Source organism: Diadema antillarum, unplaced genomic scaffold, assembly GCF_040938485.1.
Source record: "Diadema antillarum isolate AM-2024a unplaced genomic scaffold, OU_Dant_1.0 seq00000962_RagTag, whole genome shotgun sequence".
NCBI lineage: Eukaryota > Metazoa > Echinodermata > Echinoidea > Diadematoida > Diadematidae > Diadema > Diadema antillarum.
The window spans coordinates 1,053,587-1,322,795 of NW_027271809.1; the positions used below are offsets into that span (position 1 = coordinate 1,053,587).

The following is a 269,209-nucleotide window of genomic DNA, read 5'->3' on the forward strand; positions in this document are numbered from 1 at the left end:
TAACATTTCAAGTTTTTTTTCCTCATTTTCAGAAATTGCTCTAGATATCTTCATAAACTTCATACATATACATGAGCTGCCTGACAATGATTCTCATGGGAGGTATTGGGTCAAAAGGTCAATTAAGCTCAATGGTCAAAGGTTAGGTTAAAATGCGAAAATGATACCTCTTAAGTTGAAGTAACACTATTTTCTCCGTACAGAGATGTACCTTAGAAATGATTTAATGTGTACACTTTATTAAACCCTACATATTCTGGATAACGATTATGTAAGGAAAGATTTGGGCCATGCAATCAAACGTTGAGATAAAAAATGCTGCTAGTTCACTGCCGTTGGCTGTATTTTGAAAACGGTACAAAATATTCCTATGAAAATTGGCGTATTCAAATAGTTATCATTTGCTAATCCTGAAACCATTGTCTCACATTGCCAAGATATTCTGAAGACCTCTTGTGAGAAAAGTGCGAAAGAGTGGAGGCATAACAATCGCCTTAACTTATTTCAAGTTGGCAAATAGATTAGTTGCAATAGACGCTGAACATGCTGTTTCACCTTACCATGTGGTGGGAACATTCAATTATGTCCACATCGCAAGAAGGGCACTGCGCACAAGACTTGTAATTGACTATCATACATAACAAGTGAGAGATTGCCTTTTTTCAAATCATTCCGTAGTTTTTTAACATTTATTGTCTCGCGCACATACTCCGCAAGACACACGAGTATGTTTTACTTTCCGTTCATATTATTTCTCTTGTAATTAATCTACATAATCTACCCATGTACCTATGTAGGCATACCTATCCTCATATTACAAATGATATCCCTTTTAGAAAAAAAAAAGAAAACGCTTTTCGGGCCTATTTTAATTTCTTTTGTATATAAACGATTTACCAAATGTTTCTAATATTTAACAATGCATTAGATTTGATTTGATTTGATTTGCCCATGACATAAGCATATTTTTGTCTCATGATGATATTGATTCTTTACGAGAGGCTTGTAATAAGGAATTGCAATATGTCACAAGTTGGCTATGAATGAATGAATTATTGATTAATATATCAAAAACTAATTTTATGATATCTACAAAGAAAAAATGTAGCATTGACACTGTGTCTATTAACGTGTGTGGTTCTCAAATCACGCAGGATATTTTACTGAAATTTCTGGGAGTTTTTTTGCAGACAATAAATTGAATTGGTCAAATCATATTATTTTTTTTAATGAATTATCAAAAAATGTTGGTGTAATTGTAAAGACTTAGTTTTCTCCCGAAGTCTGTTTTGAAATTAATTCATAATGCTATAATTTTACCTTACTTGTATTATGGAATAACTGTTTGGGGTAATGCTCATGAATGTCATATTTAGACATTAAGTATACTTCAAAAACGTGCCTTTTATCTTGCCCGTACCCCACCACATTTTTTCATCCCTGAAAATATTGTGATTGAATGATATGTATAAATATCAAGTGGGAATGTTTATGTTTTTATGTAAGAATCTTTTATTACCAAATAGTCTCTTAGATTTCCTCACATACAATAATCAAATTCATAATGCGCGATCCGCGAGTGATTTTCACCTACCTTTATCTCGTACTTTTTCTTATCAACGATCTATCATTTTACAGTGGTCCTACTCTGTAGAATTCTCTCCCCTGTGCAATATGTTCAAATATTCGAATATATTCAAATCTGGTTATATAAAACATTCAATAATTACACCCAAACTCATTGAAGTCAAGAGTTTCATTTCTTATCCCTTATGTTATGAGACATCATGTATTCTGTTATTTGCCATTGTATGTTTTGATTGTTTTGTCTTTGTCTTGTCCTGTTCTTATGTTTTACTTGCTTCGAACACATTCGTAACAGAAATTTAATGAATATTTTTAGGTCAGCCGAATATAAGGGACATTCTCTTTCTGGCTGCTGCCCACCGTATCATTCCTTTTTACACTGCTTAACTGATATGTTTGTAATTGTATTCTAATGTTGATGTATGTATTTGTTTTTCATATCGTCTTTCCTTTTGTGAAATAAAGAAACTTGAAGTGCTATATGTCAAGTGTTGTTGCTGCTGTTGCTTGTTTGTTTGTTTGTTTGTTTGTTTGTTTTTGGGGAGCTTCCAATTCTTTACATGTAACAATAACTAGAAAGAAAGAAAAGGGAAAGAAAGCGTTTTTGTTCCGCAACACACAGACACACATACATACACACACACACTCGCACTCACTCTCAGATCTTCAGCTTAAAGTAACTATATGCAATGCAAATGCTTGTGGACTTGTGTTGATTCATGGTACCCTGATCATCACTTATGTGGCCAAATGAACACCTAAATGCATGCCATGTATTTCATTATACATAAATCTTTAATGTATTTATTTTTTTTTCCGATTACTTGGATAATCCCACAAAAATAAACCATGTAGTCCAAGATCCTGTACATGACATCATCTGTCAATCATTGCCTAAGTACTAATATGATTAACGAAAGACATATGGATGTCCCTTTCCAAAGACTACGTTGCTAATAATATGATTATAACCAACAAAAGACATTGCAGTAAAACATGCAAGTTAGTAATGATCAGTCTAGGGGAAAACATACTTTTTTTAATCATATTGGTATAATTTAGCATTGATTGACCAATGATAACGTGACAAAATCTTGTCTTGGAAGTTTTTTGTAGGCATATCGAAGAATATTTGAAAAATTGTTATAAATACCTGGCACGTACTTAGATATTTATTTGGCCACATTATAAGTGATGATCAAGTTATCATGAATCAATAAAAGGCAACATCCATTTACATCACATAGACCCTTTAACGCACATAGACGCTTTTAGTATTTTTATTCATTTTCTTCAGCTGTAATCGCTTTCTTCCATAGGCGCTAAGTATGCATCGATCTCACATGTGAGAGACTCAGCGTTTCTTAAAAGAGGAATTGTTCTCTGAAATGTAGAAAGAAGCTAAGGAACTTATTCACAGATGCTTAATTCACGGGTGGCTGATGGGCGTCCCCCGTCAGATCTCGCGGGATCTTTTGTTGCGCGCGCTTTCCATACAATACCCTCTTTTTACATCACTGAGTTGTTCTCGGTTGGTGTGCTGTCCAACTCCTCCAGCTATCATTCTGGTACTGACTGGTGGCACGTTCGGTCGCATTTCCGCCAACACAAAGCTACACGAGAGCAAGCAGCGAGCAATTAGTGCCATTAGGGACGGCGGAATGGATTCCTGGGAATGAATCAGTTTAACTGATTTTCCTCATCTCCTCTGTGATTTTTCGTCGTGGTCCTCGGATATTTTCCTGTCTAGACTATACTACGTGACCTCATATCCTTATACATCTTGCTGCGGTCAAACACCTTTCGCAGGCAGACACGACGTGGGCAGGTGTTAGAATTGGTTCATTAAAAGTATCCTTCGGACTTCAGCACGCAGTGGTGAGTACCTTTTGGTTCGCTAGGTAGCTAGATCGTTAATGTTACTATCATGACCCAACAGTGTCTTAATTTTGGCCAAATTCGATCTTTTCAACGTGTTTATGTGTGTGTGTGGGGGGGGGGGATGAATTGAACAAGATCACCATCATTGGCGTAGTTGCCATCTATTGAAAATGGGTGCTCTATTAAAGAAAGGTACATCTATTACAGGTTTAACACAAACACATGCACGCATACACACACGAACACACACACACACACACACCAACGACAACGAACCCTTGTTACTCCTTAACTGTATCGTCATCGTCCGAACATTACTACCTATCTCCACACGTTTCTTCCTTTATCACTCCTGATAAAGTCCCATGGGTAGGCCTACACGATCTGGTGAATAGTCAGTAAATATTGCCTATGGCTGGAAATATAATTTCCAGCCACGTATCATATTTCAGTTAATATTGTGAGGGTAGAATAAAAGCTCTTACCTAGAGTTACAATATAGAATTCTAAAGTAATTGTGTTCCTATATTTTTAGGATCATAATCTGGCTGTTTCACTCACTCTGTTTGTGGTAGTAAGTATAGCTTCTCATTAGAATCCCTTGTTTTACCAAATTCAAAGTAAAATATCAATTTATATAAAATTTACTTACAAGAGAACATGAACTAATTTATCCGTTTTTTCCCTACACACTTCACTGGTATTGCCGGCAGGTTCTTTTAATCCAGTTCTTCCTTTGTCAATAAAACGTCAATTTTCCCGATGCGATTTCTCACTTACATATATCAGTATAATTATCTTGGATCATAATCTTTTCCATGTTATACGAATCCCGCACGGAGAACATCCCTAGAGATAACCACAGTTTGTTAAAAAGTGTTGGGAAATTTTTCCTGGCATTTGTCATTTCCTTCATTGAACTACTGCCTGTAGGGCCTACATGGTCATGAACCAATCCGGCTTGCTGCCGTGGAGGATGCTATTATAATATAAGAGCAGAGGGACAGCTACGTTCCCCTTCTATTTGCCATTCTAGAGAAGATCTTTTGTTCCGCTCTGGTGTCCTGCCTCCTTTAACAATGACTAATAGTACTCGAGTCTCTCACTGCCAAGTGTGTGGGTGGCCGGGCGTTGGGAGGCGACGAATTTCTTTATCGATTCACGAGAGATAATGGACATTTTATACAATACCTCTCCAACAGTCTTGATGTAAGATGGACTATATATTTTCGTAAAAGGTATAAGCCATCCTAAAAGCCCGATATGCGCAGACATGATGATGCTGTTTTCTTTCGGAATGCCCATTTATCACCTGCTTGTTGGATCAGCAACACCATGACGTGTGCAGTTGAATTATTTCGTGTTTTGAATGGATCTAGCAAATCTAATGAGGAAACGATTAGTCATAGGAGGGTATAATCGTTGTCTAACGAGTCACTGATGCAGGTTAGAATTCTATACATTTGTGTGATTTCGGAGGCGGAGGAAGTAATGGCACTCGCTTAACGTTAATTCTACTTAATATGCGTATTGTTTGCTGGAAATAAAGGTCATTGAAGTCAGTTTAATTGAACTTAATAAATCGGATTGTGCGTTTTACGGTTATATTTACAGGCTGTGGGTGACTTATTTCTAGTCCGCATTCTGTGGGTGACTTATTTCTAGTCCGCGTTGGCATGTGTATAGGCCTATATGGTCTTCCTCCTCGCCCCTGAAAGTCTGTCCTCAGCTATGCACAAATCCAAAGATATCCGATGCAAACCCCAAAGAACACACGCACACACACACACACACACACACAAACACAAACAAAACACAAGCAAAACACACACATAAAAGAAAAACAAAAACACAGAGAAAAACCAGAAACAGGAAGTTTTTTTACCAGTGTCTATGACGATGGCATCCCACTGTGGCCTATATACCGTATTCAGCAATCTGAAGTAAGTCCGGATCATTCCTTTGTACGTATATGAATCATGATGTTTCCACCAGGCCCAGCTGGATGCCTTCGAATTGTATTCTTTGGAGAGATCGAGGGCCGTTTGATTAACACTTAACAAACCATGTTCCATATCTTCGTTCTTTATAATGGTTTAAAGTGGATGTTGCAGCGCAAGTCTAATTTCCAAAAAATCGCAACTTAAGTACTCAAATCTTGTGTCAGGCACATATTCCACAGTTTTGGAGCAATTGATTGGCAAAGCATATTATCGCGTGATGCCCCCCCCCCCCTCTCATTACAATAAATCCGAATAAACACGAGTCCGCAGCATGGAAATTGTATACACCAAAAGAATCGAATATTGCAACATAGGTGAAACATTTCAATTTTCAGACATAGTGTGCCTTTAGATCTGGACCAGTATATAGGGTTCCATCCGAGAAATTTTCAAAACGTGCGTCTGCTCATAGAGTATACCAGGCAACCCATCCAACCAGCAAGGACGTATTCGTGTTTGCATCCTTACGAAGACGAGGAAACGACCTCAATTTAAATGTACCGAGCAGAACAACACCACACCGCAACCTTGCCTCGACGTGCTAATGAAAAGACGAAAGTCGGCATACAGTATATAGGGCTTACATTAGAACGCGCACGTCTCGATGGATTTTATGCTTGTTATACCTACACTCGCCGATTTCTCTTAATACGAAACATTTTTGATGATCCTTGCTATAGTCAGGCGGTCAACCATACACAGCAATGTACTTGTTCCAGATTCTCAGTGATGTCCCCTTGAAGGATGGGAAGTGGTTATGGTTTTGACCTCCTATCACGGATTTGCGGAAGGGAAGCCAACAAAATGAACCTCTATTGAGTTTTTTGGAAGGGAAGCTAGCAAAGAAGCATATTTAACGTACGTGTAGTGCGTTTGGCGAAATGTCTTGGGAAGAGTAAGCCGGCATGGCATGCTCTGCAGCAAGACATGTACATCAGTATAAGCATTATAGAGATCCGGCAAACACCAGGAAGCCCCACTACCCCTATTTCGGATTCTTTTCCTGGGGTTTGAAACTTATCCTATTTTGAACCCAATTTCAGTCTGAACTAGGAAAAAAATTGAAAATCATCCCTAGTCCCAAATGATTTCGGGAAAAATTCTAAAATACCCCCAATTTCAACGATTTCCCCCCTGACTTGAGCCCCTGAAATATGCCCCTTTCTCCGAAAGTTTGGGAACACGCCTGTGGTACAGAGACCTGAGTGGGGGGGGGGGGGGGGGGGAGGGGGCTTAGATTACAAATTGCATGTTGAGGTGTAATTAAAGCTAATGAAAATGCAACTAGAAAATATGCCGCATTGTAAGTAGCACAGCAGTTTTTCATTCGTAATTAGTATGGCGTATTTTCTTTTCAAATCATTTTAACTGAAGAATTTAGGAAAATGAAAATGCGATAGCCAAGAATCTGGAAGAATAAGCGTGATGTAATAGAGATTGAAAACAAATAACCCTCTTTTTTAACTGTCATAAGAAAAGCAAAGGAAATTAAAGAAAGAAAAAAAAAACAAAAGCAAAGCTTACGGCTCATATGGTATTTGAAACCTTTTCGTAAGACGAAGTACCTGTCCAAATGAAGATGATATTGTATTAACTAATAAGAACTCGTCAGAATTGGTGCAAGCTATCAATATGATGTCGAAAAATAAGGCATGGAAAGATAAGATATAACAGAGAAGGCATTAACTTTAGCAGAAGTTAGTTGCGAAACGAAATTCATTTTCTCATTGTCGTACTTTGCCACTTTTACGTTATCATTTCAGGACCACTGTTTAAGTTTCTTCTATCACCCTGTAAAATAACATGCTTCCGTGCATGATACATCAGAACAGGATTTTTTTTTTAAAGTTACATTTTATTTGACGATTTCCAAAGCAGGGACAAGTAGACAGGTATCGCTCATAATAGAAGATTTAGCTTACATGATGGAATGAAACTTATACATTAGCAATGGCATGGCGTTATGAATAGATAATAAGCGACGTTAAAATCAGTTTGTACATGTCTCCTATTTGTTCAAATACGCCTATACTATAGTTTTATCTTGTCGAGATGAAATTAGGTATATGCGTCAAACTAATAATGGTATTGTAACCACCTTTGAAGGAATGTCAGTGTCTATGTTCCGTGAATTTTACCTCAGGCCTATACTTCCACATAAAAACAACAAAACAAATAATCTGTATACATGCAAGCACTAATCGAGTGTTTTGAATAAACTTGATAGCACATGCCTTTCATTGTGCCCGCAGAAATACGCAAAATACAGATTTTCGCGATAACGGCTACCGCCCATTGCGATATCACATGTATTTCATTCTAAATCTGAAGTAGGATTTTATATCAGATATAACAAGCACAATAACATGGCGTTTGTTATCATTATTATCATACTCTTTATTCGCTACATAAAAAGCACGTAATTATCATAATTATACAATAAGATATTTCGCAAAAACATGCAGATATACCAGTGTAAACATAATGTATTTATGAAATTATATAATTAAAAAGGTGCGGTAAGTGATATTTGCAATCTATTCGATTCCATTCGGGTGAAAAGCAATGGAACACCGTAAACTAAGACTGTAAAAGAAGATATAGAGGTCTATCAAGTGAAGACGGAGTCGAGTCGTTTGTGGATGACTATAGAATGATTTTCTATGCAAGTGATTTTCAGTGTGGACGCTTTAGTGTTGCCGGTCTCTTTCTATAATGATTCTGAGGCCTTATAATAAATAGCATCTATTAAGGGCGTACTTATCCCGACGTTTGCACTTTGCTGATCATGGTTCTGTTATTCTTATCTCCTCAGCATCCTCTTCTTATCCGCTACGATGAGAGACCACAAATTGTGAGGCGGCGAAAACAGATGAGTGGATGAAGCCACACACGTCATCTCGTGGACATCAATGTCGTTCGGCCAGTGGTCACTCCAGAAGGTGAACCAATCCACGCAGATAAGAAAATGGTGTCACGGTTCGTCTACAATAGATTGTATAGCGCACACTACCATGTGAAAACAGGTTTTGTGTAAACCATATAGAGTTGTAAGATTGACTACAATCTGAAAAAAAAGTAACAGATATCACACAGTCGTGGGAAGTCGTTTGATGAATGCCCAGCTTGCATTGCAGCAGTGTTTTGTACGAGACTTTATATACAGGAGCTTCTTATTGTCATTTTTGCCCCCCCCCCCCCCCCCCCCGCGCGCGGGAAACAAAAAATTGGAGTGGTGGTAGAAATCGCGAAGTTTCCCCCTCTTGACTGGACTGAGATACACATTGCAAAGGTTGTTGTGCAGTCATGCCGCGCATCAGTTTAATTCGCATCATTTTACCATTTGCTATGGGAGCAATCTGCACCTATGCCTTGTTGATAATGAGCAGCGTGCCCGCACTCTCCGAAGCCAGTCCGGTTTCATCCGGGGCCTTCCGGATATGCCCGACGACGAGCGGATCGACAGGGGCTTCGAGAGGATTCAACGACGCAACAGACGCGCGGGTCGCGTGCGCCAATCCAAGATGGATATCTTCGACAAAGTGCGGCTGATGCACAAACGGGCCTCGCTGCACGACATAGATTTCGACGTTACCAAACTCGAGAAGTACGAGAAAATTATATTAGATAACGAGAACCGCGCTTTTGTTCGAAGAGAATCAGATCGTGCGACAGAAGGCACAGATTCGTCGAAGGAAAGCAAGGATTACCTTAAAACGGACATCAAAGGTAATGATGGATTTGATTCACAAGATGATATGAAAGGGAAGATAGCTGAATTAATGTTGACATATAACAAGGAAATAACTATACCAAAGAGTGAGCATTATGTTGACGAGCCAATAGACCCTCACAATTATAAATACATCCACAATCCAGACGTTTGTTCAAAAGGGGACGGAAGGCGACTCAAAGTTCTCGTCATCTTCATGGTCACAACGGCTCCTACAAATATCGAACGTCGGAACCTAATACGCCAGACTTACGGCAACAGACGGAACTGGCCAATTCTGAGCCGGGGTACCTTCCGGGTGGTGTTCTTGCTGGGTACTGTCAGCCAACCGTCACTGCAAGCTCAGCTGGACCAGGAAGCAGCAACGCACGGCGACATCGTGCAGGAGGACTTCGTAGACAGCTACGCCAACCTGACGCTGAAGACGGTGATGGGACTGAAGTGGGTGGCTTCCCGATGCCGACAGGCCACGTTCACGATGAAGATCGACGACGACTCGATGATCCACCAGAATCGGTTTCTGAGGCTCCTGAAGAATGCGACCACGAGAAACTTCACCGCGGCAGAAGCCCTGATCGCCGCCCCGGTACTTCGCAACACCAGCAGCAAATACTACATCTCTGAGGAGTACTTCCCAGCTCCAACATACCCGCCTTACCTCAACGGCCCCGGCTACATCCTCTCCACGGACCTAGTGGAGGGCCTGCTCCGAGAGGCAACGACCACGCCCCTATTTCCCTGGGAGGACGTGTTCTTGGCCTTTGTCTCCAAAAACTCGGCGTCGTGCCGAAAGAATATCATGATTTCATTCTCATCATCGCAGAGCATTCGCAGATAAGGGACAAAACGGAGGCGGCGAAACTTTTCCGGTATTACACAGTCGTTTCTAACCTCGATATCGAGTACATGACGCTCATGTTTGACACATGTCGGTTCAAAATCAAAAATAAGTCGTCATGACCCGAATATTTTGTTCATGTCATATTGTGTTCTTGTCCAGCCGAGTCAAATTTTGGTTCGCCATATGATTTTTTGTCTTAGAATAAGCACTGTTTAAATCTACTTATTGTCTTCAAACAAGAAAAATGTATAACTTCTATTGTATTCATTATTGACGTTTTCAACGTTAAGAGAAATTTGTTTTATTTTGGTCACAGAGTGTATTATATCAAGTATTTCGTTACATCAGTTCTGTTTATACGTATTTCCAAAATACATTTGTATCCTTATGACAAGATTTGATTTCAGCTTTATCCTTCCGGCAATAGGAGGATTTCATTTTAAGCCACTGCAGTCATTACCAAACATGTTCGTTGTTATGTAAGTCTGTGATTCAATCTACAGTATTTTGTCTGAATTGGGTTTCAGGAGGTGAGGCTATTTTCGTGACTTGTTTTTATTCATTTATTTGAGATATTTTTCACCGAGATCAGAAGTTACACACGACAAGTTGGGTTAATGCTAATCGCAGCTAACGTATCAGATGGCCATAAACATGCGTTACTTTGATTGGTCCTATATACAGTACGAGTGACAATCAACCAATTTATCGAGCCATATGCGATTAACTCTCGACGCTTGATTCATGATCGTAGTCTATTCTAGCAACTCGTATTAATTCGGTCTGGTACAAATGGCGAGAGCTTACGTAGGGTCAATATACGGCGTTCGTGCACGGTTTTCATTCACCGACGTCTTTACGCAGTCATATCGTGACCTAACTGAAATCAGTTTGTTTTAACGATTCACCTTTCTTGTGATCATCTACCATTCATCAAGCAAATGTAATCCGAAACAAACGTTTACTTCTCGATAATTTCTTTAGTGATAGTTTGTATCATTGTTGTACCGTGTCTTTGGACTCGACGAAATGAAATCTCATGGGCTGCTCAAATACCGACTATTTTAATAATAAGGGTTATATTACTAAAAGAAAATAACCTCCTCAGGTATGTTCTGTCACTGCAGCCATTCAAACCCTCAAATACACGGGAAATAAACACACAAAGACACCATAAACACAGCTCATACACACATACACACCCCGTACCGAGGAGTGTGTGTGTGTGTGTGGGGGGGGGGGGGGGGGATGATCGGCAATAGTCATCACATAATAGCACGAGCACAAGCCATTAATACGTTATTATACACGCACACAATTTGTGCGTACAAAACTGAAATCAAATGAAATATATCAAATGACAATCTGGATATTTATATCTGTATAATGTAGTAGATCCTTATTTCTATCGAATTTATAAATTCAGTCCATTACAACACTCATCCCCAGGAGCGTCGAACCGTTTTCATGATGGAAGGTGTGTGTGTGTGTGGGGGGGGGGGGGGGGTCCCGATCGAGGGTGTGGGAGAGGGTACCCCTTGCACACGAGGGAGATTTTTTTTTTTCATTTTCGGACCTGTATCAAATTCAGAGATCCAGTGAACATTTGTGGTGAAATATTGGATTTTTGTTTTCGTTTTTTTTTTTTTTTTTTTTTTTTTATAAGTAAGAGACCTTCATATTCAGAGAAATTTGCGGGGAGAGTGTGTAGGAGGGGAGATAGGCCCCCTCTTGTACACGAGGGCGATTTTTGCATTTTTAGACTAGAAATAAGAAATTTCATGGGGGGGGGGGGGGAATGTTTGTACAGTCCACCCCCTTCTCCAAAAGCGAGGGTAGGGGTGGGGGCTTTTATCCCCCGGGATTTACGCCCATGATACACACAATTATTATAGACATCACATTTGTATACATCCTTTACACATCATGTTAGGTTACAAGATCGTCGCCGACTGATCTCTGCCAAAGGGTTCCATGATATTTGCTCCTGCGACAGTTACTTCTATTATAATGAAATATCTGCAGGCTAAGCCAAATATAAATTCTACCTACAAACATGTAACCGCAATTCTAATCCTCACAACGAACTAAACCTTTAAAACCTATCACAACCTTAACTCTAACCTTAAGTCCTTGGAGAAAATAAGACCGGAGCAACTCTCTGGTATTAGCAAATGTCGGCCACTCTGCCAAAGTGAAATCACATTTTCTGTTCTAAAAAGGTGCAATTACAGCCTTGGCAACTGATTGTTTGAATTCATATTTTTGCAATGTGAGATTGTATGCAGGGGCGGATCCAGGAATTCCGTAAAGAGGGGGCGCCTTTACAAAATTAAAGGGGGGGGGGGAGGGGGGCGGCACACGCACCCAACCCCATTTTTTTTTAAATTTCTTTTGTTTAAAAAAAAGAGGGGGGGGGGGGCGTGCGCCCGGTGCACCCCGCCTGGATCCGCCACTGGTATGTATGTATGGCAGCTAACAAAGTTGGTTTAGAAATGTATAAATGCGTAACTATTCTGTCTCGGCTCTTCCTCATGTCAACCTAAAAACTTACGATTTACTCAGTATCCTAACTTGCTGCAACAGTAACTCTACTCTATACGACACTGATACCATCTCTATTTGAATTGTTCAGGGACTTTTATATGAAGATTTAGATGCATGCAGTAGCACTCACAAAACTGGGCATCTTAATGTGTGTCTGGAATGTGTATGAGTGTATGTGTGAATGGGTGTGTGTAAGTGTGTATACATTTTTGTGTATTTCTCCGGAAAGTCGGGAATATAATAGATTGAAAAATGTAAATGCAAACTGTCATTGTTACCAGTATTTTTTTTGAGCAACAAACTGTTGCCGGTCTAGTATTGAACTTGTTACATTTGCCAAGATATTTATTTTGAAGTCGTGAATGAATGAAATGGTTATAAGACGGCAGACATACAATTCTGCCACCATGCTGTGAATCATAAAATTAATTTCATGATAGCTATAGTGACTCAATTATATCATTGGTGCTACTTGTCCGAGCGAAATGACCTTAAAATATGTCTTATTTTGCCAGAGTGAGCGTATTCCCTATTTTCATGTTCTTCACCTTATTTATCATCTGAGCCCTGGACGGGGGGGGGGGGGGGGGGGGGATATCAATGAAGTGGATATCATTTTACATCAGATGCAACGAAAACAAAAATTTATTAAAGTAATGCAGTTCTTCGACGTTAATCTTTTTAGTTGAAAGAGTTCACGTGACGAAGAACTTTGAGTATGCGAACTCTGTTTACTATAGAGAACATACCAATAACAACGTGTAACAATGAAATGTATTTTTTTCCCATATTGTGTGACGTACGACTTTTGGAAAATTAGTGAAGGGTACGAAAGTGACGTCACTGTCATGTAACTAGAATGCTATCTTGCTGCATTCGAGGCCACCATGTCAACTGATTTTCTGACATCTGTGTATTAGTCATAATTTGATATCTAAAGCTTCTCTCAAACTCAGTTTATGTCTTTCATTTCGCTACTGTGACGAAGAATAACTTTACTTAGGACAAAGTCTCTGTTGCTATTCGGAAAAAGAAACAGGCATATGCATGATTGCAATAACGAAAAGTGAATTAATCTATCCCAAAAAAAAAAAAAAATAAAGTATGCATTTTGAAAGAGTAACACGTTATCACTGGTATGGCATGTATGGGGGCGCACGTAAATTCACGTTTGCATATAGATATCAAAGTAATCAAGGTATTAATACGTGACCAAAACACATTTTTGTGATGTGGAGTTCGTTGTAAAGTATAAGTAATAACTGATACTATCCACGTCGGATGTTTAAATCGTAACGTGATGGCGTCATTTTGAACATCGGTTATAATGCGCAATGCATGCAATATACGTTGTTTTATTTCATTTAATTTCTTCAAAAGCAACGATTAAATGAGTCAAAGATACATCAGTGATCCAGATCTTATTTTGTTGCGTATCATGTTCGCATTTGTTAACATTGGAAATTTAACAGTCTCAAGATAAAGCCCTATACTCGTTTGTTTATGTGTGTATGTGTGTGTTGCATGGGGTGTTTGTGGGTGCTTTTAACAATATTCGGGCAGTCGGTTTTCGAAGAATAAAGAAAGTTGATATTTCATTTACGTTTATTTTTAAACAAAATTTGCTTTCAAACAAAGGTCTATTCTCCCATTTCACACTGCAGTTACTATAAGACAGCAAATCTTGCTGTAATGGTAAGTGTCATGGTAAGGAAAAGAATCTTGCTTCTAGATTGGCATTGATTGGCTGTTTCTACGAGGGAAGTTGCCCTTCCAGCAAGAGTTGCTATCCTAACATATAATAATCATGAAACGAGACCCTAGTGACAACAGATTCAAGTAATCAAACACTCTGCCTTTATGTGCTCCTAAAGCTTTGCTGTCCAACTCGATATATAATACATACACTCTAAAAAATGAAATGATAAATCAACATTTTGAGTGTTATATTGAACATTTACGAAAAGGTTGGAGGACAGACATTTAAGATGTTGAATTACCATTTCATTCGCAAGGTATACCTTACATATATATATATATATATATATATATATATATATATACACTTGGTGATTCTATCCTTCTATGAAAAGTGCTCGATATCCTCAAAGGAAGAGTTTTAGACAGAAGTATTGGAACAAGTTCACTCGGTTGACAGCAGGTTCATCTGTATTTATTGCTACTCGGAGTTTCATGTCACCTCCATGAGGCGCAATCATCAGGCAATCTGATTCCTATGCCTGATGATTGCGCCTCATGGAGGTGACATGAAACTCCGAGTAGCAATAAATACAGATGAACCTGCTGTCAACCGAGTGAACTTGTTCCAATACTTGTATTATATATATTATATGTATACCTTATTACAGATGAAATGGTATATGATATTTACATGTGTGTGTGTGTGTGTGTGTGTCTAGATAATTAAGTCATTTGAATGCAGGGTATGATATATCTTTGCCATCAATAACCAATTAGTTTCTTCGATTATTGTGGACCAGCATGACTCCCCTTTGCTCCGATTCCCTTTACAGTTGTTACATGTACATATTTTACGCGGCTCAAACTAGTACATGTACATTGTAGTACCAAGGAGGTGTTACTGGTAATACAGAACAAATCCTTTCAATTTTTCTTCAAATCTTCTTGTTATTAATACCCAAGGACTGAAAGAAAGGGAAATATTAGTACCTCATAAAAAGTTTACATCAAAGCATTTTCCGCATATTTGTTCATAATTTTCTTCGCCAGGTTAAGCACTCAAATATTAAATCTTTCGGATAGAGTAATTGGCTCATGCGTATTTTTTCATGTTTAGTAGCATTTTACAGACAAATACGCCCAATCTTTTACTGATTTCTCTTCGCGTGTCCTGTTCTCTGCACATAAAATAGTTGCTGCCGAAGATAGAGAAAGGGGCAGCGAACTGCTGTGATGGAGGAATGACTAATACAAATATGTACTTAAGCAGAAGCGCTGTCTTTTTTCGTCAAAGCAATTTATTAACACTTGCAACAGAGCGCATAACATCTCAGCGGCACGGAGCATGGGTTCAAAGGAGAGCTTCTAGGTGGTTTTCTCCTTCTCTAACACCTCCCTGGTAGTACCTACCTATTCTTTCTACTGCTTCAAAATATGCACTATAGATATCTTCCACTGATGGAAATGACGCAATGGAAGAAAAAATACCGTCAGTCTCAAATATTTGTTACCAGACAAATCCACGTGGTGAAAACGATGGGAATTACAGCATGAGAGCTATGTACATTGTATAATGTACAATTAAGGGCATGATGCGCTCTCTTTGGTATTGGATACCTTGCATTTTTGTATCAGGTATATAAGATTTAACACGATTTTTTTTTGGGGGGGGGAGGGAGGGGGTTGAGACAGAGGGTATCAGTATAGGGACCTGAAAAGGTAGCTGGTGAAGAGGATCTACTTATTACGTCATTTCAGCCTCAGTACGCGTTGGTGGCCGGCAAACAGTACACTGTTGGTCTTGTTGTTCTTAGCTCCATCACAAACGCAAACATACTTATTTTTCTCTCTCTCTCGATACATCTCTTCTTCTCCCCTCCCTTCTGCTGTCTATTTGCTGTCTCTCCATTTCCCTGTCTTCGTTTTCTCGCTCTTTCGCTCTCTCTCTCTCTCTCTCCTCCGCATACAAATAAAGGTTTCAGGGCCAAGAAGACTCTCTACTCCATGTGTGCGCGCGTCCTCAGTTGCATTTCAGTCACGCTCCAACAGAGCAAGATCGAGACACTTAAAACAGAGCCCCCCCCCCTTAAAAAAGGGGGGGAAACGTCGACCTGTGAGACGCACACACCGTGCTCTGAATGTGAAAGTGGCGACTCATCTTAGTAAATAACTGAAAATATTTGTGCCAGTCACTGTATCAATAATACCTCTCAACAGATTAAATCTGACTAAACGCTTGGTGCACCCAAAGAAAATTAGGAAACTACACGTGTATGAACATTATCCTGCCTTTCTCCCATTGCGACTGCATGGACGTAATGTAAGGTTTACAATTTGTAATTTGACGCGCATAACAGTCACTCCAACCACGAATAAATATTGTGACCCAAGTAATGGCGATTCCGATTTCTATCTCGACCGTAAGTAGTTACCATTTCTGTGATTTTGCAAAAGATTAGTTCATCGCACATCAGAGGACTTGCACAGACTGTATGTTCGCAGCTCGTCCAGAGTGAAAATACACGTGTACTTGCAACCGAAATGAAATGTCTCGCGTGCATGCTACACTCACGAACTTTGCAATTTAATTTTAGTTTTGAAGAAATTGCGAAATTGTCATTTTAGTGCATTCGACACATTGTCTATGTTGGGTTGATAAACAGGATTAGCGAACAGACTAGTGGAAGGTTCATTAAGATTGGACCCAAAACTAACAAAAGTTAAAGGTATTCCAACACTTCGTTTTTTTGGGTCAAATAATAGCAGTGACATTAGTATGCACATGAAAATTGCAAGCAGTGACGTCATCATCTCAAATGTCTGTCACTGACCTGTTCTTCAATAACTCTTTGCTTTCTTTTTTTATGATATCAAAAGAATTAGTGTTAGACTTCACATCACATTATTGTGAGCGGTTGTACCGTCGCAAACTCATTGACAAAAAACTAGAGTCTAAGGGGGCGTTGCAAGAAAGTTGCAATTGATTGCAAATCCCCAAAATCTATTGCAAATCCTGAAATCCATTGCAAATTTGCAATCAATTGCAAGTTGCAATCAATTCTGTTGCAAGAAAGATGCAATTGATTGCAAATCAATTGCATCCCTGCAATCAATTGCTAATCAATTGCAACTTTGCAATATATTCAGGGGTAGTTGCAAATTTTGCAATCGATTGCAAATGTCATAATTGCGGCTGCTTATATAGATGCTGGGGGACAAATCTCCAAATTTGTTCATTTCTTGTAAGAAAAAAGAAGAAAATATTCCATATAAATGACATTTTTATGTAATGTATGATTGTGTAAGATACTTTTTTTTTTACATACACAAAATGTATAAGGGGTTACTCAGTATAACTAGTATGATGAATCAGCACGTGGTCGGTCGGGCAGTCCGTTTCAAATCTTGCGTCGCGAACTCCATCTACAGTTTTGAAGCAATTTTGATGAAACTTGGGTTACATAATGACATTGAAGTGAAGATATGCAAGACGTTTTTTTTTTGTCTTTATCGGACAAAGCGTTGCCATGGTAACCACAATTTTCCAAAAACCTTGTGGAGTAGACTACTGCCACAGTATTTGAGTAATCAATTTCAAATTTCATGTGTACAATGACCTTTAGGTGTAGTTATGTAAGACACACTTTGTGTTTGTACCCGACAAGGCGTTGCCATGGTAACAGCATATTTTCTTGAAAATCGTGTGGAGTGAACTTCTTCCACAATTTTGAGGCAATTGAACTCAAATTTGATGTACATAATGACATTGAGGTGTAGATGTGCAAGACATGTTTTTTTTTGTGCTTGTCGCGGAAAGCGTTGCCATGGTAACCACAAATTTCCAAAAACTGTGTGGAGTGAACTACTTTCACAGTACTTAAGCGATTTGTTTCAAATTTGGTATGTAAATAATAATCTATAAGTGTAGTTATGCAGGACACACTTTGTGTTTGTACCCGACAGGGCGTTGCCATGGTAACGGCAATTTTTTCTTTGTAAATCATGTGGGGTGAAACTATTTCGAGTTTTAAGGCAGTGGAACTAAAATTGGGTGTACATGATGACATTGAGGTGTAGACGTGCAAGACATTTTTTTGTGTGTGTGTTTGTCAGAGAAAGCGTTGCCATGGTAACCACAATTTTCCAAAAACCTTGTGGAGTGAACTACTTTCATGGTATTTAAGCAATTCGTTTCAAATTTGGCATGTACAATGATCTATAGGTGCAATTATGCAAGACACACTTGATTGTGTTTGTACCCGACAAGGCGTTGCCATGGTAACAACATATTTTCTTTAAAATCTTAAGATTTGAACTTCTTGCACTATTTTGAAGCAAATGAACTCAAATTTGGTGTACATAATGACATTGAGGTATAGAAATGCAAGACATGTTTTTGTGTCTGTTGGGGAAAGCGTTACCATGGTAACTACCCAAAACATTGTGGAACGAACTTTTACTTTATTCATTTCAAATTCAGTATGTAGGGCCTGTAATGATCCAAAGGTGTAGTTATGCAAGACACTCTTTGTGTTTGTACACGACGTGTTGCCATGGTTACTGCATATTTTCTTCAAATCTTGTGGAGTAAACTACTTCCACAATTGTGAAGCAGTCAAATTCACCAGGTACTCACGAGGTACTACACATATGTATACACACAGACAGACACACACACAAACACACATAGCAAGGTCAGTGCAAATTTGTGATAGACTCGAGTACAGTTGAAATTCTGTTGTCATGGAAACAGTGCATTTTGACCCTAAAATCAAGTTTTAAAATGCAGATTTAAATTCACCTGCAGTTTTCAGGAAATTCAGAAGAAATTGTGGCGCATGTCGGGATGGTACTTCAAAGGTGCACTTCAAGTATTTATTTCGGCAGCTGTAAGCACTAGAATGACATTTTCTAATGATGTAAAATATGAATTCAATTCAATTCAAACTTTATTTCATTTTTCGAAAAGAACATAAACATTTCATTTTCTTTGGTAACAAAGAATAAGGTTACATTTAATCAAAACAAAGTAAATTGAGAAAACATAATTGTGGAACCTTGGGGTAACAAATGCGTTACAAAGAAAATTGACTGAAGTGATATAGACAATATAACATTACACAAAATATCGAAAAATGGAGGGACCCATAAAAGGCAATGCTTGTAGAATGTGGGCCCCTCAGGTACAGAATGTCAATAGAAAATGAACTGATGCAAAAAGGGAAAAAAAGATTGGGAATAAAGTCATATAAAAAAAGTCTGGAAGTCCAATAGGAAGACAGAACAGGTACGACACACATGCACAGGCGAATGAACATTAAACGAGACATGGACGACAAAGCTTATAAAGGGGGACTAAAATACAAGACAGAACGAGACAAGACTGACATAATAGGAAGACAATACAACGGACAGAAAGGCAAAACAGATCCAGCGATCCTGGACAGAGCTATATCGAAAGAATAATGGGATGCATGGAAAGGATACAGAAATATGGAAAAATAGAGAGAAATAGATGCGGAAGTGATACAAGTAGAATGGAATCTACTCAGTAAGTGTCTCAGGACAACAGGGACGAGAAAATATGTGACAGTATATCATTGGTAATCAAAATTCTTCGAAAAGAAATTAAAATGAGCGAACAGGCTGATCAAATCTGTAGGAACATAAAATTGCAATAAAAGACTTTAATCTCCTTTTAAATGAAAATATAGAGGTTGAATTTTTTATGTCATTATTCAGAAAATTCCAATGAGTTGGGCCAATATAAATAATTGTGATCTTAGCAAGAATTGTTCGTAAAAGAGGTACAATTGTAAATGAAATTCATTGGAACGTCGAGTGGGATAGTCATGGAATGATTGATTTCTTTGAAACATAGAATCGAAAATGGAGGGGAGTGAGTTGTTGCTGTACGTATACATAAATTGTCCCAAATTAAATAAATACAAATCTTCATTTTTTAGCAGCTTATTAGCGGCAAATAACATATTTGAGTGGGAGGGTATGAAAGGATAACTGATGACACGGAGAGCTTTCTTTTGTAGAAGGAACACTCTATCCAGCAGGTTCTGGTGAGTGTTGCCCCAAACTAAAACACCATAATTAAGATATGGCAATATTAATGACGAATATAACATAAGTAATGACTTTTGTGGGATAAACAATTTCATTCTATTCATAACACCTATATTACGTGAGATTGTGTTGGATATATAATCAATATGTAACTTCCAGGAAAGTTTGTCGTCAACAATAATTCCGAGGAATTTAAAATGTGAAACTCGTTCTAAATGAAAATCATTCACAACTATAGCTGTACTCAAAGTGTCAACAGTATTACTAAAATCATATATTTTGTTTGAATATGATGAATTACATCTTTTCTTGTTGCTCTCATATTGAAAGAAATATTCATAGAATGAATGATGGTACAGACAAATGTGCAAAATAAAAGCATACTACAGCTGTATACAGCTGTACAAGCATGAAAAGGCAGTTAATGAGAATGCACACCTTGCTGAGTACAGAAGAGCCAGTTACATGTGTACTTTAATAGTATACACTCCTCATAATATGAAACACTATAGTTACACCTACAAAATGAGAAGGGGTGAGTAAATCAAAGTGTTACATATTATTATGATATATGTAACATTGAACTACTGGAATAATTACTAGGTTCAATAATTCATTACTGCTTGTGATTTTTCTATATGTTTTTATGGGTTTTTTTAAAATCAATAATCAGATTCATTCATACTTAAAAATGATAAATTAAATGAACATTCTCTGTAACATGCTTAATTGCAAACTGGTTGACAGTCTGCTGGAAACCCTTCAGTCGACTACCTCTAGCCATCCTCATAAATAGGATTTCTTCACATGCTCTCTTCCAAGGACATGTAGGCCTATCGCTAAATGTGTCAAAGCCTCTACATTGAAATCTGTATTCTATACCTTATGTCTTTTCTGCAGTTCAGCACGACTGAACACATACATATGTAGTGTATGACATGAACATCTTCATGATAACATCATGCACTCACATCTGAAATACACCAAGTTTCTCTTCCCATTCCATAAGCCCTATCTATCCCAGATCATACCATCAACTGAGCTCAAAATTAACCCACATCTATGGCTGAATACTCATGTGTGTGTTCCCCACTGTCATGCACTCATGCATATCTTTTAAGCATGCATGGTCATAGAGGTACTAATACAGTACATTTGTACTGAATATCAAGACAACCATGCATAAAGTTAGCTTATGTACATGTAACTTATCTGCATTTGTATACTTGTGCTGTGATCTACTCATACAAACATGTCTTTATCAAGTTTATGGTAACCAAATGTTACAGCGAAAAATAGTTCCGACATGCAGAACTGTTAACTTTTCGCCCAAAAATGTATGCAAATGCCCTAGAAATGTGTTCAATTATGCTACAATATCAATTGGGAAGCAACATATTAACCAAAAAAGATTCACCATTGTGTTCATTGTATACATGTAACTTTGTACAACTTATTAGTTATGTAATCTGCAAATTGGCCCACAGCAGTATCTACTGATCTTTTGTGCTAGTGTGAAACAAATGCAATTTGTTGGAAAATATGGTTTACTACATACAGTATCTTGTAACTACCTTCTCAAACCTTCTAGTGGGAACCATCCCAAGACCCATGAATGCAATACAAGTAAGTGGTTCAATTGTTGAGAAATCAAATTCAGTGCCATCTTGCCACAGCACAGGTTCATCTGCCCCCAGGTGGTGCTACGCAACTGTAAACAAGATCAAGATCATCATAATTTTAACCAGTAATTATTAAAGAACTTTTTTACCACCAAGAAACATGAAATGTCTCACAATATACTTTGGCAGTTTTGAGTACGATGATGTCCTTCATTACAACTGTTTGTTATTTTAAATGTTCCTTATTCTATAGGTTTGATAGCCTGAAATGGAATATGGCTGAGACTTACAAGCCTTCAGAGTAACAAACCATATTTTGTGGTTTGAATAACAAAACAAGGACAGGTGAACTGTTACCTTGGGGATTATGAATACAGTAGCAGCTGTATTTACAGTGTATAATGGACCAGGGTAAGGAAAAAAAATATAGTAAAACATGTCCATAGACATGATGTTCATGGCCAGATTACTCGTGTATATTTAAGTTATAATTGTCCTCCAGCTCTCTAGAAACTCAAACTGTGGTGCTTTACAGTGTACATACATATACCAGGGAGGTGAGTCACCTCCCTGCATAACACATACTCACATCATGGACTGAACATTTCTTCCCATGAAAAAGAACAAAACAGGGCTCTGCAATATGTTTTCTGCCAAGAGGGTTTTGGATGTTACACATAACTTCTTGAACACTGGTTCAGTAAAAGGATGATTACCCCATTATTAGTGCTAATACACGTACTGCAGAATAAATGACTCACATAGAATAAGTGACAGGGGCGAAATATCCAGAGGACTCTTCAATATCTTTGAAAAGCACAACGTGCTATTATTGTAGCTAGCGCACTTGGATACATGTGATGCAGCCGAGATTATTACTGCCCATGCACTTGTTGCAGCTCTGAAACACTGCTTGCTTCGTGTGTCCCTTGTTTTCTAAGAGTGATGACCTCAGCCTGATGAAATGTGTTTAAAAAATCACTGCCTTGTTTTGTTTTTCCTCATTGTTGACAGCGAGCTGCTCATCCTTTGAAGTGTATACCGTCTCCTGATATCAAGTTTGGTCTGTCTGCCCTCAGCTGCCATTCCCCTTGATTCACAGAAGTTATACCTATACATGATACAAGAAATATTGAAGAAATAAGAAATGGGAAATAAAAATGGAAACATTGCACTCACAAAGTCATTTTTGTGCACATCCAAAAGGCGTTTTGTGTAAAGGTATGATGGTGCCAACATTTTAATTTGAAAATGAGGGAAATTTCAAACAATCAGTATTATACTGAAAAATGCGTATTACATGCAACTTCATGTGCCGAAATAATACAATGTACCTGAATCATGAAGGCCTGAATGCTACTGTCAGGATATGCAGAGCATTTTCAGTTTTCATGGGGCTTGATGAAGAGATTTGAATGTCTAAACTCTTTATTAAACATAATACATGTATAAGCCATTGCTGTACATAACATTCCTTTCATTATGGGTTAATGTGTGTTATGTAAATTTCAAGGCATCATTTTTGCTTATTGGTAATCTTTTATGAACTGCCGCGAAGTCTTCTTTACTCATTACTATGCCATGCTTTACATTTTCTTGTTCGGTAGGATGAAGTCATTGTACAAGTATCCTCAAATGAGACATCACATCAGAACTTATCCTAAAACAATAATGACAGATTCCAACAAATCAATATATTAACATTTCAAGCTGAGAGGTTCTACACATTTCATTCTCTCTCTTAACTAGAAATTATCGTACAATGTACAATGTTCACTTACTGTCTGTGTGCACTGGCTGGAATTCTCATGCTGGAATGAGTCTCGGTCTTGAAGAAACATGGTTTTTCTCCTCTTTTTCTTCCTTTCCCTGTTGATAGAACAGATAAAATTGTCTCATCGTGCAGAAGTACAAAAGAGCAATGAGAATTTGCAAAATTACAGCCAAACAGTGTCGGAACAAAATAGACATTGATGTTTAGAAGCAGGCACTTTTTTCTTGATATTACAATAATGTTGGAACACTCTTTGAACTACTTTCATATCCTCCCCTCTGTAACAAATTAACCCTCTATACAGTCATTCACCTTGCATATTAAAGTCAAATAATCACCAAAGTCTACGGTCTTTTCACATCCTCTTCTCTTTATATTCTACTAATTTTAATCTTCATCAGCCAAATTTCTTGAAGCAGAATCTACATGTATTTCTTTAGTCCAAATCAAATCGACATAGGCTACCAACTCAGTCACGCTAACGTGGAACACCTTTCACAACCATATGGTGGCACTGGTATAGTTGATGGCACGGGGTAAAGTGCTGTATCGCACCGTTACCAACTTCCTCAGGCGACGACTGGATCTTGGATTGGGCACGGACTATGCGACAAGTCACATTACCATTATACCCGAAATCCAATGACGACGACTGGAACTTGGATTGGGCACGGACTATGCGACAAGTCACATTACCAATATACCCGAAATCCAACGGCTTGCTAGATGGTCTTCTCAGGAACGGTGCTCCAGCTCAAGAACATGTACCACCACTCTCCAAGCTGTTGTATTGTGGTAGAACTTTCAAGAAGACACAGTGCAGACAGCAATTCGGGAACACATGTACAGTTTGTTACATGTATAAATGAACATTACAAACACATTGGCAATGTCTTTACACGGGCTACTTGTTGCGGACTATGTCACACAACGGCCACTTTATGTGCCTCTCCTCCTCGCGGAATGAGGAGGCAATTCCGCACGGCCGTGAGCAACGCGGAAAATATCCGCAGTAGTCGTTCAAATTATTTACAATGTTGGCGTGGTTGCAAAAAATTCGTACAATGATTATACGTTTTAACAGTATCTCTTGTACGTGGTTACTATAATTCGGCATGTATCATCGGTCTAAACCGGAGTTGGTATTAAAATAATCCAAACTTGCCCATGACAAACAAGTAACCACATATTTAATAATAAATGTTAAAACTCATAATAATGCACTACCACATTACAGCATTTGCCTAACGTTCCAATAGTGCCCCCCCCCCCCTTTCTATGCTATCAGGCACAATCGATTATGACAAATTATAATCGAAACGGCTAAATCGAATCGGTTCCACCGAATTTCGTTACAATACAGTGTATATATATATATATATATATATATATATATATATACATGTATTGTATATTACAGGCTACTCCCTTATAACAATGTCCTCAGGACCCGCAGTTTTCTTTTGTTATACATGTATCAAAATTTTGAAATCTTGTTACACATATCCAAATAAATAGAGTGTATAAAGATATGCAAAGATAATTTTGAGTCATTCATTTTACTTAATTGTAGCTGAAATTTCAGTATAGCCTTGTTCGTTATAATGGGAGTACACTGTATATGTATGTATGTATCTGTGTGTGTGTATATATACATATCTATATATATTTATATATATATATATATATGAATTTTCCACGTGTTGGACTTCAAATTTTATAATCATAAGAAGAATGAGTCTCAAATACTGTACGCCATCTGTAGATCCAACAAGAAAGTTATGTTATGATGTTATGTTGTTATGATTCATGTTTGCAAAAAGGTATCATTGTACTATATAGTATACACTACACTGACGAAGGCCCGAGGTGGGTTGAAAAATTTTGTGAATAAAAACCTTCTTGTTGGATCTGCAGATGGCATATTTGAGGAGACTCATTCTTCTTATGATTATATATATGTATATACATTATGTATGTATATATATATATATATATATATATATATAAAATAATAATAATAATAACTTGTAGGAGTGGCTGCACAACAACAAAACAAATCTGCTCATGTCTACAGAATGTCTGTGAATACAAGTATACTTCAAAATATTCATTCAAAAGTACAGTATTTAAACACATGAAATTCTATATACAGTTGTTTATCATACTGCAGTTGTGAGGTACGGTTCAACAATTAACAACATGTCAGTATATGAATAAAAGCATGATGTGATTGTTATAAATACATGACAGTACGTTCCATAATTTAACTCTACTTTTGATGATACTGCTGGGTTTTGAAATACTGTACATAATAACACTGGAAGAACATCCTCAAATCAAAATTATTACAGCAATCACAGTATTTTTCCATTCTTAGGACATATGACTGAAAAAAAAAGCATGTAAGAATGCACAGTTGTAGTAATGTTCTCATACTCCTGTCGACAAAAAGAGATGACAACTATTTTGGTTTCTTCTTACCTTTTAAATTTGTTTGTTTGTAACAATACATGTATGTAGAAATATAGACAAAGATACACTGGATTTTGTTATGCAGTGGATGGCTTCTTGACGTCATCCATTATAAACACTGATCTACCTCCTACTGAGATCATGAGAGGTTTCTTTTTATTAAAAAAAAAAAGAACTTCAAAAACAAACCAGACAAAGCACATCTTTGGTGATAGAGACATGAAAAGTAACACTTGAACAAGAATCACACTTGACCCATAAATTCTTGGAGACCACATTAATTTTCTAGAATGTTAACATTTTGTTGTTCATTTATCACTTTTTGTCTTACCTGCATTGTGAAAGCAAGACAAAGGCGTCACTATTCCATCGTCGGTGTTGTCGTCAATAATTTGGTGTACTCTAACTTTCCACAGCTTTGAGCTATGACCATCAAACCCACACTGCAAGTACATAACCAAAAACTGTCAGCCAAATCAAAAAATGGGTGCAGTCTGACAAGGTCAAAGGTCAGTGAACTTGCCCTGATAAGCACTGTACTCATAGTATCGCGGTATACTCTCAGTAACTTTCCACAGACTCGAGCTATGACCACCAAATAACATCACATGTACATAATCTAAAGATGCCATGAAGTTTGAATATGGGTGAAGTCCTACAAGTTCAAAGGTCAAATGGTCAAGTAACTGCACCTGATAAGCACTGTACACATGGTATTGTGGTGTACTCTCAATAACTTTCCACAGCTTTGAGCTATGACCACCAAATTCATACTTCATATATGGGTGCATTACCTAAAGATGCTGGTCAAGTTTGAATATTGGTGAATTCTGACAAGGTCAAAGGTCAAATTTCCACTGAAATTTACCTGATGAGTACTGTACATACAGTTTTGGGTGTACTCTCAATAACTTTTCACAGCTTTGAGGTATGACCACTGAATTCATACCACAAGTAAAGTACATCACCTAAAGATGCCAGTCAAGTGTGAATAAGGATGAAGTCCAACAAGTTCAAAGGTAAAAAGGTCAATGAACTTATACTGAAAAACATTATTATCGCAAATACCACAGGTGCATCACCCAAAGATGCTAGCAAAGATTGAATATGGATGAAGTTCAACAAGGTCAAAGGTCAAGAGGTCAATGAACTTACAGTGGAAAATACTATTGTTACAAAGTATGATATGCGGGGGAGACAACACTTGTTTACATGTTTACTATTTATAATTATTATTTCATAAGGCAGAGTAAAAATGTACTCTTGCATTAAACAGTTGTTGTTCTTCTAAAATTGTGTATTTCAATAGCAGAATTTGTAAGCGGTTCATAGTTCCCACAATTATGAGTGATTCTTTAACTGACAACTCATTTCAGAATAGTTGAAGTTCCTGTGTCTCTCTCATGGGTAATTTTAGTAATTTTGTTTGTTTCTGAGTTTGTGGTGATGTTATGAATTCAGAGAGTGAGTGCCATCAAAAATTTCTCACATACAAGAACTGCAATGAAATTAGGGGTGCCAAATTAGTGATGAAAGTTATTTCAGCAAAATTCCTCAGGACTCCATGGATAAATGCCTAATTCAATGCCAGACTCCTTCTAAGAAAGGTACTTGAAAAAAGGGTTACATCACCAAAAATGTATTCCAGCCAAATTAAAATAAGCTGGAAATAGTCTGAGGGATTGCTTTGCTCTGAGAGATTATTATCTTGTTTATGTGGTTACCATGGCAATGTAAGATCCAACAGACATCATCGCACATGATTCCTTAAGGCATGCAAAATGTGTGCCTTGTACACACAATAGTGTTCAGCAACCTGAGTGACCATATACATGTTAATTATTATACAGCGTTGTACACTTGTGTGGTGCTGATAAGATATAATGAAGGGGTTTGTCACAGAATATACTTCTAAGCCTGCGCTCATCACAGCAGGTTTTCACAAAAATATATCAGTCCAGCAAACAACTTGGGGATACTTTCTCAAGCTGTCCATGTTCTGAGCCTGATGATACAAGCAATATCCAACAATCATAGACCTGCTCACTGGAGTGCCGACAACCAACATCATCGCTCCCTAATTTTTTAATTATGGCCTCAAAGTGAGGACAGATCAAGAGTTCCTTATCAGCACGCGGACAATCCTGGTTAACTGATTTACTGTCGGAAAGATGATGCCGTCTCCAATTAATGTATGCCGATTTCACAGGATCCAGCACAAATCATAGTACAGCCCATGGGCACCCAATTTTGCCTCATTTCTCTGCGCGAACCATAGCATCAATGCACCGCTGTCAGTCCTCAGTGCATGGATGAGATGGTTGACTTTCACAGGGGGATCACCGCGTAGCGAGTCAGGCCGCCCCCACGAATCTCCCGCATCCTACCACAGTGTCGGAGCATCGTCAGCGCCGCCCTCGCCGATGAGTCTACCTTCAGCTTACCCAGACGCTTAAGGTCGTCTTCTGTGACGAAGTATGCACCTGCATGGTGTGAGCAAAACACAGCTTCTCTTTTTGTTGTGTAACTATTACTGATCATGAATCTGTGCTACCCATTAAATTCAGCTCTGCAATTCTCGGTGTCAATCAATAGGGGGAAAAGACCTCATATTCAATTTAGATATCTTTTACTCGCCTGAAAATGATAAATGTACAAGAAAAATTTAGACTGCAAGTACTTCCTTATTAGAATATGGACATGCATCAAAATATACAGTCAATGAAATGATTTTTAATTGCCCTAAATATGTTTTAAACAGCATCTTCACATGAGGACTTCAACTTGTTTCAATCACCCTGTCTCAGAGCCACATCTACGTTAAAAAATCTGTCCGTACCAAAGAAATTACTATAATGAGTCAAATGCGCAGAGGTATGATGGTCTTAAACTGCATGATAAGCATATCAAAGTTTCTGTTTGATGTGTGCTATGTTGACTTCATAGTGTCCTGCACACATAGAAAAAAAAAAGAATTTTCAGAGTATCCGGCAATGGTGGAATGGCTGTTTGCCATCTGCATCCAGTATGATCACATTTAGCAGACTTTGAAGTCACACAAGCTAGTAAGAGCATTATGTCATTTGACAGAGAGAGAGAGAGAGAGAGAGAAAAGAGCTTTCATGCAGCGGTATTGGAAAACAGTTCTCAAAGTATATTCTTGATTTACATTTCTTAAAGTTGCAGAGATTGTGCACTGATATAAAAGGTAAAACAGCCAATCAATCAACCTAAGAAGTGTCTAAAGCTGATCCATCTCCATCTCTCCATTTCCACCCAGAAACACCCTTACTAAGTGGTTGCCATACTACTCTCATACCTGCAGTGTGCTTGTTTTGCTGCTCTTTGTACTTGTAGTACTGTTTGCGGTCACGGTCGTTTAAACCAGAGCGAGGGCGCTTCATGAGGTGGTATTTACTTTCCAGGGCTCTGTTGAAGCCATCTACAATTTCGTTGATACTGTTGTACGTCATACGGCCCTTCATGTATCTAGAAACAAAATGGCCAAGCGAAGACAAAAATAACTAGGAAAGCACTCGGAGAGTCGGAGAATGCTGACCTCCACCATGCCAGCAACTCATTACATGCATGCATGCATGCCACCCATACATGCATGCAATTCCCCAATATAGAAGGCTTTTGTTTACATCATCAGCTTCCAGCTGCACCATGCCTTGCCCAAGCAGAGCATGCACTTTAGCGCACATATGTAAATCTCCAGTACATCCAGCTCGAACTCCAAAGTTCATTGACCTTATATCCCAGAAGATAAAAGATCCTTCAAAAATCCATAAAAATTCCCAGTGTAATTCCTCGTGTCATTATTGACTTTTCCTGTAAGTTTTATTCAAATCCATCCACAACTATTTTAGTTATTTTTCAAACAGACAAACCAACGCCAATGATTGCTTAACCTCCTTCCTTGGCGGAGGTAATAAATATTCTGTGACAAAAATAAACAAACAAAAATACATATAGAGTATATGTACCCTCAACTATTCTCAGAATCTGACAATTTCATGCTTGCTTCATTGCCCAACAAATTTTTTTCACACGAGTTTACAAGCCTGAAATAACAGAAAAGCAATATTCTTTCAGGAGATTAACAGCAATGCATCAACTAGTTGTCAAGTTTCTCCAGAATAAAAAGAAAGCACAGAAATGATGGTAAAATCAATTTTCATATCTCTTCTTAATGCATTATTCTGCTCTCATAGAAGATCCACATTTCTTTTTAAAGCAACATGTTCATGAATAAATGAAGGAAGTTATATCCTGTTACCAAGCCACATGAACCTTCAAAAATAAGAGTGCTTCTGCTCTGAACATTCATGCTGTGCCAAAGAATGCTGGCCTTTGACAACTCTATGATAATCTCTTTCCCAGCCCTTTGCATCTGAAAGGGTGCTGATGAGTGAGACTTACTTCGGCACAGCCTCAAACTCCGGTACGGTGACATAGTCCATGAGAGGGGACGGGGATGGCTTGCTGGGCTTGTTGGATTTGGGTCCCTCTCTTGTGCTCTCCTCAGCGTTCCTGGTGACTGGCTTCGACTGCAGCGGGGGACTGTCCTCCACACTGAAATGGCAACAAGAATGGCATCACAACATCATTAAAGCGCTACAGTAACCCTTCAGCCCCAACACTCTCAGACATGTTTAAATTGGATTAATTTCACTTTACTTCCACAGGGAAAACAAAAATGCTGAATAGTTGCAGAAATATGTACGTATACAATCATGGTTCAACAATAATATCTATTCATTTTTGGTTTACTGAGAAAATGAATATACTTCTCCTAGTGACTACATATTATATATATATATATATATATATATATATATATATATATATATATATATATATATATATAAACATTTTTTTTTATGTGAAATGAATACAACAGACATCGAAAGATGCCATCTGTTTACACCTTCAAAAAATCACATGGTTCATAGTGAATATTTGTAGATTTTGTGACACTGCCACAATAATGGACACAAAAGTCTGAAAAACTCTTCTCCTCTACTCTGCACTGGACAATTTACCAGTAGTCTGGACACCTGTTTTGGGCTCAGCTTAGAGACAGTATCTATAAGCATACAAATGACTTATTGTCATATCCCAGGAATACTGAGGCATGCTGTGCATAATCATCATAACAAAATCAAACAATGTATGTATAAGCAGTAAATTCACTTGTTTGTATCTCACCTCTTCTTTCCATGGATGCTCATCAATATGCTCAACATTATTGTATATTGCTAGTAGTGAAAATGGATAGAACCATTATAATGTTAAAATATAACCACGTTGAAAAGTACATGACTATCTTATTTATAGCATCATAATGAAATCCTCTGCAAATGTTTCATTGGTATGGCACTTGCCTCATTTTACACTGGTCAGCAATGCAGCAAATACTAATTGTGCTCCACATTAATTACATATATTTTTCTTCTTTTTCAGCGAAAGCTTACATTGGCTGAGTTTGGTGGTGAGATTGTTGAACTGGTAGTCTTTCAGGTAGATTGCCTTCGACGTAGTGCAGTCGGCTGTTCAAGCTCTTGAGATTTTCATGGAGGACCTGTAGGGAGAATAGCAAAAGTAATTTTTCAAGTGCAAACCATTCTTTTGAATGTCATTAAAACACAAAACGCAATGCCACAAGGAAAACCCTGAAACCTCATAGGTTAGAAGCCAATGTCTGAGGACCAAGAGATAACAAGTAAACAAAAAAGAAAAAGAAAAACTAGAATACAGGAACGAAGAGATCATTTAAATAAGGGAAATTACAGAAGGCTTTCATGATTAAGTGACTCACTAAGGTAACTTTACATAGTCTCCAAAAAATGTCACAAACACATTGCTGTGTATTTATGATGTTAATGTTTGACAGTGACATTCCAAAGGAAAGTTTTTTTCATGTATTCTACATTAGAATTTAGTTAAATCATACATCTGACATCAGAAGCTATCCAGGCATCTCTCATGATCCCCTTCTCCAGCAGATGTCAGTGATAACCCTGCATGACTTTGATTGAGCAGAAAAACAAGTTTTGTAACCCTACCTGAGCAGCAGCCAGCTGTTCCCGCTTCATCTTTACCCATTCTTTCAGCTGGGCCACCGCAGACTCCGCCTCACATAGATCCTGCTCCATACGGAGGAGTTGTTCACGACATTCCGACTGCACCCCGTATGGCTCTGATGCTGAGTTACACAGGGAGATGGAAGAGAGAAGGGCTTTCTTTTGAACTTCCAAAAAGTGAAACAAGAGTCTGTTCAGGCAGGCATAGGTACCACCCATGGGTACACACATGCACACACACACACATACATACACACACACACATAGGCACAAACATTATCATCCATCCATCTACCCTACCAGTTCCAAACAGTCTGTACCTTTATGCTTCTTCGAGAATAACCTCCAGATGAACCAACATGTACAATGTAGTATCACATGACCTGTTACTGTATAAAATCTGTGTTATTTTCCTTTCACTGGTATGTGATACATTGGATATTGACAAGACTCATTAAAGGTTACAAAAAGTCTATATGCCACATACACCACATATCCGGTTACCACTTCCTTGTAATGTTCAATGTATCAGACTGCATTGTCAAAGTGATTAGCCACTTGAATATTCATTTCCTATCATATTGAATTAACTTTGACATTTCAGTGAAATTCAAAGTGACCATTAAAACTGGACAAAAGTACCGAGTTAGTACTTTATCAAAGCAACAAGTGTACCACACTGTCTCTGTACCAGATTATGTCAGATATTTATTCTGACAGAGACCACGCTCTACTCATACTCAATCACAGATCTACAAGGTCTCACATCTTTGAATTTGAACTCTCACCCCAATTGAAGAAGACTCTTATGCGCAAACAGCTAAAATTTACCACTAGTAACAAACTGTGAATGGTGTGATTATGCCATGGTTGAATCAAGCATCAGTCCAACAATTAGAAACACACGATGGGCTATCTAATGGAGCTCCTAAGTTTAAGTATGGATTTGAATTCTAGTTTATACTAGCAAAAGAAAACCCTGAGAACTGCAACATTGTTATGAACTCTTGCTCTGGGGATGCAACTGCTTACATGTAGTTAGGTAAGAGCTCCTTGGAGGCACCACCAGTCTACATAAGGTACGGTACAAGAAGTTTTTGAAGTTTTATAAAAATAGCTGCTGGGCTGTGGCTGGTTGTTTGTGGTTTGCGTCAAAAAGTGGTCTCTATTTTCACATGAAAATTTACTAGCTCAGCACATGACCTGTTTGCTTATCAGTAACAGTATTGCAGTACTTATCTGTCATATTGAACGGAGAGTCCATAGTAAATTACAAAATCACGGTACATGTATATAAACTGTAGACTCACCAATGGATACTAAATCCATGCATGTTGTCAAGCTCGTAAGCTTTACTTCGAAGTAAGCTTGCAGATCTTCTAAAGAGGTGGAATCCATCATCAAATGTGCTTCCTAAATCTGTGAGGAGGGGGGAAAAGTCTAACGTTAGACCCTAGTTTCAGCTTACTGTAAAAGTGGAAATTTTCGCGCATTTCGCGGATAATTCGCGCAACCTGAGGCTGAAACTAACGCAAAAATAAAAGCATGCGAATATTTTTGCTTGCCATAATTATGTTCCAGTAGTTGATGTCTTGATTCCATGGAATTAAAAACACACGAAACTCTTCTTACCCCGTCGAGCACGAAAAATTAGTCGCGCGAAAATATCCACTTTTACAGTAAGTTTAATTAATTTATATATTTTATACTACTTTACTAGAGCAGTACTAGAGAGGCAGCCCAGCCTAGCCCAACCAGACACCGTGCGAAGCACGACACTCGTGTACAGCGACAGTGCTGTGTATAGTTATAGAGGCAGCCTAACTGCGACCAGCCCCAGGCCCCAACGCTTCGCGTTGCAGTCACTGTGTACAAGGAGCGCCCCGGGGTTAAGAGGCACCTTTGTGAAGTCTATGACTAGACATCTAGTAATGATCTAGACCTAAAAAGTCTATATAATGTTACACGACGGTCGTGATACAGACACCAGCTAGTAAACAAAAGGACATTTACACACTATATTATTATCATTATAATCACATTCATTTATGTACCGAGACCATTTCACTTATTTCATTGAATAAAGGGCTAAGGTTTCAGATACGAATGTCTTGCGCTTGCAATCGCGATCACGATCACGCCTTTCAACTTGCACACTCGCGAACCAACATATTAGTCAATACTTGGGACCAGCGGCAGTTAAATATTTCATTTCAGCACTTGTCATTTCTGTAAAAGAATATCATAGTCCTGTGAAAATGGAAATCAGGTAATATATGCACGATTCATACATATGTACAAGTGTCCATGTAAAATTTACCTCGTATTATTGTTGTGTTAGCCCTTCCAGGAGGTTTCGCATCGACAAAACTTCAACGGTTTTCAAATGTTCCCGCAGCTCACAATTAGCTAAAAATAAATTACGCCATCTTGTGATCGCTGGTAGAAAGGATGATCATTGGGGGAATCGATGTTTACAAGATATTCTTTGGTTTCATCCACAGGATTTCTGTGGTTACAATCTACAACCAGTTACTGTTACCACGGCAAGCAAAAGCTGGTAAAATTATGTATACTATAGTTGGTCATCTTAAAATCACACCAGAAACACATTTTTCTTATTTATTTACTCTTTTTTTTGGGGGGGGGGGCACCAATACAGACAATACTAGTAACAATCGAATACTAGTAACAATTTGAGCATAATGTACAAACATATTTAATATACAAACAACATTCTTGGACTCTATATAGGCAGTGGCTCGCGTTGTCCAATATTTGGTCTGCTTCTGACATATACATGTTAAGACTATTGCGTTTGTGACTTTTTTTGATAGTTTGTAACTATGCGTATATTCGGCAATCAATGTTGTATCAAATCAAAGACATAAATAGCCTACCAATCCATTAGAAAACTGGTTGTCTTTCGATTTGTTTTCATAATACATAATAGGGCCTACATATTTTATTTCATTTTTTCCCCCGAAAGTGGCACCAGGAAATATTGCGCCGAAGGCCTTATTTGTTTTGTTGTTGTTGTTTTGTTTTCTGTTTTTGTTTTTGCTTGTCAGCTGATCAAAACCCGAGGTGACCCTCAGAACTGCCCCACCCCCACTTTTAAAAACGCAGCGCCGACCCTAACATATAGAAAAGACAAGGATAGGAACCAGAAAATAGCATTTATGGTAATCAAGTCTGACCCCGCATTTTAAGAAGTTTCAAAATATGATTTGATGATGATGATAAGTACGAGTACTTCAGGTCCAAAGGAAAATATGAAATATTAGACTAAAGTTATACACATGTAGTTTTACATTTCAGACTGAGTACTGGCTATTCCACCAGACCGTTTATCGTGCGGCATCGCCGTAAACAGTCAAACCCTGCTGTAATTATGGTGCAGACCTATACCACTCAAATTGAGAGGTTTCCTTCTGGGACAAAAACATGGCTTATGATTAGAGTTGATTCCATCAAGAACCCACTGGACACGTCCATAACGAGTCAAGAAAACATGTCGAAAACACTGTCTGTTTTCACGCTCGGTTTGATGTCAGGCAGGATTATCTAAAGACTCATTTGAAGCAATACAAACTATGATCAAGAAGAAGAAAGACACCCATACCGAAACAAATTGCAGAATTCGTGAGAACTGACGGACTTGAAGACGACAAAACGGTAGCGGAGACTGGCGGGGCGGAGACAGTCTTTCAAAGGGAGGGGCGATTCAACTCAAGAGGATTACACAGTCCAACCGGCTTAAAAAAGACCAAGAGACTCTTTAGCTTTATGTCACTGAATTGCCAGTTTATAGAAAGAGAGTGATTAACAAAAAGAAGAAAAGGGTTCTCTTTGTGACTGACAAGTGTTTCTTTGGCCCAAAGCACGACGGTCTCCTCCAATGTACTGTACCGCCGAGGGGTTTCGAAGTCGTAGCATGAATACTAGCTGATGAAGCAAAGAATCATCTTTCAGTGTGCAGTCAGGTCAGGTCGGATAAACTTTACAGTGCTTGAAAATCTGACATCTGCGAAAAAAAAGAAACAAACAAAAAGAACAAAGAAACGAATCGATAACAAGCAGGGGCGGATCAAGGAATTCTGTACAAAAAAAGGAGGGGGGGGGGACGTGACTAATGTTTCTGGTGCCACTTCCGGGTTTCATTTCATTTTTTTCTTTTTAGTCCTTTTGTTTATTTTTAAGGAAAAATAAAGGGGGGCGTGCGCCGGTTGCGCCCCCCTCTGGATCCGCCACTGACAAGTGGGTATTAACGCAAACGCAAACAGGACAATAGTCTTACAAAGCGTGAGGGGAGTGCCATTGAATAAGATATCCATTTGGTTTGCTATTATAATATAATAGCCAACCAAATGGATATCTGACTGTAGAAATTCATTCATACATGGTAGGCCTCATAGGCGCCGGAAGTGGGGGGGCAGGGGGGGGGGGGGGGGGGGGCGGCCGCCCCCCCAATCCAAAAAGTGGGGGGGCAAAACGCATTTTTGCCCCCCCCAAAAAGCCCCCCCCCCAAAAAAAAAAAAATAATAATAATCAAAATAATAAAACAAAGAAAATAAAATGAATATGTATATATATGAATAAAAGGGAAAAATATGGCTACAAACGGCAGCTTTTGGACTGTAAACATGTCAAAATGTTCAAGCTCGCTCGCTTCGCTCGCTCGCAGCAGTTGAGCCCGGTGCGCCTCCCCCTTAATTTCTAAAGCGAAAAACATAGCTACGACGGCAGTTGTTGGACTCTAGAATGTCAAAATTTTCAAGCTCGCTCGCTTCGCTCGCTCGCATTGAATCTTTATGCCATTCTCCTAATGTTGCTGACAGTAATTGCCAGTAGTTGCGCCCGATGCCCCCATCCCTTAATTTCCAAAGCGAAAGATAAATATTAGCTATAAATAAACGGGAGTTTGGGGACTGTAAAATGTCAAAATTTTCAAGCTCGCTCGCTTCGCTCGCTCGCATTGAATCGTTATGCCACTCTCCTAATGTTGCTGCCAGTAATTGCCAGCAGTTGCGCCCGATGCCCCCCCCCCCCTTAATTTCCAAAGCGAAAGGTATAGTTACAAACGGGAGTTTTGGGACTGTAACATGTCAAAATTTTTCAAGCTCGCTCGCTTCGCTCGCTCGCATTGAATCGTTATGCCACTCTCCTAACGTTGCTGCCAGTAATTGCCAGCAGTTGCGCCCGATGCCTCCCCTTAATTTCCAAAGCGAAAGATATAGCTACAAGCGGGAGTTTTTTAACTGTAACATGTCAAAATTTTCAAGCTCGCTCACTTTGCTCGCTCGCATTGAATCGTTATGCCATTCTCCTAATGTTGCTGCCAGTAATTGCCAGCAGTTGCGCCCGATGCGTTGCCCCATTAATTTCCAAAGTGAAAGATATAGCTGCAAACCCCAGTTTTGGGACTGTAGAATGTCAAAATTTTCAAGCTTGCTCGCTTCGCTCGCTCGCATTCAATCGTTATGCCGTTCTCCTTATGTTGCTGCCAATAATTGCCAGCTGTTGCGCCCGATGCGCCCCCATTTATTTCCAAAGCGAAATATATAGCTATACAATTAAAACTCCAGTTTTGGAACTGTAGAATATCAAAATTTTCAAGCTCGCTCGCTTCGCTCGCTCGCATTTTTATTGTTATGCCATTCACCTTATGTTGCTGACAGTATATAATTTGTCGATCGTTTCACACCGTCATTTCATAATCCATGTAAGGAAAACTTACAATGTTCCTCAATGACTGCGTTGTTGAATGTATATCACATTCCGTAATGTATTGTAGTCCAATTATTGCTCACGCACACACGCACAAGCATACAGACCGTCAAAATTACTTTGTGGTTCCCCCCATGTTTCGACCCACCGTACGCCACTTTCTATATATATATATATATATATATATATATATATATATATATATATATATATATATATATATATATATATAATAGATGTGTGTGCGTGTGTGTGTGTGTGTGTGTGTATGTGTATATTGTGTAACATATGTATGGTCTAATCTTGAGCCCCCTCCAATGTTTGCCCCCCCAATCCAAAACTGCTTCCGGCGCGCCTACCCCAAGACAAGTTATATCCCGATCGACTGAGATCGCAAATTGTTTCACAGGTCGCCATGGTATCCGGCAATTCGGAGAGATTTCGTAATCACGATTTCTTAGCGAGAAGACGAGAAGATTGAAGAGACCATAAGAGCTTGTCATCTCATAAGGAGAGAAATCGATACCTGTAAGATCTTGTCTTCTCTCCAGATTCGCGATGACGTTACCACCTCATATAATTTGGTTAGGCCTATTTGGTCGGAGTGATTCCATGCACCGTGTCATAACAAACACAACATGTGCATGATATTATGGTTTCAGATTCGAAGTCCGAATTATAGATAACTTGTAGAACATTCTGCTGATCCGATGATATTTTACTCCGTTAAGAAGACCTCAACATGACGTCACACTCAGAATTCTATTGTATTTTCTGTGATGCTGCTGTGTGGTAGTGAATGTTGTGTGTAATCAAACCGTCCCCTCTAGTAGGGCAAAACACTTCTGTCCGTCGGATAGGACATAAAATGGAGGTCCCGTGTGTAGAGTCACAACTCATGCACGTAAATTCAAGACGATCTCGCTTCATTTATTCATCGCAAAGAGCAGGATGTTCGCCTTATAACATGCAACTGGACCCCATGGAAGACCAGCTATTGCAGCTGATGGGCTATCCAGCCATCTTCTCAGATGGAAAATGAAAAAACAACAAACAAACAAACAAACAAACAAACATACAAACAAACAAACAAACAGGAGTACCACAGAACATTTTGTAATGGTAGTCCTGTCGTTCATCGATATCGATCCTTGTATTCTTTTTTAAATGAAATCTTGTACCACAGAATAACATTACTACTTCAGGGATACCACGGCTGGCTGTAGTACATTACACATCGAATCATGTGGTATTGAATATTCGCAAAGTATTTTTTCCCTCACTGGGATATTTATTATTCTCTTTCATCTGTACACGTAATACATCATATTTCAAAAAACATCATACTTTTTTCAAATACAATACAATATAATATACATCAAGAGAAAAGGTGTCTAAAGAGACACCATTTTTTTCTGAAACACTTGCAACTTATGATTATTTCTTGCAATGAATTTCTCTTTATCATAATATTCCCTTATACTATATCTACATAAATCAAAACGAGGTGTTATTTTTCTTATTTTACAAACGTAAATTTCATATCTCACAAGCATGGTAATACAATTCAATGCCGAATTGTTAATACCCCCAAAACCAAATAATTTATTTTCCGTCGTATTTTTTTTTTGTGTGTGTGTGACATAATAGGCCTAGTACCACAGGATATATTGCATTACCACATAGATACCACAGCCAGTTCAAATATTATTCAAGCGATTTTGGTCACTGATCTGATACCACGGTTCATTTTCATTTTGTGAGCATTCAAATTCGTTTCATGTCATTCCCTTTAGACTCTATCTATTCATTCAATTTATAGGGAAATTCATTCAATTTAACGACTCAATGTTGCTATTCAATTTCACGGCAGCTGGATAGACGTTCAAATTCGTGCCAAATACCAGTTTCAATTCCATTTATAGGAACACAACAGTACTTCGCACTTTGAACGTTCGAATTCAATCAACATCATAACATGAAACACAACTTCTATGGGACTTTTTTCACTGTCATACGATTGGATCATGCAATTTCATTTTCATTTCAACGTCTTATTCAATTATCTTAATTTAGGTTTTCCCGCCTAATTCCATCAGATTTGCATTCGATCTAACGATGCGGTCATTCAAATTCGAGTGAATTTGAGTGTTCTTTACTAGACTACCACCTCCCTTTTTACTTCTCTTGCAACCACCGACCACTAGCACTGGCATGGATGATCACGAAGACGGAAAAAAAAAAATGATCTGCTGCCCTCATGTGGTCAAATAATTGTTACATGATCTTGAGTTGCGTCACGATACGACACTTGCCGCGAACGTGCTGTACACATAGTGATTTCGTAACAACACCAAGTGTCGTAACATCAAGTGCTATAACAAGCTGCTGTGTTTTATCATATTTCTCCGTTTATTTAGAATTCATAGCTAAAAGAATGGCATCTTCACTATTGAGGGCTAGATTGGGTCTTCACTGCTGTGGTAAGTCATTTACAATAGACTTCTCGTTGTAGGTAGCCTAGCTTCTTTCTCGCAGAATTGTCCTGGCGAAGCGCCCCGCTACCTCCCCCAGAGTTTCGGCGGGTTGCCTTACGAATTTCCGTTGAAATCTGGATCTGGATTAACTGCGACAGCCGCCACACGCAGTGTGGCGGCGCGGTCTCCGGGGCTAGATCTGGATCTGAATGAGTTAACGGCTTAGGTTGAACAACTCTGAGCTGAACCTTTAACACTTGTGTACCCAGAGTGTCATTCAGCCTTGTGATGTAGTGTGCAGATAATTGAAACGTAGTTGACGCTGGAGCGCTTTTTAAAATGTGTCAGAATTTTGGATCTTAACAGTTAAACTGTACAGTTACACTGTAGTCTGTACACATCTATTTTTGTTAGTTGGCAGTAAAGTTTTATAGTAATACCAGGGTAAACTTTACTACTTTATTTCTAATCTTTGACTAGAGTCTTGAGTATAAAAACAATTAACCCTGCTTGTGGCAGCCTTTGTACAGGGTGCCTATTTGTGACCGGCGCCATTTCATTCATTAATGAAAAGGCCCAATCAGGTGTCACTTCCCATAACACTTGTGAGTAACTCCTGCTTGTGTTCTATGTGGGACTAGTATAAAGCACACATGATATTCATTGGCTGTTTTATGGATGAATGAAAGTGTCCCTGCCAGAAATATATGTAGGCACCCTGCCGCAATTGCAAACTGACTTGTTTACTCTTGTGTAGTCTGCCACTGTGTATTCTTGTAAAAGTGTTTCAAGAGCACTAGGCAAAAGTATGGGACTAGGGCCTAGGGGTGGTATGCTGAAAATCTTTTCAAGTTTCTTCATAAGTTTCTTCCTAAGTCAGAAACTTAGGAAGTGCATAGGAAAGACAGAATTGGTATTCTGACATTTCTTTCTAGGCACTTCTTAATGCAAATTAGGCCATCCTTATCCCCGCCCACGTCCTTTCTTAAGCCAATACAAAATGCCGTATCATAAGGAACCAACCAATGACAATCGCATATTACGATGACTTAGGGTCAAATACACGTGTGCGCGGCATGTCCCCTTTGTCACGCCCATTCCGCGCATCAAAGTACATGTTGCGCGCATGAATGACAAGCGCGCATATCACGGTGTTGTGTAGCTTGCTATTCTTAACGTATGGGTACTTAGGACAGGGGTGGGGCTTTCCTAAATATTTTCCTAAGATTCTTTCCTAAGTGCATTCTAGAATACCGGTACCAACTTCTTCCTTAGTTAGAAATTTGCATATTTCCGCCCCCTTCCTAAGTTTCTTTCTAAGTATACTTAGGAAGAAACTTAGGACAATTTTCAGAATACCACTTAGGAAAAAATCCTGACTTAGGAAGAAATTTCTTCCTAGGAAGGATTTCAGAATACCACCCTAGGACCCTATATTCAGTTAGCTCAAAACTTTGCAGGGTTACCACAACCAATCAAATTGAGGTAGAAACTAGCCAGTTTTTCTTGAAATCTTAGATTGATTACAAGGAAAATGTGTTATAAGTACAAGTATCATTGTACGTGAGAGTCGATTATCACCCAAGTTGAAGCACTTCCTTCAGTCACTCTAATGTGGAAGTTTATTGTACTTACTGATATTCCAACAATGTTTGAAGACTTGCTTTGTTCATCAATCAGTTCATATTATATTTAAATCCGTTGAAGACGAGCCCCAAGAATATTCGGGCAGGTGTCTATGGGAAATGCGTGTTACAGGAAAATCAGTCCGTCCTCAACGGGTTAAAGCAATTTTGATGTCTGTTTTTAATTATGCTTATGAAATGCTTATGTACGCTTTACCTCCTGTTTCTTTATATTCCATTGCTCTGAAATTTCGTCATATTGCCAATTGATCAGCATCACATTTTGAAATGTATGGGACTATCATGATGTATTCTTTAACTTTAAAAGCACTTTTCTGAAATATTGCATGAATCAGTGACAATCTGCAATCATCTTCTGAATCTGTTTTATGTGGCCAAAAATGGTGTGCAGAATCAAAGACAATCTAGACATTTATTTCATCCCATGATCATGATACTCTCCCCATATATGAAAATTGGGTCGAGTTAATTATGCTAATTGTATTAATGTATTGACCAAAGGCAGAGTTAGATTACTGATTAATGGGCAATGAGTTTAAGTGAAGTAATGACTGAAAAATTTAACTAGAAATGAGAGGTAATTCTCTAATTTCCTACAGTATTGTATGTACCATATTTTGATTTTAACTTCTCTTTTTGTTTCAGCATCTGTAGCAAGAAGAGCCTTATTCACTACTCCAGCAAGGTGTGCCTCCACGTCTGGTAACCAGGGCAACGGTGATCAGCAGCCTCCGGGCAAGGCCCCTCTGAAGAAAGCCTTCACCCCTACCGGCAAGCATGACACCCAGATGCCAGAGAGGCACCGCGATGCGGAGAAGGAGCCACTGCAGCCGTTTCCGGACGATGTGAACCCCGTGACGGGCGAGAAAGGGGGACCACGAGGACCGGAGCCCACGCGTTACGGGGACTGGGAGAGGAAAGGAAGATGCATTGACTTCTAGCGGAGGATTGAGGGACCTTCCAAGACTTCCTTCCAATATTGAGTGGACAGTGAGTGGCGGTTACTTGCTGATTTGAGTGATGATGTTATTCAAGAGGAATGCACTATTCAAGTGCGATGCCCATTCATCCATCTGGGCCCCTGAGAGACACTTTTGAATGTGTGTGAGGTATCATCTATGAATAGTGTGGCCTTTACGGAAACCATTTACCATGTCTTACAGTATCACTGTTTGTGACACAAGTGAAGGATTTGCTCGTCAGTATTGATATATCAATCAATGTGTTCTATCTACAGTGCACTCCTGTTATAACAAACATGGTTATAATGAAATTTGGTTGCAATGAAGTAAAGATTCAGGCCATAACATTACCCGCTCTGTGTTTTTTATTGTCTGTTTTTTCGGTTGTAATGGAATTTTGATGTAACAAGTGAAAAGTGTCTCCCAAAAACTTCATGGTAATGAGAGTTCCATGTTTATTTAGAGGAATGTTTGGCTTGTTTGAATAGAACCATGCGTAACATACCCAATACTCTTGTGAATCTAAGCACACTTCCCCATATGGTTCAAGGGGGAAAAAATGCAGATCATTGTGCATCTTTACAAATGATTTTTGAGAGCCTGCATGAATCTGTAACATCACACCTGCAGTTTTATGTAATTCTTAAGCAAGTGTAATATGCACCTTGTGACTCAGTTATGCTGTACTAAATTATAGTAATTATGTCATGTGACAATTACAATTGAAAATTAATGTGAAAGAATGTGCGATAAAATTGATGACCTAGTTTCTTTCATAAATGAGTTTGATTCTAATGGTCAAGGGCACATTGCTCCTTAAAGCAGCTGGGTAAAATAAACCAAAGTCACAAACAAGTCCAAATTGTATGTCACATCAAGATCACACAACCCACTCACTATTGCAGGATGTGATGATTCAGATTAGATGTGGTCATCTTGGAGCAGCACCACCAGCTTTGCCCAAACAAATCCAGGCACCTAATGCCCCCCTTACATCAATGTTTGTTACCAGGCTACCTATGGTGGACAACAACACAATGTTTGTTATCAGGCTACCAATTGTAAATGACAAGACAAGTTTGTTGCTAGGCTGCCTATGGTAGATGGCAACATCATAAAATAATCAAAGCATATGAAAGCATATCACTGTCAGCAAGAGTTAGAACACACAAGATTTGTCTGGCTTGTTTATGCATGTAAAAGCTGAGTATTGTGCAGGAATTCTGACTTCAAATACATTTTATCCTACATATATCAATTGGTAATTTGGTGGCACTGCAGCCTCGACCAGTGTGCCAGTGTGTCAGAAAACAGTGTAATGATATTGTAGCATAAATGAACGTCGGCACACCTTTGCAGTGATAAACTTGCCATTCTCTGGACAGGTGTTTGATGTTTTCTTGGTAGCCATAGTTCTGTGACGATCAATGATAATTGAAGAATAGAATGACATTGAATGATTGTTTATGCATGTAAAGGCTCAGTATTGTGCAGGAATTCTGACATTTACATTTTGTCCTACGTGTACATGTTTATGGGTAATTTGGTGGCACTGTGCAAACTGAGCCAGTGTATCAGAAAATAGTACATGAGTACAATGTACATGTAAAGGATGTTGTAGCGTAAAGTGTGAAGAGACGTCTTGTGTGTGTCATGAATCCCATTTCTGGGGGCGTTGCGGAGACTAGTGTCTGCTTCTGCTGTCTTTAACTCTTTATGTGCCACGTTCGCATGTCCGACTCGGTCGACGGCATGCCAACTTCGCATATTCTGCTCAACAAACAAAGCCACCAAAACCGATTGATAAATCGCTAATCCCGTGGTACAATGAAAGCGTTTCTCGCGCTTTTGTTCCTCTCACATACGGCGTGCATTCCATGTGGTGATCGACTATCAAGCGGTGTTCCCAACTAGATTTGCGTGTACATTCTAAGTTTCTGTCACGATTTTATGTGCAAAAGTCATGCCTTTACAGTAACGTAGCAACTGGTAATTCAAAAGAAAAATTGAAAATAGAATTGTTATACATTGTATATGGAAGCAAAGTTTGGCATTCTTCTGTAACTTTGCTCGCTATTATGTCCAGCTTAACAGAAATTTAAGTTATACAAATTGGTAAAACAGAATTCTGTCTCAAAGCATGACTACCTTCGTGTCTCAGAATAACGTGGCACACAGGGGGTTTCCACCATGGCACATAAAGAGTTAATTGGTGTCATGAGGTGCATCTGTACCAGAGCCATTCAGAGGCATGTGTCCCATAATGTCGTTCCAGCTCTTGTATGTGCAGGGTCTGGAATGATCACCAATCACGTCTGTATACACCGTATTTCGGTGTATGGGGGTCGTACTCATGCCTTTTTATCAAGGCCCTACTACAAAATGAACGTCAGTACACTTGCTGTGATAAACTTGCCCATTCTCTGGACAGGTCCATGATTTGTCCTTGGTAACCGTTGTTCTGCACAAACAACAAACATTAATGACCTTAATCAAATGATAGTTATTGCTATTACAAAATTACAGGATGGTATACATCTCAACGACCAGTATGTGTGAAACTGGTATTTGTCACAGTTCACATTCTCAACGACTTCTCCCTCTTCCTCCCAGTGTCAGCTGCCGAGCTCTGGTGACGCTGTTGTCAGTGTCATAGCAAATTAGTGATACTCCAGCCTGAAGACCTCTTCCGTTGACCAGTATAAGTTTGTGGAGTCCTATACTGTAACCCAGCCAGGGTGACACTACTGATGGCTCCAGGCCCTGTTGGTGAATATCCAGGCAGCTGCTCCTTTGACAAGAGGCAGTACTTAATGGTGTGGACATTATCTCCGTTTGCGCCACATATTGGGCATCTGTAGGCCTGAAGTAAGGGGCAGGTTGTTCGACCATCCCCCGACTTGACCTGGTGTCTGGCGTACAGCAGCTTTTCCCGTTAATTTTGCAGAACACACACCAGGAGATTACACCAAGAGGTCTACCACTATCCATGGTCCCAACTTGTCCTTGACTCTTTCATGAGATGTCCTTGACTCTTACGAGATGATAAACTTTACCACCTATGCCTTTGACAAAGAACTTTATACGCTTGGATTTTGTGGATTTGAAGACTCTGACACATTCTTGATGAACCATTTCCTTTGTCTGGAATGAGGCAAAACGGATCGCGGATCATCCTTGGTCCAGATGTCTTTCAACTCCTGTTGACTAGATGAAATGTTGGTGGGGTTACTAAATTGTTCCTACAACTCCTATTTTCCAAGTCATCCATTTTCTGGTCCAAGTCCTACAATTAGCGACTTCCGGCCTTTGCACTTTTTCCCCCTCGATCTGAAATTTGTATGGTGCACGCAGCTAACTTCTCCTCCTGCTCGCTTACTTTGGTGGTGAGATCAGCCAACTGGCTGGAGATGACGGTGTGCATATGCTTTTTGAAACAGGACTAATGTATTCAATAAACTATGGTGGAGCAGAAACTACAGTGGGCATGCCCTTGGAGGCAGTGGAGAGCAGGACTGGGGTGTTTCCCATGTCCATGCTTGAAGTGGAATTATTACATGTGCTAACTAAAGGCTCACCTGGGTTGCTGATCTTGGTTATCTTTGGAAGGTTTAGTCCTTGCTGGGAGATAACAGGTTCTTTTTTTGTGTGTCCGTAGCTGCTTTATGCAATAACACATTAAATCAAAAGAAAATAAGTCAAGTCCAAAAGAAAATAGAACTAAGTCAAATGAACAACACAAATTTAAAACAGTTTTGCTGGGTTTTGGCAAGAGCGAGAAATATTCCTACATTCTGCAGTCGTGGGTCATCTTGTCCATGGCAAAGCATTCAATATCATTACTCTTGGATATGTTATAAGGTGATGTAATGCACTGGGATATGTTTCATAGATACAGTGATATTGTGTAAATATCAAGAAGAAAATGAGTAATGTAGATGTATGAATTGAAAGTTGTAAATATCAAGAATAAAATGTGGAATGTTAATACATGTATTGAAAGTCATTTGATGCCCTCAACTTTGTTTCATTTCATATTTCTCTCTATCAAGGGATTTCCGCCGCTGGGGTCGACTGTATTATGCTTTTCTTCTTCAGTTACTGAAATGAATATCAGTGAAGAATTCTGTTCAAATCCAGAGAGAGAGTTGTGAGCCGATGACATCATAACTTCATCTGATTTGCATGTTGTATCGTAACCATTATCATAATCTCACGAGAGCATGCAAAACTAAAAAAAAAATATTTAGTGACTAGTGACTATCTTAGTCCACATTGTGTGAGACTTGTATGCATGTACCTGCCAGTTTATTTATATTCGATTTTGCTCTTACATGAAACTGATTTGGCAATTCACTTTCACCTCAGGTATTCAGTTTTCAAGCATATTTTAATGTAAGTTGCATCATATTTGTCCTCCTGTGTGGTTTCAGGGAGGTTTTAGCAACAAAAAAAAAGAAAAAAAAGAAGAAGAAGAAGAAAAAAAAAAGGAAAGCTGTGTGAGTGAGTTGTATCAGTACAGCAAAGTTACTTCTGAGTAGTGTAACTATGTTTTGAAGATGCTCAAAATGGCCTCCTAGTCGCAGGACTGTGATGCTAATTCAAATGTACTGTAGGCACAAACGAAATATGTCACTGATTTCTCATTGCTGGCCAAGAGTCATCCATGGATCAGTGCTCATTAGATTCAACCATGATATATGTCCATACATCCACCACAGATAGCATGCTTCTTTTTATTGTTCTACTTGAGGTATAAAGAGTATAGATATTGTTTTGTGTGTATACACATACATGTGTGTGTGTGGGGTGTGTATTCTTTTTTGAATGTACAAAGTACTTGTGGCTTTCAACAGTTCAGGCTCAAAAGGCTACAACTAACAAATTAATATATACATATATATTCACTTTTGAATGTACAAAGTACTTGTAGCTTACAACACTTCAGGCCCCAAAAGGCTGCCATCATTAAACAAATGAATATATATATATCTATATATATATCCATTGGGTATATATCCGTTGGGAATATATGGTTTGTTGAGGGTCGAAAAGTGCTCAATGCTGTAAAGCAGAGCATATTAGGCGTACTTGTATTTTGGTGCCTTGTCTGCTACCGGCGGTTTCACGCTGTCGCGATCTTCAGGCAGACTGACAAAGTGGTGTGTTTCTGTGCTCATGTGGCGCGGTGGATCAGTTTGACGCATGGATGGTTTTTCTTTTCCGGTGTCTGCATTTGGATATAAGTTCGGACCTTTTGTTGAGTGTTTTTTTGTTTCTGATGATGATGGCCTTCTCATCGAGGCAGAGGTTGCACATGCCACTCATTCTTGGAGTTAAGTTTGACTTTTTTTGGATATCCCATGTCAGTGTGAAGTTTGCGCGTTTGTCTTTCAGGCTCCAGATGTATTTTGAGAGTTGGGTTTCGTTTTTGTATTTCTCGTTCTTGATGGATTTCACATGGTTCCTATATCTGTCCTTGAAGGTACCCCCCGCCAGTCCGTAGTAGCACTTTTCCTCATTGTCATGCTTGACGGTTGCTTTATACACAAGAGCCGTTTCCATGCATCTTCCTCTCAACGGGCATTGATCTTTTTGGCGGCAGTTGCATTTGGGTTTGGGATCGGTGTCATGTGACTTGGATTTTCCGATAACTCTTTGGTTGTGGGATTTTATGACTGCATCCATGTTTTTCATACAGCTGTAGCTCACTTTTTACTGTGTTCTTATTGAATATTGGGTTCAGCTTGTGCCCTTTGGGAAAGTGCTTGTTGTTGAGCTTTAGAAATCTACCCCCCACATTTGTCTTAGTCGCTGCATTGTAAGGCGGGTTGAACCACGTGATATTCCTGCTCCTGTTTTTCCTTTTTCTTCAAGAACGAGAAATACAAAAACGAAACCCAACTCTCAAAATACATCTGGAGCCTCAACAAAAGGTCCGAACTTATATCCAAATGCAGACACCGGAAAAGAAAAACCATCCATGCCTCGAACCTATCCACCGTGCCACATGAGCACAGAAACACACCACTTTGTCAGTCTACCTGAAGATCGCGACAGCGTGAAACCGCCGGTAGCAGACAAGGCACCAAAATACAGGTACGCCTATATATATATATATATATATATATATATATATATATATATATATATATATATATATATATATATATATATATATATATATATATATATATATATATATATATATATGTATACAACTTGTATATACACGTTATTATACGGCTGTATATCTTGTGTTTCATTACACATGCTAATCTGCATTGCAAACATTGATGCATATTTTTGTTATTAATGCTTTTTATGCCTCTGCCATGAAGTTTCGCTGGAGGCAATATGTTTTCGGGTTGTCCGTCCGTCCGTCCGTCTGTCCTTCCGTCCGTAATCAATTTTGTGGACAGCGTAACTAAAAAACCATTTGAGGTATCCTAATGAAACTTGGCATGTATATGTATGAGTGGGCGAAGTTGTGCCTGTCAATTTTTTGGGCACACATACTCAAGGTCAAAGGTCAAAAGGTCAAGGGTCAAATGCTCAAAATTTCACTATTTCCCCCATATCTATGCAATGCCAGAAGGTATTTTCTTGAAACTTAGTGTATACATGAACTACCAAATAAAAACTCTCCAGTAAGAGTTTGGGGTCGTGAGGTCAAAGGTCAAAGGTCAGAGGTTAAGTAAAAATGTTAAAATTTTACTTTTTTCTCCATATCTCACAAATGGTTCAAGGTATCTTCATGGAACTTAGTACATATATGCATGCACTGACTGGCAGTGATTATTTAGGGAATGTAGGAGTTGTGGGTCAAAGGTCAAGGTCAACTCCTCAAAATTTCACTACTTCCCTCTTATCTATGCAATACATGCAGGATTTTTCTTTAACCTTAGTGTATGCATGTATTACCCAATAGAGACTCTCTTGGAAGTTTCTTGCCAAAAGGTCAAAGGTCAAGTGAAAGTGCTAAGTTTCTCCTCTTCCTTAAACTTATGAAAGGGTCAAAAGTCAAGTAAAAAACCTCAAATCACCAAATACCTGCTCTCTTAGACAATATAGCCATTCATCCAATTAAATCTAGTGTAAGGAAAGTGAACATTCAACACCTTTGTGACAAACCTGTCATTTTGATATTTTGCCAATTATGTGAAACTGTCATCACACATTGTCAAGACATTGTACTATAGACCTATTAGGAGAATCATGCATTATAGCGGAGGCATACCAGTCGCCATAGCGACATTTCTAGTCATGTTTATTTTCATTTTCAAAAATCCAACAAATGTTCATCTACGTGAAATCAGATGCTCAAAGGAAAAGACACACACTCGTTAGATCCAATCAAAAGGAGTTGTTTTTTAATAATTTTTTTTTTTGAATTGATAATGATCGATATATTTATATATATATTTATGTAGTATCAATGGATCTGTACAATGACAAAACATCTGGGATACATGTTACAACAATGAACCACTTTTTGACACCTGGTTGTACATATTAGTCAGATAAAGTCTTTTTTTTCTCCCTTTTTTTCTGTCAAATAAATTCCCTCTCTGACAGTTGACACGTATCACCGACAAATAGTAGAATATTGCTTTGAAGGAAAATGTGTGATGCTCAATTATGATCTGTACATTATGTAAATGTCGACCAAATATCAAAGTTGAGATTAAACATGGTGAAAAGTATAACTTCTTGTGACAAGCTTCAGTACATATATATCGATGAACACAGATGTAACAAAAACATACTTTAGATTTTAACAAATTCTCCATTTACAACGATTGATGGATATCTCAATGACAAAAATTTCGAATAGATTGTAACATGGATGACAGAATGACAATCCAAAATAGTTGAACCGACAAAGTTGTGGATTGTTCTTCAACTGCTCTGTAGTACAAAAAGATTACGAAAGTGACAAAATTATTGACAACACTATAATGACAGACCGACCGTTTCTGGCCCATATCATGCTTCATGCGTGTCACAGATACTGATATAATACACTGTAAAAATGACTGAATTACACTTTTACAAAAAGACTGAAGGCAAAGAAGATCTGATCAGAACGATTAATTGTAATGAGTATTGCAACAACATTTGTCATATTACTTTAATCTCAATAACGTTGTAACACGGACATTCAGTATTTGCGATAGTGAGTTGTTTCGTTACAGGTCACTGGAGCTGCAATGGGTGTATGTGCACTTCAGATAGTTGAGGCCTACAGTGTGTCGATGGAGACGCCTTTTGTGGGAAAGGAGAAGGAACTAGTTCCACTGACAAAGTGCACATCATATATATTGCTAGGAAATGAAAACAAAAGAGAGACCGGCATTGTACGGAGGAAATATCACAACTCATCATGACGCGGGAAGTTGCTACACTCTTGTTAGAGCAAAGTTAACTCTTTGTGTAAACCCCCTTTAATATGTGTGCCACATTATTCTGGGTCTGCAAAGCACGAGCACTTTTGGAGCACATTCTGTTTTTTGAAAGCCATGTAACTTTTTGTGGAAGTGTCTATGCTAGGAACGCAGTACAGCAAAAGTGTAGAGAAAATTTTAAGTTTTGCTGTGGAATGTTAATTTCAGGAGAGCTATGGGAGAATGAGAGTGACACTTTAAATTTACCGTAGTATATTGCGATTGATTTCAGCCAAATATGCAAAGTTGGCACACCTTCAATCAAGAGGGGCATGCTAATAAACGTGGCACACAATGGGTTAAACAATGTGGAGCTACAATCCAAAGCAAGACAACTATTAAAGTGTTCTTACCAAATTTTCAAAAATTTCCATGCAAAAGGGATGATCCATCTTTAAAGTGCAGCTGTATCTCACTATTGTTGCCTATCTCTAGAGCCCCATCTATTACATCAAAGGAGAGAAACAGTACATTCATTTCCTCACCAAAAAGACATAAACTTTGAATACTGTATACACCATATGTTTTGTGAATAGGGACGTGCTCGACAAAATATAGCGATTCATTCGAAGAGAGACTACATGAAGAACTTTGCATCCATAAGGAAGATATTGCTAGAAAGATTTAGAAATTAGTAAAATGGGTAAATCTCTACTTCTCCCTCCAATGATGACTATTTAAACTAAAGGAGAAAAAATGAAAATAAGCAAGTTTCGTGGAGTTCGAGTATTGATGAATGACGAAATCCTTTTTCTTCCCCTGTCTGTGAGGATGTCCATAAGACACTTGTATAACACTGGTATACAAGTGACTCATGTGTTGAGTGGTTGGTAGGAATTGTGTACACAAAGTACTACTGAATTATTTGAACCAACGAGCTCCCAGCGTAGCTGAGAGAGTGCAGATCTAATTCAGAGGTACTGGGTGTAATGTACACAATCCCTACTGACCCCACGAAAAGCAAATTGTGAGTCGTCTGTTTTTTTTATGGAATATATTGATTGAAAATTCCTACAACTATGTCTCAACATGCGTGCTCACTGTAGTTTACAGGATGCGTGGAAAAACTATGTGTTCGGTATTAAATTACCGGATGTATGGTTATGGAAAATAGCATGACTTCAGTTGGTGAGAAATGATAACATGGCAATTGACCAATCAGATAGCGAAAATTCCTAACCCATGTTATAATACAATTTGTTGCAAATGTTAAGACTTTGATCCTCATCAATGTGGATTTGCAACCAAAATGGATAAACCAAACCAACATGTCATGGCTTCAGCGTAATCCTTATGATTGAATTTCATAAAAGAGGTATGTTTTCATTTAACCCATTCCATACTGAATTCTGAAATGCCCATAGACTTAATTCACAGGCCACAAAGTTCCCGTATGGAACGTGTTAAGAAACAGACTACACAGACTTCGGAGTAACGAAGCCATTAGTTATCTGAGAGAAAGCCTAAACAAAACTTAATGACTAGTTGTCAGTATACGCTAGCTAACCATTCTAACAGTGTCCTTGGCTTAGAGCTCAGCAATCCTTACTCTTTCACTCCTACAAATGCCATTACACAGAGAATTATGTCCACATGGATGCATAGATCTTGCTAATATTATTACACCCAATAATTCTGAAGGTTTGGTACAGAACATAGTACATTTGTCGCAAGTCTTGTTTAACAGAAACTATCTGTGCCTTGGAAGGATCACTCCACAACATGACTACGGACAGGATGAAAACATCGGGCTGTCTGATCCATACAAAAGTTGCAATCCTTATATTCCCCACCTGTGGTAAGAACCGGCCAGCTTTCTTGCTGTTTGGAAACTATTATAGAAATATATCCCTTTCCCATATGTGATATAAAAACATGAATATGCAAAAACTCCCTCTGAAACTTCCGACAAGTGACAGAACTTGTTGCGTAAATAAAGTGCCAAAAGCCACAGGTGACTGAGATGGAATGAGCAAGCGTTTGCATGGGTGCTTTAATCTGGAAGTGTTTGTGTCTGTGAAGGGACAGTACAGAAAGGGGTTCATCTTGAAACACTGCACACTGTGGTACAGAAGTATAAGAAGCCTACTTTTTTAAATTTCTTTCTGTGGAAACACGAATGCCATACTGGCTGCAAACACTGAAAAAAAAAAAAATTAAAACATGCTTTGATTTCTCATTGGCAAATCAAAAATCACCTAAATACCTTTATGATGCCCAAAATATTATCTATAGATCAAAGTTTTGAGGCTGGAGCGAAGAAGAAAGATTTCTCCAGTACATGAACGTACTGTGGAATGCAGAAATTCAACAAGAGTGTGAAATATGTTTTGGGATATTGTAGATGTGACCAATCACTTGGCTGTGTAGCACTTGTGCTGCTCAAACTGAATGAAATTTCAGTCAAAGACCAAGTAACAAAATCAACAACAGAAAATATTTCAAGAGAAGATATCTGAATGTGATATATTAATTGCACTGTGATGCTGTTGCAATGTGTGGGATCGCAAAATCATGGATCTGTAATCTGCAGACTGGATGGACATACACTGTATCTACTCCACATAGCTGTGTTAGCTGGAAGTACACCAAAAGCTACACTTTCATGCAAGGAACTCGCTTGGAAGTACATCAAAGGCTAAACTTTCATGCAAGGAACTCGCTTCACTCCCTTCTTTCTCACCCCACCCCCTTCTCACTTTCTTTTTACCAAGATATATATGGGTCTTGTACAAGTTAATACATGCGATGCGGATCGGAAGGAATTGTATGGAACACTGCAGATAAAAACCATGTGTTGGGCTAGAATTGTTTAAACATTCCTCCGTGCTCTGTCAGGAAAGCAAAAACATATAGATTATCTTTATTTTTAATATCTTCCCGTGTTTCCCGCTCACCCTGTCTTGTGTTTTATCTACCAACAAATGTTGGAGTGCCTAGTTTGAATATTCCCGTGAAGTTGTTGATTTTGCCTTTGAGCATGGAATGTGTAATATCCATCTGGTGAAAAAAAAAGAAAAAATAACGGACTCACCCACTGATAATGTGAACAGTGAAAAGTGTGGTCTTCATACAATAGCACCTAGATGTTCCAAATAAGCGGATAAATATTGCAACAGTACATATATATAGATAGATTCATTTATATAAATTTACAAATAGATTGATATATGTATCATTTTCTCTATTCCAAGTAATACAGCAACAGAGCACTAAAGGCAAGTCAATCGATACATCTCTTTTTCAACGGACAATACACAAAAACGATTTTTTTTTTTCAAATACATTGAGAAAAAGGTCTACAAATCTGTACATTGAATGCAACGATGATCACCACATTTCAAAAAAAGTCTGAATGTTCACATTCTCGCTACAACACTGCTTCTTCATTACACCAAAACTTGATGACTGCAGAATGTCACTACCTTAATAGCTTACTAGCAATTTCACGAGCAAAGAAAACTGGTTTGACTCGACTTTTTTTCTTCTCTGTTTACAAATCTCTCTGTGATTTACCAATGAAAACAGGAAAAAAGAACCAAGGTACGACAAACCGAATGGTCTAAAAGTATCAACTTTGTTACAACGTATCAATAGCTATGCATAAGGATCCAAGGATACATGTAGCTTTCATTCTATGTACACAAAAATGTTATAAATGATCAGAAGGGAAGCAACATAGCACACACTTTTTTTCCCCACCTGTGCTGAAATAAAAATAACGGTGAAGAGAGAGAGAGAGAGAGAGAGAGACATCAAACACCAAGTAAAATGACACATTCACATTGGTGCACACTGTTAAATCATAACGCAACAGATTTATGCAATCAGCAGAGGTGTTAAATCCTGGGTATTTAAAAATGACTTCATTTGGTGTCTTATCATAAAGAAATTTCCCCCACCTCTCATCAAGCAAAGGCTAAGTAACACTTTAACATCTCCTTGTGTCTCCTCACATGCGATGATTATTTACCGACTTCATTTGTGGGTCTACAAGACTATAGACCAAAATTATGCAAACTTGGGAGTTGCTAGAAACTTTGAGACAGTCTAGAGCGCTTTCCGCCAGGCTTCCTACAATGTACAAGCCAGGTAAGGGATGGAACAAAAACTGGGAGACAATTTTGTTCCATTTTGTTCCGCTCATCCTGTTGGGTTTTTGAAAGCACAAAGAATTCAAATGCTGCGCGCGACAACCACCGGCTTCTCATCAAAACACACCCACAGCGGTGTGTGTGCCCTAAATCACTTAACAATTGGAGTATTCGCAGCTCCTCGTGCAGAAGTGTCTCCTGCGTATGAAAGATAACAAAATAGGAATGAGTCAAGAGGTTGTGCACATGAAGTTAAAGAGTTCAAACACTTAGGCACTTAGATTTAAAGGGGGACATCCACCCCTCATAGAAAAAAAAGGAAATGAGGTACGTTTATGTCAGTTTGGAAAAAATTTCATCGATCAACAAAGCCCCCTCCCCATCCCGCGAATTTCGAGCCTCAGCTCCGCCCCTGGTCTCCGCCCTCAGACCGCCGCTCCGACTTGAGCCGCACAAACTCGCGGGCGACCTCGTCATTGGTGCGCTGCGACAGGATGCGTAGGATAGTCCCACCCGTGTCGTTGACGTGCAGCTTGCGGCCCAGCGTGCTGACGCAGGCGCAGCTGCCGCATTCCACGATGGTGTGGAGCTGAAGTACGCCGATCCCGATGAGGTGGTCCTCGCGGGCAAAGCAGTAGTCTTTGACGCAGAAGTGGAGCTCGTATGAACTTGGCTCATCCTCGTTGCCAAGAATACTGTGAGGGGAATTCACAAACAAACATATTAGTATTTTGCAAAAGAAAAACACAAGTCAATTTCAAGTATTTTCCTTTTGTGTCATCTGATATTTTTTTTATATTTTTCAATCAATTTGTTGTCAATAAGATGTTTGTGATGTCTTAACATTAAAGTTATATTTTCTTTTTTCATTTTTCAATCAATATGTTGTCAATAAGATGTTTGTGATGTCTTAACATTAAAGTTATATTTTCTTTTTCTATAAAAGAAACCGAACATGTAGAAAAAATAGTTTCGGCTCTCTTCTGGAAGGCACTTTGAATGATGGGTCAGCATTCTTCTATTTGAGGACACTGTCAAATAGAAAACATATCTCTACTCTTTTTGTTGATTACAATTCTTTCCCCTCAAAACTGAACTCATCAACATTCATATCTACTGTGGATAACCACTGCTTCATCCAAAGCAAAGAATCCTAAAACGTAATCCTAGTAATCAAATTCTAATAGAGTATGTTGATATTCCCTCCATATTTTGAGTACAACAATTACAACTGACTGTACCAACAATGTTACTTACTACTGGGTTTGCAAGAGCCAAAAGTGGCAAGAAATAAATCCAAATGGCAGCTTCAGAATTTAGAATAAACGGTACATTTTGCCATTTGTAACAAGTTTGGATTTTTACCCATAATGCATTGAACTAGGTGAGCTGAATTTAAAACAGTCACTCCCCCCCCCCCCCCCCCCCCCCCCCCACCAATGATGTGAAAACACCACAAACTCACAACTGGAAGGTCTCGTTGTACTTGGGCGCCCAGTTGTTGGCCTTGGATTTGGTGGAGTGCTTGCGCCGCTTGTCGCTCAGGTGTGGACCGATCATGTAGGCCTCCACAAACGGCCGGAACATGCTGGTCGTCTGCCACCTGAGGCCATTGGCAGCCACCACTGTAGGAAAGGGGAGAGGAAAAAAGAAATGAAACGAAACCGAGGTGACGCCATGTTGCACGTGAAAGAGATAGTGCATGATATAACTTTGATTCTTGTCTTGATGAGAGAAACATCTGGAGAGCATTTGTTTGTTTTTTGTTTGATTTAAATTGTCCTTTGCTGTTAGAAAGCAAAGAGAATTTCTGCACTGTGAATTACAGCTCATCATGTAATGAGTACGATAGATGATTCTCTCTCAGAAGGGTCCAGCCAAAAATATATAGATAGATATGATGATATTAGTAGTAGCACTTCATTAGGCTCTCAACTTTTTAATCATATAGAATACTTCCACTGTATTTTAAAGAGTCTTATGTACCAACTGTAAGAAAGCTGGCAAGCTTACATACACAGTATAAAAAAATAGCCATGGTGTTACAATTCAGAAGAGCATGCAGGTGATTAAGCACATAACCACAGTAGACTAATTGGCAACAGCACAGTGACATGCTTTAAGGAACCTAGAAAGTTTTGAATTTCAGAATATCCTTAATCTTTTTGATCATCTTTTTTTTTTATTTGGTCAGACAGGAGAGTCACACTATCAAAATGTCTATTTGTGACAAATTGTCATATTTCACACATTTCATTTGAGTCATCATAATTTGCAATTTTCTTGGCTCTATGATGGCCACAGTTTTATCAGGGTTTGTTTGTGGTGGTCGCTCAGGCCATCAAAACCAAATGGCTGCAGAAAGTCAATCAGGTAAAGGAAAAAAAAAAAACTTACAGAGAAATAACCATCCGAGTCACAATGTCGCAATGTATGTTACCACGTAGATATGAATAACTTCAGATATGACTATACATTTTGCTTGAAACCACTAAACCTGATATTTACCTTTAACATTGACCTTGTGCTCCCCAGTTCCTGGGTGTGTGAACAGGTCTACCTGGATGGAAAGCTCACCATAGGACTGACTTCCACTGGGTTGATCTGTTCCACGGCAAAAAGAACATATACCGTGTAAGAGAGAAATTGTACATCGCCCTAAACTGATTAGATTCACAGCACATCCTGATGTTACAATAATATCACATGATCTATGAGCCCACTCAGATTCAAGTTCTCACAGATAGGTTTGCCAAAAACCTGAACATCTATTGGCCAACTTCAAAGCCTGACTAATTGAGAAGGTCCACTCTTAGTTTGTTATGAATACTGAGTTTAATACTCTAGTCAAATATTATTCACGCCAGAAATTCACACACGGGCATGTCTTAATTGAAACAGTTGCACATCAATGGCAGGACTGGAATACTGTGTCTAAAACATGGCGATATGGATTCAATGAATTTCTATCCACATCTAAATTGTATTCCAAACCAATGGAATGAGAACAATAACAATAAGAATTATAAGAAGATGAAAGAGAAGAAAGAGTTGCAGATGTGCTCAACTGATGTGCTTCTAAAAAAATTGTGTTTGAATCTTATGTTAAGGAAAATAATCTAGCAGCTCAAATCTTCCATCAACGTCCATCGGCCGGCGTACCTTGCTGATTCTGCGTCTGCACAAAAGTCTTGATCAGCATGTCCGTGGTCTGGGTGTAGAGGGAGAGGGCGTAGCGCAGCGACTGCAGCTCGGGGCTCTTCTCCAGAAAGTTGCGCTTGAGGCCGTTCCCGGAGCCATGGAAGTATTGCTGTGGGTGGGCAAAACAACCCTGTTGCAGGCGGTGGGAAGCAACGTTAGTTGGCTCGCCGTTATCTTGGATTTTATGTATTTTTTTCTCTCGAAAACCTACGCTCCGGGCAGAAGTTTGAGAGTTCATGACATATTTCTGCAGCCTTAGAAGGTGGCTAGATAATTCCTCGCTTTTGTGGTAAAGTTTGTTTCCAGAACGCTACCAAAAGATGAACTCAAGTAGAAGGAAAAAGACTGCCCCAGTATCTGCTGAAAAGTCAGAATTGTGATTTCTGTATCTTTGAATGCACACAGCTTTTACTAAGGCTCACCTAGCATCCAGTCAACTCAGTCTCCTTTTGAGTAGGGAGACTCATACCTGTGTGACATTTGTCATTGAAATCTATTAGCATATTGATAAAACATTTCCATACATTCTCCCTTTTATAAGATTCATGTAATTACTCTTTTACCTTTCAGATAGACATAATGAATGAAATAATGACTTTGGGGTTTGGGGTCGGTCAGCATCTGTTCTTGCATACATAATTAGAATGTTTTGTTATGTGCATGTTTCAAAGAATGCATGTACACAAACGTCTATGGGTATTTCTATGCTAAAAGTTACATAAATATAAAGTGGACTGCTAACTGAGCATATGATATTAAGAGAAAAACAGAGGATGACTGGTTTTATTATCTCAAATGAAATATAGACTCTAATCTATTTGCCCAAGGACAGGATGATTTATCCAAAAAATTCCCCTACAGGTTATGATTTAAAATAATTTCATTTCAAAGAAACTGTCACATATTGCCATAGCACGATATTATCCATCAATGCATGATAAATTGTTAAAGAAAACAAAGCCTGAAGCTTTTAGTTGTTTAGTATAATAAACAAAATGACATTTAAAGGGAATCTATTTTCAATGATGTCACTTGGAAAAAAGAAAAAAATTTAAATAATTTTTAATTTTTTTTTTCCTGAATAGATTATACACTGTGTGTATGGTAATTTCATAACTACGGTTTAAAATATCTTAATATCACAATGCATGTCTGAGGAAAATCTTTAGAAGCAGTTACTGTAAGGCAGACAAGCTATGTCTGTTTTGTTTTTTAATCTTGGAAAGGAATCTAACACTCTGAGAGAACCACCCTAAAAAAGAAAGAGAAAAAAAAACCCCAACAACAACAGAGTAATGCAATCAAAAGTACAAATTGTATGTGTACAATCTATCTCATGAACTATCTAGAAAGGTGAAGTGTTAAAATGGTGTGTTATTTTGTTATCATTTTCCACTTATATACACACACAGAGTTAGTATTGCCTGGTACCGGCCATGATGTACAGAAACATCCACAAAATCAACTTTGGATTATTATGGAAAGCTATTCTCTCCTACTTTGTTAAACGCTACCACTCACAAAATGTTACAAAAGCGCAGACAAGACGACACGTTTCACAACTGTTACCATTTCAATGCACATTGACAGGAGCAGTAGAAGCTGTGTGCAGACAAATATAAAATCACAATTACTGCATAAGCTAAGAGCCAACTAAAGTTTCCACCGTGAGATTGAGCACAAATCTTTGAACAACATAAACAAAGCAAAAAAAAAAAAAAAATGATGGGAGAAGAAGCAGCTGCTATAAAAGGGAAAATAAAACAAACATTGATGTAAAGCAAAGGGTTAAATGAAAAATAATACACTCTACACATCATGGTAAAAACATCAAACTACACAATATGATTACATGGCCACACTACATAAACAGCACTTTGATGATGACAAAGCTATTCTCGGAAATTATATGTATTTTGAATTCCTTTATAATATATCTACATCATTACTGATTTATTATATATCTAAATCTCCTAGCTGGTCCTAATATTTAGTAGGTATTGATGTGACATATGGCGTAAGTTCTCACATGGGTTAAGATTTACCAATACAGTATGTGCACATTTGCTTTTCTGTCAAGTTACTTATGGGACACATATACTGCAGTTAAATCAAAATCACATGACGACAAGCAAATACCAATGAAACAGACAAAAGCAAATTAAATCTTCAGAACTATCAACAGCACACAAATCAACTCATGAACAGTAGATAAAAAAATAAAAATTCAAGTAAAACAAAAACATCTACAATTACATTATAACAACATGACACAGAACAAATTACACATCAATTACAATGTACAAGCAAGGGTTAGTGATGTCAGGACTAGTCGTCATGGTGACACATTTGTTTTTTCCTGGCCCAAGAAACATATGACAGTGACATGGTACCTTGATGTGGTCCAGGGCTACCTCGAGGACAGCGCACTGCTTGGGGGACAAGTTCTTGTTCTCCTCTTTGTTCACATCCTAAAAGTACAGGCCAGAGAGAATTAATAGATACTTTAGTTCATGTCTGAGACCTGGCATGCACACATGCACACTGTGCATGGAGGTTCCATTGCAGATGTCATATGCAGATGGCATGCAAATATGAATATGGATATTTCTGGTTTTCTATTCAAGTTTTTTTTTCTTCTCATTACTCTGCTCAAGAGATATCAACGATATAAAATATTTAATACATATGAAGAGAAGGTGATTCGCAATAAGGAAATATAAGGAAAAAGGAGGAAAGGAAAATAAAATGTCTTTAATTTTTGCTTTGGTCTGTTTGTGAAAGATATCTGCAAAATTCATAACAGCACTGTTACATGACAGGCTGATAAAAATGACTAAGTTGTAAGTCAATAAGGGCGCTGTAATGAATGAATTTTTAAAAACCATTCATACAAGTCACAATACTGCTAACTTAACAAAGAAGAGTCAAATTTGCTGATGGTGCAATATACTGCTCAAGCTACAAATGATTTTTGTCAAAAAGAATGCAGTCTTCACTTTCAAAAGCAATTTTTCCTTCACGGAGGTATTGTATCTTAATTTAAAAATACATCGCACATAAAATACTGATACAAACAGCTGAAACATACCTTTGTCTCTCCGTGCCCCTGCAATTTGGCTAAGGCTGGGTTGAGAGTGGCTAAAATCGAGCTCATCTGGACAAAAGGGAACAGCGGATTTGCCAAGTGACAATGCATTCAGATTCTCATCAGATAGAGTCACTAAGACACAAGCACACAATGATCCAAATCAACATTTTCCCTCACAACAAGAACTAGAAATGTCGCTACAGCGACTGGTTATACCCCCGCCAAACAACATTTCATAAGCTTTGGTCAAAACAACATTTCATAAGCTTTGGTCAAAAAACTGAGGAAGTAGTTAAATCCGCAAGATCTTTCCTTGATCTTCTGCCATTAATATGCTGTTACCATGGCAATGTACTTTCGGGTACTGTCGAAAAATGCGTCTTGCACATCTACAACCAAAGGCACACATCTGTACCAAGTTTCATGGAAATTGGGCACAAACTGAGGAAGTAGTTTGCAACACAAAATTTTCCATCATTTTGGCTCATAATATGTGAGCTGTTACCATGGCAACATACTTTTTGTCACTGTCAAGAAATGTGTCATGCTAACCTATATCAATATGAATTCCATGAGAATTGGAAGAACACTGATGAAGCAGTTTTGCCATGAAGCATTTTGCCCTATATTTTACCAATAACATGCCGTTACCATGGCAACGCACTTTTTGCCACTGCGGAAATATGTGTCTTGCACATTAACATATTCAGATGAACATCTGTACCTAATTTCATAAAAATTGATCGAAAACTGTGGGAGGAGTTCGCGACGCAAGATTTGTACCCATTTTTGCCCATAATATGCCGTTACCATGGCAACGTACTTTTGGGTACTGTCAAAAAATACGTCTTGCACATCTACAACCCAAGGCACACATCTGTGCCAAGTTTTATGGGAATCGGTTGAAAACTGAGGAAGTAGTTCGCGACGCAAGATTTGCAACGGACCGACCGCCCGACCGACCGCCCGACCGACCGCCCGACTGACCGCCCGCTGATTCCTATATACCCCCTTCAAACTTCGTTTGGCGGGGGTATAAAGATAGAGAAACAAATGAATAAGACATGACACCTGACTATTCCCTGACTCTCCAGTTATTCCATTGCCAGTTATGAACTGCACTTGGACAAGTTGTGTAAAAAATTTCAGTGCAAAAAGGTACATATAGTCAGACAGTGTACTCAAAACTCCTATTCACAGTTTCATTCAAAAATAATCTCTGCTACGTGCCATGATGAACTAGAAATGTCGCTACAGCGACTGGTTATACCCCCGCCAAACAACATTTCATAAGCTTTGGTCAAAACAACATTTCATAAGCTTTGGTCAAAAAACTGAGGAAGTAGTTAAATCCGCAAGATCTTTCCTTGATCTTCTGCCATTAATATGCCGTTACCATGGCAACGTACTTTCGGGTACTGTCAAAAAATACGTCTTGCACATCTACAACCCAAGGCACACATCTGTGCCAAGTTTTATGGGAATCGGTTGAAAACTGAGGAAGTAGTTCGCGACGCAAGATTTGCAACGGACCGACCGCCCGACCGACCGCCCGACCGACCGCCCGACCGACCGCCCGACCGCCCGACCGTCCGCTGATTCCTATATACCCCCTTCAAACTTCGTTTGGCGGGGGTATAATAATAATTATAATCATCTTACGGTATATTACCATACTCCAGTTGCTCTCAGATATGTTACTATCATCATGTGTCATGAAAACAACGAGAGTATTGTGAGTTGTGAGCACTGGTACATCTTCACTGTTTGTTTAACTCTTGGTAAATTATTCTCGCAATTGGTTTACAAAACTCGGTGCCAGTAAATGAAATCACAAACATACTGTCATGCTATCAAGAAAGTCAAGCTGACTTGGCTGCTGTAATGTAGAGACATGTGCAACTACATGCATGGTTTGTGTCGAAGTAATTTGCCAATTGTGTTTTATGATGGAGATGGGGTGTACAGATCACTGGTGTACCCAGGTGTTGATGATTTGTCAATGTGTGTCACTGCGTGTCATTTTTGGTGTAAAGGTGTTAATGATTTGCCAGTTGTAATTACTGGTAGGTGTTTTTTCTTACAAGTGTTGGTGAATTTGTCACTGCCTGTGTGTCATTGCATGTCATTTTGGGTGTAAAGGTGTTAACGATCTTCCAGTTGTAACAGGTGTTTTTGTTGTTGTTGTTGCTAGACCAGTGCAGATGTGAGTGGTGTACAAGCCAGTGTCAACGTTTCATTCCCACAGCTTAGGGTCGATCCTTACCGAGACATCACTCATTGGAGGCAGGACGACGACCTTCTCCACGGTGCTGATGACAATCTTCCACATCTCTTTGAGTAGTCTCTTCCACACAGTCTTCTCACAGTTCTGGGCCAGCACCGATAGGCTGTATCATAAGGCAAGATATATGGTATACTAGCTTGAAGGTCTGATTTAGAGACTACAACTATACATGACTGTATAAGGAGGTCGCAAACCTATATAAACCATACAACGTAAATAGTGCACATTTTCTCATATATACAATGTATGTATATACTTTGTATATAATTATATACACATACATTAAGTGTTTTTTTTTTGTGTGTGTGTGTGTCCTCAACGAAGATGCCTTAAACATATATCTAGAAAGTTTACTTGTCTGCAAAATTTAATGCATGCATCCATCCACACAGTACGCACGCCAAGACTTCGGCCTATTAAGACTGTATTATCACACACCTTGTTCATGTACAGTTGAACCTCTCTTATCCGGCCTCCCTTTATCCGGATCTCTCTATTATACGGACGCAATCTCACCGTGATTTTTTTTCTTAATGATTACGGGAGGAAAGGGGGATTCCCAACTCCTTGAGAACTCCTACACAAACACACATGAATTACATATACTTGATACATTTCTTAATAGTTATTTAGGTAAATAATCCCAAGAATTTATTCAAGAAAATGATTTCATTCTTGCAAACACGAACCTCTATTTTGGGGTCTGTTACTGAGTGTAACAATGAAAAGGTTGCAGTATACACATTACTACATGTGGTACTACAATGGGCTACTGTACATGTGTATGTATATTATGTACATCTATAGAGCATTGAGTCTCCCGTATCCGGCCAAATCCCTTATCCGGATGAGCCCCGGTCCCGACTTGTCCGGATACGAGAGGTTCAACTGTACTGTGTTCTGTGGCTGCATACCAGTATGTGTACATTTGAATGGGATCAGAGGGTCAATATTTTCAAATGTCGTTGTATTTGCAAATAGTACCCAACTTACAAAATTCGTAAACTTAAAAACTATATAGATATATGATGTAATTCTCATTATTGTGTATTATCATTTATTTTTTATTACCTAGAAAAACAGTGCTCTATATTTAAGTCAATCACTTACCTGTTTCCGTGTATTTCCCCGGTTCAATTATTACCCAATAACGTTGTTCAGTTGACTTTGTGTTGTAGATTTGTATGATACAGGAAGGCAGAAATCAAATCTTATCAAATCAAATCAAATCAAATCAATTATCTTGGAGGAACTCACTTCCCGTCCAGGATCTCCATGAGTGGGCGGAGCACGGTGACGGCGTCGGACTCGTTGTTACTCCTCTGGTTGGGCTGGCCCTGACCTCTGACCTCACCAAGGTGGCCACTCAGCTGCTCAATAGACTCGTGGAGGCGTGGTACAAAGCTGTGTCACATGACACCAGTCATAAAGGGAACATATAGCATTCCAATATATTATATCAACTTTATCAACATTTCATGCATATTTTCACAGAAGTAAATTAGACATTCAGGTATCATAAAGAAGGAATATACATTGTAAGATCACATATACAGTTACCAATCAAATAGAATAACTGTTCCCTTTCATGAAAGACTTTTTGGTTAAAATCTAATTGTTTGTTCATGATGAAATATATCGAAAGAGAGCATTAAATATATGACATCTGTCCAGTGTAGAACATATACCTGAATTGCTTGAAAGAATACATGTAATCTGCACTTCAATGGTGTGATAAGTGGCTGTGTTTGTACAGAACAATAGTTGCATGTTGTGAAAGAAGTGTTGCTGTTTGCATCGCTTCCATTGACTGCATTAAAAAAAGCATTGTAATGCATTCTTTCTTCGATGCATGCAGCGACAGAACTGTGCTGTTAGAGATATTAGAAACCATCATTCCTCTCCTGATGCTGACACTCAATGAATACATGCAAGTCTGTAAAAAACTATCTTATCTTTCTTCTTTCTTTTGTTCCTGGATTCATCTAATCTTGTTTCCTTTGAGAGTTTTTGTCAGAGGCAACAAGATTAAAAGATTGGGATGTACACTTACAGTCAGTCCGCAGCGCGAGCGAAAACGCACGTATTTATTCAAGTCGTATGCACGGCTGAGCGGTGCTTGCATACGTAATGAGCAGATACATGGTCATGAATAAATCCGTGTAGAACGAGTATTTCTCGTCAGTTTTCGACACTTTTAGTATCGACTGAAAGAGAAAACATAAGCAAATATGCTCATGATCAAAATAAACAGAAAAGAAGAATATAGAATATCAAAATCTCTCTCGAAGTTCGGTATTGTATTCAAAAAAATTCCTTCACGTTTGACGCCAAAAAACTAACCTGAAATCTTTCATGCCCCTCTAAAATATGGTGAAGACTATGTCCGCTAAAGTATATAGTATCACAATAAGGGCACGTTTTCCCATCTTCATTTCAATACGGGTCAGGAACTAGCAAAATTCAGAGACATGTCTAGCGTCGAGTTTAAAAAGATTATCCTCGCATTCGCACCGGAATTCCGGGTCTGTGATTGGTCGAAATCTGTTGCAAGACGCGGCGTGTCGCATTGCGTAGTATCCACTGGCTGCTGACTCAGTGCTGTGAGTTTTAAATGTTAGGTTCCAGATTGTGATCGAATTTTCACTCTCTATACAAAACTTGAACTTTACACAGGAACCAATGATGTGTATGTGAGTGTGCACTTACAATGACCCTTAACAATGGACCTGGCTGCCACCTTTCCCGAGCTCTGCTGCAAGGCACATGAATGCTTAATCAATTATTCATGTAAATTGCCCCGAGCACTGCTAGTCTGAATTCTTGACACAGGGTGAAATGTATGCACATGAAAGAAGTAAGCACATGTTTCCATGTGCTTGCACACACCACATTTCAGAATGAACAAAGACTAGCTGCGATAGTGGAATTCCTCATGAAACATTCCAATCCTGGCCATTGTCCACGACCATTGTCTGGGTATCAACAACACATTCCACGCGTGTTCATTCACTACCCCACTTCCAGTAAGAAAACATAATTTGCCTTGTTTTCAACAGGAAAATTCACAACCTTAAAAATGGTGCCCCTCTTCGTTTTTTAATTGATCATACTCGCTCAAGTTTCACGATTGTGAAATCGAAGAAATTACGGAGATCTATTTTCAATACCAGTCAGGAACTAGCAAAACATCAAACTATGATCTAAAAGCTTCTTGAACATTGGCAAAATAATCGTTTACTTTGATGCTAAAATGGACTACTATATTGACATCAAAAATAGGGAAATTAGGTATCAAATTAATGAGCATAATCAGCTCTATAACTTAACTAACCATCCTGGGTCAAACAATGCACTGCGAAAGCTATGAAAGCTGTTGTTGCGACCTCTGCAAAAACTCTCGCAAAGTATCGCGAAATCTCGTTAGTCTCAAGGGCACAAACTGCGTAAACGTGATTCTGAATAAAATTGTCGTTCATGCCTCATTATCGCACACGCTGCGGACTGACTGCTTAACAAGCTTTCTTTTAAGTAGGTTCAACTGTATTTCTCTGGCATTCTGCTTAGATTTGAATTTTCATAGATTGACCACAATATTCCAGATGTTAGGAATATGTATTGTGCAGACAAGCTAGATATCATGTACCATTCTAGCTTGTTATATCTGATGTATCATCTTATAGAGAAACATAAAAATAAATTGAAATTACATTAAATGAAAGCTCATGCTGCTCTTGTCTCCATTTTATCTCACTGGCTCACTATCATTAGAAAGGCAGTTTTGATCAGCAAGCTTTGTTTTCTACACCTTGAACCTTCATGAGATGTGAGTGATCGAGAGACAGCTAGAGTACCAGCCTGTGGAATAATATAGCTGCTGTCCGCTATAAGCCTACCTCTTTGCAAAGACCTTGCTGAGCTGGTCCAAGACCTCGTTCAGGCTTCCCTGCAGCTTCTTCAAGGTGTCGGCAGCCTCTGAGTCCAGCTTCTCCCCTCCCATGGACTCAAAGACCTTCTCCAGGTACACCCTCAGCTGCTGGATGTTGTTCATCAGGATGCAAGCCTGGAGGGACTGTAGGGGGGCGTGGCAAGATGCAATAATTATATTATATTGAGTGGCAATGAACGGAATACCGGAGAATATTGCACGAGTTAAGACCAATATGGCACATGGCAAGATGTAATAATTATGTTATATTGGCTGGCAATGAATGGAATACTGGGGAATATTGCATGAGTTAAGACCAATATTGCACATGGCAAGATGCAATATTTATAGTACATTGCATGGCAATGAATGGGATACCAGACAGTATTGTATGAGTTAGGCCCAATATTGCACGCGCAGAAGATGAGTGCAATATTGGCCCAAACGAGAGTGCAATGTTCCCTGTTATTCCATGAAATACAGCCATCCTAATACGATTATTATCATCTCTATGAAAATATTATATAGAGAAGGCATAAACAGCTGTTATGCAGCAGTTACGAGAATTTGAGTTATGCTCTACACTAAATAGTGACTTGCATTTGTGGCAAGAGTTTGCGCGTGTAGGAAGCATACATTCGCATGACACAGGAGACAAAATACAGTGTATCTTTCACAGACCATTTACTATAGTTGTAGCTTATGAGAATTAATGCACTAGCCTAAGTGTTTCATTGAATATGCTCTGATATTGCACATCAAAGTCGGAAAGTATGGATGCATATCAGTAAGTGCCTATCAAAAACTTTCTATCCACAGGTACATTTGTGTGTGTGCTTGAGTGTGTGTGCGTGTGTTTGCGCATGATATTACATTCATATGCTGAATGTGTTATGAAAATGATATTGAATCAAGTAAATGTGTAACTAGCAAATCTAGCAATTTCTTTCTGCAGTTTTCTTTTCCCTGTAAATAAATCTCCATGAATTGGGGTGAGGGCAGAATTGAATTGCAACTCACAATCTCATCCTTGTTGCAGTAGCGAGCAAACTTCTCCGTGACAATGTCGGCATAGGCCAGAAGGACTCTGTTGACAGTCTGTGGAAGACAAGGCAATGGTGAAAAAAATTATTGACAGAGGAATCTCTGCTACAGGCAGCATCTTGCCATAAATTCAGATGTGCAAACAGCAGAAACACTTAATGGTAACACGAATGTTAATTTTTTCTTTTTCTTTTTTTTTTTTTTGGGGGGGGGGGACAATGGGTGTGGGAACTATCAATAGATTAGAGAAATATCCAACATCAAATCTATTTTAAAGTTTGAGTGTAATTTTGATTTTGAGTCTGCAAAGTGGGTTAATCTGTGACAGGAAGAACATTTCTCCCACAGGACAAAGCTTCCAATGTCCGGTAAACACTAAATTTTCTCTGACATAACGGAACTAGACAGCTTGAATTTTTCCAGAGGAGGTTATTTTCTAATGTGAACTAAAAAGTAGCTAAAATCACGGAGCATGTATTCTTGCACTGTACCACAATCACATTACACTTCCATGTGTCTCTTCCTTTTGATATGATTCATAACAAACATTTACCAACTTTGGCAAATAAACAGACACAAAATACACATTGATCGTGTGATGTTGGCACTGCAGATTGAAAATTTGTGTCAAACCTAATCCTTATTATTTTGTCAGTGGTGCAATATAATCTTAAGAGTGTTTCTCAAGAATGATAAGTTGCTATATATGTCAGACATCAAAAAAAATAAGTCCCCAGACGTAAGAATTTGGTGGTTTTTGTTTTTTGTTCAGTCTAGTCTGATAGAATGCAAGAGTGGTAGAAAAAGAATTCATACGTTGGCGAACTTCCTCATGTATCTGTTGACGATCTCGGGGTCGGGACACTCCAGTCTTCGGATGATGTCGAAGCTCTGGTTGATCTGGGTGAAGACGTCCACCACGGAGCACGAGAAGCGGGCATGCTCCGAGCTCTTCTGGAAGTTCTCCTTGGCGTCCCTCTCGAGGGCGCCGTGCAGGAAGTCCATTGAGAGCTCCTCGTTCTCACGTAGCCACTGCATCACGAAGGGCTCGAACCAGCTGGAGATTTCAAGACCAGGGAAGATAACATTCCTTGAGTCTCCCCATCATTTAATGTTGACATGTACTTTCTTACACTAATGTACAACATGCTGCAAAAACTTTGATATGATTAACTGAACAAATGAAGCAGACAGTGCACAGTACTGTTATAAGATATGAGATTGATAGTGTAATTGATAGTGTAATTAGGGCTTCTTGAATTTTACCTACTTCACACAGCCCATGAGCATAGTTTTGATAATAAGAAACTGGTTTAATTTTGTTCAAATTTTTGATCAGGCAAATTTTGCCATTCTAATAAGTTTACAAATCTAGAGCTATCATTTGATATATACCGCCTTTCAGATTCCAGAATACAATATTTTGCATTTTTGCTAAAAAACGAAACTCAAACTTTTTCATGGACAGGAAAAAGAAAATTATTGGCAGGATCTGCTGCAGGTGCAGACTATTTTTAGGAGCTCAGATTTTTGCTGTTGCAATATATATATTATTAAACCACAACCCACTGTTTGAAGGTACACGTTCCTGGAAGCAAAAAAGGTGATGTGCAGTTTAACAAAAAGTTAAGTATGGTTCGACACTTCAGCTTTGGTAGAAAAGTCTCACCTGGCATACTCTGGAGTCTTGTCCGTGTACTCATTCACTCCTTCCACGTACTTGTTATACATCCACTTGACCTTAAAGTGGAGGTTCATGTACTCGGCACTAGTACACCTCCTCTGCTGGTCATGCTCTATGGTGGAGTGAAAACGTTATGGGAGATTAAAGATGCACTCTTGGTTAAGATGCAAAATGGTGCTTAGTGCACAAGATTTGCGCAGTGATTAACGCCCTTCTAGGTACTTGGGTAGTGGACGATGTTTGCTACATATACCTGGATTAGGCAGATATGAAGACACTTTCATAATGCAATCAATTAATCTGAAGAAAAAGGGAATCTAAGCAGCATAGATAGTAGGTAATGCCTCTGACAGTGTATAGAAATTTATTAGAAACATCATGAACTTTTCTGAGTACTCTTGCTTAGCATAAAACTAAACAGAAGATAGAGCAAGTAAACATGTTATACCCACCAGATGAATAAATATCAAAGCAGCACCTCGTAATAGGCTATTATTTGCATTAAAAAAATCCATGTGATGTACACTGTAGTACCCATCATATCTTATGGGACTCTGAATGTCTGAAGAGATACACTTGTATTACACTGTTCAAAATGTCCATCCATACACAAACACACTATACACAAAAAAAAAAACCACTTCAAATTCATACATTCTCCAACATATTCCAGTCATTACCCACACAACTGTCACTAAACAGTGATAATTATCCATGAACTTCAGGAAATATCAACTGTACCACACAACTATGAATTGGTTAGGATGATCTGCTGATATAAACCCATTGAGAGCAAAATAAAAAGCCAAACAAACAAGGATATAGACCTTTGGATCATTCTAATACTTACCCCCGAGAGCAGATTTCATATCTTTGGCAAATTCACTCCACATCATGGTGGACGACAACTGGCCAACGTTCAGTTCGTTGGGGAATCTGTCGCAAATTGAAAGTGTGTTGGGAGATGCCAGTTTGAACAATCAAAACATTATACTGTAGCTTCCCCTTGCCACTATTGTCTGACATGCTGCAATTATATGTTGACTCGCTGCCTAAAAAAAAAATCTCATACACATGCTGTGTGAGCTATATATTTAGTAAGCATAATATTTCGTGAACTGGGACTTGCAAATTGATTTTTGCAAGAACGGTGTAATGTGCTGTAGTGGCCCTCTTTCTATAGAACATACATGGCACATACAGTAATATGACAGTCACATATGACATGGTAATTATGGTATTTTCTTTTGTTTGTACTCTGCATAAAAGGTAAAAACCAGAAATGAACATATGAAATGCATATACTCGCTCCTACATTAATTAAGTGTAACACCCAGTTTTAGTATAGTAATTATGTTTATGCACTTTTGCTCATCTACTTCCTATTTTTTGTTGTTGTAAGTAAATTGAATTACACAATTCTCTTAAAGCATGGTAAGGGTTAAAGACAAGATGAAAGTGACTCCAAACTCACTGGTTGAGCACCGACGTGTACGTGGTCTTGTCTTCCTCGATGACGGACACGATGAGGGAGATCATCTTGGTCCAGAACTCCAGGCTGCGGGGCCCGTTGGGGTCGTCGGCCGGGTCTGGCTGCTTGATGGGCTGGTCCGGCTGGAACTCGCGCTGGAACAGCTCAAAGCAGTTGTCGCGGATGTAGTCGTAGGTCGACTGGAGGCACGCTTTGACGCAACCCAGCACCACCGAGGCAGCTCTAGGGGGACTAGCTTGCTCTTGCACCTGTCGTTGGTTGGGAGTGTGAAGTGGTCAAAGAGAAACCTTGATGCATATTGATCTGTATTGCAGCATCACAAGTCATTCCACACGTTTCCACACTTTAACCCTTTCTGTGCCAGGGAATTTGGACAGTGTACCGTATGTCAAAAAAAAAAAATTACAACGGGACACTCCGCAATGATAACTTTAAAAATAGTGAATCAATCCAAATACAATTTTAGGGTATGAAACTATAACTCATTGCCCACATCTGACAGAAAACCTCATTCGATTTGCTTCAGTGGTCAAAGAGAAATGAGGAATTTTGTAGAGCATGTCAGGAATCTCTTCCCTCCAAGTTCTGTCTATATTGTGTTCACACACAAGAGCATCCAAGTGCTAAACTTGGAAGAATCAGACTCATGACATGCTTTACAACAATCCACATTTCTCTGTGATCTCTCAACCAAATTGAATGGGGTTTTCTGCCAAATAGTGCTAAGATGTTATATTTTAGGACCCTGAAGTAGCATTTAGACAGTTTAATCATATTGGGTGTTATCAATGCGAAAATCTGATTGTAATTTTTTTTTTGGATATACTGTATACAGTGCTATGTTTTTTTCTTCTTCTGTGTCAATAAGCACTCAAAGCACAAAAAAGGGTTAATCAATAGATTAAAACAAAATAAAGAGACTGGTAGAAGTTCTATTAAACTTGGACTTGAAGTAAGAGAGCTATTGAACTTTCAAAATTTCCCATTTTCACCTCAGAATGATACTTGTCATAACCTTGTGTGCAAAATATATATGGGGTTTACCGCAGGTAATCATCAACTCACAACTCTACCAACTGTTTGGTGCATTAAGATACAATAAAAATCAAGTAAGGGCTGATAACTAAGCAACTGTATTCATTACAACCCTATCATTTACTTATGATACATGAAAGTGGGAGAATTATGGAACTTTAAAAATTTCACATTGTCACCTCAGAATGATACTTGTCATGACCATGTGTGCAAAATATCTATGGGGATTACCACTGGTACATATGTACATCACCAACTAGGTCACAACTCTACCAACTGGTTTGGTGCATTAGAATATCATAAAAATTAAGTCTTGGCTGATAACTAAGCAACTGTATTCCTTACTACCATTAAGATCTACTCATTATTCCCAAGTACAATTATTTGTGGTCATATGGTCATACGACAAAAAAAGAAAGAAATAAAAAATCCATCTCTGGTCGAACTGCTGTAAGACGAGGAATGTTCGCGTGCAGTTTAATTTCATGAATATTGCAAAAGCCAAAATTCACGAAATTAAGATGCACACGAATGTTCTTGTCTACACTATATGCATTGAATGCCAGTGGCAATTCACACAAATTTCATGCCGTGAAAAAGGCCATCGGCTCTAATTCATGAAAATTTCATGCCGCTAATATATAATGTTTTACAGCAACTGGTTGACACTAATAAAGTGATATAAGGAGAGTTGATTTTCTTACCTTCATTCTGAAGAAAGTAATACTTGTTAAGAGGTCTACCATAGACTTGAGGTCAGCCAGTCTGTCTGGGGTGTCTGCTGGGAAGTTGTTCTGTAGGCCAAGAGGGGGAAAAGTTTTCAATCAACACATTACCGTATACGCCATATATTTAGCAAGTCTAAATTTTCGTGAATCAGGACTTCCCAACGATTTCGCGAGTGGTTCAATTGGTGATCGTGGAATACTGTACTGAACGGAGAAATGTATACATGTGCATCACATTCATATCGAGATCAGAGTCATTATTTCCGCGAATAGCTCCTGACTCGAGAAATTCGCGAAAATAAAAACCTCACGAAATATTCGGTGTATACAGTATATACTCATCCTAAGCAAGCCCATTTTCTAATTTGAACTGATGCATTTGGTAACCACCTCATTATGTGTGGGTTTACATTAGCTACAGTTGTGCTTCAGAACAGCCTAAACTGAAATACTGATACATGAGCTTGGAACTCCTACAAGAATTTCATATTTTCACAACAGACAGATATTGATGACACTTTCGTAAATACATGAAAGATTAGTCACTACAATCAAATACAAGTCTTACATCTACATGAATATCAATACATCTGTAACATACTATAACTCACCCTGTAGGAGTTGAGATCTATCCGGACCGAGTTGTGGAGTTGATCTAGAAGACGAACAAATTTTTCTTTCTGCAATGCACAAGAGAGGAAATAGTGAAATGAATTGTCAATTCATATCAGAAATGTGAAGGAGTGGGGCGGCTAAAATTATACACATAGACACACGTGTCTTTCTGAATACATTGAACACATTGTATCTATTGATCATTATAGAAAAAAGAAATAAACCCAAACAAAGACATAAATGGTATGGATTAAAGCTATACTCTTAATTGGAGGTACATAACACTTCAGTCAAATTCCCACCTCTGCCATATATACTGTGCATGAATATTTTTCACAGAAAGTTACAAGTCGTCATGTTGAGATGAGTGACCTTTGCGTGACCTATTCTCTGATTGCAGCACAAGTTCTACTCATTCAATATCTTCCTAAGAAAGCAATTCTGCAGCTTCTTGCTTAAAATTTCTTAAAACTGTATCAAGAGTAGCCACAAAAGATTTACAACACCAACAACAAATCTTTGCTCAAGTGAATATTTTTTACAAAGTTGATGAAATTCACCCAATGTCTTGCGGGATAAGTGGTACTAATCTAGCCATATTTTGAGATATTACATAGTTCTGATTCAGCAATGAAAATACAAATTATTTGGTCTTATTTCACCTGAGAGCATAAGATGTCTGTCTGTCACCTGAAGATGCACAGTGTTTCTACTATCAGGTTAATTAAATAGTACCTACATGGCAATTTCTACCAAATTAGGTTTCATTTGTGGCTATAATAGCTGACTTCTGTTTATGTTGTGCAGATCTATCCTGCTTAATCACTACGAGAAGACCTGAGAATATATCTTCAAATATTCTTTTATTTTGTGTGTGTTCAAATTCAGCTCTATTGCAGGGTGCTACACAGAAAAGATTATATTGTCATCACTGAATTGCATGATTAGTTTGTTTCAGCGACATCTTTGTGAAAATCAAAATACCATGACTTAGGAAACTTTGTCAAAGTTGTCAGCTGCCACACATCAGACATGATGAGAGAGTCAACTGGACGGCATGGCGCCGCACACTTGCAGTGATAGGCCGTACTTACGCCGAAATTTGATGCAGCGAATCTATCACTTGCGGAGACAGCGGAGGATGCCGTGGTGTGTGCGTAGAAGGCGTTGATGTTGGCTAGTAATGTGCTCATGACGGCCGGTACGCCAGAGCACATGTACTTTGATGAAAGACAGGAAAAATGTCTGTGGGGTGCATGACAAAAGACATCAAAGAAGAGACCTCGTCAGTCACATGGATATGTCATCAGCAAAAGTATCACACACATCCACTCCTGTTTTTTCAGTCTCTTATATTCATCTACTCACATTTTATTGATATATATTTCTATTTCAATCGTACTCTGCCACTATCATTTGCATGTAGCTTTCATAAAAAGTTTAACTCTCCTCATCTGTTCAACTAACATTCTCCATCTTCTATCTTCAGGAGAAATTGGAGATACTTTTTTCCTCCTAATCCTCCTCTTTTTCCTCTTTTTTTTGGGGGGTGGGGGGGGGGGGGTGGGGAGGGGGGTCAGTCGCATCCCAGTCTCCTTCTCTTCTTCATGCCATGCCCATCTAAATCTTGTCTAACTGATCCTCTGCCAACCCAGAATAAGCCTCCCGTCAGCATCAGCTCTCCTCACAGTTTCTTCATCAATCTCTGTTTCGGTCCATTACACTTATATCACTTTTTTTTCAAAAAATAAAGAAATAAACAAACATACCTAATAAAACATACATAATTTACTTCCTATAACATCCATGCATACAGAGGGGAAAATAGAATGCTATGGTATGTGTTTCGTGGCGTACATATAAGAGTAAATTTATACAAGATAGACACCATGATTTGAAACAGGTAAATGAACCTCAAGAAATGCGTGATTAGCATTGAATGTCTACTGCTCTCTTTTCCATCATGACTGCCCCAAGGCTTTGTAAAAGAGAACCTCTGTAATCTACCATGTACTACTTCAAGAGGATTGCGAATACAAGCGATGGTAATCATCGGCAACTGGTTTATAAAGTTTTGCAAGTTTCACTCATTGTGCAGCCTTTTTCCTCGTTTGTTCTTGTTCTTTTGTTTTGTTTTGGCTGGTACTCACGTCATTGCTTGGTAGATGGACTCGATGCCGTATCTCATGGCAAACTCATCCACCACCTCTTGGGCGGTCTCGTCGAAGTAGATCTTCCACGCGTCGTCCCCCTTCGCCGACGGCAGCTTAACGTTGCCGCCCTCCTTCATGCTGAGAAAATGGAAGAGATTCTGTGGGGTGGGGGAGAAATAAGAGTTAGGACAGAATGAATGAGACACTCACATTCTTTTACAAAAGTTTAAGAACAGAGGCAAGGATATTATTGTTAGTTCAGACTAGATTACAAAGATTACACCAGGTAAAAGTTATTCCTCTTTTGCAGCAGAAAAAAAAGAAGAAAAACAGTCGATGCGTGTGTGCCTTTTGTTTACAGAACTCTTTATAATACTATTAAAGTGTGAGTGTTGAATGTGGAGTTCTCACAAATATCCCACTTTTCTTCACTGGGGCAATAGTATGCTGCAAATCAAGAATCTGCTACAAAAGTGATCAAAACGTAACAACTTTGGCAAAAATTACAGGATCGTTGGCCTGTTAGGTACAGAAGTTGCATTAAAGGGAAGAAAAGAGACAACAGAAGAGCGCCCTCCCATCTAAAAGAATGCAAAGTAATGATTTATGTGACAGCTTGTGGAGTGGCTACCACCCCCTCACCTCATGCAGGCAGGTATACTGTACGTGGTAGGGGGCCACCGCTTTCTCCTCCCCTTTGATCTCCACCGAGATGTGCAGACGTATAGCTCCCGATACGGCCGACTTGTCTGTCCGCTTCTCTGAAAGATTGCCATGGCAACGGGGAGCAATTAATACATAACAGCTTCCGAGCTCACTGGCAATCAAGCCAATAATATACAAAAGACAAGACCGAGGGGATGGGAAAGTTGCCGCACGATCCCCTCTTTACCATTTATCCTTCAATGTTGAGATTGCGTGATTAACTACACGAAGGGCAGAGAAGCCAACAAATGTACGACAACTGATTACAGGGGATGCTGTTTCATATAACAAGATTCAACTCTCCTTTTGAAGTCATGCCAAGTATATTGTCCTTGCAGATACATATATGTACCTATCTTACCATGACTCACATTTTCTCAGTAGTACTTGAATGATAATCTAATACTCATTTATGTTATTTCTCCCACAGGAGGTCTGCATCAGAGAAATAGACTGCACTGACAATAAACAGAAGAAATATAAATATAGATATTAGTACTGCCAATGTAAGCAACTTTTATGTAATGTCAAGAGATCATAATTAAGATCTTCAGTTTATTAGATGTATGGACGCATAATTTGCATGCAGTGGAATCTAATCTGCTGCTGAAAAATACTCTGACCAGCACAGTCCAGCACCAGAGGTACAGAATTCTGTTCCCAACTTACCGAGATTGTACCAGACGTCCATCTCACCGCTGAGCGTCCGGACCTCGATAATGGTCTGACCCAAGAAGTCGTCCGACTCTCTCGTCAATTTCTGCATCAGCTTGGACTTCAAGTCATCGTCTTCATCCCTGCAGGAGGAAGAGAAGGACATTTGAAGAGGAGGACATTTCCAACTACCAAAACCAAACTGTCAGTGTCACTTAACCAAACCATCCAGACCACAATATCCTAACTTCACTTTAATCATGAAGATGAAATTCCAACAACCAACATCATTATTATCCCTTTCATCATCAAATTTATCAATAAACAGCACCACTATATTATCCTTTAATTCCTGTACCACTGCCATCAAATATGGTACATGTCACTGGAAACTAATGATAACTCAAGCACTACCTGGGTACAACTGTAATTACTGTCATAGTTAATTGTTACTACTTCAGCCATGAAACCAACAAAATATAATCACTACCTTGACAACCACCATCAATACAATCATGATCAACTTCACCTGAAGCATGTATCACTGGAAGCAAATCAAAAACTCAAATCATAATATTACCCCATCATAGCACATGTTATCACCAAACCACAGTCACCTTCACCATCATCACTGTAGCCATCACAACTACCAGCAATTCCATCCCCATGGCGACTGCCATTAATCATTGACATCATCACCACATTGGAGAGGCTCTCGCTGGCACCACTACCCCAATCACCATGACAACCAGCATCAATCACAGACATCATCACAACATCTGAAGACCCTTGCTTGAATTTATCATCGACATCAATCACCACATCAGAGGATTCTGCCTTCCTCTGCACGTACGTGACCGCCACTCACCAGACTCTGACTTTGATGCGGTCCGACGAGTTGTGGCACTCGAAGAAGAACTTCTCGTTCCACTCGGGGTTGAGGTTGCGCTGCACGGTGCGCGTCCGCTTTTTGACCTTGCCCACCTGGACAGTGACGTAGGGGTCGCTCGTCCCAGTCTTGTCCTTGGCGATGAGACCCTGAGCGCTGACCACGGTGATGGCGAGCTTGGCTGACCACTTGGACGTGCCGTCCAGCACCGACTGCTTGACCGCCTTCATGTGGCCCGAGTGGGCCTGTGGCGGGACGTTGAATACCTCCCTGTGGGGATGAAAGCAATAAGGGATTTCACGGAATGAGTTCGTACCCGAGTTGGAGAGAAACCTGTTGCATGGAACATAATTCTGGAACAACATCTCATCTTATGCCTCCATAATTGACATTCCAGGTGATTTGTATGCTTATGAAACATTTCTCCAGGTGAATATTATCAAACATCACTTGATTGATCCTAGTTCATACAACTTGCATATTTTTCAAGATACTTTGGGAACAAGCCAACATACTGCAGTGAGACAGAGTCAATCAGTAGTGAACATACGAGAATGTCAAAATATCACAGTGAAATATTGATATTGACAGTGGTGCTGTCATATTGTTATCATGTTGACTCTGGCATTGATAACTCTACTGATATCAATGACATTGATACTGGACATTAAAGGACAAGTTCACCTTCATAAACATAAGGATTGAGAAAATGCAACAATATTAGTAGAACACATCAGTGAAAGTTTGAGGAAAATTGGACAATCGATGCAAAAGTTATGAATTTTTTTAATTTTTGTGTTGGAACGGCTGGATGAGGAGACTACTACGGCTTGTGAGTCATATGCGTACAACAGTATAAAGAAAATATAAAAGAAAATTCAACATATTTTCACTTTTTTCGCATAATAAAAGAGCAATTGACTTGCCTCTTTCTAAAGGCAGGGGGAATAATATTACCCATAACATTTATCGGTAACGAGTCAGGGGAATGTGTACTTTTTTCAAAAGATGGAATTTTGTGAAATTCTCTTTATATTTTCCTTATATTGTTGTACGCATGTGACATCTAAGTTATTCATACACTGCAGTAGTCTTCTCATCCAGCGGGTACTGCACAAAAACTTCAAAAATTCATAACTTTTGAACGGATTGTCTGATTTTCCTCAAACTTTCAATGATGTGTTCTACTAATATTGCTACATTCTCTCAATCCTTATGTTTATGAAGGTGAACTTGTCCTTTAAGTTCCAACCACATGATATGCTATGTTTTCTGCCACCATTACAGAATTATCACAAGCAACAAACATAATGCATTCAACTGATGGATTCATAAGTTCCACATACTGTAAAACAAGGAATGTTCACATTCATTTTAATTTTTGTGAATTTTGCGAGTGCCAAGATGCGCGAAATTAAAATGCACGCCAAAGTTCTTGTCTACACTATATGCATTGAACGCCAGTGGCAATTCGCAAAAATTTCATGCCATGAAAAAAGCCGTCAGCTCCAATTCGCGAAAATTTCATGCCGCCAATATATCATGTTTTACAGTAGATATTAAAGTGTCATGGAATTCATGTCTCACCGTATCATTTCAAATATTTCGGGCTTGTTCCTCTCCCTAATCTTCATCCGGTCCTTCATGGCCATGATGATGTTTTGCGTCTTGTCTTCCGCCCCATGCTTGGAACTCTTCTCCGCCGCTCCTACAATCACACGAGCAAGAAACCCACATTTTTCAGTCATTCCACCGTCTTTCCGACAGCTCTTGTCGGTTTCGCGAACTTGGGTACAACAATATTGTTCAGTAACACAGACAGTGGTACACAACTTACCCTGGATATGATGGTTGTGATGGCACAATTCTACCATCCTATATCTTATATCTGCAGAAGACTGTGTGGGTGTTTTTTTTTAAATTTCCTAGAGTTTAGTTAACTCTTTTCCCACAAGATTCTGATATCCCCATGCATCTTGTACAGGAGCCACTACATATCCAGAAGTATTGGGTTACACTCTTCAACAACACTTCGATGTGTTCTGTTCAAGTGCTTTGATTGGCCGACTCATAAGGGGCGAGTGTGGATCCCTCAAGTATCTTTAAGCTGCCCCTGGCGAGACTCCATGTCAAATTGCTACTTTAAAAGATGCACTGTAAGTGACTGCAGAACACAAACAGTGCTCTCACTATTAAAATACAACATTTTTGGTTGACAACATCCATGGCTGTCTGATTAATAGTCTTTCTAGAAAAAAAAAACTTGTTGAGAAGTCATGACATAATACCACTCGTGACCTAATAATCACATGAACTGCCTTCTACAATTCTGATTCATTATCCTACATTTTTCATTGTGATAATCTGTGCGTGACAGATCAAGCGTGCATATCACGAACATGTCTTTGTATCTCACATTTGTGTGCGTATCACAACACAATTCGAGGCTGGATGTACACTAATCAAATAAGCTCTTCTGATTTCCTTTATGGAAGAAAGTGACTCCAAAATATGCAATACAATTCTTAAAATGGCAAACAAAAACACAGCATGTATGACTTACACCAGATGGTATCAATGACAAATGAATAAAAACATTATACACTCAAAATTAAAAAGAAATAAAAAAACAAAAAAATCAAGACAACATGAGCTCCACATGCATAAAAGAAGCAACAAAATAGTTATCTGCAATGGAATATGAAAAAGCAGTCACTCTAATATGGTTTATGAAGAAAAATATGCACATTTTCTTGTGCAACTATAAATTGACATTCTCTGGAGAGCAGCTCATGCAATGAAAGGCATACCCAATATTAGAACTGATTGAACTATTGCAGTAGATGGCCACAGGAAAAATAAAGAAAAAAGGTAACAACAACAGCGACACCCACAAATGTGAAATCCTTCTCTAAAGAGGCCCATTCAGATGTGACACCATGAAGCATATTCTTGAAGACAGCGCTACATTATTTCCGAAAAATGTGACTGACTTTCCATTTCTGAATCTTACTACATGTATATCAGAGCAGCAATTTTTGTGTGCTTCTGTGGCAGCATTAACTGCCCTCTAGCTAAGATGAGCCATACACAGAATTAATCATGATTACTGGCTTATAGAATACCTTTTTTACTTAAAAATTTAGATATGTAAAGAAACCAAGCTCCAATTATCGTTCAATGCATCCCTGTATATTTGAAATCTCAATTGCAAGTTGTAAAAGTGCCATCTTCTTTTTCTTTTGATATACAAGTATTTTTTTTTTTTTAGAATAAAAAGGTTTGCAATATCAGTAAGAGAAACATGCATAGCAAATACAATATCCCTTTTAACAACAACAACAACAAAAAATAACCGGTAAAAGTAATCAATAGCATGACATGCTAAGCATCATGTTTATTTGATTATTCTCAAACTTTAGACAGAAAGAAATTCACAAAACAGCAACACACAGAAACAAGAAATGAGTAGCATAGTGGAGCACAAGCTGAACATTGCAACATTTGCACAACTTCTGGGATATATTTGGATGGTCCCTTTTCCTATAAAAACAAGATAATAAACTTCATGTTGCAAGTTTGCCTCTACCTGCTTGCTTTATTTGTAGACTTGGGATGAAACACAATAAGCAGATGCCTGGGAAAAAGTGGCAATATGAAATAACCACACTACAGAAGAGCATAATATGAGTCAAGCAGCAGTACACTATTTCTAATGTATTTGTTTGGTTCATCATCATTATCATCACCATTTAGTGCAACACAATGTATGTAAACCAGTTGTACATCTGTAGCAAGGTGGCCCTTGACCAAACTTGCTTCTTTCCAGACCAGAAATGCAGCAAGCTGATCACAGAATCAGAAGGCATACAAACATGATAGGACAGAGACAGAAACATATGGTCTTGTTGCACTATATCTATCAGTTATTTGAATCATCTTTCATTTCAATTTTCTAGCCACTTGTGCATGATGCTAAACTAGATGATGAATTTACAGTTGGCCTCAGTCAACCAGGGAGGCATTTCATGAAGTATTTTGTCCGACAACTTTGTCGGACAAACTTGCTCTCAGCCAATCAGATGCAAGGATTTCAGTAGCTTGTAACAGTTTTTCAGAAAAATATCCGACCAAAACGCTTCATGAAATGCCCCCCTGTTTATATGCAGACCTGAAAATGCAGTTAACCGACCAAAGAACCACAGGGCACAAAACCGACAGAGAAGAAAAAGGAACACACTAGATATAGGCTATATCTGCACTTGTATGAGAATTGATATGATTAAAAAAGAAAACAGCAACAGAGAAAACTGTATGGTATGAGACATATCTTTTGTTTGGACTTCATCTAGAAATCTCTTGATTTGGTGCATCTTTCAATAGCAGCATGCACTTTTCTCAGCACTCGAACACACCACACAGGGATACATTGGCAGTACAATCCAGCATCGCGCCCAGCTCCCATCAGCTCTGCTGTTAAGCATCTGCAAAGCAGCCAATCCAAAGGAAATCTCCTCCCCATCCAAACGTTGAAACCAACACCCATCAAAACGACAAGACTGGAACTCCAAATCCAGCAAACCACAGGCCTGAATGCACCTTACCACAGGACTCTGAGCACTCCAAAGTCTCCTCTGGCTGTTGGCTGACGAACATCCACTGACATCAAGAATGAAGTGCACCGCAAGGCATCAAGCCATTTTGGGTTAACAGGAAACTTGTGTGAATTTGAAGTGTGGAAAGATAGTAGACTTAAGATCTTTGCATGACATGCCAGTCAAGTGTAAGGGTATTTCAAGGTATTTCTCATCGATATCTCTAATTCATCATGAATCATTTGTGAAGCGTTCTTGTGAATTCTGGGATAAAGGAACATGGACGGATGTTAAAAAGTTTGTTTTTCTTCTGGTGTACAAACTCAATATCATGTAAAGGCATTGATCTACACTTTAATAGTCCTCTTCATGTTGTACATACACACAGACATATGCACAAAAATTAGGTAAAGCTACTGGAGTTACTGCTCCTTGAATGCTTACAAATTTGCTCTGATAGGAAAGTATGTTTGATTGATTGATTGATTGATTGATTGATTGATTGATTGATTGATTCATTCATTCATTCATTTTTTCCCCATTTTTTGGGGGGTAATATAAAGCTGGGCAAAGATGTTTTTGCTTTTTTCCCCTGATCAATGGACTCCAAATCTAAAGCATGACATGCAGTAGCAATGGCAGCAAATTTTAGTCTTCACTGCGCAACAAAGTGATTTATTTCCGGAAACATCCATTATATATATTCTCAAGGAAAATGAGGTGGTCCCTAACAAGAAGGTAAGATTACTCAAAGGAAATATGAAGTAGACCAAGATGCTCAGCCCAAAATATAAGTAAGAAATAACAGATTCTCATACAAACCGTAAAGTTCAAATTGGGTTTAATCCAAACTGCTCAAAACATGATCATGATCACCTATTGATCATGGGTTTAAATGGAAAGACCTCATTAGCATTCTTGCTCTGAAAAAAAAAAATGAATTTGGACATTAACCTCCTACATGCCTTCTAATCAATTTCTTTGTAGTATTACAGCAGTAAAGATTTAGAAGATTTTGTTATGTAATTTATGTTGCACAATTTCTACTAGTTCAAAACTTTTTTGGGGGCAATATAATTCAGTGGTTACCTTTTTGCACCACAATGATTACCTATAACGTATTTCCATCACAAATATACTAGTCATTTTCCTCTGCCAATAAATTGATTTTTCTATTTAGTTTTTATAGACAGCGAATGATATCAAACTTTCAGCTTTAAAGGCTACTAAAGCTAGTGCAAATTTCACCATTCTTCGACATCAGCTCCAAGTCTTTATGATATATCGAGTGATGAAAACAAATGAAACTTATCAGCATTGCATGCTGAAATGTCGGTTCTAGTATTTAAAGATGCAAAGAATCAGCAGATGAAATGAGAGTAGCAGTTTTATTTAAAAAAGAAAAAGAACCACCTACTGCTTGGTGGTACGTGATGTGAAAGTGAAAATGACTATGAATTAATTTCATAGATTGATTTCCCCTTTTTTTCCATCCCATCTACCTATTTGCACTTTGACATGCAAATCTTTGAGAGTGCTAATGAACAGTGTGATGAAAATCTGATGTGGATGAAATAAAAGAAGAAAACATACTCGACTACTAGTTTGCAAAGAGCAGGCCCTCAACACCCCTTGAAAGAACCAATGAGCGATATGACAAATGAAGAAATGACGCAGGACAGGGGAATAATGGGAAAGTGAGAAAGTCTGTCATCCCTTGGAAAACCAATCAAAAATGATTTATAGTGGAATGCAAGTCTGAGAGTCTAGACTGAGCTGGCAACTACTGCAAAGAGAAGTACTGTAGAACCTTCGATTTCAGGCTGCAAGGCAAGCGGATCCCACCACCGACAGAAGTTACCATCCTCCGGCTCCTCATCCACTACCGCCCATTCCGCATCAATATCTCCTATCTCCTCCTCCTCCGTCATGATTCCATCTTCATCAACCTCCTCCTCCTCCTTTCTCTTTTCCTTCTTCTTCTTCTTCTTTCTCTGCTTCTCCTCCCCTTCCTCCTCCTCCTCTTCCTCTTCCTCCACCACCGCACTGAAATCATCAGTGTCCTCCGTGACCATCATCACGGCGAAACGGTCTGCCTCCTCTTCCAGACTACGGTCCGCATCGGGCGACCTGTGACCCCAGAGGATGGCGGGGATCATGACCATGTGGTGGACGGCCCGCACCAGCCAACACGGCCGCCACTCATCGCAATCACATGCACGTTGGGGAAGCGGAGAATTAGGAGAACGTACCAAACAAACAAAGAACACAATGATTTTTAAAGGTAATAAAGCAAATTTTCTTGGCATCCGGTAATTGCAAAATGTTTAGTAGGGACAACTATGCCCTCCCGTGGACAGTTTTACTATGCAGCTTTGGACCTTGTTGAAACCAGGGTGGCATTCAATGTAATGGTGCGCCAATAGTACTAGCCACAACCACATTAAGATGAAATCTTGTCACAAAAGAAAAAAAAAATACAACAAGATGCTGTTGCTGAGAATTGCTTTACATATATCACTGTGATAAATCTTTTATTGGAAGGGCAGGGAAGGGGGAGATTCTCAAAAAGACTGAGGTAGAAGGGAACTAACCTACTAACCATGAAGCCTTTTGAAATCGAAAATTTTCACAGCTTTCTGTTTTTGTTGTTTTTATTATCAAACAATTTTGTCCAAATGTGGGGTGGAAAATAATCAACCTGATCGTTATGAGATCCTTAACATCTTGTGAGGAGGCCGCTTGATACCGTAAAGAGGGTCAGAATTTCATATCTTGCCTAGATGTCCTTGTAAACACCTAACAGCATTATCATTCCAGGTCATATTCAACTTTGCAACTTTGACCCACCAAATATCATCAGGCAAATGCAGGTCAAATTCGCTAATATTTCTCTCAAGTATCTAATCCTTTTTATGTCTAAATAAATACATATCTATTTAACAAGTGATGATTATATTGAAATTTTGAAAAACAATATTCCATGCACATTATACAAAATAAAAAGTATATACTTCTCAAAATTATATAAGCAACATATGTGCAAATAAATCCTGATATGTGTGGCATACTATCAATCTAATATTGACATCAATTCCATGAATGCAACATCTAGACATACATATAACATCAACAACAAGAGAATTGACAAAATTGGACACAATATATCTTGACACAATTCAAAGTTATATCAAAGCAATGAAAAATTAATGCATCTTTCAACATAAAACCAGGCATGGATGTCATTAAACTTAACACAGTTGTCAGAAATGAGAGAAAAGTTGAAACATATACACAATTTAAAAGATGTTTGAACAAAAAAAAAAAGAACAAAATAGCATCTGGTGGAAAACAGCGTGCATCATTTGCTGATACAAATTTGAAATGAAGAGAGAGTAGCGCATGGAATAAGCAAGGCCAACAGCAAAACAATCAACACTACACTGTATTAATTTGTTGTCAACTAGAAAATTTGCACACTATAAAAAAAAAAGAAGAAAGTCTTAAACATCACAATTTTTCCACTTTTGGTACAAGAAATGACTACTGCACACAAAGTTGGGACTGACCACTATTTCATATTCACACATCAAATTTAATATTTTGTTCAAACTACATTTTGTCATGTTTGTCTTCTTGTTATTGTTGTCTATTCAAAAGTGAAAATGCTAAAAACAAATCAATTTAGACTGAATCACCTCCCAAAAACTTTCAACATCATTTATTGCTCAATTGATTATGATTTGGGATTTGGGGACATTATGGTGCAAGTTCCTATGAAACAAGATGGTCTCCCACATTTTTTCTTTTCTCTTGTCAAACTGTTTTTCCCAAGACTATGAAATAATGTGTTTCATAAAGTAAATCGCTCTGAACTGTAGGATCATACTCTGTACCATTCCTTTGCTATGTATTAAGGAAATTTATGTTTAATGAATGTTTGATAAACCAAAAGGAAATCAAATCAATTGGAATTCTGCAGCTACAATTTGAATGTCTGGATTTACTTTCAGGATGGATAATACTTGTAAGCATTCTGAAGACTGCCACTCTTTGGAATTCCAATGTCAATGTTATTTAGCAGAGAGTCTATCCCCCCCCCCCCCCAAAAAAAAAAAAAGAACAAAAAAAGAAGAGATGAATAAATCTCTGAACTTTATGATAGGACCAAGATCCCTAGTACATGTATGTATATGTGTGCAACAAACTCACAGTAGGACACACAGCAACAGAAAGAATAGACATTCTGTGTGTGTGCGTATATGTGTGTGGTGTGTGTGTTTGCTAGTGTAAGTGGTATGTGTTTTCTGAGTTAAATTCATACCCTTGGAAGAGCTACAAAGAAAAGATTATAAAATGCAGACTTTCTAGTAGCAAGTGCTACAGCCATACACGCATGAAGAAAATATGCACTAAGATTTAAAAGACGCATGCTGAATAAAAAACTTGTCAGTCAAACAGCATGGCAGAGAAATTGTCTAGTTAAAGAGGAGCTATGCAAGCCTAGAACTTAACCTTTCAGGTGAAAATGAAGAAACACAAGTCATCTTAGTGGGTTTGGGAGGGGGTATCTAGGGTGTATCTTAAAGGGAAACAAGCAGCAAACTTGATGTGGCACATCGATCGTGGTACTTAGTAATAATTAACTTCTTTGCCCCCGCTACATGAATGCCTGTGTGCAACGGAATGTTGCACTGTAAAGTTACACAACATTTGCAGTTACCGGGGCAACAGACCGGAAGCTCAGGGCTGTCTGGCTTGTAGCCTGGCTGTTGCCATAGAAACTGCATCTATTGTAAAACTGTAACTGCCATGGAGCACTTCATGGAGCAGGGACCGAGTGAAAGGCTGCCGCTGCATTCTAGAGCTTTAAGGAGCCACATGGCAAAAAAAAAAATGATGGGGAGTAATCAGCGAAAGATGAAGCCAAGATTTGGGTTGGAGCATAAGGGGTAAAAGAAAGTGTATGACGATCTATCGGGGGTAGTGATAGATAGGTGTGGTGTTGGTGGGGGGCGGGGGAGGAGAGAGAGAGAGAGAGAGAGTGTGAGTATAAAGGGGGAGAGTTGAAGGAGAATGAGATGGGAGGGGCTGGGGGCGTGGGATGCCAATGAACCAATCACATCGTTTGTGGTCTACCTTCTGCCATCATTGAGGATGCCCACCTAGCCCGGTCTGTATAATCAATGCACACACACACGACACATCAAAGTGAGTCAGTTTTCATTTGGGTAGGGGGAGGGGAGGAAATACATTGCATTTAATCTCATGAAGCAGAATCGCTCAGACTGATATTTTTCATAACTTTGTCCTGGACCTCAAAATGAGGCCATGAAAAGAAAAAAACCCACCAAATGAGTGTGGGGGCAACACGGATTTGAATCTTAACCCTTTAATTTCCAATCTCTGTGAACTTTGAGTAGAAGGTCAATATCCTTAACTGATTTTACTCTACAGCAGACTTCTAGACACTACTTGTTCCCTTTTTTATACTAGTTTTAAGAGCATCTAATGAGGTGTCAACAAATCTCATCCACAGTTACGAAAAAAAGAATTAGAGAGATATGCGTTGCAAATCATTGAATGAAAATTTAGCAAAATATAGATAGATGAAAGCGCAGGTGACAACTAAAATGTGATTGGTTTATTATGGAATGGGCACATGGAATAGTCAGCATTGGGGAAAATAACGAGGGGGAAGGGATGGGTAAGGGTGGAATTCAAAAATTGCAGAAAACGGTGAGGTAAGAGATAGTGAGGAAGTTTGTTTCAATGCTCGTTATACCTTTTGTTTTTTGAATAAAAAATTAAAAAGGACTTACTGTTCTTCTTAGTCATGAAAACTGCAAACAACAAACACAGAACAAAGATAGGGGTTTGGGATGTGACATTACGACGGGATATTTCCCCCCTCGTTCGCATGCTCCGGTGTCTACCGTTAGTCCCACGCTGTCGTAGAAGGAACGCATGCTTGTGCAATCTCCACATCAAGACAATATTGGGATGGGTGAAATGTTACAAATCAAGACCACAGATGTTTTTTTTTTTTTTTTTTTTTTTTTTTTTTTTTAACACAGACATTCCTCCGACTTATGGTCAAACTTCTTAGCATCCTAAAATGTATGTTGCGGTCAAGCTGCTTGACCATTAAACTCATTCCCTACAAGATTCTGGAATCCCGACAGATATTGTACAGGGCTTACCACTTTCCCTGTATGCAACGGGGCAGTTCCTAAAATGTTAGTGTCTAAGATGTATTATGTCACATATCCTACTAACACACAAAACACCAACAGACATGAAAAAGCGGTTATCATAATTAATGATGATGAATTACATGATGCTTTTTTGTTTGTTTCTTTTTCATCCACAGCAATTTCCCCACCCTGGAATCATTTGGCTTAATGTTCATTATTTACACCCAATATCTTGTAGGTCAATGAATAATCATCCTGAACAAGAAATAAGGTACATGTACCTGTCAAAGATCAAAGATCAAAGATCAAAGATCAAAGATCAAAGATCAAAGATCAAAGATCATTTGCAAACATTAACTACTGTGCTGACAGAGAAACTTGAATATTGTGAATCAACAATAAATCTGAGGTGGTGTAGCCCATGAGAACTGAACCCCCCCCCCCCCAGAAGTATGGAGAATTGATGTTGACAGAAATGTCTTTGAAAATAGTTAAATTCAGTGCCCTCATTCTAATGTGGAATTCAGTTGCAGCAGATTTCTGGGTGGCCTCATCACAGGCTCTACAAAGACTCCTTCCGCAAATGTGAAAGTTATGAAAAAAAAAAATGTCAGCACAATGTTGAGACATGGACTCATGGATGTTTAACGAGATGGAGACAATACAAGGAAGCAGTAGCGATGACTTCTCTTTCATGCCATTATGGGAACTTAAATCCTCAGCTACAATTAATGTACGTATGTGTGTCAATTACTGGTACAAATCAAATTTACAGAGACTAAATGAGATAACTAGAGATACGGGGCAAACTCCTTTCCTGAGACAGACATTAATACACTACACACTCTATCTGGATTCCGTTTTGTATCATTTAACAGTAGGATTATCAAGAAGCTCACAATTGTATTTCATCAGTATCAATACCACGATAAATATTCAACTTCAGCAGAACATGATTGATAATACAAAAAAAAAGATGAGGAAACAACTTCAAGAGAGATTAATGCTCACCACTAGAAGAGATTAAAACTTTGGTCAATTTCCATGCTTTCTTTTTACTGATCAAGAAGTAATGATAAAAAGGGGGAAAATAAATAACGAACAAAGACAACATACGAATGCTAAGAAATAAATGGGTAAGCTCGGTGCTAGCATTCAGGAAGTTGGATAAGTGTCAAAAAGTTTGGGGCCGGAAGAGGGCAGTTAGTCGATCAGTTTAAAAAAAAATATATAAAAACATATCCAAAGGAAGGGGGAGACTGATTTTAGGAGGGGGTCTGTTGTTCTCACATTCTTTGATAGAAAACACTGGGTTGGACTGGAGAAAGAGCAGGGAGGACAAGGGGAAGTTTTCACTCTGATGAGAGAAGAGAGACTGGTCATGGCTTTAATCGTCTTTTGTGTTTTCTTTTTGTCAAACTGAGAGGAAAAGAAGGCAGCCTTGGAAGTTTGGGGCCAAATCATAGATGAGGGCACAATCCACTGAGAATCACACTGAATATCAGCCCAAATCAAGAGTGTGTTTAAAACCAAACAGGAGGGGGGGGGGGAAGGAGGAATAAAACATGGCTTACAGTTATTTGATTTGTCAAACAAAAATGTATTTTGTCTAACCGGTATAAAATATACGTCTTTTGCATTGTACCACCATTTCACTGCATCATTTCGTGGAGGCTAGATTTTTGGGGGGGTCCCTATTTCAATATAAGAATTTTGCAGCGCGTAACTTGTTTCAAAGTAAAGTTTGCCAGATGAGCGGAAATAAGGGGGGTACAGTTTAAGGTGCGGCCAGTGTCTTGTGGTAGCCACGACTGTTTGAAACTTACGCTGGAGGCAGTCGGCATTCAGCAGATCCTTGCACTTCTCGTGACACTTGACCCCGCACTCGGTGCAGCGTACGCCCTGGCGGGCGATACCCCAGAGCAGCCCCTCGCACTCGTAGCAGTAGGTCGGGGCCGTGGCCGTCCAGATCTCAAAGTTGTGGGGCGTGGTGCTGGAGATTGGATAGATCAGGGCCTGTAGGGTTTTCTTGTACACATGGCTCTTCTGATGATTGCATGATAGAAAAAAATGAAGGGAAACAAGAGAGAAAATAGATTCAACAAGTTGTGATATCCCCCAATCATTTGTCTTCTTTGGGACAAAAAAAAGAAGAATAGCCCACGAGATAATCAGTCACCTGAAAGACCTTTGTGTCATTGACAAACGATATTCAATTTTTTTCTGGTGTCTGCAGTGAGTAAAACAACAGCTTAACTTAATGACAGCAAGTTGTCTGAAATTAATGTATAACTACATACGCATTAGTTCATCAGACTCAGAATAATATGTTGCAATTTAGCATTCTACGGTATTGATATTTACAATGTACGTGACCTAATACTTATGGCCTGTTTATCTGTATACTCAAATAGCGAACTCATAATACCTGTTATAGAAAACAAAGAATGTTATTTATAGGGCAAATTTTGCCATGGGCTGCATTTTGCATCAAATCTGGTTGCTTTATTCATCCTTTTCTTGAAAAACTACAATGTACAACTACAAAAAAGTCAAGTCAACAGGGCACATCCTTTTTGTGTTGTGATCACAATTTCTTTTGTTGTCGCACACATGTACACAAACAAATGCAATTCATGAAAAATGTCATCATCTATTATGCAAAGTAAATCTTAATCATGCATGCTTCCCTTTTCTCTTCTTTGAAATGAAGCCTTGTCAAAATCATGGCAAATTGCGTCAAGTGAAAATCTCAAATGCAAATTTCTTTGTGGCAGGTGTCATGTTGCCCTGAGCAAGTTTGCCATAGAGATCAGAGAGCCGCATTCATTTCTACGAGGATTCTGTTTTGTTCATGAAATCTCCACTGCAAATCTGTCTAAATCCATAGAACTTATTTTTTGGTTAAAAACAACAATATATTGATGACATAAATGCAGGGCTGTCAACCTCTGCAGACAAAAGAATACATACAGATGTAAAAACAAACAGATGAAATATTCATACAGCAAAAAAAATATATTTGGGCTAAAAATGGGTATATAGTTCACATAAAGCATGATAAATGATATGTTAGAGGTGTCATTATTTGATTTCATAAGGACATTATTATTTCCAAAGTACACTTAAATGTTGGCAGCTTTGCAAACATTAACTAATCAAAACGAAAAAAATTACCTTTTTGATACTTTTTCACCTTTTGGGGGAAAAATCATCAAAACAAAAAAAAATTGGGGGGTACTTTTATACCTTTTGGGGAAAAAAACATCAAAATGAAAAATTTGTCTTTTTTAAAATTTTAAACCTCTGGGGAAAATATTCAGTTATCATTGGACAGAGGGACAACAGAATATACAGTGTATGTGTAGTAATAGACATAGCAATAAAAAAAAAACGAGTAACTCAAGCACTCCTTATGAATGGGCACAAACAGAAGAATACACACTCACCAATTCTTCATCATTCAGTGACTGCCTGTTAACCATGGTTGAAGGCATCGTCTGCCGTTTCATGGCAGCCAATGACTGTGGTTTCAAGGAGCAAAATAATGTAGGCGACATATAGTGAGTCTCTGGACAAAATCATCAGTCTCTATGAAACACTTCATTAGACTTGTAGTAATAATCACAACTAACAGTATTTGTAAAGTGCTGTTTTCATCTTAACTGGGTCCTGAAAGTGCATCGAGAGCCTGACTGAATTTGAATGATATACCAGCACCTTTTTGTCTTTATTGTAATCCTCCAAGACTACTGTCCATATTAGATAAATCATCAGTTATTACAGTATTTCTGTGTACTTTTGAAATCTCTGATTGGATTCTTTTTCTGCTCGAGGTAATCAGAAAAAAAAATGACTGGAAAAAGTAAACAAAGCAAACAAACAAACAGGCTATGCGTAGAAGAGACCATTTTGTGCAACAAGTCATCAAAGTTTCTCTGAAATCTGGAGCATTCACTTAAATATTTACTGCAATTACTTCATATCTTACCCAGATGTGATAGACATATTGTTAAAGATCACATTAAACCTCTTTCCTTCAGCTTCTATACATCATACATTTAATTTCTATTAACTAAGAATACCCAGGGATGTATATTGATATATCACAACAAACACGGCCCATGTATCTCTGTTGCCTGGCTGCAAATGAGAGAACCATTTTGGCAAACATTGCCCCAAATCTTAACCCTCTCACAATATTCTTTCTTTTTTTCAGCGAATCAATGTTTTCCTGTCCATAATTCCACCAGAAATGGATATCATATAAACAGAAATGCAATGATATAATCAAAAAAGAAAATGCACTGTAAACAGTTTTTTTTTTAAATTGAGACATACACTCAAAGTCTTGGCATTGCAACACAGCTTATAAGTGTGGAACGTCATATGTTCACCACCATATTTCTAAGAATTCCTTTTCTTTCAATAGAATATCAACACATCAAATCGGTTTCACAAGCATTGCATGTGTCTTTCTCTTGGTTACAAAATTTCCCCTCAACACAGTTAGCGAAGTAAAACTTAATTGACATATTCCCCTAAAAAAAAAAAATGCATTGACACCTGGCATTAATTCTTTGTTTGAATAGCCTAACTTATCATCTTATTTCTAGTTTCAACTAGTCATATAGCTTTCTCCTTCTGAGAAAACGAACATCCAAGTCAATCCTTTGTGACAATAAAAAAAAAAAATTCTTACCCAACACAGACTCTTGACCCCAATTTCCTATGGTTGCATGAAAGAGAAGATTACATGTGGCAGGATGAATGGATGAACGTACATGTATATCAAAAGCAGGACAAGGGGTCAGTAGTGCACAGATGATTACTGTATAAGCTGTTATTTTTGCATACAGATATTTTTGCAAATAAGGAGGTCACAGACATTTTCACAGGATGTTGTTTTAGCAAATTTGACAAGGAGGCCTTCATAAGTGCATGCCTTTCAGTCTGAGATATTTTCCTGTGTTGCTGAATTTGCGGTCCAACAGTGATGCACGGAATTCATGAAAATTAAACCCTCGCACAAATAACAGCTTATACGATAATAACGATGTCATTTGGTAATACCTTGTCGCCTATAGTATGAGATATGTTTGGTTTGGGTTTGGTAAGGTTGGAGTGGTGGGGTGAATGACCTTTGATAGGGAATGATTTAATGTGGGTAACATAAAGTCCCATCTCTCTTCCTTTTATTAAATATTGAACTGATGGTATTATTCGTAAAAATATCACACAAGTCCCCAGATATCTGAAAGGATATTTTGGACACTAACATGGTATTTCTCTTAGGCAGACAACTTTGAAATATCAACAGACTTTTCTTTTTTTTAAATCAATAGTAGATGGGGTACATGCATACAGTGTCCAGACAATTTTGTTTTGTGTATTGAATCAAGATGAACTTAAATCCATCGTATTCAAAATTCTTGGCACATTAAAATGTACTTCTCGGAATCAAATTAATCACAGAAAATATCAGAACACAAAAGTGTGTGAGAATGATTCCATGTAACAATCAATATGTTCTCTGCTCTCTCCAAGTTTAAGCTTTCAAGAACAAGTACAATGTGTTCATTTAAGTGGCACAAGGTATGTGTAGCAATGAGCAAAAATGTAATGAAACATACCGTGTTACTCAGACACTGAAAAAAAAATACCAGGAATATGCCAAAAGACAATTAAATGCATGTGTACAAATATGGGTATACAGCTTCATTACACAGGTATCATAAAATGTGCTTATACAGGTGGTATGGAAAATATATTGTAATATTCTCACATGAATAACAAGTGGCACAGAGTGCAAAACGTGCACAGATAACACATGCTTGGTGACTGTGAAAAAAAAAATTCCAGAAATATCACACACAAAAGCAGTGAGAAGTATGTCAATTGAAAAGGAAAATACTATTGATAGGATTGACCAAGACAAGCATTTCAAATCACAAAGCGGATATCAATTTCAGATGCACAAGATTCTTAACATCTTCACAGAGACTGAAAAGAAAAAAACCTGCTACAAAACAACAATGACAAAAAGATCCAGTTAGCAGTGCTCACACTCACACATCCACACATAAACACACATATACATACCAATATAATGAATATGCATACACACACACACACTCACACACAAGCACACAAAACAATGAACTGAATGCCCAAAGGGTAAAAGTTACAAAGATTTTTAGCAACTCTTTTTTTCATTTGTTTGGGATGGCAAAAGAAAAAAAAGAAAGAAAAGAAGAAGCTATTATGGATGAGAAGGATGAGAAGATAGAATGAAAGTGGGTCAGTAAGAAAACAAGAACCCGAGGCATTTTGGTTCGATGGACATGTGACGGTGAAGTCAGGCGTTTCTTCTCCTAGCTATCTCTCTCCCTCGCCTTCTCTCATTTGATGTGTTCACACTTCTCTCTGAGTCTCGGTACAATCTCCTGTGAGGAATTTTGAATAAGTGGACATGTGACGGTGAAGTCAGGCGTTCCTTCTCCGAGCTATCTATCTCCATCGCCTTCTCTCATTTGATGTGTTCACACTTCTCTCTGAGTCTCGGTACAAATCTCCTGTGAGGAATTTTCATTCAGTGGACATGTGATGGTGAAGTCAGGCGTTTCTTCTCCTACAAGTTTGTAGCTATCTCTCTTCTCGCTTTCTGTCATTTGATGTGTTCACACTTCTCTCTGAGTCTCGGGTACAAATCTCCTGTGAGGAATTTTCATTCAGTGGACATGTGATGGTGAGGTCAGCCGTTTCTTCTCCGAGCTATCTCTCTCCCTCTCTTTCTCTCTTCTGATGTGTTCACACTTCCCTCTGAGTCTCATTACAAATCTCCTGTGAGGAATTTTGAATAAGTGGACATGTGACGGTGAAGTCAGGCATTTCTTCTCTGAGCTATCTCGATCCCTCTCTTTCTGTCGTTTGATGTGTTCACACTTCTGAGTCTCAGTACAAAACTCCTGTGAGGAATTTTGAATAAGTGGACATGTGACGGTGAAGTCAGGTGTTTCTTCTCCGAGCTATCTCTCTCCCTCACCTTCTCTCATTTGATGTGTTCACACTTCTCTCTGAGTCTCGCTACAAATCTCCTGTGAGGAATTTTCATTCAGTGGACATGTGACGGTGAAGTCAGGCGTTTCTTCTCCTAGCTATCTCTCTCCCTCGCTTTCTTTCATTTGATGTGTTCACACTTCTCTCTGAGTCTCGGTACAAATCTCCTGTGAGGAATTTTCATTCAGTGGACATGTAACGTTGAAGTCAGGTGTTTCTTTCCCTTGCTCTTTCTTTCTCTCTCTCTCTCACCCACTTTCTAGTACTACATTCATAATTCCGAGTCTAGCAACAACACAAAAAAAAGAAAGAAAAAAAAAACCCTCCTGTGAGGACTGCAGAATTATCTTTCAATATCTGTGTGGGAATTTTTGAGGTAGGAACTATATGAGATGAAGAACAGTAAATGGGTCTTTTATAGATTCTTTACACTTTACACAAATGTATTCAACATGTGTTAACTGGTGTAGTCATGCCAAACCATCCACACATTCAAATACAATTGACACTCGATTATTCATCGCAGACATACACTGTCGCTTGACAGGGGGATCTTGAGACGGTGAGATGACACACATGAGAATTATACAGCCACTTGAGAGACAGACAGACAGAGAGAAAGAAGGAGAGAGAGGGAACATGAATGTACATGTGTAATTGCACAAGTCCAGTGAAACATTACATATTTTGCTCCCAACATTAAGTGTCTTACTGGCTTTCACACTCGCCATGAACAGCCAGCAGTAAATTGTAGCACAAATACACACACACTATAGTGACCCACTTACGCACGCCAGGTCAACACTATTGTTTCCTTCTTCGATCGCCTCAAGTGTGCGTGCATCACTTTCTTGCCCTTCCCAGACATTGATAGGTCCTTTTGCGGCCGAGAAGCAAACATCTGGGCTATACTCTGACCTTTCTCTTGACTGCCTAGCCCTTGAAACCATCTACTTAATGCTCAGTCTGATTTAGAGACATGCTATAAGCACAGAATGACAGTCCCTGGCTTACATTGATCTGGATCTTGACCAGTCATTCACTGGCCTGTAGTGTCATCTTTCTAGATCTTCTTGCTATACCCTGGATGTCTCCACTGATACCCTCTGCCCCTTGGAATCTAATCGAAGTCGGAGAGGAAATCGGGGTCTCAATTCCACAGACTGCAAAACTTTAGCTGTCAGAATCCTATCAGCACGGACACAATACTTGACCAGGAAAAAAGGGAGTTCAGGGAAACTGTACTGGCCTCAAAGAGATTACAGCCCTTTTGTTTCAAAGGTGACAAAATGTACCCGTATAACTGTGTAACTTTGAAGTGGCTTATGGGAATTGTCAGTGTCTTTCACCTGTCATTGAATTTTTGCCGAAATTTAGGGAAACCCACCACCAATGTTGCAAGGACCTTGTTTATTTTTTCTTTCTACCTCATGAAAAAAACTACAATCAATTGTGTGCATGTCCATACTAATTTACAAATACCTGGTGCAATGAACATGTATGTACATACAGTGAATATGCACACACATAAATACATAAAGACATATATTGTACATAAACACAGGCACATAAAGTACACACATACATTCATACAAACAATATGCATACCTACACACATTGCTCAAGAGAGAAAGAGGGTTGACAATTAAATGATGGTGACATTTTCCTTGGGAAGTCGCCAATCAACATCATCAGTTTCACGATCAAATGATTTTTGTCTAGATTTTCATTATCAAACACACTCTCCTCATGTTATAGAAGGGAGGGCAAAACTGGATATAGCTACATCTCCACTGGATACACAGATTCACCGCAGCAAGAATCTCTAAAAAACATAGTGACAACACACAAAACATCACAATGAAATACAAGATAAGATGTACATTCAATGAGCTTACTGCATCAAAACTATGTACCATTTCTACAATGATGAATCTCATAATGTAAGTGAATGGAGGGTGTGTAAGATGCATGCTACATAATATGAAAAAGGGGAAACTTTATGAGACATGGTTTGGAGAATTGATGGCCTTAGACCATTACAGAAGCATTATTATCCTGAAATCCATGATCAGAGACTAGAGTAAAAATGACATACTTTGGACATACAGGGAGAAACGGGGAAAACTCCTGCTGGGTTGAACATGAACCGATGCTATGAAATTTGCACACAAAAAACCCCCCAAAACAAACAAACAAACAAACAAACAAACAAACAAACAGACATAGAAATGAATGAACTGAAACCAGTGACATTACTACACTGAAATGAAAAGATTCTCGATAATGATTCTAGCAAATCATGAGTCTTAACCTAAATAATGCAACAGCAAAAGATGTGATATACATGTATGTATGGACACCTACAGCTAGAGTGATACATCTAGATTTATACATCACATACAAATGTATCTGACACAAGTGAATGCTGGATGGAATGCCATGTACATTGTAGATTACATGAGAAATTTACAGGATAGCAGAGGAACATAAACATGACTGTGGATGACAATCCATGTAACAATCTATCACATGAATTTGATAATTTTGATCAATCTTCACAACTATCATGCAAGGACTAGCTGACTGTCAAAAAAAAAATTACAAAACATTCAACATTTAGCACAAATAGGGATGTGATACAGTCCACGTTCACGAATCGGACTTAGAAAAAAAAAAAAGATTGTGCCGCCGTTCTCACCAGCGGTATAGATTTTCTCCGCGGCAACATTTCCGGTAAGAGGTCTAGACCATGAGGACTATTTGCAATGGATGAAGTGGGGGAGGAAACAGTGGGAGAATGACATAGGAACTGTGTGAAATGATGGGCTACAAAATGCATTGTGTTATGGATTACATACTGGACCAGTATCATCGTTGGAACGTATTGAAGAGAATATTTCAAGATTCATAACCATTTGGACAGAGAAAGAAAAAATGTAGACATCTGTCTACCTCTATGATGATGCCCCTTCTTCCTCCCTCCCAAAAAATACAAAAAAAAAGAAGAAAAAATAGAAGAAAAGCCACTCACAGGAAAATTTTCATGATTTTTCATTCTATATTTACTGGAGTCCCATCCTCCATCATACAAAGTTGTATGGTCCTAAATTTGTAAACTATCCCACTGGATGAAGGTACTTTGCAATGTTATTTCAGCAATTTGCTTTCACCATAGATATCTCAGTGATGGCATTAATATTTAATGCATTCTAAACACTGACTAATTCTCCTACTAACAGGCAGATGTTGAAGATTTATATTTACTCTCTCTTTCATCTCCAATCATGAAACAGAGTTTGAATGAAATACATGTACATAGATACACTACTGCAGTGTCTTGTTTGAATCATATTGATTCATATTGTGAATCATATTGAATCATATTGTGATGTGCTCTCCAAGAATTGTTGTTGTCACGGTCATCATTGTGACTTCATACAGTGTGAGCTGTTTAACCCATTCCATCCTGAATTCTGAAATCCCTATAGACTTTATGCAGAGGCCATCAGATTCCTGTAGGAAATGGGTTAAGTGGAATGAGGGAACACACTATTGGGTAACTTCCTTTTAAGAAAAAACTTTTGAACCTATGTGGAGGAAAGTCTTCACACTGGATCTGCTGATGAAGTGTTGTCACCTCCCAAATACCTTTGGGATCACAGACTTCAGTTTAATTGATGGACGTTACATGGTTTACCATTTGTAAAATTCATATGAATATTTGACACTAAAGATTTGCCAACATTCCCCCTCACTCATCTCCCCCCCCCCAAAAAAAAAAGAAAAATATTTTTGAATCATGGCTCATATCATTGCTAAATCACTTCAAAAGAAAAAAAAAGAAGTGACTTTCTGCTAAGAAGAGCTGCCTAAAAACAGATTTACCAACTTAGAGGCACTTATTCACTGGAATTCTGCAAATATGAACTTTGATCGCTGTAAGTTTGCAAGGGAGTGTCAGTGCAGCTGCATCTTACATACTGAGGGTCTAGACACTTGAAAGTTTGGATATGAAATGCATGGCGTGAACTACACAGTCTACTCTGCTGAGTGAACTTCTTTCTATGAGGTATGTATACATGTATGTCAAAACATTACATTCTGAGCTGAATATGAGAATTGAAAATCTTTGGTAAATGGCTGAAAACTGTGAATGGATGATGATTAAAAGAATGTGTGACTGCCTGATGTGGATAACTGGATAGCTATAAATAAAAGATGTGTGAAGTTGCTTCTAATGTCTCTCTTTTTTTTTGTGTGTAACATTACTGTACCGCTGAGATCATCCGAGATGGGGGAACCTCGGGTGGAAGCATGTCAATATCTAGGAGCTTATTGGCTGGGATGCGGAAGTTTTTGCGGCGTTTCAGGGGGCTCGTTTTGCTACTATTGGCGTTAATTTGCTCCAGTAGTTTGCTGTGATGGGGTGTCAAGAATATTAGAAAAAAAAAAATAACGGCACACAGGGAGTTATGTATGCACGGCAAATCTTCACTTCAGTCCAGTGACATGTAATTTTTGTTGTTAGAGAGAGACATATATTTCATACATTTTATGATTAAAAATGGTTATATATGGGTAACAAACTCACACTGAATTGAATTGGTTAGCAAATGATCTCCAAAAAACACCTTGCCTTTTTACACTTGCAAAACACAAAGGCATACAGATGGCATGTACCATTTAAAAATATACAAATTCATCATACAATTAAGATAAAATAGCAAAACAATATCTCCTCTCTCTCTCTCTCTCTCATGTGCACATATATGACTATTCATATATACCCACCCACACATACACATGTGTGTACACACTTGCAGATTAAACTTCACTTGTGCAAGATTTCCCCTTAAAATCATAGTATATATTCTTATTAATTATTTTTAAAACAAAATCTTCCTCCCTTTTAATTCTCTTTTCTGTGTAGTAAACCTTCACACATTTTCCCTCTTCACATCTACTCTAATAACCCTTCCATTCATTGGAGGAATTACGCCAGAGAGAATTGGAAAGATTGAAGGATGACTTACCCTCCATTGGCGAGGTTGGCCCAGAGACCACCAGGTTTTCCTAGCTTCATGCTACTGTCACCATCGTAGTAACCCTGGGAAGGAGGTGGAGGGGGGGGGGGGGGGGGGGTAGCGATAGAGATACAGATGTCAGATTGAAACAAAAAATTGATGAATAGGGATAAAAGTTACTCCACTCGTGGAAAAAATAATAGTAGCATTGTTTGGGCCAGTACAGCCTTGATAAACTTCTTCAGGAACAATCTACTGGAGTTGCATGACATATACACACACACACACACATACATACATACCAAAAAAGACCCCTAAAACTGGAGTAATATTTGTGGAGGCAGTGACTGCTGAGCAAATGTCGCACACATTTTATTGCCTCATATTCTACACATCTCAATCATGACTTTCCCAATATTCACAGAACAATAATGACAAAAACAGATTCATGGAACTGACAATAACTCTACTTGTGTATACAATTTCCTTTCAAAAATAGGTAAGTCACTTTTTACACACACACACACACAAAAAAAAACAAACAAAAAACACCATCATACAGAGAGAACATGTGAAAGAAAAAAAACATTTATAACCCTCTACAAGTTCTTGAACTTTATGAGATGCACAAAATAAGAACCATCTCACGTTCTCAGACAAGTTGATTTACAGTAGCTGGCTCTCTGCCAGGCATTCGTGTATTTTGTCGTCATGGCAACATCCCATACCTCTTTGATCTGCTCCCGCACTCTGTGGAATGCGTTGAGCCATCTCATGCGAGCGATGGTCATAGCAGGCACTAGGTCCCGCACCTCGTCATCTATCTCTCCCTCCTCCAGCTCCTCCTCCTCCTCCCGATTCTCGGGCTGCGACAGGATCTCGTCGGACCGCTGGAGGCTCTCCGAGTACCGATCCAAGTCGAAGTTGCTCCTACTGATCTGTGGCGATGAGTACCGGCTACTTCCCGGACTTTTGATTAAAAAAAAAAAAAAGAGAGAGAGAAAAGAACAATCAATGTCACATAAATCCCTTAGAAAAGCTATCGATGCAAAATAAAGATAAGAAATACAAAGTGGTGATGAAATATATTTGCTCACTTATCTTCTAATACGTCTCCTGCAGAAAATGGAAATAAATATGTTATATGTGACCGTGCACCTCAAAACGAACATAAATTCGCACACACTGATTTTGCGTAATGACTGAAAATAAGTGAAATGGGTCAACCTAGCCGAACTTGACTTTTTCATATTTTCTGAAAGAGCGGGTCTTCTTTTACATTATGCTAAAATTTGGTATCATAAAACGGGCAGGAAAGTGTGTTTTTTAGCAGTTTATCTCGAACATTTTTGGTGGAATAGTGTGATTAGGTGTGTCTTTAGAATCCCTTTTTCATTTCTGAAAAACCTTGTCCACACTCTTCGCTTTCAACTCTAATACCTTTTGAAAGGATAGTGCTACTGGTTTGAAAGTTGGCATTAATTATGGACAGAATGTGTTAATGAGGCATGTCTAATTTCAGTTTAATTTGATAATCCCTTCATTGTTGTTACTCTGGTGGTTTACTTCCTGTTTTTTTTTTTGTCCCATTCATCGCACAGCCAGCATGGTTTGGTAAAGATTAAGCGCTTGAATAGACACTGTACTTCAGAGCCTCTTTTCTCAGTTCACACTTTTCCTGAGTTTGTGCTTTCTTTCCAACATTTAGATAGGTTAGGAGAGTCCATTTGATTTGAGTTATACATCATTTTAAAGCTTAAAGTCTGCTCTTTCAGAATATGGTCTTAACTAAAAATTCATATCTGGCGACTTTTTGTTTGTTTTGAGGTGCAGGGTCACATATGGTCTCCACAGAAACCACAGCTAAACATACACAGCTACATGCAAAGACCTACGGTAAAGATAAGTTTACTGATTAGCATTGAGCGGTGTAATTGAAGAACAATTACGGACACATTTCTACGGAAGATATAAGAATAAGGCCCGAATTGCATATTGGAGAGTTTGATGCCGTCACACAGTCACCATTTTATAAGAGAGTTGAGTCAAAATGTTTTTCCTCCTGCCTGATTTCATCAGAGTACCTTGCAGACCCTGGTGAGTACAGTTAAACCATTGCTTCCCATGATAGGAGGTACAATGTACAACAGCTATGGGGAAATAACGACATGTCAGAGGCAAAAGGGAGCTTTAGATTTTTGCGACACAGACGTTCAGAGGAATAAAACCTGTTCAGCACATGCTCAAAATTGCTTATCAAAATTGATTTCGCCTCATCAAGAGTTTTAACTAAGCCTTCCAGGCCACTTTTGCATCTGCCCAATTCACAACACAGAGAGGTACTTGAAGTACTGATCATATGGGGGCGCCATTTTACTTTTCACAGGTTGCGTCTTCACATAAACTTAAACTACTTTGCAATACGACGCAGGGAGAGAGAATGGCCAACGCAATCATTGTCTTAATGTCCGTGCTGCAAATCTAAAGCTCCATAAACATGCAAAGTACTGGAACACTAAAGAGAAGGACTCTGTCTGCACGAGAATCTTGACTTACCTTCCAGTCTCCAATGAGGGCCTGCTATCCCTCTCCAAGCTGTCGATGTCTCTCTCATCGCGATCGAGATATCTGTCACTTTCGTGAGGGCTGTAAGGGTATGCGCCCCTCTGCCTCCGCCGACGAGCACTGCTACTCGTCTCCGATTCTCCCTCGCTTTGTTCAGTCCTGCTGGTTTCAAAGCTCTCGCCGCGGTCCACGTACCTGCGGCCATCGTCGAAGTCGTAGCGCGGAAAGTCCTCCATCGAGTGGCCGTAGTCCGACCGCCTGCGATCGTAATCGCTGTCGCGCACCTCGTCGTACGGGTCCTTGCGCAGGTCAAACCCACTCCCTCTCTGATCCAAGTCGCTGTCTCGTGGCTCGAAGTCACTCTCCGGAGGACAGTACATGTTTTCGTGCAAGTCAAACTCTCCATCGTTTGGAGGATCATACTCAGGCTCCTGCCGTAAGTCCTGTCTCGAGTCGTACTCACTGTCCCTCCCAGCGTCAAACTCGCCCTCCGGATGGGAGTCAAACTCACCCTCTGGTCTCATGTCAAACTCTTTATCTCTCTGTGAATTGAACTTCCCATTGTTTCTCATCAGCTCAAAATCGCTCCCCCTCCGAGCATCAAAGTCACCGTTCCTTCGCAAGTCGTAGTTGCTGCCCCTTCTGGGGTCAAAGCCGTCATCTGGGCGTACGTCGTCGAACTCACTGTCTCTCCCATCAGCGTCAAACTCCCTGTCGCGATGCACGTCGTCAAAGTCACTATCCTGCCCCAGGTCCTCCCCCTCGCGAATTCCGTTACCCGACTTGGGCCTGTTATATTCCTCTATTTTCCTCTCCATGCGCTCTTCCACCTCACTGTCCTCAGAGGGGTACTCCTCGTCGTAGTGTCTTGCGAATTCCTCCCGCTCGTAGGAATCCACACGCCGGTACGGCTTGTCGGTGTGCTCGTCGGAGCTGCGCTCTTCGCGGTACTCCCGGTAGTGTTCGTAGTCGTCCACGTAGCCGCGCTGGTTTGGGCCGTACTCGGAGTCGTACTCGCCGTTGGCACTGTAGCTGTCCTCGGGGTTAGTGAATTCGCCAGTGGATCCGTACCTGTATTCCATGTCACTGCCCGGGTGATAATCATCGTAGTATTCCCGCCTATGGTAGGGATCCTGGTCTAGGCGGTCGTTGCTTCCGTCGGTGAAATGGTCGCGGTCGTTAGGATAGAGTCTCCTCCTGCCGCCCCCCTCAATGTAGCGTCCTATAACCTCGTTCTCCTCATCTGGATAGTCGTCATGGTAGTAAGGCTGTATGAAAGACCCAGAAAGAACAGCATTTCGTATAAATAGGTTGAAAGTTTTACTGTTTCTAACATTACATGTATATCAACCAGGGAAAGTATCATAACAGTGTACTTTCAGTATGAATAAATTATCATTGAAAAAAAAACCCAAACAACTATTCTTACCCCAAAATTGGAAATTTCTTTACACAATACAGTGTATATATTTCATTTTTCAAACCATGGTAAATCCTGACATAACAAAATGATTTCACTAGTCCCAATCATTTGTAAAATTGAGAGCCCACTGAACTATCACTTGCATTTGACATGATATCTCTAACAAAGTGCCAAATTTAGTCTCTGGCAATCCTATGAATTATCAATTTCTCAGAAAAACTTTCTAGCTGGGCTGCCTTTTTCAAAGCACTACGCTAAATCAAGCCACATCAACATCCAGCTGCTTCCCACATATTGAGTTATATACCATACATCAGAGAAGAGAAACGTGCAGTGGATGAGGTGTCTTACTAGAGGACATAAGTGTCCAGGTGGGAATTGAACCCTGGATCTTCTCATTGAAGGTACATTACACTGTCCACCTGACCTCTAAACATTCACCCTTGCAAGAATTTGTAATAAAAGTAATGCTAACGCTGATGATCATCAATGGATTGGCAAAGGTCTGTTATATCAATCACATATTCTTGCAAGTTCTGGAATTTTGGACTGCCAATACATTCAATGTATATCACTTTAAAGGGATGGTACAGTTTCGGTTGAGATGGGCATGAGGTTTCCAACGTATTTTGATAATGATCTTTTGAAATAATAAGAAACCTCTTTTGAAATATAATAGAGCTTATCTAAGAGGAACTCAGAGTTAATTTGATAAAAGTTGGTTTTGAAATGGCCAAAATATCCAAAACAAAGTAATCCTAATAAAAGTTGGGACCAGCACCTTTTATTAGAGTCACTTCGTCTTATTTTGTTTTTGGATATCTTGATAATTTCACAACTGGTTATCATCAAATAAACATTGAATTTCCTCTGAGAATTGTATGCTTTTTAACATTTCATAAAGTGGTTTCTAAGTATCTTGCAAAAGTTGAACCCTGAATTCTCCCCTCATTCAATACTATACCATTCCTTTAATAGAGTGTGCAAGACTTGTGTGATTATTTAAACTGTAATGTCCCACAACTGAGCTGAAAAAAAAAAAAAAAAACGGTGCTCAGATTTGAAAATGATAAAAGTCATTACGGGAAGCATACAGTCATCAGTCACTGTCTATATTTATTCTGATTTATCTGCTATTATCAGAACAGTATGCTTGAAATCACTTTCATCCTGAGCATGACCATTTATTTCTCCTCACATAATCTACTGTATGTTGATGATAAGTAAATGTAATTAACAATGACCACTGTGGCATTACTGATAAAATTTTTCAAAAGTCGAATCATTAAAAGTTCACAGACAACTTTCATGTTGGCCTCTACTCCAGGGTCTCATTGGAAAAAAAAAATGTTATGATAGCAATTCTTGCCAGAATGGCAATTTCTTGTAGCAAAAGTCAAGCAGAAAGCAGGGTTCTTGTCATTACCACACATGACATTGCAGCAAGAGTTGCTATCATTCCAAGTTTTTATGACGTGGAGCTAAAGCCCAATTTGAATATAATGCAGAGAAAATAAATTAAATGAACAAGAACACAGAGAGTTTCTTGACATCTGACCAAGAATAAGTACTACAGCCTTCCTTCATTGTTTTTTTCTTTTTCATTGACATGACACCAATTACAAACACCAGTGTTTGTACACAAAATGAGGTAAATAATGTCATTGCCTCATGGGTCTCTCACTTGCAGAGAAACTGTTACCAAATTTCACATTTTGGAAAACAAATTTAGAGAAGAAGATATATCATTCTAGAATAGAAATAATTCAGCAGTAAATCACTGACAACCCAATGGGAGGGTTGCAGGCCTTAGAATGACACTAGCTGGTGACGCTCGCGGTTTTGCAGAATCTTCAAATCATTTATATAGCATGCGATATAACAAATGCCACACGGGAAAAAAATTATGAACAGGTGCGGGATCTTTGGAAACAGGGATGTTATTTCCTCAGAGGGCAACAAACTTTAGGGATAGCCAATGAGATGGTGACCTAGTTTAGCTCCACCTCTTCTTCCCTCTATTCTCCATTGATATTTGTAAACTGAGCCTCTTCACTAACACTTAGCACCTGGTTTATCATTAATTCGATTGTCTCCTCCTCAGGAGATAAAGCGAGTATTCTGCTAGTGAAATTCCCTTTGATGAATGGAGTAAGAGGGGTGAGTGTATTTTTGAGGAATGATTTAAAAGCTGTAAAACACAAAAAGGGGACCAAATTCGTATCTGGCCCTGAGGGGAGAGGAAAAATAGTGTCACTTTTTGTTGATATCTTTTTCTGTGTTATCTATTCTGAATGATAGAATTGGAATATAGTCATGGCTGCGCACTTCACCTGTAACTTCTCGCAAGAGAAATCGTTTTACAGATGCACTTTTTGTGCTCCATTGAAAGGTATATGCTGGTCTTGCATGAAACAATGACAATCTGCACTCCAAATGTGTGATTACAGGTAGTCATTTGCCCTCATTTTTTTTTTTTTGGGGGGGGGGGGGGCCAGTGTGAAACAAAACTTTGCTTGGGTATACACAAGTACGCATGTATACCTTAGTAGTGTCGATGGCCTAGTAGAAAGCATTTACAATCATGCACTTCTTATATAAAAGTAAGTGGGTGAACATGACAAGGAATTAAAAAAAGCAAGAAGGAAAACTGTGGTTCTTTCCTGTCAGATATTCTCTGGTTCTTATTAACCTACATGTTAATCTGCTGATCTATTGTGTAGGATATCCCATAGTTGTTCATTTATAGAACTTATTATAGCCTGTGAACTCTGACCTGACATCCCACAGTCCTTTGCCTCACTTCCTGTCACTATTATTTGGATTGGTATTCACTTTTGAGGTATACACCAAACAGAATACGTCTACATCTATGTGAGATAAAACATGACCATATGCGTACATACTTTCCTGTACACCATCCTTACGGCTTATGAGTGAGACCACACTAGTCCACAGCTATTATCAGTTTTCATTCAACATTCTTTTTTTTTAAATATTTGTAAGCATTAAACCCTATGAGTTATATTCCACTAGAAAGCTTACATTATGAAAATTTCAAAATTTATAATTGTTTTTCTGTATAAAGACTATGAATATATTTCATTGGTGTTTTTTAAAATAATTACGCAATGTTATTCATAAATGAGTAATTCATACAGTTTACGTAAACATTTATATCATGATGTCACATGATTCATCACATGATGCACATTTACATCTCATATTTAAGACCAGTACTTTCTCTTTCAATGGATATGTAGTTTTCCATAGTTTTCTTCTGATAAGTGTCAAAGACATTCATTACCTTGAATTTGAGACGGCACAGTTAGTGAGTATGTGTAAAATAGCCTCCAGCACCAACAGCTTATAAACTGCTTTTCGCAACTGGTGGATATGGGCTAAAACCTGTTTGCTGAATTATTCCACAGAATAAATATCCAACAAAATACTGAACCATGTCACAAAGACTCATTTTCGTCTGTCCACAGCAGACAGTATTGTAAAACTCAAGTATACGGCGTCGCAGAGATTTATCTTAACTGTACGTATACGAAGATCCTTTACAAGTTTTAGAGGAAGAGTGATGCATCTCACCTCTTCTGTACCGGAGAAGTTGTCGTCGTAGTCATGGAAACGATGCGGAGGGGATTCGTGCGAGGGCGAGTCAAGCCGGTCGGACGAGTGGTGAGTGGTGCCCCCGCTGTGGCGTGGACTGCTGTTGCTTACCGTAGGTGCATTCACATCGCTGGTGTAGTCACTATCTTCTGACATCATACCCGCTGTGAAACAATCACAAAATACACATATTTTCATATGATATACTAGTATGTGCATCACATATAAAAAGACATGAACAGAACGAAATCATATTATATGTGGGTGTATAGACATATGTATGTCTACACACAACCTTCAAAACAGAAGTGTCAATAACGAAAAGTGCGGGATACTGTAATTGCTATTATATCATGAACGTGACTTATATTATCTCTCCTTCTCTCTTCCATCCACTCGTTCAAATACACACACAAACATGCACACATAAACAAACACCCCACAACAACAGATTTTTAAACATTGCAAAATATTGATGGGCATTGATACATCAAAATGCCACATATATGACCATCATTAATTGACAAAGATCACAGAGTGGTTGATATCGCCAGGTTTATAGGCTTCAAAGTCACTCTGACCTGCTCCAAGTCTGTTCCATGTTGCAGTTTACAACATGTGTAGATTACTGAAATTGGGGTTACTTTGGGAAAAGCTCCTCCACATCCAATCAAGCGAGCACTCAGTTACTGTCAAGGTAACTAAAAAATCATCATGAAATTACAATCATATATCCACATAATCATGGAACAAGTTTCAGGAACACAGTAAAAGTCGTTAAGCCACAAGTTGACATACATCCTACATTTTGTCTGCTGTCTTCATCCGCTTGCAAAGAAAATATATCATCAACTGACGACCAGAAGAGCGTGATGCTGTCCTGTTTGCGCACTGAAAATATTGTAGAGCAGTTGTAATCAAAGGCAACTGTGTCCCTTCCAAGTTCTGCAGCTCTATGAGTGAACCGCTAATTCACTCCAAGAAAAGCAAGTTTTGATTAATGAACTGAAGTACCTCAGAGTCGCGGGTCATGATATCTTTTTCAACAAGATCAGGGTGTACCAGTATGTTATACAGCAGGGCACGCCTTCAGTCCCTATACAATTCAGTGATTTAATCCTCTGTATACTGGTAGTCAAATAGAAAAATCCAGACAGTTCATAGCATGAAGGCACAGGGATATCTATGGTTTGCCTACACTTTGTGACAAAGAACAAAAGTGCTGTTTGAGAAAGATGCAGAACTTTTGTGTTGTGTATACCAGTAAAATACACTAACTCTCTGCAAATGAAAATGCAAACCAATAACATCCTCTGCAAAATCTATGACACTCAGGAGAGATGACCACCTTCATGTATTGATGAATCCAAACTATTAAAAAAGAAAAAGAAAAAGAAAGAGCAGTGTTACCTTGCAACAGCTTGAGAAGTCAAGTGCTGATGGATACCACCCGACTTCTCCTCCAAGTCGCCTTGACAACACGCATATTCGTGTTTGAGACTTTTATAGTCGCTCCGTAAACATAGGTCTTGTAGCAACGGAAGAATTCAGAGATGTAGGCTTAGAGAACAGAATGATTTAATCCATACCTGACAGATGTATGGCTTATATCTGTCAGGCTGATATCAATCTCCATCGCACTTGGACTGAAATGTCATCTATGCAAATTAGCACCACAGAGATGCATCCGGATGATATACCTCTGACTCTGTATATATGCACAGGTGGATTTCTGTGCAACAGATGTTAAAGGATTCCCAATGAGCTATAAATCTGCTCGGATCATGGGTTCAGCAAATCACTCTACACATGCTGGAGTACTAGACCCGGTGTTATTACCAGGCTGGAAAGTCTCACTCTAGCATCCTTTCCACTGCTGTTGTGTCCCGCTTGATTTGATGAGCTCATCTTTTTAACTCCTGGTGGAATGATCAATTTATTCCGAAGCATGTCAATGATACATCATGGCTCCAATCTACCATTCCCATTTTATACAGTTGTTTAGATTAGTGAGGCACACATCATATATTTGTTTCTTGTTTTTTCCTCTTATTGGCATTCAGATATTCACAATTGGGTCAATTCAAACAATAGATGGGTTCTCCTTCTCCAAAGGCAGAATTGGGAGAAAGCAACAACAGCTGCCAATCAGCAAAACTGCTTGGGATATTTATCACCATCCAGGCACAGAGGCGCCAGGCTGATGGTATACAGACACACCTGCGGGAGCATTCAAACGTGTACGTGATCCACGCTTACGGCACCGACTAACAAGTGTGCGTTGGAATCCCTCAACTGGCACGAAATCAATATTACACCTCCGAGGGATGGTGTGCGTATGGCTTCCCATGTTGCTCCAAAATGGTGTATCCTGAATATCCATTCCTCACAGACTTTTGTCTTGAAGAGAAACAAACGAGAACAATATGCCGACGTATCCCGTCCTGTGCTTCAGAACTTGCCAAAAAAAAAAAGGACTCATAATGTCACGAGGCTGAATGCTCTGCTACTGGAAGCTGCATCACCGGCGCACCATTCTTGTGCTCTGTTATTCCCGTTAAAAACATCCATGATCCACTGGTCCACATCTCATTAATGTCATGCCTGAGGTGCACCCAAATTATGCACTTTGTGCGGCGAAGCAAGGTAATCTGTCACCAAGCCCGCCGACAACGAAACAATGAGTGTTGACCCGTAATATCCCCAGACTGGTTCCACTTTGTGCCTGGTCCTTTGACCGGAGAAAGTTCCAAACAGGTGATGAGAGTATATCAAACTTGAGCGAACTAAGATCGCCAGCTAGTGTTAATGAATACATGCATGCACGCATGGACCTGTTCGGCTTCAACCCGTCTTTTGCAAGGGTCGGCGCACACCGTTCCCATTCACCCAAAGTGCATGTTGCAGTACAGTGCTCTACGCAAGCTAATTAATCTTGAGCCCTAACCCTCTACGTAATATAAGATCAATAATCTCCCCTCCTCCAATTCACTGACGTATCACGAGGGCAACAAATGTATTACCGATGTGGCCTGTTTCACTTCTGGAGAGGAAAAAAAAAATGAATCCCTATTGATCCTAAAGAAAATTGAAAACATATTCTATAATTAGATGGCATATCATGTTAATTCACTAGACGAGGGTTTTTGTCCCTGCATTCATCTCCATGATTAATGATCTACAAAGGTTTGCTGTGCTGACCTAACCTGCCTGTCAGAGATGAGCTGGTTGGTACCTCATTTGACGAGTCCTAGCGTGACACAATTTAAGCTTGCATGGATTCCTACATACACACATGAGGCCCCTCCTCTTCCTACAGAGCAGCTAGCCTTGTTGACAAGAATATTCAATAAAAGTACAAGCATCTTTGCATTCCCACTCACTTGCATGCAATAAAAAACAACAACTGATTATTCTAAATACGGAACTTCCTTGAATGTCACAAGAAACATTACACATTCTGCATAAGAAATAGAAAAATGTAAAAAACATGGAACGTTAAAGGTCAAATTTTATGGTCAGACTTTAATCCATATACAGTATAGAAATAGACGCACATAACAAACATTAGTCAAGAGACCTATTTGCTTCATAAGGTAAAAAAATAGAGTTTAGTTTCAAGGAAGTGTTCCTGGCAGAATGTTTTTAAATAAATGACAATGTCTGCATCAGATGATAAGTTATCTAAAGCTTCCTCCTGTCATACTTTTCATAGAAATCATTTTGTTGTTGTTTTTTTTTTCTGGTGGTTTCAACAACTTCTCTGGAGCTGTAGATTGATGAGGTATTTTGAAGAGAGTACATCATAAGCCGAGAACCAGAAAGGTGCTATCGCATTATACGATTTGAGCGTTAATAAAACTGAAACAATCAATATATTCATGACATAAAATGTTTATTTTATCAAAAGTGGGTAGATTTATAAGCATTGTCCGAAATATCGGGTAAAATATGGTCCTTGTGGTTTTGATTTTTAACATTCCACTGAAAATGAAAATAATTCAAAATTTGACAACATAATGTTGAGTAGATGGGTCTCTACGAGGTGATAAGTCAATACGCCCCAAAATTGTGATAACGCCCTTTTGGATCTCAGCCAACATTATTTCCCCGAGTGTTGTTCTTACTAGACTGACAATGGAAACCATGCATTGATAAATCATATGATGATGATGCTGGTGCAGGTGACAAAATCGTTTAAAAAAACCTCTCCAGTCTCTCGGGATGTGAGAACTGAGTGCTTCGCGCTCAGCCGATACCGTCAAATTGCATTTGAACTGTCCAATCCAACCTTGCTGTAGTTTTCGTCCATTACCTCCAGCGTCATCACATTAAAGCTCTTTCCACGAATCGAATCAATGAGCAAACAAACCAACAAAATAAACAAATGACCTCAAATGTTTCCATTGCAAAAGGCTACAAGTGGATTTCTTCTGCACGACCAGCGGGACATTCAACGCATGCACTTGCATCCAGCGCGCTCTGGGTCTGAGATACTTGTCACCAGGAGAACGCGCCTCCCTGCAATGACATGCAACCTGACCTTGACTCCCAAGACCGACATATAGACGGCAAGAGATGCTACTTGGTGGTAGGTACTTGTACTTCCACCGAAACCTCCACCTGCTCTACCACAAGATCACCTGCATGTTCATCAAGTTACCATGAAAATCCATGTCAGTATCAATCTCGTCACGGAAACACAAACCCCCAAACAAGCATCATACGGGAAAGGAAAAAGAAAATCAATAGCACAGAGTCTAGCCAGGCAAGTCAATATCCGTTCGCTCATACTGATTGCATGGAATGATTCCTGAAAACCCTGTCATATTGCATCATAAATAATGAGGACAAATGGAAATTGCCACAAAGTTTGAGCTAAATATGCACCACAGGAGAAACTTCTGTCCCGCGGTAAGATTCTTTCTGTCGCTAGCTGCTACTGTTTAGGATCTGTTTTCCTCCCTCCCTCCATTTCTCCTTCTACCTCCCTTTTCCTTCCTTTGTTCCTCAACTGTTTTTGTTTCTTTTCTCCTTGTCCTTCCTGTTTTCCTCTTCTTTCTTCCCTTCTCTGCTTCTTTTCCCTCTCATCTTGTACTTTCTATCTCCTTTCTCTGTCTCACTCTCTTTTTTGATCTCTCCTCTTTATCTTCTTTATATCTTCTTTTCTTCAATCTTCTTCGTCTCTTCTTTCCTTCACACTTTCCTCTTTGCCTCTCTCCTTTTTTGCTCTCTTCTTGCCTCGTTCTATTCATCTTTTCACCCTCTGCTTTTTTTTTGCATTCTCCCTCCCTCTCGCATCTCACATCTCTCCTCTCCCCCACTACCATCTCCTTCTCTCTCTCTCATTAACTACCACATGTTGTTACACTCTTGATCTCCCCCCCCCCCCCCCCCCATTTGAATGTTTGACATCTGGTTAATCATGGACACACATCTAATGGCATTGTTTGACATTTCCTGGTGAAGTCAGGTGTAACACCGTGAAGAGCTCCATGGATATGACCTCTCTGATCCCAACTGTGTCGGGGCAGGAATCCTTCGTTGAGTACGGTCTACACTCTAGGCTCTTTGTCATTCCGATGCTTTTAATTGATCCTGTATACCCCCTTCATTTTGCAATATATAAGGAAGGTCTAGATACATCAGATCATCCTCAATAATACCAGCACATTTACAAAAATAGAATGAAATCTTTGTAGCGAGTTATTACTATTCGTAATATATTTGAATTTACTGTACACAAATGGCATGCACCTACAAATTCCAGTTAGCCAATGCAATCTACAAGATTAGCTGGAGCTCTGAGATTCATTATGTGTTATTACTTGATATGCTTAGGTCTATTCCAAAGTATATTTTGGGTAGGGTTTGTGTGGGTGGCATTCAAAATCAACCACGTCGTTTACCATATGTGAAGGTGAAAATTTACCATCATTCTGCTATGAAATTTAGAGAGCTATACATAAAGACTGTCCAATTATTCAAAGCTAGGTAACATATTGGATCTTGAATAGGTATCTAAACATGTTGGCCAATGGTTCATTATAAATGGAATTCCAGATCAAGGAACATAACTCACTTTCAAGAAATGTTAAATGAGGAACATGCATGAGATATTACTACTTCCCAGAAATTTACTCAATGAACCCCTATATTATTCACTTTCTTAACTTTAATTTTCTACACAGGACTAGATTATATCAAACATCAGGTGTAGTAGTATTACCTGCACTGAATGGACACAGATTCTAAATTGACATCAAATGTGTACAATTTTGGAAACAATACAAAGAGCGGGGTTGTTCCGTATTAGATGACAGAATGAATCGGAAAGACAATTATATTGACTCCAACCTGGGAACAGATGCTATCTGAATCACTTGAATGACAAATTAGCCTGAGATATATTTCTACTCATTGCTTATTTCATGTTCACTCAATACCAATCATCTCATACAACACCTTATTCAATGAGGCACTTAATATCATGCCCATCTTGCCAGACACAAATGATGAAGTCAATCCAAGGGTAAAAAAAGAACTAGGCCACAAAATATGAAATATTTGTTCAAATTTTACATCAGTAATTACCCTGCCTGTCATACTGTTTCAATCCCTTCTTTGTCAACGTACACAGAGAACTCCCAAGAGCCCCCAAGCACAGTTTTTGATGATGATTATGATGACAAAACAACACACTTCCGATCTATCTTACCTGGCTTAAGTGGATTTTTAAAGGCACGCATGGCAAAGAATAGTAGTTTGTTTTTTTGTCACCACACTCACTAAAATTTCAAAACATGTTTCCATGTTGAGGTAACCATGATGTCATCCTGGTTGTTTTTCTCTTTTTCTTTTCACAGAAGCAAATAAAGGGAATATTGTCTTGAAGATATCACTGTGGCAATCGATCAGGGGGGCATTTCATGAAGGAAATTGTCGGATAAAATGTCCGACAAGTCAATTATATCCGACAAGTTCAGAGAAATCAGCCAATCAGACTAAAGAATTTCTCAAAACTTGTTGGATATAATTGACTTGTCAGATATTTTATCCGACAAGTTCCTTCACGAAACACCCCCCAGGACAACCAAACCCATATCCAAGGTCATTAAAGGGTTGATATCACTTGTCATTCGGGGAAAATGAGCAAATTATAGCAGACAGATGCTGAGGTCTCTGTCTCCTCGTCTTGGATGTGATGCCATCTAACCAGGCTACCTAGGCACCAGAGAAGACCTCTACAGAGATGGACCTCAAATAAATTAGACACAGAGGCCTTCTGTTCCATTAGTCTTTTTCCCATTAGCCAACAGACCTTGAGAGGTGGGGGGGGGGGGGATGGGGCTGGCCAAAGGCAGACACGGTGGCTATTAAACACACACAAGGCTCACAATCATTGACTGTATTGTCTATACCACGTAGCTGCGCCATTGAGTACAATTGAGTCTTCCATGGCAAGCAACTAATCCTATAATTTGAGCAGAGCATAACGGCCGAGGCACGGACGAAATACTTCTGATGACAATGAGGTTCTGTCGGTACAGTGGTGTGCCACGCAATCCACAGCAAGAGGTCGTTGACCTGCCCATCCCACATTATACCACCATTGCCATGGCTGTGGTGTATATTAAAAGTGGACTAGACCAATCCTGTCTTGCTCAAGCTATGGCAAAAATAATGTTTAATCTATCTATCTTTTGACAAGCAAAAACAAATGCACATACATAAAGAATGCAAGATACAGTATATTCCATTATCTCTGAGAACCTTTTCCTTCACCGAAAAAATTGTACTTGTGTTCTGTAAGGGATGTGCTGCCTCAGCTAATTAGAATACAAAGGTGAGAAAGTGTATACAGCTACACCACTCATGAGCTTTACTGCATCTTAGCATGTGACTCTGCTTTAGTCCCCCCCCCCCCCCCCCCCGAATATAGTAATGCCCTAGAATGGTAATTATGATAAGGTATGATTGCTAGTCTTCCTGTAGAAATTTTGAAGTTAAAGTTTTGAAGTTTTGAAGTACAATACTGCTACAGCTAGTGTTGTGGGTAAAAGATATACGCTTCCCCTTTGGCCTAAATACTACAGAAAAGGGTAGTGCCAGTACTACCCATATTTTCTTCCATAATTCTTTAGTTTTGCAAGTAAATGGCGATATAAACCATAATTTGACTATCTCACATACTGGAGAGCCGTACTGAAGTGAACGCCAAAGAGCACAATGTAATGCTCGGAAAGAATATGAAGGAAACCTGATGTAAGTGTTGTTGGCATTTTCTGCTATGGCAATTTTCTCTCAATTTTATGTACTTATTCTTCTTCAATTTTCTGAAAACAAGCTATACTGATTGGCCCAATTTGGGTCCTTACATATAGAGATTGCCAATATGAACAGCAATCAATTATATTGATCTTCTTGTTGAAATGTACACTTTTTTGGCCCCCACTTTAACTGGGTATCTCTCCCCTCTTGGAAAAAAAAAATAATAAAAGAAAGACAAAAATAGTGACATCTTTCCAGAGCAGGATACGATGCTTCAGAGGATGAGCATGGGAAGAAGGTTTGTTATTTGCAGAGATAGCTATGAAATTTCCATGCAACACATTGTATACAAATGTTTGAAGGCAGAAATATCACCTCTGACACTATGTCTACAACATGCATGTATAGAGCTCAGCTAAATTTCACACTTTTAACCCGTTGAGGACAAGTCCCGAGTATACTCCGGCAAGTATCTATGGGAAATGCATGTTATAGTAAAATTAACCGGGTCCTCAACGGGTTAAAAAAAAAAGAAACTTCCCCACCAGGAAAGTAATAACATGCCTCTCCATGTGAACATAATTTGTGATCTAAGAGGGACATGAACATGACCCTCTAGCATAATGCATAACTCCAAAGTAAGATGGAGGTATGAAACCATATTGGAGTTCTACAAGAACTCTTGAAAATTGAGGGGAAAAATCAAGAGCACCCTTAAATGGTGATTCTAATAATAAAAGGTAATTGTACTTACAACAGAAATCTGATGACAGCCAAAATTTTGAGACACGAAAATAAGAGGCATTGCTCGGTTAATAATGTGATCACTATCCTCACCATATCTTCAATGGAAATGCTCTCATGATTGGCCGGACAAAATGGTGCATCGTTTGTCTTCATTCTGCCGGAAGGGGGTGAGAATTGTTACAAGAGCAGACATGGGTCCCAGAACGGGTCCAAAACTATGAACTTCCTTGACCGTCCAGCAGTGTCCTGTGTTCCAAAAGATGCAACTTTGATCGCTACCTATGTAAACTGATAATCCATGCTCAACATCCTCTCGCAGGCATTCTCTAGCACACTTTTAAATATGGCAGCTTGTATGCACACACCTCTCGAAAACTGAGGTTGCTGCTGATCAAAATGCCACCATTCTCTGTACACCACGAATGGATGGGACCGCTTGTCTGTAATTACAATCATTCCTGGGACAGTCCAGACCTGTGCTAACTGCAAGCTGCTCGCTTGGTTTTTTAAAAATTTGTTTGTTTGTTTTTTTAACCAAAGGCTGCACTAGGAACAAAATAATTCTGGTGCTTTTTTTCTACTGTTTTGTATTTTTAGAGGCAGTTGAACAGCATTACCATGCTGGAGATTAGATGCAATTATATCACACTCACAAACAGGGGCCAAAAAGCCCACAGATTCTGAAACAAGTGCATCCAGTGGTCCTCATCTGTTTCAAATAACACATGTACGCATGGGTAGGTTCCAAGGAGGATACAGATTCGCCGCTGTCTTCACAAAAAAAACATCCACGGATGAGCGGCAGCTCTTTGCTGCATTAGAACGGAAGAGGAGAGGGAGACTTTGCAAACTTTGGACCGACACACACTAAGGGCGGCCCGCACAGGTGGCTTTTCTCCGTGGTGCACCCAGAATTAATCAAGAGGTAAGGATGCCATGTATCAAGTTAAGTGGATTCGCAAGCAAGCATGGGTTGTGTGCCTGGCTGCTATGACAACATAAATGTGACCATCTCTTCTGTTTCCATGCAACAAATGCCACATGTTCACCCTTTAACTCTTGCTATATGCTCCAATATATGAAAGCCGTCTCATGTGCCGCCTTACTGATATGGCTGAAAATGATTTTTCTTTTCGTTCCATCGACTGAAATTTGAACCCCAAAACTCATGTTTCTTATATTTACTAGCCAGCTTGTATAATCACATTTGAATCTAACTATACTGCATTAAATATGCCTGTTGTTGCAAACTGCATTGGAGATTTTGCTGCAATCTTAAATGATAGCTGGTGCAGAAACCGTCATACTGTATAATTCATTTGTTCCCATCTTACAACTATGAATGCAACAGATTGTATGATGCTCCCAGTTGTTGTTGTTGATTTAAAGAAAGAAAGAAGAGAGAGAGAAAATGGGGCCCTATACAAATAATTTGCCCCAGACAGCACTTAACATAAAACAAACATTATAAATTTTATAGAGATATAAACAAGAATATTAAATATACCAAGTCTCCACGAGGGAGCTCATATTGTCTCTACAATGGAGCTCATTAAGTCTCCACGAGGGAGCTCATAATGATATTGATGAAAAACTCATGCTCCCAGTGACTTGGTCTCTCTTCAAAATTCTACATAAACATGACTGTTTTTGTAAGAAACAACTGGTGATTCGTGATCAAGAAGAAAGAAATATGAAAACCTACAAAAGAAATCTTTACTACAGACTTTGCTCATCTACTGGTGATTTTGTTTGGGTTGTTTTCTTTCTGTCTCTGGTTGAACTCTACCAATAGAATTGTGGTGTGTGCTCAATGGAGTCCTTTCACAGAAATCATTGAACTGAACCACAAACTGCCAATCAGTAATGCAAATCATCTGGTATGAATACCTTCAAGCAGGCTCAAGATGCCATGATGGACATTGCCTACGCAACTGGCATGAAACTAGGTCAAAGTCGGGCAGAACTCGGCCTCAATTATAAGAATCTGATACTTGATGCAAACAGGAAAAACGGAGTTGCCCTTTTTTTTTGGGGGGGGGGGGGTTGACAACTCTGAGATATCTCATGAGAAAGGCAATTATTTCTCACAGTCTTCAATTTTTTCTGACTCCCCTCACGTCTATCACTCAATCGGAATAAACGTGAGAGCACAGTAGCCTTATGAATGGCACAGTAACAGGTTCAAACCACAGACTAACAGTCCAATACGAGCTCCGTAAATGCTTCGAAAGAGAGAAATAATCCTTCCATATCATCGCACGAGTACTGCCCAGTAATTGTGCCGACAGCAGATTAATGATTTTTTACACCTCTGAGACTCCCGTTTGCTCGCTCTGCTCCTAATTATATTGTGTGCCCTCACTTCTCATGCAAAATCTATACATTTCGACATTTCCCAACCCCCCCTCCTGGCGTCTGGATATTTCAAAGGCTCCATCTCTCTATGAGCATACACATACACCAGGTGGTGAAATCCTGTGATTTTTTTTCTCTCCCCCTTTTTGTCAAGCTGTAGGTACTGTCTGGGCATCATCAATTCTAAACATTCTTTCTACAGAGAGTGATGATTCTTGATTTCTGGTTTATTTCCAATTTACAAAATGTACTTTCAAGTCAGACAATGCAGCATATTACAATGAATTGTGGGAATAACACTCAAAATACCAAACAACACTATGGGCATGGAGGAAGTACCATTACAATATACTTGCTTTCACATTCTTTTTCAATTTTACAATTTCTTGCACTTGCTTAGTAGCACAAGTACACAATTTGTACTCCAGGCCACAAACTAAAATCTATGTATTATAGTTTTCAAATGAAGCTACTGTCATGCTTTTGCCTTCTTAGATCTCAAATGTCTCATAAAAAGCAATAGTATTCAGCATCGCTTAAAAAAAAGAAACATTTATTGCCTCCAATATCCTTGATGTCTAGGCTCAAATACTGGGTAAAAGTCACTTTAAACTGCATTCACGACAGAATTCAAAGTAAGATATGATAATAACATCTGCATTCTATCCAAAACACTTCTGCATTGTGGCGGGCAAATGATCTCAAATACCACAATCGAAACCTGAAAGGCACCAGAAATATAAAGTTGCAGACAAGAACACTATATCTGCGTTAGGACATGAAAATGCACGAATGCACCAGAGGAGATTAGATACAGACAATAAAGAAATATCTCCTTGTGTTAATCTAATTGGTGAATTTGCCACACCATTCATCCATGACACAGTCTTTCACAGGTCTCCCCTCCCCCTCCCCCCCCCAAAAAAAAAATACCTAAAATGAGGAAGTATGGATTTGCCATTAGTACTTGATTGACCATGTCAGTCTCACACAAACATACATACATGTACACATACACGCACACACACACGCGCACACACACACACAGAGATACACCTTCTTGCTTTATCCTCTCTTACATAAAATTTTATGTACACAAACACACACGCCCAAACACACACACACACACACACACACACACACACACACACACAGGCAATGTGTGAGATAATGTGATGACTCAATTCCAGCAAAACACTTTCTTCTTTGAAAAACACTCATACAAACAATTTACGGGTTGTAACAATGATCTACAATTATATATAATCCACATTGACGAATATTGTAAATGCATGCATGTACGGATGGATGGAGCATACTAATGGCCTCTTTGAAGCTACTACAGTTAGGTATGACTGTCCATACTATAAGGATCTATGGAAATCTCACAGATGGATGAATGTTTGGAGGGATAAGAAACACACATTAAAGGTACAGGAGATGGGTGGGTGATCTCATCAATGCCTATTATGATGTCACATGGTTTTGGAAGTCGAGATCGCTTTAACATTCTCTCGCCCAGACGGAACATACATGTACACCATAGAGTTCTTCTAGACCTTCTAGGCACAGACAGAGTGTCAGTTGTTGATGTATTTCCCTGGTATATGACCTGCCTGCCACCACAAGGCCAGATTTATAAGTCTCTATTTATTAAGGGGGTATCTCAGTGAGTGGCAAATTTTGCGAATGTAGGGAATTTTAGGTTCCATCAGGGTTGGTTAATGGTTGCGATGAAGTTCGTAAACAGTTATGATCAAATTTACAAGAAAGTTTTCATAGTACCAAACAGTCTTTCTTGTTGCAAAGAAAATTTTGAATGTGTTCAGAATTTCTTTGTGACGATACAAACTTTGCGACAATGAAAACTGGTTACGAATTTGATTGTAACTGTTTACAAACCCTGACAAAACCTACAATTTGCCATGTTTGCAAACATTTGCCGCTCAGTGTGATCAGAACAACCTAGTATGAAAATGGCAAAAAGCTGTTCACCAGTTCAATACAATATTATGGTAGTCAATTTCAAAATTCAGCTGTGCTCAAGTATAGAGGATTGCAAGCATTCAAACATACTGCGGTTCGTTAAGCTTTCAAATTTTGGCAAATGGTTGTTAGGTCATCAAACTTTCATTTCAAAATAAATACAAAACTTATCTTGTTTTCAGAAGAATTGTTTTCGTTTGTACGATTTGCGATTTTAATGGTTCTTATCACTTCATCTCAGTAACGTGTTGACTAGTCACAAGTAAATAGAATAGAAAAATAATTCATGCTACGTCCTGCACTAAGCTTTCCCATGCCAAGAGCACGTTGCTGATTGTGTGCCTTCTTTGACATGGATAGTTGCCGTATTCTTGATTCAAATACCAATAACAACATTACCATAATGCTACTCCAAAATGTGTGGAGCAGATGCGGGCAACTGACCCAAGTTCTGAAGACCATCACTGGATCTGAGGGAAATTCTGGTAACTGACCCGTTGATAAACAGTGTTCACCGGCCAGTCCCTTTTCATTTGATGAAACTGTATGTATCTTGCTGGTCATCATGCGGTGTGGCACTTGGAGTGGGGGGGGGGGGGTTTCAAACAAGAAGCAACATGGAAGGAAAGGAGTAGGACCATTCAGAAAAACTTACACTGTGCGGGAATGAGTTGAGCTGGAGGCGGCTGCCCAGACGCTCCGGAATCATGGTGAATGAAGTCCTGAATCATGCGCAGCTTGCGCTCATATGCCACCGACTCTTCTTGTTCTGTCAATGAACACAAACAAGGTGTGTTTTGTATGTTGCTTTTCTTGGTCTTTAGATTGGTAACTGTTTCCGACCCTTTGAGAGGCCTGATATGACAGACACCAACAGTGTCCAATGATTTGTATGTGAATACCACAATCAACATCATCACGCAACATCATGCTTATACCTTGTCGTCTCCATCACCACCAACGTCACTTACTACCACCCCCACACTATCATTATCATCATCATCATCATCACCATCATCACGACCACTACCATCACCATCCACCTCCACTGCTGTCATCATCATCATCATCATCATCATCATCATCATCATCATCATCATCATCAGCATCAGCATCATCATTGTCACTACAGCAACAACCACTACCAACATTGCCTTCATCGCAATCATCACCACCAGCACCACTATTACCATGACAACCATTGCCTTAATCATCATCATCACCATCATTATCTACATCATCATCATCATCATCAGATATGTTATCACCATAATCACTCTTAACAATCAACATCATCAACATCTTTGTTCATAATTGGTACTGACAGCACAACTAAGGAATATCATATTGACTCAACGGAACCTACACCAGAGTGAACAGGCTTGAGAAGATATAACATATATCTAGATCATGAAAAGTGCATGACACACTTTGACAGAAACAAGATTACTTTGGTGTCCAAACATTTAATACATCATCACCCTCGGAATGAGCTCCCATTACATATCTCATAACTCCTTTTCACATATCTAATGTATCATGGGAAAGGTCGGAGAGATGTGACCTCCCCTCTGATCAGTGATCACCATTTCAAGTGTGTTGATCACTGATACAAAAATAATCAACATTTCAAGTGTGTGAGATGGAATGTACACCACACATTCCCTTTTATACCCCACACATTCCCTTTTATACCAAGCATAGAAAATGTGATTATAGTTCTGAGGAACATGTATGGAAGGTGAATACATCTGGTGACAAACTAACAGCATGCAGATCAACACCAGTGGGGAAAATCAACCAGGCACCACTCGTGAGGAGGAAACGATTCCAGCACATCTTCACGCTGCTAATAAAGTTTTCACTGCCCATGCATAATGAAGGTGGCAAAATTTCAAACGTGTGTCTTCAAACGGGACGTAATCTATGCATGCAGGGTCCACAGGAATAAGTGACTACGGTGATAAAACTACATGCCAAAAGCAGTCCATGCCACTCAAAGATAAGGTTGTGACAAAAACACACGGCAAGCACGGTGAATTGTTTGAATGAAATGTGCTACATACACATAGTAATGGCCTGTACAGAAAGTACATATTCTAATGAATACTGTAAGAGGAGTAACCCATCACAAATACTAATCCTCCATATGGTTGTATCTAACATATATATGGGCATGCATGTAATATCCAAGATGTATCCTTGTATCTTTTCATTGATGATCCTTTCTGGTACACCGGTATCCAACAAGCAACCAAAGAAACCAGCGACCTGGTCACTGGAGCTAGCTCTTGTAACTCCCAACACTCATTTGTCTATCCCAGGTGAAATACATTCAATTGATAGGTCAGGCAACCTTAGACAAGTCTATTGGTCACAGTGAGAAAATACTTTGATAGAATTGATAGATATAACATGATACTGTAGATCATTAGATGCCATAAAAAGATCGACAGCTAGATGGGACAAGAGATATACAGGTAGATAGATGAATAGATAGACAGACATTCAGATGGGGAGATAGGTAAAGACAGATATGCATGATAAAAAATTCCACTGAAGTCATTTATGGGTTGTAGGTTGACTGTTTGAGACTATAGAACAAAAGTCTTACACAGAAATACACTGCTTGCAGCCTCAAAATAGAGGTTCATTATACCAGCAGTATAAAGAGAGTAACCTTTATGTCTAAGTACTTGCAGACATCAAACCCGTTCCATCGTCACAGGTGAATGGAACAAAGATATTTGCACAAAATATTAATATACTCATGTTTCTCATGGTCAAGCATTCTGACTCTAAGCTTAACTCAACAGTCCTGTGCCTTTCAAATACCATTTCCCATTGTAGCTGATCCTTTGTTTTTGTTTTAAATAGTAGACTTTTTAAGGACTTGCTGAGTAAGAGACATGCACACTCTATACCTTTAAAACTCTCGCTCCCCCCGGTACAAAGGGTCGCCATGTCACGGTGCTGCGGCCAGCAAATGGGGTCTAGCGACGTCACAAAGCCAGCAGAGTGCGAAAGGAGAGGAAAGGGTGGTGAAATGGGACCCCATCTGGGCGGCTTGACCAGGGACAAACCCATGCTTCCGCTCCACTTAACGTACCATTGTCTTCAACAGACCGGAAGCTACGCCCACCCCTCTACATTGGCCTTCCTTTTTCTTTTCTTTTCCTGCAGTGACCTAGATGCCATGTGGTTATTCATCTTCAACATGTGATTTGCCCACCAGACAGACAGACAGACAGACACACACACACACAAGTGTAAGAAGAAATACCTACAGAGCAAAAAAAAAAACCACCTGTACAACTAAGTCTTGCTACTGTTGCATACTGTCAGCGAAGCACTGTAGTAATTGGAATATTTGAACTAAACAATCTAGTTTAGAGTTTTCTTTTCAGATACACACACACACACACACACACACACACATTCAAACATATGAATGAACACATGAAAAAAATGCAATTTAACTAGCTCTCCATTCAAAACAAAACAATTTTTTTTTTTTAGAACCAATCCAGTTTCTGTAAACCATATGACTGCTGGATTGCAGGTTATCTAAGGTAGATGGTAAACTATTATATTGGTAAAACAATCCCCAATGGACATGATTTCTTCACTCGCTCACTAGTTTTCTTGTATCAATGAATGATCTCCTATAATTATCTTCATTATGATTATAATTATTCATTATAATTGTTACAATGACTTTGTCATATACAGAACAAAACAAAGATTCACTGCCCATAGTAATGGCCATTTTGATTTTCTAACCGTCAATCAAATTTGATTGCTGTGATCCTGTTCTTTATAAGGGAAATCTGTACTTAATTTTGCATGACTGCTCCCTGCACTAACTCCTTTGTGGTCCCATCTGTGCTTTTAGGCAACTTGATTTCTTTTATAAACTCAAAGAAATAGAGGAAATATGACAATGAAGGATATTACAGCAAATCCTACTTTATGGTGATGATGAATAGAGAGCAGAGAAATACATGTATGTTTAAAACATGTTGCAAAGGGTAACAAAGTATCTATTTTGTTGTTGCAGAAATATGTCAGATGCACAAAGAACCAGTACTGCTCCTATTACCAGGTTTTTGTGATTTGGTAATCTTTACCAACAATGCACTGCATGACAAACTTCCTGCTGCAGTGTGCTGCTGCCATCGTGGTTAATTCTTAATCCACCATACCTGATGAATGCTGAGATCGACTTTGTATAGTTTGATTCATACTGATGGCTATGACATCCACGCGAATAAATAAATAAATAAATATGTGCAAGCAGGGATACATACCTCAACCAAATTTATCCGTCAAGTGTTTACCGAGCGACATGAGGGGAAAATAAGATATACTTCAAGAGGGGTATGCGAAAGCTCCAAAAACAGGCATGTAGGTATCCTTGAAACAAATGAGAGCAGGTGTATTCCATTGTCAACACACAATGGACAAAAATCCATGTAGTAAACCGTTAGTGTATGTTGGGGACAAACCAACGACGCGAATGATGATAACGGTACTCCACCAGGCCAATGACTTACAGCGTGTGCCGAAATGACATTTGAAACAAACAAGTGTTTAAAAAAAAAATCGGGACACCCAAAAACCTGGATACCTCGTTAACTCATGTTGCATACGTCTCTGCCATTTCACACACAACACTTAGCTAATTTGCTCTGACTGACGAAAAAGCTAAAAACTTATCTTTGATCAGCATAGCCTTTAATTCATCAACTAATACTGCCAGATTTAAAAAGCATACATGCATACATCAGCATGCCAGAACTCGGCTTGTTCAAACAGCATTTTGAGAATGAGATGGGGGGTGGGGTATGTAATGATAGGCCACTTCTACCCTTTTGTCGTAATTCCCCGAGTCAACACATCATGTCGGCAGTCCCCGAAATCTGCATTCATGGTCGCTCCAACATCAGCTCCTACAGTGATAATTGATGCTAATGCATTGCCTGTGTTACATTTTCTCTCCCTTATCTCTTCTTCAGACGTGTTTTTCATTTTCATTTTTTTTTCATCTTACAGCTTTCTACAGAATGGGCAGCATAAAGTCATGATGCCAGGGAGTCAGAGAGCGAAGTGGTTGCTTCAAGGGTACTTATACTTTTATTATGATTTTTATCATTTTTTTATCAACACAAATGATCAAGAAAAATAATCTGTCAATGGAGTCTGTTCTGCTTACCCGCTTTAACACAAATATTGAAGTTTTGTTGTTGTTGTTTCTTTTTTTCTTTTCAGCAATACCACCATTTTCCAACTTTAAAATATAAATTTCTGTAAGGCAAGCAATATGCGAGACATAGATTAAGGAGATTATCAACAGATGTTTGCCAACAGCCAAATCAATGAAAACTTCTGTCATGATATGTTAAATTGACATATAAATTTCAAATTTCATTCTTTTAAAAGAACATTGTTTTTCCTTAAACAAGTAACCATCAAATAATAATGCCTCCTGTTCTACTACATTGTAGAGGCACAGGCCAAAACCTTTGATGATGAAAGTGAATATTTATAGTTCATCCCTTTGTGAGTAAAAGAGTAAACTCAATAATCCAAATGGTAGCTGTGTCAACACAGACAGTTGTAATAAAGTCTGTCAAACATGTCTGACAAGAGTCACGATCAACATACAATAGCATTTCTTTCTGTTTGCGAGATACAACAAGCTACTTTTCCCTTTGCTCTCTCACCATCACACTCTATACAATCTAATTCTTTCCATGATCAAAATGCACCATCCAGAATCACACGCATCACGAGCGAAGAAAATCGCTCAATGTACACAGGACAGTGTTTTAAAAAATGGTCACACACAATGAGACCGACACGTCACATACCATAATATGCAAGTATAAAGATGAGGATATCTTCCTTATGCTTGGAGATCTCTCACTCCGCAGTGGAAACATCCGACTGGCACCGTGCTCACTACTCTCTCCCTGTTAAGCCGAACAAATGAACTTCACCCAATGTGTACGTTTGAGGTTAATGAGAATGTGTCGGCAAGTTCATACCTTGAAACAGGGTTTTATTCTCTCTCTTCCCACTTTTTTTTTCCTCTATCCCATCACAATCTAAACCTTTTTTGTTTCATCATCTGCCATGACTCTCCTGGCCGCCAACAGAGTTGGTAATTAAGGGCACCCAACCGGTGGCTGGGGTGGGATTAAGATGCTTGGTTGGGTTTGGAGGCTTATGAGTAGGGGTGCAGTGAGCTGTGATACCAAGCTTTGGACGCATTGTTGCATGCGACGATGGCGGGGTGTTGCATGGTGTGGGTGACGAGTCGTTTGGCATGGGGGGATGGTGGGGGGGGGGATGCAGGTCTCCATGTACCACAGTTTGTAAGAGATATATAGATATTATGAAAATTTGGCTAAAATGATACACTGACTTAACATCAGAATTACAAGGCATTAAAGAAAGAGAGAGCCATTGTATCCTTTGTTGACTTTTCAATGGGTGGGCGGGGGGTGGGGTGGTGGGGGGGGGGGGGGGGGGTGGGTAGATCAATCTTCCTACCGGAGCATGGGCACACGTATGCTCACTGATGAGTGTAACAGATGATAGGTTGAGGTTAAAGGATTAACTGCAGAGCTGACTCACACACTAACATTGGAGTAACATGACAGATGATGTCTGTAAAACTATTACATCATCTCTGGCACAGTCAAGTTTATAAACATTGTTGCCATGGCAACATACTAAATGATTTCATAATTACCAGCACCATATCAGAAGAATTCTACCGTATATCATCCCTCAGAACTAACAAGCAATTCTTAGAGGTTGACTAGATTCCCCAAACCCAATGGTGCTGACTCTCAAATTCAATGAAATTTCATTTATCAATTTTCATACACAAATTTGTTCAAAAATTGAAATAAAAGTTTTGAAATGGCAACCTCTCTTCCCCACCCCCCCCCCTCTTTGGAGATGCCTTATTGCATCATCAATTTTGAAGTTCATGTATCATATATCCGTCCACTCTTCTCTTGCAGTATTACCTTTCTAATCATATTAAATGCACATATTCAGAGAAAAACTGAACACAATCTTCTGCAATTATTGACAGATAGGACATCAAATATCATGTGCAATAAATCATACCTCACGCCATCTGTTATCATAGGTAGAACTGCTATGCCTTAAATTAAAAAACACAAATCTTCTTTAGATGTTGTAATAAAGATTACGAGGATGACTGTAAGGATAATAAAAAATGATCATTGTAGTTTTATTCTGACATTATTGTTTGCATCATTATCAATACAATTATTGTCATTATCAGTACTTTTATAATATTAGTTACTATTATCATTATCATTACTAATATTATTATTCTCATCAACAACATCATCATGTTGGGAATAATAAGAATATTAACAAATAATCGTAGCGTGCATTTCATTACCAAGGGGAATATGAATGTGCTTTACGTACAAAATGAAACAACAACGTAATGATCTATCTACAAAAATTATACCTCAATAGGAAGTAAGGAAGACAGAGATCTGTAATTAAGAAGAAGAAGACTCAGTAAAAGCGTAGAGTTGTGTCATCATCATCAACTGCTGCAGTGAGGATTGGTTTTTATAGACGTGATAAACCCTGACAAAATCATCTAGCATCTGGAGGGGACGTGTGTGAAGCACAGTGGAAAGACGCTGATTTCGTTACCCCAATCTTAATAACATGGGTTAAACAAACAGGTTGTGCGGTTCCCTTGGCCTTGACCGCCCCCGTTTACCCCCCGCACTTGACTCCTCCCGTGGCAGGCAGGCAGGCAGGCAGGCAGGCAGACAGGGAGTCACCACTTAATCGCATCTTGAGTACCTAGGGTCTTTCAGGAGTATGTTTCACCCGGACGCTCATTAGTGGGAGATTCCCCTCACGCATCACATACTGAAACCTCCCACACATCCCGACGATTAAGCCTTTCCTTGCCGTGATTTTTTTTTCTCTCTCGCAATTTTTGGTTAGGCCTAGTCCCCTTTTCTCACTCTCTCTCCCCATTGCCGCCTCTCTCCGCGGAATCACAACAGAATACAGGGCTCACTGGCGTATGAAACAGATTTGCTGCCGCATCCCTGACGGAAATTAATCCGCCTTACCTGCCAATTTCCTAAACCAGTTCTCGCTCTGTCTGAAAAAAGCCTCTTTGAGTGAAAAAAGAAAAAAATCTCTGCCCCCTGGAGACTGTGTCAAATGCAATTCCTTTTGTTTCATGGTGAATGATTTATCAGCCCCGGTCTGGAATCTTTGCAGCATATCCACTGGTTCTGTTTTAGAACAACATTCATTTTTTGTTCACGTCTGCATGCTCCAGTCAGTACATCAGAAATTTTAAAAGTCATAGGCTTCATCCACGATATTTTTTTTTTTAAAACTTTGGCTTTTCCCTACCATTCCCTAGAACAACCAAAACTTAGCTTAAGCTCATATAAATATGAATGTTTTTCTCTCTTCCTTCCACATATGCACAGCAGTCACTTCTCTAAATGCATGCAGGAATGAACAACACTTGCAAATACAGAAATCATTTAGAACTTGTAAAAATTAAAATTATGAATTAAAGTGTGGATGCCTACATGTATAATTCCAACTGTGCCAATATCCCACCAGGTCCACTATCCACTAAGTAGATGGCACACAATGTCTGGATGACATTTCACTTTAGGATTCTCTTCCATGGTCTCCTACCCTCTTCTTTGTTAAATGTATCTTAATTCTCTTATTTTCTCTTTTGGTAGCATTTTTAATATGATTCTGATCTGCAAATTTAAAACCAGTGCTTCTTATGCTCATGTATAACCCCCCAAAGACATGCAAAACAACATTTCTGATGAAAGGCTTGCCGAAACTGAAATGTGGCTTTCTATCTTTATATAAAGGCAAAAAGAGAGGCATTTGCAGTAAATATTGAATACGTTAGAAGGAATACTGACAATAAATTGGAAACCACTATCTCATCACCTCACACTCACTAGAATGATATTCACCAGAATATGGTTTTGATGTTCCTAAAAAAAAATTAATGTAAAGACAGAAAATCCATTTTTTTTGTGTGCTATGGCATTATTTCTTTTAACCCCTTGTGTGCCGTACAAAAGTAATACTCTAAGGATATCATAAAGTGATGAAGATTCATTGAATTAGGTGTACACAGACATATTTAACAACAAAAACACTACTCTAGGAATAAGCTTGGTAGCGCAGGAATTAACTTTCCTGGAGTATTTCATTCTCCATATCATATGCTCTATTAAGTCTGAAAAAATTCCAACTTTCTTAGTCAAATTTTGTGTGTGTGAGAACGATTTTTTTTGAAAGTTTGTAGTTTCTTAGCTTTACATCAATCCATTGAGGACGAGTCCCGAGTATACTCAGGCAGGTGTCTATGGGAAATGCGTGTTGTAGCAAAATCAGTCTGTCTCAATAGGTTAATATGTGATTTGTTCCACTTTAAAGTAATGTGATGATAAGTCAAACTCCTGAAGCAAAGTCGAGCATCATTTAAAAAAGGTGAAATGTACATCAGGCATCCCAATAAAATTTGCATAATGATGGATAATAAAACAAAGAATCTCATTAGCTGCAAACAGTACTGTAAAGCAAATCTTTTTATCATACTCTTTTTATGTTTCTAGAGATCATCTCCTACACTCTTTCTATGCCACAGAGAAATCTATTTCTGACAGCGATATGTACTTAAATGAAGAAAATCAATGTGGAGTGTGTGAGCATTAAATGAACACAGCTTGTTTGCAATAACATTAGTTACATGTACATACATTGTGTAGTCTCTGATTCAGACTTTGCCTTGCCTATCATGCTAGTAAGAGAGCATGAAATGAACACAGCTTGTTTGCAATAACACTGGTTACATACATTGGGTAGTCTCTGATTCAGACATTGGATAGTCTGTGATTCAGACTTTGCCTTGCCTATCATGCTAGCAAGAGAGCACGAAATGAACACAGCTCATTTGCAAAAAACATTTTAGTTACATACATTGGATAGTCTCTGATTCAGACTTTGCCTTGCCTATCATGCTAGTAAGAGAGCATGAAATGAACACAGCTTGATTGCAATAGCATTAGTAAAATACACTGGATAGTCTCTGATTCAGACTTTGCCCTGTCTATCATGCTGATAACTCCTTGATCTCTATAGTTTGATGTATAGTGTATATTTCACATTATTGGGTGTCAGAATAAAGGATGCAACTTTGCTACATGTCCAATAAGTCAGCTAGCATGGACGTGTGCCATACCAAAGACCTTAATGACAGAAATAATCATACTCAATGATACAAAATGATTGAGCATAAATACACACAACACAAACATACACATGCACGTACCAAAATACTTGTATACTTAGACATACAAAAATTCCCTCTTGAGCAGCGAGTGCGTGATTTTTCCCTTGAAGCACGTATAATCCGTCCTTCCGCATGCGCGAGATGCCCCCCCGCGAGAGGAAGTCGGAATGCAAATAAACCAGGACGGAATTACTTCTCAATTATCGGGCGAGCATCATCGCCATCATCATCATCATCATCAACTCTTGTCTCCGTTCGAACACAAACTGGTGCAATTAGGGCACATGCATGCCAGGTAGAGGTGACATTTGTGCAGCTATTAGCACTTAATAGGTATCTGGGTGGACTGCCTTCAGAGTACGATAGAGAGAGAGAGAGAGAGACTAAATATGTATACATGCAAAGATGTATATGAGCACGCATGTATATGCCTGATGCACAGCGAGCAACAGAGAGAGGGTGAGAGATAGGGATATCATAGGTATATACACAAAAAGGTAGACAAACAGAGAGAGAAAGGGTATATATATTACATTATGTGTTTTGTATCGCAAGAGAGAGAATGTGAACTATATGAATATACATACATATATGTATATGTATATTTATATATGTATATATGTATTTATAATATATGTATATGTATATTTATATATGTATATATGTATTTATAATATATGTATATATATATATATATATATATATGTATACATACACAGCTGTATATGTATATGTATATATATATGTGTGTGTGTGTGTGTGTGTGAAAAGACAATGTTGGAAAGAGAGAGAGACAGACAAAGAGAGCTAGAACACAGAGAGGGTGGACTTTGGATTGGAAAGGTTAAATATCGCCCTCCCCATAATAAAGCTTTAAGGTATTAGGTGCCTTGCTCAAGCCATATTTTATATTTGACTGCATCTCTCTGACCATCAAGTCACTTGGCCACATTCTCAAGTATCCCATCTGCATGTGAAAATGCTGTTGTGACAGTAGTCCTAATTACTGTAAAATTTTGCCGTGTTGAAATGTTTGCATAACATTTTGTGCAACCAAAACCTAGTGCAAAAATAAAAGTACGCAAATATTTTTGCTTGCTATATGTTCCAGTAGTTGATGTCTTCATGCCGTGGAATTGAAAACATGCAAAACCTATCTTACTTAGCCGAGCGTGAAAAGTCGGTCGCGCAAAAATATCCACTTTTTACAGTATCAGAAAGTCCATACAAAAATGGAGATTGATTGCTGATCCGAGAAGTAGCACTTTATGGTAATTTTGTACATACCTCCAACTCAAACCATGCTCCTGACATGCAGTGTGCATACATTATGGCAATATTTCCCCTGATGTACAAACTCTTCCCAAGACGAGTTTGATGCTTACTTGTTAAAATCTGTGGCTATTCCCTTTGCCGGCGATATCTGTACATGCTGTATTGAGAAAGCTGACCACTAAGCTTGTCTACGGCTTTCCTGACCTAGCAACAAACAGGGGCAGCAGAATGTTTTCTTTAGTTCGACAGGAAGAATCTTGGGGCAGAAATGTCATAAGAAATGGGCTTCTCTTGTTTTATTATAAAGAGCCAAAAGTGTGTGCATTCGTGAGTGTGTGTGGGGGGGGGGGGGTGGGGGGAGTGGGCTCAGATACAGGATTAGAAGAAACCCATTATAGAAGTGCTCTCAACACTGCTGGTTATCTGGACCAGAATTATAGATGGTCATGAATTTGAATACACAAAGACCCTGATGACATTGTAATGCAAAGTATAAGTGAAAGAATCATCTAAGCTGTGACTAAAGCCGACTTCATTTATATTCACGATAGATAATGAAAAAGTTCTCCAAGCTTATTGAATTACAAAAATGAGATTACATCCCCCGCCCATCAGGAAGAAATCCAAACAAGAAAGAAATGGCAGTCTCCTATGTGACTTGCCATGGACCGACTAAGAGGGCAGCATTCATAAATACTGGTAGTTTGAGAGTGGAGCTACGAACGGATATGTGAGACATACACGTATGATGCAGTGTCCTCACCAACATTCTCACTGCAATACAATTTGATTTGCCAAACAATCTACACGATCATTTTTCTTGCAGTTTTCTGGTGTCATCTCATTTATTATATAACTTGCAGTTTTCTATACATACTTTACCATTTTCTTGTGACAATAGTTATCAATATACATTTGCTTATTTATTTTTTGAGGGATGAATTTGTCATACTTTTTATATTTGCCTTTATAAATTTGCATTTTTTTCATCTCATGTTTAAAAGTTTCTCTACCTCCTTTGCATAAAAATGTAAGATATTTACCCTCATTCTCACACTGATAAAACTCCACAGATGCTTTCCCCCATGTGACGTAGAAACAAAAGTATGCTTGTTACTTGGACTGTCAAATAAAGACTTTCTAGAGCAATCACAGTGTTCGCAGAATGATTAACGGAACATCTTTGCTATTTCCCCCAAATGAATGAACAGACTCAGTATCCCGAGAGTCCACGGACATTCTGTAGTCATGCTCCAGAGACATAAAGCCACTAATGATGTTGTTTTTATCTGCGTGGGATGCTGTTAGTGTGGATGACCTACAACTCAGTCACCTGAGTCCCGTCCTTGATCACACACAAGGTTAACGTACCCTATATAACTGTCTCCACACACACACACACACACAGACATAGACACAGACACAGACACACACACACACACACACACATATGAAAACACACAGACACACAGCTACAGACAAACCCACAACACACAAACAAAAATATACAAAAAATATATAGAAAAAGAGAAAAAAATCTACCCACACCCACACTACACCCACACACACGTACACAAGCCAATCTCACAAGAATACTAAAAAATCCATTGGAATCATCTCAAAATCATCCCTTAGAACTGAGCCACCGATGTAAACTGCTTTAAAAAATCAAACCAGTGCAACCGTAGCGATTATATTGCTGATATATTCAGCAAGCTTGGCCAAATCACTAGAAAAATACAAAACTAAATTCATCTACTGATCTGCGCAATCATGTGGTAATTTCGCACTGAGGGATATCAACTCCATGTTATGCCCTGAGGAGCTTTATCTGTAGGTCATAGCATATACTCATTTCAGTACAAATTAGTTTCTTGATCTCAATCTGAAGGGCAAGTGCCATGGGCATCATTCAAAAAGTAAGTGTTAATGATGTGAATGAACCCTTTCACCTATAACAAGCCACACTCCAAACTATATAAGGCCCACTTAGATTAGCAGGATGCATTTTGACAAAAACAGACCTCCCAACCTTTCTAACTGAATAACAGGGATGATCTACCTCAAAAGTAGGGCAGAAAGAGCAGTTCCCATAGAAGTGTGTAGTAAAATTATCAAGAAAAATAGGAAAACTCCTATCAAAACAAGAGCTGGGAATGGTCAAAATTCAGATTCTTTCCTCCAAATTTAGAATGGCTGGGAAGTCTGCATAAAATTCACAAATTTGCAGATGGAATTTTGTGAAAATGGTTAGAGATTTGTTTTGTACATGTCGTCTCTTTACTCTTTAAGCATCCCTTTTCTTTTCACAGAGAGTCTAAAACTTGTTTCTATTTTCTATAAGACAGCTTAGACAGGCATGCTTCAATCAAGTAATAGAAAAAAAAACATGAATAGCTTCAAAAATATATTTCATTCCATGATTCTGAGAAGGAAATTATTTCTGTAAAGGACATCCCATCTTTCTGTTTGGTGGACGCACACTGTCATTCAGTAAATCAATATTATAAGGTTTGATCATTAATGAGAGAGAACTTATCACACTAACATGTATCTTGTCTTATTCCTCTGCATATCTCACTCATGGCAATATCAGACTTTGAAGAAATGCCAACTCACACAGGCTCACAAAAATGGACTAATAAACACTTGAATAACGCATGAAATAAAGTTCATGTCTTACCAAACACAGGCTCACAAAATGGACTAATAAACACTTGAACAACGCATGAAATAAAGTTCATGTCTTACCGAACAAATGCTTACTGCTGATTGTCATGCAAGGCATCCACTAATGAGATATGAGGCTTCAATCCCGTTTCCATGACGATGCGTCATCCTCTCCTAGAGTCCTCCAACTCACAGATGTGAAAGACACTGTCTAACCATAGCAAATCTGAACACTGAAGCATAATCCCTCCTTCACTCCTAGCTCCTCCTGCTTAAATGCTCAGATTTTGCAACACCCACAGAGTTTTTATCCAATGATTAGCATAGATGGTTATTACGCTTACGACTTGTAAAAGGTCAATTCTGCAGCACAACTGTGAAAACTGGAACAACTTTTGAGAAATGAAACAGTTTGGAAATCTTCCTCAATGGCTAGTTTCTGCTCTTGTGTATCAAATTCTAATTTGCTGTTGATAAAAAAAGGAAAAAAAGTAAATCATAAATACATTTTTTTTTTCCTCATAGCTCAAGCACGCTTCAACCATGCCTAAATCCAATACATGAAATGAAATTCAAACAATCACAGACACATTCCACTAAACATCTTTGCACATCTGGGCAAATTTGGGAATGGGCTTTACTCAATCTCTGGTGTCATACAGCTCCTAAATACTAATTCTGTCAAGTCCTAAATCTTTTTCCATGGCAGTTATGTTCTACACTAGTGAAATAAAACTCTGATTTGCTGTTAATGAAAAAGGCAATAACAAGACACATTTTTTTTTCTCACACCTAAAGTTTGAAGTAACTATTCCTCAATCCAATATCAAACAATCACAAATTTGGGCAGACACATTGCACTAGACATCTTTGCACATCTGGGTAAATTTGGGCATGAGTTTTGGTCTACCTAGTATCAAATAGCTCTCAAATACTCATTCTGCCACTCAAACATAATACACACACACACACACACACACACACACACACACACACACACACATTTCAAACAATTTAAAATAGAAAAAAAAATCCTATTTCATTTCTGTCAACATTCAGAAGACAAACCCCAGTGGTTGACACAGCTTTACTTATATTTCTTTAATGCTGCCCTCTATTGGCAGCTGTCTAATCAGTATCATAAATGTCCATACTACAAGCACCATCCACTACATCTAGTTCAATGCACAGAGCAAATGATGAAGGTCAACATAGAGTGGTACACAGCTGTAAGTCGCAATGCAGAAACTAGTTCACGTGAGCTTGTCAAAGTGTTCAAAAATAATCCATGTGGTCAGTGCTACCTTGAAATTTCTTCACAAATCAGGCCAAGTGAAATGTGAACTAAAGAGACCACATTATGAATTGTCAAGTTGGAAATTGTTTTAACAGCTGCCAACATGCTTAGCATATTGAAGTAGACTAAATTGATGTGTCTAAAGTATTCACTCGACAGACAATGTGAACAAGTGTATGACTTTACTTTCCTGAACATGTGAACATGATGGGATGACAAGATCTAGGTCAGAAAGACTAAGTCAGTCAGTCTTTTTTTTTTCCTGCACATAAAAGTGTAACTGTACTCTAGCTGGTACATCACACCACGCACACTACGACCATCTCGCCCTATCAGTGGCATCTCTAATGATTGTTTGATCCCAAATCTATTTGCCCTCCACCCCCCCCCCCCCCATCCCCCCCCCCCCCCCCCCACACCAATGTTCCGGTAATAGCAAGAGAAGTTAAAAAAGCAGTAGCAATTTGGCAAATCAAACATTCGGACGCTGCTCCCGACATACAGGCTGATTGGAGCGCTGCCGAGAGACATGATTGGAAGGTGACTCCATTTATCTCGGCGGCCTTGAGCGAAGGCTAACTGCCGCCGGTGGTCTCTATGTAGCGAATGCACTTAACTCTACTACGCCTTCAGCTGAAGAGCTCTCATTCATGGAGTAATCTCCTTTCCTAAACGAGCCATCATCGATGGGATGGCAATAACACCATTTTATCATTTCCACCCCCCCCCCCCATCCATCCCTGCACATTATGACCTACAAAATCATCATCATAATGATCCAAACAGCTATTAATGCTCTGTCTTTACTCTTTTTCTTTGCTTCTTTTTCACACGATAGAATGAACAAAATTTGCACATATGCCGATATATACGTTCCAAGTGATGTCTCTAGGACTTACTAGATTACGTCGGACTATTTGAATAATCCATGATTCCGCTACAGTGTGGGCTGCTTTTTCAAGCAATGGCCAAAAAAAAAAATCTTTGCGTAACACTAGATTTGAGACAAGTTGTCTGACCTCAGTAACAAGCTAATCTGTACTGACTATAAAATATACCAATTCATATTGCAACGGAATAGAAATATCAATAGAGCAGATGATGGAATTATTAGTAATACAGTAGAAAAGTATTATACCCTCTTCCATCTAACTGCACTGTACCAAATTGTGAACTAAATCATTGGTAACTCAGCTCAGACTTGTTATTGTCACTTTTTAATCGAAGAGAAAAAAAATACAAAATTGACAAGATATCTGATATATCTTCAATTGTCTTGTAACACATACATCTCACTTGAAATTCTGTTTCTCACTATAGGACACTGTCAAAAGATGTGAGTTGAACTAAAAATAGGGCCAAGTAAGCATAATCTATCGGAACAACCTACTAGAAAGAGTCATTTGGTACACAGTTTAGAACATCATGGATTACTATGGATTCCTTACTGACTGACCTATACTGCAACCCTATAAACCTCACAAAGCTAGTCATTTTGTGTCAATCTATGTCCATATCTTTCCCACTGAGGAACAAGTGAGCTGGGTTGGGACTACAATTCACCGCTTATAACTTATTCAACATGATCGACACTGCCCTCGTAATACTATTTATCGCCCGATGCCATGGTGACTGCTTCATCAGCAGATACTGTGGATATCCCTAAAGAGAAATTATCCGCGGCAACGGCACTGCGTTTCTACCACTATGTTGGACACTTTATAAAAGGCACTTCTATAAAAGTGTCCCCTTCTACTGATCAATGACTATATATTCTACAGGATGAATGCACCAGCTCAAAAAAGTGGTACATGGAAGTTTGTTAGATTTGCTTATCGTTCAATGCCTTGAACAGGAAAAGACAACTGCAGCACACAACATTGTGGTTAATCTTGACCTATAATTTTTCAAAATTAAGAAAACTGGGGTTTCTGGTGGGTATATTTATGGAAATAAGGGTTCAAAAGTTGAAATTCAACTAGATCTAGCAATGACTGTTCTAATTTTTTCCTTGGAACATGTCATTCAAACTACTCCACACCAATTGCATCAAAGCCAATATCATTTACCATCAACAAAACATATGCTGATATATAATTTTTTGGCTTGCTTTGTAGTGTCTAACAATATCATCTATTTGTTTCTTTTGAATGAAGTATTACCCTGAAATCAAACTCTACATGAACTTCAGCCGATGTGAATATTTCTGTACATTGTATGTCTAGGAATTGTTTGATCACTTTTGCATTAAAAAATTTATAATAATTTTATGATTTCAACTTTTTCCATAACCACTACGCACTGTCCCTTAGGAGGGGGAAAAATATATTTGCCTTCCGTGACGTCATTCACAGCAGTACAGGCTACAACAAGAATTTCAATGCCTAATATTATGCACCGTAACCTTGGCTAGTGCCCACCCCACAACGGCAAGAGGAGTCTTCTAGACTCACACACCAGAACCATTCAATTAATCACTGTCAGAAATATTCCAGGACTGTCTTCTTGGCAAGTAAAGGTGTGGGGTGATATTGTCTTGCTATGGCAAACTGATGTACACGACTGTTATATCCTATAAAATGAACACCCCAAAATGAAAGAGGCATGCATTTATGAACCTTTTTCTTTAAACTCCATTATCTAAAAACTATCAGTCCATCTGCTCTCTCTAAAAGTGATTTCATAGTTCTACACAACATCTATCACTATTTGGGCTCTGCACACAAGCAATCTCTGTCAATACCAAATGTAATCTATCTACATTGTACCCAAAAATCCCTCTCACACTTTGGTGATAATTCTCACAATCTCCATAACATTATGAAACATCTCAGTGGTATAGTTTTTCTAATCTTCTACAGTCTGTACGAAGAAACTAACAGCATTGCCTAGATACGTAGATCAGAAGCAATTTTTTTTTTTCTTTTTGACAAGAAATGATGTAGAAATAGGATATTTCCTCCTATGATGTGACAAACTGAAGAAGAATTCATCCACGGGCAATTTATGTAATTGTCCACATTAATCAGATTATCATTTCCCGAATGCAGTGGTTTGAAAGCTTTTCATTTCAACTAAGAATGTACCACTCTTGCACAAAGCAAGCTCTATCATATTACTGAGAGAAAGATACAAATGTAACACCTTGATGTTCCCCCTCAGTCTGTGCATTGGGCCTTGCAACATTTCCATAACATTAACTCCATAACTCTTGAGGAGGCGATCAAATCAGGCAGGTATGATACATTTTAGGAGGAAATTGCCTCAAAAGGGAGTCATAAGAAAGTGAAAGGTGCCGCGTGGAAATTTGATTTCTGTTTTCAATCTCTTTCTCTTTTTTTTTTTTGCCTTCAGTGCTTAATTTAAGGGTATGCAACTTGGCTCATTTGTCTCATGTTGTGAAAAAAAAAAATCTAGAACATGCTAGACACCAAAATTACACCCACACACCAAAGTTAATTTTGCTCTTAACCAATTTGATATCAACAATATTTTTACACTTAATAACCAATGTTGTTATGTCGTCTCAGAGGCGGAAATTAAAGAGTTTGAGCTTTGGCAGCAGTGATATTGGTTGCAATCACACATGAAATTACTTGATGTGATACCATCATGGTGTAACAAGACTTCAAAGGGCCTTCATTATTTGCACATAAATGTTTGTGATTTTCTGACTTGGAAATGAGAGGGGAAAAAATCCTGAAGTGGTATCTTTTGCTTCGGATCACTGAAGAGTCATTGTAACTTAGCAAAACTAGAATTGAGGGGGTTGTTGTTGCTAAAAAAACAAATAAAACTGATTTATACTATGTGGTACAAACCATCATGAGACTTGGGAGGTGTTGTCATCATTTGCATATGTGGTGATGAATATGAAACGTTCATAATTTCAGAACTTTCATGCTCTTCTCTGTCCTATGTCCAATTCTAACAAGGAAAAGTAGAAATTACGCGGTGCGTAATATATGTCCCCGCCGGAAGTAGCATTTAGTAGCAAAATGTACAATATAGGTAAAAAATCAAGGTCAAAGGTCAAAGAAGTCAAAGGTCAAAATTCTGTGTAGAAGTTTTGAAGCCCTCACCTAGTGCCATCACATAAAGGAAACAGAATCGAAATCGGGTTAGAAATGGCGAAGGAGTAGCATTTTGTAACCAATGTACAATATAGGTCAAAAATCAAGGTCAGAGGTCAAAGAAGTCAAAGGTCAAAATTCTGTGTAGAAGTTTTGAAGCCCTCACCTAGTGCCATCACATAAAGCAAACGGAAGTGAAATCGGGTTAGAAATGGCGAAGGAGTAGCATTTTGGAGCAAAATGAACAATACAGGTCAAAAATCAAGGTCAAAGGTCAAAGAAGTCAAAGGTCAAAATTCTGTGTAGAAGTTTGGAAGCCCTCACCTAGTGCCATCACATAAAGCAAACGGAATCGAAATCAGGTTAGAAATGGCGGAGTAGCATTTTGTAGCAAAATGTACAATATAGGTCAAAAAATCAAGGTCAAAGATCAAAGAAGTCAAAGGTCAAAATTCTGTGTAGAAATTTTGAAGCCCTCACCTAGTGCCATCACATAAAGCAAACGGAATCGAAATTGGGTTAGAAATGGCGAAGGAGTAGCATTTTGTAGCAAAATGTACAATACAGGTCAAAAATCAAGGTCAAAGGTCAAAGAAGTCAAAGGTCAAAATTCTGTGTAGAAGTTTTGAAGCCCTCACCTAGTGCCATCACATAAAGCAAACGGAATCGAAATCGGGTTAGAAATGGCGAAGGAGTAGCATTTTGTAGCAAAATGTACAATACAGGTCAAAAATCAAGGTCAAAGGTCAAAGAAGTCAAAGGTCAAAATTCTGTGTAGAAGTTTTGAAGCCCTCACCTAGTGCCATCACATAAAGCAAACGGAATCGAAATCGGGTTAGAAATGGCGAAGGAGTAGCATTTTGTAGCAAAATGTACAATATAGGTCAAAGGTCAAGGTCTAAGGTCACGACTGAAATTCTGTGTAGAAGTTTCAAAGCTCCCATGTAGTGCTATCATATAAAGCAAACAATCAAAATTGGCTCATAAATGACAGAGAAGTAGCAAATTGAAGATTTTGATCACACACGGACGCACACACGGACGCACACACGGACACACGGACGCTACGACGGACGGACGGACGGACGGACGGACGACCTTACGGTGATATACTTGTGTGTCTACCCCTTTGTTCTCCCTTTTGTTAAAATAGACACACAAGCAAAAATTTTAGCCACACAAGCCTGACGGAATAAAGGCCATCTATTGTGCACTATTGTTCTCCTAGCCACACAAGCATACTCTCGTTAGCACACACGGACACACACACGTACGGAGCCCGTTTCATAGTCCCCTGCTCGAACTCGTTCGGCGGGGACAATAAAACTTCTTCCATTCTAGTTCACTTTTAACGTCTCAATATCCAGACATCATCTTGGAAAATCGACCAGATTCTCTCTTTAAGATGTCACTCTATTTCCATTTGCTGCGACTAAAGTCGCTTTATCAGACACACACGCTTGGGCACACACATTCGTTGTCAGTTCGTGGAAAAGAGATGGTTGGGGAGGGGGAGGGGGAGGAGGACAATAGGTGTAGAATATAAGTGGCTATGTTTCGCTTCACGCTCTTTTCTATGGGATGTAATTTCCTGTCTAGGAGGTGATCATGAAAGGGAATGGGGAAATGAATGGGGTGGGGGGAGGGGGGGGGGAGGGAAAACCTAGACATCCAGGCATGTATGGGGACTGTTTATTTATTCATGTTTTATTCTGATTTGTTTTCATTTCTGTCATCTTTTGTGTGTGTGTTTGTTTTTTTTTTGAGAGGGAAGGGGTTCATTTTGCTCTTACAATCTCGACTGTCACATGGTGAACAACCCCCTGCGACATATTTATACCAATGAGTGCGCCGCAAAAGTCCATCTGCCAATTGGAATGTATCCACTGGGGTTTGACAGAAAGGACAAACCAGATCCCTTAATTAAGTGTCACGCTGGAAATAGGCATGAGGGAAGAAGGATGAAGGCTATAAATCATACCAGACACTCACTTTTACACATCCAATCACTCTCAATACTCTTGTCTCTTTCCACAGCTTTCTATCTATATCTTTGTCTCTTGGCTTTTTCTCTCTCATCTTTTTATCTCTTCTTCTATGATACTCACTCTCTCTCTCTCCCTCTCTATCTCTCTCTCTTCTCTTTCTATACCTGAATTTTTTATCAGACAGCAAAAGGGCAGCCTCATCAACAGGATGCCACAGAAACTATGGAAGGAAACGGGAAGTTATGGTCTGCAAGAGGCAAAATTGTTTCACCAAAAAGATTGCAATATTCTGTCAAAAAGTACTGCATACTTTACATTGTTTATATATATATATATATATATATATATATATATGGTAAGAGACAATCTTAACACACATACACACACACTCACATATAAATGTAGATATATGTATATATATATATATATATATATATGATGTATATATTCATTTATACATGCATATATTCACACCTTATACACACAGTTTTTCAATCTTATGCCTATTCCACATTACGATATCAAAATCACAATTACTAGAAACATAAAACATCCTTCATGAGCATGATGGAAGCATATTCTATGCATAGCATTTTGATCGAGTTGATATTTCAAAGGCGAATAGAATCATATCCATCAATTTTTGAGCAAACCCACTTGCATATAAAGAACTACCAGTGTAGATACAGACTTGATTAAATGTGCATTACAGAAATCCACATGATACAGGTGAAAGTGGCCAATAACAATGAAAGGGGAAGTCCCTGAGATAATTAAGACCAGAAAACACAAGTTTACTGGGAAAATATGAAAATATACACACCAACATTATACAGGCACTCAATGTGAGTTTTCCTCCAATGAGGTGCGTGACATTTCACTGCTTGACATTCTTTTATATCTGCTGCCCTCATTGGCTGAGTATGTTTATGCTGGGCTGTATAATAGCGGTGACATGTTTATGACAAATTGCAACATATCCACTAACAAGCTGTCAGTATTCTCCTGCCGCAAATTCACGGGGACGGCGCTCTCATCTCTTCCCGTCTGCTTTTACGCTGTGCGTTGTTTGATCTCCAAAACAAAAATAAACCCTAAAACTTGACCTTTTGAAAAAATGAGACATCCAATCACGCTAAGATTCAACAAGAGCATGTACAAGACTAGACATGGTAAGAGACACATCACTGATGAGCAATACCACTTCTTGTACAACTTGACTTTGGTAGACAGAGGCAAAATAGAATAGAATAGGTAGTTTTGATGGGAAAAAAAATTGCAGAATTTAAAAGTTTCACATAAGTGCAAAGAAGAGCTACATATATTTCTTATAACTGTAAATACAAATAGATATCGCAATGTCACAATTCTTTCATTGCTCAGCTGCATGACAAAAATTACAGAAAATGATTTTAAAAAAAATGAAAATACACATCCCCCACAAAAAATATACTCTCTAAAAAAAATCTAGTGAAACTAGAAATGTCGCTACAGGAACTGGTTATACCCCCGCCAAACAACATTTCATAAGCTTTGGTCAAAAAACTGAGGAAGTAGTTAAATCCGCAAGATCTTTCCTTGATCTTCTGCCATTAATATGCCGTTACCATGGCAACGTACTTTTGGGTACTGTCGAAAAATGCGTCTTGCACATCTATAACCAAAGGCACACATCTGTACCAAATTTCATGGAAATTGGGCAAAAACTGAGGAAGTAGTTTGCAACACAAAATTTTCCATCATTTTGGCTCATAATATGTGAGCTGTTACCATGGCAACATACTTTTTGTCACTGTCAAGAAATGTGTCATGCTGACCTATATCCTAAGACAAACATTCAATATGAATTCCATGAGAATTGGAAGAACACTGATGAAGCAGTTTTGCCATGAAGCATTTTGCCCTATATTTTACCAATAACATGCCGTTACCATGGCAATGCACTTTTTGCCACTGCGGAAATATGTGTCTTGCACATTAACATATTCAGATGAACATCTGTACCTAATTTCATAAAAATTGATCAAAAACTGTGGGAGGAGTTCGCGACGCAAGATTTGTACCCATTTTTGCCCATAATATGCCGTTACCATGGCAACGTACTTTTGGGTACTGTCAAAAAATACGTCTTGCACATCTACAACCCAAGGCACACATCTGTGCCAAGTTTTATGGGAATCGGTTGAAAACTGAGGAAGTAGTTCGCGACGCAAGATTTGCAACGGACCGACCGCCCGACCGCCCGACCGCCCGACCGCCCGACCGACCGTCCGCTGATTCCTATATACCCCCTTCAAACTTCGTTTGGCGGGGTATAAATATTCACTCTTGAAGGAGTGCATACAAAAAAGAGTGACTTTAGAGTGAAATTGGAGTGAATTTTGAATGAAAATGGTCATATTCACGTGTTTTAGAGTGACCTCAGGGATCACTCCAAAATCTTTGAGTGATCCCTGAGGTCACTCCAAAATGAGTGAAAATTAGCATTTTCACTCAAAATTCACTCCAATTTCACTCCAAAATCACTCTTTTTTGTATTTGCTGCTTCAAGAGTGAAAATTTTCACTCAATTTTTTTTTTTAGAGAGTAATCGGTATTAGTTTAATGCAAAAATAAACTGATTAAAAAACGCATCAAAAGATAAAATTGATTTGAAAAAGTGAAAAATGAGATTACCATGTGTTGTGAGGATAAGTTAGAATTATGAATACATAATACGTCCACTCTTTCGACACAGAAGAGAATGATTTACTTCCTTTTTTTTTCAGTACAGTGAATCACTCACTTTGCTGCTCAAGAGACGCACAAATTTTTGTACTCTGATCTGCAGTCAAAAATTCTTCTGAACAAATTTTACTTTTCATCGGGGATCTCATCACTGGCTAGAATTTTCGGCCATGTCGAACCAGGCAAGAACTCATTAGAACATCCAACTGGTTCCTAAAAGAAGCTGTAGGCCGTATATTTTGTCATGCTGGTCTCGATAAGAAACACATACAAGCACTTTTGATACACATGATCCAATACACAGGGGCCGCCTGATGTTTAGGCAGTTAGGAAGACTCTATGTTGAGCATGCATTCACCTTTTAGGTGGGTGGTTTGGCTATAGACATAAGACCTTAAAGTCATTGCATTCATGCAAATTAAGGGACATGAAAGAACACACACAAAAATGCAAACAAGCTATCATAGTAATGTTACTTATAAACATAAACACAGTTCTGACCACATAACACAGACTGTTAATATGATCAATTCTGCAAACACAGAGAATGACAGCATTCTTACATATGGAGAAAAAAAAATAACAAAACTTAATTGTGAATATGCTATACTCAATCAGAGGCAATACACACATTCTATACTTAAGGTAAGGAGTCCTAACTAAAGGGTATTTGCTACTGACTCTGACAGGTGTGGACGTACTGAAAGCTAGCCCAGGCAAAATTTGGGGCCTATCCACACGGGATGCATTCTTGTTACAAATGCATTGTGACAGAATTCTATCGTCATCTCAGTAGTAATGGAAATCAATTGTAAGACTGCATTCACACTGGTCCCATTATGAATCCTGAGTGGTTTGTGTGTTTGTGTGTGTGTGTGTGAACGAACCCATTTACTTAAAGTGTTGTCAGGTATAATGTCAAAATGGTGAGATCAATTCTCGCTATCGCCAATGACGTAAAAAGTACCCGGATGTTGATTTAAGCGTCATTTACGGTGCATTATGGGATAGTCTGGTAGCAAAGTCACTTCCGTTCGTACACGCGTGATACGTGAATAATGCTATTTACACACACAACCGACTGTATTCTACGTGTACTTCCGGTTTTCTCGACTTGCATTACAGCTTTAATATGATTTGGAATTTCTCCATTCTTAAGAAATTGCTGTTAATACGACTATTGGTTGTTGCTGCGAAGCTGCCATGTGTTGTTCGCACGACAATAAATGAAAAAAATCTGCAGAAATAGGACCCTTACCTGCATGCGAGACGTGACGTGGCCGCGTGGGTGAAGTTTGCGGGTGACTCCACAGCGCAGTACGTGCACGCGCGACTTACTAGTAGTGGTAGTAGCACTAGGTAGTAGGCCTAGTGCCTACATACGTACATTGTACGTACTTACTTGGAAGAAGTTGCTTCGGAGACAGGATAAATTCGAGATCACTGTTCGTTCTCGATTGTGTTCGCGACATTTTGACAGAGAACAAATTTTAAAAAGATGGGCATTCTATGACGATATACTGTATATCCAGGTGGGTGAATATTTTTCAGCATATTTTCAGCGTATGCAGAGATGACTGATCTGTGATGTGCACATCGATCGCATGATCAAGCAATACGCTGTACCGGTATGTGTTAGCTTATGCGCTGCGTGCAGTAGTGGTGGTGCATGCTATAATGCAAGGCCGCCCGGCCACCGGCGGGGACTACAGTGTACGAGTATGACAGGCCTGACCACTCGCTGGCTCGGGCGGTACAGCGGCCTACTGTACTAGTACCCGTGGTTGGCGCGGCGCTATAGGTAAGGTACACGTACGCGCACGCTAGCGTTGTGAAAATTATGCCCCGTGCCGGAAGTGCCCTTGCTACCAAGTGCACTAAATCTTGACAAAAAAGCCACATCCGGGTACTTTTTACGTCATTGGCGATAGCGAGAATTTACCTGACTATATAAATAAGGCTACCATGTGTGAGTACATTCTAGATACTAGTAGATAAAGGGTGATGTTCTGCATTCTACGATGCTAGATAACATGTTCTAGGAAATGAATGGCATGGTTACAGATATCCACATTAGTCTTAACTGTTAATATATAATCCACACACACACGAGTATGAGTGACACATCACAATACACTGTCAGGTGGCATCGGTGTTAGTTACGTAATTGTATCACAAAACAAAAGAGATATTGATAAACATAGTGTCTTCAAGAAATGATAAATGCAACATGATTATGTAGACAAACTAGACCCAACAATGTCTCACATTATTGTAGCATGCACTAACACAGCTCATTATCACCTCAACAGTACCCACTCCAAGTGTTTATCTAACACTTAGAATGCTCAAGTTAGTTTTCAGCACGTGAAGTTATACTTGAAGGCATTCAGTACAAGGCCTGAAGCAATCAACAGTAAATATCTAGTTACCGAGAGGATCCATTACATACAACACTAAATAAGCAAAAGGACTGAAGAGTTTAGATACAAAAACTGATGTATGATTTTTTTTTTTAACTTGAGAAATTTGAGATTGAAGATGCTAAAAAACAAAGAAAATAATTTAAAATATATCAGATAATTTTGATATCTTTAGAAATATTTCTTGTTATGTAATGAGTGCAGTATCATTACAAAGATTTAATTTCTCTCTATTTGATTATGACCTTATCTTAAAATAAAAAATTGAAAATGGCATTTATCTGTTTTGCATCGAAACTCTTCAATTAATGTTTTATGGACTGAACTATAGATTGATGAAATCTATGGGAAAGGAAAACTACGAGAGAGAGAGAGTGACAGAGAGAGAGGGAGAGAGAGTCAATGAATAAGGAAAACATATTAATACACTTGTACTGGACTATTTCACTATAGTGATCTGTAATTCACAAAGCTTTGATGATTGTAAACGCTCTATCTAATTCCAAACTCTCAGGGTTTTTGACATGCATTAGGCCTACAAGTTACCTATAGGCAGAAAATGATATGCGGATAAACAATTTTGTTCTCATTCAAATGACACAGGTTAAATGATAATGATAAAAATGGGGGAAAACACTTTGATATAAGATTGGACTCAAAATAAGACAGCATGACAGGCATTTTGTTAGACAAACTAGAATTATTTGACACACATAATGAAAGTGTTAGTAAGTGGTACATTCAGATATATGTCTTTGAAACAGAAAAAAAAAATGAATAGATACGACTTCGCGCAGACAAGAGTGACTACAAGGCTGAGTGGAGAAAATGAAAGTTCTAAAAGCTGCTATCATGATCTACATTTTCAGATTTTGTGCCAAATCAAGACATTTGCTAAGATTAGTTAATTGTACTTCTGTCCAATGGAAGCATCAAAGGTATGCCGTGTCTCCCAAAGCAACCAAAGCATAACAGTTTCTCTATTAATTTTTGTTTCTTCATTTATTTATTTATTTATTTTTTTTGTGGTGACACCTCACGGTGTGTACTCGATGAATCTAGAATGTTTTCTGTGATTTTATGTCGGTGAAAGTTATCTAAGCAAGTTATGGAACGTGGGAGGAAACTACAGTTTCATGACAACAGCATTAAAAGTTTGGGCAAATTTGAACCGGGTTATCTATCAGCAGCAAACAAATCTGTCATGGGAAATGCAATTTGTGACTGCATTTTTCACGTCGAGAGAACCTCGTCCTCCCAATTCTCTATCAAATCCTTATTAAATATCTATGCATGCCAATTCAACAATTCACAGATCTTCGAGTGGTTAGGGTTTATTCAGTTTATTCTTCTCAACTATTGATGCAACTGTTGTAAACTGTGCGAGCATTCACTGCAAAACAAACTACACAGTTTCTCAGAATATAAATCCCAGATATTGTAAGCAGAGCTGTTTGGTTAGTTGAAGTTGAGAAGTATCAAAAACTACTTCACACAAGACACATTATCAGAGAGGAAGGGGTATACTATGTGATTAATACATGGTGGTTAAATATTGAGTTTTCATGGTGGAAGACAAAGAGTAAAATGAGAAGAAAAGAGCTCATGGTGACATGGATTCTACCTTGCAACGGTGCTCTAGATTTGGAAGCTGATGCTGTTTCGGTTTTGGTAGTTTTTTTTTTTTTTGGCGGTTGTGGTGGCACGGGAGATAAAAACGAAAACAAAACGAAATTACAAACAAAATGGGGAAGAGAGAGAGAAATAAATGAAGGACGGCAACTTGGATTGATTTCCTCTCGTTTGGTAATAGTAATTGTAGTGGGAATGCGTTGCAAATGATAACATCAGTAAGAAAAGTTGCAACATAACTGCTGTAGATACTGTCACACTCATAATCATAGATGGAATTTGCAGTAGTGACTCAAGAATACTCATATCACATCAAATGCCAGAATAATGCAAATCAAATTTCTTTTTTTTCCCCTCATACGGCACACTCATTTCTGAATCACTGCAAACTAGATTTTCACATACACGCATAAGAACATAGAAAAGACATCCGCAACAATGTTATACTGCGCAAACACAACAGAAATTGAGATGCCAATGATGGCTTTTAATGCCATTATAACATCAAAAATCAGAATAAAAATCAGTTCATTGAGTGTAGTTCTGTGAATGTAATGCAGATATAGTTGTTAATACCTTGTCCACATGCTCCTATGTTTAACCAATATATATCAACATAAACTTAAATCATTATGTTTGTACTATGTGACTGACCTATAAAAAATGGTTGAAATTGGAATGTTGTGAGTGCAATGCAATGTCTCTTAGTAAAAATGAGGGAATCTTGAGAAAAGTATCTCAAGATATTGCAAATGCAGCAGTTTTATTTCAGTAAAGGTTCGCAAACAAATGTGATCCAACTTTGAATTTGAAAAAAGAGAGTGGAAAGAATTAGCTCTGAAACATCACCGTAAAGATACCATTCAAGTGAGCACAAGGGTACTATATGGTTCTTGTTAACATTGGACCAATTGTTCTCACTGTCTAAAGCTTTTTTTTTTGGACACATATTATTGAGGCAGCATCCCATTGCATCCATGATGTGGATAATTTGGAGGAGTGTATCTGACTGTACTTAATCAGCCACTAGAGGGTTATCACAAAATCCATTTTTGTGATTGGCTCACATGCTAAAGGTCAAACAAGGTCACAGATTCCGCTGGTATATGTCCTTCAACACCCAGAAATCCTAAACTATAAACCGTGTTGCAGTTAACTTATACCCCATTAATACACACAGGTGGGCCCAGGAGCATTCCTGACTTATGCAATGTCTCTTAGTAAAAATGAGGGAATCTTGAGAAAAGTATCTCAAGATATTGCAAATGCAGCAGTTTTATTTCAGTAAAGGTTCGCAAACAAATGTGATCCAACTTTGAATTTGAAAAAAGAGAGTGGAAAGAATTAGCTCTGAAACATCACCGTAAAGATACCATTCAAGTGAGCACAAGGGTACTATATGGTTCTTGTTAACATTGGACCAATTGTTCTCACTGTCTAAAGCTTTTTTTTGGACACATATTATTGAGGCAGCATCCTATTGCATCCATGATGTGGATAATTGGCATGAGTGTATCGGACTGTACTTAATCAGCCACTAGAGGGTTATCACAAAATACATTTTTGTGATTGGCTCACATGCTAAAGGTCAAACAAGGTCACAGATTCTGCTGGTATACATCCTTCAACACCCAGAAATCCTAAACTATAAACCGTGTTGCAGCTAACTTATACCCCATTAATACACACAGGTGGGCCCAGGAGCACTCCTGAAGTGCTGTGACTTTATGCCCCTCCATGTTTGTTCATACAGAGAGTCACTGCTCGCCAAGCCCACATGCAAAGTGGCTGAGAGGGGCATAACTGTCATAGTGACCTCCGGGTGTGCGGGAACTTGTAACACGTAAACTGTATGCACACCCTATGATGAATACCTCTTCCAGAGCGTCCTACATGTAAATGCTGGTGACCATTTATACAGAGTTTAGGGTGCTTCTGGAGCACTCCTGAGCCTAGCCTCGCGAGGGGTATAACTTTAGAGCGCTCCAGGTCCAGATTGTCTGTTCATACAGAGCTGAGAGGGGTTTAGGAGCCTTCCTGGAGTGCTCTATATGCCCTGTAAAAATGGGGTGTTAAACAATAAAATGCCTTTATGGTTTAATCTCTAAGTATAGCACATCTGCCAGTATAGTGAATGCTGATGGCCTGGAAAGAAGAACATTTTCCTACTGTTCTTGCAAGAATATTGCCTGCTCTCCTGTGAAATCAACTTGTCTTGTCTATTTCATTGGTCATGTGACTGGTTCTAGCATTTCAAATTCATGAACATTGATGTAGGGCAATTTGTCAATCAGTTGCATGGTTCTAGCATTGTTCTTCACAGGACACAGTAATTTACCATTTCTTTCTTTTTTTTTGGGGGGGGGGGGCGTAGAAGGGGAGAGGGGTCAGAGATGGCAAACCCTGTAATAGATTCCTACGAGACCAAAAGTTGCTATCACAAAAAATTCATATACACTGTACTGCCCACAGCAGTAATAGCCATATCTGCAAGTGCAATCACTGGTAATCATTACACATTGGTAGACACTATCAGAGACATTCCTGACGAATCGAGCAAATAGATATATCAAGAATCTGGCAAAATGTTTTCAGTACTGATCACGACCCTTCAAACAGTATACTTTATGGCTGTGTCTTTTATCTCAGATATGTCATAGAGCGTCTCAGAGCATCACAAAATACCACAGCAATCAAATGCATCAAATTTGCAGAAACATTTACCAGTGAATTAAGAAAAGATAGCGATAAAGTGAAAATGTGTTTTTCGGGGTGGATAGAAGAAAAAAAAAGGAGAAAATCATTGCCATGTTCACATCTAATTGCGACATTCCTCCGACAAGCCCTACGAGGAGAATTTTCTTCCGTTGGAGCCGCACCTTAAGGAGCAAGATAGTTAGCTGTCTCCAAATTGCAATCATGGGGAAATATCCCGCATTCCGTCTCGCTGTCAAGCATAATCAGTCAGCACACGGCTCTTTATATCTCCGTCCTTGACTTGCGCCAAGAGGAGAGCAGGCACTCTGCATATGTGAACCAACATGGATTAGGATTCAATTGGAAGGCAGAGGAGCAAGAAGGGGATGGAGTAGCCATTTTTCCCCCCCGAAGGAATAATCTTCGGCCGGTGGAGGAATTAAAGGAAGGGCGCCGATACTTTGGAAAATGGGGAGTTCTACTGCCATACGGTCAACACATCCACAAAGGGCGCAATGACTTAATGATGAGCCGGATTGATTCATTGATGAATATTCATCTCGTGGAGATTGGGGATGAGTCTACCGATGGATGCTGTTGCCACGGAGGAAAAAAAAAAGAAGAGAAGATGATGTATACTCTCAGTGAGCAGAAGAGCAATCAGCAACAACAAAGTAGAAACGGATTACAAAGGGGAGAGTGCAAGCTGAACTAATTAATGGACTAATGGGCACTAATGCAGGGTCAATTCAGGGGGTGGGGTCAAGGTAGTTGCCGTGGCAATGGGAGAGTGGGGATCTAGAACTGTTAACACCAGATTCTGTCGAGATGAGATCAGACAGGGGGGGGGGGGAATAGGGAAGGGGAGAGGAAGAGCATGCAGCATTGCAATTTCAGGAAATCAAGGAAGGAGACGATGCTCACTTTGCATAAATCCACACCGTAGGGGGCAAGCGGGGGCGGCACTAAACGGACCATCCTGGAGGATGCCCACAGTTTATTCTACTCAGGTGTTGTTTTTTTTTCTTCCCTTTTTTTTTGGGGGGGGGGGAGGGTGTGCAACAATAGCTCCAAGTGAGGGAGCTGATTGACACCAAATGAGGTTAATTCCTCCTAGACTGGACAGCTTTGCAGATCAAGAAACAATGAATGAGAAGGATAGAAGAGGGTAAAGATACGATATCCCTCCTTCCCCAATCACTCTCATCCATTTAGAACTACACAGTTAACCCATTGAAGACTCGTGCAGAGTACACATGTACTAGGGCATGTGTCTATGGCGTCTATGCGGGCTATATCAAGATCAGCTGGTCCTGAATGGGTTAAGATGAGTGCATTTGGGATAGAGTATATAAGGAGGGTGCAAAAATGAGAAAATTAGATCATATCATTTCTGGCTTGTTAAGACTTTGAACACTAATACTAAGAATGGGAGAAGGGGCAGGGCAAGGATTTATGCTTATACAGAGCATTCCTCTGGAATGAATCTTGATAGTATCTCCCTCCCACATTTTTTCATCTCTCTTCATCCATCACTGGACAGGATTGATGAAAATATATTAATTGAAAAGCACCAATCTTCCTGACCAAGGTTCAATGACCACGGGTAGACCACTCTTAAAAGTGACCTTAAGCTGTTCAGTAGGTCGTCATAAATATTGAGGCAAAGTCTACTGTCATTACATTGTTTATCAGATAATCATACAGTATATTCTATTCCATATATGGCAAAAATAATGGCAAGCCATTCAGCATAATTTGTGCATAAGGTGTTAGGGCTGTCAATTTCTGCAGATCATCAGGAGTGGGAAATATGATAATATCTTTATGGATGGTCCCCCCCCCCCCAAAAAAAAAAAATAAATGTTTTGTACATGTAATTTACCCCAAAACTAGGAATGTCCTTCAAACTAAGCATGCAAAATCAAATTTTTGACAAAAACATATTTTCAGCTTTAAAAATTTATATTCTTATCTCTGAAAGAAAAAAAATTAAGCCAAATCCAATTTTCTTTATAGACATTAAGTCAATTGTAGTACATATTAATCTTAAATGCTTCAATTGTATTCTCTTTCATTTTCTCGAATTGGAATCTTAGTTTGTGTACTATGTTGCTCAGAAGATATCCCTTTGTTCTCTTTTGAAAATCAACCACGAAGTTTTTCTGATTTTACTGAATATGTCCTTCTTAGGAAAAAAGAGCAATGTTCTTGGTTTTGTGATATATATGCTTCAGTTTAAACATCAAAGCAAAATTTCTTCAACAACAATGGTATGCTAATACTCAGTTATTGGATTATGTAGAGATCAATCGACAGACACAAAAACAAAAAACACAAAAAGCCAAATGAATATCATTGCTGTCAAGGAGGAAGCACATATTTGTGGAGACATATGTAACCCCTCCCCCCCCCCCCCCCCAAAAAAAAAGAAAAAAAAGAAAAAGAAGAAGCTTCGTTTCTGGTGACATACTTTACAGACACCTCTGTCCACGAATTTGTTGTTCACTAGTCTTAATGATTGTGAAAGCGAAAATAAGGCTTTCCTACTTTACATGCTGAGACACTTCTATTCCTCTGGAAGCATTCCAAAATATTTATTCACTTTACTTTAAACTGAATTAAGAAGTTAAAATACAACAGCTTGAAAGTTCTGATCATGACATGTACAAGTACAAACTGTGTATATCTTTCATTCCTCTGTATATTAATCTCCTGAAAAGTAATAAAAATGTGTTCTCTGTGCAATTTACCACATACATCATGTATCAATTGTAAGGGGAATTTCAACATCTGGAAGGCAATGAGGCAACAAGAAAAGATTTTAGAATCACTCATCTTTGCAGAATTAAAGAGTTACTGATTTGACATTTCTCAGACTCTGCAGTGATTCTTTTTGCTTGTTTGCTTGAAGTAGTGAATTTCAATTAGACTAATGCAACTTTGAGCCTTTCTCTGAGTACCTGTTGCAGCAAGGAATGCTCATAGAAGGCTACAGGAGCTAAGAGCAAGTACTACCAAAGGTCTGCATGAAACATAAAGGGGGTATCTCTCTGAGCGGTGAATGTCTGCAAACGTAGCAAATTCCTAGAATTCACTACACTCGCAAACAATTGCAGCTCAGATATCCCTTTAACGAGATTAGCCCAACATTACAAAAAAAAAGAAGCAAACCCAAAATCTGCATTCCCCTTTAAACTTATATGGACTGAACAGACACATGAATAGCATCAATGCCAAATTGAAATATGACTTGGGATGTGGAACATTGTCCTCTTCTATGCTGTATCCATCACTAACACAAAGGCTTTGACCAAATAGCTGTGGCTTGATTCAAACAAAACAACAAGTACAAAGATTTCTTTGACATCTTCTGTTGATATGAATTGCCCCCCCCCCCCCCCCTCCCTTAAACCCCATCAACTATAGGGGAAAAATATCTCATTCAATGGTGGATAAAATAATACCACATGTCTGTGGCTGGATTCAAACAAACCAACCAACCAACAATGGAAAGATTTCTTATTATCTTCTGTAGATATGAAAGGCCCCCCCCACTAGTCTTTGAACCCCATCAAATATAGAGGGGAAAAATATTTGATTCAATGGAGGATACAAGAACATGTCTGTGGCTAGATTCAAACAAAACAACAATGGAAAGATTTCTTTGTTATCTTGTGTAGATATGAAAGCCCCCACCCATCGCCCCCCCCCCCCCCACCAGTCTTTGAACCCCATCAAATATGGAGGGGAAAAATATCAAATTCAAAGGAAGATAAAAGAAAACAAAATGATAATTGTGAAAGCCAGCTCTTAGTTTTGCCCTGGAATAGGGTATTCAAGAAATAGCTATCCTAGCCAGGGGCATGTGAGCTGGTCATTCTAAGGTTTCCAAATGATTAAAGAAATGCCACTCCTGCATATGATTTTGATATTCTGCCGGCCTCATACCTCGACTGACCAGAATGAATCCTGCCCTCTGACAAATGATAATAGGGAGCAGAGTATCAAAATACATCAGTTTTTCCCCGAAATTCTAGTAAAAAGGAGTACACATAAAAAACTTATTGCAGGAAATACATAGCAACAACAACAAAAACCTTTTGCCATATTGACTGAGGAAAAAAATATATTCTCTGAAATACTATTGGTATCTAATGTTTATGCATAAACACAATCCAACAGAACTTTTTTTCTTTTTGTTTTTTGCTTTCGATTTGTGTTTGTCTGGTAAGATGAAAGAATTTCACTGAGAATAAGCAGGTGTTTCTTGGTGAGGAGTGAGTCTGGAATAAAGCATTGCCCAGCTATTTTTGTCACAGTCAATAGATAAAACCTTGATGAGTGCACTTTTTTTTTCCTATTCTGATGCATTATTTGCCATTAAAGAAATCATTAAGAAACGGCATGCCCATTCATATCTTACAGACAATGAATCCAATCTGAAAGAAGAAGATTATCAAATGCAGAAGACATTTCAGCTCGTTTGTGCCATCAGCAACAATCGGTGCCGGGAAACAATAGCCATTAGGTGAAGACATAAATGCTCCTTTTATTTGGTAGCACATACTCAGTACTGGCAATGACAAAAACTAGCAAGTTGCCAGTACTATGGAGTCTTCTACACTGTTTAACCTCTATTTCATGGAAGATGGCATAGGAAAATGGGGGGGGGGGGGGGGGATGCTGGAAATACGGTGTATGTGGAACATGCTGGTAATTGAAAACCAGGCATGCTCTTAGGTGGTACAAAATCCTTGGGGTCGATAATTCTGTCCCCTCTCAATTCTCAATTCTAAAACATTGGGGGGGGGGGGGGGGGGGGGGGAGGAGGTTGACTCAACCTGCATGCACATTCATTGCATCATCCTATATCATGATCGTTTTAGTCTTAAAGGGCTACCCGTAACTGCTCAGGCAGGCTGTTTACATGACAGAGTAAATCTCAAGGGAAATAGTAAATAAGGTCAGGTTGTTCTTTAGCCACAATCCCTATATCACGTCATTAGTGTTGACTCTATCTTTATTGTGTGAAGTGGGCCATGGGAAGTTTGATGGGGTCACAAGACCAATGACCTAGCTGCCCTGGTGGTGAGTGAATTTGTTAGCCCCAATCCCTATTTCGCATCATCAGTGCTGACTATATCTTTACTGTGTGAAGTGGGCCATGGGAAGTTTGATGGGGGTATAAACCAATGGCATAGCTGCCCTGGTGGTGGGTGAATTTTATAGCTTCAATCCCTATTTTGCACCATAAGTGCTCACAGTATCTTTACTATGTGAAGTGGGTCATGGGAAGTTTGATGGGGGTAAAGACCAATGACCGAGCTGCCCCGGTTGTGGGTGAATCGACAGCCACGTCATAGGAGAGACCTCTCCACTCATCTCAGAAGTCAGTTGAAGGGAAATGGGTGCACATAACAGTTACCTTGCCTGGAGGGATAGGGTATCTGTCATTGATGATGAGTAAGGCCAAATGGATAGTCAGTGGCACCAATCCCCCCCCCCCCCCCCATCCCATCCACCCCTCTCCCCCCCCCCCCCCTCCCGTTCAGAACAGGGTGGGAAAGAACAGTAAGGCAAGTACCTTTAAAGATACCTTTTTTACAGGAGTAGAATAAGAGACTCTCAATTCCGCCAGAGGTTTCCATTAACGCATCTCAGAGAACATTCTTTTTGTGTGTGATTAATAGTTTTGAGGAGGCTGTAGCCAAAAAAAGAAATCAATGGCCCCTTTCTTCTGTCTGTACTCTGAAAGTCAGCAACTGCAAAGTCATCTTCTTCTTTTTTTCTGCCCCCACCACTGACGAGGAAAAGGTGGCCGATTTCTGTGAAGGTTTGTGAGGCAGGTGCAAATGGATTCGGTTAATGGTATGAGAGGACATGGCATTTCCATGGATGAATGCGGATCCTTCACTCTAGGCCCCTCAAAAACATCCATCTTTTTTTTCAATGGATGCAAATACCATGCCTCCTTCCGTCAAACTACAAAGCTTGTTGGCTGTTTTCTCTGCATGTACATTTGACATGGCAACAATGTCGTTGCAATGGCATTTTTTTTTTTTTATAGCATTTTCACTTTTTCGTTTGTTACCATGTGGGTTAGAAAGTGATGTGAAGATATGAAGGAGAGAAGGCTGACTTAATTGGGAGAGTCTGTGAAGAACTTTGGTAGATTCATGAAAACATTCTTTTTTTATTGATTTTGCTCTGAAATTTGATTTCTATTCCAAGCTGTGTTTAAAAGCAGGGATTTATCTACAACACTGTTTTCCCAGTGATAACCATTTGTATCAGGAAGACATAACTGGTAGGTAGCTCTTTTATCTTTTTCAAAACCAGAATATCAAAATCGTAACTGAGACTTACTGGGTTGTTGTTTTTTTTTATAGGAACATCCTATTACTTTCACACTGAGCAAGTAAAAAAAAAAAGCTTGAATTTCAAATGCTGTACAATGGCACAGTTTGGTGTCTGGATATGAAATAGTTCCAATTTCTTACTTTTGAGTTTGAAATAAATCTCAGTGTTCAGGAAAATGACTTATGTGGTAGAGAATAAAAGTCCCGTGCCTTTTATCACGCTTTAACTGCAGAAGGTCATTTGTTCCACACTCACTTATCTGGTGTAGAGATAAAAATGATGGCACATTATGAATCATTTTCCTTATTATTATTATATTGATGAGAAATGTGCACTCAAGCTAGATTGGAGGTAAATATTTGCCTACATCTCCCCCCCCCCCCAATATCCGGCTAAACATGGATGATTAATGTGTTTAATTCGTGACTAAAAGGCATTAGCGGCAGAGTCTCAATAGGGATGAGGAGATATTTCTGGATCCCAAGAGACTCAATAAAAGCTCCTAGAGTGCGCTTCCCTCGAGTGTTTGTCTTGATACATTTAATCAATGTACAAAGTTGTGTGCTCTGTATGTGGGGGTATGTGTTTCTATGTTTTTTTTTAACGCTTCATATACATGAAGTTTGATCATAAAATGAGTTAACTCCACTCTTGTTAATTTGAGATAGATGCGATTAAAGCTGCTGACAGACAAAAAAAAAAACTAGGAAGAAAATATGGGATTTTTTTTCATCATAAATTCAAAAATATTCCTTCTTATGCAACAAGCAAGGTATAATTGGAAAGGTTTAATATAATTCTACATTTATCTGATGATGGACTTACTATAAAATGTTTTAATGTATACATATATATATATAAACATACAGATGTAAATAAAATTTACAAGTATAAATCTGTATGTACGTATATACTTCATATGGTTCTGTGACACCTTTTTAATTACTTTCTATTCAGTGAATGACAATTTCACAATCAAATCTCTGCTAATATTGCACCTAAGAAACATTTTCTATGCCACTTGAAATTTGAAATCGAACCATCATCAGAATAAAGATCACATCTTGGTTTCTTTTTTTCCCCTCTTCTTTTCATCAGTTCGATTCAAAAGCATCTACCTTTACCTTGCAGTTTCCGTTGCCTTGTAACAAGACCGCCAAAGCCAGAATCGGATTTGTATGTAATAATGTGTCACTGCAATGACAGACCTGAAAGTTTGCAGTGTAAATTTTATATGATTGCCGAGGCCCTACAGCGGCCGAGCACCCAGAAGCACCGAGATCTTTTACGGCGGCACCTCGCCGTACATCAAAGGGCTCACTTAAGTAGCCTGCCTCCCTGCTTGCACCTCCCTCATGGCCTAACTGTACAAACATTGAGGACATCAGTTTTAACGTCTGCATATATATCTTTCTACACACATACATTGTATATGTGTGTGTGTATGTGTGTGTGTGTATATATATATATATATATATATATATATATATACCTATAATGTTGATATAATGGACAATATTTGCTGATATAATAACCATGCTTTCTTGCAGATCGAAGACCACTGAAACTAGGACTGCGGTTTATGCAGGATGATAAAAGCAAAATTTGTATCCACTAAAATAAGTCTACTTCTTACGGGAGAACATGCTGGTATATGCTTTGGTAGTAGAGGTGCAAAATGAAGTAATCTGTTAGTAAGCATGTCAGGTGGTTTATCAAATAATGTCTGCAGACTTTACAGGCCATAAATGGAAAGTCACCATTCCTGATGCGATTCTGGGGCCACCTCAACTAACACTGAATAAATTGTAAGTCAAATGACGAATCCTAGAGCTGTAATTGTTGGTGTCAAGAGTACCAACAGATTTTTCTACTTGTTTGCTCTTTAAACTGGCTAGAATTTGGGTATGTATTTGTGCATATGTAAAAACACATAAATACACACACACATGTTAGGCTGTATGCATGCATATGGGTATTTATAGATTTGAAAATATCACAACCTCCAATATTAAAGAGAATGTAAATAAGAACAAGTTCCTGGAATCAGTTGTAGTAAATAGTTCTTGGGTTTTCGCACATCAAAAAGTTGCAGTTGAAAAGTATTCATTCTTCTTCGGTAGATTTTTTTTTTTTCTTTTAGTGTCAGCAGACAAATTGGGGATGAATTTGATGCAGAGTCAGACCCAAGTTTACCCATTAGTGGGTAGAAATGTATTATTTAAGAAGATCACAAGGACAAAGGAAGAATTTCATAACACTGCTTGTTTGAAGGCATATGGATAAACGTACAATTGTATTCCATCACTGTTTGGGGATCGCGATTGATATGAATTATTGACTGCACTACACAACAGCCATAACCACATGACCCTTCAGATGTTGCCCAGCCTACTAATATTTCCTGTGTACAGCTTCTCCATTTTTTTTTTTTTTTTGGCCAACAAACAAACTGGCTGTCTGGTAGAGAAAGATAACTTAATTGTTTTGTATCAATGAATTTATCCACAAAATTTTGCAAATGAAATTTTTCAGAATTAAAAACAAAAACAAAACAAACACCTTCAAAAGTCTTTATCTGAAATTTGTTACCGAATGCCAAAGTTCTTGTGTCATGCATGAGGGCCTGTGTCCCACAAAAGTTTGGAACTTGGCTTGTTTTGCAAATCATGTACAATATTTTCATTTAACTGTCTACTATCATCAAGTACATCAGCAGCACAGAAGAATATATGTCGATAGGTTTTGCGCTTTATAAATTGATTTATTATCATTATAATTATTATTAATGTATTCTGCACTAAAGATGAACTCTGAGAGTAATCCCACTAGTCAGATCTGGAATGCATAAAACATCCCCCCTCCCCATATCAACAGGTAGGTACATGTACATGTACCTTTTAACACTCAAGAGAATTGCAAAGCATACCTTCTAAATGTTGCAACAAAAAAGTGCTGGTCATAGCGGCCTATCTGTATTCTGGCTCCATAATTTGGTGGTATTAGATTAACCTTAGTTGAGTTGAAATTATCATTATTATCTTTTTAAAGAAAATAGAGTTTGTGTGATATTCTATTATTACAAAAGACTTAATTTCCTGGTATTTTATCAAAGCAAACATTCAGACAAATTTGCAAGTAATCTTTTTTTTTTCCTACAGAATTTCCATGACAAGTGACAACATTATGAGAAAATGTTTGAAATGCACAACCTTCTGATTAATATTTTTTAAGTGCCTCTAGAGGCGCTGTATCTGAACAATTATCGAGACAACCTGTTTTGAAACTTCACATTTTCTTAGTGGGTTTTGAAGCGAGTTTCACAGGAAATCAAAGAGGGCAAAACTTGGTACAAAATGCTATTCATTGAATTTTTCCACCTAGTAGAGGCGCTACACCAAATTGAAGAAAAACAACAGCAAAAACTCAGCATCCTTGTTTGTTTAGAGAAAATGACTCCTCACAAAAATGTCAACCATGACAAAGTGTCGCCGGTTCCTCCCACTTTCAAAGCTGAAATTTTGGAGCGTCCATTTGATGAATAAGCATCAACCGCACATTGGCGCCCTCAAAATACAATCGCTGGTTTTTTCAATTTGCATCTGATTAGAGTTTCACAGCTGCCCGCACCCCTTTCCGCTCCTAGGAAGTGTATTGGCGACATCGATCCAGCAGTGACTGAAGGGTGGTTTGTTTGAGAGGACAGTGCTAGGAGGTACACTCAACGTTACTGAGACAGATTTTTTTTTAATTTTTCATTACTTTTTTTTTTTAGAAGACTTGCTTCCTGTTTTGTTTTTGACTTGTGTAGCAAAAGACAGAAACACGTGAGCTTTAGACAGAAAGCATGACCGGTAGATAGTGTCATTGCACCATATCCAACTAAATTAAATTTTACAATCCCACACATGGCATCGACAGTTATCCTTACACTTCGGTTTTCTTTAATGTTGTTGTTTTAAATGAAAGCCTATGGCTTCTTCGGCATGATGTATATATAAAGACAATTTTTAGACAATTCTGCAAAGTATTGTACAGTACTCTCCGCATAATCGGGTAGGCTCGAGCAGAGCGTTTCTTACCCGATTAAGCGGAGTACCCGATTAACAGAAGAACACGTCTCGTTCACAATTGACACACACAATGTGTATGTACATGCATTGTACAGTGCACCAAACATCTACACTGTATGCTTAACACGCGTGCTTGCACGGCACATGAATCATACCTTACACTTGCTCAGTTACGAGCAATAATTTACACTCTTTTTATGGACAATGTGTCTTCAGAAAACTTTGTCGTTTGACTATGGACTCCTCGCTAACACGCAGGCGTTTTCCGAAATGAACACGTCTCTTTGCGTGCATTAGTCCCGTAGAACGTCGGGTTACTAGTACTTTTCGAGAAGTGACTGGGGAAATTAAAGCAAAATTTTGGAGCTGGTGCATGGCCTGATTTTCGTTGCAAACATCTCGTATTATGAATTTTGTTGCGGAGCAAGGGAGGAGCGCAAGTTTGTTCAACTCATGTCTGTCTAAGCAATTGTGAGTGCCACCTACATGTGTAATGTTCGTTTACGTGTGGCAAGTCGGTACTGGCACATGTGTTTTCATGTTTAATCACTCCCCAAATGATAGGTCTTCTTTGCAAATTAAACAGAGAATGCGATTAGCCGTGGAAATTTTGACATTCATGATTTCTTGAAGTGTTATATCTGCGATAATATGTGGGTAGAAATTAGATTAGAAGAAAATTTTTTACCCATTTATGCGGAGAGGCAACCCGATTATCAGGTAATTTTTATGTGCATTGGAACTGATTTTGAAATTACTACCCAATTAAACAGAGTACCCGTTTAAGCGATACCCGATTACGCGGAGAGTACTGTATTTATCTTTGCACATCACAAGAGGTTTCCATATGAAAAGCAAGTGTTAAGACAGAATCCCCGCTGACGGAAGACTTCCGGGCTCTGTTGCAGAAGGCATCGCCATTGGAAGGCAACAGGCCAACAGGGGCAAGCTGGAGCTCAAAATGTAAGCGATTTCTGCTCAGATATTAAAAGAATGCTTAATAGGATCAGAAAACTTTCGATCATTATGAATGGCCATCATCACTGAAGGTGTGAGATATAGAAAAATGTTTTACAACCATGTAAATTTGTCTTGCTGGTGGGGATGCAATGCAAATGCTGTGCAATGCCTGCCTTCACTTTTGCATGCAATGCACTGTGATTGGGATGATCTATCATGCCAGATGTGTGTTCCGTTATATGTATCAGCCTCAGTTTCGCAGAAACATTACTCTGATCTGCGAATGATGTTGCATGGTAGACTTTAAAAATGGCCATCTTTAATTTTGCATACATAAGCATTATCTGAATCTCCTTGGGTTTATCAAATGGCGAGTGCAACCTACAGTTTAATCTGCAATCTCTTCGGTCTACCCATCCTGTTTACTATTTGTAGTTACAACAACAACAACAACAACAACAATAAAGAATAAACTGGAATGCAGCAATAAAGTTCAATCTTTCAGAACACTTGAAAGATTGCACTAGTGCCTCAAGGTATAAGTGCATTCACAGGAGAGTGTGGTATGACAAAATCTACTAGCTTCTAGCATCATATTTTTCATATATATATTTTTTCTTGTGGGTTCAACTTAATATGCTAGGATGCCTGAAATAGTCCTATGTATAAAACATAACTTGTGTCTGGTTTCGTGTTCTTCTAAAAAGATCAAAACTGTTATGAGAGCACAGCTTTCTTGCCTTCATCAAATATATTCTTTACTTGCCAAGAGAGGGGAAAGAAAAGAACAACTTCTTCTTTTGAGAGACGTCTCATTCTTCCAAAAATAACTATCTCCCATCAAAGTTTACTGCAGCTGCTAGACAAAAGAATAAACAACAAGCCATATTAATAGCAATTAATTAATCTTGCAGTGCAAAATGGATGACACAGATTTCACTGGGTATTGAAAGTGTGCATGTGATTGTAGTGAACTGGGACACAAAGGCACAGACCTGCCCTCAAAGAACACACCTACACATAATGATACAGAAGCATACAGTGTACATACATGTATATACACACACACACACACACCGACATACATGTGTAAATCATAAATGTGCGCTTTAATCATAGATCGCAAATGTGTTCTACCACTAGGTTATATCACAGTAACTCTGCCAAAACACACACACACACACACACACACACACACACACACACACACACACACACACACACACACACACACACACACACACACACACACACACACACACACACACACACACGAATTAGATAACACCACACAGATCCATCAATGGCACTCTGTTATTAAGTAGAGGGATGGACGTAGAGAGCCTGGTCTTACCGAAAGGGACTTCGTAGCGGGCGTCGATGAGGACGCGGTGACCCGTCGGCATCCTTGTCCCGTTGACCTGTCGGTTCTTCACCTCGACTTCACGATCCAGCGAGAACCACTCTCCGCTGCCCTCCTGCACGAAATAAATGACAAACATACATGCAAAAATAATATTAATGATAACAAGATAAGTCACGTGGTATCATCATCGTAAAAAAAAAAGTACTAAAATCTGCAATTGTTGCAAAGTGCATTGTGCTCTTAATTGGGACATCATGAAGTGTCAAAGCCAAAACATCATTCTCAGAGGAGCTCAAAATCCATCTTCGACCAGTTGGAATTTGCTTACAATACATCAAACCATCCTCTACCAAGAAATTTGCCTGGCTGACATGATTTGTGCGGATGATGAGTTGTTTTGGAGTATTTTGATTTCAAAAGTGAAAAATGATTCGGTTCGTATGCATACAAATTGTATTCCTGATCTGAAGCGCCCTCCGCATTCAGAAGTGGGTAGGTAGAATACATGGATTACGTGATGATTAATTGTGCCCCAGCGATTGTATTTTCCAACAAGAGCTGCATGTGATTCACTCTTGAGCAGAAGACTGATGGTTACAGCAGTGGCCTGATCCTTGCTGGTTATTGATTGTGTCGATAAGTGATAAATCAATTATAAAGAAAAAAAATACCACGTACGTAGCAACAACAATCGGGTTTGCTCTGACATTGTAGCACTTCCAGCACACCTTTTTGGTTAATATTTCGCATTTTCTTTGTTACCCAACTGAATTGTGTTGTAAATTATTGTGATCTTTCGCACACTTCTTATGCACAAGTGTACAACTGACAGTTCTCCAGGCATATGAAAACTACATTGTATGTTTTTCCTTTAAGAACTATTTAGATAATGCTTTGACCAACATGTAAGACTTGCTTTTATCTTAATGATTCCTTCCACACAACAAAAAGTAAACCATACTCAAACAAGTATGTTCATCAATGTCAAACTGTAATGTGTACATATATATTAAACATATTGTACATCATAACAATTACTGAGCATTATGATACCATTCAAGATTATCAAAGGCGTCCACAAAGCTTGCAATGAAATGGTATGCAGCAAACCATTTCTTCTTTCTATTTATTGTCAATGCACCATGTAAGTAATGCACTGGAGTACAACTGAGGCCCTTGATCTGTAAAACACTTTATGTAAGATCATGACAATCTTTATCACTTGCAGCAATAACAGGTACACTTTTTTTTTTTTTTGCTATCGATATCAAGTATCTTGTTGATTGTGATCGCGATCATGATCGCAAAAACCCGGAAGTGTTTTGGACAGAACCCGCTGCATGCTGCGCTATGTCGTACGTACATGTAGCTAGCTCGCTGCGTGTGTGTATGAAACGGTTCTGTACGAGGGAGAGATCTAGCGCCTCGCTCGATCAGTATGTCATTTGTTTCCAACATGGACGCGTACTCTATCAAGATTATTGGCATGCTTGGGCCTAAAAAACTGTTCCGCGTCTTACGAAAATGCAACAGAGATGCCAGGCTCGGAGATGTCATTCAGGGAATAGCTGACAATGGAGTGCAGTGATGGAGGGTCCTTTTTGGGACATTTTGGCGGCGGAAAAGGCGTCTATCTTGGACGACTTCGGTTATCTATTCGTCGTGCGTTTAATGCAAGTTTGACTTAGGCAAGGTTCACTGTATTAGTTTTTTTTTTTTGGGGGGGGGGCGGTTGCCGACAAAAAGGGGGGTACTCGAGCCGGTGGAGATTTTGGGAGGGATTTATTTAAAAAAAAAAAAAAATCCCTACCTACCTACCCTATTTTTCAGTGACCCGTTACTCCAATGCAACATTTTTTTTTGGCCTAGGCTTGAGTCATAATATTACATCAGGGGCTGAACATCCATAATGAATGAACAAAATTGCACAAGCTACGGTAGCATTAGGAAATAGACTAAGGATGGCTGGAAGGTTTTTTGTTTTTCCTTTTTTTTTCAGCTCGTGATAAATTGCGACCATCAATATTTCAAGATGCTCCAAACTCCTCTGGACGGTCATCCATACTGACCATGAAATGCCAGCCAGACTCGTGAACCTCGGGCATCTCCCGCTTGACCGCGGCCTCAAATGCGAGGAAACACGTCCACATAAATATCGCCAGTAAACCAGGACAACAGGTATAACACAGGCATGTCAATGCATTATGACTGCTCAAAAAAAAAAAAAAAAACACCAGGAGTTGCAGAGATCGGGTAAAAATCTTCTTTTTCTTTCATCGTGTTTGTCTCATCACAATTTTTTATAGAATTTCTTGTTGAGCTGCAAATATAATGCAAAATAATGGAAGGGTATTTCCATATCTCAGCTAGAAGCATGAGCCCCCCCCCCCCCCTCTTTGCAATAAAAAAAAAGAGACACATTGCCTTTCACTTGGTTTGCATTAGCAATGGTATAATTGCCAGGTATGTACAGATATACATCTTGGAAGACACTACCTAATTCAAATCTAGCTACTGACAATAACAACACACACACGGAGTTATGGATATAAAAAAAAGTGACATACAACCACTCCCACAAACCACAACCCTGGATAAGGCAATTGCTAACCCGTACTTCCCCCACTTTTGATTGACATTTGGGGGATATATTTTCGAAAGCATTTCAGCAGTTTCCTTACAATCTCGAACAGTAAATGTATGTGGGCGTTTTGATGTGATTCTGCTGGTTCTGAATTTGAAAAAAAAAATTAGAAAGCTAACAAGACTCAACTTTGTCTGAGCAAAATCATAGGTTAGTCCATTCTAACTACACTCTTTCTTGTTACACTTATCTTGACTTTGTCTGGATGAGACAGACTAGGTATGAATAAACTCTTTGAAAAAAGAAAGAATCAATGTGATATAGATTTCTATGATATACTATCAACTCAGTCTAGTTTACCACAAAAAAAATCTAGAAATTATAGCATGAACACTTCCCCCCCCCCCTGCACACTCTAAATGTAAAACCAAATTAGCTTACATATATATATTTGGTATCATATGCACTTCAAACTTTATCAAGTTGGGTTACTGTGCTGAAAATTGGTCCCTGCTAAATGTGCCTTTACTTTCATGTAACAACTGCTATAAGGATCATATAGATATATATATATATATATATATTTTTTTTTTTTTTTTTTGGGGGGGGGGGGACAGAGACAAGAAGTGGTGAGGTACATGTGACCTTTTTGCAGTACAGCTCACATCCTTTGGCCTAATAGACACATAGCTCAAATCCCTATGCTCAAACTGCCAACCAAGAGGCAAACACACTACCCAGTTTGCCAGAAAACACACGCCAACATCCATTATTAATGTCAACGCTGGGAGACGGGGAAAACATAATTTCTCCTCATCTCTCGAGCATTCTAGACAGAAGTACTTCTATTTTGAATTCCCCCTCCCCCTTTACTGTCCTTCTTTTGGGCTTTCGTTCTCATAACGCTGTTTAGCCCACGTGTAATCCATATACTTGAAATCCTAAGCACCACTGTTGATATGCCATGTCCGGCACTCTACACGGCAGGGAGTGCCCCCTCGAATTGCGTTAGTAGTCTCTGAGGAAATCATCTTGATGCCTGTTTGTTTGAGGGAAGGCCGAGGCGAGGCATGCGTGTTATCAATAAAAACCTGTCGCGAGAAGATATGTTTGGCCACTTATCAGGCACCCGACTTAGCCGCGAGATCCGCAGCCAAAATACATAATGTGCATTATTCCTCCTCCCGACAATGTGTGTTGGTGTGAGTGTGTGTATGCGTGATTTTGTGTGTGTATGTGTGTGTGTGTGTGTGTGTGTGTATGCATGTGTGTGCATTCCTACAAGCAATACAAATATAATTTCCAAAAGTATACATGTTCCGTGCCAGTATTAAGCCAGGATTGTTTGTTGGTGGGCCAACAGCAGAATCTTGATCTGTTGAAAGCCCCAATTATGTCAGTTTTTCCTAAACTCGTCGTAAACTTATTTGCTTGGAATCATGCCTGCAGCACAAAACATGAAAAAAAAAAGCAAGTGCAATGTGACATGCCCTGAAAACAGAAGGCCCTCTGCTAACTCTGGTCCAGTTTTAATGTTAAAGACATCAGAAGCAGCATCCATCAGTTTGGCAAGTTTTGCTGCAATGGCTTTAGAGTTCACAGCAAAAGGATCATAAAATTGACACACTTCAAACTTTCCACTTCTGCAAAGAGTAAAATTTAACAAGAAGAGGGATGGGTTGATATCGAATAATTCATTTATACCATCCGACTTCTCAAGAGACTTGATACGAAAGATAACTATGGATTTGATAGCTGTTTTCATTGTTTATATGTTGGTCTAATAGGAGAGGGACGAATACATTTTTGCTGCGAGATTATAAGAAGTTAAAAGTCCACGCAGCTTCATGTTTATATGTTTGTCTAATAGGAGAGGGAGGAATACATTTTTGCTGCGAGATTATAAGAAGTTAAAAGTCCACGCAGCTTCATGAGATAATTCAGACTCAATTTATTTTTTGTACCAACACTGTCCTGATATCAATACAGTGTTGAGCTGAGGCAGTACATCTTAAAGGAAACAGAAGCCCAAATATTATTGTGGATTGAGTGAAAGCAGCAGTATCAGTAGAACATATCAATGACAGTTTGAGGAAAATCAAACAAATGATTCAAAAGTTATGAATTTTCTTATGAAATTCTATGGTGCAGTCATTATTGGATAAGGAGAGTCATACACTTCATGATATCATTCATATGGACAACAATATATAAAGGAAATGTAAGGAGAATTAACATAATTTCATTTTTCATGAAAAGTACACATTACATCAACTTGTTACTAACATATGTTACAGGTAATACTATTCCCCCTGCTTTCTGAAAGAGGCATTGTATACGCCATATATTTAGCGAGTCTAAATTTTCGCGAAATGGGACTTCCTGACGATTTTGCGAGTGGTTAAATTCGTGATTGTGGAGTCGCTGTACTGAACAGAGAAATGTATATGTGTGCGTCACATTCATATTGGGATCTAAGTCATTATTTTTGCGCGTCTGTAATTTCGCGAAAAGCACTTGACTCGCGAAATTCGTGAAAATGAAAAACCTCACGAAATATTCGGCGTATACAGTAAGTCAAGTGCTCTTCAGCATGGTAGAAAAGAGAAAACATATTGTGTTTTCTTTATACTCTATTTGTACTATTATCCGTAATGACATCTGAAGTGTCGTAGTCTCCTTACCCAGCGATGACGGAACAAACAAAAGTTAATAACTTTTGAATCAATCGTCTGATTTTCCTTAAAACTTTCACTGAAATGTTCTACTAATGCTGCTACTTTCATTCAATCAAAATCTATGTCTCCTTTAAGCATCCAGGAATTCTGAAGACTAGATTCAGTTTTTCCATGAAACACAACTCTAAAATATCACAATTATTTGATATATACACCTTCTTTATTTTTTTTGTTCTTTGGAAGTGATATATATATATATATATATATATATACATATATATATGTCATAAGAACATCAAATCCTGAGAAGGAGCAAAGGACATGTTTTAAACACTAAATTTTTCTATTTTTCTTGAGAAAAACTTTGGACCTTTTTTAGTTGCAACAACTTTAAGACAGAGACTTGCATATTTTCTCGCCTCCCTGGATAAATGAGCGCATTTGCATGTGCACATATGAACAGGTGAAAAATCCTTCCGCATCATGTAGAGGATAATGTCTGTGTATGGGCATTATTTTATTTTTCCACACAATGAACGTATCACTTCACTTTGTGGTGGCATTGATGTTTTTGTTCTTATGTAAATATATAGGTAAATGATGAGATTCCATTTGTCAGTGTTCGCTGGCACAACCTTTAATCCTCTTAATGCGTTTTGCAATCGTCTCATCCCATCACAGCCCTTAGCCATAAAAGCCATTAAAACTTCTCCCTGCCTGCAGAAGTCTGACATGGAGCAGGGCAGAAAGGGTTCAGATGACTGGTTGGGAAGCCCCCTTTTTTTCTTCTAAATATTATATTTGACTGATAAGATATCTATCCTTCTGGGGGGTGTTTCATCAATTTAGTCAGCGCTGACAAGTTGTCAGTCTCTGACAATTTCAGCAAAATCCTTGGTTTTGATTGGCTGAGATGCTCTGGTCACTGACTGTAACTATGGTTATTGTCAGAGACTGACAACTTGTCAGCGCTGACTAACTCGATGAAACACCCCCCTGGTCATTGGTAAAGAAAAAAAAAACAATTAGCCCTCAAGTGTTTTAAACTCTCATGAAATTGAAAACTGGCTGCATCGTAACCTCTTGCAATTGAAGACAAAACTTGCCTAATTTAGAGTTTGAAATGTTGATATCCTCTCCAATGAAGAACTTGGCAATGTCATACTTTCAGAAAACTACTTATTGACCGATTCGGGTTCGTTGAGGGCAGCAGACATTTTACGGCACCGGGCGCAGCCATAGTGGGTGTATCAGCTGACCCCCCCTGCTCTCCCCCATCACGCACTTGTAACAAAGGTTCGCGCACTAGCAAGCATTCGCGCACTCAGTACAAGACGCCTATTGGCTAAAGCAGTTTTTCATTCTGCGCGCGTGCTAATGTAGGGAGAGGGGTGGGGGAGTGCGGAGGGGGGGTCGGCTGATACACCCACTATGGCTGCGCCCATGCCAAAAATACACATAGCGCTTCACAGAATCGGTCAATATTATTGCCAAAGAGAATGAAACCACTTTATAACAATGACATGCTAAAATAGGTTGGCACCGATTCATCATATTCATGAATGAATCAATACAGATCTTGAGATGCTTAATGTGGAGGATAGTGACAGAATATTAACTAAAAAAAGAGAATATATTAATGTATAATTACAGTATATGTGTGTATACATAGACATGTACAAGTGTATGCGTATAAACATACCACCTCCACACACATACACACACATATTATTGTATATAGATGGATAGATAGATAGATAGATAGAAAACTAAATAGCTAGATAGATAGACAAATAGATACATAAAGTATATAAACACACATATTTTACTTCATGGGCTAGCATATCAAGCTACAATCAGCTCAATTATGTTTGATACTCCTCGTATTAATGACCCATTGAAGACGCTGTGCCACCACCACCTTCACCACTGGCGAGAGAGTAACTTATTCCTGGCAAATGATGTCGAGCCCCTCAACATCATCCGCTTCTCTTTTCATCAGGGTATTTGTAACGGGACAAACTGAAGTGTGCAATCTTTGGTGACAAGGTCAAGGTCATCTCCCAATAGCACTCAGTGCAGGTGCTATAAAATTCCTCTCCATAATCCCAGCCATCTTTTTCAGTGTAGGCAGCTAGGATACCACTTTCTTTCTGTCCCTCCTCTTAATAAGGGGATGGTATAGTATTGGTGGAGATGAGGATTGTGCGAGATACCAAGAAACCACTTATGAAATGCTGTAGAGAATGCCATTCTAAGAGGAATTCAAAGTTTATTCTACGAAAATTGGTTTTGAAATGGCTGAGATATCCAAAAACAAAGCAAAACAAAGTGATTCTCATAAAAGGTGGGTCCAGCCTTTTGTTAGTATTGCTTTGTTTTGGATATCTCAGCCATTTCAAGACCAATTTTCATCCAATAAATGTTGAATCCCTCTTGGAACTACATGCTTTTTCATATTTCATGAGAGGTTTCTCGTTATCTCACCGAAAAATGTTAGAAGTGAAGTCTCAACCAAAACTATACGATCCCTTTAAAGTTCCTCTTCTCTTGGCGGAGTCACCCACATACACACCTAAGATATGTATGTAAAATGAATCTGTCTAAAGGGCTAGATAACGCATCAAGTACTGCCTAAGCTGCTAGACCTTCTGCCTGTTTTATGCATTCATTTGTTGGTGTTCATCATTTGAGTGTATTGCATTTAAATAGTTTATGTGCACTGCATTCAATGCGATCAAATTAAAATCTGTATTCTGATCTGTGCATCATGATGATGATGATTGTGACACAGAAATGTGACAAATCAGATCAAATCAAAAACCAAAATCAACCATCTCATAAACATACGACAGAGGTGGAATGTGAATTGTCCTAGCTGCCCTAACCGGGTTCACACAGAATCCCTCTGCAGCCATGCCATACTCCCATATAAGTTTTCTCCTCGGCCTTTCTCGGGGCGCATAATGTGGGAGGTAAATGTAGTATAAGGGCCGCAGCTGATGACGTATTGGTTCCACTTGATGGGTGCCCAACTAGCCCGCAACGCCATTTCCCGTGAAGCCGCCATGCTTGGCGTCGCACCGTACCACCGTACACTTTCTTCCACCCTCTCATCTTTTTTTGCTGTTGTTGTTGTTGTTGTTTTTGGAAATGTATAAAGGCAAGAAAGTGATAACAAGAATAACGAGATTTATTCTTTTCTTCCGCCTCCTCCGTTGAGATTGAGCAATCAGGAAGAAAGATGTAGTCATTTTTTTTTTCTTTTTAGGTAATAACTCGAGTGAGGTATGCTTCTCACAATCTAATTACCCCGCAACAAGAGCACATTTCGTCACACATCCTTTTCCGGTACAAACATCTGCTCTGCACATTTGACATTCCCTTGCAATGGATGGCAGGTTCTGCCATGGAGTTGACTGTGCAGACGCGGTGGGGGCGTGCACATCGGGCTTTACTCATTCATTGCACGCCAGTGAGAGAAATACACTCTGCCGATGAGCCTTGAAAAGGTCTGGCGAAACCCACCGAAAGTGGAAGGCAGAATGATGTCATTAGTATGAAATGAAACATACTTCCTTGGAAGTCAAGCGCGGAATATCAGCACACACACACACACAAACTAAATCACAGCTGTAGAATGAAATAAAGTTGAATTCACATAACATGTAAAGTTGGTTACCGGTGACATGAAACTTGTGCCTACATGACAAGTATAGACCAATCTCATCAACCAAAGATTTGTCCTTTCAGAAGAGGCTGATGAAAGTCAGAAACACCTAGCGCGAAAAGAAAAATAATTGCATAAAATTTTACATTTGTACCTCAACGAAGATGTGAGATATATGATTAGAAATAGAGTAAAAACTGAGAAGGATCGTTCTCCGCGATGGGTTCACCACATTCGTTGTACGTTGTCACAGAAATGTGAGATGTTAATTAAAGTTGTTATCTCCTGCATTTGGCTTAATTAACTTCAGGTGTATTTGACAGTGACACTGAAAACTATTTTCCTGGAACTTGTTCTACTTTTCTCCACCCTCACGTCATTGCTTCATTCACACTAATGAGGAGTACACCGTGTTGTTTTCCCCCAAGGAATCTAACTTTGACATCAACCAGCCAACCATAATAGTAATTGACTGATATAATTTGAAGATGAAGCCACGGACGTTTGGTTGACCATTGCTGGGTTGACCATTGTGGTCACACTTTGATACGCTTACCTCTTCCTAATTTGGCTCCATGCCAATGGAAGAAAGCAAGCAAAAGGTGTGAGGCAAAGCATAACTTGAGCAGCGTAACGCTCAGCCAGCGTGATTGCGCATAGATGACTCATGAACTGCTCATGGTATTTTGTCCTTTTGAGAGACAGAGAGAGAGAGAGAGAGAGCTTACTAAGAAATGGACATCAAGAGGCCTAATTGGAGGGAGTGGACTCAAATCGAACGAAGAGGAAGAAAAGGATTTTGTTGCTCGAGTGCAGGAAGGTCATAGAAGTGATTCTGAATGATATCAATGGAGGTAACATCACTGATTGAGCTGTGGTCAACTGGCGATGTTATCATACACTCGAGATACTGTGTCACTGTTAGCTTGTACAAAAAGAAAAGAAAGATAGCAGGAATATGATTGATAAAAAAAGGAGGCCAATAACAAAGTTTTCTCCATGTACATTTCAAGCCAAACGAGGACAAAAGATGGCTTTGTAAGACAAGAAGGACGCTTACTTATAGTATAGGCACTCTATAAAAATGTTTGGCTGGCAGAAGAAAGACCTGCAGTTTTAAAAGAGGGGGGCTATTCATGAGTGTATTAAAAAAAATCAGAGTCCTTGGAGGTGACTCATGTAGTCTATCTGGTTGCGTATCACACATTTAATATTAACCTGTCGAGGAAAGTTTGATTTTGCAACAACATGCATTTCCCATAGACGCTTCCCAGAGTATACTCGGGACTCGTCCTCAACAGGTTAAGGTCCAAGATTTCCGTCTTTAAGTTGGACATTTTTTTTTTCTCAATTTGAATCCATCTCTTAACAAGGTGTGTAAAGGAGTTGAGTCTCATGTGGTCTTATTCTGCATTCATGAACTAAACATGAGTTGCCTAAAGTGATGAAACACTCCTACAGAGGTAGTGAGTGTGCAGTATGAATGCAGGCTCCCACTTCAGCACATTGGGGGTACATGACATGGTGTGTAGTGTATTTTGAGAACCTACAGATGTATGACCTGTTGAAAAACATCTCCACTGTAAGACAAAGATATTATGATTTCTGCTTAAAAAAAAAAAAAAATCTCCCCTGTCTCTTTAGTCCTTATACAGTGTAATAGTAGGGAGAATAATGGACAGATGGGAAGAAGTTGGGTAAAAAAGGAGTTGGCGGGACAGAGGATCCCCCCCCCAAAAAAAAAAAAAATCATACATAACAGCTGCAAGGAGAAGACCTCTATACAGAATCTCTAGAAGTAAAATATGAAACCTCAGTTCTGTCAAAACTGTTTTTCTTTAAGTCTCTTTAATTGCGATGCCATCATAAACTCAAATCAATTCTCTGTCCTAGTTTCATAACTATGAGGAGTAATATTATAAAAAACCGGTAATTTACGAGCTAGGATAATATGTTTATATATTAAAGTACATTCCATATCCACTTCATATGGAGAAAAAAAAAAGTTAAAAAATATGCAGGAAGGAGATGCCACAGTTATTAAACATTGTATTTCTAAAGTTCAGGTTTTGGGTAGAGTTGGAAAATGAATTTTATATTTCTTACATGGGGTTGTCGCACTATAGTAAGTAGTGTAATCATAATAATATCACTTATGATTGCTTGAATGAGCACTATGTGACAGTATGTTTTTATTACAGTGCATACCTATGTACTATATCCATTAATTCTTGCTTGCGGAATTAGCGCTATGACTAAACTGCCTTTGTAAGCTCTTACAAACAGCGCATGATCTTTAATGCCTCGTTTTTACCTGTTCCACTTTAAATGCATAATCAGCATACAATTCAATTTTGACATAGCCCTGGGCCTCCGTAAAATGAAATGGCACTTTGGCTTATTATGTATTAGCTGTGCAATGTAATTCAGTAGAGTGCAATTAATAGCGCACACATATTTCAGGCAATAGCAAATTATATAATCCATGTATGATGAGATACTTGCATGAAGCTGTATACGTGGAGGTGTGTGGAATTACTTTCTGTGAAACAATCTCTGGTGTGCCAGTCCAATTGACCGGGACAGAGCTAATATTAAGATACAGACCCAACTAAGCGACCAAGTTCAAGAAATTCACAGAGTAACAACGGAGACAGAGAAGCGTATAGTATGTAATTCATCATCACATTTACACACTGCTGTTGGCTTACGGCGGAGGGAAACATTTACAAGCTTCCTTGGTGAGAGGTTCATGACCTGGAGTCTACAACCCTTTTGTATGCCGCTAGAGCGCCCAAGAAAGGGCGGGCACGATGATAATTCAGAGCTCTGCAGATGTGGCATTTAAAATGATGTGAGTGTGCTCATATAATGCTCTCTCGGGTGCGAGAGAGAGACTTTAAATGCTTGTTACATTCATTACATGCCTCATTTGCTCTTTACACTCTTACCCGCTCCTACAGGACAGAAAAAAAATCCCATTCCCATAGCAACACAGACATAAAGAGAGGTAACACGCTCACACAGATGAATGGAAAATACAACACGTAAACTTTACAGATGGACACAAAGCATACAAAGCACACATACAAACTTACACAAATGCACATAGTAGACAATGAAATGAAAGACAGACCGACAAACAGGCAGCCATTTTGATACAGACAAACATACGACAGACAGATAAACAGACACACACAAACACACACTACACAACAACGAGAATAGTGACATCATCGCCATTATTATCATCATCATCATCATCATCGTCGTCCTCATTGTAATTGATCATCTGCATTACGCTACATGACAACTAACTACGATAGGCTAATTAGAGCATCAGCCATACTGGGCATTCGCTGCAATTCGACATGCCACAGAAGTAGAAGATGCACAGCCCTGATGGCTCCTCTGCGCTCTTAATTACATGTAGTTTTCCTCTTTTAGCCATTATTCCTCACCGCTTACCCCCCTCCTCCTCCCCCAATCCCCCTCGTGAATTAACCAGACCGATAACTATCAAATATTGGTACTCTGTGCAAATTTGCGCGCGGATACGAGAATCTAATGGAGACCTCACAGCTGAGATGCATCCAAAATTCAGCAGGCGACATCTGAATTTTGTCAGCAGCACTCCTCCACGAGGCACGTCGGACGAGTCGGTAGCTCCAGTCGAGATGGACGACAGAGTGAAAGAGAAAGAAAATTGGTAAGAATGCATCTAGCTACCTTATGATTCAAGGAAAAAAATTGCAGGTCCACCGGTGGATCACAGCTTCAACTCTATCCTATCCAGAACATCATGGATGACAAGAGAAGTTTAAGGTAACTGGGGCCCTGTTGCATAAAAAGATGCAGTCGAACGTAAGTCAGAAAATCAAACATAACAAAGCTGTCAGCCAATCAGAATTGAGTATTTAGAGACTAATGTTTCATTTTCTGACATATGTTTGACCTCAACTTTTACACAAACAGGGCCCAGATGCCTCAAATCACTTGCTTTCTTTTTGTTCATCATCGGAGTTCAAGAATCAACTCTTTAATTACCCGACTGCCACCACAATATATGCATTCTGAAAGGGTTTTTTTTTTTTTTTTTTTTTTTTTGCAGAGGGAAGGATAGGAAATGCAATAATCACACGCACACAGTTCACTTTGCAGTGAATTAGCGTGACCCTTCCTAGGTACCACAGCCCTTCTTTCTTGCTAGAGTAAAACAGTGAATCTCGCAGAGAAAGATTAATATCACAAATCCATCACCGTGTCTGAACACTTACTGCTGCCATTCAAAGTAATGGATGATTATAGAAAACTACAGTGCCCTTATCTCACTCTCTCCATCAATTTATCTATCTCCTTCTTCGTCCTTGTGACTGTGCCGACTCTTTTCCAGTGAAGGAGCGCCACCATTAAGCGAGAATATTGCAAACAATGAAGGCCTTTTGGATAAACAGAAGAATTAAAGGAAAATTTCCTTCTATGTTTGAGCTGATGTTCACACCAGAAGAGCAAAGCCACTCAATCAGAATAGTAAAGTTTCATTTGAGTAAGGAAGTTAATAAATTCAAAGTTTACCACGTAACTGATTTAGAATCACACACACAAATAAAAAGAGCCATGGTGTTATCACTTCACAATATTTCCTTATAATGTTGAAACTTAGAATCATCAAACATTACCCTTTTTTTTGGGGGGGGGGAGGGTAGCCAAATTGCCAATTTTTCAGCTAACAATTTCATCTCAGCCATCACAGTTAAACCCTTACAACTCTTAACAATTTGATGCTTACATTATGATCCTCTTCTCTTAATGTATGTTAACCGATGAAATTCAGTTATATTATGAGAATAGACGATGTATACAGGTTTTAATAGTTGATGAACTGTTAGGACAGGACATCATACCATTATCCCACTTTGTGATTTTGTCTGATTCCAATCTAATGTGAACATGTGGAGCTTTGAAATACCTTGATTTTGTACTGTCTGCGTGATTTTAATCAAGTTCTTGCCCGGCTGTTTAAGTTGACTCTAGTCATTATGATCCACTCAAACATTTCATGGACTTCACTTTGAATTTTGAGAACATGAGCAGGGGATATGGGGTAGGAGGGGACAAACTGACTATACTGATCATATAAATGTCAAACCTTCATAAGTGGTGAGTAATCGCCCGATGACTAACAGCGGATTCTATGGACACCTTCAACTACCATGCCATTTGACTGTGTGTGCGGCACGACCTGTGCAGTCATTCTAAAGTGTTCTGCATATATCATGAAATGTCACTAATAGCGCAATCTTTTAACCGAGAAATGCTTTAATGATGGTGCTGGTAGAGGGCATTAGATACTTTTCACATTTCCCTTGAAAAAGACACAATTTGATTCCTCCATGGAGATTAAAAGGAAACCTTGATCTTTTCATTTGAAATATACCAATAAGAAGTGTGAGAATGGAATCACTTGCGCACAACCTAAGATGGTTTTTGTGAGACAACCACATCGCTGCAACATATGTCATGGTTTGATGATATTCAAATGATTGTAACTTTGCCATCATAGGTCTTATTTTCCTCTGATCTTCACATATATGCTCATTCCCTGCTCTTTCTTCAAGATATTCCTGCAAGATGAAACTCCACCAAGTCTGAATTTCACTTCGCCCTCAGCGAGGTAGAGTCAAATTTGCAAGGTCATGTGATTCTGTGCTCATCTCAATGGCAAGTGCATGTGACTGGTCATGTGACTTGTTCAACATTGGAAAATACCCAACAACGTCCGAACGTCGGAAGCATGACTCTTCTTACATGCCCCAGTGACTTTTTTCCCCCCAAATGCATTTACCTTTCCTCTGTATGCTATGCAGGCCTCTAATAGATGTGCAATATTGTTCACCTCATCACCTTGAAGGCAGAGCCTGGTTAATGGAAATTGTGCTCCACAGTACTACACAATCTTTAGAATGCTTTACGAAGGATATTCTTTGCTATCGACTTTCAGATTGACAGTAAGGAAAGGTTGTATCAGAGACAGCATACATCAATAGTCATGAATAACAGTAATGAATACCTATAGTTCATGAGTTGCAACTCCAGGCCATGTTGTATGAAAATATGCAATCAAACATAAGTCAGAAAATCAAACATAGGCATCAGTCAATCAGACTTGAGTATTCATCAGAAACTTAAGTTTGATTTTCAAACTTAAGTTTGATTTTCTAACTAACGTTTGAACTCAACTATTAAGCAACAGGGCCCAGAGCTCCCAATACATTACTGAAGGGGGAAAAACAGCTTTAGACCTCTTTCTTTCCACTACATATGGATAATCATTATCCATGGATCCAAGACTTCAGTCTTTATTCTATCAATCCTAGCATTGTTTGTATGTTTTGTCTATTTACTGTCTGAATCAATTGCATAACCCTTTCAAATGTTTTGTATATATCATAAAAGCAATTGACAACATCAGACAGATGCTCGGAGCAATTATTTTTGGTGTATGATGTGTGAAAGTGTTCACCATATTTTGTATGCTGCATAGAGAGTATCACGGTATGAACTGTTTTTAACTCAAAATCATTTTGAAAGGCTACCATGGATCCACTAAGATACTGTCTACACCAAATATTTTGCGAGGTTTTAATTTTTACTAGTTTTTGCTAGTCAGTGCTTTTTAAGTGTAAAGAGTAAGCAGCTTACGAAAAAAATGATGAAAAAGGAAATGTAGCAACCAACGAACGTTTCTGTTGACGTACGCAGAAGACAGCAATACTTGAGTCGACCACAAAATATTGCAACTGCAAATGTGTGTGAGTAATATGCTGTGTATTCAAAGAATAGGTTCTGCCAAAAACATGTCAAAATACTCATGTCACACAGCAGAAAATGTGCAAAATACACAGACAAAAATACAGTCTCCACACAAAGTACGTTTTCCTCTTCGAAAAAAAAGAAAAAAAAAGAAAAAGAAAAAGTGCAGGTTTGGGGCTCCCAGGGAAGAAAGTACTTGTCCCCTTTGCCATGGCACCAGATTCTGAGAGCGCATTTTACATTTCCTACAATTGCAAATGGCAAATGTTTTGATTTGATAATGGCTCGAATGCAAGCAAAAAAAGAACATCTCCGCCGCCGCGAGTGAGCACAAATGAATGCTCATGCCATTTGGGGGAAGTTAAAAGATGTACCCGATGTGACAGCAACTGTCATATTCAATGAGGCGTAAAGTTGACAGGATTCATACTATGTTGAAGAAGAAGAAAAAAAAAAGGGGGGGGAGAAGAAAAGCTGATGCGTACATGAATGACTTGAGCATGTTTTCTAAATACTCAGCTGCAGACGCCTGTGACTAGTCAAGAAGATATTGCCTCAAAGGAGTAAAATATGATGTGGGAACTATCTGTATCGTCTCTTTGACGAGGAGCGCAGGGTGCTCTCGGGAGATGTAATAGCGATGATTGCAGCTCGGGATGACTCGCTATATGATTATCTGCCCTTCACTGTATACATGTATATTGTGCCGTTATGTGACTGGCACATACTTTCCTGATAAATTCTAGGAAAAAGAAATATTCACAGTTTCCCCCATTTATCCTCAGCTTCAGTGAAAAAGAACATTTTCATATCTAACATAGGTATGCATCAAACGGATTTCATCTCTGCCAACTACTTTATTAAATTGGTTCTTAATGACGTTTTGATCAAGGATATATTTATTGCTTGATGGAGAAAAAGTGTTGGAATAAAATAATAATAACTTAAAGTAATGCTTGGGATCAGCAAGTAATGCTGTTGAAAAATTAAACAAATACTGACAAGGTCGCATCAAGGCTCAAACATCCAATAGTAATGAACTGTGACATTTGAGGACGACTTAAAATGTGCATATAAATGACAGTGAATCACAAAATCAGCAAAGAAAGAAAGAAAGAAAGAAACAAACAAACAAACAAAATGATGAGTCAATTTCCGAGTAGACCTGGAAAAGCATTTAGTTTTAGGTCCACAACAATTTTTTTTCCTTTTTTGTCTTTTTCCTGCAGGAGTAATCCAGCTTAAATCTACAACATCCTAAGTTAGGAAGTATAAAACTGAATGAAGAAACTTTGTTAAAAGTTTTTAGAACACCGATGTTTCTCTGGTATGATATTAAATTTTTCCACTTTCTAATAATAAGGCACATGAAAGCGTATTTGAACACCATGAACACACACTGTCAAAGACTAGCAGCAGTAGTGTTGATACTCTGAGGTAATCATTGATGCAGAGTACATCATGGGTGTGCAAAGCTATGGGATGATGTGATTATTCCTTCAGGGCCTTTGCTATGGAGATTCGTTTAATCCCTTCTTTTCTGGACACAATAAACAGCGAGTCAGTGAGCTTGAACAGATAATCAACTTCACAGCTCTTCTTCTCAATGTTAATAATCTGAGACTTTAATCCACATTTTTTTTCTTTCTATTACTTACTTCAGTTGGTTAAGATCATCCAATTTTGATCAGTTATGCTTCATTGTACTCCTGAGAATCTTTTATGTCAAAATATTATATGATATGGCAAACTGTTGGTGTTTTGGTAAATCATGGTCATTCACATTTGAACTTTAAGGTGTATTTAACTACATGTAGGCCCGATGTCCTTTCCACTTTTATACAATATAGTACTCAGTGCGGCAAAGCTTAAAGAAATATCTTGATAAATCCTTTAGCCAATATATACTAGAATCTCAATACAAACTGGGCTATACAAAGATGTACAAAGTCTTTTTTTTTTAGAAGGCAGATAATTTGCATTAGACTTGTAGGTCCTCCACCTCCCTTGCCCAGTGTGAGAGATCCACATTTGTAAGTCAAGCAAAACCAAGAAAGGGAACAAGTTATGAAACTGATTACAAATAAGAACGTCCTGTCACATCATTGGACTCATAGAATTGTGCCTCTGATATGAATTCCTTTGTCTCAATTTCATTACAAAGTTTTGCCACGGTCCTAGGTATAACAACTGTGAAACGGCAACAATAAACTAGAAATGTCGCTATGGCGACTGGTATGCCTCCGCCATAATGCATGATTCTCCTAATAGGTCTATAGTACATGTGGACAATGTGTGATTACATTTTCACAAAATTGGCAAAATATTAAAATGACATGTTTGTCACAAATGTATTGAATGTTTACCTTCCTTGACCTATGTTTAATTGGATGAATAGGAGAGCATGTACTTGGGGATTTAAGAACTTTAACTTGACTTTGACCATTTCATAAGTTTATGCACTGAGTAATTTTCAAGGTATGGAGAAAAAGCGCAATTTCTGTATTGAACAGTAATTTGTTATCATTTTCATCTGGCCTTTGATTTATAAGAGAAGCACTGTCAGGCAGAACATACTAAGTTTCAAGATAACTTGAGCCACTTCCGAGATATGGAGAAAAAAGTAAGTTCAGCACTTTCACTTGATCTTTGACCTTTTGACCTTTGACCTTCTTGGCAAAAAAAAAATCCCAGAGAATCTCTATTGGGTTAGACATGCATACATCAAGTTTAAAAAAAAAAAAAATATCCTGCTGGCATTGCATAAATATAAGGAAAATAGTAAGATTTTGAAGTATTGCCCTTGACCTTTGACCCCTGACCTTTGACCCCATGAACCCTAAATTCCCTAGATAACCACTGCCAGTCAGTAGATGCATATACACTATGTTCCATGAAGATACCTTGAACAATTTCCAAGATACAGAGAAAAAAGTGAAATTTTAACATTTTACTTGACCTTTTGACCTTTGACCTTTTGACCTCATGACCCCAAACTTTCACCAGAGAATCTTAATTGGGTAGTACATGTATACACTAAGTTTCAAGAAAATATCTTCAGGCATTGCATAGATATGGGGGAAATTATAAAATTTTAAGCATTTGACCTTGACCTTTTGACCTTTGACCTTGAGCATGTGCACCCAAAAGTTGATAGGCACAACTTCACCCCCTAATACACATACACGCCAAGTTTCATTAGGATACCTCAAAAGGTTTTGGTAGTTATTCTGTCCACAAAATTCATTACGGACGGACGGAAGGACGGATGGACGGACGGAAGGACGGACGGACGGACGGAAGGACGGACGGACGGACGGACGGACGGACGGACGGACGGACGGACGGACGGACGGACGGACAACCCGAAAACATAATGCCTCCGGCACCACTTCGTGGCGGAGGCATAAAAATGCTGCCATTGATCCAAAATCTGTCTACAATTAATATATGCATTCTCCCCTGCCTCCTTTATCCACTGTGCTACACTCTGATCCTGCTGTATGATGTGGAGAGCAGATTGGAGTCTTTGGATCAATATCGCATTAATGGCCATGTATATCTGCCCCCTCCCCTATCCCCCTCCCTTCCGAGCCCAATACGGTAAGTGCAGCACTATGAACAAGCAATCACATGGTTGCACTAACTGCCCAATCAGGCGTGACGGCAGGCTTCATGTGCAATAGATTGTGGGAACAGACAGACGACTATCTAGTCTGCTCCCATGCCTCTGGGGTGGTAACTCTGCTTCAGATGAACATTCTTGAAGAAAAGGGGAAAAACAACAAAATTAAAAAAAAGATACTGAAGGTATCTTCTCAATCCTAATTCTATCTTTAGAAGACACCCCGATGCTAGCAGCAAAGCTTTAAAATCCCCAATCTGCTTGATTAATGAAGGGAGCCGTCCAGTGGTTCAATGATGGTACAATGCCCATATTGAAACTACAAGTGTGTTCAACTCACATGGCAAAAAAAAAAAAATAGGTAAAGGATACACATGTAAAGCGTAATAGATGGGGCCAAACAGGCAAAGTTTCAAACTTCATAGTTACATCCGATGATCTGAATTATGAACTAACTACTGAACATGAGTTTACACATTGGATCACGTCATTTCTGAACTTGCAATCAAGAAATTAATATCAACAGACAGTATGTACCATTTACTGGCCCTTTTAGATCTCACAAAATTTTATGTGATCACGGACCTCGGCATGAAAAGAAAATGTCCCAATTTCGGATATTGGAATCATTTCACTATAACTTGAAGCAGTCACTCACAATTTATCACATAGCTGGGAGTATTTAACAATAATCTTCTAACACACTTTTATTTCCTCCTAGCTTCATTTTTGTACAATATCAAAGACATTGATAGTTGTAGATGGAACATGCAGCTCAGATTTTTCAGTGAGGAAAACAAGGTCAACGATGCTTTTGACACATGGGTTTTGAATTCAGAGTTAATTGAATCTTTCTAATCCAGTTCTAAGAATATCATCAATCCCTTCTTATGTTTTCCACTGGGGCTGTACCCTTCAAGCTTGCACTTTCCAACGATGCCGAGCAGTCACATTGGGGGGTAATCCGCACCTCGTAATGCACCCTCCCACATGGCATGATCTGCAAGAGATGAGCTCACCCCACACCAATTTCCAGACATTTTTCGTTCATCAGAATCTATTGTGATTAACGAGGCTGCGAGTGGCACAGAGCTACGTACAGCTGAGTGAGAAATCATGCCAAACTGTGAAAGCTGATTTCACCTGGGAATAAAATTGCGGAGAGGGATAAAAAAAAAAGAAGGTACTTTTCTCTTTTTCGATACTTGTCCTGGCTGTGCTGCACACCGCAATTGCCCATTTCACTGTTTGACAGTGGTTGCACCAAGGAAAGTGATTGTTATAGCATTTGTAATTAGATGGCAGTAACTGTTTACTTGGCTGACAAATTTCACTCTTTATGGCCACTAAAGCTCATGTCCAATTACCAAACATTTGGTCATAAGTTTTTGACTTTTGACGGTTTAAATCTGGAATGGCGCCTCCTTGTAATGATAAGCCATCAATAAATTGGCTCCTTTTATTCAGCTGTTTTCCTGTAACTTTCCTCCTGAGTTCTTAGAAGTAATAAGGAAGAATTTTGCACAGATGGGTGTACCAAGTGGACTGAGATAAACAAAACACAACTGGAATTTTTTGTAGTAGTATGTGCGAAAGCAACAATAAAAATACAAAGCATCGCAAAATCTCAATCATGCTTTACCACTGATTTACACCCTTTCCTCATCCAGGCCCTTCAACATGATACACTAATACTGTATACGCCATATATTTTGTGGGGTCCTTTATTTCCGTGAATTTTGTGAATTGAATTGTGAATGCTATTTGTGAATTTAAAAACTTGTGAAAATATTTACTCTGATCCAGAAATGAATGTGATGTGCATGCATACACTTCTCTGCTCAGTACTGTACTTGACGATCACAAAATTGTCGGGAAGTCCCACTTCGCAAAAAGATTAGACTCGCTAGATATATGGCGTATACAGTACCCTCTAAACACGGTTGATACAGAAATGTGCCAAGCAATCAGAGAATCACTAATTCCTTCTCATTGTCACACAAGCACTGAAACATTCCCTGAATCATTGCAGTTTTTTCAGCCAAACAGAAAAACCTTTCACTTCTCCTTCCCAAGGTCTACCCCAGGAGTTCAGATCTACAGAAGACAGCAGCAATGAAATCAATCGTGTGACAAATACACGCCTCCATTTTACAACTCATTACACCTGTCTGCCAACACACAAGCCACAGCCGAAAAGGCATAAAAATTTTGTCCCTTCAGCAACCGCAAAAAAAAAAAAAAAAAAGAGAGAGAGAGAGAAAAAGGCAGTTTGCAGAGATACGAGTATAGGGTCTGGGGGAGAGAGAGAGAGAGAGAGAGAGAGAGAGAGGGAGACAGGCAGATGAAGAGAGATGAGAGAGAAAGAGATAGACATAGGAGAGAGAGAGAGAGAGAGGAGAGAGCTACTGCTAGTGGAAGAAAGTACAGGGAAAGTAAGCAGAGCTCTGTGGTATACATGTATGCATACCTGCCCTCGTTCTGGCGTTTCCTGTCATGAAACAGAATCCCTCTGAATACATTGACGAGGGGCTACCCGAGTTGGCTTCTCCCGCTGCTCCGAGAGCAAGTGATTGTTATCTGCGGCTAATGGCTGCCGTGCTGTACTTTGCCTGACATGGGGGCCTTTGCATAAATCTGGGGATTTCCTCTCTCGTGTCGACTTGTTGGGGTGGAGTTTTTGAGATAAAAACACACAAACAGTTTGTTTCCCCTGCTAAGAATGGAATTGGGTTGAAAATCAACCAACAAACATGACCCTTTACCACAAACTCCTGATAAAGTTGTAGAACCTCTCTTGTGAGATCTTGTCCTTCTTTTCTTTCCATATACCTTGAGCTTTCCAATCACATTAGAATTTGCTTATTTGAAGATCTACCACAAAACAGTGACAAAATTGCCTTTGGCAAATAGAAACTTGAGAAAATCAGCTTTAAAAGTTAGTGTACAGCCATGCATGCTACAGATTAATTATATAAACATAATTAGTTTATTCAAACACCTTGGAATAATATGCATCACAAAATCAAAAAAAATTTAGCATTCCTCTGAAATCTAAACAGGAAGTGGTTCAAATATCAAACTATAAGGTTTTCATCAAGGTATCAAATTCCACACCTTTTTGGCTGTTTTTTTTTTCTCCTGGTCTTTCCAATATAACCTTATGAGGAAAAGGGCTCCCCATGCAGATATTCAACCAAAGTGAGTCAAGAACAACAACTACTATACCTGTTTAGTTTGGGAATATTTCGTCTGATCATAGTTTCAATCACACATTTTGTGATGTTACCTCACTGGAAACACAATTATGAGAGCAAGTCTGCAGTTTGCAATGACCCAACACTAAACAGCTTAAACACTGAACATTTTTGCTAATGATTCCTTTTTTTTTGGTCAAACTTCAAAACCCTGTCAATGCTCGCTCATGCCATTCATGTAAAGTCTGCAAAGTTACTTAGCAACAAATGTTCACACAGCCAATATATCTCTTGACAAAGTCTTATTTTTCCTAAATTTTTATATCACCTGTTCTGTCTTCTCAACATCCTCGGTGAGTTCTTCTGTCATGAAAGCAATCCTTTATGTTTTCATCTTTCATACTAATTGTTTGTCACTGCTGCTCAGCAAAGGAGGAAAAAAGCCAAGTAAAACATCTGCAAGCTGTGGAAACACTATCCTGGGTGTGGTATACACAGTGAGAGTGTACTGTCCTTCCAACACAGCTTATATCCCAGAAGTTGCCACAAATATAAAATTGTAACAGAGCCACAAAAAGAAACAAAAGAAACCCACAGAAGACAATAGACTAACTCTTAGTGTGCTTCATTCATTGTTCTGGCACATCCTGTGGATTGGATTCTTTGCAGATTAGTGCAGACATCTGGACATTAAACAACGCTTAGATGGCACATGATATACAGCTTAAATATAATACCTAAGCCCCTCCCCACCCCCATGCTTTGTGACAGCATTGCTTTTCCTGTCAGACCGAGGCATTCCATTATAGAGAGGGCTGTCTAATTTTATCAACATTAAAGTATAAGTTTTTTGGGGTTGGGGGAATTCCCTGAATGCCCATAAGAAGCTTGTCAAGTTATGCTGATGTACCTGGGTGCACAAAGGGTTAAGCAGTATCTACCTGCAAATTGAAAATCACTGGAGATGGATTGCCCATGTCTACTTCCAATCCATCACCAAAAACCCATCATCACAAAGACTGATTTTCCTCTTATCACCAACCTTTCAATTGTCCTTATCCTCTTTTTTATATAAAAAAGAATATCAAAGGGTTAAACAGAATATTTGCCACCTTTCCGATCCTCTTCATGATGGATTTGCACAAAGAATACTGTTTATCAGGATGAAATGAGGAACAATTTCTCCCAAGCTCTTCCTCTCATGATTTCCAAAGGGAAAATGGATTAGTGTCAACTTTTGCCTTTTGTATGCGCCTCAGAGCTACACATTTCATGTCAAAACACTGCATGCTGAACACCAAAACTGTAAACAACAACAACAAAATAGAGAAAACTGAAGACCCCACATTCTGAAATAAATCTAACACAGTTTGCATCAGGTGGGATGCTTATGGTATGGGTAAATATTTTAAAGCTCTAAACAGCAGACATGTCTCACTTCTGAATTCCTGCCATGTTCCAATGGGATGGAAAAAGCAAAAGGAGAAATCTGTCAGAAGATTCTGTGTCTCTCATTGTATCTGGGGAGGGATCTTGGGTGGTAAATTACACAAATTAGCAAGAGAAAGTCACATAATCAGCTAAAAGCCTCATAAGAGCTTGTGGATTGCTCCTATTCAAAACCCATTAATCACTGTGTGATCATAGAGACACATCATCAGACAGCTACAACCATTTCTACAGGTACTGCGATGGTACATGGAAGGGTGCATCCGGGTCTACCCCTTCCCACCCCAGTATGCTAATACTTGGTATGCTAGCAGGGTGCTGTACAAACTTGAGTGCCTCATCCCCGTCGGGCACTATAAAGAAAAGAATGGGGTAATTATGACACCCAAACCTCAGCAAACCCACTCACGTCTTTGGCCGAGATGTCAGACAAACTGGAACTTGCCATGATGAGCAAGTTGATGATGGAGAATAATCAGTGATGTTGCTATGGATACCCACTGTGATGATGTCTATGATGATGATGATGATGATGATGATTTTGTTGGTGGTGGTGGTTGTGGTAATGGTAGAGGCGATTCCAACCATTTGCTCCTGCGGCAATTGCTCCCATGAAATATCTGCACGCTATATAAGCCAAACATATATTCTACCCACAAGCATAACCCTAACCCTAATCCTAATCCTCAAATCAAAATAAACCTAAATCCCTATCACAACCTGAACTCTAAGCCTAAGTCCTTGGAGAAAATAAGACCGGAGCAATCATCAGAGGAGCAAATGTTGTGTCACCGGTAGAGGTACAGCCACTTATACTGCCTGGTACACGCACATCTAGTGGTGTTCAGTATTTAGGGGAGAGCACAGAAGAAGCTTGTCGCTGCGGCAACACTTACATTCCTGGAAGAATATATGTCAATTCTGCCCAAATTTCAGCTCATCTTGGCATTCTTTTTTTTTCTTTAAATGAGAAGATCTGTGACAGGGGGTAAGAGAAGTTGAGTATCTTATGCTGGAATGCAGTATGAAATGGATCGCTCTTAACCGCAAGCGACCTAGAAAGTTGCCGCAAATGCATTCTGATGCTACAGCTCATGAGTGCTGTGCATATATTAGCCAGACTGGTCCATGAAAAGTTGTTCACCTTGAAACATTCTGCAGATGCAACAATGAACATGGCAAAATCCTTTCAAGAAGGGATAAAAACTGGATTAGAGAGAGAGCTGTGTTAGTGTGACTTTTCAACCCCTTTTTGTGATGATAGTGCCAAATGTTCACCCAGAATTTTTCGGGATATTAGAAGTTGGTTAAAGATATTAGTACATCTCTGATAAGAAGAAATGCATTATTAAAGACAAAACGGGACAGTGATTCTCAGCAAGAAGATTAGATTAAAAGGCATAAAAGAAGGTAGAAAACAAAAAGGGCCAGATGACCAGTGAATAAAAGGATCACTACAGCAAGGTGATTCAAGTGTCAACTATTCAACTGCGATGTATGAGATAGAAAGCAAAGCGAAATGCAAATTTTTGTCGGACATATACATCGGCCCAAATTCAGAATGTTGGTTTACATTTAAACCATAGTTTATGTAAATTTCTTCTATGTGAATAGGTTACGACTGACAGATTACATATGCCAACAGATGTCCAGTGACATAGGGCAGGTGATGGGCACATGTCAAAGGCATGCCTATGTTCACGCTTATTTCAGACCACGGTGTAAATTTGTACCGTGGATTAAGTTTAAACCCACTTCATGAGTTCAGGCAATATTGTTTCATTGCATATTGTTCTGGAAGAATCCCCCCCCCCCCAACAATTTGATAAATATATCCCTCGTGATTCATTACTCTACTCAATGATTCATGTCTTACATTATGAAATGAAGGAATACAACCATTTACTTCAGTAAGTTAAGCAGCATGAAGCTATACAGCGAAGGTACTTCAAACATTTACAGAGAGAGAGAAAAAAAAAAAGAAAATATCTAATTACCATTAACAAAAAGAAGAAGAAAACCAAAGAGACCAAGGACAGCTTTGATGATATAATCGACTCATCAATTCCCCCAATCGAGTCTGTTTACCTCTGTACATCTGTGCCTGTGCTGTTGGGTAGTATTTAACAGGAGGGAATCTGCAGTCGGGTATCGATCAGAGTGCCTGGGAATACCTCTATTGTGAAGGACTGTAAACTCACATGTCCTTTTGAATTTCTAGCGCGGCTCTCCTGACCCATTTATGAGCTCACTTTGGGCATGAGTTAAACTAATAAGGACCGACAACAACGGGGTACTTGGCAGGTAGGTATCACAGCCGTGAAGTATTTAAACAAAATGGGAAAAGAGAATGGGGGAGAAATTGGGGGCATGTGTGTGAGCATGAGAGAATAGGAGAGAATATAAAAGAGAGTGAGGAAAGGGAGGGAAGAGATGGGGGAGGGGGAGATGGAAGGGGAGAGACAATAGAAAACAAAGACTGGAGAAATTGGTCGTTAGCAAAGAGAGGCAGAAATGGAAACAAGGAAAGAAAACAAACACGGATCATTTGCCCTGGAAGAAGTGGACCAATTACGATCACGTTTGAGGCCATATACACGAGGGAAATATAAAAACTTTGAACAATAAGCAAGTGTATGTGTGTATGTGTGTTCACGTGTATGTGTGTGTGTGTGTTTGATGTGAGTTTGTGTGCGTCACTCTCTTTCAAGTGAAAATGTATACATGCACGAGTTTGAAAAACTTGAGAGAAAGTGAAATACTGCAGAAAATTGCAACCATTACCCCGAGGTAGGCTGAAAAATGCCTACAGAAAGAAGGGGAAGGGGAAGGCCGAGAGAAGGGAGGAGGTATAGCTGAACTAGTTAAAAAACAGAAGCCAAGAATGGATGATAAAGAACTACCCTGGAAATAAGAAATTCAAAGGGTAATTGTATGGTATATTAGACGTCAATTTGCATTGATTTTCCTTTTAATAGGAAATGAGTAATCAAGGCTATCCTCTGCTTCTTTTGACAAATTTTTGTTGGCAGTGAAAACATTGTGCTTCCATCAACAATGCAGGCAGAAAAAAAAATGTTTGACAGGGCACCAAAAAAAAAAAACCAGCTTCAGCACAAACAACAACTGAGATTGAAGGATGGTAGATAATATAAGAGAGAGGGAGATGGATAGAGAGATAAAGAGAGAGAGAGAGAGAGAGAACAGATACAGATGTTGAGTGAGAAAGAGAGAAAAATAAGAGCAAACATAGGAGATGAAAGAAAGATATAGAAACAAGGAGAGAGAGGGAGATATATATACAGATGAAGGGAGAATACTGGACAAGATGAACCAGAAATACCAGGGAATTAAAGGTAGGTGAACTAGGAATACCTGGGAATTAGAGATAGGTGAACTACATGTAGGAATACCTGGGAATCAAAGGTAGAATGATATTTAAGTCCTGGGATATGAAAGATTAAAATAAGAAGTATTTCAATCATGGCAGAAGAGCTCAAGGAGGACATAGACAAATGACATAATGTACAGGAAAAAAAATTACAGCTTCTCTTTTTGCTGGCAAAAGTTTAAAGAGAGAATTGGCTCCTTGCATCAAATAATACAGATATATTGGCCCGAATTCACGAAGGTGGTACAAATTTAAACCATGGTTTAAACCACGGAAAACCCGCAGTTTTGTACCATGGTACAAAATTTGTGATTCACGAAGGTGGTACAATTTTAGACCATGGTTTTTCTAAACCTTGCTTTGTGAATTGTTCCATATGGTTTAAACCGTGGTCTAAGTTTGTACCAGGTTTACTTAGACCGCGGTTTTAAATGTCCATGGTTTAATTTTGTACCACCTTCATGAATTCGGGCCATTATGTTTAAATATCACAATATCAGTCAGGAATTCAACACGATATGCATGGAAGGTCAGAAAATTTTGATGTTTCTCCTTCCTTTTCTCAAACCCTGAAGCACTTTTGATCCGCAATTAAGAGTTTAAAGAGAGAATTGGCTCCTTGCATCAAATAATACTGATATATCATGCAAAAATATCACAATATTAGTCAGGAGTTTTACGTGATGCACATGGAAAGTCAGAAAAGTTGGATGTTTCTGCTTCCTTTTATCAAACCCCAGAGCAGTTTTGATCTGTGATTGAATTCACATTCAAGGCACTGACTGTCATTATTGGGCATGCTTCTATTGCAACTGCAAAGTTTTATTAGGGATGATCTGCTTTTAAGTCTTTCCTCTGTGGCTATGATTATCTAAGACAGGAAGGTGATGAGGACCACAGCACATATCTTCCAGACACTTGAGTGGAGACACTGGTAATTGCTTGAGCAGGTACATGTTGTTAGGACCTGAATCATGGCAAAAGCAATTACATTTAGCTGCAAGCTTTCCTTGCCCAGCCATGTCACATGATCCCTGGTGGTATTTGGAGGTAAATCGCCATGGCAACTCATTCTTATGCAAGTCTTATTCTTATATTGGTGCAGGCATTCAAGAACGATAGCATAGATCTCAAGGTTGATTCCACCATCTCGAACAGCTCAGTCTTTAACCCTATCAGTGCCTGCAAGATCACCTGATCATCTGAAGTGCTTTTACGCCGTGAGTTCTGGGGGGGGGGGGCATTTCATGAAGCATTTTGTCTGACAAATTTGTGGGATAAATTTGCTCGCAGCCAATCAGATGCAAGGATTTCAGTCGCTTAAAGCAGTTTGTCAGAAAAATAAAATCATTCATGAAGTTCCCTTGTAGTGCCAGTTGGTGAACATGGGAAGCAGTTCAACACGCCCACCAGCAAAGAAATCACATCAGGAGTAGAGGAATGAAAGTGGTATGGTCTTTGAGGCTGCCTCTTTACCTTGATTTGGGAACATTTTTTTTTTTGTTTTTTTAAACAGTGGAAACATTTCAGCCTTTCAAAGAAAGACTACTGAAGTCTTCATGTCACAAACATGAGATGATGCTCCCCACATTGAAAGTCATTGTTTCTGTAGCTGTCAACATCCAAGCCTTGAGCAGCGAACGGTTTGAAAATTGCAAAACTTGCTGATGAAAAAGTAAAATGCTTCCACACGCAGGCTTCTGCTGTTGACAGAATTTCTATTGCTATTTTTCTCTTCACTCAGGCCACCATGTTCTTGGCACATTTAAGTTCTTTTTGACTGCAAATGGCTGTCATGCCTCGGTTATGACATGATGAATGCTCAAGGTAAAGCAGTCAGGCAAAATGTATCTCATTCATCTGATTTGCACATAACTGTGTGACATTCATTTCAGACGTACATGCAGTAAATCATAAAAAAAAGAAATGTGGACATCACATTACTGCCATCTCAATTTAAGTAATTCCTTTGCCACACATTTTTAAACATGATAATGCCATGAACGTAGAATGTTACAGCTTGATCTTTTGAGCATATTGTGCTCATTGATGTCAGAGCAAAAGTAAAAGGTATGAATTTGTCCGTTTCTTATTGGTGAATATCTGAAATTATATTTTTGCTAGTTATGTGTTGACAGTCGATGAAATTAAAAATACTGAAAATTCATCTCACTCAGCAGAGTAAGAGGGAAAAAAAATTAGCAAAGCTGACAAGTTGAATGCATAACCTGTGCTGCTATTGTGAGGTTCCTGTTGGCTACTTTGTACATTCACTTGAACAGCTCTTTTTAACCTACTCATTATTGGCTTCTTCCAGAAATCTTCAGGAAAATAGGCTGTATCATGTCATTCAAATTACCATCCTACTTCTAAAGAGTTTATTCTTGACATGCATGGATAGCCAGTGCTGGAAACAGAAACGATTTCAAAGCACCCTGCCTCCTGTAACATTTCAAGCTGCCTTGGTTGTTCTCTGTTAGGCTTTAAGGAAACACAGAAACAGTCAAGCAACTACCTTGTGGTTCAATCCCATCCCCATATTTAATAATCCCTGCTTTCATTGCTTGTCAAAACCAGAAACTATAAGTTGCAGGTGTTGATTATCCACTTTGGGGACAGAATACAATCGCTATCATTCTCCAAAAGGATTGATCAAAACATTTTCAATTAATACAATAATGATAAATAGATAACACCTGCTGCTCTATATGGGAAAATTTAAATGTCAATATCTCCATCTGTGCGTTTAATTCACAATTGTCTTTATTGGTCTTTCTGAATTAATCTCTGAGGAGGACAATATGATTCTGGGCAAGTCTTGACTAATACAATTGCCCAGCAATAACTCGATGTTTGCTGCTCCCAAAGGGGTTACACGGCATCGCTTTTCACAAAAAATATTCTCTTTAAATGTCAACAGCGAACAATTTCCCTGCCCAACGAAACATTTGGGACATATCTGGCAGCTAACTGCAATGTTTTCCACTTGTCTTTGAAGGCTGTCAGAATGATAAACCAGAATGATGAAATATTTTTTCCATCATCTTAATTAGATGTGAATAAACTTATATGAAGTACTCTACACTCTAAGAAAAAAAGGTTCTCAAATGGTTCTCGTCGGCTCCAAAATGGTTCTCATCAGATGGTTCTCGCAAAATGGTTCCGATGAGCACCTATAAATGGTTCCCAATCGAAATGGTTCCGTTCGTCACCATTTGCTAGTATGCGACCCAGTCCCCGTGTGTTATTTGTGGTACTCCTGCAGGTCAAACAATATCTGTACAGGTCCACTTTCATTTTCCCCTTGCTGTATATTCGAATGGCAGATGTAAGAATCACCAAAACTGTGGTACTGGTACAAAAATATTGTATGTGTTTCTACTGCTGTGATAATAAAAAGTACATATTGTTTTTATCGTAGACTAATGACTTCTCTTGGCTGCGTGCCAACTGACAGCTGCCACCGTCCAATTTTAGCGCTCGATCAGATATGCGTACGCGTAAACGTACACATACTAGTACTGCACTGTAGGACTATGTAGCCCTGTGCTGCCTGCGGCCTGAGCTGCGCCTATGCAAATTACCTACCACCACATAGCGGCAGAGTGCCAATGCAATCCAAGCATGCAGCTAGCAGCATGCAGACGGCCGGCGGATACTAGTACACACTTTACACATCAACACCCATAACGAACGGCACCCGGTACGGTAACGTTAGACATTAATTTTGACAAAGCGGACTGGAAACGTGTCACTGTCAATTCCATTTTCGCCATGGCAGTCATCACAATTTAGGAGAAGAGGTAAGATTTTTAGTTTTAATGTGGTTTTATCTCATTTTTAATGACATTCGTTGGTACAAAATCAAGTTAGAATGTTACGTGTTACTTACTGTTAACTTGTTAGATTCATCACTCAGTTTTCGTTTTCAGTCAGTGATTAACCTTTAACGGTTAGCTAGATCATAATGTTAGATCTCATCGAAGCTGCTATTTTGTGTAATGTTTACCAGGTACACTGTAGATCCAGATCTAACAATAACATGTTAGGCCTGACACTTTACAATTAGAAGTTTGGCATAGCAATGGCTCAATGGGCTAGCCCGAACAGACGCCGTGCGGGGCCGGAGCATGGCTGTACGTTTTTACAGCGACTGGGCCGGGCTAATTAAGTTACAATAGCTAGGTATGCATGTAAACGTTTTGACATTTCTATGCCTATTAAATATAGAGTCTACTAACTCCGAAACATAGCCCAAATGCCGAACGCAAAGATAACTGTGTACAAGGAGCGCCCCGGGGTAAGGTCTACCACCGTCTACATGCAATAAGGAAATTTGTTCTATAACTTTAGTTATAACTGTCGCGTCAGTGTTAGCGTTAGAGCCAATAGAGGTCTGTGTTAACGTTAGAGCCAATAGAGGTCTGTCTACAGCCCAGTGGGCGGTAGGCCTAACTGTTAACATTAGGTCAAAATCTCTTCAGTATGTTTTCAGGCTTGTTCTAAGTGAGGAGTCGCGTCATGTGATGCCGTGTTCTGTTTATTGAATTATAGCAAATAATGACATTGTTTTATTAACGCGGTGTAGGTCTATTGTATCTTTCAATTCATATATCAGGGAAGTGGACACACCAACATGCACAGAAACCAGGGAACAAGTAACTCTGGCCGGGACGATGAAGCAGTACGTACGTGTTTGGGTCGCTGGTGCGGTTAGGGAAAAAGGTAGACTCTACATTGATCAGAGAGACAGCCCGTGACAGACGGTTGACAACATCGGCCAGAACCGTAGGCTTAACACTAGCCAAGAATGAGCTGGGCGGCCACAAGAATTCATCGATCAGAATAATAGCCCGGGATAGCCCATTTGCAACATCATCCAGAACCCTGGGCTAGTCGAGAATGAGCTGTGTGGCTAAGACGATACATCGATCAGAATGACAGCCTGTGATAGCCCGTTGACAGCATCAAACAGAACCGATGGGCTAGTCAAGAATGAGCTGGGTGACCAAAAGAATATATCGATCAGAATGACAATTTTAGCCCGATAGCCCGTTGACAGCATCGACCAGAAACCTACGCTAGCCAAGAATGAGCTGAGTCAAAGAAAACACACTGATACTGCCAGAGAAAACCTTTGAGAAATCATGTAGATAGGGTAGGTGAGTTCGTTTGCATTGACTTACAGTGTATTTTATAGCTGCTCTTTCAGAATCTGCCGTCAACCAAATATTCATGTCAGGCGACTTTTTGTTGGTTTGTGTGATGGAGGGTCACATATGTTTTGTTATGATCCCAATACAGTATTTGCAAATTACAATGTACCAGTGATAATATTTCACTATAATTTGCATTTAACAGCTTTGAATCAACTGTATTGGGGGAGGGGGGGGGGGGGGGTAGACGTAATGAGATCAGACCAGATGCCAATCTGAGAAGTGGAGTCATTCATAGTTCTAAACTTTAAAAGCACAAATGGAAAATGCTCTTTATACTTCTCCAGTCATTGTGTGGTCGATTTCTGCACACTTTTACAGTTTGCACCTAGACTGGTAAAACTTATTGCATTTATACCCACGCAGGAATTACGTATTATGTAGAGAATTGAAGATTATGTAATTTATTTCAAAGCACTGATGCACCTCTTGTCACCAGTTTATATTGCTTTGGCAGAAATACAAAATGTACATGTACGTGCGTGGTGGTGTTTAAAAGACTGTTGGCAAATTTGGTGCACAACATGACAAATGCTAACAACATATTATTGTCATAGGCAGGTTATAGGACAGCAAATTCAAACCTCAGCTTTAGGCCTCCATTGTATATAGTTCACTCTAATGAATTTGTTGCTCTGCTTTTAAAAAAAAAGTGTAAATGAAGGGTTTGTTCGCAAAAACCGATAAGTCCATATTTGCCAAATGGAGATATTTGCGATTAAAGGTCAAGAAAAATAAAGAGAACAATAAGAAAATTTTTGCTTCTTTGGACCATAACTTCAAAAATGTACCTTTATATGTAGTAACCAATATGTAATTTAAAAGGTATTATTTTGTACTTTATGACAGAGACCGTACTTCAAAATCTTCAAAAATGGACTTATCGGTTTTGCTATCAAACTCTTCAAATTTTTATCGATTCCCAATGTTATATATTTTAGATCATGGTTGAGGAATTTTGTTCATTCATGCTTGTGAAACTGTGTGGGTGTGGTATCCTAGCTCTTTTCCCCTTGGGATTCTTATTATCCTTCTCATTATAAAACAATGTGTTCTTTTCTTTTCTTTTCTTTTGTGTGTGTGTGTTTCCGTAGGACATGCTGTAAATTGTCAGAAGTCATGATTAACCTGAATTGATACTCTTCTTGTATTTGCAGTTGTATAGATGTGTCTATGGTGCTTTCAAATTGCAGAACAACAACAACAAAAAAGGTCACTCGTATACAAACACAGATAAGTTAATTCAAGTACTCGACGTTATGAATGTGAAGTGAAGTGAAGTGAAGAAGTGTAAAGCTTATCCTATCCCAAGTATCATACCAGCAATATAATGAATGTTTTCTGTGACAATACCAAAGTCCTGTTTAATGGAATTGTTTTCCTGCCCTTTGTAGTTGCTTTTAGGACAAATATATGCGTTAAAAGAAAAAAAAAACAACACCGAACAAACTAGCAAATATGTGGAAAAAGTTCCTCATACTACTTAAGCAGGTAATGTACTTGACTTCTGCCTATCTTAAGACTTACACAATTACTGTATCTCATCCATGCAGGAATTATTTCACAGTGAATTAGAAATTTTGTTATGTATTTCAAAAGTCTGATGCACCTCTTGCTATTTCATATCATCTGTACAGAGATGTGTGATGGTGTTTCAAGAACTGCTCAGTACACAAATGACAAATATTGTGGAAAAAAAATTAGTGAACAAATGAAAATATTTTGTTAACAATATTGACAGATTATAACATGACAAACACAAACCTCACCTTTATATTGTAAAAGTGAAGGTGAATAAATACATTTCTGCAAATTTGTGAAAGACCAAATTTCTATGGTTTTCAGTTATTGAGTAATGTTTCATGAAAAAAAAAATATTGGTGAATGTCATGTACATGTATTCATGCTTGTGAAACTTTGTGTGCATGGGTGTGTTATCCTTGCTCTCTTTTTTTCCCGTGTCAATGATAATGTATGATATGCTGATGTATTGCTAATATACATGTTTTGAACGTATGTTCGACTGATGAGATGAAATTCAGATGAATTCATTTCATTTCAAATGAGTTTGTGATGCACATTTTCAATGCAGATAGGTAATGTACCTTTAAGAATGGTGCCAGTGAAGCACCTTACCAGCACTGCATGTGAAACACACCAAAAATACACAGACATCAATTCACATACTACATTCTAAGAAGAAAAAAAAAGGTTCTTTTGAGCACCATTAAATGGTTCTGAGCACTGTCACAATAGCGACACCTTTTTTGGAGCCTGTGAGAACCTTTCTTAAATGGTGCCTGTCAGCACCTTTTAACATTGGTGCCCATTAGAACCTTTTCCAATGAAATGGTTCCCATGAGCACCTTTTGAAAAGAGTCAAAAAGGTGCCCATCTTTAGTCAAAAAGGTGCCCATGGGCACCTTTTAAATGGTACTCACGAGCACCATTTCATCGGGAAAAAGGTTCTAATGGGCACCTTTTGCAAAAGGTGCCGACAAGCACCATTTAGAAAAGGTTCTCACGAGCACCTAAAAGGGTGTCGCTATTGTGACAGTGCTGAGAACCATTTAATGGTGCTCAAAAGAACCTTTTTTTCTAAGAGTGTACTTATTCCCAATAAGTTTGTACACCCACTAACTTCAGATAGGAATGCAGGTTGCAAAGAAATAGATGAAAAGTTATAATATCTATATATTGTATACAATAACAATAATGCATATGGAGAGAGGAAAAAACAGAGATTTGGGTGATTGAGACAGGAATGTTATACTATTCCTTGTATAGAATTTTATTGAGCCATGCTGCTTCATTATTACTCATAATTTCAGAGCAGAAAGCCATGAAATGTTTAATGATATAAACATGTATTTGTGCACATATATATGTGTACATAAATGTGTACATACATTAAATATGTATAAATTTACAACTGACGGGGCACAGTTTTCCACTGTGGGCATGAATGCCACTGACCTGTGCCATTGTCATCGTTCATCTACACAGTCTGCACGCGTTCTCTGCATTCCCCGCACTGATGTGTATGAGGGTGTAGTGTAAAATCAGTCTTTCTCACACACACACACACACACACACACACACACACACACACACACACACACACACACAACACACAAACACACACACATACACACACTTATGAGCGTGGGATGCAATTACATGGCGGCGTAACCTGAACCCCCCTCCACTCCCCCTCTGTCCAGCTGCTGCATCTAAAACAACTGCTCTGCTGCCCCTCCCTCACTCCTTACCTCCCTCCATTCATCCACTTACCGCGTCATGTGATCCCTCGCACCCTGGTCACGACTTTCCCTGAATTCTGCCACTCACCACCTGTCCGCTTGCCTTCACGCAGAATTCTGATGAAGCGACATGGTGACACAACCACTCAAACAGGTTCATCACACGTCCTAACTTACATCTCTTGATGACTCAAGAGATGCCCGTTCTTGGACATCAACAATTTATGTTTAGAACCAAGTGGCCACTATTCAGAATCCCTCATTTCTCTTTAACCACTGCAAGAAAACCAATACAGGGAAATTCCCACTTGTGCAGTCGTTTCCATGTGTTTCACAAAGTATGCATAAAAACGCACAAATGGATTTAAGATCTTTGTCATTGACTCATCTCTTCATTTTCTATAAACTGCGATTTCAGACATGCTGTTACAACAACTTGCTTACACTTAAAACAGTGTTGACTAAACAAGAGATATATCTGATGCTTTGAGGAAATAGAGACTACTTGTTACGTTAGGTGGGGATGGCTAGAAAGGCAGGGAAAATGAACCCTAAGCGGCTTTCACTGATAGACAGACAAGAGCGCAGAGCGGCAAGAAAATGACAGTCTGAGTAATGTCCGTATGGGTGTGTGGGCGTGTCAGTGGGAGTGTGGTATACAGATGGTTTAATCTGGTCTCATAGGATTTATGGACAATTTGCCATCGAGCGCCAATTTCAACAGACTGAAAACCCATTTCAATGTATGAAGGGAAAAAATAAATCCAGCCAATTTGTCGATTATACTGATACGTGACGAGATCAACATCAAGCATAGAGTGGTGTTAGTTTCATTACGTCGGAGATGGCCATGTATCATTTTCAACTTAATGTAAGTTTTAAAAAGTGCTTGCTTTAAGAATAAAAAGTAGATCAATTTTTTACATCACTTATGCCAAAAAGGGGCATAAAGTGTGAATATTTCACTTTTTTTTCAACCCGTTGAGGCTGAGTCCCGAGTATACTCAGACAAGCGTCTATGGGAAATGCGTGTTGTAGCAAAATCAAACTATCCTCAATGGGTTAAATGATAAAAAAAATATATTCTATGATGACATAAATGGTCTTGTTGACCTGGGGAACTTCGTCTACATGAAAAGCAATGTGCTCCTCAATGGGGTCTACTACCACTATCATCAATAAAGCTTAGCCATGCAGCCATCCTCATACCCAGGTCAAGAGGGGCATATGGGGTCAAAAATCTTCACCATGGATGTACTTCTTGAGGAAGGACGTGAACCACAGACTTTTTCAATTTTTTTTTCTTTCAGTGTCAATCAATCAGAGCTTTATCCTACATTTATGTACTAAGGGATAAGCAGCATTCAGAGAAAAAGAAAATGGAGGCAAAAGATGTATAGAATTGACATCACTTCTCCAAGCTGAAAGAGAAGGGGAAGGGATAGGGAGGGGTGATGAAGGAAAGGAGAGGAGGAAGAAGGGATCCTGGAAAGGAGAGGGGAAGGAAGGGAAGGAGAGGGGAAGGATGGTAAAGCAGGAGGGATGCATGGGGAGGAAGGGGACATTTAAGAAGATGTGAGTAGGAGAAGTGGAGGGGAGCAGAGAGAAGGATGGGGAAGAGGAGGGAGAAGAGGAGGAGGAGGAGGCGGGGCATATGGATGGATCCATCTATATACGTGTGCACACTGTTTTGTCAGTATCAACAGTCAGCACTATCACTTTGCCACCTATGCTATGGAACACCATGGTAACATTCTACGAGAAAAGTAGCACATGACAGACATATAATATTGTATCAAGGTAATACATGAGATGGATGTTATAGCTTCAGTTGAGATGGAGCATCGAGTTTCCAATGTTTTTGATGATGATTTTTTTTTTAGGTAATGAGAAACCTCACTTTATGAAATATGAAAGAGCAAATCATTCTATGAGCAAATCAAATATCATTTGATGAAAATTAGTTTTGAAATGGCTGAGATATCCAAAACAAAGCAATCCTAATAAAAGGTGGGAACCGCCTTTTACTAGAATTATTTTGTGTTACTTTATTTTTAGATATTTCACCAATATCACATTCTATTTTCATCAAATAAACTTTGAATTCCTCTTAGAATTGCATGTTCTTTATCATTTCATAAAGTGATTACTAAGAATCTTGTAAAAGGATAGATGCTGAATCCTCATCTCAACCAATACTATACCATTCCTTTAAGATGATGCATCATGATACCAATCTAAAACTTGAGAGGCCAATTCCAGTGTGTATGACAAGATAGTGTTGACATATGAATAGTGGGCAAAATCTATTTAAATTGTAAAAGCGAAGCAAACAGCAATACTAACTACCATGATGAGAGAAGAAAAATATGAATACATACACACACATCCAGTTTCTTCACCCCTTCTTTAGTCTTGCATCAAGAAGACTTCCCCCAAGCAGCCCCTCTCCCTAACAAACCGGAGTAAATCATATCCACTTGACGCCTCCTACGTCATTGACATCATCAAACTAACTTACAGTGCATCTTTCATATCTACGGAACGGCTCTTCTTTCTTATTTCCTACCTACTGGAAGGCTGCAACTTCCCTTTAAGGCCAATTCTGGAGGAAGAGAGAGAGACACACACACAGACACAGATACACGCACACATACACAATTCCGAGACACTCCTTGGAGTCTCACTCTCAGACTGTTTCGATGGCTCAGTGGTATATTAGATCATGCTGTTGACCTAATGTGCTGATTCTATTCCCACTCATTTCCTCTATTGATTGTCATCCCCACTCCTCAGACCCTTATTGGTTGGCCTTCCCTCTCTCGATCCTTCATTACCACTCTCCGTCCCACCCCACCCCCACATCTCTCCCCCCTCTCTCCTGTACGTGTGTGTGTGTGTGTGTGTGTGTGTGTGTGTGTATGTGTGTGTGTGTGTGTGTGTGCGTGTGTGTGTGTTTGTATGTATGTATGTGCAGTCGTGCATGTGCATGCACATCTTGCAGGGGGAGCTTTTAAATGATAGGTAGACAATTTGTTACATCTGTGATTTAATCTGGGCTAAGCCACTTTAAGCTAGCAACTCACAGAGACTTCGGTCACTTAGCTTTCTCATGCGCATGGGCACGCTGCACATCTCTTGTGGGCTTGGCAGCATGGCAGTGGTTGGGGATGCACGACACACACAGACAGTTATTCAAAACGTGATGGATCTTCTCCACCGAAGGCGTGATGACAAAATCTAACTTGCAAAGTGTGTCGTCTGGGAAGCAGGAAGGCTATAAACTGTGTCGAATGGTGTAAAAGCACTCTTTTGTTCTCAACTGACCTCACAATCTTCAGTGAAACTAAATGTACGACCTGAAAATTGACACAAAATGCTACTTACATTTTGGAAGCATTACATGCACCATGGCTATGCTTGCAGGACTGTGCATTTTTTTTTTCTGATGACACTAAATAATTCAATAACCTTACTGTACTTGACCACAACTTAAAATCAAGCTAGATTTACATCACATTTACTGGACAGATTTACACAAATGTATACTTCAGCTTGATACAATACTGCTTTAATGCGGGGGACAACATTCAGGGAATGTAATTAAAGCATGACTCAAGAAATCCAAACAGATTTTGCCAAGGCAGAATTCATGATGTTGGTAAAATGTTTCTTCATAATTATCATCTCTTTTCCACTGGCTTCATCAATTCCACATCTCGGCGCTTAGCAACAATACAGCAGGGATCTCAAATGCTTTAAATCCTCTCCCCACTGATTCGCATCACATTGCTTTGATGGATTCCTCTCATCAAAGCGTAAACCCTAGTCATCACAGCCACCGTGACCGACAGACACTCGACGATTTACGAACATCATCCCCAATATGCTGCCTAGCAACGTGTTCTGGGCCCTGGCAATATTCTCATCCATGCGCATATTCCTGAAAGCAACTGCAGCATGACAAGAATTAAAAAAAAAAAAAACACACACACACACACACACACCCAGAATAGTGTGTTTTATGACCATTGCATTGCAGCATTATAATTGCTTTGATAAGCAACCTCCAAATCTCATCTGGACCTATATATAGCCCACCAGAAGCTAATGATTTTTTTTTTCATCCTGAGGAAGCCACAAAACAAATTATGAAATAAACTGATTTTCCAACAATATCTCTGGTGTATGCTTTTGTTGGCTGTCACACTGACCTAGCTGGTGGTCCCCTGATTAAGCAGGCCAGATTGTCAATTTGTCTGAAGTAGAACAAACCATCTTTAGCACTGTTTTATTAACCTTTCAAAAACTCTTACAAAACTGTTTTTTTCCTGTTGTGCGAAAGCAAGAAGGTATGAGATGATATAGTAGGTTGTACAAGTAGAGTCGCTACACTCTGTCCTGATGTAACAGCTTAATTCTAAATGATAAAGCATTGGTCACACGCATGCATAGACTACTAGTACTTACATCATCACAAATACATCTGTACATGGATAGTGGTTGCAACTGGTTGCAGACAGGGGTCATATTGCTCTCATAAGTTTCATCCATTGCATTGTGTGACTGATGCATCATTACAGAGCATATAGATTGCCCAAGTCTTGTCCATTTGGGGAGTTGGTAGGAATTCTTAAATGAGAATTGTTGTGATATTATATTTATGAGAGGGTGTATATGTCACACAGCAAAATGATTTTAACGGTGAATCAAATCTGAATTGTGGTCTGAATACATACAAAACCAGCTAAATGTTTGGTTTGCTGTCAAATCTTCTTTTGCAAACAGAGGCTGTTGAGCTTGTTTTAGCATAAAATGAAGGGCTGATTAGTAAAATTGATGTCCATTACACGGATACAGCAAAGTATCTGTACTTGATTGATTTATGAGGAGAACAAGCAGTGACTTTTGAAAACAAAAAGTAAAAGTACCACGGTATTCATTTTCACCTGTCTTTTTCCAAGAAGGAACAATGCACTTGCGCGACAACTTCAGATGCAACGGTATGACGTAAGAGGTTCCTATCAAGTTCATGTTTTGCAGTCATTTCTTCAGACCTAGTTTGATAAATGCGCAGCAAAGGAATTCATCTACGTTCTGTGCCACCTCTATAGACTGAATGACTCCTGGTGCCATTGGCATTTTGGCCAATTCTGGGATAGACAAAAACTATTTGGCACTGCGTAACTTCCTCATCATGCTCACACTTTAGCAGCTTAGTGACGAATGCGCCTGTGTATAGAAGTAATATACTGATGACATCACACAATGGGAGCATCTGCACATAGTGCAATATAGTGCAATCCATAATGTACAGTAAGTATAACAGAATATCCTGGCAATCCATGAGAATATATTTCATATCCACAAACTGGCAAAAATACTTTAGGGTGAATACTTTTCTTTATTGGATCATCCATACTTACCTCTTTTGCCAGATTAATATATCCTTCTACTTTTATCTCAAACTATTTACAGCTTTTGATTTGATTTGACTTATTTTGTTTTTATGTGACCACTAAGGAATGCTGCTGTGCGAGCAACCGTGGAATCAACGGCTCCAAGTCCAATCCAAAGGTCCATAAGCAATGAGGCAATAATATGTCTTCCAGGAGCACAATTGCTACAGCCAGGGGACTAACCCAGGTTGTTGTCATTAGCCGCGGTCACACTGGCAACAGATCGCGAAGTTTGAGATCGCAAAGTCTCTGCAATCTTTGGTCGTCCGTTCACACTGGCAACCAAACTTCGTTTTGGATCACTAGTGCGCATGCATGTGCAAGATAGAAGATAGAGTTGGCTGTCTGACAGCTGGTGATTGTGACGTAACAATACACTCCTGTTCATCACAATGACCGTGCGCTTCAGTGGCACAGCCCGCAAACAGAAGGTGGACTGGTCACGTGACAAAATTTGCAAAGTTTACAGTTTCTAGCATTCACACTGCACTGGCAAAAAATTGAGAAGTCTGGCGGGAGTGGAAGAAATATCCCTAGATTGAGATAGAAGTTTCGTGAGAAGTTTTGCAAAAAGTCTGCAGTCACACTGGCAAAAAACCACAATCTTAAAGATCACGATTTTAAACTTTGACATCTTTTGCCAGTGTGACCGCGACTATTGATAGTTTGTGTTCTTATTCATTGAGCTGCAAGTGTTCCTTTCAGCAGCATGTGAGTATTTCTTGAATTTCGTCAAGTTTTCAGCAAATGCTTGGTGCACCTCCCATTTGAGAAGGTAGAAAAAGGTAGCTTTTTATGCAAATCTAACAAAATTAATACTAGATGCGTTAAAATCAACATCCTATGATTTGAGACCTTGGGCTTGTCATAACCTTGTGACCCATACTGATGCATGAAATTATGCACATGTAATAATAGTAGAATTAGTAGTAGTAGTAGTAGTAGTAGTAGTAGTAGTAGTAGTAGTAGTAGTAGTAGTAGTAGTAGTAGTAGTAGTAGCAGTAGTAGTAGTAGTAGTAGTAGTGATAGTAGCAATAATAATAATGATGATAGTAACGATATCAACGATATATTGAGTACTAATAACAATACTTGTAAAGTAGCTGATGATAGTGCTCAGGACAATTACGGTACAATGACAATGAAAATTATCATGATTATAATGAAAATTAAAAAAGTTAACATTAACAAAATTACCATGAACACAGATATGCCTGGCCTCAAAACGGTTGCCTTTCACAGATGCTGTGAAGAATGAGAGGGTTCAGTTAAACACTGCCTATGAGCAACAAACTTAGAAACAGAAAACTTATCTTGTTCCAAAATATCTTATTGCATCAATTTGTAATACATTCTGATCCAAACAAAATTTTCTGCAAGAGTTAGTACAACTTAATGTCAACTTTCTGCACTTCTGTTGTTGCTTCATGAAAATTGATTATAATAGTTAATTTCTATTGTAAGTCTATGGCAGCCCATGTGGTTAGAAAATTTAAAATTATTATTATGTCTTTTGATAAAATGGGGCCCAGACCTCCCAATCTTTCTAACTGAAAAATAAAAAGGATCATTTGGCTCAAAAGTAGGGAAGGAAATTAAAACAAGAGCTGAGAATGGTCAAAATTCAGGTTCTTTCCTCTAAATTCAGCATGGTTAGGAGGTCTGTAATGTGCATTGTACATTAATGGTAATAAACAAACCAAAACAATTCATGTGAACAAGTAAGAGAAATGAAAAACAGTAATTTATGGCATGTAAGAGTCACTGCTCAGGCTCATTGAAATGCAATTCATGTGAGTGGTTAATATGGTATGCTCCACGCCATGGACATGAAAAACTAGCCTGCTATCAGACTCCTTCAGAATTAGGGCAAGTTCTGACTATGCAATGATGCCAGAGAATTTGAATCTGTGGCATGAACTCATCGATTACTGGCAGTGAAGACAAGAAAAGTAGAAAGACATGGATTTAAAAAAAAAAACGGAGGAGAAAAAAAAAAACCCCAGCCCAGACACAATACCAATTCTCTGATTTATATTGATAGAGAATAACATACTATCTGTCTCTGTTCCCCTGGTGGCCAGCTGCAAGCCAGTAAAACTTTGTCCCCCAGGCAATCGCCCCCCTTGATCGCCCGTTCTTAGCATGCTCTAATTTTAAAAATTGGCCTTGTTGTTCCCCTCCCTTGCTCTCTCAGTCAATCTTTCCCTTTTCATTCTCCACTTTTCCTAATTCTAATCACCTACCAGTGCATTACTTCCCCTCTTTTTGCTCACTCAATCTCTCTTTCTTTATATTTCTCTCCTTTTTTATAGCATATATCTCTACTATCTCTTATCAATATCTCTTTCTCTTCCATCTCTCACTGCCTCATGTTCTCTTTCCATTTCCTTCTCCTACTTTTTAACTCTAATCACCTACCAGTCCATCGCATCCTTCTACCTCTCTCACTCTTGATCAGTCTCTACATCTTTTCTAGCACATCATCACTACATATTTGAAATATCTGCTTTTTCCCTCCTTCACTTTCCATCAAGTCTTTCCTAAATGTTTTTGGCTAGAATTCCAGTTGCCTACCATGACATCCCTATTCCTGATACGTTCATCCTTTCTATCTCTCTTTCTTTATACTCATCTTTTTCTTTTATCATATTTCTACTGTTACCAATAACACTCTCTTCCCTCCCTCCCTCCTTTGCATTGTCATTATCTTTTTTCTCTGTCCCTTTTCTTTCTAACTCCAATCATCTACCAGTGCACCACTTTCCCTGTTTTGCTCATATAATCTCTCTCTTTTTCTCTCTCTATGTATATGTATATCTTATCTACGTATCTTCACTGTGTGCCACAAATATCTGCTTTTCCCCTCCACTTTTTCATTATCTCAATCCTTTCCACTCTCTTTTTTTCTAACTTAAATTGCCTACCAGTATATCCTTTCCCTAATATGTTCATTCTCTCTCTCTTTATATATTTCTCTTTCTCTTTATATATATATCTCTCTCCTTCTTCCCTTCCTTCTTCTGTCTTCTCCTTTCATTTTGTTTCCCCTTCCTAAAAAGAAAATGTGTTCCATGCAGTGTCACCCTTTCTCTGACATGTACACTCACTCTCTCTTTATCATTGTATCTCTATTTTCCAGTATATTCTCAATATGTTTCTCAACCAATATCTCTCTTTCCCCTCCCTTGCTTTTTCATTATCTCCTTCTCCTTCTCTTTCCTATGATATACCTTCATTCCAATTGCCCACCAACATCTCCATATCCAATATACGGTCTATTGGTCGCCTCCTGTAGATAAATGCAATAAGTTAAATCACAGAGGCTCCATGTGTGTTTTCTTAGCGACTTGTTGCTGGCAACTACTGTACATGCCCGCAAACCTCATATTTGAGATCAAGCACAGGGAATGATACAGATGTGCATTCCCTTCTTCTGGAAAGCTTTTACCTTTCTTTAAAAAAAGAGGCAATAGAACTTATATGCATTGCATAACTTACAATGCAGCTATGGGCCAACTATATTGATGAATTGCAAATCTATGTGTGTATATGATATAGATATATAATTGAAATAGACTGGTTTACAATACAATCAATAGTTTGGGCATACTTTTATGATTATGATTGTTTGGGGAAATAAAAAGCTTGTCAAAAGCTTGCCAAACATAGCATCAACCAATGCACATAAACTGGACTGCTGAGTATGAAATTATACAATTTGTACATACATGTATATTGTCAGTAGGGTGACAAGACCTTGTATCTCAAATTTTGGTGAAAAAGCTCTGTTTGGATTAATTGTCAGATCATCAGTTAAATGATGTCCTGTCCATATCCTAGCTGTCTTACCCCTAAAATGAAGCAACCATGGCATGTAAAGGAAAGGCGATCCCATTTGTTACAGTGCTTTGGCTGCCATTTTTTTTCTTTTCACTCTCCTGAACATTTGACATTTTTTAGATACAAGGTTTTGTCACCTCAACAGTGATATATAATATACACATACACATACTATTTCTATGTACTACTTATTTTAACCCCATGTCGGTCTACTTTCTCAGTTATCACAGTAATTTGAGAAAATATCTTTTTGTCAGAGTAATGTAAATTTGTGTGCAGAGTCAAATTTTGAAGGAAATTCACACAAACTATTACAACAGAAGCAGACTAGCATCACTATGAAATTAAATGGAATTAAAGATACTGTGTTGAAATATAATATGAGCACTACACAGTTGAGGATAAGAAGTTAAGAAATGAAATCATTTGCCCTGAGCACTACAAAGAACAAAATTAAGTGAGATATGAATGATACTTGTTAGACATCATATTCCACTGTTTGACATGATTACTGCTGCTGTAGGAAGTGAAATATCTCAAAAAGCCTGGGAACAAAATGGCTGTATAAATAGAATGCACAGAAGTCAAGTCTCGTGTCCCTCAATGTTAGGGTGAGAATTCTAACAAGCTAGGGGGGTGAAACGGGAATCTGACGGGAATCTGCCTTTACAATTTTCACACCTCCTTTCTGCCCCGCGTGCAGGCCAGGCGGGAGAGTGCCACAAAGCAAAGATTGGGGTCGGGAAGGAGTTCTGGAGTCCTGTCGATATGATAATGATGCAAGTCACCGGCGAACACAAGCCGCACTGATAACTTCCCCGTTCTCTCCGCCCTAACTGACCCCCTTCCCCACCCCCCCCCCCACACTACTTTGCAAACCACTTGGGAGTTAAGAGGCTGTGTTCTCCCCCACCCCCCTCCTTCATGCTGTCAAACCCTATTTTCTATTAATATGATAATAAAGATGATAAGCTAAAACAAAAGCCAATTTCCTTCTCCTCTTCCGACTTCCCCTGCCAATATTTTCTAGGTCTCTCCCCCTCCCCTAGACTATCTTGAAGAGTTTCTAGCTGGGCTAGCTTCTATCTCTCATCCTCTCTTTGTCCTAGTTTCCATCGAGATAATTGGCACAAGTCACAGGTTAAAAACACAACCCTACTCAGCTCCTTCCCACCTTAGAGCTCCAGAATCCCCCTCCCCATGGGCTAATCTACAAAAAAAAAAAAAATAATGATAATAACTTTGGAGTTCAAACCAGTGATCTCCAAACTCTCTCTTTCACACACTTTCTTTTTCTCCATATTTTTGTTTTATTTCGGTTTCATTCGTTGCTGCACATTCCGCTTGAATGTGTGAAAAAACAACATGAAAATACAAAACAGAATACAGAAAAATAGCTCAGGAGTTTGAAGTAGTGTCCTTCCCTCCACCTCCCCACACCCTAATCTTCCGTTAATATGATTATAAATGCCAGTCCATGGCTGCAAAACATGGGTGTTTCCTCCTCTCTTCGAGTCTCCCTTCAACGACATCTACCCACCCCTTACCCTCCATCCCTCTCCCATCTACAATTTTGTGTTGGGGAAGAAAAAAGATGAAATCACTCTACAGTTTAAAGCAGAAAATAGAAGTGGAAATGACAGAGCTGACAAACTTCCCCTCACATTTATGTTGTGGTGCGTCCCCAGGGATCGCCAGGGCTGGCATCCGCTGTTATCGGGACAGCTGCGGGCATGGAGCTTGCAGTCACTATCAAAATACACATCCCCCTTATATCACATGTCCCACTCTCAAAATAGGATGGGAAAAAAATATGTAGGAAAAGGATTATCTGCACTTTTCTTCTCCACTGCTAACAGACAGCTCCCCAATACTCCCACATCATTTTTTTTCCCTCTCTCTCACTCTGCAAAAACAGAAGAAGAAGAAAAAAAGAAAGAATAATCTAATTTGCTTCAATGCCCATGTTTTTTAGATATTCTCATTTTCCATGTGACAAAGTCTGGGAATGTTTAGAAGGATGTTTAGTCCCCTGGGCATTTTGTGCATGAAAGAGTATAAGAGGCTTTTCGAAAGCATGTACAAGAAAATGTGCAAAACAAACTTGTCTACAGCATTGACAATGGATATCGATGTAAAACAGTATGTCTGAAGAGGTTGCGTGGGTGTATGTGCAGCAAATGTTCAAATGCATTGTCCTATCATAAGTCCACACGAATCATTCTCTTAATTTGGTTTGGCAGGGTAATGTTAACTACTTCATCACCATCATCAATGTGCTTTCATTGCTAATGCACTAATATGATCAACAAAATACATTAGTTACATTCTGGTGATGATCCTTAACCTCGAGGAGAGCTAACCTCAAGGATTAGTTCTATCGAGCGCCAAGTGTCGCATGGTCAATTTTGTAACGAAATCAGTCATTTCGTTGACGACAAAATTTCATCACAAAATCAGTCGTTTCATCTATGAAATTGACCATGTGACACTTGGCACCCCATAGAACTTATCCTCAAGGTTAGCTATCCTCAAATTTAAGGATCACCGTTTGAACATACTGGAACAGGGGAAATGCAAGTTATTATCAGTCAAAGGAAAGTTGCATTCCAATTCTTCTGTTAATCAAATTAGTACTTTACCAGTGATTGACAGATGATGTCATTGACAGGCTTTTGGTTTAGGTTTTTAGTGGGCGTATCCAGCATGCATTTTTGCATTCCATAGTCCCTGGAGCTTGACATACTGTGCAATTCCTCCTGCAAGGACTCTTATGTACCCATATTTGCATGTGAGCAAAAATTGATGATTATGATGAAAAACTTTTTGTTCAGAGGACAAAGGAGACATTATGGCTGAAAACATCTTGCAGGTGGACACACTGGTGGTGGGATTTGAATCGAGGATCTCCTATAGGGCTGTTGTCCTATAGGAGATCCTCGATTCAAACCCCGCCGACAAAAAAATTGACCCATTTTCTGCAACTTCAGAATGCATAATTTCAACTCGCACCTCTCAGTTTATGGTATATTCGTCAAGAATAACCCTGACTTTGGCAAAAAAACAACAACAAACAAACAACAACAGGACGCAAGCACTTTAAATGGATTCCTCTCATCTTGCTCTCACACCCACACGACTCCTCCTCCGCAATAGAATCCTACAATGATGCCAGAGCAGGCAGAAGCTGTCCAGAGATAGCTTTATGTCTCCAGAAAATAAACAGCACAGTGAGAGCTCGCTTGAGCTGCTGGGCCTTCTAGGTGGCATACACATGCGAACACCAAAATATTTCAACCCTTGACAAAAACAAAACAATACAAACCAAATCACACGAACAGACCCAAAGTAGATATATGTATGCTGGTGCAATCACGAAGCAAGTCTCATATTTGATATTGCACTTAGAGCATTTTCATTTTGCGATGCTTGAATTGCTAGAGAATTTTAAACAGGCAAAAAAAAGACAGGTTTTGTATATCATACATCCCTTCCTTTGAGCAAAATGCTGTTTAATTTTGGATCAATATAGTGTAGCAAATGTCTAGCACACAGATCTTTTCCAACAACACATGGAGAATCTCTGACTGATATGAAAAAGATTGTGGAAGTACAAGATACCTTGATGTGCTATTCAATTAAAGTGTTTGAGCTGGCTTTAAAGTGTTTGAGCTGGAGTAAAAGCACAAAACAAATCAAATGGTAGATGTTTCATCCATCTCCCACAAAAAAGAAGAAAGTTATATGACTTTCAACTTGCACTTATATGTTTTCTACAGAATGTTGTGTGTGTTAAATCCGCATGCTGAGCAAATAATGTGGGATGATTATATCATCACAACACAATTCCACAACTGACCCACACACTAATCTTCATTATCATTATCTGTTAGGACATCCAAGAAAAACTTGCATCCTTTGGCTCAAATCACTGTTGTATCTAATAACCTAATGGAGATTACTTTATTATAGAGGCAAGGGTTTGTCCTTGTTAAAATGCTGAAAAAAAAAGACTTTTTGTAACATCTCTGTTAAACCAATGAGAGAGTTGTGAGGTGATAACATTGTCACTTGATCCAATTTTGATATTGTATACGCGATATATTTAGCAAAAGGGACTTCTGACAATTTCATGAGAGGGTATATTCGCAAATGTACAGAAAAACATGTGCAGGCAGGTCGCATTGATGTTGAGATAAGCATCGATAATTATGCATGCTTTTAAATTTGCGAATAGCATCCGACTCGCAAAATTTGCAAAAATAATTACCTTGCAAAACATTTTGCCATACATATAAAGTAGATGGTTGCAAATGTTACTGTTTTAAGAGTACATCTAAACTTGAAAATTCCACAACTCTAATACATCATGTGTGGTTTTGATGAATCTTCTTCTACCATTAATGTATCATCTTCTATTATGTATTTCCTTTTATTGATGGAAATAAAGTACGATTGAACTGAATTCTGTTGATATGTTTCTACTCTATCCACCAATGTCCACTAGTACTGAATGTGCAGTGCACCTGCACTTCAAGCTGTGATAGCATACAACGCATCTAAAATCTAACCTCACTCAGATAAATCTGCATATTATCCAACAAAGCACAGGCCATTGCAATCATTTTTACCTCAGAAACAAGGGAACGTCAAGTAACTAAATTTGTTTTATTTTGGATGCTGTCACATCCCGAGGAAAATGAAATGCACTGAAATATTACTTGGCCACATTGACGATTAGCATCAGTCGACTGTCACTCTGCCCTTAGTCTACGGTTTCACCGGCAGCTTTTTCCTGCCAGCCAAATCTTACAAGACTTCCCTGGGTATCACAGTCTTTCAGACGCATCAAATACTAAATATATTCAGCAAACCTCCCAAAATCTAGGGCAGATGAGATGAAGGCATGTAAGCAATCCTCTCCCACATAATCATATTTTTCCCCTCTTGCAAATGAAAGAAGATAAAAACTGGGATTTTTTTTTTTCTGGCTGTCAACTGAATTGGATCAAAGAATGTGGTATCTATAATAGATAAATGCTACGTTTTCCTCTCTGTTTTGCAAAGATCATCTTCAGCAATAAAAAAAAAATTCAAGGGTACAAAAGTGGGAGAGAAAATTGAAGAGCTCATGTAGAAAGCCTCTTGGAAGGAACAAAATTGAAAGGGAAAACAAAATCAATAGAGTTCCATGACAACAGCCATAAAATCAGATCATGATAGCTTTCAGCCATTCTTCACCCCTTGAAATTTTATTTTGCCTGTTTTTTTCTGCAGCAAGCAAAATATCTCTCCTTCAGGACCAACCCCTCCCTGTCTTGCTGAAATGAGCTCGTCACCGTACGAGATCCGTGCTCGATATCCGCTACTGTGATCAATCGCAGTGCCCTTGAAAGGAGGTCCACGCACAATTATGGCTTTATTGAGTAATTCCCCTCGTATAAGTTACATTGGACATGATGGTCCCCCAATGACATCGGTTAAGTGCCACCCAGACAACATTTAGAGGCTCTGTAAAGATGCCCCCTTGTCACAAACCCAATAAATTACCTCGGTAAATCAGGATTTGTGGAACAAAGACAAATTACAAAGTTATATCAGAATTTGTGGGACAAAGACAGAATTCCTTCAGTCAAACATTCATAGGAATTATGAGAATGAGGAAAGTACTGTTCATTTCAATGGGCACAAGCACACATAATATATTGCCTTTACAAAATGCATCAGAATGTACACACATAATTAGACATGATATATATGTATATAAAATAACTAAAACAGGATAAAGATTTAACTCTTGAACTGTATGATCTATGCTACTCACAGCTTGTGCAGATTCTTCATATTTCTATCATTACATAACTCCTAGCCCCATTGACTTCATAAAAAAAAAAAACAGCAGATGCCTATGATAATTGATTGCATTCACATTCTCAAGCTCAGAAGCAAGACTAGTTCCGTCTCATAGCACAGAGAATAGGACAATTTTGTCCATCACAACAAATTTGAAGAAAAAAAGAAGAAATAATTAGTCGAAATTAATGAAGACATCAGCATAGAGTCCAAAAATAAGTGAAAAGTCATACATTTATTGTTTATTTTTTTTAAAAAGATTTATAATGTCTGTTTTATGTTAAGTGCTGTCTGGGGCAAATTATTTGTATAGGGCCCCATTTTTTTTTCTTTCTTTTTTCTTTCTATAAAACAACAACAACAACAATCATACATTTAGTTTTCCATTGCACTGTTTATTAAATATAGCAAGCATTAGGCCATTGAAGATGGTAGTAAACTTCAGAGGATTAAAAAAAAACCAACCAAACAAACAAAAAGGGAGCCACAACTCTGAAACTACAGGCACTTCCTACTGTGCCAAGGCTTAGCAAAGTGGCTGGTGGACTCAAAATAGTCTGAAGTGTCCAGATAAAGTGATCTGGAGTTGCCACGGGCACGCAAGTGAATTCCAGGCGGGGTAAGAAAAAGAGGGGATCAGTATTGAACTACTTTTCTTATGACACCTGTAGGCATTGTCACAGAAGCATGACCTTACTGTGTTTATACGATCAAGGCAAATAATTTGATCAACTAGATCTTTTTCTGATGCTTTGTTGTTGACATGGTCTACATTATGCACTTCGAGCCTCTATTGCTTGCACTACTGTCTTACAAGGTCAATTTTTCCTTCATGTCATGAAAATATGAATTGAAAGGTAATCTCACCTGTTTCCATGCACACTTTGAATAGAGTCATACCTCTTCAATGTAACAAACTGCTTTAAAGGGGCATATCAAGCCACAATAATGTGGACAAAAAGTGGAAAGCCTTGAGGGGAGGATCTACCCCATGTTTAAGTTGGCTTTGATGGGAAGCGCGAGGTGAAACCAACAGATCAGTAAACTTTCGTTAGAATTGGCTTTGGCGCAAAGTTTTTGGTCAGAGAAAAAATTTCATCGTAGAAGTATTTTTTTTTTGGCAAAAATTTGTCACAATAGAATTATAAAGTTTGACATCTAAAAGAGAATTTCACATCTGGATACACACAATTAAACACTTTCTCCATACAGCCCCTGATATGTTTGGTGTGGGAGATTCTGAAGCTGCAGGTTTTGGTTGAATTTTTTTTAGAGCAACAACGATGTCAGCAACACCTGGAATCTGGTAACAAATGTTTCAAAACATGAGTTTGAGCAGGGTAGAGTAGGGTACAGTGTATCAAGTAGATGGGAAGACCTAGGCGACTCTTCAAGTGGGATGTACAATACCCCACGATCAAAGTCATGTGAAACGTTCAATTTTTGCTCAAAGTTGCAGTGCCAGCTTTTCTACTCAGGTGAACCCATTTCTCGCTAGAGTTTCTAGTCTACTCAGTCATGTCTTTGTGTCAGCAGTTGAAAAGGGAAAAAAAAACTACTGCAAAGTCAATAAAGTTAATACCTCTTTGCCTCCCAATTAAATTTATGTGCCAGGCAAACTGCATCACAATTTCTGATTGTGTCTCCATCTCTATCGCTTTGCAGATGAAGATATGTGCTGCCATGGCAACGGAAGGAGCACATCCACATATCAATGATCATCAGTGATTGTTACCGGGCAACAAAGCATGGGAATCACGCCAGCTATCCAAACATTGGGCTTAAGATTCAAAGTGACAACAGGTATGCATTTGTCTTCGAGAAGTAAGCCGGTTCCCCTGACTCCATGGTGCGAACACCATCCCCCTCCCCATCATCCTCTCAGACATCATCTTCACCTCTTGTTCTCCCCCAAGAGCCTGGTCTAATCTTCATTCTCCATCTCATTTTGTATTTCTTCTTCTTCTTCTTCTTCCTGTTCTTTGCTTCCCCTCTACTGCAACTTCCCCCCCCCCCCCCAACCAGCCGAACCAACCTTGAAGCTGTAAAGCGGCATCAATCAATGACGGCTGATGGTCAGACATTAAGCATCTGAGGCTTGGCGTAAATGGAAAAGGGGTAAAATGTATTTCCAGTCCGCACCCCAGCATCAGCACTGCAGTGGGTACAAGTGGTAGTGATAAGTAAGAGAAGTTTTGAGAGCCATTGCAAGCCTCGCTCGCTCACTGCGCGCAGCTCAGAGCTCGCAGAATGGCCGAGATTATGAATCCACTCGATAAGGATCCTCCGAATATCTGTCACAACCACATACACAGGAAGCGAGCCCTTCTGGCTAAATGTGTCTGAATGCATACAAACACCGTCCTAAAACTATTTTGGGCTCTGTATCTCTTAAGAAGTTGCAGCATGACTGATTTAAGAGATCAAAAAGTGGAGAGATTAAGATATCTAACTCTTCAATCCAATCTAGGAATCACTTTATTTTTGGTGGAAAAGAGGAAACAGCCGCGCCGCATCAGCAAAGTGATCCTTTTCATTTTGTGCATCTGCCCGAGAGGCTTTTGGAAAATTGTACACCTCAAAGTGGCAACTGTTGTGTGGAATAAACAAAGAATAAACCCTGTTCTTGATGAATCAATGATGGATGAGCGAATCAATGACAATGAACCACAATCATTCACCACACTAATGGCTGTCTACTCTGTCCATTTTATCCTGCTGCACATCAATCAATGCCTGACGGAAAGCCACACTTCTTTTTTTACACCACACACATTTGATAAAAGCCAACTCAGATGTTCATCAAACAGCAAAGATGATTCCAATTTGACTCCATGACAAATCATGAAGTGCCCATCTGCATATTAGAGTGAAATGACAAAACTAATCTCAACAATGAAATAAAAGCACCATCAATGTTGAAGTGGAGTGAGGGGAACCAGCTAAATTTTGTTTACGTTTCCATTGGAAATTCTTGAGGTGATATGATAGTCACTATTATTGACTCTATTTATGTAACGATACCAACAGCACCCTTTAAAGCTGCATTCATATGTGAACCACTACTGCATTAACCCGTTGAGGACGGGCTGATTTTGCTACAACACGCATTTCCCATAAACACCTTCCCGAGCATACTCGGGACTTGTCCTCAACGGGTTAAGAGAGATCAGCATGAAAACATGAAAACAAAAATCAAAGAATTTCTGCAGGAAAGAAAATCAACAATTTCAACATACAAGATGACATACGTTTTGTTTAGTTCATCATAAGAGACCTTTACGGTACTTGCCTAAACACATAAATTTCTAGACGTGACCGAAAGTGAAATGATCCACTACGTGTCTCTCCCTTACGTGTTTGTGTATGTGTGTGTTTTTCCTCCCACGTTTGGCGAAAGCACTAAAAAAAAAGCCTCCTGTTCGGTGCAAGCCTTGGATATCACACAGCTGCATCTGCCTCCTCCTCCCCCTATATCATGGTGAGAGGAAAAGAATAAATGCATGCTTCTTCCCTCTTTTCTTTCTCTTCCCTCTCTTCTCTCTCCTCCCTCTATCTTCATTTATCCATATATTTCTCTTTCTCTCTTTCATTATCCACTTCTCCCCTTCTCTCTGTCTATTTTTCTCTCTACCTATCTTCATCTATCCACATCTTTCTCTTTTTCTCTTTCATCTTCCATCTCTCTCCCTTCTCTCTCTACCTAATCTCTCTCTCTATCTTCATCTTCATCTATCACTATCTTTCTCTTTCTCCCCTCTGTTCATATATCCCTATCTTTTTCTTTCTCTCTGTCAATCTCTTTCTCTACCTATCTTCATCCATCCCTGTCTCTCTCTCTCTCTCTCCCCCTCTGTTCATATCTCCCTTTCTTTCTCTCTTTCATCATCCATCTCTCCCCCTCTCTCTCTCCCCCTTTATTCATATCTCCCTATCTTTCTCTTCCTCTTTCTCTTTCTCCCCCCCTCTCTCTCCATCCATCTCTTTTTCTACCTATCTTCATCTATCTCCATCTCTCTCATTCTCTCTTTCATCACCCATATCCACCACTCTCTCTCTCTCTCTCTCCGTCTATCTCTTTCTCTACATATCTTCATCCATCCCTATCTATCTCTCTCTCTATCTATCTATCTACCTATCCGGTGTTCCATGTCTTGCCCTCTGGCAATACAGGACCAATCTGGAGTGGCAGAGTCCCGTCTCCTGCCGTCTCGTATCGCTTCCTGCCAGTGCCTCCTCTCCTTGCGTGGCAGACCTCCCGCACCCTGAACAGGTGTCACCCGCCTTGTTTCGACTTCTCCCAAGTGCTCCACGCGTCTTAAAGGCGGGGTAAAATGTGGCTGCCAGATGAGCCCGTGTTTCTGAGTATACACTAGCCAAAATGCATTTTCATTAGAGTTGATGTTGATGTAAATATCTGTACCCACATATCATGGATGTATGCCTCAAGTATTTCATGGTGTAGTTGAATTTTGGTGAAATTATGCTCAGGCTATGTGCAAGGTATATTTGTACCCTTTTAAGTATCATTCAGACCATTTTTTGATACAGATTGTTGGAGTCCAGATGAAAGAAAATCTGATTAAAGGCTGCAACTTTTCACAAAATCCTGGTATGAAGTTGCATGCACTAACACGTGGCTTTATTTTATATAATTTACATCATATATGATCAGACGCAGAAACCCTCCTGTACGCTTAAACTGGCAAAAGTGGATTCATATTATAATGGTACGCCAAACAGGTTTGGTTGTGGTACCAAGAAATGATAACAAAAGACAACAACAAAACAATGTTTATCTTTTCCTCCCCAGACCTTATACACAACTGGCAGACAAAAAAGTTTGTTTATGCAACCCCAAGCCAGGGATGGCAGAAGATGAGACTGAGTGGCTCCTGTGAAAAGCCAAGTTTGACAAACCCTGCTCACTCCTGTCAAAAAAGAAAAGAAAAAAAAATGCGACAACAGAGCTCATCTACTCCCTCCTCATTTTTTATCTTCAATTTTTAAGTGAACACTACAAATGCATGTTTCAGGAGGTATATTTGCTTTGGCACGGTTCTACAGCAGGGAATAATTTTTTTATGGTATTGCATCGCAATTTGCCATGCATTTTTTATATCACTGCTACACAAACTGTTTTTTGTGAAGCAGTTTTCTTCCAGAGAAATGTACAGGATACCATTTGAAATATTATTCATTGGCTGAAATTGCTAATCAAATTGAACTTGAAAATTATTCCCTGTACAGTCATCCCATCGCCTAACATGAATTCCATATTCGTCTGCCATACACGTCAACACAGTGTACTTCCATCTCTTGCACTTGATGTCTAGTCTTACATCATGCCACGCAAGTCTACTGACTATTTAACCCACTGAGGACGAGTCCCGAGTATACGTGGGCAGGGGTCTATGGAAAATGCGTATTGTAGCAAAATTAGCCCGTCCTCAACAGGTTAAGACCATAGAACCATGATCTTCTTGATTCTAAGTCAGTACAAGCTTCTGTGATAGCAAAGTTTGCAAACAATTTGGTACACCACTCACTGCAGAACAGTCTCAAGGATTAGGACATCGCGATGTAGACTAGCTGGTGGAATGAGAATCCTGAGCAGCAAGATGAATATTTGTACTGGTGAACAATACCAAATATCAACTTACTCTTCATTTATTTACCTTAACAGCTAATCTGAGATCACATTCACACAATACTGCAGAATTTATCATGGCTATCTTTGCAATCGTATGAACTTGACCTTAGATCCCAGTCAGCATTATTGTCTTCATATCATAAAAACAATTGCACAGATGTTCCCATAAATAACCTAACCCCATCAAATAGATATATGCGCAAGGCCTTCATCTCTTTCAGTCTGCATATCTATAGCTACGTATCTGAGAGATATGATACCACTGAGTGGGGGATAAAGTATGCACAAGAATATATCTGGAATGATAACAAGTATATAAACATATATACATACTGCATGTTTCACATGAAAGATTTTAACAACTTCACATCTAGAGAAGATAACACAGGTGTGGTCATCATTCTGAACGGGGACATCATCAAAACTTGTCATAAAAAGCCCTGTGACAAAGTCAACTTTTAGGACACCACAGAATTCAGAGTGAACTATGTGTCAATCCAATGCTAAAATGTATAAGTAACTCACATTATGGCGACCTTAAAGGGAGAGGAATGCTCAAATTGAAATTTACTTCTTGATGCTTGTACAAACATGAGGCAATCTTTCAAAGCAAGTAAAGAGGACCAATCTATTTATGGGGGATGTCTTGAACACAGCATCACCTTCATCAATTAGGCTCTCTCTTCAAGTTTAAATTCGAAACTCCAGGGGCAAGGGGATCAAGGCTGCTAAAGTCATCAATAGAATGCCGAGTACTGTGGGTCGCTCTTTTAAAACATTGCACAGATGGATGGGGACTCCGCCAGAATTTATGTCAGTGGGGTTAATGCAAAGTTTGCACATGGACTTTGAAAATTGAAATCATTCCCAACTGAAATTTGGGTGGGTTTCATGCTCATTTGGCACTTGCCCCCATGATGCCAAATGGCTATAAATGTATATAAATTCACTAGGAAGTTTGTTTAGGCTCACAATAAGGGGGGGGGGGGGAGGGATACCAACGGTTATGAGCACTCATAAAAATAAATCTTTATGGGCACACGTATGAGAATCTGATCCCGCGATGATCCCGGCAACAAGCGGGTCTTATCCGTGCAGGTGCCGGCACGCGTCGGCTGCAAACTTAAATTGAGGAGAAGCGTCATCATGATTCCATCGTTCCGCGGCCCACTTCCCGAGCAAAAAAAAAAGGAGGGAAAATGGTTCTGGAGAAGAGTCTTGAAATACAATTTACGCAGAGTGAGAAGAAGACTCACCCACAACAGACTTTCATGTCTGCTCTTGTGCTGGAACTGTGGTATTGGACATGAAATCAAATTACGCAAATTCTTGTCAAAGCAAAATGATCCACCATCTATCCGCGAAAATGTTCGGCACTTCTCAATGACCAAATCAGACAAGCAATCCAATAAAAGTTACCACCTCCTCTCCCTTCTTGCGGGTACCATTTTGAACCATGGAAAACTAGAGCCGAAAGAAGGCCTCTTGCTCAGGGATACCTAAGGTGACTGCGTCTAAGCACAAACTCTGTTAGTTTTTCTTTTTAGATCATCATCATCAAAAGCAACCAATAGTTTAACATACCTACCAAACCTTACATTTAGGAAATAGGAATAAGTGGAAGAAAATAATGCCAAAGAAGAAGGACTTTTTACTCATCTCCCATATTTAACTATGAGCACATGTTGACAAAAATAGGAAAATGAGATTGAATGAAGTTATTTCTTTCCTAAGAAGTAGGAATGTTCCGATTAAGTGGGAACAGTTGGCAGGTATGGTATGATGACATCCCATGATTTTATTTTGCTGTTAGATAAAACTGCAATATGTGGGAATGAGAAATCAGTCGCAAAGACTTCACATTTACTCGCTCATGAATACACAATTGTACAGGTGGTCTAAATCAACAGGTGGATATATCTCACGGACTGTGTTATGTTTGACTGTGGTCGAATAAGAAAAAAAAAATGAAAGTACTCTCTTCAGCCTCTGGGCTGAAGAAATGCATGTTGAAAAGATTGAGCCCAATGAACCAAGGTGAAGTTTTAGCTGTCAGAAACAATTACCCCGGCTCTCAACAATGGCACATTGAAGAACGTCTGTCAATAGAGGAATTGCTGCAACATGTAATGATGCACTTATCAAGCAAATTTTTTAGAGGAAAAAATTGGCTATGACAAAACATCAACAGGAGAATATCAGAATATGTGATGATAAATCTGAAAGACCTGTTAGCATTCAATGAAAAGGAGAGGGGTTTTAAAAAACAATCTGCATGGTATAACTTAGAATTTCACCTCAAAGCCAGGCATATGCTTTTCTCATACCAAATGCTGCTTATGCAGTGGCATTGTGTGAATATTAGTGAAGCTTTCCACAAGACGGGACAAAATGGGGATTTCCCCTTTAAGTTGGGAGAGGATGAAATTGATTGATACTCAGCCATTCTCAGGATGGAAGAAGCAGATCTTTTTTAGACTATCAGGCAGGAGCAAGTCAGCTTAAATAACCAAGGGGTGGGGCAAATTCGTAAACCACAAACATTACAGCAGCTGCTGGCGCTAATGAGGTAATTAGACCAGAGCGTCAGAAGCAAACTGCTGGCTGTTTGCCGGAACACAAATTTGGGCAATCGTCCCGTCTTCTTTCCCCCAAAGGATATCGCTCATGAAGAGACCAAAGGGTTGCCCAGCTGTTTGCTTTAACCCCGTCTTTACCATACCTGACACTCTAAGCTATATGTGCAAATAACGGTAACGTTGCGGTTTAAACCAATTGAGAGTTTAGCCCTGCCTTGTTACATTTGGCGGAAGCATCTCGACCGTGACCACCACGATGGGACGGAATATATAGTGATTGGATGGGCGGAGTGTGGGAGTAATGCTTGCCATGGAAAGTATCAACAATAGTCTTTGGTCCGACACCCATCACTGACCATTTTGATGGACTGATTGTTACCGAGAAAGCCAACGTCAGATGTCGGCTCCCACATATGAGATATATAACATTTGTCTGCGAGACAGATTCTTGCGTCCAATTGTAATTCCACGGTGGTGACAGCAGCCTCATGACTAAATTGCAATCATAGATTCATGGGGGTGTGGGTGGTGGTAGTTGTTGTTTTTTCCCCCTTCTTTTGTGTGCCAATTACCGTCTCCGCTTGCCGAAAGAAGCAAAATGCGACTCCTATCTGTCAAGCAAGTCCCTCTTCCGTGAATTTCTCTTTCACCTGATTGTTTTCTCTTTCTCGCTGTGACGTCAAAGCTTATCATCACGTGACCGTTCAACACATTAAAGATAAGAGTGACCAGAGACTGGGATTACCTTCAATCTTGGCCTGAATGCAAACAAAACTTTGGGGATTGGAGACATTTCCTTTCAAAATCTACCCTCAGTTTAGGGCATCAAAAACACATATTTTTCATTTCAGTGATGTGCAATGCTGTCGTCCCACAGCATGAATGATATCTTTATGGAAGCCCAAGGTGGCACATGAAACACATACACTTATCCCTTTTGTTTTACATTACATTTCATGACATATAAACTTGTTGCCATATATTACATAAAATGCATCTCATATTTCATAGTTTGTATTTCTTTGAATAAAAGTGTACATATCTCATGTCTGAGCAAGGTGTGGAGTTTTGATGGGAGACCCTACTACCTTTTCATTTCTATTTCTTAGCATTCCAGATAAATGGGGAACATGTACTCTTATCTGCTTTCATTTTTGCTTTTGTTTTTTGGACAAAGACAAAAATGCGTTCCATGCAGATCATACACCAATCAATGACTTTGAAAATATGCATGTACAGTAAACTGCATTCTGTACAATGGAAACCCTGAATAAATTTGAATAGAAATTCAGCTCAAACACATCACTCCTATTGGAAGCAGCATGTATAAAAAGTGACTACAACATTTTGTTTCTGCTTGATGATGAAAGAACACACGTACAGGCGAGTAAAAACCCAGTTACCTATAAATGTTGTTACACCAAACATCTGTATCAAACTGCAAGTGACTCAGCCATGTGATCTCTGGCAACCGAATCTGCTTTGAACGGCAAAGTGTACTAACATTTGCCACACTAAAGCCACTACGAGGGAGAAAGCCTAATGCAGACAGACCAGAAACATCTAGACTGGTAGCTAATATAGTGTTTAGAAAGAACCTAGTCTCGCATCAAGGATATTTCATGAGATGATAGGTCGGCAATGACGAGGGTCACTGTCTTGCGTTAACCCAAAGTGCATTTCTTGATCTTCCGCGACAGTCTGATCCGCAGGTGGCTATGCGACTGCATTGCTTTCTAACTACTGTACATCTCATCATATCAAAACCTTTCAAAGTGAAATCTGCTTTGTTGTTAGTTTTTGGGAGGGGTCGGTGGTCTTTTTCCATGTCTCCTTATGGTTTGCTTCTCATTCTTGTCTGGCTCAATGCTGCAGCAAGATGACACCCTTCGCCGAATACTGTAAAATGAGGAATGCTTGCATGCATTTTAATTTCGTGAATTTCGCGAGCGGCAACATCCACGAAATTAAAATGCACGCAAAAGTTCTTGCCTACATAATGTGCTTTGGATGCCAGTGGCAAGTTGCGAAAATTTCATGCTGCAAGAAAGGCCGTCGGCTCCAATTCGCGAAATGTTCATGCCGCGAATATAGCACGTTTTACAGCCCACATACTCTCAGTCACCTGGGCCAAATCACACTCATTTTGCCCATTTTTCTTGTGTAGATGTGTCACAGGGGTTCTCATATGACTTACCTCGCTTGACTGCTTGACCCCTCTCAGAGGCACCAGGGCGGTCCCAAGAAGGGTGTCCCAGATCAGACCCTTGGTCCATAGCTCTACAACCAGACCCACATTCAGCTGGTTGGTCTCACTGCAGTACAAAATGAATATGAGAATGGATAATCAGAACAAACAGTCAGAAGAAGGAAAATGCAACCATGAAGTGAGAGATAGACAGATGGATATATAAAGAGAGAGAGAGAGATGGATGGAGACAGATGAAGAGATGGACAGAGATAAAGAGATAGATAGATACATAGATAGATAGATAGATAGATAGATAGATAGACAGATAGACAGATACACTGTGTACATAGATACATAGATATATATATAGACAGACAGATAGATAGATAGATAGATAGATAGATAGATAGATAGATAGATAGATAAAGAGAAGTAGATGGCTAGATAAATAGAGATATGGAGAAAGAGAGAAAGAAGGGAGATAAATACATAAATAGAGTAGATAGGTATAGATAAAGACACTATACACATTTGTACATAACTGATGTACACATGGAAATATCCCATGAGATTGATCTTGCAAGATTGATGAACTAAAATGATAAAGGGAATAAAAAGATAAGAATAGAAAAGATATGAGCACAAAGGTAAAAAAAAACTAAACACTGTTCAATGAACTAATAGCAAGGTCCCTAGGTATACACAGGCCATAATCAATTTCCATATATTACATATTTTTTTTACACTATCTTACAATGCAAACAAAATTTGAACAATGATAACATTATTTGCCATTTTGGAGCAACAAATGAAGAGCAACTCATGAGCGTATTAAAAGCCTTCTACAATTTAAGCACATGGTATTAGGAAAAGGAGAATTCATTTTTTATGGACAGAATGATATAAAAGTTAATGAATTACAGACTGAAATCTAAATCAAAAAGGCATAGACAAATTAGTAATGTCACAAACAACACTTTATTACATTCTTTGTTCCCCTCAGTGTGATGACTTACTGCATATTATTGCAACCAAAGTATATCTCCCCCCCCCCCCCACCCCCCGGCTTTTTGTTTAATAAGACATCGATCGACTGCTGTTTTTTTGTCTTGTTTTATTCCTACCATCCCTGAGAATCATTCTGCCACGTATTCACGCCCAACTGTTAGATAATGTTTACCTCAGGAGACACCTAAATCTTCCGAACACCAAGGATGTCTCATAAAACAAGCCACTTCGACTGCTTGTCAGCTAGGTATAAACTACCTGCTTTGTGACTCCTGCTTTCTTTTTTTTTCTATCTTTCTTTTACTGTCAAAACTCAGACCTATTCATGTGACCACATGCAATAAAAACTTCCAAATCTGGGACCTGTCAAGCTGCACTGTTATGTCTGTGGCATGCCCTCTTCACATAAAGCAACTATGAGTGCATTTTTTTTTTTCTGCGACCCTTCAGTCTTTCTGTGTCTCTACCATAATCCTGATAGTACGCACACTTGCTTCTTTTTTTTTTTTTTTAACGCAGGCTGTATAAACACTCGCCGGTCACCAAATTTGCAGATGACAAATTAAGTAACACTTGTATCAGCCACATACAATATGCATGTACAGTACGTGAGTCCTTTCTTCTAATACATAAACAAAGAAAAATCATTTGAGATATTTTCAAAGAATTTTGTATTATCTCATATACATATTGTGGCATACACACTGTGGGCTAAAATACCTATGATCATGTATGAAACATTCACTGTCGTTCAGAAAATTATCTAACTGAAATAGAAATAATTTTTCCACAAAATTCTTCTCATAATCCTATCCTCCTCAAACAAAACAAACAAAAATCATCATTTTCTCTTTTTTTCATCCTATCCCCCCCCCCCCCCCCCCCCAAGAAACGATGACCTCATGTAAGATATTACATACACACAGAACTCTTACAGTCAGACTGCATGTTATGTGACTTTTAAATGTAGCCTGAATTTTGCATTAACCATCCTACTTTAACCTTTTGTAAGGTCCATGTAATATCATAATTCACCAATACACCATTTTCAAACATCTTGTCTACCAACAACCCCAATCTACAATGACAAAAAAATTATGAAGAAAACTGCATTTTCATGAGTTTCGTGGAGTATTCCTTCGAGTTCCCACAGAGGTATCCAGTCTACTTTAAGATATGAGCATTTGAATACTGATGTATTTACTGTATTGTCACCATGCATTGTTCTTCAAGTAGATACCTACAAGACAAGTTCAAAGCTATAAGCTACAAGAAGCAAAATCCTCCTCCAGCTGGTCCTCACTTGCTTTGTGCAAGAAAGGAGTCACTTTGAAAAGAGGGAAATTCTGCCTGAAATGAAATGAGTAGATCAGTTTCATCACCATAAATTGTCCTAGAATATCACCATTTCACTGGTCCCTACTGCTTGTCCCTCTGGTCCAGTAGAAATTATCAGATAGCCCATTTCTGTCCAACTGAGGCTGCACGATTCAGACAGAAACTAGCTCTCATCTTTCTCTGACTGGTGCAACCTCAATAGAATGGCTAGACAGAATAGTTTTCATCCTTTGAGCATTACTCCTCAAGTTACCATAGACAAGGTATGCAGCATATCTGGCTGATGATAAATGACATGGTTGATGGCATCATCAAACACAATTCAACAACCCTCCCCCTCCCCCAAAGTTATGGTGATAAAGGTATATAAGTAGGAGAAGTTCACCCCAAAAGTGCATAGAAACTGATTGTTTCATGTAGAGAGTCACTGACCACATTTACCACTGTTTGATGGAGTATGTAAGACACAATATGCTTTCACCTAGCCATGTGTGACATATAGACACCATTTGAATACATCTGGTAGGTCTATTGTATGCAAATATCATGAAGAGGGAAAGGCTATGCTTATTACACTAATAAGTAGCACCTAATTAAAATCATTTGCTGTCCTCATCTCTCTCTCTCTCTCTCTTTATACTGTTTGTATGAACAATTCATCAACAGGCCACCTGTACACCAGTAGAAATTAATTTGCATCCATCCCTACACCTTGTTGCACTCAATGACACCTGCTTAGCGATCTTCTATCTGCCGCTTGACCTTTTGCAGTTTTCACCCTAGCCCCCCCCCCCAACACAAAAAGTTCTTTGAAAGGAAAATAAAAGAAAAAACAAACCATGAACACTTCATCAATGAGCCACCACCTGTATAATGTCAGTAGAAATTAATTTGCATCCATCCCTACATCTTGTTGCACTCAATGACACCTGCTCAGTGATCCCTTATCCATGGCTTGACCTTACATTGCATCCCCCCCCCCCCCCATTCAAGGTGATTAAAGCGGGGCTGATATGCAGGTTCCTAAAGCAAAAATACCCCCCCCCCCCCCCCCCCGCCCCGACAATTATTTCATATCTAAAGGAGATGCACAAGTTTCAGACTGGGTGACGTCATGTGAACTACTACTTCTTTTAAGTGATAGATTTATCTATAGCCATATCTCATATCAACTGATCATAAACTGTTGTGCCAAAAAAAACACAAATATTTGAAACTTCATCACTTCCTTACTTTTCCTCTGATATTTGATCAAATTTTCCCAGCTGTGCTTGTCATATTTTACTCTTTCTTTTCAGACTAACTTTTAACTGGTCTGGATTACATCTTTAAAAAAAAAGAAAAGAGGGTGCACGATCATAAGAAAACTGACATCTAAAATATAATGATGAATATTACATGAAAACTACAGCAATTTCCATGTCTACTGTCGATTTTTAAATTAATCATGCTGTAAATCTGCTCCATTACAGGTATTTTGCAATCCCCGGTATCTTCATATAAGTCTTCTTGAGAGTAAGAATGGGAAAGACTTGAAATCTTCTGTGAGGTAATTCCTCTGCCAATATTGAAATAAAAAACCAAGTCAGTTATACACAGAATGTTAAGGACTATAATATTACCCATGTATGGTTTCCATAAGATTGAGCTGGTCAAAAAGTAAAATACGCAGTGAGAAACTATTGCGTCAAAGTAACAAGTTTCTATGAAATTGAATGAATATTGTACTTCTTCTTCTTCTTTATTCATAATTAAAGAAAGGAATGCTGCCGACCATCATTCATCAACACAGCCTGTCCACATCTTCACCTGAAAGTTGATCCCATAAAGTGCGTCAAATGTGGGCAGAGCCCGGCCTACGGAATCCAAGACTTCAAGATTTTCGGTGGCAATCGCGATTACTCCGTATCATCATGCTTTACCCGATTTCGGGGCCAAACCCCTGGGGGAGCGGTCAAAACCGGAAACCAATCCTGCCTCCAAGGATGGCTGTTTGTCTCTTTTTATCTATTTTTTGCTCTCTTTCTGTTCTTCATATTTTTTCTTTTTTGAATTTGAGACGACTGGCTTTACTCTATATTTCCATTTCTTTCTATTTGCCTAGACTGCTGAAAGGGCTCAGAAATCTGCAAAGAGACATTTCTCGGAAAAAAAAAAGAAGAAGAAGAAGAAGAAGAAAAGAGAACAAAATAGGCGATGAGCACAAGTCCACACGTCAGGACAGGGTGCATATTCGGTGATAGGATTGGGAGACTGCACTTTGACAAAGTCAACCCTGTTAAAAGGTGGTTCAGTGCCATGAACTTTTCTGGCTTCCAAAGCAATTTTTTATTGCCGGTTTTGAAACAGAATACTTTTCAGATGCACAGCCAACTAAGTCCTGCCAAATTCTACAACACATTCTGAATGCTTTCATGTCTTTTTAACCCACTAGTTTTGTTTGCCTTTCATTTCCTTCAGTTTACTCCAACAGATAGCTGAAAGTCCAACATTTTTTAGAGGAGAGGGGTCAGATCAAAAGAATGAGCAATTCTTTGTGTCACTGACCAATTGGTTTCGCCATTCAAGGAACTATCATAAAACAGATACAAACTCTTTACATGCTTTAAATGATTCTTTAGCTCATATCTGATACTGCTTTGTATCCTGTGCAGTAAGTTCTGGTACAGGATATATGTGACCCGCTACAACAAAAGGATCCTAAAGTCGCTGACGGATGAGCTGAGAAAAACGAGTTTGAAGTCACATCATCAAAATTGGTCAAAACAACCAGATTTCTGTTTTTGGCATAATTTTGTAGTCTAATGTTTTGTCTATTATCTGCAGAAATTTCGAAGCAAAATGATCAAAGGAAAGGTAAGAAATCAGCGTTTTTCTGGGCCTTGATTTTCCGACTTTCAACGTAACAGAAACGTGTCCGAAGATTTGGATTTAGCGCTGCAGCTAGACTCTACCCCTAGCAACGAGGGAGTTATCTTATTGGTCAGTGCGTGGCGTCCTGATTACTGATTGGTCGTGCGTAGATGACTGGCGCTATTAAAGCTTGAATGAGCATCGCGGAGGTTGCCAGGAGCACACCTTCTATTGTCAAGTAGTGAAAACTGTCTCGCCTCCTCTTGATCATGATAGCGTGGGAAGGAAAACTTTGAAGGCATTTTTCTCGAAACTCTGATCTCCAGAACCACTTGACATGCGCTAATAAAATCATCGATATTTCCGCAACCGAGTACTGTAATGAGTTGTGTTACATACGAAATTAAAGTAGAAGAGTAAGGGAATTATGCCATGCCATTTTCAGAAAATTGTCCTCTCCCGACTTTCGGACCCTTTTGTTGTAGCGGGTCACATATAATCAAATCATTCCAACCTTCTTTCGCTACGACGTAGATTTCTCTTATAGTCTGTTTCCCTTGAAATGCTTTAATACTTAAATAGGCAACATTTCCCAATTGTTGTAAAGTGGCATAACCTCACGTGGCTGGATGTGTTCTGTTCTTGTTTTCTTGATACTCTCTCTCTCTCCTCCTCCTTCTCCTCCTCCTTCTCTTCCCTCTTCTTTAATATTGGTGTGCTCTATACACTCTTTATCTTGGTATCTGGGCTATTCAGAAGCCCTAGACTGATGCCGTGCGGTCAGGTTGTGTCACATTTCACTGCCCGAGGAATGTTGCATCTTGCAATGTTGTTGTCGTCGTGTTCACTTCTGTTTGACAGGTCCACTTTTACTCCCTTTTTGCTCATTTACATATTCTGGATCAGCATGAAGAAGATGTTCCTCCCCACTCTTTTTTAAAAAATCAAATACGACTTATATGATAATTCTGCAAATATGAATGTTTTGTTCACCCAAGTCATCCTCTGAAGCGTTTATACATGCATGGGAAGATGATGCCAGGTTTACTCACGATTATCAATCTCTTAGGCACAATTTCTCCATTCTTATTTCCACGCTCATCCCAGCAGGATATGTTAAAAGAGAGGGTCATGAAGCATTTTTAGTAGGCATATAGAAATCTGATATCCATATTCCAAAGTTTTGAACTTCCAGTTTTATCTCCTTTGCAAAGTGAAGTTTAATGTTAGGTGTTCTTTTTTTCTTTTTTGAATTGGAATGCATAAGATGTTAACAAAGTGTTAAAGTTTGGGTACAAAAACTTACTGGATTCAGAGTTTTTGAATGCCTAGCTTCATTTTTTTTCTTGCTTCTAAAAGGCCACAGTGCACTCTTCATACACATGAGAATGAGTAAGATGATGATTTTTTAAAGTATCAACGCTTTGCATACAATGACTTGTAGGATTCAAAAGCAGTAATTGAATGCTCAGCTATTCTATTTTTTTTTTTGGTCCTACCACATTTTAATATCCTTTTCAAGTACACCTCTCGTCAAAATGGACTTGGGAAAACACACAGTGACCAGCACTTTATGACACAAAGCATTTCTGTTTCAGCCATAGGGAATTCCCCAAGTGCAGTAAAATCTGTCATTGCAACCACCTGTGTTTAATAGCAACCATTTCCACAACTATATGACTCTGTGTCCGTACATTGTAATGACACGCCCCTTTAGTGTTGATTTTGGCCTCAGCTCAATGCACATCATAATGATATATAGTCTTGTTCAAACAGGTCTGCTTAAATTCAATATGGCCGCCATGACTCGATCTGTACAGAAAGGTCACCCGTTTGTACTAGCCTCTGTTGTCATGGTTTCCCTAAAGTGGCCTGTCTCCACAGGTCTGAAACTAGAAAGTCTGTATGTGGACTGAGGTCACGAGGTCACGGCAACATTTTGCTGCCACAAAACTCCAGAAAAATTTCCCATTTTTCTAAAAGTAGTAAGTCATAATCAAGTAAAGGTGAAGAGGAGTGAAGGTACGGGGAAAAGAAAAAAATGCTCATTCTAGGGAGAGCACCAAATTTCATCCAATTATCAGGTTAGTTTCGTAATTTGAAACTGGAATCCTCTGCTACATCTTTGTCAGTGCAATTACTTTGGCAATAAACTGCAATAATGATGCATTTTAGAGTTGTCACCTACCTTTCTCATTTTACCTCTACAGGGTATGAAATAACAGCAGCAAAGAATGACTGATATCCCAAAAATTTCATACCTGCATGATCAAATTACTTTACATCGTTTCACTGAAAGTTAGAAATGAAGCCATCACATAATAATTTTCTAGATTTATAATGCAAGGACGACTTTGACCTAATACTCAAGAGTGTCTTTATCATTAAATGCAATCTTGACCCCATGACCCGGTGACCTGGAAGTACTTTGTGACAAGGACTTGTGGGAATCCTGGTGCCTTAACAATGCACCGCACTGCACAGCATCTCTCATAAAATGCCAGGCCCAAATTGATTGTCAGCCGAAACAACCGACGAAAATATTCGTTTTTATGCGTTTTAATTCCCTCCTTTCTCTCTGCCTCACACTCAAATAGCAATTTTGGCTTTCTGCTGGTTTTGCCGAGGCCAGATAAATCATCGTCACACATCACACAAATAAAGCTCACCCAGGGTACCACGAGGCCCGGGAGACTTCAAATCAATCAGAACAGACCCTCTCATTTACAGATGCGGATGGTGAGCTTGCCCGGGTGCGAGTTTTTATTAAAAAAAGAGAAAACACTCCTCCCCAATATAAATCAATGTGCAACAAAGATGATATCCCTCGTGAACTGATCTGGATTCGGTCGCAGCCACTTGTCGACTTGGAGGGGAAGGCGAGGAAATTGAAATGGCAAAAAAAAAACAAGGAAAAAAAAAACATCTTGACATAAAAATGGCGAGAACATAGACAAATTTGAATGAGCCACCGGGAGCACTCATGATCAAGAATTAACTATAGCTACTAAAAGAAAATTATGGCACTTTTGAATGTTTCAAATAGTCGAAAAAAAAATACTACAAGGGCAAGAAATATGATGTAAAATCAAGTGGGGGGGGGGGGGGGGTAGTTTCCAGGGAATGTCGGTGGAGATGCTGAGTTTCTTGAATGTGAGTTTCTTGTACAACCCCGCCCCCTAAAAACAAACAAACAAACAAACACTTCCTGTCATCACAGTTGCTCTGTTCTTCCTCATATTGACACAATCATGAACGATGCGAACTGTCACATCCACGGTTGGAAAAGCATTATCGCATTTCCTTTTGCTCAAGAAACATGATTTTTTTTTTCTTTCGTTTCAAGGCAACTTAAAGATAAAAGGCTTTTCTGACATCAAAAGTATGACTTTGTGCATGATATGGAGAGAAGAAACAAGAGGGAAAAACTGAAGGCACTTGAACTACTTGTTATTGTCTTGACAAGTCAAACAAAGATGATGAGAGCTGGTCGACAACATCAAAATGAATACATAGAAGTATATGCCATCATTTGCCGTGATTAACGGGATTCAAAGTGCAATCCCTGCTGCTGACAACCATATGACAAGGCTGCAGCACGTATTTCAGCCGCGCCACGACAAGGACCACGCCGTCTCGCAGTCAGCCATCCGTGTTTGTTCTGTCTGCAGTAATTTCCTGTCAAACTCACCTGCCATGCTATCCCCACCCTTCACCAAAGCCTTCTTCTAAAAATGCCCCAGGGGGCCCACCAAAACAGGCCAGTGCATCTCTTGCATTCTCTACCCCCCCAAAAAAAACCAACAAGTGATTTTAGCGTCCACTTGCCTACCCCTCCAGGATGTGTGCTATGAAAATATTCCCAGCCCAAGACCGAAAGAAAGGAAAACGAAAATATTGTTATTAAATGTGGTGTCTGAACCTTCACATCTTGCACTTTCAATGCTAGTTTGATCATGCACATCAAGGAATGTGAAGCACAGAATGTCATCGGGTATTGATAACTACGCACCGACAGAGTACCGGTAATAGCCAAAACGCTCCATCCATGTTACGGCATAAGGCCTGTCACTATCACTTTTCTGCAGCGGTCTCGCGCTCTACTTTGCCGAGTATGAGCACAGACAGTTTGAATCTTGTCCCTCCAAATCAAAATACCACATCAGAGGTACATATGGTGCATACCTCGAATCCGACAAATCAGGCCATTCAATTCCCAGATGAGAGTTCAACTCAGAAAACATCTCTCATGTAGTAGAGATGGGAAAATATATGAGGAGTTTGAACACACAAACAAATAAATGCCATTTTCAAACTTTTTTTGTGTATAAAAGGTCATCTTCAAAAAGTAAAATATCTTTCCAATGATACATTTATTACATATTACAAGATTATCTCTCAAAACATTATCAACACTATCACATATACCTGGTATTTTGATAATTACTTAGATTTTAGCAGCTTTAAGTCAAATTGATAAAATGGATTAATCTGTGCTTGCATTCAAATTCTTCATATATATCCAGAAAATGCAGCCCATCACCCATAGATTATCTGCATTTGAATTTCAAGTGAAATAATATTGACTATGCTGAGCTGATATTCCATCATCTCCTTAGTGCAATTTCAGAAGCAATATTGAATATGATGACAAAATACAAAAACCTGTAAAAAGAACCATGCATGAACCTCTTCATAGGAGATGTGAAAATTACCATGTGCTTCACTACACTGTAGTTCTGCACTTGTAAAAAAAAATTAATGCATTTGCTTTTTGCCTAAAATTTCTTCCAGGCATGGAAAAAAACACCTTTTTTGTTGTTGTTGTGGGTGTTTCTTTTTTTTACAAAGTGAAGTCTTCATACTTTTCAAACTTTTGACATTATTTGGAAAATGTCTTCAGGACAGTATTTCTTGTCTTCAAGATTTGTTGAAAACTCAATGCCAAGGGATGTTGTGCTGTTGAAATTTCTGTTGATGCAATCACAGTATATTTCATGTTCTAAATAAAGTCTGTGAAAGCAACAGACCACCATGAATCCCTCCAAGGTTTGCTCAAACACCCTGAAGAGGGACCTACCAGAATGTGGCATCTCCATCCATTTTACTTTCTTTGCTCCTGTTCTCGTTCTCATTCCCAATTTAGCCTTCGACCCTGCTTTCCCAAAGGGATCTGTTTTCATGTGTAAATCCTAAACACCTAGATCTCTTTTTTCTTGTGGATGATTTTACAAAAACATCATCAGGGACACACTGTTGAGCATTCTTCTTCATCTGTTGAACTGAGGTAAACAAAATGCTTAGAATTCTGATTTCCATCTCTGGGCCAAAGAAACCAAGATATGTGGTACTCAGCACAGCTTTCATGAATTGCTTATATGAAGTGAGCACAACTTTTTTTTGAATTCTGATTTCCCATATGACATGGAGGCGATTCAATGTATTTGTTGTCAATGTAAGAAAAGGCTAAAAGAGCATGTTAATGATTACTTTCAAACAAAAGGCGCCCAATTTGATAGCACAGGGACACTACCGGTACGCAGAACATGCCCCATTAACATGACGCGATAAGGTTTCTGTATTTTACACTATCCTACAAAGAATTTAAGTGGTGCAACAGAAGACAGGAGAAGCATGTTTTCATGATTACTTTGAAATGATACAAGGTGCCCATTCTGATAGCATAGGGACACCACCAGTATGCAGGATATGCCCATTATCATCCGATACAGTTTATGTATTTCACACTGTCCCACAAAGAATTTTAAGAGCAACTCCAGTACTTGATTAATTTGTTGTAAGTGCAACAAAAGACAAACAAGCGTGCTTTTCATGATTATTTTGAAGTAAAAGGTGTCCACTTTGACAGCAAAGAGAGACTATACACAATATACCCTACAATCATGCGAGGTTTATGTACATTCTGACCCCAATTATATGGCCCTCTAATATTCCGATGCCTCCAAGCAGCAAAGACAAAAAATGCATAAAAGTAATCTTAAACAGTGGTGGATCCAGAGGGGGGCGCACTGGGCGCGCGCCCCCTCTTCATTTGTTGTTAAAACTTCGAGAAGTCTTTGTGAAGTTTCAGTTGCCAGCATTCAAATTTCCCTAGTTTGAGTGGGAAGTTTTTACGAGAAGTTTCACGAGAAGTTTTTTGAGAAAACGTTTGTGGTCACAATGGTAAAACTTTGAGATCTTAAACTTCTCAAAGTTAAACTTTGCTATCTGTTGCCGGTGTGACCATGGCTAAAGAGGCAGCAAGAAAATGGTAAAGTGTATAGGTACACAATATCATCTGCATCCATCCAACACAATCCCTGTTTTGACTTTGCATTTTTGTCTATTTTTACGGAATCAGCCTAGGGGCAAAGTGGGAGCATTGTAGTAGGTATTGTTTTACTATAAATTTGCAGTGAAAACTGTCTACCGAAAAATATTTGTCAAAATTATTGATGCCACTAACATTAAAGCTACATGGCTGTGAGAATTCTGTTTTTGTACAAGATATGTATTAGGGCCCCTCCTACGGAAGCCCACTTTTGTCCAGGTTAAAGGGTTACCCTGTGTCAATGAGGAAAATAAGGTAATGGATGAATACGTGAATAGGTAAATCAATCAATCAATCAATCGATGTCCCCGCCGTACTGGCACGAAATAAGTGCATGAATAAATCCATGTCTCGTTCTCTTCCGCTGTCCCCCTTTCTGTTTCTGCTGATGTTTTTCTGTATCCTTGTTTCATCCGATGAACTTTCGTACCCTCTTCCGTGTTCCCCCCGAACGCCATGAGGAGGACAGGAAGCGAGAGTAGGTCACACAAAAAAGATGACGGAGCAGTTAGGCAACGCCGGAGGGGGAAGAATCGATTCGATATCTGAAAAGATCATTCCCACATTTACCCGTCTTATCTATCCCTTTGCTCTCTAAGGCCAATAATCTGAATGGTAACATTAAGACTCTCTGTGCTATATCCTCTTTTATCCAACTCTTGTTTTTCTCTCGTTCTCTTTTCTTTACTCTTCTCTTTCATCTCCGTTCTTCCTTTTTGTTCTGAGGTCACATCAGCCAGTTCTCATTTTCGTGCTGATCTGTCAACTAGGGCCTCTTATATTTCTTTGTCTCTCTATGTATAACCATCACATTCTTTTGCCTGATTCTATGTCTTTAGCCCCTCTTGCCTCAAAATCCCCGGGATGGTGTGCTGTCGTTGTAAAGTTTAGGCCTACATCTTCATCATACATTTTGTACATTCGTTCTTCACAACCCTCATACGAGGTCTTCTAGGATAAAAACGCTCACTCTTTACATCTCATATTATTTGCCAACCCATCCCCTCCTTCACCTGAATTAGTTTTTTTAACCCTTCAACTTTTCAACTGCTGTTTGCACCATATCTCTAGCATGATGCTTTGCGAATTTGAATTTGTGAGACAATTTTTGCGTAAGATAACCACTGACAGCTATGATATGAAGACTACGTTGTATGTATTATTCCTTTTCAGGAGAAAAATGAGTGATTTCCCACCTTGGAAACATAATTGTTATACACAGCATGTTTGTGTCATAGGAGGTAGTAATTATTTTCAGGAATTGGTAATTGCACAAATATCAGTCTACCCATGAAATTTGCAAAATTGTAACACCCTACAAAAACAAAATTACAGACTGTTTATATTATTCTTGTGGCTTTTTCTCCAATTTTTGTTTATTTTTTATTTTTAGGGGGGGGGGGGTAATGTGAGAGAGAAACTTCAATTGCCAACTTGAGCAGGAACTCATCATGCAAATTCTGGAGCACACAATAACTTCTATGGGTGCTTGAAATAAGAACTCAATCCGCTCTTTCTCCAAGGTCACAGACATCCTACCAATGTCAGATCCTCCAGGTCTTTGCCCTCCAATAATACAGCCGATGAAAAAAAAAAAAACCTGCTCTTTTGTTAAAACTTACGTTTGTTTTGTTGCCACTTAAGCAAACTACACATCAACACACACACCCCATCTTCATACATATGCATCCACACACACAAATATTTATTTGTTTGAAACTGTTCTGCTTTCTCCTATTGTATTTCATACCCAATGTGATAAAATAAAGAGGATCATTGTACTTTGTTCTCTGTACACAACAAATGACTCTATTTATAACACGCACACACACACACACAAACACACAAACAATCAAACAAACAAATAAAGCTTGTATTATATTTGCACTTTGAATGTTCCTCTTAGCCTGCCCTAACCAGTCACACTGGCTGATATTGAACGGTACTGATAATCCCTCATTTATTTTAAGGCATGAAAGACAATGGCTATATAAAAGTCATGATACACAATTATGAATTAGACACAGCCATTGCTTGGACAGCTTGATAATTATGAGATAATTCAATTTCTATTCATCTTGAAGTCTTGACTGTGTTTATTTTATATTGTGACGTATTGCAGGTCTAATGTGCAGTGTCATGAACAAATTGAATCTAATTGACAATTGTGGAGGTGTTTGCAAGGTTGATGTCTCTTTAGGCAGGGGTAGGTTTCAGCAATACTTCTCCGCATGATCTTGTTTTCATACAAACTTTATCCAAATTGCAGTGGCACAGTGTTGATTTTCAACCCAATATATCATTTATTGTAAAGAATTGATGTGCATGCATTTTCATGACATTTACAGTGTACAACACCTATGGACTTCTCATTTGGAGACAATGCAGAATCAAAGAAACAAAAAAAAAAATCTCCATAGAAATAAGGCTGTATTTTTAGTATAGTTTTTGCAATACATGGGAATCTTTCATGAAGAAAGCTGAAGTTGTCATTTTTAGCTCACAGACTGGATAAACAACTAGCTTCCTCTTCTTAGTCCCTGTAACCGTGTCAAGCTCTTGCGAGTATACTTACACATTGATATTGACACTGTATTCATTTTTCCCATGCTCTGCGCTCTTAGAAGATGGCCACTAAGAACTTAACAAAAAACTGCTGTAAAACCATGCAGAAAAATTTGCAACGTGTAACTTTTGCGAGTTGGAGCCAACTGCCTTTTTCGCAGCATGAAGCTTTCGCAAATTGCTACAGGCATTCAATGCATTGTGTAGACAGAAAACATTTGTGTGCACTCTACTTTCGTGAATCTTGGCTCCTCACGACATCACGAAAGTTTCATGGATGCTAAAATGTTTGGTTTCACAGTATCCTGTCTCAGAAACAGCATATCTGTCATTTGGTTTAAGATATTTGATAGTAGTGTTTAATAAGTCACAGTATAAAGAAAAACAAAACCCAAAACAACTTCTTCCTTTGAGCCTCATGTTTTACTGTTTATTTTGATGGCAGAATTTTAAAAAGCCTCTTAACTGCTAAACTTATAAGTGATTCTTTGAGTAGCAACAGGATTTTTTTTCATATTTAAGTTCCCATTTTCCTCTTACATTGGAAAATTTGTGCAAATTTTGTAAATTTAAGCAATTCCACCCTATTCTCTTCCCATTATCAGGCAGGCAGTGATGATCAGTGCTTCTAATCTAATAGTCACAAGATAATCATGTATGCAGCAAAGTCTCCATGACTTGACAGGTAGAGTAATGAGATGGGTGAGGGGACTGATCAAACTTACAACATGAAGTCTTGCTCCCACGCTGGGTGGTTCCCCTTCACAGCTATGGTCGTAGACTTCACATTCTGCAGCTTCAGCGTGACATAGGAGTTGAATTTTTCTGTGATGGAAGGAGAATATATGAACGGGTGATTAGTACAGAAAACATATCAATTCTATCATGCGAGTTGAATTTTTCTGTGAGGGAAGGAGAATATATGGACGGGTGATTAGTACAGAAAACATTTAATTCTATCATGCGAGTTGAATTTTTCTGTGAGGGAAGGAGAATATATGAATGGGTTATGAGATCAGAAAACATTTAATTCTATCATGTGAGTTGATTTTTTCGGTGAGATAATGACAACATATGAATGGACTTTTAGATCAGAAAACATTTAATTCTATCATGCGAGTTGAACTCTTCTGTGAGACAATGAGAATATATGAACAGGTGATTAGAACACCAGACATTCAAATCTATTATTCAAGTTAGATTTAACTGTGAGAGAATGAGAACATTACTTATTTACTTACAAGACCATAGAATTCTATCATAAATGATCCTATAAAATCATAAAAGCCATTATGAGTGTGTTAAAAATTGGCTCGTATCTTACAAGGCCCTATGATTGGACTAACTGTTTACATTGGTTGGGCAAACCAAAATAGACAGTGGTGTTATAGACTCTGGACTCAATGTCATTCATGACATAAAGATGAAAAAATGAGGTTCAAACTGGAATAATCATCACTGATGGTGCAGGCTTGGGCAGAATTCCTGATCCCACCTGATCTCGGGGAAATGGAACAACTCATTATGAACACAGCAGATATCATGGGCATGAAATGTCATACATTGGTCAGCAACCAACAATAGGTACTGCAGTTGGGGACTATAATCAAATACAATTTTTAGACAAACTATCATCACACTTCCCTTACATTTTCAGTCATCAATTTGATTGTTCACTGAAAAAAACAGATTTAGAATGCTTTTCTTTGGATGATAAAGCAAGACTGTTCATCAATATTGGTACCCTCTCGATACATTTGTTATTTTCATTCTGCACTTTGAAAATATTCAGTGAAAAATCATTTTGCCTGTATTTCTAGACTGTAAAAACGCATTGCATCACAACCAACCACATACTTTCTAGAATGCACTTCCACATTACATGCCTGAACACACAGCACAAACATTCAAATATACTTAGATACAGACACACATATTCATGAACACACAAGTGCCCTCTACACTCAACATGATGAAGCCCTATACCTTGATATGGCAAAGAGCACTCATTCTGTTGTTGTTCTTTTTTTTTTTTAAATTAAATCAAATATGATTTGGAGTCCTCCAGACGAGAAGCCAATCAATCGCTGCCCTGACATTGTGCACTTTGCGTCCAGTCACGCGGCGTGATGGTCAACATTGGTGTCACCAAACAGACGAGTGCTGAAATGCAAAGAACATACAGCAGCCATCAGTCTGCAGAGGGCTCTGCCCCATCATCGCCATGGTAACCCAGCCGCATCAACCCAGCTACATCAGAGACAGAGCAAGAGTAAGAGAGAGAAAAAACAAACAACAACAACACACAGACATAGAGAGAGAAGGAGAGAGAGGGAGAGGGGTAGAGAGAAGACGACCCACTGGGATCGGCAGAGCAAATGTGTGTCTGAGCAGAGTGTGTTTGCTGAGGTACACCGGACAGTGGTTCCCCCACTTTTCGTAGATACACACCTACGCTGGGGGACAAGTGGCATCAATAGGGCAGGTGACATTTGTACATACATACAGCTGCAAACATGGTGGGGAAGACAAAAGGGGGGGGGGGGAGCAGGGATGTGTGGGGGGGGGGGGGGTTTGATTCCACAGCACAGGTGGTACGCCAAAGTCCTGCCTGCTGTCATTTGCAAGCAAGCGCAGCATCTTCTCAAGCTAGGATGATGTTCATCAGGAAGTGTGCCCAGTAAAACATGTCAGACCACTAGATGTTGGTTAGATTTTAATGCACTCCATCAAACAATATGCAATGTTTTCTTGGGACACAGTTATTGTCTTTCACAGTATATATACTTCATTTCTCTCTCTTTAATAGCAGCAAGGATCCACAGCAGAAGAAAATGCTAAATGCACAATTATCCTTTACCCATGTATAGAGTTTAAAAAACTGAAAAGGATTTACTGGTGAAACGATGAGTGATATGGGATTGTAATAGAGGTGTCATGTTACTTGGAGCTTCAGATTGGTTTACACAAACAGAACAAATGGCATCCATAGGCCTACGGTTTAAGTTCTGATCCATATTCATATTCAATCGATTGAGCGTGATATTCCCAGGATTCTGAAAAGTTTTGAGTACCTACCACCACAGCTGTTATAGTGACAAATATTTGATGGTTGAGTTGAAATTTACTTTAAGTTGCAATGGATGGCATGAATCATCACAATTAATGTTTGACTTACCCTAATTTTCAGAAATGACAGGTATGAAACCATGTTTTTTCCTCTTTTGTTTTAATAGTTGGTGCAATTGTTTTCATCTAGGAATAAAATTTTACAATTCTGCCCAAGAAGTTAATAGTATCACATCAGTCTAAAAATTACTGTTTCCACAAACAATATTCACCAGGTACTATTTTGATGTAATGAATAAATCTGCATCATATTCTTGAAATTCAGCATTTTTCTGGCTAAAACTCTGATCAGATATATGACAATAACAATGGATGCCTTGCCTCTAACTTCCTTGGCCTTTCTGTTGGATAAATAAAATTGAAAAAGCTGATTTAAAAAAATGCGGAGACAATGATACAAATATCATAAAAACAAGTTGATTTAATAAGACAGGGCAAATAGCAAATATTGTATTTTTATAGATAGGATATTTGCTTCCTTTAAATATTTCATATTACGTCCAACACAATTGCTTGCCTGTTACAGCTAAAGGGGACGGTAAAGTTTTGGATGGGATGGGACTTCAGGTTTCAAAAATTTTTGACAATCATTTTTTGAGAAAATAAGAAGCCTTTTGTAAAATATTAAAGTATGTATAATTCTAAAAGGAATTCAAAGTTTATTTGATGAAAATTGGTTTTGAAATGGCTGAGATATCCAAAACGAAGTGACCCTCATTAAAAGTGGAACCTACCTTTCATTAGGATTGCTTTATTTTACTTTGTTTTTGGATATCTCAGTCATTTCAAGACCAATTTTCATCGAATAAAATTTGAATTTCTCGTAGAATTGTATGCTATTTTACATTTCATAAAGTGGTTTCTAAGTATCTCGCCAAAAATTGAAAGCTAAATCCTCATCTCAACCAATACTATACCATCCCTTTCAATGCCCTACGTTCAGACGTCTTTGGATTGGAGAACATTGAAATTCTTACAGGATAAAAGGTCTTTTGGAGGAGAAGTTTTATAGAAGCACTGTACCAAGCCCCCTACTGAATTTTTTTCTTAAAAATCTCTGGTTGATATAATCTACGTGAAGTAAAAAAAAAAGTCTGTACTTTTCAAGACTGAGAGTTCTACTCTTTCCTCCATGGCTTTACGATCACATAACACTGCATGACCTTGTTACATAGTTTCACTAAAAGCCATGACCAACACAGCATAAGAGAACATATATAAAATGCCTTTAAGTCTCAAATAAATCATCATATGTAAACCATCCAGAAATTCCTCATATGTACCCATGCTTCTCTAACCTGAAGATTCAGAAATGCAAACGTCTGATCCATTTTCAGTGATTTATGGTTTTGAACTTGATAAGATTACGCTTGGAGACCGAGGTCACTGGCATGGCAGCCTCTGCTTTTAACCCTCAGACTGCAAGTTAAGGCAACTTTCCATAGAGGTAGGAGTTCTCACACCCAGTTCCTGTGTCCAAAGGGTTTAAAAACTCACTGGTATGTGGAGTACAAAAGACACATTACAGATTTCAAGACTGTGGAAGATATAATTTCTACCTTTCCCGTACCCTGCTTTTGTTGTTCCAATGCTGGAATCAGTTCTACACCATACAGTAACTGAATATTCTTTGAGAGAACGAGACAGCTGCAACTGCGTCATGAAAATTTGTCAAATATCACTCAGGTGTGATAAATGAGATATGCAAGATCCATGGTAGATGCTGCATTATGCAATAATGAAAATTTATATTTGGGGGAAAAGAATTGTCAGGTAGGGAGGATTCAAGTTATTTCCGATCAGCGGATATCAAAGTCTGGTACAAAAAGCTCAGAATGGGGTCAGATTTGTGACAAAATCTGAGAGTGTAGCTACCATAAAAGAGGAAATTTTGTCATCCTACAGTTGCTGCAACATGGCGCTGTTTTGTTGAGTGGCATCTTCGTCACACTTGATGTGTCATTAAAAGTGAGGTTTATGCAGATTCCCCTTTTTTCAGGGTCAATGAACTCCAAAAGGTTGCATGCACAATCTTTGTGGAGCCCTCGGTGAAAACTTTTGAGAAAGTTTGCCTTTCATGAGAGGCACAGCATGAAAGGAAACAAACTGTCATGTCTTTGTGAATGATGTGCGACACATTGTGGGAGCCAGGCACCTTTGAATGTTTCTACAGATATTGGCGCTATATAGATGCTGTTTCATCATCATCATCATCATCATGCATGAAAAGCAGATCATTCCATGACCAACATTACAAGTCAAATTACTGAATTGCCGAATTTCTAATTACGGTGGTAGTACTGACAAGTTCCACTGGCATGTACGTCGATTCACTTGTGGTAAATGCTAATTGCATAACTGAGTTTTAGAACTAATACCTCTGAATGTTGAGTTATATGACAACCAGAAATCCTGTCTCGTAATTCACAAGTGTGTCTAACTTGTCTACTAACTCTCACCTAATGTCATATAACTCATCAATTCCAGGGAAATATCATCAAAGCTAGACAAATTCTTTCTAATGCAACGAGACTAGAGAATGTGGGATATCTATTTTTTCTTCCCTTTTAGCATGATACCACATGAAAAAATTCACATTTGATTTGGATAACAGATGAGAGAAAAAAAAAGGGCACAGAATTTTGTTTTCTCTGAAATAGCATTGCTTCACTTTCCAAAACGTAACCAGAAGGCTTGGGCAAACTGTGATGGCTAGGGCAAACTGTGATGTCTACATGTAGTTTAATCTGATCAGCGTGGTGCAGTCGGTCACCCAGCTTTGCCCAGTTGGACATCCCCAGTGAGGGGCCACAAGTTTGGAATATAGAAGAAAAAAAATGACAATAATCATGAGGGGCGTTCACATCTATGGCAAAATACCACAGTATCAGGCATGGTAGATCGTAATTTGAAAGCAAATACACTTCAAAATCCACCAAGAAATACCACAGAAATTAGGGTGGTAATTCAAACTTTGCACAAAATACACATACGGGATTTGTGCGTGTGTATCGTGTCATGAAAAAGCACCGATCACACAGTGGTGTATTTCTCTCTCAACCCGACACACTTTACGGTCTTCTTCCCATCGCAGATACAAACGCTCAAGTATAGCGCTTACCTCAGAGAGGTACACTTTCAGCCAGAAATACTGTATGATGGTATTTTGTGAATATGAATGGTACCAACTGAATTACTGCGGTATAATTTATCATTGCAGTAATTTGCCAATGAGAAAGGTGTCAACAAATTACTGCATAGTATCTAACACCCTGATTTAATACAAATGTGAATGCAACTAGGAAAGAACAGTTGGTATATGGTGTCTGCGCTGTGAACTGAGGTCCTTTCGTACTCTTACAAAACAGCATGGCTACTCCAGCGAGGCAATAAAACTCAGACACCTTGAAGGTCACTTGAGATGAAAACTGCAATGGAAAGAGTGACTTTGCTAGCACTTAAGATGACAACCAAACTCAGCAGGAGAGCAATTAATTTTCTCTTCCACTTTTTCCTGTTCTGCTCCTACTTGTTTTTTTCTCATCTCTTAATACTCTCTTTGTTTCTGCCTTTCTGCAGAGTGGCTTCTTTCTATTTGGTGTTAATACTGTTGTTGTATTTTCATTTCGTCTCCTCGATACCAAAGCGAATGTACCGTTTGGTCGGTGAACCATGATGAACGGAGTGTGGCAAGTAATTCATGTAAATCAAGCAACCATGCAGAATTGATTTGGAGCATGGCACAGCAATGCAGTACTGGTGCATAGGTCTGAGTTTGAAAAAGCCTATGAAAATAGAAGCAGCAGATCCCTCCACCATCCCTTCATTTTGCCTCCTCCAGGAAATAAAGGATGAAGCAAAAATGGGGGGAAATGAGCACCAATGATCAAACTATTTTACATCAGGAAACTCACCACAGTTGAAAACAGAAAAATAAAAGTAGAGACATGTGACAAGTTTTCCCACAGCAGCACGCAATTGCTTCCCAGCCATGCAGTGCATTAGGCTGGTCTAAAGTGGCGCCAAGAGGAAGGAAAACAGCAATGGATTTTTAGGAGTAGCCAGAAGTGATGCGGGGAGGGGGGGGGGAGGGGGAGGGAGGAGAAGGGAGGTGGAGGGAGGAGAAGGGAGGTGAAGAGAGGACAAAGACATGAATATTTGTGGCAGGTTTATAATGACTGCCAGCGGTTATAGCGGTATACGGGTCGTCATGGTTACATAAAGAAACTGAGCTGGGCGCATCCTATCTCTCTCTGTGTTAAAAGAAATAATAGTATGTTGATGGAAACAGTGAAAAAACCACAATTGAGTTAGCTCCTTGGCGCTTATGCTAATGTTCAGAGTGACGTATGTTTCAGTGACACTATTGATTTTTGTAGTCCTTTTAAAATTCAGGTGAAACCGCATCACCCCTTGGGATTGAAAAGGGTGTCACTCCTTGGTTTCTATGTCATGATACCATGACAGTGCCTCTTCTACCTTTGGCAGTGGAGCAAGCGAGGCAGCAATGTCACAAGTCCTGTTCTGCAAAGAATATACGCATAAAATATGCTCAGAATAAAATTTCGCCCATCCTATCTGACTATAGTTGATCTGAAAGAGTGCAGTTCCGCATTCTCTTGGACTTCACGGGAGGTTCCTGTGTGTAGAATGAGACTACTCACCCCCCCCCCCCACCTTTCTGTGCAACACGTTATTGTGCGTTGTGGGAACTGAGGGTACACAGAGCCATTCGGACATGCAGGCTCATCCCCACATATCCCACCCAAAAAACGGGGTTAATGATACTCTAGCTCTGCAACGTGAGATCCAGCACATTGGGGATTATCAGCGCATGGAAGCGGGCGCAATCCCAACGTTTCCCCTCCTCACCAGCCGATTAGCGAGCTGGTACCACCCTTTCCCCTGCTTCATCCATTATTACTCCATCAGAGGAAAGTGAGCAGCTTGCTACAGAATGTAAGACTCCGGCTGATGGGAATAAATGCGGTAAAATCTTGGGGCAAAATTCAATTCATTACCTCAGCGCTTGCACACAATCACCAGAGATTAAATGAAAGTCTGGAATTTCAAATTGATCTGGATAGCAAACAAATTTTGTCAACGTTGCAGAAAACTTGTATGATTTCAATGCAGTTACTATTCCAAGATATCATTTGGTATCTAAACAACTGCAATAGGAGGCAGTAATCATCCCAATAGTACTTAAATGATTTTATAGAACAGCGGTAATGCCACAAACTCCCCTTGCTGTATTTATCACATTCTAGAGAGAAATATATATTGATATGCCATCTCCTAGTACTGTTTTTTTTTTTTTGCTGCTTTTTTTTTCACTTTTGAGAGAAACACAGATTGGAAAGTCAAAATGTCAAAATATTGTAATAACTTCTCCTTTTACTCTTTTCAATTTCTATCCATTTAAATTGAGATCCATTTCGTGGAGGTACAAACTTTTTTTCCATTGAGACTGGCATTGCAAGTTAGGATAGGGCATTCATGCTACACATAATTTTCCTTACGACACAATGTACTATTTAGTGTAATCACCTTATATGAATAACATACAATAAGATTGACAGTAAATGTGAGAAAAACAAATAAGAGACTGCCTTCATGCATCAGAGATGGTGGTCCAGAGCAACATTCTCACCTAAGACTGAGAAACATGTTGCAAGGAGCATTTGAGCCAGGTTTCACAGCTACCAATCTCAATGAAAACATTTACCATTCATCCATGACAATTTCTATATCAACTCTGAAACTAATACAGTCACATTCCTGTACAAATTATGCTTGAAAGACAACAACCAAAAAAAAAGAAAGAAAGAAAGAAAGAGAACAAGATACACGGCATTGCAACTGATTGAAAAATTGCCCTACATCAATGTAAATAAGCACTGAATTGATCAGTGTTTCTTTTTTTTAGTAGTAGCCATGATAAAAAAAAAAATCATGGGCGTACAATGTACGTACTCGAGCAGGATTCGAAACCATGACCTCCTGATCTCCGGAAAGGCATCATCTCCACAAGACCACTGAGCTTCTGCCCGACAGCAAGTGTTGATCTAATCCTAATAGGATGCAGCGGGTACTGCGTGATTAACGAAATCCATGAAATTCTTCTGTCGAGATGTTTTTCTTTGCAACTGATTGTCAAACGGTTGCAATGAAAAACATCTTGACTGCAGAATTCCATGCATTCGAAGATACATGGCAGGTTATCACACATTCCTATCATTGAAAGCAGACTGTCCTAGAAGAGTGACTTATTGACAGTCTGAATCCCATGAATTTATACTCAAATTCGTTTTGATTATTGCTGTATTTGCTCCTTATTATGGATTCAAAGCAGCAATATTCTGCCACATTCGTAAAAACTCAACAACAATATGCAGTATTCGTTGAAATCTACGTTAATAGTTCCAGGTTAGTAATTTTAGTCCTGCTTTGACTTATATGTGCAGTTTTGAAAAAGAAAAAGAAAACAAACAAACAGAAAATTCTGACAACAAAAACCAGTTTATCACAAGAATGAATTGTAGCATCAAGAAATGTATGTGGACAAATTTACACTGGGGAATGCTGCAAGGCTGCTAACTGGAATAATTGAATATCATGAGGCCGTTTTTCCTTTCAAGGGGATCAGTTCCATATACACACGTAGGCAGAGGGTAGATCAGCCGTCCTTTTTGAGTATGCTGCCTGCATGCTTTCATAATGCATTTAAATTACCATATTAGTGGTAACACAGCATTACGTGACTCAGTTTCTTAATCTAGCCTGCGCATCTATATACCCACAGCTCGATCCTGCAGGCTCCGGCTGGCTACGGTCCTTTCAAATTACGCTCATTTTTGACAGCCAGCCTTAACAGGTTGCGCCGGCGAGGATGAATCGTGTGACGGAAAGCGCACTAAAATTGCATCAAATGACCTCCATTAGACACCGCACGGAACCACATAACTTGCACTAAACAGAGCAATGATCACCATATTCCAAACTACTTCATCATCATCTCTCTCTCTCTAATACACAACTGATGTTAAATGTTTTAAATTCTCACACACATGACAATACACCCATTAATGCCTTTATGTTCGTCCTGTACAAAGCATGGGATCATTTTGCAAGTCTCTTCTAATACCCTTCACTGTGTGTCTGAGGGTGCCTTTTAGTATTTGAATAGTATTGCATTTGTTTAATTGTAGTTTTGGTTAATTTTTATGTAATATTGGATATGGATTGGATTTGAAGGGCTGTACTATTAGCTGTTTATGTGTACACAGCATGCCATTGAATTTTACAGGCTCTCATGCACCGAGAGTATTAGTACATATGTAAGATACGGCGCATTATGAATGTACTTTATTAAATAAATGTACTTCATTATTAGTATGTGACTAACTGAAAATCAAACTATTTTACAGAGGTAAGGGTATGAATTCCAAGTACTCTTTGAACAACTCTGTGCTGTCTTGCAGGCCCATCGTAGCAGCTGGTTGCTCCATTTCAAATTGCCATAGAAAGGCATGTAGTGCTTATTTCTGGGTGAATCATTATACAAGCCGTAACTTTGGTAGGAAGAGGATTCTTTACATACTCAATGAACTCTACATGGTTTGTCAATGTCATTTGCTTTCTCAATTGAGATGGAGTGCTGTTTACCATGCTCACTTTGTTCAGAGTTACTGTTTAAACTATGGTACCAAAACTAAGACACACAAGTCATGACACACATTAAAAAAAAAAGTCAACAAGAAGCTTGGAGTAAGCCACAGAAACTGAAAAAAAAAACCTGACAAAATTCAAACAAATATTGTCATAGTTTGGCTACTACGGAGGCAACAAAACTGCGACATGACGACAAAAAATGGCATGATCAATGCACCACTGACCAATAGGGAAAATACAATTAATAATGACAAAACTTTCATACATAAATATTATACTGTGCTTCATACAATGCCATGTGTCAAAGAGATGTTTATAGTCAGGAGTCTGCACTGTGTCAAACTATCTAAAATTCAAAAGTGGCAAGTGGTACTTAAGGCTAATTATCAATAAAACTGAAATGAACTCCACACATTTATGTAAATATGAAGATATGTTGATATTTAAATCTCGCTGCCTAATTCTTGTGTACTGCTGTCAAAGTTGAGAAGAAAAAGAGACAAAAATGTGTTAAACCTGATAGGTCATCTACTTTAGATGTAGTTTATCTACCTTAGATGTGAACTGCCCCTACCTACATGCCAATGTGTGTGTGAGGCAGCACACCACTTTAACAATGTGGCAAAGGGTCTATATCACTTGACAAATGGCTGCCTTGTTACCTCCCCATTTTTAAGGAGTTACATTAAAAAAGAAAAACAAGGCAAAAACAAAAAAAAACAATGTTAAAGGGGTCAACAAGCTATGCTCCTACCGGAGAGTTGGTGCAAGGCATCACTCTTTTAATACCGAGGATGTTCCTCATTAATTTCCAAGGAGAATCATCTGTGATAAGAGCCTTTATAGTGAACAAAAGCAGTGCTTATCATCATCATCAACAACAACAACAACAAAGAAAAGCTTAGTGAGAGAAACTATAGTGAAATACACAAATATTTGGAGGGGCTCCATCCTTTCAGAAAAATGAGGTAAATCGCCTTGCAGGGAGCTCTGTCACTCTGTTTTACAGTTCAAAACAAAGTTACCTTGGTTCATGTGACTGTATCTTTGGGCATTTTGAGCGTACACATCGTTCAAATTGCTTACATAGATTGTCATGGATTTTACATTTTCTCAAAGGATAAGTCTCCTTCTCAACTCTGCTCAATTACTGACCAGCACAGGACTGGGAAATCTTCTTGTACAACATCCTCTCTAGACACAGAAAGCCATTGTCTCCATTCCAACTGGGAAAAAAAAAATAAATTATGGGACTCTGCTCTATTTGTGCATCACGCAACTGGGGAGGTCTTTAATGAGTGAAGTTGCCTTCACTTACATACTCTTTGTGGTTATTTTGAGGTATCCACAGGGGGTGGGAGAGAAAGAGTGACTTCCTAGAAAAAGGTCACAGCTGCATTATCCTTTTATATTCGTGTGTGGTTTAGCTCACTTCTTTTTTCACCACTAGGTATCATCTGTATTATATATATATATATATATATATATATATATATATATATATAGTGACAGCAATGGACTTTTACGTTATCATCTTTTACTTTTATCTTCTGCTTTTTGCTGCCAATATAACCTGTATATATATATATATATATATATATATATATATATATATATATATATATATATATATATCGTCGCTGGGATGACAAGACCTTGTATCTGCAATTTTGGTGAAAATGACTTTTTTGCATTTATGGTCAAATAATCGGCAAAGTGATGTCCTGTCCAAGTCCTAGATGTCTTACCCCAAAAATGAAGTCACCATTGCACGTCAAAGGAATGGCTGTCCCATTTGGTATAGTGCTTTGGCCGCCATGTTTTTTGGCTCTCCTGAACATCTGACATTTTGTAGAGACGAGGTCTTGTCGCCCCAGCGACGATATATATACATGTTATATTGGCAGCAAAAAGTAGAAGATAAAAGTAAAAGTCCATTGCTGTCACTATATATATATATATATAGTTATAGTTACATATTCTATACATATAACATTTATTAAACAGATGAATATACTGTACATACCATGGAGCATATGTTGTGGAACTAAAGATATACTCATAGTCTTCTAATTGCCGTAGCCTACAGCCATGTTCTCAACCAGAAGGCCGAGGCTTGCTAGTGGGCTATGGGTTGAAAAGGCTGAGAAGCACAGGCCTACAGTGAGCTGATATAAATTGTATGGCAGCAACACTTCACTGCTGAAAAAAAAATGAGAGAGAAAAAAGCAACCAAAAAAAAAGGGGAGAAAAGAAATAATTTTCACTTTGCAAAAGAGCCAAGCATAAGTCCGGGGTTGATGCCTGCGAGGGCCTAATGGCAACACCAATCAGTATCACGAGTTTGCTCATAATGACCACCATTTCATCGCCATCACGAGGCGCACGGCCCGAAGAATGCACCATTGCGCCCTGAACGGCCAGCCAGCGCGATTGTCTGTATACATGTGTCATTTCTGGGCGTTCGCAAGCATGATGAGCGCAAGGCGAGCGATCGATACGGAATTGCGCCCGGACAAAACGTGGGCATTTTCGCTCCTATATACATATTAATGTGCTATCCAGGAGGAGAAATGATAGCGCTCATAATCTAATTATCCAAGCATAATGAGTTGAACACAACGACACACTGGGGAACACAGTAAGCTTTCCCTACTCCCTCCTCTCTCCTCCCCTTTCTACTAACCCCCTCCCCCTTAATACCTCTCTCTCTCTTTTTCTGCCTATCCTTGTCTCATAGACCATTTACCTACAATGCCATCTTTTTTTTTTTGGGGGGGGGGGGGGGGACTATGTGTGATTGATTGGGTGCTATAATGACCCTTTAGTGAAGTGAGATTATATCTTTATCCTCATCGTGTTGCAAATGTACCTCTGCTTTGTGTGAAAAGGAAAATACATCTAAATAAGACATGGGTGGCATAGAAGAGGAAAGGCACAATACATTCACCGATGCAGAAATTCTGGGTCATGTTTACAGCAAGGTGGTCACAAGAATATATGACAGGCACTTTGAGGTTTTAATCACTACGTCTTTCAAGTTGTAATCTATATCTTCATTTACAAAGTAACAAATATAAATTCCAAAAAAAAAAACCATTTTATATTGCTGAAAGTATGACTAGTGTGCAGTTTCCAACAGATTTTTTGATTTATTTTCTTTATTGGTATAAAGAAACATACATTATTTGTAGTCACAAGCTGATCATAATAAACCTGCTTCATGGTATGCTAACAGGAAAATGTTTGTAAGCATGCATGTTGGATGAAAAAAAGGTCAGAATCACTGAAATACCTTTAGATTTTTATCTGTTTTTCTTTTTCATTTCTTATATATGAAATTCAAACTTGCATCAGTGTTTTTTACAGGATCATCCCAACAGCTGGTACTGAACTAACTATGAATTGCAAATCAAGTAGACTTATCAAATACTCCTACGTTATTTATGCCCACACTGCTAGGAACACAACAAGAATGACCTTGAAAACAAAAAAAGGAAGATAAAAACCATGCACAGACATGATTCCAGTAAGAAAAAATATGAAGTTATGAAAGTTAAGATTTGAAATGATAAATCTCCAGTTATGTATCATCTTACATATTGCAAGGTTCTTTGCTGCCGGCAAGAAAAGAACACGTCAATTGCGCATGCTTACTCATTGATATGACCCCAGTCAGTTTTAGCATGACCGTCATGAAAATTAATCAAAATAATCTCATTTAAAAGAGAAGAAAAAAAGATTGAGAGAAAAGTCCACTGGCATCAAATTTCATGGTAAACAAGGACACGGCATCAATTTCTGCAAGTAATACATTTTTTTTGAGAAGCTCGATACTGGGCGTACATCAGAGTGATCCACGTTTGAAAACTTCAATCTATAGTTCTGAGTGAGAAAGTTAACGCCCCCACACACATCGATCCAGATATTTGATGCTCGTGCATGCGTGAGTTTCGCTAACGATAAGGTACATATATGAAGCTTTCTGGCCATAGAGCACAGAACCTGCATTCTTTCTGTTGTTCTTTGTCTTCTTCTTTGTCATTCTTGTTCTTTTGCTTTTTCTATTCTCATTTTTCCCAAAGGTATGGGAAATGTGCCACAAATTTCATTTCACTCTGTAACTTTTATTTCATTTCATTTTGGCATCATTTAATTGCAGATATAAAAAAAAATAACACATACCAGTGAATGTTTGTTTTTACGCAAGTTCTACATGTTACAAAAGAAAACATTTTTCTTTCTTCTGCTTTTATCAACACATGTCACATTTATGTTCTCCACATGCATTTCTTTCCTGTATTATACATATAACGGATTCCGACCTGGAAGTCTGGTGTGAAATGATTGAAACATGGTTGAGATGTTTGTCTTAAAAATTCTACCCAAAATTGGCAAGTGCTTCATTTGGTCAGGAGCAGTACAGAGTCCACAATCTGCCATCATAATTGTCTTCTACTTGATGAGAAAATTTTGTTTGATGTATTACAAATGGTCCTACACGTGTATAGAAAGATGCACACTGTGTTAGGCTATATGTCATGGTTGTACAATTTGCATAAATATTTTCACTATTCATATATTTGTAGGCATAAATAAACAAATACATAAATATCTAAAACAAACGTAAACAGGGGAAAACTGACCAGAAATGAATATAATTTATTGTTGGAAAATTGAGCAAAGAAAATGGGATTCCATCGGGATGGAATCCCATTTTCTTTGCTCAATATTCCTATAATATATATGTATACATACATGTCATTATAGTCAACAATCATATGATCAATAGGGTATTCTAGCCACCATGAAAGCTCATCTCTAGCTACAATTTTGTCAAAAATGTTGCCCACTCTACAGAAGAATTATCAGCAGATGTCATATTTTATCAACAAGTCAATTATTTTGCAAACTGGAAAGGGTCTGTCACAAGGCCTATTAAGCAACATTTCTAGAGCAATTCCAAAGCATTCCCTCTATTTTTGGGGGGTGCATGCATTGCACGCAGTTCATGAGAAATCAATTTTCCACGGTGCCGCCGCTCCTTTCAAATATTTGATTATCCGGGCTTCAAACATCCCCCTGGCAGACCATGACTTGGATTTGCATTGCCCGCGATCGCAGCTCAAGTGTTGCCGAGCCTGCACAAACACGCCCTCTCCACGCAGTCGCGGCATTTTCTCATTCCCCTGTCAAATGGCATTTAATTGAAAAAACTTTGGGGATATTTTCTCTTTTCTTTTTCCTGTCAAATTCCTTTTTGATGCTCCTCTGTTTCTCACTCCTTGTTCCCTTCTCCCATCCTCCATCCTCTCTCCACAGTAAATGTGTCAAAATGTCCTCCACTGCATTTCTTTTTCTCTTTCTTTGATGCTCAAGAGACTTCATCGGGGGCGGTGGGGGGGGGGGGGGGGTGGTCAGAGATATGTGAAACATTGGCAATGTGGAATTATAACGAGCTGTGTCATCCTTCACAATCACAATAAAGCCTGTGATGTCTCTATTATTCACACCACATGTTATGTTGTACCTTGTCTAGTAGGGGCTTTATTTCAATGCTCCGTCTTCTTTGAATATCCGTTGCTGCCTCTGATGTGCCAAGATAAAGAACTTTGTTTTCTCAGGCAAGTTGTTAAAAAAAAAATGCATATCTTGTTACAGTCTTTGTTATCCATTTCCCCCATTTCCTCATCACCCTTTCTGAAACCAATCTTGAGAATAATATGGTCTGAGGCCTTTGGGTGATTTTTTTTGTTTTTGTTTTAGAGGTTGTTGTTTTCGTTCAACCACTTCGACTGAATGAAAGAGGGAAACACACATGGGGAATCTTACTTGTGTCATCCATCTCCTGTAGACAATTGACGGTAAAACTCATCATCTGGGATGACACTATTACCAATGACACACACACACAAAACAAAACAATAACTGCATAAGGTCTCACACAAATTCACTGCTATGATGTGATATTTGCAAAGTGGCGTTATGATTGAACTGGAGATATTGCGCCACAAAAAAACTAGCCAGTGCATGAGGAGCAGAATCATGAAGCTCAAAGCCAGTACCATTAAGCCTCCTGTGCCAATAAGTCAAATGTGCACAATTTCACACACATCCCTATAGACAAGAAGTGAATGTGGCATGCACAGGGGTAAACAGCATTGCGGAGCTCTTTAAAAAGGTACACATTCAGTCTCACTTATAGTGAACCTAGCTGTACCATATCGTGCCAAGACGGCATGATTTAGGGAGTGTTCGGTCCCATATGGTTGAGCGTGCCCTTAGAGCTGCCCTTGTAGCATGCTTTGAAGTAGTTTTTGCAAAAGATGACATTGCATTCATGAGGAAAAGAGGGAAAAATTAGCATTTACATTGGATTCCTTTAGATGGTAATTCCAATCATTTTGTTGAATCTCGCAAAGTAGGAGATCGTAAGCCCTTCCTCATCAGATTAAATGGAAACTACAAAAGACTGGTAAAAGCTGTGCCAAATGCATTAGCTGCTGAAATACTCATGATGGAAATTCATAATGCAGTCTACTTGTTCATTGCCAAGAAAAGAAAAGAAAAATCCTGCTGATACATTTCTAAGTACTACTGTAGAATTTTGTTGCTAACAGGAAATGGACAAGGACCTTTATCTGATGTTCATTCTCTTTGTTTCTCTCTCTCGCTCTCTCATCATCTTCCGGCAAATTCCTTAGTTATAGAGAAAGTAGATTCTGAAGTCTTGTCATTGGTGGTGTTTTCACAGACATGCAAGTCATTCTCTTGGCTGTTTTCATTTCATTTTATTCATGTGTGTGTGTCCTTCTCTTAAACCTAATGTCTGCATCGCGTGCTCTCATTGTGTTTATCGTGGAGGTCTTTCTCCATTCAAAAAACTTTGCATTTGGAACGGCCTCGATCCGCAGCCCGTTTCCTTCACATGATGTTAAATTTGATTAGTAGAGCATCTTGTAACACCAGCCCCTCCCCCACATCCCCCTCATGTCTGAGAGAATCTTCTCAGACCACTGTTCTCTCCAAGTCTGCTCACTCTTTTCACATCCATATATCCCCGCGATCAAATTTCTCCCCGCGCCTCCCTCGGTCTCTGCACTTACGTCCTCTTGCCACCCCCTCGACAGGCGGTTGCTGCCGTCATCGTGTACTCACAGCTGCGGTTATTGACGGCGGACAATGCCCAAAATTCGGTCGGCGTGGCACATCTTTACGAGGTTAGCCCCGTGCTGGAAAAACATTAATGTTTTCCACAGTTACCCGGTTGTTGTATTTTTAAGGGGGGGGGATGTTACTGCTTGATATGTGTCACATGTTGGAATGAGTCGAAGAGTCTAGAGTCTAAGTAGGCTAACCACAGCGATTGTAAATGAACTGAAACATCAATACGAATCAGGTTTAGATTATCTGCGGCATTGAAATTTTTCATTCCTACTTCTTCACTACACTCCTTATTTTCTAGGCATGTTCAGATGAGCAGTGGAGGAGGAAGAAGAAAGGAAATGCACACCACACAAAATAGTGATATCTTTTCTGGTCCGGTTATGAGGCAGCAACATGGTGTTAAAATGAGAGTTTGCTGCAGCCAAGAAGCAAAAAGATGTTATCTTTAGAAATAAGATCCCTGAAATGTATCACTCAAGGTATTATCAACATTGCTGATGTGAAGAAGAACGCTGTGGCAGACCAATCATGTATGAGACCAACATACATGTAGCGCATACTTTTTCATGTTGAATACAAACTGAATAATATAAAGTTGTTGACGACCAAATTGTCCTCTTTCTTTGGTCCTTCCCTTCATAGAGCACATAGGGACGATATGTAAACTGTAATATATGCACTTTAGGAAAATAGTTCATAAGATTATCTTTTTATTAGCAGGAGTGGTATACATATGCTCTCTCAAGACCAGAAGGCCGGTCTCGTTATTTCTTTATTTTAATCTCATGTCTTTTCCTGGTAGTGCTCTTATTTGGCAGACTGAGATAGACATTGATTCAAACATTCCCTAACCTCCGTAGTTTTTGCATTATCTGTAGTTGTGGATGGATATCACAATGGGTGCATGTTTACTTGTGATATATGTATGTACAAAAGTGTATACATTAAAAAAAAAAAGTCCTTGGTTAAATGTCCCAATTCCAGGTTGCCATGAAAAAAAAATTACAATGTGGCATGATGATAGAACTTTGGAAGCTAATCCACATTTCATAGTAACCCAAATAAGGAGACATGTACACCTATGGTTTCTGCTGATCCAGCTTTGAAACTGTACATACAAGTTTCAAAACAGGACATATGTGGGTCATTCCATGAAGTTGGGTACACAAAGTGTGACATGAGGCTCAAAATTTCAAAACTAATGCAGAGCTTAGTTATTGTCATCTCAAGAAACATAGATACATGGAGTATATCAAACAAACTATTAGAAGTTTGAATCTTGCAGCGTAGCCACTACACATCATCACACATTCAAGATAACGCCCACTTGTTTCACATGTAACAGGGACACCAACCTTCCAATTTGATCTGAAGAAAATCTGCTTTTTCTCTTAGTTTGCCACAAGATATTTATAAATCAAGAAATATTTGGAAAGTATGTTGTGACTCTTTCCACACCAGCAACAGCAAAAAATACCAATCGAAAGTTAAAAATTTTAAAAATCCTACAACATTTTCTTATTAGAAAGGTCTGCAGACAGTTTTAGGGGTCAATTTTGAAATTCAATCTTAATGTAAATATATCTTTGAAATGCTGCACAACTAATACTGGAAACAGGGTGAAGTATAAGAGGACATGCTAATGCCTAAATAGGATCAGAAAGTGAAAAGGTTAACAAATACAAAAAGACTCTATTTTCCCAAAACCTTGTTTGAGGTTTCACATGTAACGATTACACAAAGATTCCGGTGTCCTGTTACATGTGAAACACTGAAACATAGTCCTTTTTGTTAATATTCTTTGAAATGAAGCATGAATAATTCAGGAAATATGGTGAGCCATAGGGGGACATGCTAATGTTTATAAGATCAGAAAATAAATATGCAAAATGACATACAAAAATGACTACTTTGCCCAAAACTTCATTTACGGTTTCACATGTAACAATTACACAGATTTTCTGGTGTCCTGTTACATGTGAAACACTAAAATAGTGTCCTATTTGTTAATATTCTTTTAAATGTAGCATGAATAATAAAGGAAATAGAGTGAAGCATAAGAGGACAGGTTGATGTTTAAATAAGATCGGAGAGTAAAGATGCGGACATACAGAAAATGACTATTTGCCCAAACTTCATTTTAAGGTTTCACAGGTAACAATTACACAGAGATTATGGTGTCCTGTTACATGTGAAACAATAAATTTGTCTCTCGATTTATAAGACTTTCAACATTTTTAAATTTCAAGTAATGACTGAGAATAATTATATAAAGATATATATAAGAATTTTATTCTTATAATTATAATGTATTTGTCCCAAAGTTTATTTGGTGGTTTCACATGTAACAAAGACACCAAGATACCGGTGTCCCGTTACATGTGAAACACTAAAATAGTGTCCTATTTGTTAATATTCTTTTAAATGTAGCATGAATAATAAAGGAAATAGAGTGAAGCATAAGAGGACAGGTTAATGTTTAAATAAGATCGGAGAGTAAAGATGCGGACACATATACAAAATGACTATTTGCCCAAACTTCATTTTAAGGTTTCACATGTAACAATTACACAAAGATTCTGGTGTCCTGTTACATGTGAAACAATAAATTTGTCTTTCGATTTATCAGACTTTCAACATTTTTAAATTTCAAGTAATGACTGAGAATAATTATATAAAGATATATATAAGAATTTTATTCTTATAATCATAATGTATTTGTCCCAAAGTTTATTTGGTGGTTTCACATGTAACAAAGACACCAAGATACCGGCGTCCTGTTACACGTGAAACATCAAATTGCTAGTTTTACTCAAATAATGCATGTATCTCATTATTTTTGTTTGATTTTCTTCAAGAACAGCTTTTAATTGAACAAAAATAAGCAATCACATGGATAATTTTAATTAATTACAATCGTTTACCCTTCTTTGAAAGATTATCTTTCCTCCTACACAATGTACAGATTACAGAAAACTTGATGCATGTAGTCTGGGTAGGCTCAAATTTAATGTGCATGCCTATCACAATGACATATTGAACGACAGAATTATAATTTTATTCATTAATTCAAAATGAAATTCCCAATATCTTCAGATTTTGTTACAACTCATATTCACATTTTCTTGCATGTTACCTTACTAATATTTTTGGCACTCCAGTTCTTGTATTGGTTTATCAATGCGTTTTCAAGTTACAGTGACTTTTATATTTACATCCATATTCTTGCATGTACATTATATTGATACTATTTTATTACAATACTTTTAATTTTAGTCACATAGTGCCTGCATTTTGCTTTTGTTCAAGTTTTGAAGTTATTACAGGAATTCTAACTTTGAATTTCTTTGCCATCACCGTTGTGATGAACACTACATTTTTTAATACAGGGGAATCTTGTTATAAAGAACAGTAGAACACTGATCTGACGAACTCCACTACTACAATGTAATCTTTCTTGTCCCACTTCTTTGTATTCTTTTGTGTTACTAGTAGAACATATTTACAATATAACACACTAATTTATATGGTCTTAAGGACCTCACTATAATGAAGTTCCCTATACTCATAATACTTATGTATAATAGCCCTGATACTATCAAGGATTCAATACAGCAATCTAACTTTGATGGTCCCAAGAAATTTAAGAATCTTGTTCTCGGTTCCCCTGTATTGTTAACTTGTGTCATTCTATTTAGTATTAAAGTAATGTCACATAAAAACTTGATTTCTGATTAGCATACAAATATCAATTCTATTAAATGAATTAAAAATTAAGTTCCTAAACCATGAATTATAACAATATCTTGTTGATTTAAGATTTTCCTGTTTCTCATGAGTTGTCAACAGTTTTTTATATGAGCATGTGTGTTTGTTTTTCAATCAATGTTTTGATTCAGAATTCAAACTTCATTTTTCACATGAAAAATTCCAAATAACCCATACTTTCATTTGCATTTTGTTCTAGTTGAGGCCACATGCTACTAGCTCCTCAGCTGATGACTGCAGCGCAGTCCTGCACGTCTACACTAGTGCTGTAGTAAAAAGGTTAACAAAGCAGTAACCAAACCGTCTTTGGTCAAAATGGTTTGGGTTTGGATAACTGTTTTGATTCTCATTATGTTCTGAAAATATTATTACAAATAGAATTACGAGTAAAATTATCACTATAAATATTACCTGCAAAATAATGAAGGAATATGTACAACCTGTATAAAAATTTGTACATTATATGACCGAAACACAACCATATTTTTGAAGTAGGTTAACTGGGTTTTAAAATAACCGAATACTACAGCACTAAGACTCTACACTGAATGATGTGCAGGAGATCCTGGCCAGTAGTGCCTCATAACATAAAAGGATCGAAACAGCTTCGGCATTTGCTAATTTTAATATCTTTCATGGGAAGAATGAAAAAAGGCAAACATACAATGGAATGAGATACGGAAGGTGAATTTTCACCATTAAACATTGTATTTTATTCCTTACATTTAGATACTCTTCCAATAAAACATTTTAGAAAATTTGAAGAATGCCAAAGCTGTCCTGAGGCTGTTTTAATTCACATATACATGTTCCTGTTCTAAAATGCAGCATCCTGTCCTACTAATCCTATTCTTCAAGATTGATGAATGTGTCGATTCTAGTTGCCAGTGAACGAAAAGTGTTTTCTTCAAATCCAAGATGTCTTGAGGACACAGGAATTGGTGGAGAGGGGAAGATGGCAAAGATCCCAGTTCTCCGAATCCAGTCTTGCTCCGGTTTGTCTGGCCAAGAGTACTTGTTATCACCCTTATTGAGTAAGAAGTTGATATGTGCATCTTCTCCTTTCAGCTCCAGGACTTCTCCGACCCACCACGTCTTACCATATACAACGGCAACAAAATCCCCAGTTTGAAGGTCCTGAGTTTGGCGATAAGCTGTATATATGAATAAAGATAAAATATCTAAAATTATAAAGTAACAATGCTTTTGCAAAATAGAAGAAAACTGTCACCAATAGACAATTCTCAGATAACCAGTACTGCACGTAACATAATCAGTAAAAGGATCTCCAGTGATCTTTAATATGAAAGAAGACATACATCCTCCTGCATTCAGACATAGTTATTCTGAAAGAGAATTTTGATCCACAGAAAAACTCATTTGAACAGAATTGAACTGGTATGTCTCTCCATAAATCTTGTAACAGCCTCCCTAAATATGCATAAAGTGGAGGTGTGATTAACTTGTTGGGAAAAAAATATCCCTTCACATGTACATAATATATTGCATGTGCAATTGGGTATATTAACTTTAAACATAAATAACACAGACATTTTGGGACTAGAATTGGGTGCAGGTGAGCATGTGTCCCACGTGTGTGTTCATGCTGACTCCATGCTGTAAGTGCACGTGGATACATACGCATTGCAGTGGGTGAGGTCACTGAGGTGTTTAAGTGCACATCAGTATTTTGGTGTGGGTGGACTTAAGCGTTAAAAATGGGGACATTTGCAGGTGTGTGTTCATTTGTGAGGTATGTATAAATGTGTGTGTGTGCGCATGTGTTTGGGTTCATGCTGGTGGGGTTCCAATCCATGTGCGCTATGATTGTTAAAACCTAAATTGCCAAGAACATCAATACATGTGCAGGGACCAATTTCAATGATTAGAACAAGTAAAATCTTAAGTACATTTGTTAACATTATACCACTTGCCATTTTTTTCCTTTGTATATCAGAAAATTTGAAATGATTTCTATGCTTCAGTGCATGATAGTAAATTATTTGAATCTTGAATTGAACTTTGAAAGTTGAGATGTAAAAAATAATTTTTACAAACCTGTAACATGAACCCGAGTGCCAGCAGTAGATGGCGAGTGAGAAGTAGGGAGTTCCATGTGAAGCTGTGTGTCACACGTTGACGAGTGAGAGGTTTGGTCTTCAACATGAAGCTCAGTACCAGTAGACAGCAAGTTAGAAGTTGGGACTTCAACGGGAAGCTGTCTGTCAGACGTAGAAGGCGGGTGGGAAGTTGGAACACCTATGACCACGTTATCTGTGAAAGTTGAAGATTATACATAAAAAAGACCTTAATGGTAGACAATGACTTTTGCATGAAATTTGTCAGAATTAGTGGGAACACTACAGTATTCAAGCAGACAATATTGTGAAACCTCTGTGCAACTTTATTTATGGAGTTAAGTTGAAAACTATGATTCAAATTATTTTGGTATATTTATTATAAGGCCTTACATTTATTCTAGACTTAGTCTACCTTTTACAGACCTGTTTGATCGATTGATCATGTTCATGGTATATTTTATCACTAAAAATACAGCAAAAAGAAATAAGTGAATTCTTTACTATGACATTCGTATACCTACTGACATTATTATTTGGATTTTAAGTATTATATTACAGTCCCCGAACGATAAATGCACTGTTGTTGCTTGAATGCCGACTACACTACAACTGTTATCTTTTGAATTCTACACAACTTTTGATTTCGAAATTTCACAGATATTGCCCAAATACTAATATCTTTGGTTTCAAACAATGATTGGGGCATTTTGTGGGCTCTGCAAAAGGCATTGGCTACCTTAAATGTTTCATCCGAGGGACAAATAAACTGTTTTTCATATCGCCAAAATTAACTCCCTAATATAAAAAAGGGTTGAAGAAAACATAAACAGCGATATTACTGATTTGTACAAACCGGTAACATGCAGTTGTTTCACAGGTGAAGAGGAAGGGGAGGATTCGCTTTCCCAGTAATCATCTGCATCAGTCATGGAAGACGGGCCGTCAGCATCCAAGTCATCATCTGCAACAGTCATGGAAGACGGGTCTTCAGTATCACCTGTATCTGTAAAGAACACCTCACACTTACACAATTTTGCTGTTGTACCACTCTGTAACGAACAAAAACATTGGTCTATCCAAAGAAAAATATGTACAGATAGTGCGCACATATTTAACTCTGTAGTATAGAACAACATTTGGTCATCGTGGCAGCGTATGGCAAGACAATGGTGTAATGTGCAGCAGCAATTCATGAGTTATAAGTTTAAGAACATCTTTCAAAAACCCTGGACTTACAGAAATATATGTTAAAGGCATTGGTTAACAATGAATCCAGTTGAAAAAAATCTGAGCTACATGGTCCCACGTGCTACTAGTAAATCTGATATAGTGTAGAAATGAAGCCCTGCAAAAATTGCTGTGAAAATGATAATTTAAATACTACTGCAAAAATGTAAATTTGCAATGACTGTTTTACGATGCTCAAATTTCCCCATTGGCTATAGTGTTGAATAAACTGTTACTGAAATGGTTCATTCTTTATTCATAGAAATCTGGATAGTGAAGGCAGGATTTTCAAAACTTTTATATTCTTGGCCGTTTATTCATCCACTTGAACATTGTTACACTGCTTAGACATCGCAGTTGTACAATTTTTTAAATCGACCCACAATATTAACCACTGACTTTAAAACAACCAATGAATAAGATGGGTCTGTTTGAAAACTTTCTGCTTGGATCACAAATAACTAGCATTAGTCAATAATACTAAATGAATATATATATTGGCAACCTTCTAGGTAAATATTAAGGTTAATTTAGTTCTTACCATGAGATGTCTCAATCGTAGCAGCAAACAGCTTTTCACTTTTCCAGTCATCTACAGTCCCTCTGCTGTCACACTGCTGATTCCCGAGAACACAGCCTTTACAGAAACAAGACAGGTTCCTTGTCCACAGCCGTCCACTGCTTTCACCCTTTACACAGTGCAGTTGCCTGGTGCCCTTGATGGTCTGGACGTCCTTGTGATCTCTGTTGTGATTCATTTCCTCTACGAAGAACACTTTCCGTTGAAAGTGGAGACATTCGGCTTGGCTTGGTTGTATTGTCAATTCATCTTGGCAGAACTCATATACATCTTTTGCATTGTTCATTACTTTACGCCCAGAACTAATAGCTAATGAAGCTTGTCGTTTCACAACAGCCGTTTCCCCATCGCTCGGACCTTTCCCATGTCTGGCACCAAAATAGTGATGCTCTACTGGAACTTGGTAATGTTGCTGTGCAAGAGCAATGTCCTTGAATGGTCCTCTACTTTTGTATTGGGCTGCACATTGATCTGTAAATCTGATGATCTTGTCAATTTCCATGTTTTGCCGGAGATGCTGTACTGCCTGTGACATGAACTGGTGCACTGCATGATATGTATGTCGATTATCGCCTGTTATGAAGACGAGTGACTCCTGCATTGTCTCATCACATGTTGGACATCTGTGATAGCAAACAATAGGGTGGATTGTGACGTTTGTGTGATACCAATGTGCGCTTTGTATTTCGTCTTGGTACTTGCATACAAAGTTCTCTGCAAAGTCCAAGACCATGACGACCCAGTTGTTTGGCATGTCCTTGGTAAGTGTAGCAAACTGCTGAGATTGCCAAGACGCACTATGCAGATGCTTACTGATAGTGACCGTCTCCCCTTCAAGTTCCTCCAGACATTGAGATACTGTCCCGTCGTTGGTGACAATCTGTTGCTTGGTGATCGTCTTCCCATTCTCGTCCACTCTGACCCGAATCCATTTCTTCCATGTCATATGCTTAGGGCCGTGTTTTTCCACCAGCGGTCTCAGGTAAGATCTCAACAATTTGGGACCACATTCTTTGCATTTCCTCTCGGAGCAATGTCGCATGTACGTCTTCGCTCCTTCAGACTTGGGACACATTGT

At 38.8% G+C, this 269,209-nt stretch overlaps 4 protein-coding genes and 1 pseudogene across 4 annotated transcripts; 2 read left to right on the forward strand and 3 right to left on the reverse strand.

Annotated features, from left to right (window-relative positions):
* Window positions 1-8,911: 8,911 nt before the first annotated feature.
* On the forward strand, window positions 8,912-10,164 carry LOC139741924 (beta-1,3-galactosyltransferase 5-like; annotated as a pseudogene).
* Window positions 10,165-28,570: 18,406 nt separating this feature from the next.
* On the reverse strand, window positions 28,571-33,729 carry LOC139741925 (SKA complex subunit 1-like). Its single transcript, XM_071652496.1, has 6 exons — window positions 33,642-33,729; window positions 32,314-32,453; window positions 31,723-31,829; window positions 30,668-30,820; window positions 29,562-29,731; window positions 28,571-28,725 (listed from the first exon to the last, which is right to left on the reverse strand). Exons 1-6 carry the CDS (start codon window positions 33,727-33,729, stop codon window positions 28,571-28,573), a joined length of 813 nt encoding a protein of 270 aa, XP_071508597.1.
* Window positions 33,730-40,441: 6,712 nt separating this feature from the next.
* Window positions 40,442-43,763, forward strand: LOC139741933 (succinate dehydrogenase assembly factor 4, mitochondrial-like). Its single transcript, XM_071652503.1, has 2 exons — window positions 40,442-40,544; window positions 42,830-43,763. The coding sequence occupies exons 1-2, from the start codon at window positions 40,499-40,501 to the stop codon at window positions 43,123-43,125; spliced, it is 342 nt and encodes a 113-aa protein (XP_071508604.1). The 5' UTR covers window positions 40,442-40,498; the 3' UTR covers window positions 43,126-43,763.
* An 11,937-nt stretch (window positions 43,764-55,700) lies between these two features.
* Window positions 55,701-243,327, reverse strand: LOC139741900 (protein unc-13 homolog B-like). Its single transcript, XM_071652473.1, has 36 exons — window positions 243,231-243,327; window positions 228,417-228,534; window positions 166,935-167,058; window positions 151,480-151,512; window positions 123,695-123,808; window positions 109,657-109,841; window positions 104,628-105,904; window positions 102,800-103,040; window positions 102,081-102,154; window positions 101,322-101,463; window positions 94,688-94,714; window positions 93,435-93,509; window positions 91,812-92,031; window positions 89,611-89,631; window positions 80,781-80,901; window positions 79,173-79,463; window positions 78,320-78,447; window positions 77,588-77,706; window positions 76,943-77,103; window positions 75,887-76,037; window positions 74,789-74,857; window positions 74,154-74,243; window positions 72,397-72,662; window positions 71,773-71,858; window positions 70,908-71,034; window positions 70,055-70,295; window positions 69,215-69,292; window positions 68,163-68,338; window positions 65,524-65,670; window positions 64,246-64,369; window positions 61,980-62,045; window positions 61,282-61,359; window positions 58,850-59,018; window positions 58,196-58,291; window positions 57,153-57,312; window positions 55,701-56,382 (listed from the first exon to the last, which is right to left on the reverse strand). Exons 1-36 carry the CDS (start codon window positions 243,233-243,235, stop codon window positions 56,088-56,090), a joined length of 5,895 nt encoding a protein of 1,964 aa, XP_071508574.1. The 5' UTR covers window positions 243,236-243,327; the 3' UTR covers window positions 55,701-56,087.
* A 21,654-nt stretch (window positions 243,328-264,981) lies between these two features.
* On the reverse strand, window positions 264,982-269,193 carry LOC139741902 (uncharacterized). The gene is made up of 4 exons (XM_071652474.1): window positions 268,093-269,193; window positions 267,178-267,327; window positions 266,302-266,517; window positions 264,982-265,397 (listed from the first exon to the last, which is right to left on the reverse strand). The coding sequence occupies exons 1-4, from the start codon at window positions 269,171-269,173 to the stop codon at window positions 265,090-265,092; spliced, it is 1,755 nt and encodes a 584-aa protein (XP_071508575.1). The 5' UTR covers window positions 269,174-269,193; the 3' UTR covers window positions 264,982-265,089.
* Between the last annotated feature and the right edge of the window lie 16 nt (window positions 269,194-269,209).

Bases quoted from the DNA above. Each gene is read 5' to 3' on its own strand.
- LOC139741925 (XM_071652496.1), bottom strand. From the start codon at position 33,729: ATGGATTCCACCTCTTTAGAAGATCTGCAAGCTTACTTCGAAGTAAAG. The intron at 31,830-32,313 runs GTAGGGTTACAA...TTCTCCCTACAG, and splicing joins AACAGCTGGCTGCTGCTCAG to GTCCTCCATGAAAATCTCAA. The intron at 28,726-29,561 runs GTATGAGAGTAG...CACACCATGCAG, and splicing joins GCAAAACAAGCACACTGCAG to GTGCATACTTCGTCACAGAA.
- LOC139741933 (XM_071652503.1), top strand. From the start codon at position 40,499: ATGGCATCTTCACTATTGAGGGCTAGATTGGGTCTTCACTGCTGTG. The intron at 40,545-42,829 runs GTAAGTCATTTA...TTTTTGTTTCAG, and splicing joins ATTGGGTCTTCACTGCTGTG to CATCTGTAGCAAGAAGAGCC.
- LOC139741900 (XM_071652473.1), bottom strand. The intron at 78,448-79,172 runs GTGAGTGGCGGT...TTCCTCCTGCAG, and splicing joins CGCATCAAAGTCAGAGTCTG to GGATGAAGACGATGACTTGA. The intron at 59,019-61,281 runs GTACCATGTCAC...CGCCTGCAACAG, and splicing joins TAGCCCTGGACCACATCAAG to GGTTGTTTTGCCCACCCACA.
- LOC139741902 (XM_071652474.1), bottom strand. From the start codon at position 269,173: ATGCGACATTGCTCCGAGAGGAAATGCAAAGAATGTGGTCCCAAATTG. The intron at 267,328-268,092 runs GTAAGAACTAAA...TGTTCTTTACAG, and splicing joins TACGATTGAGACATCTCATG to ATACAGGTGATACTGAAGAC. The intron at 266,518-267,177 runs GTTTGTACAAAT...CAACTTTCACAG, and splicing joins GAAACAACTGCATGTTACCG to ATAACGTGGTCATAGGTGTT.